Below are 264,333 nucleotides of genomic sequence, written 5' to 3'. Positions count from 1 at the left end.
AATGATAATCAACAAAGGTGCATTTACATGAGATATAAAAACAAAACATGTGCCTGTATTGAGGATTTTTGATATGGAGGACAATATTTTCTTGCATAGAGATTAATCGACAGATGTAGAAGCAACTTAAGGCATGGTCAAAGGAAGTGCATTGGGACCTCTGTTGTCCATATTGTATATTAATGACCTTGTAGACAATGCTGATAGTAACCTCAGACTTTACACAGATGATGCTGTTATCTATAATGAGGTACAACCTGAAAAAAAATCTTCAAATATCCCATCACTTCTTGATAAGGTTTCAAAGTGCTGTCAAGGTGGGCAGCTTGTCTTAGATGTTCATAAATGTAAAATTATGCACTTTGTAATCTCTCTCCCACACAACACCATTGCATTTCGCTTACTCCCTTCATTATTTTTAAAAGCTTCGAGAGGGGTAAGATATACAAGAGAAAAACATTATACTTTTCTTCATTTTCTCTTGTTGTTGGCTCCAAGTCTTGCATCTAGGGATACATTCTTGCAGCTGAAATTTTCATTTAATGATGTGGGTTCCTGATGACTAAATAACTGATGAAGATTTGCCTTTATATTTCTTGAATTTTATTCTTTGTCACATTATTAAATATCACACCATTTTTACAATTTCCACTTAATATTCCAAATTACATCGTTAGTGATTATCATAAAAAAGAAATACGTCTGTCTGCATCAGAGACATGGGCACTACTACTACATTCTGTGGTTCTCACAATATTGCAAAGAGTTTATAAAGCAAAAGAGTTTACAAACTTTCTTGACAAAAGAAGAATCTTTGCCAAGATATAATATTATTTTATAAATGAATCCAGAAATGAATTTATTAATTAGCATTTTATTGTACAATTAATAATATGAATTTTAAGTATGCTAGATATTTCTAAAGGAAAAATAATTTTAGCTGTATCGATTGCAACAACTTAATTTCTTTTTATACATTTTAGTCTGAAATATAGTACACTGTATACAAAAGCAAATGAAAGTCTTTCAGTGAAGCAGCCGAGAATGTCATACACAAGAATTGATAATACACGTGGTATCTGTTATTTCTATAAAAAAAGGTTATGTTAGAAAAGGGTGTCCCATTACAACTTCACAAAACGAAAAACTGTGGTATCCTATGACTATAATATCAACAAATTGTAATTGGTCAGCTGTACCAATACCTGGGTGTAACACTCTGTAATGATATGAAATGGAATGATCACGTGGTCTCAGTTGGAAGTAAAGCAGGTGGCAGACTGTGGTTCATTGATAGAATGCTAGGGAAATGCAGTAAATCTATAAAAGAGACTGCTTACAAATCACTCGTGACCTATTCCAGAAAATTGGTAAAGTGTGTGGGACCCATACCAGATAGGATATTGAATGTATACATGAGGTCACAAGTTAATTTCACCTGTCTGAGAGCACCACGGACATGCTGAAGAAACTAAACTGGCAGACACTTGAAAATAGGCTCAAACTATCCCGTGAAAGCCTGCTTACCATATTTCAAGAACCAGCTTTAACTGATGAATCTAGGAATATACTGCAGCCTTATATGTATGTATCCCTCCTATCTCCCATACTTCTACATCTACATACATAGTCCGTAAGCCACCGTATGGTGTGGCGAAGGGTACTCTGTATTACTACTAGTCATTTCATTTCCTTTCCATTTGCAAATAGAGTGAGGGAAAAACGACCAGGTATATACCTCCGTATAAGCCCTAACTTCTCGCACAGGGTGAGAGTTATTGAACTATATAAAAGAAAATCATCATAACTTCTGAACGCTTTGCGTTAGGACGTTCAAAGTGAGTGGTTGGCCACGGGGCATTACGGGAATTAGTATACGCATGATGAGCTGAAAACAGCCAAGGAGGTCATCCACAGCATCAATGTTCTGACACTTCAGCAGTTCATGCAGAATTTCGCTATTCATCTGCGCCACATCATCGCCAATGATGGCAGGCATATTGAACATGTAATATCCTGAATCCGAATATCAGTAGTGATGTTTACATCTTGAATAAAGTGTGTGCATGCCATAGTTTGTAACTAATTTAAGATTCTTTTTTTTCATATAATTCAGTAACTGTCACCCTGTATCTTATATTTGTGCACCTTACACGAAATGTATGTTGGCGGCAGTAGAATCGATCTGCAGTCAGCTTCAAATGCCAGTTCTCCAAATTTTCTCAAAAGTGTTCCCCGGAAAGAATGTTGCTTCCCCCACCAACGATTCCCATTTGAATTCCCAAAGCATCTCCGTAACACTTTCTTGTTGTTCGAACCTAACGGTACTAAATATAGCAGCCGCCCCTGAAGGACTTCGTTGTCTTCATTTAATCTGACCTGGTACATATCTCAGACACTCAAGAAGTACGGAAGAATAGGCGGCAGCAGTGACCTGTATGCAGTCTCTTTTGCAGATGAAGAACACTGTCCCAAAATTCTCCCAACAAACCAAAGCTGTCTCACATTTTTCCTACCACAGTCTTCACATGCTTGTCCTATTTCATATCACTTTGCAAAGTTACACCCGTATATTTAAACAACGTGACTGAACACTACTAACTCTGTACATGAACATTTCGGGTTTGTTTTTCCTGCTTATCAGCATAAACTTACATTTTTCTACATTTACAGCTCACTGCTTCGTTAAATGCTTCGCATACCGCTTTCTCATGGCCCTGGAGAACTTGAAGAAAATCGTTATCTTTAAGATGATAATGAATCTGCAGGTCAATGAAGATACTACTGGGGCCAAGTGGTTTTACATGCTTCAGTCCAGAACCGTGCTGCTGCTACGGTCGCAGGTTCGAATCCTGCCTCGGGCATGGATGTGTGTGATGTCCTTAGATTAGTTAGGTTTAAGTAGTTCTAAGTTCTAGGGGACTGATGACCTCAGATGTTAAGTCCCATAGTGCTTAGAGCCATTTGAACCATTTGTTCTGTGCAAATAGTCCCCAGCGGTACTTAAAAGTTTCTCTGCCCTGTTCCATCCCCTTTACAAAATTCTTCATTAATCAGAGTTTTATGCATAGATGGGACAAAAGGTTTTTTTTTACAAGATGATCATGCTGGACATTTATTTCTCTAGGGCAGAGATTCTTCCTTGGGTAACAGGCCTTTACCCTGAGGTGAGATGATATAGCCCCGTGATCGTCAAACTGCATGTGACCCGAATCAAGTATCTGTGCGACCTGCAGTTCTCGGCTGTGTTTTATAATAATTTGTATCTAATAATAGCTAAATTCAAAAACGTCAACTAACGTTAAGAGCTTCTTAAGAGCGTAGTTTTCCTGATCAGTAACAAACAAAAATAATTACAGACACAACAATAATTTAAGATATGATTAATTTTGTGTGTGCTAAGTAAAGATGGTCATTTACCTCATGGGCAGAGGGGTAAATAGCGCGGCCACAGAGAGGGGAGGGAGTCTTTCAGTACTGACATGGGTGTACATGACTCATAGTGATGAGCTGCTACTGTATAGATTTTGAGATGGAAGTAATGTAGATTTGTGAATACGCATTACAGAGATGGTCAGCTTTAAATGTGGTACTTATTTGTTGCAATTAAGGCTGTTGTAATAAAATACATTGAGTAGAAGAAAAGCAGCATCCAAAACATTTAGTAAACATTTGTGATCGTTTATCATATTGCATAGTGCTTTTGAATATAAGAACAATTACAGTTATTAAATTACATTGTCATAACTTTGGGGTAGATGAGGGTGGAAGTAATGTGAAAGAGAGAACAGTCGACACAAAGTATTCTGAATGATGCCGACCTGGTACATTTCTCAGACACTCGAGAAGTATGGAAGAACAGGCGGCAGCAGTGACCTATGCAGTCTCCTTTACAGATGAACAACACTGTCCCAAAATTCTCCCAACAAACCGAAGCTGTCTTGGGTTGGTGACCAACTTATCGCACCTTCATTATAAAATGGTGAGCCAAAACATTACGACCACAGTCCACTGCGATGTTGGATGCCGCCTAGTGGCGTTGTGGAAACGCGATGCGGTAACAAAACTATGTAAGCGGTGCAGACACAGACAGGGGATCATCCTAGCAAAGATATAGGCAGCAAATGGAGAAATGCATTGAGATAAGCGACTTTGACAAAATTGCTGATGATTATTATTATGCAGAACCTGTGAAAGAGTATATCGAAAATGGCAAAATGGTCGAATGTACACATGCTACTGCCGCGAGCATCTACAGAAAGGAGGACAGTGAAACTTTCCCTAGGCTCTAAATGGTTGGACATCCATGATTCTTCACAGAACATGGGATTTGGAGGCTTGTCTGCTCTGTAAAGTAGGATGGATAGTGATCTGTGGGATCTCTGCTGAAAGAGCACAATGCTGGTGCACGCAAAAGTGTTTCGGGGCACACCATTCATCGTACATTGTTAAACATGGAGCTCTGCAGCAGACCACCCCTACATGTTCACATGTTGCCTCAACGACACTGTCAATTATGATTGCAGTCGGCATGCGACCATTGGGATCCGATTGTTGATCAATGAAAACGTGTCGGCTCTTCGGGTGACTTACATTTTTGCTACAATAGGTCGATGGTTGTCTTCACAAACGCAGTCATAATAGGTGAACGGCAGGTCAAAACATGCAGCACGCCTAGGATGCAGGCTGGTGGGAGCAGTATTATTTATGTTACAGGAGACGTTCTCCTCCACTTGAATGGGACCTGTAGGGTAGTAATCAAAGACACGCTGACAGCTGTGACCCACCTGCATCCTTTCAGGCTTGATGTTTTCCCTGACGGTGATGTCATCTTTTAGCAGGATAACTAACTGTGTCTCGGAGCCAGAACTGTGCTACAGTGGTTTGAGGAGGATTATAGTGAACTCGCGTTGATGTTTTGGCAACCAAATTCGCCTGACGTAAATTGTATGGAACCCATCTGGGTTGCTATTGGGAGTCATCGCAGCGTACATAAATTGGCGGCCTGTTATTTGCGCGAGTAATGCGACCTGTGCGTAGACATCTAATGCCACAGACCTCCACAAATCTCCCAACAAACGGTCAGATTCCTGACAGAGAATCAGTTATGTATTTCGTTCCAAAGATGGACAAACAAGCTATTGAGCAGGTGATTGTAATGTTTTAGATCATCATTGTAGCTGGTGTATTGCGGACTCCTAACACAATGTCAGTATTACCTGTTGAGAAAAAAAGTTTGATGACCACTGACCGAGCCGAAGTGTCCTACTGACACATGAAACGGCAATACTTTGTGTATCCCAATGGCATGCCCAACAACATTGCAATGACCTTCAGGTCTCCACAGATCTGCCACTGATGGTCGGTGTACTTAACTGCTGTCAGAATTGATTTCCTTTTCTTCATTGGTTTCTTTCGTATGGACAGCATGACCTGTAGGAACTGAAGGGAGAGAATTATTGTCGTGTAAAAGCACAGCTTTTAAATTTAGCTTTGAAGAGGGTTCAGTCATTTGGATTGTACACCAAATGTAAAGCTGTCATAATACAACTCACACTACTTTCCTTTCCACAGTACTGACTTAAGTCTTTTTGCAAGTGTACACGGACACTTTGACATTAGATTGTAGAAGATTAAGTTCTTGAACCCTTGATGCCAGAAGCTGTGCGTTGTCTTTTGAATGCTCCCAGTCTCTCATTAAATCACTTAGTTTGGTTTAACCAAACCTTTGTGGTTCACTGGTTAATTCGTTTTCAGGCACAACTTCAGTATCCTTTGAATACGAAGAATGAGGTCATTTCTCCCTTCCACAGTTTTCATTTGTTTCTGACTGATGAGTGTACTCTTACGGAGTTAGTGGTACAGGCAGGTTGCCTCCATGTGGCACTTATTAAATGGCTGATGGGACAGTGGGGTAGGCCTACTCTAAGTCCACTTCTTTTATCTGGACATCCCATGCTGGAGGGAGGGTATAATGCAGAAACATCAGCTGTTTATGTGATTTGAAGGCTCTCTCCACAGCATTGAGACAACAAGCAGCATTAACAAAACTTTTTCATTTAACCATCCACATAGGTTCACAGTTCATGTATTGCAGATTGTATGCTGTGCTCAGGACTTTCCCAGATCTAATTGCATCCCAAAATAGTGATGATATGCTGTCTTTATCACTGGAATAATTCAATGTTTCTGGTGAGAAAATGTCACCTGACCATTCACGACAAAGTTTCAGCAGAGTTTTGACAATTACGTGGCACCTTGGATTGCACATAACATGAAATGAAAAGAGCAATTCAATATAATTCAATCCCTGAAACAGGTATGCACCTTAAATGTCACAAGACTTTTGCAAGAATGATAAATTTCATATAACATTAGCGATCTTGGGGAGAGACAAATCAGCAAGTGGATATACACTCCTGGAAACTGAAATAAGAACACCGTGAATTCATTGTCCTAGGAAGGGGAAACTTTATTGACACATTCCTGGGGTCAGATACATTATATGATCACACTGACAGAACCACAGGCACATAGACACAGGCAACAGAGCATGAACAATGTCGGCACTAGTACGGTGTATATCCACCTTTCGCAGCAATGCAGGCTGCTATTCTCCCATGGAGACGATCGTAGAGATGCTGGATGTAGTGCTGTGGAACGGCTTGCCATGCCATTTCCACCTGGCGCCTCAGTTGGACCAGCGTTCGTGCTGGACGTGCAGACCGCGTGAGACGACGCTTCATCCAGTCCCAAACATGCTCAATGGGGGACAGATCCGGAGATCTTGCTGGCCAGGGTAGTTGACTTACACCTTCTAGAGCACGTTGGGTGGCACGGGATACATGCGGACGTGCATTGTCCTGTTGGAACAGCAAGTTCCCTTGCCGGTCTAGGAATGGTAGAACGATGGGTTCGATGACGGTTTGGATGTACCGTGCACTATTCAGTGCCCCCTCGACGATCACCAGTGGTCTACGGCCAGTGTAGGAGATCGCTCCCCACACCATGATGCCGAGTGTTGGCCCTGTGTGCCTCGGTCGTATGCAGTCCTGATTGTGGCGCTCACCTGCACGGCACCAAACACGCATACGACCATCATTGGCACCAAGGCAGAAGCGACTCTCATCGCTGAAGACGACACGTCTCCATTCGTCCCTCCATTCACGCCTGTTGCGACACCACTGGAGGCGGGCTGCACGATGTTGGGGCGTGAGCGGAAGACGGCCTAACGGTGTGCGGGACCGTAGCCCAGCTTCATGGAGACGGTTGCGAATGGTCCTCGCCGATACCCCAGGAGCAACAGTGTCCCTAATTTGCTGGGAAGTGGCGGTGCGGTCCCCTATGGCACTGCGTAGGATCCTACGGTCTTGGCGTGCATCCGTGCGTCGCTGCGGTCCGGTCCCAGGTCGACGGGCACGTGCACCTTCCGCCGACCACTGGCGACAACATCGATGTACTGTGGAGACCTCACGCCCCACGTGTTGAGCAATTCGGCGGTACGTCCACCCGGCCTCCCGCATGCCCACTATACACCCTCGCTCAAAGTCCGTCAACTGCACATACGATTCACGTCCACGCTGTCGCGGCATGCTACCAGTGTTAAAGACTGCGATGGAGCTCCGTATGCCACGGCAAACTGGCTGACACTGACGGCGGCGGTGCACAAATGCTGCGCAGCTAGCGCCATTCGACGGCCACCACCGCGGTTCCTGGTGTGTCCGCTGTGCTGTGCGTGTGAGCATTGCTTGTACAGCCCTCTCGCAGTGTCCGGAGCAAGTATGGTGGGTCTGACACACCGGTGTCAATGTGTTCTTTTTTGAATTTCCAGGAGTGTATTTTGCATATTTTCATGCAATGAAGTCATATGGAATAATGTTCTGAGGTAACCGCTCTTTAAGGGGGGGAAAAAAAAGATGTGCTATGAGAATACGTGGTGCTCGCCCACGATCATCTTGAATACATCTGTTTAAGGAGTTGGGCATTCTGACCACTGCTTCACAGTATAGTCATTCCCTCGTGAAGTTTGTTGTAAATAATCCACTGCAGTTCAAGAGGAAGAATGAGGTACATGATTACAATTCCAGAAGGAATAATGACATTCATTACTCCACATTAAGACTGTCTCTAGCACAAAAAGGAGTGCACAATGCTGCAACAAAAATTTTTGATTACTTACCCAGTGATATAAAATGTCTGACAGGCACCAAACTAAAATTTGATAGCAAAGTGAGAAAGTTTCTCCTTGACACCGCCATCTATTCTGTAGAAGAATTTCTGTTATTGTAATGTGTGAAAACTGGTGGGTAGGGACACTAAATCACATCTGTATATTTTTTTCTTTTTGTAAAAAAAATGGAAATGTTCAGAATGTAACCATATGTAGAAATTAATTTGCGATGTGAATGTAAACATCATTACGATCTATCGTGCAAAATGATCGATGGAACATGTTACAAACTAACGGACTAATAAACATGACTTATGATTCTTGCATTCAACTGCACTAAAATTATCTCTAGGTTTCAAATTTCCCAACTAGTTATGAAAATTACACATGACCCCTTACTGCTGTGCTCAGATGGGCCAACACAATCTCCAGATGGAAAATTTCGTATGATAAAATGAATCAGAATTACTTCTCTTCACGTCAGAAAGATTTTTACTGTTGACCTGTGTAATGAAGCAGCTTGACACCTATGTTTGGTGACATGTTACAGTCATAACAAAGGAAGACAGATGATTATGATTTAAGGCTTGACAGATGACAAGTTCATTTAAAGACAGAGCGTAAGTCCTGTCAAACAAAGTTAAGGTAAGAAACAGCCATGGTCTTTTCAAAGAAACTATTCCGGTATTTATATTAAGCAAAAATCTAGATAACTGGGTGGGAATTTGCATCCCACTCTTGTGGAATATGAATCCAATGGATTATACACTGTGGTATCTACAAGGGTAGCTATGTTCGAAGCTTTGGTCAACAAAGTTAGTTATGTGGCAGGTATAAAGAAGGGAAAAGGCATTTTGTAAATAATGGTTTTAATATGAACCAATGTCCAGAAACATACTGTTGACGTACAACAGTAACTAACATATGTATAGGGTGATCGAACAATCACAATATACTGTGAGTCTAGAAAATATCATATCTGTAGCTATCTAAATAATGTGACAAGGTTTCTATTTCTAAACACTGTGATAGTAAAGAGGAGGAATGTGGAGCACCAACAGAAAGGACACATCATGTGTGCAATGCCAAAGTCAGTTACATTCATTCTGTGAAGTGCAACAGTGCAAGTCTCTCAACTCTGTGGAAGACTCTCCATAGCTTGGATGCCGAAAAGGCAAAAATCAAAAACTATTTTTCAGGTTCCGTTTGTTGCACCAAATGAAATTTTTCCCGCATCAGTCAGCACCCATACTGCAAAGAACTATTGTCCACAAGAACCTTCAAACTCAGACACTGTCACACTAAAAACGTTGCAATAAAGACAACAAGGATAATCAGTAATACGAATCCCTTGTGAAGTAACATGTTAAGTCCCATAGTGCTCAGAGCCATTTGAACCATTTTTGAAGTAACAGGCAGTGAGGTGTATTCGCATTACATGATACCAGGTGTTTGCCTATGCAGCAGTGCCCCAGGTGAACATGTTTGGAACCGCAGACTTTGGTGAATTCTTCTCAGGTTATAAAGACAGTGTAATACAATAATGTAGACAATAAGACAATACAGGTATATTCGCATTACACGATACCAGGTGTTTACCTATGCAGCAGTGCCCCTGGTGTACATGTTTGGAACTGCAGACTTTGATGAATTCTTCTCGGGTTATAACCCGAGTAGAATTCATCAGTGGAATATGCCGAGAAAGACTTCAATCGCATTTACCGCAGACTTTGTAACATCACCCGATTACACGATGCTCGCAGGGTAGTCCTGGCACTAATCCATGCGTGCTCACGAGAAGGCAATACAAATCTCAAAATGGACTGTCTGATTTCTTGTAATACTGGTCGCTCAAATCAAAAATTTCTCGAAGCTCAAGGTCCCTATTTTTTAACTAATTGCTTTTATTTTTTGTTAATATTCTTTATTACGTAATTGTTGATCTCTTACTGTTCTGAAGTACTGGTATCGGTATGGGCAAAAAATATGTTCATCGTAATTTATGTTTTATGTTTATACAGCATTTTGCACAATGAGTATGCAGTTGTTTTTGGAGCTATTGCCCTGGCAGCATCTATAAAACCTAGGATTAGGGTAGGATAACGACGACGAAAAACCAACATTATTGGGTCCAATCCAGGCAGGAAACAAGGGGTGGAAGTAGTGGCATGTACTCCTTATCAATAAGGAACTGAAGCAATATGCAGGAATTACTGAACTTTGTAAGAATGGAGGAGGGTAATTTCGACAAGCTACTGTCGATCATACAGGAAAGAATTCACTCGACTGACACAGTAATGTTTTAGGCAGTTTGTTCAGGTCGGAAATAAGAATTAAACCACTTCTTTATTCATTGTGTGACTGGACTCTCTCCCCGACTATAGTCAGTTTCACATTCTTGGCTTGCTGAAATAATAGAAATAATAATAATAATAATAATAATAATAATAATAATAATAATCTACAGGATGGAAGACTCCAGAACAGCAAAGAAATTATTCAATATTATAACAAGGAGTAAATTTGGCACATAATGGCTGAAAGAAGTCCAGAGGGATCTAGCAGATCAACATAAAAAAATCTCGAAGATCGCACCGAGTGCCGGCATAAAATCACAAGTGTGAAGTTTGGGGAGAGAACATCGCGTCAGCCTGGTAAAAAATGGACAGAGTAACAGAAGAAGGAGCATTCTGAGAGGATGAGGAGGTTTTGGGAAGCAAAGAAGAAACACATCCAAAGATGAAATTATGAATTCAAGTTCAATCGCTCTCCTAAAGGGGAACAATCGTTATAATAATAATAATAATAATTTAAAAAAAACGTGCAATCAAATCAAACCTTTTGCCAATCACAGCACTACATATACAAATTCAAAATCACACATATAAAGTTACATGCATATTTCTTCAGAAACAAACGATTGCCGACATACCTTACTGTATTACAGCTGGTTGTGATGACCATGCAGAAACCTTTCCTCACTAAACGCCTGGATTAGGACACTTGATGCTTCTTTGGTCCCTTCCATTTCTAGGATAAGATGCAATCAGCTCAAAGAATGCTTTTCGCAAACAGCGTGTATGAAAAAGAATTTTGCTGGCAAAAAATATTGCTTTTGTTTAATTACTGCATTTATGAAAATTTAATCACTGCAAAATGCATAAAATTTCCAATAAGAAAATCTGGCATTAGCTGCTGGACACAGATGACAACAACTACCACAAAAAAAAAACAGAAAACATAGTGCATTGAGTACCCTCTTCTGCACAAGAGTGAGTTATCACTGTCTAGTGTGCATGTGCTGATCCACAGGAGTTTCGAGCTGCTTTCTACAGTAAGTGACAAAAAGTCATGGGAAACCTTCTAATATTGTGTCAGACCTCCTTTTACCCAGCGCAGTTCCGCAACTCGACGTGGCAAGCACAAGCATATCATAGGAAGTCCCCTGCGGAAATACTGAGCCATGTTGCCTCTACAGCTGTCCATAATAGTGAAAGTGTTGTCGGTGCTGGATTTTGTGTACGAACTCACCTCTCATTTATGGCCCATAAATGTTTGATGGGATTCATGTCGGGTGACAAGTCCACCATGAATGGATGCAAATGGTCTCCAAGTAGCCAGCACAATCATTTCCAGTCAATTATCTATTCATTTGGACCAGATGACTCACTCCATTCCACGTAAATGCAGCCCACACCGTTATGAAACTACCACCAGCTTGCATAGTGCCTTGTTGGCCACTTGGGTCCATGGTTTTATGGAGGTCTGCACCACACACTAACCTTACCACCAGCTCTTACCAACTGAAATCAGGACTCATCTGAACAGGCCACAGTTTTCCAGTCATCTAGGAATCAATCGATATGATCACGAGCCCACGAGAGGCACTGCAGGTGATGTGCTGTTAGCAAAGGCGCTCACGTCGGTTGTCTGCTGCCATTGCTCATAAACGCCAAATGTCCCAGCACTTTTTAACAGGTATGTTTTTCATACATCCCACATTCATTTCTGCAGTTAGTTCACACAGTGTTGCTTGTCTGTTAGAAATGACAACTCTCACAAACGCCACTGCTCTTGGGCATTAAGTGAAGGCCGTTGGCCACTGCATTGCCCATAGATAACATAATGCCTGAAATTTTGTATTCTCGGCACACTCTTGACACTGTGGACCTCGAGATATTGAATTCTCTAGCAGATGCACTATGTGCGTGCATTAACGGACACCAGTTCTTAACTCCTTCACAACAATAGTGGGAACATGCCCAGGAGGGGGCAGTCATTTTATGCTTTGTGCTTGTTGGTGTACAATTTGCTGTTACAGCTGGCATCTGTGTCCAGCAGCTAACTTCAGGTTTTCATATAGGAGATTTTTGCGTATCTTTCAGTGAACAAATTTTCATAAATGCAGTAATTTAAAAAAAATGCCTCTTTTTACCAGCAGTCTTTCTTTTATGTAAGCTGTTTGTGAGAAGTTTTCTTTGTAATAACTGCTTCGTACTCTAGGAATGGAATGGACTGTACAAGCATTTAGCATCCTAATCCAGGCACATAGCGTGTAAAGGTGCCTGTGTGATCCTCATGACTCACTGTACCATAATAAGATCAAACAATTGAAAATCAAGGATGGAATGTAACAATATTATGAGAAGGGAAGTTGCTACTCACCATATAGCGGAGATGCTGTGTCACAGATAGGCTCAACAAAAAGATTGTCACACTTAAAACTTACGGCCAATGGCCTTTGTCAACAATAGACACACACACGTGCACACTCACGCAAACGCAACTCTCACACACACGACTGCAGTCTCAGACAACTGAAACCACACTGCCAGTAATCACACACTGCCAGTGTGGTTTCAGTTGCCTGAGACTGTAGTCGTGTGTGTGTGTGTGTGGGGGGGGGGGGGGGGGGGGGGCGTGCGTGCGTCTGTTGTTGACAAAGGCCACTGGCTGAAAGCTTAAAGTGTGAAAATCTTTTTGTTGTGCCTATCTGCGACCCAGCATCTCCGCTATATGGTGAGTGGCAACTTTCCTTCTCATCAATTTGTGCCATAATAAGGTATGTTAACAATCTTTTATTTTTGATTGTTGTTGTTGTGGTCTTCAGTCCTGAGACTGGTTTGATGCAGCTCTCCATGCTACTCTATCCTGTGCAAGCTTTTTCATCTCCCAGTACCTACTGCAACCTACATCCTTCTGAATCTGTTTAGTGTATTCATCTCTTGGTCTCCCTCTACGATTTTTACCCTCCACGCTGCCCTCCAATACTAAATTGGTGATCCCTTGATGCCTCAGAACATGTCCTACCAACCGATCCCTTCTTCTGGTCAAGTTGTGCCACAAACTTCTCTTCTCCCCAATCCTATTCAATACTTCCTCATTAGTTATGTGATCTACCCATCTAATCTTCAGCATTCTTCTGTAGCACCACATTTCGAAAGCTTCTATTCTCTTCTTGTCCAAACTATTTATCGTCCATGTTTCACTTCCATACATGGCTACACTCCATACGAATACTTTCAGAAATGACTTCCTGACACTTATATCAATACTGGATGTTAACAAATTTCTCTTCTTCAGAAACGCTTTCCTTGCCATTGCCAGCCTACATTTTATATCCTCTCTACTTCGACCATCATCAGTTATTTTGCTCCCCAAATAGCAAAACTCCTTTACTACTTTAAGTGCCTCATTTCCTAGTCTAATTCCCGCAGCATCACCCGACTTAATTAGACTACATTCCATTATCCTTGTTTTGCTTTTGTTGATGTTCATCTTATATCCTCCTTTCAAGACACTGTCCATTCCATTCAACTGCTCTTCCAAGTCCTTTGCTGTCTCTGACAGAATTACAATGTCATCGGCGAACCTCAAAGTTTTTATTTCTTCTCCATGAATTTTAATACCTACTCCGAATTTTTCTTTTGTTTCCTTTACTGATTGCTCAATATACAGATTGAACAACATCGGGGAGAGGCTACAACCCTGTCTTACTCCCTTCCCAACCACTGCTTCCCTTTCATGTCCCTCGACTCTTATAACTGCCATCTGGTTTCTGTACAAATTGTAAATAGCCTTTCGCTCCCTGTATTTTACCCCTGCCACCTTTAGAATTTGAAAGAGAGTATTCCAGTCAACATTGTCAAAAGCTTTCTCTAAGTCTACAAATGCTAGAAACGTAGGTTTGCCTTTCCTTAACCTTTCTTCTAAGATAAGTCGTAAGGTCAGTATTGCCTCACGTGTTCCAGTGTTTCTACGGAATCCAAACTGATCTTCCCCGAGGTTGGCTTCTACTAGTTTTTCCATTCGTCTGTAAAGAATTCGTGTTAGTATTTTGCAGCTGTGACTTATTAAGCTGATAGTTCGGTAATTTTCACATCTGTCAACACCTGCTTTCTTTGGGATTGGAATTATTATATTCTTCTTGAAGTCTGAGGGTATTTCGCCTGTTTCATACATCTTGCTCACCAGATGGTAGAGTTTTGTCAGGACTGGCTCTCCCACGGCCGTCAGTAGTTCCAATGGAATATTGTCTACTCCGGGGGCCTTGTTGCGACTCAGGTCTTTCAGTGCTCTGTCAAACTCTTCACGCAGTATCGTATCTCCCATTTCATCTTCATCTACATCCTCCTCCATTTCCATAATATTGTCCTCAAGTACATCGCCCTTGTATAGACCCTCTATATACTCCTTCCACCTTTCTGCTTTCCCTTCTTTGCTTAGAACTGGGTTTCCATCTGAGCTCTTGATATTCATACAAGTCGTTCTCTTATCTCCAAAGGTCTCTTTAATTTTCCTGTAGGCGGTATCTATCTTACCCCTAGTGAGATAGGCCTCCACATCCTTACATTTGTCCTCTAGCCATCCCTGCTTAGCCATTTTGCACTTCCTGTCGATCTCATTTTTGAGACGTTTGTATTCCTTTTTGCCTGTTTCACTTACTGCATTTTTATATTTTCTCCTTTCATCAATTAAATTCAATATTTCTTCTGTTAACCAAGGATTTCTACTAGCCCTCATCTTTTTACCTACTTGATCCTCCGCTGCCTTTACTACTTCATCCCTCAAAGCTACCCATTCTTCTTCTACTGTATTTATTTCCCCCATTCCTGTCAATTGCTCCCTTATGCTCTCCCTGAATCTCTGTACAACCTCTGGTTCTTTTAGTTTATCCAGGTCCCATCTCCTTAAATTCCCACCTTTTTGCAGTTTCTTCAGTTTTAATCTACAGGTCATAACCAATAGATTGTGGTCAGAGTCCACATCTGCCCCTGGAAATGTCTTACAATTTAAAACCTGGTTCCTAAATCTCTGTCTTACCATTATATAATCTATCTGATACCTTTTAGTATCTCCAGGGTTCTTCCATGTATACAACCTTCTTTCATGATTCTTAAACCAAGTGTTAGTTATGATTATGTTGTGCTCTGTGCAAAATTCTACAAGGCGGCTTCCTCTTTCATTTCTGTCCCCCAATCCATATTCACCTACTATGTTTCCTTCTCTCCCTTTTCCTACACTCGAATTCCAGTCACCCATGACTATTAAATTTTCGTCTCCCTTCACAATCTGAATAATTTCTTTTATTTCATCATACATTTCTTCAATTTCTTCGTCATCTGCAGAGCTAGTTGGCATATAAACTTGTACTACTGTAGTAGGTGTAGGCTTCGTATCTATCTTGGCCACAATAATGCGTTCACTATGCTGTTTGTAGTAGCTTACCCGCATTCCTATTTTCCTATTCATTATTAAACCTACTCCTGCATTACCCCTATTTGATTTTGTGTTTATAACCCTGTAGTCACCTGACCAGAAGTCTTGTTCCTCCTGCCACCGAACTTCACTAATTCCCACTATATCTAACTTCAACCTATCCATTTCCCTTTTTAAATTTTCTAACCTACCTGCCCGATTAAGGGATCTGACATTCCACGCTCCGATCCGTAGAACGCCAGTTTTCTTTCTCCTGATAACGACATCCTCTTGAGTAGTCCCCGCCCGGAGATCCGAATGGGGGACTATTTTACCTCCGGAATATTTTACCCAAGAGGACGCCATCATCATGTAATCATACAGTAAAGCTGCATGCCCTCGGGAAAAATTACGGCTGTAGTTTCCCCTTGCTTTCAGCCGTTCGCAGTACCAGCACAGCAAGGCCGTTTTGGTTATTGTTACAAGGCCAGATCAGTCAATCATCCAGACTGCTGCCCTTGCAACTACTGAAAAGGCTGCTGCCCCTCTTCAGGAACCACACGTTTGTCTGGCCTCTCAACAGATACCCCTCCGTTGTGGTTGCACCTACGGTACGGCTATCTGTATCGCTGAGGCACGCAAGCCTCCCCACCAACGGCAAGGTCCATGGTTCATGGGGGGGTATTTTTGATTACACATACAATTTTCGATTTGTATATGTAGCACCTTAATTGATTAACGTTCACGTTTCATATCATCTCTTGCTTTATTTCACCATTCTAGGAGGGAGATATTCTGGCCTAAGTCCTTCATTAATAGAGAATGTATCCCGAGTCATCTTCCCTTATTCTGATCCAGGATTGAAGTCAATAACTTCTACCTTTTCGTGGTCATCTCCATGCTAGACACTGTCAGGCCAGTAGCTCCAAAAGCAACTGCGTTCTCCATATGAAAAATGCTGTGTAAACATAAATTTAGTAAAATATCTTTGGGGAAACATATGCCATAATATAAAACAGTAATAACATTAATTCTGTCATAGCTACATAAGACAACAATTATTTAATAAATAGGAACCTTGAGCTATCAGAAGTTTTTGGTTTCTTGAAAGACAATTATTCGAATTAAACACCCTGCTTCCAACTTTATGCATAATTTCCATCTAGCGTGCACGCACAGATTCACACTATAAATATACCCCATGTATCATATAATCAGTCAACATGAACCAGTCTGCAGTTCCAAACATACACTTGAGGCGCTGCTAAAGTGGTCCAAACCTTAAGAGCGTCATGCAATTGGAGCTTTGGATTCTGCCAAATCATTTGATACAGTCAGCTTCGAACTACCACTGAAAAATGTGTCAGCTAAAATTTTCTAATTGTACACTAAAATGGTTTGTAAGCTACTTCAAAAACACTGTGTCGGTGGGAATGAGAAGTCATCTTGGAATCACAGCATCTCAGAGATGTCACAGGGTATACTAAGTTGCCCTTGTATACTGAGGTGACAAAAGTCATGAGATATCTTCTAATATCATGCTGGACCTCCTTTTGCTTGGCATAGTGCAGCAAGTCAATGTCGCATGCACTCAACAAGTCACTGGGAATTCCCTGCAGAAATATTGATGCATGCTGCATCTACAGCCACCCATAATTACGGAAGTGTTGGTGGTGTAGGAATTTGTGTACCAGCTGACCTCTTGTTTATGTCCTGGAAATGTTCAACGGTTTTCATTTTGGGTGAGTTGGGTAACCAAATCATTCACTCAAATTGTCCAGAATGTTCTTCAAACAAACCAATCACAAACAATTGTGGCCCAGTGGGTGACATGGCACATTCTCATCTATAAAAATTACATCATTGTTTGGGAAGATGAAGTCCATGAATGGCTGCAAATGGACTCAGTTGGACCAGACAACCCAGTCCATTCCATGTAAGTACAGCCCACACCACTGTCTCACACTGATTTCTGTGTTAATTTCATGCAGTGTGGTTTATCTGTCAGCACAGACAACTCTATGCAAATGTTGTTACTCAGTGAAAGCCAATGCGTTGTCCGTGGTGAGGTAATGGTTGAAATTTGCCATTCCCAGTACTTCTGACACTGTGGATCAGAGAATATTGAATTCTCCCCCAATGATTTCCGAAATCAAATGTACCGTGCACCTAGCTCCAGCTACCTATCCCTGTTCGAAGTCTGTTAATTCCCATCGTGCGGCCACAGTACCATCAGAAACCTTTTCACAGGAAATACCTGAGTACAAATGACAGCTCCACCAACGTGCTGCCCCTCTATATCTTGTGTAAGCAATACTACCGCCATATGTATAAGGGCATATCACTATCCCACGACTTTTGTCGCCTCACCTCAGTTTATGTCAACAACATTTTGTCAGTTCCATTCTGTAAATATCATTTCTTTGTTGATGACCTCCAACCTTAGTTAAGTATCAAAATTGAGGATACCAATACCGCTGTCATCCAGATGAATGAGAATCTATCTTCAGTGATCAGGTGGTTGCAAAACCTTGGGCAAACTAAATGTGAAGTAGTCCCCAGTAATTTTATTATCCCATCAGAAACTGGTAAGTTCTGAATTCTGCGAACAATTATCTCCTATTTTTGATGGTATCCCAATACTACATCAGAAAACAGTGAACTGGGCTGTAGCTTTAGATGACCACCTCATCTGCAAAGAAAAATATCACCATGTGGGAGAAGACTTCTGCTTGCCTTTATGCCCTTCAGAGGTTTCAGAACATATTTTACACAGAATGCAAAACGCAAATGTGAGCAATCACTAGTTTTATTGAACCTTCACTATTACAATCTAATTCAGCACCGCCTATGTTACAACTTGCTGTGTGCCTTGCATCTGCAACATTCGTCTATTTGGCCAAGTCTGTGCTTCATAGGCCTAGTTGGAATGATTGCAGCCAGACACACTGCCCTACTATTGTATGCTATGTCTACTTCATTGTTTCATCAGCGTGTGTTGTCTCCAATACCTCACATTAGAGATGATGCACCCATCATCTCACTGTAACAACAACACAACGTCCCACTTATCTGCAGTAGTAAACCGGTTGTGCTCATCCACAAAGCAAGAACATCTACATCTACATCCATACTCCGCAAGCCACCTGACAGTGTGTGGCGGAGGGTACCCTGAGTACCTCTATCGGTTCTCCCTTCTATTCCAGTCTCGTATTGTTCATGAAAAGAAAGATTGTTGGTATGCCTCTGTATGGGCTCTAATCTCTGTGATTTTATCCTCATGGTCTCTTCGCGAGATATACGTAGGAGGAAGCAATATACTGCTTGACTCCTCGGTGAAGGTGTGTTCTCGAAACTTCAACAAAAGCCCGTACCGAGCTACTGAGCGTCTCTCTTGCAGAGTCTTCCACTGGAGTTTATCTATCACCTCCATAACGCTTTTGCGATTACTAAATGATCCTGTAACGAAGTGCGCTGCTCTCCGTTGGATCTTCTCTCATCTATGAACCCTATCTGGTACGGATCCCACACTGGTGAGCAGTATTCAAGCAATGGGCGAACAAGTGTATTGTAACCTACTTCCTTTGTTTTCAGATTGCATTGCCTTAGGATTCTTCCAATGAATCTCAGTCTGGCATCTGCTTTACCGACGATCAACTTTATATGATCATTCCATTTTAAATCACTCCTAATGCCTACTCCCAGATAATTTATGGAATTAACTGCTTCCAGTTGCTGACCTGCTATATTGTAGCTGAATGATAAGGAATCTTTCTTTCTATGTATTCACAGCACATTACACCTGTCTACATTGAGATGCAACTGCCATTTCCTGCACCATGCGTCAATTCGCTGCAGATCCTCTTGCATTTCGGTACAATTTTCCATTGTTACAACCTCTCGATATACCACAGCATCATCCGCAAAAAGCCTCAGTGAACTTCCGATGTCATCCACAAGGTCATTTATGTATAGCAACAGTCCTGCGATACTCCCCTGTGGCACACCTGAAATCACTCTTACTTCGGAAGACTTCTCTCCATTGAGAATGACATGCTGCGTTCTGTTATCTAGGAACTCTTCAATCCAATCACACAATTGGTCTGGTAATCCATATGCTCTTACTTTGTTCATTAAACAACTGTGGGAAACTGTACCGAATGCCTTGCGGAGGTCAAGAAACATGGCATCTACCTGGGAACCCGTGTCTATGGCCCTCTGAGTCTCGTGGACGAATAGCGTAAGCTGGGTTTCACACGATCATTTTTTTCGAAACCCATGCTGATTCCTACATAGTAGATTTCTAGTCTCCAGAAAAGTCATTATACTCGAACATAATACATGTTCCAAAATTCTACAACTGATCGACATTAGAGATATAGGTCTATAGTTCTGCACATCTGTTCGACGTCCCTTCTTGAAAACGGGGATGACCTGTGCTCTTTTCCAATCCTTTGGAACGCTACGCTCTTCTAAGAGACCTACGATACACCACTGCAAGAAAGGGGCCAAGTTCCTTCGCGTACTCTGTGTAAAATCGAACTGGTATCCCATCATGTCCATCGGCATTTCCTCTTTTGAGGAATTTTAATTGTTTCTCTATCCCTCCGTCATCTATTTTGATATCTACCATTTTGTCATCTGTGCGACAATCTAGAGAAGGAACTACAGTACAGTCTTCTTCTGTGAAACAGCTTCGGAAAAAGACATTTAGTATTTCGGCCTTTAGTCTGTCACCCTCTGTTTCAGTACCATTTTGGTCACAGTGTGTCTGGACATTTTGTTTTGCTCCACCCACCACTTTGACATAAGACCAAAATTTCTTAGGATTTTCTGCCAAGTCAGTACATAGAACTTTACTTTCGAATTCATTGAACACCTCTTGGATAGCCCTCCTCACACTAAATTTCACTTCGCGTAATTTTTGTTTGTCTGCAAGGCTTTGGCTATATTTATGTTTGCGAACTACTCTGTTGCTATTGTCTGCTTAGCCAATATCTTTCGCCCACTATTGTTTTTGATCGTGTTTTTCTTTCCTTCCCCTAACCCTTCTATCAAATTTCTTGCTACATGCTAATTGTTTCAATCTACTTGCCTTTAATGTGTCTTTATATTCACTTTAGAGATGTAGAACTACAAATACCATTTTTTTTGTTATAGATACGACTATTTTTCACTATTTACGTTATAGCTATTTAGAAGTTTTGGATTCCCCATTAGATGTAATACCTCTTATAACACGTGTGACCTATGATCGTAATGATAAATACAAAGAATGTCTGGTTAGATATAATAGAGGATCTTTCAATATACAATGTGTAACATGATTCACACACTATTCATGCATCACCTAGCCCTTACTTCTGGGCATTGTTACAAAATTAATTAGTTCCTTACAAATGTAGTAAGTAGCCGAGACACTGTAATATCATTATTTTCTTTTCTTCATTCTTTCACGAGAGAGACACTGCCTATTAGTCTGTAACTTCTCATACCAAATAAACCACTTTATTTCTGCTTGAAACAAGCATTAGACTCTTGATGGTATTTAAGTTTAGATTTATGAAGTTTTTGTATATCATTTCAACCTGTGTCATTAAATTTTATAAAAATCAATTTTTCTGATATACAAGGTTTGTGCAAAAAATTCTGGAACAATCATAATTTTGCACCAATGGTGTGTTGGAGTGAAATACGATTGGCGTTTCTGCACACGTCTGTGTTTAATGTGTAACCTCTGGAAGTTTCATGGTTATATGTCTGTTAGTTATTGTTCAGTGCTGTAATGAGTAGAACGTTGTGTCGAACAGTTTGCAAATTTCAAGATGTCAGAGTTAGAGGAGAAATGCGTCTGCATTAAATTTTGTGTGAAATGCAAGAAAACCATTACAGACACACACCAAATGATGCAGGAAGCCTAGGGTGATGGGCGCTAAGCCGTACTCTGTGTTACGAATGGTTCACACGGTTTAAAAATGGTCAGATGGAAATTAATGATGAACCTCATTCTGAATGCCCTTGGACGTCTGTCGAAGGATTAGTTCGTCATGAATTCATGCCACAGGGACAAACTGTTAATCGATGGTACTATCAGGACATATTCTGATGTGTGCGACAAAATGTGAGAAGGACACAGTCTGAAAATGTGGCGAGACAATTCATGGATTTCATATCACAATAACGCACTCGCACATTCTTCTGTATTGGTGTGTGCCTATTGCACAAAAAACAAAATCAATGTGCTGCCTCATCCTCCGCACTCTGCAGGTTTATTTTTATTTTTTTATTTCCAAAGCTGATACCCCCATACAAAGGACAATCATAGGCAAGATAATAGAAAATTTGCAACCGGCACTTTGTGTGATCCAGCAACAGACATACCAAGACTGCCTCTGGAAGTGGAAACGGCATTGGGAATGGTGTATAAATTGTGGCGGAGAGTATTTTGAAGGAGACCATGCACAATACGTAAAAGGTAAGTGTAGGAAAGTTTTGAGGACAAAGTTCCAGAATTTTTTGAATATATCTCGTATATAGAGTTTTCTATTTAAACATATTACCATTAATGTATTAAGACTATGTACCATCACTGACAGAAGGTTTAAAATAACAAAAAGAGTGGTTAAAAACTAAATAATTAATGACAATTATCATAGAAAGAAGGCATATAAACTTTTATTTGTACAATAGTGTACAATATGTTTATTGCAATACAGATAATGTCATGTCCAAAATATTATTTAAATGCTTCAGTGTACACACACACACACACACACACACACACACACACACACACACACACACACACACACAAAAGTTCATTCAAAATAAGTTTCATTAGTTCCTGAAGATCTGGTCATTAACAATGACAGAATAATGTGACTAGACAGAATTAGCTTTGGTGTACAAATTGTACTAATGAGTTCACGAACAGCAGCAAGAATAATTAGCAGATCTACAGGAACTCTCAATTAAGCATTAACAAACTAACATTTTCTCAATGTACAAACATGACAAAGGTTTTCTAAGCTAAAGCACAGTATTCCATTACTAAACGTAATATCACTTGTCTTACAGGCATATAAATGTGATATGTCATAGAAAATGGTTCCACACAATGGTCAATGCACATGCTGCAAAAAATTAAAAACAGCTTAAGTCCTAATTTGGGTGCACGTGCTCAAAAAGTAAACAGCTATTATTACACAACAACAATAACTTAAAAAAAAAAAAAGCCAGTAATTTCATTAGTTTGTTTCCAGTAAGCACTGTTTCTGCACGATAACTTGTCAAGGCAATAACAAAATACTGTAACATACTTGTGTTATCTGTAAAGCTTTAAAAAACTGTCATGTAATAGGAAATACCGTTGATTACAAATTTTTCTGTGTGTTCTAAGTTTTATATTTCCAGCCAAAGCTGCATGATAGCCATAGAATTTACTTTTAGTAGTAAGCTATGAGTACCATATACACATTTAGTTCGAACACAAATTCACAGTGGAATACCAACTTAAAGCTAATTAGTTACAATCATAATCAGTAAGGTTTATTTATAACCTAAATGTTACAAAAAGGTGCACAAAAGAAACAAAAAATAAGTTTTATGTATATTTCAAATGATACTGGTCAGAATTTCAAATTAGTTGGCAACTATTGGTAATTAAAATAGGGAAAATGTCATAATTAATTCACTCTATACAGTGCTACGTCTAGTTTTCCATAATGATATAATATTTACAAAATGGAAGGACGCAATTCTTTATAATCTTATGTGTTCATGGGTAAGATGGGACTCAAAAATTCAGTCCTTCATATTGCAGCAGGTGCACGTAGACATTAGAACCTACTTACATTCAACAGTAATACATTCATTAGTTAAGATTTAACAACAAGATTTTTATTGAGAGATTCATCATATAAAAGCACTAGAATGAGCCTAAAAGTATGCTTCAGACTGCAAAATTATAATGCAGCTAAGCTCATGGATTGTCTGAGGAACTTCAAATGCTGCATTACACACTGGAGGGAATATGATGAATTGCACTTCTTTTTAAACATAAAATTCCAGAAAGTATCATGCTCTACCTAATACACTTCACTCAATAGAATTTTAAGAGTAAGGTAATGCCAGAAGTTGAGAAAATTAACATTTAGATCTCTATCTAACATTTACGACACATGCAACATCTTAACTAAATTTTTTTTCAAATAAAATTTACCAATAAGAGTTATGTTTGCCATTACACCAGACAAATTTTCCTCCTCACTCATCAATTTCTTCGTTGTAAATATCAAATCACTTTCTGGAAGACACCTGTTCTGATACTATTTTTGCTGAAGAATGAAGTGCACATTAATACATAAAAACAGACCTGGGCAGTTAGAAGCACAGAAATCTATAAATGTTTCTCAGGCATAATGTACACCTTCAAGTTCTTGAAAATCACATCTCCTTTGCATCAAAGAACTTTGACAACTATGCCATATATTTGAGAACTGTAGTTGCTCATGTGTTATACACTTATAAGTGCACAAGCACAAAATCTCATGCATTAATTTCCTTATTATTGCAATTTGATTTCTGGTAGCCAAGGGAAAGTGCAGAGAAGCCCATATAAGTAAATTTAAGAGTACAAGTGTACTACGTTAACTTCACACTAGCACACTTAAATAAGTAATTCCTCTTCCTGCAAGTTGAAATGTTTTGTAAGAAAGATCATCCCCATTATGATACCCCTTAACATAAAACTGCCAGTTTAAAACAATTCACTGGGATGTGAAATTGACAAATGGATTTCATTTCAACTCAATCAGCTAGCCGTTAGTAGATAATACATGTACTGTGCGTATGCAACTCCTTACGAGTACATATCATGGCAAACATTAATCCAATTTTATCTACATAACTTTAATTGTTAACCCTACAACTGTCACATTTTGCATTTGGTAGAACAGGCACATGCTGACTACATTGTTTATGCACCTGCACAAAGGGATGGGGAGGGACAGGCGGCAAGAGTATTGTTACGATGAATAGCGAATATTCCAAGTAGCTGGATGGAAAATATAGGCAGTTAAATACACAATACAATGGCATGGCTGGTGGAGAGGGTTATTGCCTCCGCAGATATGTTTAACAATACATTTTCAAACTGGCCAAGTTATGTCTTGAAAGCAACCACTTCCCACACTAACCCCCCCCCCCCCCCCCCACCCCCACACACACACACCTGTACCACGAGTGATAAATTATGGCAAGATTAATGAATACCGTAAAACCTGAGTTTTACATTTCCCTGAGAACAACATGGAGAGGAAAATTAGTACAGAAGAGTCAATGAGTAAACTTCAACTGAAATTTCATGAGCAAGAGTGAAAATATGACTAAAGTGCTCTTTAAACTGAAATTTTGTTCAAACTCACAATTATAAATGATGGTTATTTTTTATGGGGCTGGGAATTTCCATGTAGGAGCATGTAGTGTGAATACTGATGAGGAAAACTGCAAAAGGAACTATCCTTTGGTGAGATTTCTGTCAACCTTTTACATTTTATCCCACACAGTCTACCATGTGCATACATGTAAACAAGTAAAAGAAGAAATGAAATTATATATATATATATATATATATATATATATATATAGAGAGAGAGAGAGAGAGAGAGAGAGAGAGAGAGAGTGTGTGTGTGTGTGTGTGTGTGTGTGTGTGTGTGTGTGTGTGTGTGTGGGGGGGGGGGGGGGGGCGTATCCACGTGCTCTAGCTAAAAAATAGCCAACAACACTTCCACTATTCTGTGGGTTGTTACCTTCATTTCTAAATTATTTACATTCTTTCAGAAATTTCCATACCACATTTAAAAAAAAATTACACTACATTATAAACAAAGCAGTAACAGAATGCATATAATTCAATGTAAAATTAAGGGATACAACATTTAAATTCTGCTGTATCTTCTCCAGTGTAGTTACAATAAGAATGACAATTAGTGACAAGATGGTTCCATAAAATAATGCATGTACAGGCAAAAAGATTGTCAAGATATGTTAAAAATCACGAGGTAGAGAAATAAAACAATTAGTTCACTGCAGATGTAATGCACAAATCAAGTTCCCACCACAATTTTAAGGCACATTTCAATAAACACAGTAATGAAAGGCATAATTTCTATACAACATAGTGCACTTTGTGAGATATATACATATCAGAGTGGATGACAAAGCCTCCATTGGAACTTTCATCTCAACACCTAAAAATTTGCAAGTGTAAGGCATTACCTGGAGAGGGGGAAGCTGAGAGAGAGAGAGAGAGAGAGAGAGAGAGAGAGAGAGAGAGAGAGAGACGTGGCAGTGGGGGGGGGGGGGGGGGGGGATGACAGCTATTCAGCTATTTTATTCCAAAGAGGAAACAGAAATACCGTGTTCTCTCCTCAGCAATAAAATCATTTCTAACACACATCACTGGCCACAGACTCATATGGTATGTATAGTGCCTCACACTAAAGTAACCTTGGTAGGTAAAGGTTGTACAATAAAGACGGCAGAGCACAGACTGCTTATGGAGCAGAGCAGGGGCAGAGGGACAGAAACAGTATAAACAGGTGAGGGAAACAAGGCCTGGGAAGGAGTCTGGGGGACTTCAGTATTACCAACCATACCCAAATTCAGGTACACATGACAGAATCACAACAATTACACCCAGTAACCAAGTGAAGACATCTAGGTATGCAAATGTACCTGAACTCCACATTACTCACACTTACAAAATAAAATAAATTCATTACAATTATTTAATATACATTTACTAATTACTGTGCAACAACACAAAAGAATCCTTTACATAGCAGTCTATTTCATGGTTACACTGTGGGGAACCCATGGTTTCCCAGTTTCACGAACAGGGGGTCGCAGACAAACAAAACCATAAAAACACAAATATACTTCAGCAAATATATATGACGGTAGTATCTGTTCCCGAAAGAACAGTTACCGTGGATGACCATGCAGCTTTGCTAGAAATGAAATGATAATTAAATGGACACCCTAGCTGCAAACAGGCGTTGATGTACTTCATTGGGGACATGTTGAAAATGTGTGCCCCGACCGGGACTCGAACCCGGGATCTCCTGTTTACACGGGGAGCGTGCAAGGGATAAGTCCCTGCAGACGCACTATCCTCTGTGCCCGCAGTGGCTCAGATGGATAGAGCGTCTGCCATGTAAGCAGGAGATCCCGGGTTCGAGTCCCAGTCGGGGCACACATTTTCAAAATGTCCCCAATGAAGTACATCAACGCCTGTTTGCAGCTAGGGTGTCCATTTAATTATCATTTCATTTCTAGCAAAGCTGCATGGTCATCCACGGTAACTGTTCTTTCGGGAACAGATCCTACCGTCATATATAGTTAAAATATGGCTTCCCGGCCATTGACCTTCTTGTGCGAACGCACACGCTATGCCCGAACTCGTACGGGACTTGGTAGATTAATCTGCCGCGAGTAATGCGTATGATGGGCAAACATCTATTAGGCGCACTACGAATGTAGTGGTGTGGACGTGTTGGGAATGTGTATCTCACAGGGAGCGTGCAAGGGATAAGTCCCTGCAGACGCACTATCCTCTGTGCCCGCGGTGGCTCAGATGGATAGTGTGTCTGCCATGTAAGCAGGAGATCCCGGGTTCGAGTCCCGGTCGGGGCACACATTTTCAACATGTCCCCAATGAAGTACATCAACGCCTGTTGGCAGCTAGGGTGTCCATTTAATTATCATTTCATTTCTAGCAAAGCTGCATGGTCATCCACGGTAACTGTTCTTTCGGGAACAGATACTACCGTCATTTATAGTTAAAATATGGCTTACCGGCCATTGACCTTCTTGTGCGAACGCACACGCTATGCCTGAACTCGTACGGGACTTGGTAGATTAATCTGCCACGAGTAATGAGTATGATGGGCAAACATCTATTAGACGCACTACGAATGTAGTGGTGTGGACATGTTGGGAATGTGTATCTCACAGGGAGCATGCAAGGGATAAGTCCCTGCAGACGCACTATCCTCTGTGCTCGCGGTGGCTCAGATGGATAGAGTGTCTGCCATGTAAGCAGGAGATCCCAGATTTGAGTCCCGGCCGGGGCACACATTTTCAACATGTCCCCAATGAAGAACATCAACGCCTGTTTGCAGCTAGGGTGTCCATTTAATTATCATTTCATTTTAGCAAATGTATCCTTTAGGTTTTCTCAGTGATTGTGTACTAAGAAATTTTCAAGGCAGACAATGAAAGGTGTGACATAGTATAATCATACTACACAATGCCATGAACTCTGTTTATGTTCACGAGTTTCGGAGACACAAAGACAGTAATAGAGAGAGTGTATTTAATGCACTACCTATGTTTGGATTAAATGTTCTTTCCACTCCTCATTTTAAAGCTGATTATTAAAGGATTTTTTTAAAAAAGTGATCTTAATCAATACTATTACAGAAATGCATTAATTATGCCCACTTGGAACAGTATATTGTCAGGGAGTGAATATGATGAGGCAAAAGATTGTTTTTCAAGAACTTTCAGGCCAATTGCATATATGCTGAAGTACATGATTAATTCTTATACGTATGCAAAACAAAATGTAGGGAACAATTTTTCTTTTTTAAGACGTGACCTTCCTGAAGAAATAAGAACTTTTCAAGGGTAACAAATTTTATCAGAATGAAATTTTCATTCTGCAGTGGAGTGTGCACTGTTATGAAACTTCCTGGCAGATTAAAACTGTGTGCCAGACTGAGACTTGAACTCGGGACCTTTGCCTTTCGCAGCCAAGTGCTTTGGAAGGTAGGAGACGAGGTACTGGCAGAACTGAAGCTGTGAGGATGCCTCGTGAGACGTGCTTAGATAGCTCAGTCGCTAGAGCACTTGTCCGCAAAAGCCAAAGGTCCCACATTCAAGTCTCTGTCTGGCAGACAGTTTTAATCTGCCAGGAATTTTCACAACAAATTTTATGTTTTATCATTTTTATACGAGTGTCTGCAGTTTTTTCTGTTTTACATTACACAAATCAATGTCACTAGGCTGCATAGACATGCGTACTTAAAAAAACAAGCTTTTAAAAGGATTTCACTGATTGCTTTAAAACTGCATATATTTTGACATTTGAATTATGCCGAAGAGGATATTAGAGTTATTAAATCATCATTTTCAGTTATAACGTCCAAGATTTTGAATGTATACCAAAAATGAGGTAGCTGAGATGGTCTAGCAAATAGGGCACTAGACTTCAGCCCTTGAGCTCCTGGGTTAAGTTTCAGGTAGAAGTCCCTCCAGGACAGCCTCGGATCCACCCAGCTTGCTATCAAATGAGTACAGGGGTTCTTTCCTGGGGTAAAAGGCAGCTATGGTGATGGACCTGCCACCCTGCACCTGCAGTCAGGCCAATAGCTCAGTCACAGGCTTGTGCCATAGACTTTATTTTTATTTATTTTAAGAAAAATGACACTCTTGTACCTGCATTTAAAGGCAAGGCAACCTTAATTTGAAAGCTCATGGTTGGCATCCACGAGAGGGACAGAGGATGGCAAGGATACAATAGGGCAGGGGACACACGGCACTAGGACAGTATGGGGTAGGAGGGACACATGGAGTGGGGGGTAGGGGGTGACAAGGAGTTTGGAAAAGAAGGAAAATGATTGGGAAATAGAGGAGACAGAAGGTGGTACAAGACAGAAAAAGAGGAGGAAAGAGCACAGACAGGTATGACGAAAGGGGTGGGAGAAGTGAGAAGAGAGTGGGGAGAGGAGTGAGGGGACGGGGGGAAGGGGAAATCAGGCGGGGACAGCATGAGGAGACAGGAAAAAGAGGAAGCAAATGAATGGAAGAAGAGTTGCAGAGGAGGAGACAGGTTTCGAGAGGGTGCGTTTCTGGATGAGGTATCGAATATATTGCTTCCCCCTACTTTTACTTCCCGAGGAGATCACGAATGTAAAATTAGAGAGATTAGAGCGCGCACGGAGGCTTTCAGACAGTCGTTCTTCCCGCGAACCATACGCGACTGGAACAGGAAAGGGAGGTAATGACAGTGGCACGTAAAGTGCCCTCCGCCACACACCGTTGGGTGGCTTGCGGAGTATCAATGTAGATGTAGATGTAGATGTAGGAAACAGTGAGTGGAAGAAGAGTGGAGGAGCGTGTGGGGTAGCAGATAGAAGACAGTGGTAGAACAGATGGATGGAGGGTGAAGTGATTAGAAAAATAGAGGAAGCAAAGATGAAGAAACAGGTGCATTGTAAAAAATGAGTGGACAGAAGGCTGAAGATTGGCACAGGAAGATGAAATAGGAAAGGAGTGGCAAAAAAAGGGAAGATCAAGGATGACAACTATAGCAGCCAATTACCCACACAGTCTTTATCTGACTCCTTTAGCCTGTGTGTGTTTCATTCTGGAGATGACAAAAAAGATGAAAGTACATGCTGTAGATTCAGATTTGCAGTTTTATAGAGGCATGAAAGAGGGGGGAAGACAGGAAACAAGTATTTCGCAATCTCCATTGTTTTGGAGGGTCAACATCTCATAATTAAATAGTGCATGGTCAATATAATTTGTACAAAACAAAATGAAAAGAAATGAGAAAATGTATTTATCCCTCCACCACTCTCAAACATTCATTTACATTTCTTTTACCTAAATTTCATTTATGAAAACTGTTTTCATAGTGTAAGGACATTATAAAAGTTCCAAAAATGAACATTAAAATAATTTTTTGACAGACAGAAATTAAATAAATTAACTGAAAGCCAAAAATGGCTTCACACATAAAAACTGTACTTTAATTTCTTTTCACCTCAAACCCTAATTTCTGACATCTTCTCTCCCCCTCATTTACTATATATGCTGTAGTGAATAAAAAGCTATTAGTTTTACTTATTTCTTCATATTTCTTTTGCATAGCTGGGACAAACAGAATTAGGATAAAAACTGTGTGCCCGACCGAGACTCGAACTCGGGACCTTTGCCTTTCGCGGGCAAGTGCTCTACCAACTGAGCTACCGAAGCACGACTCACGCCCGGTACTCACAGCTTCACTTCTGCCAGTACCTCGTCTCCTACCTTCCAAACTTTACAGAAGCTCTCCTGCGGACCTTGCAGAACTACAGTACCTCCTGCTTCTGTAAAGTTTGGAAGGTAGGAGACGAGGTACTGGCAGAAGTGAAGCTGTGAGTACCGGGCGTGAGTCGTGCTTCGGTAGCTCAGTTGGTAGAGCACTTGCCCGCGAAAGGCAAAAGTCCCGAGTTCGAGTCTCGGTCGGGCACACAGTTTTAATCTGCCAGGAAGTTTCATATCAGCGCACACTCCGCTGCAGAGTGAAAAATCTCATTCTAGAATTAAGATAAACCAAAGTCTTACCAATATGACACTATGAACAGATAGTATATTCTGTCTGACTATACCCTGAAGATATATGGTGTTAGATGGCAATTCTGGACTTTTCTCTGCTATAGTTTAATGAAGACAGTTTCCTTTATGACAAAACTTTTCACATTTCATACTATGTAACTATAAAGCTAATAATAAACAATTTAATACTGTAAGAAATGTTACGAAATCATAAAAAGTTGATATAACAAACCATGATTACAATTTCAAGATACATAAAAATGGATAGAAGACAGTAACATGAATGAAAATTATAATTTTAATACTATTCATTACGCAAAAAAACTATCACAGGTTTAATATTCGAAGAGATAAATACAAGTATAAATAATGATAATAGTAATAATAATAATAATAATAATAATAATAAGGCAAAAGCTGAAATGGCAGTTTGGTTAACAGGAACGAAACACTGACTGGATATACAATCAGTGAAAAAGTGATAATAGCACTTTACTCAGTATGTTCAATGTTACATACATGTTAATCTCTAGCAACAGTTGGGCAAAAGAATATGCTACACCATTTGAAATGTCAAAAGTATTTCTATGAGCTTCCCCAATGAGTTCAGGTGCTTCGTCAAATAGCTCAGTACAAACATCACCAAAGCAAAAGGCTGCATAACCACCAGCCTTTGCCTGTAATAACAGCTTTCCTCTTTCATGCTTAATTTCTTACATTCAACAGCTATTAACGACTACTCTTATTTTCTACCTTACACATCATAAATTAAATAAAGCACTATCGTAGCTGGCGCCAAGTTAACAATCAGTACAACACACGGTATTTCACACATCTCAATGAACACTCAATATACATTGTTCACACAGCCAATATTTAGTATTGCTCATATAATAATTAACTGTATAAAAATAATTAAATTCTACTGTCCATAATGAAATAAATTTCACCCAATTGTTTAAAATGTACCTAAATGAAAATGTATTAAAATGTAAATGTATCTGAGGTGTCAGTCCACTTAAATGAATACAAATAAGAAGTGACAGCACACTTAAATTTCTGTATGTAAATGGCATTTTAAACATGCAACTTTTTATTATGCCTTAGTTCCACTTAACACTGAAGTCATGTTACTTCACTGTTATACCAGTCTATTATTTAGGCTCCTTTTTAAAATATTTTATATAAAAAAGCAGAAGTCAAACTTACAAAATCACTGCTGCTTCCAATCACTTTAATATAACATCTACCATTACACGGCCTTCAAAACATCAGTTTTTAACATGGAAACTTCAGTCATATTAGCTTCTCCATTATTAAAGTCTAATCAGTCTACTACAGAATGTGGCAATTACTTTTTATAATAAAAAGATTGTGACTGTCTGCAGGCAGTGATGAATATCAATGTTTTTAGAATATACAAATATCAAAACCAAAGGGAAGTGAACACCCATTCATTTAATCCAGCCACGGCACAATTTTTCAATCACTTTATGTAAAACTTACGACAACCACATTCAGCATAGTGTCATATTTTTCACTGAGAAAGTTTAATATAATTGTACTACTGACTTGTTCTACATCGTAGGTGGGCCTCACAATTACGATCCATGGAATCTGGAAATAATTAAAGTGTTACTACTGGAGTAATCAGTGTATCATTAAAATGTTACACATTACTTAAGCTTTAAGAAATAATCATAAATTTGTTACAACTATTTAAAAATGTTTACTAATTTCCCATCTTTCTTTCTTTCACGTGTCATGTTCATGGAGAATGATGTCAAGATAGTTGAATTTTATTCACTTTTCTCAACACATGTTTGCCTGTATCTTATAATCCTGATCAGCCATCAGACTAAAGCTTCATCTTCCACCTCCTCAAATTTTTCATAATCAATATAATACCAGAAGACTGTTAATATCAAAATGATTGGAAGCACTGGAAGATTATTCTCCTTTCTTTCACTTTTATTATCTTCAATTACGAAGTACTGTCTTTTGATATCTTGTGTACAGCCGAATGTGACACGTATGTAAAACGTAATTGGTTTCCTTTAAGATGTATACGCAGTGTGAAACTTTTTTCCTTGTGCTTTCAAACTCTGCTACCTGCAACAGAAGAAAAGCACATCATGCACAAGTGAGAGGATGGGAGGATGGAAGGTCACACTAATTTTAGAAACTATTAATTCTGCACACAATATTGTGCCTGAAACAACAATGTTTGTAATAAGAACAACAACTACATTTTATGTTGACAGTAAGTATTACGTCTACTGCTCAAAGAGCAAGTTTTGTTTGGAAGGAAGGAAGGAAGGAAGATTGGGTTTTAATATCTCATTGGCGACAATGTCATTAGAGACAGAGTGACGGTTTGGATTGGGGAAGGAAAGTGGCCACGTCCTTTCAAAGGAAATACCCCAGCACTCATTACAAGTGATTTATGGAAATACAGAAACCTAAATCTGAATGGCCAGATGTGGATCTGAATTGCTGTCCTCTCCAGTAGAGTACAGTGTCCGATCAGCGCACAACTTCACTTAGTTCTTTGCTTGGATCCACTCCACAAACGCATAACAAAAATCTTATTGAAAATATTTTATGAAAACCCAAAGGGAAGGGCCATTATGAATACTGATGATCTCCATGCATGTGATGTTCACTAAATAGAAAGTATGACATATGATCTATCAACATACACTTGTTGGTATGAACGAAATGCACTTTGTGGATGAAGAGTTTTCAAGCCTTATGTTTAACATTGCTGCAAAAACTACCCAAGTCGAGTACCCTCCCCAACACAAACTTAATTTCATATCTCCAGCTTATTTTCCCCCTACATTGTCACTATCATCAGGGCTCTTCAGCACTGGAACAGCACCCCAGCGTTGAACATAATGGGGAAGTCCTGTACCACAGATGGTCTTATAGACTTTATAATTAAGTTTTTCCAGAGACATTTAAGTCTCTCACCTTTATCTACGATACTGATTGAAGCTGAAGAAATGAATTAAAATTTGTTTGCAGGATAGTCATGTATACGAGACAACCACAAATAAAGTTGTTATACAGTGAGAATGAAGTTTCTCACGATGACATTTTTGAAGAAAATATTTTCGGTTTTATAGCCGAGACAAATCTGGTCAGACTCAAGTTTTCGACACTCACCAGCATTGTTTTCGTCAGCAGCAAATGACTGCAATGGTTGCTGCTGTGGTGTCTCTTAATAGCCCACAGAAAGCTTGTCATTGGTCAGTGTACTTCATTATTATGCCACGCTGTCACAAATCATGTCTGAACTGGTGGCACCTCTGCTCCCCTATGAATGTAAACTATTTGGTGAATATCTCTCTATTTTCACAGTGCTGAGACCTTACTTCAATGCAACCACTAAGATTATATCCTCTGTCCCAGCTTGAAGTGTTCTCACACATTCTAATTTTTAGAGTCTCTTTAATAGCAGAATCACAGTCTTTAGAAACATGATACAAGATTTTAGTTTCAGCAAACCATTGTTCTGTGCTTATACATGCGGCTTTGGTCAGCTACTGCTGAATTCTTAAGTTCTCAATTTTTAATGTCACTGGTGTGCCTCACAGTCACTATTTTGTTCATCACTAAATATTTTCAGTTTAGCACTTTGCATTTCTCTGGCAAAATATTTCCTCAATTTACATTATTTTTACTGCTGTATCACCATAACATAATCACATCTTAAACTGTGTATTGGAATTAGATCATAAGATGTCTCATATTATATAAATTTAAGGATATGAGAAACTCTGGTACAATAGAAAATAGCAAATCCAATACCTTCGGGACCTCGACGTTGCCTGATTACTGACGGCCATGTAAAAAAAGCAGTGTATGGAGGGTGAGACCCAAGGTAAACAATGGGTGACCAATCTTTGATTGTTTATAGCACAGAGTCTGCTTCCACTAAAGCCACAAAAAGTGTATAATTCTAGACAAAACAACATTTTAGAGAACAAATTAAAATTTTTATTGCATACATCCTGTAATGTAATTTTAAGGTTTTATGTTAAGTTCAGGACAGCATAGGTGAGCTGTGGTAAAAATTGCTATTTTGAAGAGCACACCGCAGCACGTTGTGTGAAGCAGTCGCCCTCCGTTTCTGGTGGTGGTGCCGCTGTGGCAATCGCAGCTTTGGTGTCTCCCTCTGGTGGGAAAGGGGAAAGGTTGCCTGTTAACGGGCATTTAAGGGGCGCTATGAGCTCGCCAGGGGGTCAGTCTGGGTGAGTCTGGAGTCAGTCTGGGGTCAGTCTCTCGTCCCCAGCTTGCTAGTCTGTCTCTCGTCCGAATTTGTGGTGCAGTGAGAGAACTCAACGAGTGGTCACCTGGTCGGGGGCTTAGTTCCTGCATCTGAGTCTGCGCGTTAGGCCGCCAGTCTGCTCCGGTTGCTCAGGCAATGGTCATTGGCGGTTGGATCAATCGGTTGGTCAGTCACGCACTGAGACACAAGGTGACTTGTCGCCTTGAGCGTCGGCGCATGTGAAGTCGCCACGTGAGTCCAGTGGGCTGCGCCATATAGCGAGGGGTAGTGGCTTCGTGGCCGACACGAGAGCAACAGGAGTCAACCCGTGAAATTGGTCTGGCCGGTGTCAGCTGCGACACCGTGAGATGGGAGATTGGCGCACCTTCCTGCGTCTGTTGAAGCGGCTGGCAGTGGACGGTTCGCGAGAGCGGTTTGGGGGTGCTGCACCAGGTCTTCGCCAGAAATCGCAGTTTATTAGAAGTTAAGTGATGGATGATACGTTGTTTCATTTACTTGTCAAATTCTACTTGTTTTCTTGGTGAGGTCACCAGCCGCTTTGTTTTGGGGTCGTCCCACCATTCTTCTCCGTTTGCCCACCTGCAGGATGGTGGTTATTTATGAATTGGGTGGCCCATTTTTCCCTTGTGGAGTAGGGGTGGGTTAGAGCAACCTGCAGTTCGGGTTGTTCGGTAATATCCCTATCAATCTGCCGTATGTTAATAGCTGCTTCTATCATGTTTGTCGGATTCGTGTGTTAACGAATTTATTGCTTGAAGTGTAACGGCCTAATTCCTGAAATATGTTTTTATCTTGCCTATCATCTTGAGAGGTGGTATATGTGTACTGTAGAGCATGTTTGGCCAACCTTGAATAATTTTATGTAAGATTGCATTTCATGGGCTTTTACTTAAATGGTCATTTTAGTATACAAAGTTGCCACCCTTCTACTGTAAGACTTTTCTTACAAGTTAAAATCAAGTTGCACCTTCAGTGGCAAGTTAATCTTTTAATTTTAATGTTTGGGACCATTTCCATCCCTCCTACGGGGTGCATAGTTTGTGTGAATTGTTAAAACTTTTACTTTAAGGTAATCTGGTGTGTTGCAGGTTTACACCTGTGTAGTCTTTCAGAGGTTGTTGTGAGCGGTCGTGACTACGGCCGTGTCAAAAGGGAGTGGCAAGGTTCTCAGCCCGAAAGCTCATACACTCAAAAATTTGTTCTTTTCTGCCTCTGAATAAATTGTAACTTGATATTTAGAGGGTGATTTTCTGCTTATAATTTTCCAGTTGTTTCTAAAAAAGAAAAAAAAGCCTTTTAGGAATAAATTCCCATTTGTTAAAAGCAATTTCATTTTAATTTCATCAGTTACTCCCTGGTAACTACTTCCACGCTCACACAGTGTGATTAAATGTGTTAATGTTCTTGATGAATCGCTAGTAAATAAAGTAAATTATTAAGAAAAAGTTTTGAAAGTAAATTCATGGTTCAATAAGGTTATACTGCAGTACAGTACTATGTATGTTTTATACCACAGTCCATGCAGTACTTCTATATTTTATTCAACTGAAATAAGACCTAATGTCTTTTGCTTTCTTGTGACCAATTTTTCCTTCAAAAACTCGTTGCATATAGTACACAAGTTCATGAGTTCTGCAATACTGTCCGATTTGCTGCTTTCAGTAAATCTTATAAATGTATCAATAGCGGCAGCTGCTTCATTCCAAGTAAGTGAAGGCATTGAGTTTGTTGCATCATCCCCTTCTTCTTCATCGGATTTGATATCTGGTGATCGACGTTCTAGTTGCGGCCCTATCACACTTTCTACTATCAGTTCATCTGATATTTTTTTGACTACGAGTTCTTTATTGTCAATGCCTATGCAGTCCAAAACTTCATATTGTGGTAAATTTCTTATTTTACTTTGAACAATATCTAATAGTTTAACAACAGCATCATTTTTGATTATAATAGTTGAGTCTGTTTCTTCTTCACAGCCTTTTGGCCAGAATTTTCGCCAAGCATTCCACAGAGCAGCAGGCTTAACTTTATTCCATGTCAAACTGGTTCCAAAAATAGCATCTTTAACATTAAAAAATAAATAAATAAATAAATAAATTCGTTGGCTGGATCAGGGAAGTAACATTTGCTGGAAGATAAGTGGAGAATATATTGCCCGAGATCAATTCAGATGCAGGAGGGTGGGCTGTACCGTTATCTAGCAACAGGAAAATACACTTTTCTTATAAAAAATTGTCCTTAAACAATTCTGAAGTCATCTATGCATTGCATAAAACTTCTGAATTTCAGGACGAGCTCTGAATCAGTATAGCCAACTGTTAGAAAATACACTTTCAGATTCTGATAGCCCCAAATCACCACGGACCTGTTTACCTTTTTCCATAATCATGCACCAGTTATAGGTTTCCCTTCAGACCTTTCGGCACACAACCACTAGTACACAATTCCATCCAACTGATCTAGTTTGGGACTTTTCAAAGTCATCTGTGATTCAATGTCTTTTACAGCAGCTGTCTAGAAAGCAACCTTTTAAAGTTGACTTTAACACCATAGATTATTGAAGAACCAGCCTGAAATTCTTCAATAATCCTATTTCTACTCTCACCTTTCTCAATCCAATTAATGATTACAAGCTTTTGGTGTATCATAAGCTACCGTATTTATGTTTGACTTTCACTTTGTCATGAGAGGTGCTTGGCTGAGAAACCTTCTCCACAACAATACGCAGCACTACTGTAGTTGAGGCATAGGACAGCACTAAATGTGATTAAACTTTAAAACATCACTTTTTAATCAGCTGTACACAACTGGTGCATAACAGAAGCTGTCCGACTCGTGAAGCAAGATTACTGAATGTGCTTGACTGTCAGATGCCAGATTAACAAACTTTTACTGTATCATCCATATGAGGATAGAATTTCAGACAACATAATATTCTTGAATATACTGATTCTTATGCTTTAAGTTACAGACGTGACAATTACAGCACACCTACAATTGCACCATTGGAGTGGCTTGAAAATAAGGAAAACAACTATGATTACTAATCAATACTATATTTTGTCAACACAGTCAGCACAATTTCAGATCAGCAAGCAGCTCATTGAGATTACTGATTGGTGCCTGAAAGCCCTGGTGGTCAGTGACACTAGTGGAGTGATAGCGGATTAATAGTCACCATGTACAGGATGTCCACAAAAGTGGAGCAGTAGTTATATGAAACCACTACTAGATAGCAAAAAGTCTGGTGGCTGAAAAATCATGGAAACTTACAATGTGACCCAAGTGGGCACGCAAAACTTCTAAAAGTTAGAAATATGCTGGGAAAACATCAGATCAAATAACATAATCAGTTAATACTGTCATGTTGTTGATGGGACACACACCGTTGACCTATCTGCATAGAGGCTTCTCCACGAAGATCGGTGTGGAAAATTTGGGCTATCTTCCATGTTGTGTTCCTGTCTGTAAGCAATACTGCAGTCTAGTTTAATTGAGAAGCCTATTTCAAGGGTCAATAGGTAATAATTGTCATTGCCTGTAGTTGCTTGTCCTGACATTCTCCAAATACCCTGTTTGGAAGAAAAAAACATGTTAGATTACACTTTAGAACACCAGGATATAGGTTCTCCTTATTACATCACCGAGCTACAGAAGCACTTAGAGAGAGAGAGAGAGAGAGAGAGAGAGAGAGAGAGAGAGAGAGCAATGAACGCACACACACACACACACACACACACACACACACACTCTATAAGCTTTATACCTGAAAGAAAGATCCGACATCTAACACCACTTTCCATGTATGTCTATTTATACATCATTATCAAATATATTAAAGATCATTCCACTTTAATGATGTGAAGAATCAGCAGTGTGAAGTGTCAGTTGTACTTTCTAGATCATTGTCTATGCCTTAGTCACATAATTACAATTTAGCCTTGAAACACAACCAAACAACAAATATTTGGTATACACGTGATAGGAGCCAACCTCATCTATGACAGCAAACATTACTGTTGTTACATATATACTTGAGGCAGGCATACACGACTTTCCACAGAATAGGCAAGTGTATGGATATTACGGCACCAGGAATTCATGCTATAATGCACCATCTTCAAGATATAAAGCAAGTTCCTTTGATATGGGGCTCACACTGAAGGTAAGAATATTGTACAGATGTTTTGAAATTTAAACATGTCTACAAATGTAAGAAAACTTCACACACTGTTGTTGTTGTGGTCTTCAGTCCTGAGACTGGTTTGATGCAGCTCTCCACGCTACTCTATCCTGTGCAAACTCCTTCACCTCCCAGTACCTACTGCAGCCTACATCCTTCTGAATATGCTTAGTGTATTCATCTCTCAGTCTCCCTCTACGATTTTTACCCTCCACGCTGCCCTCCAATGGTAAATTTGTGATCTCTTGATGCCTCAGAACATGTCCTACCAACCGATGCCTGCTTCTAGTCAAGTTGTGCCACAAACTTCACTTCTCCCCAATCCTATTCAATACCTCCTCATTAGTTACGTGATCTACCCACCTAATCTTCAACATTCTTCTGTAGCACCACATTTCGAAAGCTTCTATTCTCTTCTTGTCCAAACTAGTTATCGTCCATGTTTCACTTCCATACATGGCTACACACGCTACAGATATGATAATAGTGTCATCTGGTTCAGTACCCGGGGAGATATACGAGATCTGTTCAAAAACTTCAGGAACATTAGTAATTTTGTGCCAATGGTGTGTTGGAGCGAAATGCAGTTGGCATCCCTGCACACACCTGTGTGTAATGTGTAATTGCTGGAAGTTTCATTGTTTTATGTCTATTAGTTATTATTCAGTGCTGCATTGAGTAGAACATTTTGTCACACAATTTGTGAATTCTGAGAAGGCAGACTTACAGGAGGAATGCGTCAGTATTAAATTTTCTGTGAAACGCAAGAAAACCCCACACAAAATCATGCAGGAAGCCTATAGTGATGAGTGCTTAAGCCGTACTCAGTGTTATTGGTGGTTTAAAAATGGCCAGATGGAAGTTACAGATTACCCTTGTTCAGGACGCCCTTCGATGTCTGCCAATGACGCTCATGTCAGGAATGACAGTCAAATTGTGCATGCCAATCAAAGACTGACTGTCCAAGAGATTTCAGAAGAATGTAACATTTCAGTTGGATCATGTCTTGAAATCCTGACACAGCATCTTGGAATGCATCATGTTGCCGCAAGTTCGTCCCTTGGCTCAAGAGTCAAGACCAGATAGACCTTCGCCTCACAATCTGTGAAGAGCTTTTGGATTGCGTAAATGAGGATGGGATATTCCTTAAGAGAATCGTAACTGGTGACAAGACGAAGATCTACAGTTATGATGTTGAGACCAAGGTTCAATCTTCACAACTGGTTGGGAAAGGTCCTCCAAGACCAGAAAAATCTCATCAGGTAAGATCAAATGTCAAAGCCAAGCAATAGTTTCTTTGACTCTGAAGGATTTGTTCATCATTAATTCATCCCAAAGGGACAAACTGTTAAATCGATGTACTACTGGGATATTTTGTGACGCCTGTGACAAAATGTGAGAAGGAAACGGCTTGAAACATGGTGAGACAATACACTGGCTCTTGCGTCATAACAACACACCCACATATTCATCTTCGTTGGTGTGTGACTATCGTACAAAAAATGAAATCGCTATGCTACATCATCCTCCATAATCTCCAGACCAGGCCACTGTGGACTCTTACTTTATTTCCAAAGTTGAAAACCCTGCTGAAAGGAAGATTTGGAATGACACATGAGATAAAAGAAAGTTCTCATACAGCGCTTCATGTGATCCAGCAAGAGGCATTCAAAGATTGATTCCAGAAGTGGAAATGGCATTGGGAGTGGTGTATCAATTGTGGAGGAGATTATTTCGAAGGAGATCATGCAGAACAAGTAAAAGGTAAGCACAGATAAATATTGTAGACAAAGTTTTGTAATTTTTTGATCAGACCTCATAGAGGGTGGTCACGAACAGGTTGAAAAGCTTGTAAGGGTACCGCAGAGTAGGCTGTGCTGAGAAATAACTGTTATCAAAAAAGTTTAAAATGTTGCAGTGTTTCAGAGTTAATTAGCATTGAAGTTAGCCAATCAGGGCATTGTGCACAAAAATTCAAGTGGCCCACCACAGAGAGTGCAACCAAACATGTTCTTTGTTTCATATTCAAAAACCCAATAAGAGAGCGATACAAAAATTGGACATGCGATATAGTAAGGATTGAACCCAAGCCAAAGGCTGAGCAGTCTCATGCACCATCTACTACACTATGAGACTAACTGACACTAATCATATCTGTCGGTCTGAATTTGTGCATTGGATTGGATAACGTCAGTGCTAATTAACTCTAAAACAGTGCAAGGCATTATTTTTTTTTTTTTTAACAACTGTTTCTCAGCACAACCTACCCTGCAAAACACTTACACACTTTTCTGACTGTTTATGAGCACCATGCATATCAGCTGACATTGAAAATAAGGATGATCATCACAGATAAGTGTTACCATGAACAGTGCTTGTTGGCAAACAATTATTTATCAACACCAGAGCATGGTTTTTCACAAGGAACAGTATATGTACACAACATATTATATAGGGCAAAAGTTATTTGACAAGCAGTAGCATGAAAACAACAGATCAATCTCTAGAATTCTGAATGGGTTGAGCCCATAGCACTTAATAGTATGTGCAGGAAAGTCTCCCAAACATTAAATTCGTGTAGTAAAAATGTTCTGGTGACTTCAGTGCAGTTGTCACATGGCTTATGTACAGTAGGCCATTAGCTCACTTCAAATGAACTGGGATCATACAGAACATTCTTAACTGAGTGAAAAAGAAACTTTTACTGCTTAGGTGGCACGGAGTATGTCTGGGACAGACAAGTAGAATAATTATTTCCTCATTCGGCCTCAATAATTGTTTGGATCTTGAGGGATGAAAGATTTAAAGCAACATACTCAACTGTGGAATCAAGTGCCAGTACTTTCTATGAAGTAATATTGACGAAACCAATTAAATGACCATTCCTTAAGCACCAGAGGGTCATTATGCTGGCCCAGAAATGTGTTTTCCAATACGAATCATGATCTCAATTGGAGGAGGGGAAAAAAGGAAGGAGGGGAGCTAGTAATGTTTACCAGAATGTAATTAGTAATAAAATTTTCTCAAACTTCTAGTCACATCATGTGATTAAATGTCCAGGAGATTTCAGCTCACTGCTCCTATGCAGTTGCCACACGGTGACTTCATATGACTGCTGCTGCCATCCTTACACAAATGAACTGCTGCCTGTGTCCACACCAGTGCCATATATGGTCATGTTTTCACTGCACATCCACATCAACCTACCGATGGCTGTGTCCCAAGCTGTGCTTGGGTCTAACATGGAACACACACGATGCTCAACTGAACTATGGTGGGGGCAGGTTGTCAACACCGGTCGCGATGCAGGTGCTGCATTGTGTCGCCAGTGTTGCCCAACCGACCGTTCTGACTCCATTCATTGAACTTTATTGTCAGAGGTTGTATATAGGTACTGAACATATATAATAGGATGAATGATGCATTATTTTCATATTTCAAACAACTGCAGCACAGTTCAGATAACTTTAACAGTCATACCCTAACTGCGCTTAATTTAAGATACATGGAACAAGGAACTTATATTAGATAATTCTGATTGCAGTAAAATGACAAAATAAGAATTAACAAAACATCGTTAAGTACAAGAAACACACAATTTTCATATACCTATGCAATTTGTGAAAGCAACTAGCTTACAAGATCAACTCTTAAGTAATTTTAGTTTCGTATTCACAGTGTTTCTCTCTATGATGAGTGGGTCTGTTCTCCATATAATAGCTATTCAGCTGAGCTGGAGGGAAACAAACCAAACCAATGTTCTAATCTACATTCATTCAGATCTATTACCTAGTTTGTAAACATCAATAAAACAAGTTCCCATATAACTTGATTATACAATAATTTGTCACAAATACTGAGAGATGAGAAAAAGAAATTTATCTAAATGACATTACCTACTGACAGCCCCAGCCACACCGTCATCAAGTTGAAGTTCTTCAACACATTCATCTAGTTGTGCAACCTATAAAACAGTAGTCATTAATGTCACAAGAAATTTGCAAAATTACAAGGTGAGTATACTGACTGACACAGTGTAACAAGATATCTAGCTTTCAATATTGTTAGTTCCTTCGTCAGGGAAGAAAGAGCGATAGACTGAGTCAGAAAAAGAGAGGCATGTGACCCAGACCTCAGGTTTCAAGTGACTTGCCCCTGCTTTATAAACAATGAAAAACATTTAGCACAAAATGCTAAACATGAAAGATCAGGTAACCTGAAAATAATGCTGAGGTCCCAATGAAATACTGTGTAATTTTTCACACTGTTTTTTTTTTCTTTTAACACACAGCAAACAACATTAGATAAACAAATATAGCTGCTTTCCATCAACTCAACATCGTCAACATTCATTTATTTATTTTACTCCAAACAAAGTAAACAGGGTTTCTACTGTTTCTACGTTACCACTGGTCTTTGGGTACTGCCATTCGGTGGTAGCTGTTGTGTAAGAGCACAAGAGCATGCAAGCACCCTAACTTTTGACACCTTGCGTATTTATTGGTTATTGTTCTTTGAGTGTTATTAAATGTAATGTAAATGCTGTAATCTGAAATAGACAGCACAAAATCTACTGCGCTATGCTGCACGGCTACTCCTCTAGACTGTGTGAAACCTGGCCTTTGTGTCGCAAGCACACCCTCAGTAGTGCATGTTAAGAAGCTTTTGCGTAAGCGCAACTGGCATGATATAATTGCCTTATGGGCCAAATACATACAGATTTGGAAACAATGTGGATGGTTACGGCATGAACAGCTAGCCCCTACAAGATTAGGTCAATGCCACCAGGTGGTTGCACAGTGCAGCAGACTTTTTCTCTGTTTGTTTGGTATAAATCCCGCAAGACGTGATGTGATCTGGGCTAGATGGTACCACACTCCTCAGATATACCAATTTACTCGCTATATAGTAAAATTAGATCGAACATCAGTATGTGTTATAGTTATACTGATAGAAAAACATGCTTTGTGGGATTCTGAATGAGATGCAGTATACTAAGATTTGGATTTTATCATACAGTAATCCATTTGGCACACTGAGAACCATGATGTGTACCATTGTTGATTGTGAACATGTACAATTTATTCGTGCTTCTGACATCTGTTAATCTTATGGTGGGTCAGGTTTATACATGCTGTAGGCCCACATTGTATATATGAACAATCCTGAAAAGCTGTCTCCCTGGTTTACTTGATATTCACTTAAATGTGGGATCAATGACTGTGTGCTTAAAAAAACACGCTCCAACTTACACAAAAACATGAAACAGAAAGTATTGAAAGTTTAAACATTATTTTGTTCTTGCCCTAAACTGTACTTAATTATGTACAAAACAACATAATTCCACAACAACAATTCTTTCTTTCTTCAGACAAGGTATGCTTATTATTATTATTATTATTGCTGCAAGTGGCTGTAGTTGTATAAATGTGTTGATAAACATAACTGTTACACAGCAGACGCTATTAATTTCACTCTCTCGTATTTATATGAATCTGAAAAATTTGTGAACATGTATACTCTTTAGCCGTTACTGCTGCCAAGTCAAAACACTTTACCAGTTTTCGCAATCAGTTATGGGTGCATTGTGTGTTGAAATCTGAGAGTTTTGTGTAAAAATTGTTTTGTAGTTTTTGTTTTTAAATAGATATACCGTAATTTTTCACACAATGGGAGAGAAATAAAGTCAAAAATAAACAACTATTTTGTTTAAACTGAAAATGGAGAAACTCAGGCACGTGATAAGTAGAGATCATTAACAAAAATCTCTAAAATGTCTGGCATTGGTAACACTACACTGTCAACAATAATGAAAGAGAGATCAAATTATGGCAAGATCTCAGTGCAGTATGTTCAAGAAAAATATAAGAAGGCCCAAACACCAAGATGTAGAGACTTAATTGCTTATTTGGTTTACTTTGTTGTAACAAGTCAAGTCTCAGAACGCTCTATCATCAGAACCTTTATTGTTGGTAAGAGCTAATGAACTTTCAAAACAAATGGCTATTGTATTTTCTGCAAATTCAGGCTGCTTGAAAGATGTTTCAAAAAAAAAGGAATGGTATAGTATCAAGAAATGTTTGTAGTGAAGCTGACAAAGTTTTACAGACTATGACTACAGATTTGTAGTGATCTATATTGCACATAATACTAGGACAATGTGGTGTGAAAGATGTCTCCAAAGCCAATGAAACTGGCTGGTTTACTGCTAGTTACCCAATAAAATTGTCATCCAAGTTGTAATCATATTCAGGGGGAAATCTTTCGCCTCTAGCTGTGGACTCCAACAGCCGTGACTGTTTACTGTGTGCGTACTGCTATCAACTGTGAATTTGTTGTTTCCCCCATTGTTTGACTTAATGGAACAAAATGGTTCAAATGGCTCTGAGCACTATGGGACTTAACATCTGTGGTCATCAGTCCCCTAGAACTTAGAACTAATTAAACCTAACTAACCTAAGGACATCACACACATCCATGCCCGAGGCAGGATTCGAACCTGCGACCGTAGCAGTCGCGCGGCTCTGAACTGAGCGCCTAGAACCGCGAGACCACCGCGCCCGGCACTTAATGGAACAACTTTGATTACTGAACACATACTTACTGGCCATTAGTGCCTGGACTTTATTCAACTTAATCAGGATGTGTCTCATATTTATTTCTATTCTGGTTCACATGAATACTCCGCCATTTAGTTTGCAGAGTTATAGACAGTCTTCATTTGATACGTTCTATAAATATTGTTGGCTATAAGTAACATATAAGAGATTACACTCTAGCAGCTTACTTGTGTTGAACTAATACAGGAAAAGGGGGAGTTCTTACTATGTTCACACAGAACACAAGTTCAATGATAATAAGACAAGTAAATTTTGTAGTGACCAAGAGATAGAACTGTGTGATTTGAAGTAAGACCGAAAAAGAGTCTGTTTTTAATTATAACTGTATGTAGATCATGGGTAATGTGCTGTTTACGAAGAATCTGGATTCCTTGCTGACATCTGTCAGACAGCAGCAAGCAGTTCATAGTCTGTGGTGACTTCAATATAGATTTTTCTAGAGAATTCAGACAGGAAAAATTATTTTGAAACATTATTTAGATCCTACAATTTGAGCTCAGTAATTAACTTTCCAACAGGGGTGGATAAATTGATAATGTTTCCTTTGGTGAAGCTCAAAGCAAGAAAATAGGATCAAATACTCTTTGATCATGATGCACAGTTGGTTAGGATAAATAACAGTGTTTTACAGCATGGCTACTCCTCAGTGGAAATCAGTTAGAATAATTAATGACTCCAGGAAAAATGTTTTTAAGAATAGTTCACAAGAGATGACCTGGGTTGAAATTTGTAATGAACCAAATGCCAACACAAAATTTACTCTATCCCATTATAAATCATACCATTATTTGAAAATAGCTTTCCACATAAGAAAATCAGAAAAAATATTAAACAGCCATGTAAAAAAGAAGAAAAAAATTAAAGCATCTTGTGAAAGGAAAATAGAAATGTGTCTGTTGGCAAGAACAAGTACAGATCCTGCTGTAGTAGCACACACAAAAACTACTCAAAGGTACCAAGGAAAATTATTAAAAATCAAGAAACATGCACATAATGCCAGAAAACAGTAATAAGGCTATTTAGCATTCAGAAAAATGAGATACATGACAACCAGCCACAAATCAGGATAACAGCACTATTAAACTGAATGGCAGGACTATAAATGATGTGTCACACGCAGTAAATATATTTATCAATCATTTCTTAAGTACAGTAGAAAGTACAGAGACAAACAGTTCAACAGAAAAATCACAGTACCACACTGAAAAAACAATTCTCATAACATTCAATCAAAGGAACTTATCAGCAACTTCTCCCTGTCAAATTAAGGAAATTATATATTCTCTTAAAAATAAATGCTCATCTGGTTCTGATGGTGTTTCCAATGAAGTACTACAAATTTGTTTCCATAAAACAAGTCTGATCTTATCTGAAATATGTAATGCATTACTAACTCACGGCATTTTTCCAGAGAGACTGAAATATGCCAGTGTCAAAACCCTTTTTAAGAAAGACGATAGGAGAGATGTCAATACCCATCTGTTTCACTGCTGATATCAATTTCCAAAATTTTTGAAAAGGTGATGTATTCTATAACTGTATCTCACCCGAGCAACAATAACATCCTTAGCAAATCACAGTTTGGATTTCAGAAGACTTTCTCTACTGAGAATACTGTTTATATGTTCATTCACCAAATTTTACAAGCATTAAATAATAAAATAGCACTGGATGGTATATTCTGGGACCCATCTAAGGCATTTGATTGCATGAATCACAGTATTCTCCTAGAGAAAATGTAGTTTTATGGGATAGATGGATAACGTCATACCTAACCAAATGAATGCAGTAAAGTTGTACTTAGTAAATCAATCACTGTAGTTAAGGGAAATTATTCTGACTGGGGATCAATCCAAGCATAAATACAGAAACAGAAGAAATGGTAAAAAATGTTCTTAAAAGTATCAGTGACTGGTTTTCTGCTGATGGTATCACTCTCAAATTTAAAAAGACACAACATATTCAGTTCTGCACATCTATGAGAACTACACCAATGGTAAGTGTAACGTAAAGTGAGGAAATAATAAATAATAAAAGCCTTAGATACTGATGAGAATTCAAACTGGGAAACTTTGAACTCCAAAAACAACTCAGTACAGACACATTTGCATTTCAAATCACTGCAAATCTTAGGGGAGACATATCAGTAAGTTGATATATTTAGCATATTTTAATTCAATAATGTCATGAACCACGGAACTTGCCACTGGTGGGGGGGCTTGCATGTTTCAGAAATATAGATAGCAGTACATAGGTGCAACAACAATGGAGGGGTATCTGTTGAGAGGTCAGACGTGTGGTTCCTGAACAGGGGCAGCTGCCTTTTCAGTAGTTGCATGGGCAACATTCTGGATAATTGACTGATCTGACCTTGTAACATCAATCAAAATGGCCTTGCTGTGCTGGTACTGTGAATGGCTGAAAGCAAGGGGAAACTACAACCATAATTTTTCTCGAGAGCATGCAGCTCCACAGTATTGTTGAATGACGAGGGCATCTTCCTGGATAAAATATTCTGAGGTAAAATAGTCTCCCATTTGGATCTCCAGGTACGGACTACTCAGGAGGATGTTATCATCAGGAGAAACAAAGGTGGCATTCTGCGGACTGAAGTGTGGAATGTTAGATCCTTAAATGAGCCAGTAGGTTTGAATCTTTAAAAAGGGAAATGGACAGGTTGAAGTTATATATAGAGATAATTAGAGAAGTCTGGTGGCAGGAGGAACAGGACTTCTGATCAGGTGAATACAGGATTATAAATACAACATCAAATAGGGGTAATGCAGGAGTGGGTTTAATAATGAACAGGAAAACAGAAATGTGGGTAAGCTACAACGAACAGCATACTGAATGCATTATCACAGCTAACTGTACAAGAAGCCCACACCCACCACAGTAGTACAAGTTTATATGCCAACTGGCTCTGCAATGAAGAGTTTAAAGAAATGCATGATGAGTTACAAGAAATGTGACAGGGGGCTGGTATTTGATTTTAGGAAAATGAAGACAAGGAATAATAGTAGGTGAATACAAGCTAGGGAAAGGAATGAAAAAGGAAGCCACCTGGTAGGATTTTGCACAGAGCATAATTTAATCATCAGTAACACTTGGTTTAAGATTCATGAAAGATGGTTGTATATATGGAAGAAACCTGGACACACCTGAAGTTTTCAGCTTATTTATATAACAATAAGACTGTGATTTCAGAACCATATTTAAAATTTTAAGACAGTTCCATGGGAAGATGTGGACTCTGACCACACTTTATTAGTTATGTACTGTAGATTAAAACAGAAAATTCCAATACGGTAGGATATTAAGTAGATGGGACCTGGATAATTTGAAAGAAGCAGAGGATGTCGAGGGTTTCACAGGGAGCATTAGGTAAGGTTGACTAAAACAGGGGAAAGGAATACAGTAGAAGACAAACTGGTAGCTTTGAGAGATGGAACAGTGATGGCAGCACAGGACTAAATAAGTAAAAAGTCAAGGCCCACTAGAACTCCTTGGGTAACACTGGATTTAACTGATGAAAGTAGAAAATATAAAAATGCAGCAAATTAAACAGGTGAATGGGAAGATAAGTGTCTATAAACTGAGATTGACAGGAGTGCAAAATGGCTAAGCAGGGATGGCTAGAGGACACATGCACGAGTATCAAGAGCTCAGACGGAAAACCAGTCTTAAGCACAGAACGGAAAGCTGAAAGGTGGAAGGGGTATATAGGGGGTCTGTACAAGGGAGATGAACTTGAAGGCAATATTATAGAAATGGACAAGGACTTAGATGAAGAGGAGAGGGAGATATAGAATAAATGACCACGAACTTGTAAGGTCCTTAGACTACCAGTTTCCGTCAGCAATGACCATCTTCAGATGTGCAGCAAAACATGGAAAAAAAACACAGGTATAGCTAGTGGATTGTCTGCATCTTAAAACAATAAAATTGGTCTTAATGAAAAGTATTACTGAATACACAAGGAAAATGTGCTTTAAACATGATGAGGAACATCTGTTTTAAAAACATGTCCCAATACAATGGAGCCATAGTGGCATCATCAAAAGATAAACACAAAATCAGCCTAGCACTGTTGTATACATTTAAAATATTGTATACACTAGGCCACAGTGTCAACGGAGTCGGCCTGGTAACAGCAGTACTGTTCATAAACTGCTATACAGTAACCACAAAATTTTTGTGTTGTAAGCTCATTAGATGCTGCTAATGTTGGTGTACACATATTTGTCAGTTAAATAACTGTACGGTATGGAATAAAAAGAATACAATATGTAAAGCCTATAGTGAGCTCACCAATAGTAAAATGCAATAAATTAAAAACACAACTAAAGTTAGACTGTTAAAAAGGAAATATGGTAGCTAAGTGACAATATTTCCTATGCGCTCTTGGGGTGAATTTTAGATAAAAATACGGTATAATGATATACATAAGAAAACGCTTATGGAGCAAACAGAACAATATCAAAATCATAAAACAAATAGGGAAAGAAGCCACATGGATGAAACAACAAGCTATAATAAGTAACCAGTGCCCTCTGTTGGTGTGACTGCCAGAATGCTGCACAGTTAAGAAGTGGTCACAGGAACTTAACTGCCAGAGGGACCCTCAAATCATGACACGCTATTCCACAAAAAGAATGGCAAAACACTGTACCACTTACTTAGTAATATCTTGTTAATGAAATGTATTATATAAACAGAGAACACGGGACTGCAATACTGTCAGAACAACTTGACAGGGAACTGAAAGACCTAAGTCAAAACAAGGCCCCAGGAGTAGAATACATTCAGTCACAACTACTGATAACCTTAGGAGAGCCAGTCATGACAAAATTCTTCTATCTGGTATGCAAGAAGGATAAGACTGGTGAAATACCCTCAGACTTCAAGTAGAATACAATAATTCAAATTCCAAAGAAAGCAATTGCTGACAAGTGTGAATATTACCAAATTGTCAGTTTAATACATCACAGCTGCAAATTACTAACATGAATTCTTTATACAACAATGAAGAAACTTGTAGAAGCTGACCTGGTGGAGTATCAGATTCCATACTGGAGAAATGCAGGAACACTTGAGGCAATACTGACCCTAAAACTTACCTTGGAACGTATCTTAAGGAAAGGCAAACCTAAGTTTACACCATTTGTAGACATAGAGAAAGCTTTTGTCAGTATTGACTGGGATACTCCCTTTGAAATTAAGAAGATAGAGGTTAAATACAGGGAGAAAAAGGTTATTTACAACTTGTACACATATGAGATGGCAGTTATAAGACTTGAGGGGTGTGGAAGGGAAGCAGTGGTTGAGATGAGAGTGAGACAGGGTTGTAACCTATCCCTGACAGTATTCAATCTGAGCTAGCAGCAATGGGAAAATAATAATAATAATAATAATAATAATAATAATAATAACAGGGTGTATATGTGGACAGGGAAAAAAAATTCCTGGATTTTCCGGTTAAAAATACACTTTCTCCCGGGTGACAGTATATTTTCTCTTATCAATCCTTTGAATGGTTATGGTTTTATACACGGCCGTACAATTTCCCGGCACTTTCGAAAAAGAAACTCGGGGAAAAATACACATTTTGGAAGTATCTTTGATGTGCAGCAACATGTACGCTGCGTATTTTCGTATTACGAAAGTATAAATTGGAATTCCACCAAACACCGCATGTTACTTTCCGAATCATTGAAATCGAGATTTAGAAACACTTTTGTAAGCTGTTCGTAGCTCATGTCACGTGATCTCTCCAGCCGATGACAGCGGATATTCAGAGCATAGGACACGTGATATAGTCAGCCAACAGCAACATCACTGTTAAGTAGTGCGAACACACAAACAGGGAAAGTTAATAGTTTAAATTAATATACATAGTGTTGCTACAAGAAAAGCAAAGCTGTCACATATAATATTGGTCCCTAAGGTTAATAAGCTTCAAGAGAAGCTAAGCTTTTGCATATACTGTTGATCTTTTTTGCGCGTGTTACACTTTAACATGTATCACACATATGTGCCAGTAAAATTTTTAATAATGAGATTAATGTCTGATCTTCAGGGTTCGAAATTATTCTAAATGGCTCGTCATCAAAGAGTTGATTTTTAAATGAGAGTCAAATGCTCTGTGATTTAATAAATTCATGATACATTCTTCCACATAGTTCAACTTACGTAAAAGGATATTTACTTTGAAAGTAACGAATTTCAAACCACTATGTGCAATATTTTCCCGCGACCTGTTAAGAAATAGGTTCGTTTCAGCACATGACAGAGAGCGCAGATAACAGGCGACACCGCGCTTGGGTAGCTATCATGATGTAGGAAGCCTGTATGTAAGTACTTGTAAAACATTGAAAGATCATACATTATGTCATAAAAGAAACAAGACATCAGAGGATACTCCAAGAGCATCGGAATTTCGTGGACCACACTAAAATGTGCATATTTAAAATGTATACTTAAAGGGCACATTCGTATGTCCATATCTCCAATGAATTAGACCTCGACCTGATATTAAGCTTTTCAGTGTGGTTTTCGGGGTGTAAATTTTCTTGGAGCACCAGTACTGTATTACATCATGTTTGGTTCTTTATTATGGCATAATGCCACACGTGCTACAAAATGAAAACTTGCACTTGAAATGCAGCGAACAGTTGAAACTAGCCCATAGTATGGAATTAAACACTTCATTTCAAATACATTGACTGTCTCTGTGGAAAAGGTTAACAAAAGTCAAATTTCTTTAGCAAACAGCCAAAGATAACGTCATTGTTCCACAAAGCGATTAATGCTTGACTGTCAAAAAGGTGGAAATAAAACAAAATCTAAAACTAATGAAATATTTCAGCCTTCCGTAATTATGTGAATGTGTTAATTCACTTGATAGCTCCCGACCACAGATATCTGTTTTGTTTTCATTTAACGTGAGAGTAAACGAAGGGAAAACAGCAAAATCACTAAATGTAAACACGGGCCACGTGGAGACTACCCACTATAACTCAGACTGCTCTGCACATCAATCCCGGATCTACGACACTTGCGAACCGGGTCAATACTAAAAAAAAATCGAATTTTCAAAATATGTTCATCTTGTAGCGTACATCTTTCTGGAAAGTCTGAAACATAAAACATATGTACTCGAGGAAATATAAGACACATTATTTGGTCTTCAGTATGCCAAAGTGCAGTGCCATGCCTCTTCATAAAGCATTTTTCTACCGCACGTCCAAACTACATTCAGGAGAGTGGAAATTGAAATGTCCTGTGGTGCCTCTCCTGCTCCCAGTCGGTCGGTTTGACAGCCTGCCCCTCTTAAAAAAAAACAAATCTCGCAATTAATAGCGGATGGGATTATTTGTAATCGAGAGAACAAGAACTCTTCAGAAAATCTGAACTCTTTATTGCCTATTAGTTAATAACTTGCTGTTTTGTGTGACATAAAATTAAATATAGGATATATAAAACCAATACTGACAAGAGATAAGCAAGAAATTACACATTTCTTCAAACCTTAGCTCCTAGCATTTTTTCTCTCTAATCTTGCTGCAGCTTTCTGTGAAAGAATCTATTACCTCATCGAAGTTCATCAAGCATTTTGCTACATTAAAAATAGAAATGTTGTTATCTAATACTGAAAAAGCTATTAATACAAATAATAGCTAAGACTGGTGTGGTTTCTCGATCTGATTACGTCTATTTTGTCACTGTGTGCTAGATAACGAAATAGGCCTTTCTAATATGGCAGCAATTTTGTAACACACCAAATAAACAAGACTGTTTTGGCACAAATGGCCATTTCTATAACACAACAGAATATAATCCACAAAGTACCAATGTCAAACGCCTATAAGGCCTACTACAAGCAAAATGTTTTATGTTAGGAAATAGTTTCACATTTTACTCATACGCACCAGCTTCTCAAGCATGAGATCGAAAAGTAGTATTACGAAATTTTTACATAAATTTGGAATCGTCTTATTCTTCCATAATTTGTGTGAGGTCCCCGTTTCTTCTCCTTCCTCATTCTAACAAACAGTCTTGTCATCACCAATTCTGTAGCTATTGCTGCCACTGTCAACATTTGTTTGCCGATTAACTTCACTAACCTTGCCAGAATCACAGGTTTAGTTATTTCGCGATTATTTTCCGGTTAGGTGTTATTACGTGTTCGTACAACACGTTTTCCGCGTTACTTCCTGAATAGAACATACGCGGCTGCTAGCCGGGGACTGTCCTATTGGTCCTTACTAGTGTAGCGATCTGGCCCAAAATTTTGTGTCAAAATTTCATTTTCTTGGATACACCGAGAAGATAATATGGAATCTTTCTCACCTGTTATTCCTGTCAGTCATTTATTTCCATTCTGGTAGTCTGAATCTAGGGATTTCGCTAGTAATTATAACAATGCTGATCATTCGCAAACCTAATCAACCATTTAATCATACAGCGATTGGCATCCATCCTTTCGGCTTTACTCCCTCAGCTTGTATAGCCCCGTCCCCTTTTCGTCTGCGGAAAGTTTATTTCTAGATGTGACGAGGATTCTCCTGACAGAGACATCACGTACACTATGCATGCATTCAAAAGTTGAATCATAAGTTCATTCAGAAATCAACTTAAAATATGTTCAAAAATATTCAAAAACCAACAGGGAAGCATTTCAAAATCATACGAATAATCGATAGACAAACGTGCGCTGGGTGCTAGGGGCTTTATGAAACAATTTTTTTTCCTCAAGAATATGAATTTGGCGCCCCCTTTTCCCAGTAGCATCTAGCTGCTTGCACAGCCAACAGCCACCTTCCTGTGGCCACAAGCGGGAGAATCTACTACTCAAACGCGACTCAACTGCACATGCGCCCGCGCGTAACTGCTAAAACAAATTGAATGTAAACAGCTGTGACTTCACGCTCATTGGAAGCAATTTGTCGTTATGAAGCACTGCTTAGTCTTCCTAAAGCCTTCGACTCATTTTCAATTGGCAGACGCTTGCATGAGTACTGTGTGTGTGTTGTTGTTGTTGTTGTATATGAGGCATTTCCTTTGCAATTTCTAGTTATTTTCATTTTTCTCTCTCGTTTATGTTTTATTGTTGAAGTATTATTCTGCAGTAGCGGGATACAGTAATATTCTTTGTTAGAGTATCGGTTCTTACCAGTCAATATACAAAAATTTAACTGAAAACTAAAACAATGAAAAATTCCTGGAATTCTAAAAATATCCTGGGTTTTTCCCTGTTTTCTCCTGGATGAAAAAATTCCCGGGTTTTACCCGGATCTCCCGGTTGTCCCAGGTCGTACACACCCTGAATAATAATAATATGCAGTAGGGATTAAAGTCCAGGAGAAGAGAGAAAAATTTTGAGGTTTGACAATGACCTTCCAGTTCTGTCAAAGATAGCAGAGGACTTGTCAAAAGGATAATGGGAATGTAGTTGAATTAAATCAGGTTATGCTGAGGGAATTAGGTTACAAAACAAACACTCTAAAAGTAGAAGATGTGATTTGCTATTTAGGATGCAAAATAACTGATGATGCCTGAAGTCGAGAGGATATAAAATGTAGACTGGTAATGGCAAGGAAAGTGTTCCTGAAGGAGAAAAATTTGTTAACAGCCAATATAGACCTAAGTTTTAGTAAGTCTTTCCTGAAAGTATTTTATGGAGTATAGATATGCATGGAAATGAAACACGGAAGATAAACAATTTAGACAAGAAGAGAATGGAGACTTTTGAAATGTTGTGCTACAGAAGAATGCTGATGATTAGATAGGTAGATCACATAACTAATTAGGTACAGAAGAAAATTGAGGAGAAAAGAAATATGTGGCACAACTCGACTAGAAGAAGGAATCAGTTGACATGACATTCTGAGACATCAGAGGATCACCAATTTAGTACTGGAAGGAAGTGTAAGGCTAAAATTTGTAGAGGGAGAACAAGAGACAAATACAATAAGCAGATTCAGAAGGATTTAAGTAGCAGCAGTTATTTGGAGATGATGAGGTTCGCAAAGGATAGAGTAGCATGGATAGCCGCATCAAACCAGTTTTCGGACTGAAGACCAGAACAACGTATGGAATAATGTTCTGGGGTAATTGATCTTTAAGAAACAGTCTTCACTGCTTAAAAAGTGCTGTGATAGTAATATGTGGTGCTCACCTATGATCAACTTGTAGACATCTACTTAAGGAGTTGGCCATTCTGACTTCTGTTTCGCAGTATATTTATTCCCTCATGAAGTTTGTTATAAATAACTCACTGCAATTAAAAAGGAACTATGTTGTATATAATTACAATACCAGAAGGCTGGTTGGTTGGACTGATGATCAAAGGGACCAAACTATGAGGTCATCAGCCCCTCCTACCTGGAACAGGCAAGTCAACAAAACTACATGCCAAAGAAGAGCCCAGTGCTTGAAAGCCAAGGAAAGAAAACCCCAAGGTCTCTACCAAAGATCAACAAAGCCTATTGAAAAGAACAAGGGACAAAAAATTGGGGAAAGGAAAGTGAGGTGCCCCATCCAGGGAGAAGCCAGAGGCTCCATAGGCATAAGTGCGATGGGGGACATACCCCAGCCACTTAACAGAAACAAACCACCCAAAAATACCCAGAAGAGACTAGCAGAGGGAAAACAGAGAAATAATATCAAGTCAGTCAGAACATGCAAGAAGGGGGAAGAAGAGCAAAACAACAGGGGACTGAGGCAGACCACCAAGCCTAAAAAGCCGCTGCCTATCTATACAGAGGTGGAAACAGGTCATCCTACCGACCTCTCAATGGGCCAACAAGGCTGAGGCGCTCTCCCTTTGAGAGGCTGATAAAAACTCCCTTCACAAATATACTGTAAGACCAGTTCAACCATTGAGGCATCGTCTGCTGACACCAGGGGTAGTGAGTGAGGAGGATAAGAAAGTGAACCACAGGGTGGCTATGTTGGGAAAATCCAGCAAAATGTGGATCACCGTCACACAGGCACCACAACAACAGTGGGATGGATGCTCGCAACAGAGGATACGACCATGAGTCAGCCAAGTACGTCCAAAGTTGAGCCGGGAAAGGACAAAGTCCTTGCGAGATGCCCACATGGAGGACATCCACAAATTCATGGTCTCCTTTACTGCCTGTAGTTTGTTTCGAAGTGATGGTGTATGTTACTCTGTATCCCAAATCCTTAGAACCTGACAGCATAATACTGATCAAAGGTCAGATTCCAGAATAAAGATCAAGAGGCAACTTGCTGGTAGACGATTTGGCCAGCCTGACAGTGAGTTTATTCGTCAGGATCCCAACGCCACCTGGGGTCCAGATCACCAAGTGTCCACATTGTTTGAGAACAAAAAGGGGATCCTGGATAGTCAGGATCAATAGATGGTGAAGGTAACACTGATCACGCCTCAATGCTTGTAAATTGCTTGAAGAGTCACTACAGATGAGAAAGGATTCACCGATTCAGGAATGGATAAGCTCAAGAGCATGAGAGATGGCTACCAACTCTGTACTGAAACCACTTCAGCCATTCAGCAATAAGAGGAGTTCATTACATCCCACGTGAATGTAAGTGAGGCCAATGTGACCAGCAACTATCAAGCCATCAGTACAGATTATTTCTGAACTCCAAAACGCACTGAGAATGGAGACGAATTGGCGGCAGAGAGCCTCAAAATGAACCGAGTCTTTCAGACCTTGTGATAGGTGAGGACAGAGTTGTGGATGAGGAATGCACCCTGGAAGTGTATGTGAGTGGGCATGGAGAAGAGGTGGTATAGGGGAAAGCTGGAGTTCAGAGAAAAAGGGACGGGATGAGGATGGTGATCATATCGCAGACTTGGGCCATCGTTGCGGGAGGTGTCTCTCCGTATCTGGAAAGAAGAGATGGTAGTTTGGGTGCTCCGGGGAGCAGCGGACATGTAACATATAAGCAATCAATTTTTGTTTTTAAAAGTATCGGGAATCCAATATACTGATATTTTAAAAAAAATCATTATCTGTCCCGATGTGCAGCAGATATTTTTATAGGCTGGTGCACTGATATTTTTTCCATTATTATATCGATATTTTTTCTCAGTACAGTGATGGAAAAAATATCAATGCACTCACCTATAAAAACACTGGCTGCACACTGTAAATACACTGCCAGTTTTAGAGCTGCATATTTAAGTATTGATTCATTAGTAGATATTCTATTATATTTATATTATATTATATTATATTAGATACAAGCTAACAGTCTGCACCGATAGCCAGATGCATCCCATAATGACGAAGAGTGTCAAGTAGTTTCAGAGTGAAAGGAGCCGCTGAGCTATAAACCTGACAACCATAATCCAGCCTGGGGTCTGCACCCCAAGATGTACGAGTCAGGAGCAGACAGCATTGAGCTTCTGCACGCAGGCAGTCTTCCAGTGGTGAATATGGGACAGCCACATCAGCTTTTTATCAAAAATAAGATCAAGAAGCATGACAGTGCTACAATATCTAGGCACTGGTTGCCTAAATAAAGTTCTGGACTGTGGTGTACTGTGGGTCGACAGCCAAAACGCAAAACCTGCATTTTGGAGGGGAAAAAATTGGAATCATGGGAATGGGACTATGCAGAGCTCAATGGATGGAGCCTTGGAGCTAGCGTTCAGCAGATGCTACCAAGTGGGAGCTGCACCAGATGCAAAAACCATCAACATACAACTCCAGAGTAACCAGAGACTCAACAAAGGTTACAAGTCCATTGACGGCAATGAAGAATGTGACACTTCACACAGGACCATGTGGGATACTGTTCTCCTGGATCCGAGTGGTGCTGAGTGAAGCGCCGACTCGAACACAGAAGAGCCGGTGGAATAAAAACTCGTGGATAAAATTCTGAAGGGGGCTGCAAAAGTTGCAGTCATCGAGGTTAACTAAAATGTGATGGTGCCAAGCCATGTCATATGCCTTATGTAGGTGAAAGATCGCAACAAGATGTCAGCAGTTAGTAAAAGCGTTTTGGATTGCTGTTTACAATCTGAGTAAATGTTCAGTTGTAGATTGTCCTTCCTGGAAGCCACACTGATATGGGGAAGAAAGGCCCCGAGATTTGAGTACCAAACATTATCGGAAGTTAACAGTTCACAAACTGCATTGGCCAGGCTAATCGGTCGGTAGCTGTTGAGAAATGTTGGGTTCTTTCAGGGCCTACGACTGGGGATAGCTATGCTGCCTCACCAATCAGAGGGGAAGGCGTCTGTGAGCTAAATGCAGTTGAAAACCCTGAGTAGGTGTTGCCTCTAAGTAACATCCAAGTGTTGGATCATCTGGTTGTGGATAGAACATTGGTCTGAGGCCTTGTCATGTAAAGAGGTAAGAGCCTGCATCACTTCCCTTCCAGTGAAGGGTTCATTATAGGTTTCAGCTTGGTGGGGGTTTAAACAGAGGGGGTTTCTTCAACTCATCATTTGTGCCAGAGAGAGGTAGCAGGATAGGACAAGGATGCCAATGCTGTCGCAAAATATGTCACAAAATGTTGCAAGGACCAATGGATCAGCACACAGAGCACCCTGTAGCATACGACCTTGGAAAGTTGACTGTCACTGGCAGTCAAAAAAGCTAAGGAGCTTGGACAAAACCTGCAACAAAGAGGCATACTTACCCAGGGAGGAAAGATACTTCTCCCAGAATTCCTTTTTACTCTGCTTAATAAGGTAGCAAACCTCATCAGAGAGACACTTAAAAGTGAAGGCAGTCCTGAATAGTGACTGCTACATCCTTGGTCCACCACGGTATTGGCCAGTGATGAGGGTGACCTGTGGATAAGGGGATAGCAGTGCCAGTGGCATGAAGAATAGTGGCAGAGACGTCTTGCACAACCAAATCAATACAACCTGGGAGAGAGGTGTCGAAATGCACAGCAGACGTATATAAAGGCCAACTGGCTCTGCGGAATGCCCAACATGGGGGCATATCTGCCTGGCGGTGGCAGGGGAACAATAGAATCAGTGAGACATGGTCACTGTCATAAAGAACATCATGTGGTGACAAATGTAGAGAAGCCATGAGAGCAGGGGAGGAGATTGTGAAATTGATAGCAGGAAAGGTGTCACAAGCAGCACTGAAGTGGGTAGGGGAACTGTCATTGAGGAGAGAGAAATCAAAGTCTGGAATAAGTTGGTCAGTTAGAAAACCCCTACCCGTCAAAGTGTATTCCCCACAGGGAGTGGCATGCATTGAAGTCCCTGAGGAGGAGATACAGGGCAGGAGTTGCTGTATTAAAGTAGGCAGGTCAACATAAGGAAGTACACAATACAAATGGTGATTGCTGGAGCATTTGCACTTATACCGCTATTGCTTCCAGGTTGGTATGAAATGGGATACAGTTACTAATGACATCGGTGTGAACCAAAGTGCACACCCTCCCAGATGCTATATTGGGGCCATCACAGTTCCGACAGAATGCCCGATAACCATGGAGTGTTGGAGAGCGCTCATCATGGAAGTGCGTTTCTTGAAGAGCAAGACAGAACACAGAATAAAAGGAAAGAAGTTGTATTTCCAGTAGGTAACAGTAATATCCGTTGCAATTCCACTGGATTATTGTGTGGCGAATGTCCAGGTTAGACATAAAGAAGCTGAGGGGAGGTCATGTAACAGGGTCAGTGGTCGTCACTGATGAGGATGGGGTGATATCCACACATAAGATGTCAGACTCAGGTTGTGAGGGGGGAGATAGCATCTCTGGGAGCACTGGGGGAAAGGGGGGGGGGAGGAGAAGACTGCTTGTCCTGGGACTTATGTTTCTTCTTCTCCTCCTCCTCCTCCTCTTTCGGAGACTGGAGAGGGAGCCCCATCGCCAGCGGATGCTGAAGAGGGGGGCCACGTCTTCAGCAGGGGAAGGGGAGCGGCACCTGGAGGGGAGGGCGTGGGAGCCGCAAGGGAGAGGGAAGGGAGAGCGGGAGGGGGTAAGGAAGAGAACTGCATGGAGTCACTCTTATTTTTTTGGATCTTATTTTCTCACATCTAAGCTGGGCAATCTGACGTGCGGGTAGAGTGGTGGGCATGACAATGTACAAACACAGGTGGCATAACACAGGGCTTCCCTCATGGGGTGGGAGTCAACAGTCACCACACAGAGGGTCCACCATACAGTGGGAAGATATATGCCCAAAACACTCCGAAAGCAACTCATGGGTGGTGGGACATATGGCTTCACGTGACATTGATAACACATACCCTCGACCTTCTCTGGGAGGGTATCTCCCTTGAAAGCCAGAATAAAGGCACCACTATCAATACAGTTGCCTTTACAACCCTTCTGTACACATCTAAAAATGAATGCTACATTGCTCCAGATTAGCCTGGAGTTTGTCATCAGTTTGCAGGATAAGGTTCTTATGAAAAATCACTCCTTGGGTCACATTCAAAGACTGGTGAGGGGTAATAGACACTGGGATGTCACAAACACAAAGAGCTGCTGTTTGGGTGATAGAAGCAGCTTTGATCAACAGGGAGCCTGACCGCATCTTATCAAGAGACTCCACTTTGCCAAACTTGTCCTCTATATTTTCCACAGAAAACAATGGCTTTGTAGCCGTGAATGTGTGCCCCTCTGTCTTAGTACAGACCAGGTAGCTGGTAAAGTGTTTCATCCCAAGATGGTGATCCTGGCTCTCCTCCCAAGATGTAGCCAATGAAGGGAAGGTTGCAGGGCCATACAAGGCAGTACTTAATGATCTTTTACCACTCAGAGACGACTGTTTGAGAACGCCCAAATTTCTGCAGCTTGGTATGCTTCATGCACCAAGAATCTGCCTTGATACCTCCACTACGGTCAGAGGCTCTCCGCCATGGGTGCCACCCAGCCACAGCAAGGGCCATCTGGCATGGCAGCTGTTTCCAGGAGTTCCGATGCTCCAGGATGACAAGCAGCCACTCCTTGGCATACGCAGGGAGGCAACAGATCAGGTATCAGTAGTGTGATCCCTGTGTTGTCAGAAAGCTCAGCCAGATGGGTACATAATGCCTCCACGACATGGACTGGCTACACATGCTAGTGACCTAGCAGTGTGGAATGGCGCTGAAGAGGGGAAGGAAATTGGGGACAAGAGTCCACGAAATAAATGCTAGGGATGGAGTTCTTCCACAAGTGGTTCACACTAAAGACAGAAAATTTAAAAGTGGAGGTCAAACCCCAAGGGGGGACCAAACTGCCAAAAAGGATGAAAGAGGACAGGAAAGATAAACAAATTCACAAGGAATAAAGAGAACCATGTGAATAGCCAGGTCAACATAAAGTAGAACACAGAGAGGGGAAGGAGGGGGCAGTGAAGAAGGAGCAAGGATGGGGAGGACGGGACACGGTGAAGGAAATGCAGCCCGGGAAGGAAGAATGGGTTGCAATAGCTCGGGGCCCTGTGTGTGCCACTCACCTGTCCACAAAAGAGCTCTGGGACACTTGAGGGGACAATACCAGGAGGAAAATTATCTTCGTTACTACACATTAAGATTGTCTAGCACAAAAAGGGGGGTGCACAATGCTGCTAAAAAAAATTTTGATAATTTACCCAGTGATATAAAAGTCTGACAGAAAGGTGGTGGTTAGGAATGATTAACTCACTTATAAATGTTCAGCATCCAGCCATGTTTACAAATTAATTTGCAATGTGAATGTATTGCAATATAAATGTAAAATGACTCGTTCCACACCGTTACAATTTATTGTGCAAAATGATCACTGGAACATCAAACTAACTAATTTAAACTGAGGATTACAAAGGTTTTAATGAATTCACTTTTTTAATATTTCTTAAAATTTTAAGTTTTTAAAAATCTTAGTAGCTTCTTACAAACTGTTGCCAAGCTGAATAGGGATTTTTTTATTTGTTATCTAGATCAGAAGATGGTTGGTAGTCAACAAAACCTGCTATCTAGTTACTGTTGGATTGTGATCAAGACTACTGACATTCCTAACAAAGCTACTGCTCTATAAATATTTACTCAGAATCTAGGCACAGGAAGTTTTTCCCTGTTAGTTTATTAGCCACATGTTAAATTCAGCATGGAATATGACTACTAATGAAACATGTTTCCTCCATGCAGGCTTTTTCAAAATGGCACATTCTTTGGCACCTCCAGAAATGCAACATACTGAAACTGAGTCGATATTAAATGAAGTATATGGTAAGGTTTCTACATTAGTTGGTAGCCATTGGATGAAGTTATCGCAATCTATGATGGTAAGTGTACAGTGCCGATAATGACAAAGTTTGGTGAACATTCAGAGCTCAGAACAGCATAGACAATGATGCAAATTTGACGATGAAATCAACATTGAAGTTTCTGTCCCTGCTACATCTGAAATGCAGGATGATCTGCATCACCCTGTGTTGAATATTTCTGGAGTGCTGGCTGCAATTTCGTTGTCACGAAGATTTGTTATCACCAATAGGAAAAGGATTGTAGATGTAAAAATTAGTTTCTCACTTTGAGAGTTGCCAGCAAACTAATGGTTATTACAAATTTTCAGAGATTTAAAGATGGCTTTTCCTTTAATAGTTTCTGATGTGGTTTTGGTAACCCCTTCCAACAGAGGGGCGCAGCTAATTAAAATACTGGATCATACTGAAATATTTGGTGAAAATCTCATATTGAAAAAATATACTACAAAAAGCAACAGACTTTTTCCCCAAAAACAACAGACTTTTCCCCCAAAAACAACAGTACACTGTATGTAGACTTTCAATGTACAGTGCGTACCTGCAAGAGTAAATTGTAGCAGGAAATCTAATTACTGTATTATGATAAAATATGACGAGATTGAAAATACAGTATAATTATTACTTTTTCCACCACATGTATTCTTTTATACAAATTTCTTTTAACATACAAAAATATTTTGAAACCCTCAGTTTCATGATAAATGGTTTTCACTGTATCTAAAAAGTTGATACTCACTCTTATCCAATGGTGATCCAATACATCTTCAGCTGAAAATCTCACTTCTGGCTGGATTTGAAGCATATGAGATATTAAGTCTTTTGCAAGTTCTGATACATCATCCCAATATGGTGAACTAAATTCATAGTTTCCTGACAGTATACGGTCAAAGAGTTCTTCTTGATCACCTGTAGGACTCGCAAATGGAGGATAACCACACAACAAAATATACAATATCACTCCTGCTGCCCAAACATCAATCTGGAAAATAAAATAACAAATATTTCATAATTTCTAATAATTCTATATTTTACTAACCCTTTGGCTGCTGCAGACATGCTTGGCATATGCTGAGCTGAGCAGTGTGTCATTATTGCCTTATGTGTCTAACTGCACTAAGTAGGCTGCATCTGGGCTTCTGCCTGTGCTAGAGCCACCCGGATGACCTGCCTCCCCATGTGCTGACTATTTCTGAAGTGCTATCTGCAATTTCTCTGTCACTAAGATTTGTCGTAGCCAATATGAAAATGATTGTAAGTGTAAAATTTAGTTTCCGACTTTGAGGGTTGTCAGCAATGTAATAGTTATTACAAATTCGCAGAGATTTAAAGATGGCTTTTCCTTCAACAGTTTCTAATGTGATTTGGTAACCCATTCCAATAGATACGTGCTGCTTTCAATGCACATCAGTTGTTGTGTGTTCCTTCACAGCTACTCTTCAATATTACCAACTATACTGCGTATATTCTTCGCTCCACAAAATAAAGAAACACACACATTCGAGTTTAGTTAACTGGGTATTTTTGGATCACACACTCATGGTTACATTCTGTTTGTGTGCAGATTATACTATGTTGCCATGTGTGATGGATTAAAGCTATCAGAGACACAGCTTGCTTTTACGTTATTATGTAGTCAAGAGCTTCCTGTTATTCTATACAGTGAATGAAATACACCGATTGTCGGGGACATCGTTCTCAATTACTGGAGTTCACTGTGAACCACACTGAAACCTTTTTAACTTCACTTTTACTGTGTCATGCAACTTATTTGGTAGTTTAAGGAACGCTTTTTTGCTAGCTAACTGTTTACTTAATGGCAGGAGGAGGACAGACTGTCTGTCTCTAGTATGAATACTACATAGACAGTACATCTACTGAACAGCTCTCATCCCCTTAGGAAATTTGCTAATGCATTTCTTTAATTTTCGGCAACTTCCTGTCTGCTGAAAATGGATGATATAGTTCTGTGATACAGTTGGTAATATTTCGTAACTTCAATTAAGCTTTCGAAATCAGTTGTTTATAATCCGAAACATTCATCCCTTCCTGTGTGTTTATGGGCACAAAAATTTGACCATAGGCAGCCATGGAGGACAAGATGCGTATTGGCCCAAACAGTTTACAGAAATTTACAAAAATTGTAATTTTGTGTGCACTTGTGCAATAAAACCATTAATGGAAATAAAGGTGTATGAACCTTTTCTGATGTTATATGAACAGTTCCTCATCATAAACAGATGATCCTTTATTATTTTTGTCTATTCGGACACTGTATTTTTATTCTTGTGTACATTACAAATGAAATGGATATCACAGCATTTCAAACCTCCAGTCTGTGCATTTCTTAGCACAGTACCATCTGTTGAATATAACACTAAGAATGATATAATGGTTTGATCATTCCCATATTGACACTTGGGTCTTGAATGCAAATCATCAAATGTGTGATTATGCAGTCAGAAATAATTTTCTTTCCAATCAGATTTGTCACTCAACTGTGTTTTCCTCTTAAGTGTTTCACTATCACATCTACATTATTTGGATTCAGATGAACTATCAATTACATCTCTTGCTGGAACATAAGACTGTTTGTGTTGCACCTTCTGACATAGATTGCTTAAGACTGTTGCTTTTAGAATCTGTGGAGGAAATATCACTTGCACATCAAATAATCCATCCACACTGTTGCTCTTCATCAATATCTCCACGCTCTCTTCCTTAGCAGTCTAGTTGATTAGACAAACATTGTGATGCCAATCCTGATGAACACTAAGACAAAGTTAAGTCAAATGTAGCAAAATGAGATCACAACGAAGTACCTTAACAGAACTTAGTAGCCAGAACTGTGGTAAATGCTGACATGTAGGTTGGGAATTCACTGTATGCTTGAATTTGTTGACAGCACACAGGTACCTCTGTGGAGGCGCAATGATACTCATCATTGGTGCTCATGGAATGGCAAGGAGACCCCAGTCGACAGTGCTCAAAGAACATCCAAAGACTATGCTTAAACCCGCCAGCAGCACCGTGAGAAGCAGAAGAGCATGACAAGTTCATTCGTCAACAGCAGTCAAAGGGTTAAAAAGAAGAAAAAAAAAATATATCTAATTATACTTCAAAACATTCCAAGTCCAACAAAGAAAAATCATATCTTGTTTATTTAAAAGGTTAAGTTTTACACAGACGGCTAATAACAATTTTAGAAAATTCTTCTATAATGGGTTACATAATTATCTTATGGAAATGCAAATATTCCTTCAATGATTCTTGTTCATTTCATCCTAACTGCACTATAAAGGAACAATTATTCAATGCCACATTTCCAGCTACATATACTTTCACACCTTCATTTGGCTGCTGTTTTTCCAGAAACTGCTTCCAGTATACATGATGGAATATTTACCTACTTGCTCCCTAAATATCATTTCTGCAAATATACTATAACAATCTATCTATTACTATTGTAATGAGTAATTTATTGGACGCACTCCTTCTACCTAAATAATGACAAAATTATTTTACGCCATATATCCTGTAAGATGCTCACTGAATGAAGGGATCCAGCTGTTAAAGCACTGGACACACTACTGGGAAGAGTGGGCTCTGCCCTTGCTCCTCCACACTCCTTTAGAGTCTTTGGGATTCCCTAACTCAGTTCTCATGAATTCTGAAACAGTTTGTGGCAAATCAAATAAATCCACCAATGCAAATATGATACGGAAAGTTCTGGTAGACCTTATCCTCATTCATCCAGAGTCTTAACACCTTGTCTCCCATCCACTTTACCTGGCCCTCCTCAGCCTAACGTACCACCTTCTTGGACATTGTCCTCCACCACCATGATGACTGCATCCATACCTTAGTCCATACCAAGCCCACTAAAAATCAGAATATAGTCAGCACAGAACGCCGTGGCCAGTAGATGCTGCACAGACACCAAAGGATGCTTGTGGAGAGTCATGGTGGTTGGGGTTACAGGCAGACGTCGTAGAGGAAATGCTGAGCCCTGGAGGGGAAGTGCCATTCTAAACGAAGCCTATGCTCACATTTTCTGTAAATATTAAGTCAGGCTCCTCCATGTTTACATTTGCATGGTGACCATTCAAAAAGTTCTACTGTCACCTCTGCTTTGGTTGGTATCTAAAAAGAATTCTGATAAAAATATAGCAATTTATTTTCGTATGGCTTGTTAACCATTTGTAACTTCCAGAGAAGTGTCATGTGTGGAGAATTTTGAAACCTACACATTTCTGTGGTTGCCATTCTAAAATTTGCCCCCCCCCCCCTTTTTTTTTTGCAAAAACACAGTGGAGTTTACACAGTCTCACCTCACTAACATGGTGTGCAGACACAACTGCAAGAGAATTCTGAAACCGTGGTTTACTTAGTGAGGATTTGAGGAAAAGTACAGCCAGACACTCAGTACCTTATGAAAATTGACATCCTCAGTACAAAAATAGGTGTGGTGTCTTCACTTATGTTGTTCCAAAACCCAGAGCATTTCTCATTTCACCAGCTATTGTGGCCCTTAAAAATTACATTCTTTAATTGAAAAAGTCTGTAGTTATTGGAATAACATGGTGGATAATGAAGATTTACATACTAATGATATGACAAAATACTATCTTCTTTGCGTGGTGTCATGTGCCAAAATTTCATTTCAATATCTGAAACCATTTATGAAATATGAGGAATGTTGTGCATATTTCACCCTGACTTTATCACTGGCAAGGTGTGATCGCAAATAAGTGTGCTACGTTAGATCAATTTTCTCGAGATTGGTGACAGATAGATATTGCCACCCAAGTCTAAAGAAAAATTCAATATCTTAGCTAAATTTCATACTCAACAACACATTATGTAATGTGCACCAAACGCAAAATCATAATGACCTCTATTTTTCATTGCAAACCTTTCCGAATTTCGCGTCTTACTTCCACATAATATCACAGTAACTATGACCATTAACGAATTATGAAGAAGGTATCTGTCCCCGTTGATATTTATCAACACCTGTCACCAGCTAAAGGTCTGGATTTCATTGTAATTTAATTAATGAATTGGTGGGGTAGATGGTGACAGCCTCGACGTGGCCTACCCCCCCAGTATCGTGCCGCACAACGATCGCATTGCGAGAAGAAAATCGAAATGCTCAGAACGAGCTGCGACACGAGAAGCAAATGTCACCACCAAACGGCGGCCGGACGTAGTAATACCTCCCGGCCCTCACAGGCGAAGTTACGCAAGAGAGTGAGACAAATGCCTCAGTTTCCCCCCCGGAGCCAAGTGCGTGGACGAATACGTATATGCCAAGTTAACATAGAAGGATACACGAGGACAAAAGGAGACATCCTCACAAAGCTACTAACAGAAGAAAAAATTGATGTGCTGACCTTGCAGGAAACACATCTATCAGAAGAAAATATCTCGAGACTTCTAATACCAGGCTATGAAATTGTGGGCTATAAAGCCCATAATAAACACGGTATTGCAACACTGATCAAGAAAGAACTGGTTGATAATATTGAGGAAACTATGCACCACGAATGTGCCGTGGGAATAAAACTAAACGATATGACTGTGTATAACGTGTACAAGCCACCTTCAGAAAAATGGGAACAACCTGTTTTACCTAACCCACAACACCCTGCAGTCATAATTGGCGATTTTAACTCCCACCACCCCAGATGGGGCTATCAGTCTTGCGACAAAGAAGGACTCATGCTGGCAGACTGGGCAGATATAAATAATTATACATTAATATACGATGCAAAAGATACCCCCACCTTCTGTTCAGGAGCGTGGGGCACAACATCAACGCCCGATCTTTGTTTTGTCTCATCTGGAGAAACTGGAATAGCACTTCCATCCAAGAGAACTGTACTGAGCCGTATTCCTCGGAGCCAACACAGACCAGTTATTATAGACCTTGGGATCCAAATACCAGTAATAAAGAGCCCCCCTATAGCCCGCTGGAACCTCAGGAAGGCTAACTGGGTTAAGTTTAAAGATACCATTGAAAATAATGTAAACAGAATTCCCCCAATTCCAGAAAATTACGACAGATTTACGAATTTAATTATTAAAGCGGCACATAACTCAATACCAAGAGGAGCACGGAAAGAATACATCCCATGCCGGACAAAGGAGTGCGAACAACTACTCGATGAATATAAGAAAACAGAGAATCCAGAACTAGGAGAACAGCTCATAAGAGCTATGGACGAGGAACGCAAACAGAGATGGCAAAAGCGGATGGAACAAATGGACTTTACGCACTCCTCACAGAAGAGCTGGAGTCTACTGAGGAAACTTGGCGGAGCACAATTCAAGGGATGGAACATCAATAATAAAATGACCCCTAACAAGATATGCTCTTCTATACTACAAACATCCAGAATCCATGCCTCCGCCTCAAAGAAAAAAGAACTGCACCAACTGATGAACGAAGAGCTAGATACAAGCGAGGAGGAAGCAGGTTTAGCAAACTGGGTAACACAAGAAGAGATAAATATAGCACTAAAGAAAATGTCACCTGGTAAAGCAGCTGGCTGTGACGGCCTTCTTCCAGAATTCTTGAAGAACCTCGGGCCAAAGGGAAGAGCATGGCTGTCTTCTCTTTTCTCTAATATCATAGATACCAGCCGGTTACCAAAGCAATGGAAAAACGCACAAGTCATAGCCATCCAGAAACCAGGGAAAACAGGAGAGAATGCTAAAGACTATAGACCGATATCTTTATTGTGCACCACTTACAAGCTGTTTGAACGAGTCATCCTAGGCAGAATAGAAAGTAAAATAGAAGCTGCTCTTCCCCCAGAGCAAGGCGGTTTTCGAAAAGGAAGAGATTGTTGCGACCAAGTTCTCGCCCTAACCACTTTCATTGAAAGAGGTTACCAAAACAAAAAGAAAACGGGCATGGTATTATTAGATATCACCTCAGCATACGACACCGTATGGACAAAAGGGATACTGTATAAACTGTCAAAAGTCGTGAAATGCAAGAAGATCATAGATCTAGTCAGAAATATGTTGATAAACAGGAGATTCAAGGTATCTCTGAATGGGAAAACAAGCAGCTACAGGACACTACAAAATGGTCTCCCCCAAGGGTCTGTGCTGGCTCCATGCCTTTTCAATTTATACATAGCGGACATCCCAAACCTGGAATCTCGTTCTTTTATGTATGCAGATGACATCGCTATCGCGGCTCACGCCAACACTTTCGAAGAACTGGAAGAAATTTTAAACAGGGATCTGGAACGACTACAACAATATTATGACAACTGGCATCTCAAAGTAAATCCGACTAAATCCGTGGCATCAATAACGCACTTGTGTAACAAAGATGCAAATCGTGAGCTAAAAGTGCAAATAAAAGGTAAATTGTTGAAAAACGATAGAACGCCAAAATATCTGGGTGTTAAGCTAGATCGCACTCTCACATATAAGAGCCACCTGTACGAAGTCGCCCAAAAAATGAAAACAAGAAACAACATCATAATGAAACTGGCAGGAACAACCTGGGGATGTTCCACTGAAACTCTACGCACATCAGCACTGGCACTTCTGTATAGTGTAGCGGAATATTGCGCACCCGTCTGGGCCCGTAGTAGGCATGTCAGATATATTGATGTGCAACTTAACGAGACAATGAGGCTCATAACAGGAACAGTAAGACCCACCCCGAAACCTTGGCTGCCCGTCCTTGCCAATATCGAACCACCCTCGATTAGACGTGAAAGAGCAATCCAGAGGTACAAAGAAAAGTTCAGGGACCTACCTCCTTCCCCTGACAGATTGATGTCAAGAAATCCCTTCTGGAAAGAACTCAAACAACAGATTGATATCGATAACCTGTGGAAACAGCAATGGCAGGAAAGCAAAGTGAATAACAGTTTCCTTATTGAGGACCCATCTCAACGAGTTCCAGGCTTCCAACTCCAACGTAGAGTGTGGGTAACTCTAAATCGTCTGCGGACAGGTGTTGGTCGGTGCGAATATTTGTTGAAAAAGTGGGGTTTCTCCCAGGACCCCAATTGTGAGTGCGGAGAGAGTCAAACCATGCAGCATATAGTTGAGTGCGACGTACACGGACTTAAGGGAGGAAATCTGATGGACATACATGTGATAAGTGACCAAGCACTTTTGTGGCTGGAAACCCTTAAAATTTTATTGTAAATCATTGTTAATGTTAATTTAAATTTTTATGTTGATGTTTGTAAGTGTATCACGCTTTGCCTGTAGCTGAACGAGAAATAATAATGAATTGGTGGGAACATCATCATGAATCTGACGTATAACCTGTAAGTAAAGTCAATTTTTTTACCCAATAGTTTCAGTAAAATCGCTAGAGAAAGACTACAAAGCATGCGCCTCAACTCTGTCAGCACTGTCCACCTGAAAGGTTGAAAACGCTTGTCGACCACCCCTTAAAAAAACAACCACCCCTCATCCTGTGCTTTGACTGAAAACTGGCCACTACGCATTGACCACCGTATCCTGCGCAGACTCTACCCGCATTTTGACAGCTGTCATCTCTTCCACAGTAAGAAATTGCTCCCATTTAGGATGACAACCTGTGGATGGCATATTTGCAGTGCCGAGAATTACCTTGCCCAATATGCTGAAAGTCTCACTAAGGCCTTCACACACAGCACTATTCCCCAAACTTAAGCTGCCAACAGATTTCCCATACAATATCCTCACAAATCCCTAATGCTCCCCCCCACCCCCACCCCCACTACAAACAAAAGGGAAACATAACCCCCCCCCCCTACCCCCACCCAAAAAAAATCCCCTCCCCATCACCCAGTATCACTGCGTACAGGGGCAACTGAACCATGTCTTTTGGCAGGGCTTTGACTATGATCATGTCTGAAGATTAGGGATATCCTTCTCACAATCTTTTCCATCCCTCACATATTTGTATTCTGCCAGCCACCCAACTCTCACAGAATTCTGGCCAATCCCTATTCCTTTTACATTACTAACCACTTGTCACACAGAAAATGCAGTTGAAAATGGGAATCATTTCCCAAAATGTGCCAAAAAATATAAATAAATATCTAATGAGCAAAAATTACAAGAATTCCACTTCAGTACTTAAATACTGTGTATCACACACAATAACCAAGATAGCATACAAGTTGAATGTCTTAACAATTTGTGCAAGTGTCAGTGAAATAGTGTTCACACGTGACATTCACAGGAATTTAAACTTTACTAGCAGACATGAGTACACTAAACATATCCATTTAAATCACAGTTTTGCACAAACCGTATCATACAAACATAACAAATAGACATCAGTTGCAAATAAATGACTGTCACACCTACAGCTACCACACAGCTACAGAGGACTGACTAACTGGGTTTTTAAACATAATGATCAAGGTTTAAGAACTAGTTATCTAATAAACAGATGTTAACATATAAATAACAAACCTTATGCTCACTTAAGGCTTCCCTAAATATTGCATATTAACAATAGCCCCTCCCCCTTTTAACACATGATATAGTGAATAGGGAAACTTGCTAACTATGCTGAGACAAATAGGAGACAAAAAGAGTAAAAGGTATCGTACTGAAACATGCTGGCGTGAAACTAGTTGAAGGACATTTAAAATTTGCTTAGTTTCATTGTATTTCAGTCTATATTTCACGTGACTTTAGATTAAAACCCAACTGAGGATCATAAAATTGTTACTGAAAAGAGTCCTTCAATGACCTCAAAGAAAGCTTCCCTTGCCATGCCAGACACTTCTAATAGGTTATTTCTTATTTAACTTTAGGTTGTCGTCATTTTGAAAGCTCTATCAACATAGTCTGGAACCCATAGAAATGCACAAGCTGGAGGGCCATGGATGCATGTTTCCTCAGTTACAATGTAACTGCTTATTTATTCACAATGCAGACATATTTTTGACAATTATCCACACACAGAATAGAAAAGAACTCACATCGGGTCTTTGGACAGAGGTATCTATATCAGAAGCCTACTATGAAAGAGTCCTTGTGCGCACCACTTTTAGTATTCCACGCTGACTTCAAATTGTTAGCTTCCTACTACTAGATGCCCTTTTACTGTTTTTTGAAGTATTTTTAAGAAAGTTTTATTCAATAAACATGCCAAAGAGCAGAGACAAGATTTACAAATATTAAAAACTTCAATCAATACTACAGTTTTGAAACATTCCAGTGGCTGATGATGTGACACCTGCAGCACCACATTTCAACAAACAATGTTATTGTGCTAATTAACCTCAATAATCATTTGACATTACTTACTTGTAATCCATAGCCCTTTTCCTCAAGGATTTCTGGTGCTACATATGTTGGTGTCCCACAAACAGTGTACAAGGGTTCAGAAACGTGACATGCCAGTCCAAAGTCTCCCAATTTCAGTACCTTTCCCCCCCTGGGATTTGTTGCCACCTACAAAAATATTATTTCAATACGTCAGACTGTAAAATAATTAATACAATAATAAGTTTCTGATTTTTTTTTAACTTTCTATCAGTGTTTCAGGAACAAATAAACATTAACAAAATATTTTATCCAAGTATACCTCATACACTCACCATAGCTAATTTTCATCTCCTCCTGTACTATGAAGTTTCTAACATGTCAATATCAAACTATGCAGCAAAAATAATTCTGTTAATACAAACGGGCCATTGACTGGAGAGATATAATATCTTCACTCCTCTATTTTGATACCAAGCTGAACCAATAACAACTACAAGAACAACAACAACATTAAGGAGCTTAAATAATCCTAAGTACTGTCAAAACTATAGGCAAATCCACATGCCCTATTTCAGCAGGACAATACCCAGGCACTTTCAGGAATGCACAAGCCAACTTATCAGACCTGCATGTTTATATGACTACCCATGAAACACATTTGCAATAAAGTTCGTCAACAATTTCCATATAGTGGTCCATCAGGAACTACTTTTGTTTTCTGGACTCTCACAATTTGTACATAGGGAGATTTTCTAGCAATGCATAGACACACACACAGATTCCACACCACAATGTTTAGATGTTTTGATTGCAGTACATAGGGGCTACATACCATACTGATCTCCCCAAGTTAGAAAATATGTAGAGTTCTGTAAGCTGGGGAGAATGTAATGGGGAAGAACACTGGGGTGGTCACTCAGGCCCTCTCCTCAGAACACAAAACATGCAGTGGGAATAGGGTAATAGAGGAGCTGGAAAGGAAGGTCTGTGCCATTTAGGTGGAACTGAATCGAGCTAGAAGACAGCTAATGAGGATGCAGGAAGGCAGCGATGTGTGTGTGGGGGGGGGGGGTCGTTTTGGGAATTGGCAGTTGGTAAGAAGTCTCGAAGGTCTCTCAGTTTTGTTGCGTTTATCAGCAACAGGTTCCAGCTGCCAGAATTGAGAAGAGAAGTGCCTCACAATAGTGTAGGAGTAGGGGAAATGTGCAACAAACTCTGCCCGTGAGTAGGAAGAATAGGAAAAGCACAAATGTTAGGGAGAAGATAGTACTGATACTAGGTGGCAGTCATGGCAGAGGTGTAAGGCTTCAGTGACAAGACACATGACAATAGGAGTAACAAGTCACCAGCATTTTAAAGCTGAGTGCTGGGCTGAATCACATTATATGAGAACTTAAGGTCTTTGTATAACGATTTTGTGAAAGTTGATAGCAGGTGCGACAGGAAACAGCTTGGATAGAAAACAGGGCTTACTACACAGGTGGTGTCCTGAGTAAGATAGCTTCCCCAATTGGTGGCACCAATGTGAGCACGACTGAGATGTTGTGGCAGCATGATTCACCTCATCTTCACAATGCTGTATTGCTAGCCAATGTGAAGCTGGAGGTACTGTTGATGACTGCTGATCGGGCATCCTCTGCACTGGCGCCAGTGGGGACTACTGCAAAATGAGGCTATACTAGGCATGATCAGCACCTCTATAGTATTGGGAAAGGGAGTTTGGTACTCGTAGCGAGGGTATAGCAGGTGGATGTGGGACCACACATGTATACAGGGTGACAGCCAGTCGAGGAATATTTAGGGATTTATTTCTAACTATGTTTTTCATTGAATCTTTCAAGTACTCTACCCGTACAACTTCAACAATGCCTACATAACATCTCAGCCTGCCTTTCAGGACAGAGTCGCTTCAATCCAGTATGTTAATACATCACACCACTTTTCTGGTGTGTCTGCTGAGTAGACTGGCCTACACACATCATCGCTGGAGGATCGTTACGTGCACAGCACAGTGGTTTAGCTCTCTTGGTTTTTAGCCTTGAGACAGAGGAGATGTTCTATTCCATTGTAGCATTCAGTCAGAGCTGATGATGCCTGGTGTCTGCCTTCACCTCTGCCTCTGCCTCTTATTGCCAGGACCAGCCCCCACCCACGTGAACGTGAACCTCCACCTCTCTTGTTCCTCGTCCCTTCACTGTTTTTAACAAAATCCCTTGATTGGCAGTCAATCTTTTCCTCTACCCCATGGTGACACCTTTCTGTATTCTATCTATTCTATCACTGACAATATATTCCAAGTGTTCTTTAATTATTTCTCTTATTTTGCCACCTCCCTTCCAACACTCACCCATCCCACTCCACATCCTGTACACATGGTCAAATACCTGTCTTGGGCAGGAGAACTAGGCCATTTTCAGGACAATCCATGACAACAGGCTCCAATCCCTTAAAATATCTCTACCAGTTCAGATATTCCTTCAACTAGTACACAGAAGATAGAGTGTACCACACCAGACTGCACAAACACTGCAGAAATTTGGTTGTAATTATCTATTGTTAGTCAAAATTTGAAGTCTATTAAAAATAAAGTACACCAGCTAGAATTTGAATTACAGCCTTTGAACAGTGTGGTTGTATGCATTACAGAGTATATGTGTAGAGACAATGAAATACAGCATATAGTGCTACCATCATATAAAGTTGCATGTTGCTACTGAGCTTACAGAGTGAGGGATCACACATTTATTTCAGATGTAACAACATTTTAAAGTTGGAGAAGATCTGATCACAATTAGTGCAGATAAATATTTTAGGTTGGCAGTCATTTAGCTAACAAAACTACGCAACTACAAGTGATCAGTGTGTGTGTGTGTGTGTGTGTGTGTGTGTGAGAGAGAGAGAGAGAGAGAGAGAGAGAGAGAGAATGCACATGCGTGCGTGCATACATGAGAGAGACTTCCAAGTGATAATGCGAACACTTCCTTCAATAAATTAACTGAAGTCTCAGCCCCCAAAACTAGCATTATAACATGTGGAAAAAAGAATATTAACATAGGTTTTTTTTTTTTTTTTTTTGGTGCACAACTACAATGGTCATGAGCGCCCAGACTACATTAGGAACGCACTGCGAGGCACAGGGTTAAAACAGCAACTAAAAGAGACAATACTATAAATTACATAGACAGGCATAGGATTAAAAACAAAACAGCATAATCAAATGTCCTTAGACAGGTTTGTCAAGTTGATAAAACGAAGAACGCGAGCAGCTGCTCCCGGGTCATCCGCTAAAATGGCATCCAGAGTACGTGGTAGGCCAAGATCAACGCACAGTCTATTGAAATTCGGACAGGACGTTAAAATGTGACGTACTGTCAGCAATTGCCCACATGGGCAGAACGGTGCCGGCGCAGCCGTCAGCAGATGGTGATGGCTGAACCGGCAGCGTCCAATTCGTAACCGGGCCAAAACGACCTCCTCCCGCCGAGAAGGGCGTGAAGAGGTCGTCCAAGCCGTGGGAAGAGGTTTCAATGCCCGAAGCTTGCTGTCCGTAAGCGCAGCCCAATCGGCAATCGGCATGCTACAGCGATAAAATGCGCTGACAAATGACCCTGCTACAATCTGATGAAGGGACACAACAAGAAGCTGTCCGAGGCTGGAGAACCGCAGCCTTGGCCGTGGCATCTGCAGCTTCGTTCCCAGGGATACCGACATGGCCAGGAACCCACATAAAGGTAACCGGAGAACCGTCGTCCACCAGCTGCTGACGAGGGCGTTGGATCCGGTGCACGAAAGGGTTAGGTTAGGTTAGTGTTGTTTTAACGTCCCGTCGACAAGGAGGTCATTAGAGACGGAGCGCAAGCTCGGGTTAGGGAAGGATGGGGAAGGAAATCGGCCGTGCCCTTTCAAAGGAACCATCCCGGCATTTGCCTGAAACGATTGAGGGAAATCACGGAAAACCTAAATCAGGATGGCTGGAGACGGGATTGAACCGTCGTCCTCCCGAGTGCGAGTCCAGTGTGCTAACCACTGCGCCACCTCGCTCGGTGGTGCACGAAAGGGTGAACCGGATACGAATCACTGAGGCTCTGGATGGCGCTCAGGGAATCGGAGCAGATGACATAAGCAGAATGTCGGTGGTGGCAGATGTAAAGAACAGCCTGGTAGAGGGCAAATAGCTCAGTTGTGAAGACCGAACAATGGCCATGGAGCCGGTATTTGAAACTGTGTGCCCCGACAATAAAAGAACACCCGACACAGTCATTGGTCTTAGAGCCATCCATATAAATGAAGATCGTATTAATGAACTTCGAACGAAGTTCGGCAAAACAGGAGCGGTATACCGAACTGGAGGTAACCTCCTTTGGGAGCGAGCTGAGGTCAAGGTGAACATGAACCTGAGCCTGGAGCCAAGGTGGCGTTTGGCTCTCGCCCACTTGAAAGGTTGCAGGGAGTGAAAAATCAAGGTGCTGAAGGAGGCGACGAAAGCGAACTTCAGGGGTAGCAGGGCAGAGACATATAACCCGTAATGACGGTCGAGAGTCGTCAAAAAAGGAACGATAAGACGGGTGGTCGGGCTTTGACAATAGCCGACAGGCATACCGACAAAGCAGTATATCGTGCTGGTAGGTTAGTGGAAATTCACCGGCTTCAGCATGAAGACTCTCGACGGGACTGGTATAGAACGCTCTGATCGCAAGACGTAAACCCCGATGTTGTATGGAGTTGAGGCGGCGTAAGATGGACGGTTGTGTAGAGGAGTATACAAAGCTCCCATAATCCAGCTTTGAGCGGAGGATCGACTGATATAGGCGAAGTAGGACGGTTCGATCCGCTCCCCATGACATACCACTGAGAACACGGAGGACATTTAGAGAACGGGTACAATGGGCAGCCAAACATGACACATGTGGAGACCAGCTAAGTTTCCTGTCAAATGTAAGACCTAAAAATTTTGTTGTCTCCACGAATGGGAGAGCAACGGGACCGAGTCGTAAGGACAGTGGGAGAAACTCTTTGTACCACCAGAAGTTAATACAGACTGTCTTCTCGGCAGAAAAACGCTAGCCATTGGCGACACTCCAGGAGTAAAGACGGTCAAGACAACGCTGAAGACAGCGCTCCAGGAAACATGTACGCTGCGCGCTGCAATAGATGGTAAAATCGTCCACAAAAAGGGAGCCTGATACATCAGCTGGGAGGCAATCCATTATTGGATTGATCGCTATGGCGAAGAGAGCGACGCTCAAAACTGAGACCTGTGGCACCCCATTCTCCTGGCGAAAGGCGTCGGACAGGACAGAACCCACACGTACTCTGAACTGTCGATCCATTAAAATGGCACGAATAAAAAGAGGGAGGCGACCGCGAAGGCCTCATGTATGCATGGTGCGGAGAATGCCTGCCCTTCAACAGGTCTCGTAAGCCTTCTCCAAATCAAAGAACACAGCCGCAGTCGGGCGCTTCCGCAAGAAGTTATTCATAATGAAGGTCGACAAGGTAACCAGATGGTCAACAGCAGAGCGGCGCCTACGAAATCCACACTGTACATTGGTAAGTAGGTGTCGAGATTCGAGCAGCCAAACCAAACGACAGTTAACCATTCGCTCCATCACCTTCCAGACACAGCTGGTAAGCGAGATGGGTCGATAACTGGAAGGCAAGTGCTTGTCCTTCCCCGGCTTAGGAATCGGGACAACAATAGACTCGCACCAGCATGTGGGAACATGACCCTCAATCCAGATGTGATTATAAGTACAAAGAAGAAAAACTTTACCCACAGGAGAAAGGTTCTTCAGCATCTGAATATGAATAGAATCAGGCCCTGGAGCAGAGGACCGTGACTGGGCAAGTGCATTTTCGAGTTCCCGCATGGTGAATGGGGCATTATAACTTTCACGATTCAAGGAGTGGAAGTTAGGTGGCCTAGCCTCCTCTACATGTTTTTGGGGGAGGAAGGCAGGGTGGTAATGAGCGGAGCTCGAAACCTCTGCGAAAAAGCGGTCGAAGGCATTGGAGACATCCTCAGGGGCCACAAGGACGCCATTCGTGACCGTCAAGCCAGAAACTAGTGAGTGGACCTTAGTGCCAGATAGCCGGCACAGGCTACCCCAGACAACAGAAGAAAGAGTAAAACTGTTGAAGGTGCTTGTGAAAGCAGCCCAGCTGGCTTTCTTGCTTTCTTTAACACACTGCGCACATAATCTTTTATAAGTGATACAATTCGCCACCGTAGGGTGGTGGTTAAAGGTGCGTAAAGCATGTCGACGAGCACGTAAAGTGTCTCTACATGCTGCGGTCCACCAGGGGACCGGTACGCAACGTGGAGAAGAAGTAGTGTGAGGGATGGAATATTTAGCAGCAGTGAGAATGACTCCCGTGAGGTGTGCGACCTGACTATCACAGCTTGCGAAGGTTTGATCCTGAAAGGTCACCCTGGAAGAGAAGAGCCCCCAGTCTGCTTTGGAGATGTTCCAACTAGTTGAGCACAGAGAGGGGGTATGATGCAGGAGATGGATACACACGGGAAGTGGTCGCTTGAATACATATCAGAAAGTGCGTACCACTCAAACCGGCGTGCAAGTTGGGTAGTGCATATAGAGAGGTCTAAATTGGAATAGGTGTGAGTTGTGTCCGAAAGAAAAGTAGGGGCACCAGTATTGAGGCAGACAAGATTGAGGTGGTTGAAAAGGTCTGCTAACAGGGAGCCCCTCAGGCAGGATGCTGGAGAGCCCCAAAGGGGATGGTGGGCATTGAAGTCTCCAGTTAACAAAAATGGTGCAGGTAGCTGAGCAATAATTTGCATCATATCTGCCCTAGTAACGGCAGACGACGATGGAGTGTAAACGGTACAAATGGAAAATGTAAAAGTGGGGAGAGTAATTTGGACGGCAACTGCCTGCAGGCCGGTGTGCAATGTGATGGGATCGTAGTAAATATCATCCCAGACCAGCAACATAACCCCTCCATGAGCCGGAATACCTGCCACAGGAGGTAGCTCAAAACGCACAGAGGTATAGTGTGCCAAGTCAATACGATCGCATGGGCATAGCTTCGTTTCCTGGAGAGCTACGACAAGCGGACAGTGCAAGCGGAGCAGCAACTGTAAGCCCTCTCGGTTGGAGTGAATGCCGCGAATATTCCAATGAAGAAGTGCCATCGTGAGAAGAAAAAGAAAAAGGAGAAGCAAGAAGGGGTCACCTCGAAGGCCGCTGAGGGCCTGGCTTCGAGCGAGCACTGCCGCCATTATCACTAGGCGGAGAGTTATCGTCCATTGGCTCAATAGGTTCGTCGGCCATCTTGTGAAGATTGTCAGGAGGGGGAGCTCTTCCTCCGCCGGTGAACGGCCAGGCGAAATGGATGATGGCCTGGGGCGGCAACCGCTGGGTGGTGCAGGAGAAGAAACGCGCTGTAGCAGAGAAGGAGAACTTTGCTTCCTATGAGCCTTCTTGGAAGGTCGTTTAGTGGAAGTACTGGTTGATGGCTGGGAGTTTGAGGTATGTAGGAAGTCTGCACGGAACAGTTCCTTCTTAAAGGCCCGTGCATCTGACTTCTGAGTCTTCGTCTTGGCAGAAGCTGATGAAGGTGCTTGTGTCTTAGGGGTGATGGGAGGAAGAGGAGACATTGACCGGGCGATCTTAACATTGGCCGAACGAACGACTGTAGTGCTGAAGGTCAGATCGCATATCTGCATCGCCACCTCCCTGGTAGTCCAAGGAGAGGCAAGGACAGTACTGTATTTCCCCGCTGGGAGCAGCGTGGGCTTCCTACTAGCAAAAGGCTTGCGGGCAGCCGAGATGGACACTTTCTCTTTGACCCGAATTTCCTGTATACAGCGTTCATCCTTGTAGATGAGACAGTCGCGAGAGGACGCTGCATGGTCCCCCTGACAGTTCACGCAACGAGGAGACGGAGGTAGACAGTCACCCTCATGGGTATTCCTGCCACAAGTGACACATTTAGCCGCATTAGAACAAGACTGGCGAGTGTGATTAAAACGCTGACACTGGTAGCAGCACGTAGGTGTCGGGATATAGGGGCGAACAGAAATAACCTCGTAGCCTGCTTTGATGCGTGACGGCAGCTGAACACTATCAAAGGTCAAGAAGAGTGTCCGGGTCGGTACAAGGTCATTGTTGACCTTTTTCATGACCCTATGGACAGCCGTCACGCCCTGCTCAGCGAGGAAAGACTGAATCTCCTCGTCAGTCAATCCGTCGAGTGATCTAGTATATACCACACCACACGACGAATTCAAAGTGCGGTGAGCCTCCACCCGGACAGGGAACGTGTACAGGAGTGTTGCCCAAAGCAGTTTTTGTGCCTGAAAGGCGCTCTCAGTTTCTAATAACAAGGTACCATTACACATCCTGGTACAAGACTTGACAGATCCGGCTATGGCATCTACGCCCTTCTGGATAACGAAAGGGTTGACAGATGAAAAATCCTTTCCGTCTTCAGATTGAGAAACTAAGAGGAACTTTGGGGCAGGCGGTAGTACTTTTGTCACTGGTGGCTGGTCAAGTTTCCGTTTTTGGGCAGAAGTCGAGAGAGAAGAAGAGAAATCCATTGCGGAGGAATCCCCCATGATTGTCAGCATCTCCGATGGCGTGCTCCTTCCTTGTAGGGAAGGGAAGGGCACTCCCGCCTTTGGTGAATGTTTACACCTCAGGTCACACCTCCTGAGAATTGGATGGAGGGACCAATCGGCATGGTCGGAAGGTGTCAGCTCAGGCAATCACCCCTCCCTGGGCCTGGCCTTTACCAGGGGGTACGTGCGTGCCTTACTTGTCTACCCAGGGCGGGGAATTACGCGTTACCCCGTCACCGGCTGTGCGTGCGAACGCGAGGGTCGGCCTTCAGGCACGCACAGGGAGGAAAGTAGAAGAGGAAAAAGAAGGGAGAGAAAGGACAGACTGTCTCAAACGCCGAGGCAGAGACCAGAGGGTGGACAAGAAGGCAAGGAGAAGAAGGCAAGGGAAAAAGTAAGGAAGACAGTGAGAGGGAGAAGGACAAAGAAAGGAAGGAAGAAACCAGAATAAGTGAAAAACCAAAATGACCACAAATATAAGTGGTGGAACAGTCAGTCTCTGGACGCAGGCGCAAACTACCCTCTTGAGGGGGAGGGATTCCTTTTAGTCGCCTCTTACGACAGGCAGGAATAACTCGGACCTATTCTAACCCCCGGACCCGCAGGGGGGGATTAACATAGGTGTCAAGAGTGAAATTTGTAATAATGTTTTGAACACTTCTGACATTGCACGAATGATAAACACGGCTACGAGATTTCAGCTTCCATTTCAGACAATGTACTTGCAGATTTCTACAGGGGAAAACTGAAATATTTAAGGGACTTTGGCCTTTCTGATTGTTACTGTCAGATAACAAAGTTAAAGACAAGCTTGGTAAAACTCTCAAAACTGCAGGCCTACAGTATGATCTTCCCGGAATGAAAAATACATACTTTTTCAAGGGCATTGGCAAATCTAACCGGTAAAAAGTGTATATACAAAAGAATGTAGATGCTAAATTCTCAAAATTCTGGATGTCATTTAAATTAATTTTTGAGGAGACATTTGCAAAAGTAGCCACTTAATCAGCTGCAGCTAAGGAAAATAGATGGTTAACTGCAGGTATTAAAATGTCTCCCCACAAAATTAAATTTCTCTATTCTTTACTAAAGTGCTGTGCTAATTCGCAGTGCTTGGATTACTATCACAAATATAAAAAATATACCCCAGAAGGTACTGCTTGCTGCCAAAAAATATCATTCAGTGAAAAATTATATATAATGTAGAAAATAAAATCAAAGCAGTGTGGGATGTCACATGGCAAGAAACTGGAAAAGGTAGACAAGTGTAAAAACATACAAAACAAAGCTGAGGGTAAAACACTAGAAAATCCTCAGGAATTTACAAATTTTGTAATTTTTTTTTCTCTTGTACTGCAGAGGAGCTGCAGCAAAATCTTCCTGCAACACATGTAGCCACCATAATGACTTACTCAGTAAGCCCAGTGATGATATTTCCCATAACACAGCTCAAAGCCAAGAAGAAAATACGGAAATTAAGAAATAAGAAGCCAGCAGGCACAGACATGTTAAAATGTCTGTTATGATGGCGTGCACAGAGGAGATACAAGCCCTATTAACAAAAATAATAAACGAGGTATTTTTTCAGGGTTCCTAAAGCATACACAAGTTGTGCTTTACTTAAGAAAGGTAATGCGTACGGTATTGAAAAAAAGAGATCAGTTTCACTACTGTCTACATTCTCGAAAATAATTGAGTCAATCAAAATGAATTTCAAACATGTGCATTCTAAAGTTCATATTATGTGCAGCACAGATGGTTTTTTGCTAGCCATACAAGGGAAAAATTATTCTACTGGCCATATTTTCTCTTAAGTGCAAGAAAAACTGTATGGTCAGCTGAGGGTATCGATTATCTGTGTAAAGGTTTAGCATGGCTTGCTTCTTCTGAAGATCATCTAAGTTGCTTTATTTCATTTAACTCTAGAATGAGCACGTCTTTTTTATATCACAAGCGAGCACACAGCGTACTTTGTGCACATATAAAATATGCTGTCTTTATGTTACCAAGGTAAACCTATACGGGCAAAATAGCAGTTTAATATTGGTTTACTTAAACAGTGGCAAAATAAACTTATATTATGAGCTAAATCACTTTTTAATCAAATGATACTAAAATAGTGTTTCATTACATCACTATTGGCGAGCACAAGTGTTATCCCACATTAATGGCCTACTCAAAACATTGAACAAAATGCTCATTTAACTGCTAATTATCTCTTAGATAACTGCCCCATCAGGGGTTGTGCAGGTAGCTTGGAATTTGGGTCTTTTCTTGGACAGATTGTGAATTTTTTCTCACCTAGCCTTCTCTCTATTTTATATTACTGCTGCTCACTTGGACATATGACAGCAAAACTTAGCCCTCTGTTACCTGAAGCAATAATGAAGGAATAGTTACAGGCTCACTGTTTAACAACAACAACACCAACAGTACAGGACAATGTTATTTGTGGATGGCACACTTTATAAATAGGCACGTCTGCTCGAGGGTTAAAGAACTACTGAAACAAGTTTTTAGTATTTTATAGCTACTTAATGAGCATCACAAACTGATAAAAACCAGACACATCAATGAAGTGTAACCAAATAGAGAGATCCTGAAAATTCTAATTTGCATCACAAATTTTTTGTGAAAGCAGGAGTTAACTTTCAGAGATCATCATGAGACAGAAGATTCCCTGAATCCCGGAAATTTCAGAGCCGTTTCTAAACTTGGAGTAAACAGCTGTTTCTAAACTTGCAATAAACAGAAATAAAGATTTGAAAGCACACTGAAATAAAATGGGCTGTTTCCAGGGATTTTCAAAAACTACACAGAACAAACTGACTGAATGTATAAATGAGAATATTTGTGAATATATAAATTCAAGTTTGGATAGAACCTCATTTTAGGCATGCACTACAGAAAAAGCAACAGACATTTCAGACAAGTCGCAATGCTCTATTGTTTAGAGGCTAGTGGACTACAATGGCAACCTTCAAGAACATTTTCTTGGTTGCCACGAATTAGCCAAGATAGAACTGCTGCTGTTTTATTCACTGTGCTGAGTCATGTGTTTCAGAATTATGATATGAAGAACAAGCTGGTGGCCCAAAACTGTGATGATGCTTCCATTCTGGTCCATGAAATTGCCCTACTGTTTCACACATTGTTTAAATTTAGTTCTTGCATAAAACCAGTAAGGATTTTCTCTCCACACTTCCAGGTATTCCTGCTTTCTTCCACCGGTCCTCCAAATGCACAGTAATTCTTGACAGTATTGTTGGTAAACACACTCCTTCAAACAGTGAAATGAAATGGAACTGTTCTGCCAAAATAATATCTGCCAACCACGAAAACTAATTGATTGAAAGTCCAGACTCTTGTGCAATGACAACAAGAGAAGCCTGTGGTTTCAAAACTAGCCTCCTAACCTTGACTTTGACTTTTTCCCCCCTATTCTCTGATGTTCAAATCACATTTTTAAAGACTGAACTGCTGTTCAAAATTCTTCAGAAAAAAACCAATGATGCACAGTTTTGCAACAATGCCATCTCAGAGTGCATAACTTACATGAAACACTTCAACTAATATGCAACCTGAAGCTTCCCTGAATAGAGCTGAGATGATAGTTGAATACACCTGGCACTCCACTGATGTCAAAATACAAAAAGGTCCAACATACTGGATAATACTATAACACAACTGGACACAAGAATTTCACGTTGTGATAAACTGCTATTCCGTAAATTATGTGATACTAGTCAGTTCACCAATTACTCTCAGCATTTTCCTGTAGCCAGTGAGGATATCTTACCACAAACATGTGGTGTGTCCTTCAGTTGCTAGCAGTTGTGTGTGGAACTGGAGACTTTATTTTCTACCCAGCATAAAGAAACATTTCACTTTGTCAGTTTGAAATATGTCATCAAAAGAATGACCGAGAATGAAACAGACTAAATTCTTCCACAAGCTTTCTAACTATTTTGTCTAATTGCTATCATTCCTGCATCAAGTGCTTTAGTTGAAAGGAGTTTTTCTTGTCTTAGACATGTAAAAATTTTTATGAGGAACAGTATGGGTCTAGATTGCTTATCAGCTCTAGCTTGTACCTCAGTTGAAAAACAACTACTGTGCATACTTGAAAGCTGAAACATATGGTTTGACAATGTCATCTAAAAATTTCAGAAAGGAGAAGGATCATCAAGTTAACTTGTTTTCAAGTAACAATGCTCAAATGCCCAGTCTACCATTTCATTTGTAAATAAATGTGAGTATCATCATCATCTATAAACAGTCATTGTAGTAATCATCATCGGCATCGTCATCATCGTTATTATTATTATTATTAGCAGTAAACAGTCACTGTAGCAATAAATGTCATCATCTTAGTAGTAGTAGTAGTAGTAGTAGTAGTAGTAGTAGCAGCAGCAGCAGCAGCAGCAAGGATTCTGTTGGTGGACATTGTCATTGTTAGAAATGCTGGGTATATAAACATTAAAAGGGATGGAAAAAGGATTTTCCAATATGTTTCCTGGCCTCTCCAGAATTTAGGCCCATGATCCGCTACTGCTAGTCTCGCACACAGGATGGAAACCCAGCTAGTGTTCTGCAGAATTGTTCCCAGAACTGATCGTAAGGCTTCTGGTTTGCAACCAATTGGACTGCTTGAACTAGAGGCTCAGATAATTCTGTGACTATCCTGGATGCACATTTCTCAACCTCTGCTATGTCTGAATAATTTGTAGAACCCCCTTAATAGGTCATGCTAGCACTACACACAGGAAATGGCTACTACAGCAGTGGAATACATGTGGCACACACTTGCGGGTGTTTTGGGCTAGAGAAATCCCTCCACAGGCCTGATAAGATATATACTGATTTCAAACAGGGAATAATACTGTTTCCAATAATTAAAGAGAATAATGTGCATCACTGGACATCACAGACAAAAAATGTTAATAAGTATTAGTTAACTGTGGGAGTGTATATGAAAAAGTCCTAAAATGGGTCTGATTATAAGTGGTAACTATGAACACACAATAGCAGGAATAGGAAGCAGGCTGAAATCAGATATTAATAGCAATGAAATTCTGAATTAAGAAGGGAATGTACATCATTTAGTAAATATTAGAAATGCAAAATAATGTGGGTGAATGTAAATGTTACAGGTGTATAAAACTCGGTCATCAGACATCTTTATAGATCCCCTGAATCAGAAGCAATAATGGTGGAACATTTGAGGGAAAACTTGGGAAAGGTCACGTGTAAATTTCCTGGTCATGTTACAGTATTACGTGGAGATTTCATCTTACCCACATAACATTGAGAGACTTGAGCAATTGATGTGGGTAGTAGGCACAAGGTATCATGTAAAACTGTTCTAAATGCCTTATCTGAAAATTACCTTGATCAGATAGCCTGAGAAATGAGTTCTGAAGGTAACATATCTCCTGGTCAACAACAGACCAAAACTTTTAGATTCAGTTGGCACAGATCAGGGAATCGGAGCTCATAAGGCCATCATAGCAACAGTGAATATTGCTGTAACTAATAAATTAAGGAAAGGTAATATGATATTTCCACTCAGGAAGAGCGATAAAAAACAGATTATGTTATCTGAACAATCAACATGACAAATACATCTTCAGGATCTACATCTACATCTACATGGATACTCTGCAAATCACATTTAAGTGCCTGGCAGAGGGTTCATCGAACCACCTTCACAATTTTATATTATTCCAATCTCGTATAGTGCACGGAAAGAACGAACACCTATATCTTTCCATACGAGCTCCGATTTCCCTTATTTTATTGTGGTGATCATTTCTCCCTATGCAGGTTGTTCTCAACAAAATATTTTCACATTCATAGGAGAAAGTTGATGATTGGAATTTTGTGAGAAGATTATGTCGCAACGAAAAACACCTTTCTTTTAATGATATCCAGCCCAAATCCTGTATCATTTCAGTGACACACTCTCCCATATTTTGTGACAATACAAAACGTGCTGACCTTCTTTGAACATTTTCAATGTACTCCGTCAGTCCTCTCTGGTAAGGATCCCACACCATGCAGCAGTATTCTAAAAGAGGACGGACAAGCATAGAGTAGGCAGTCTCCTTAGTAGGTCTGTTACATTTTCTAAGTGTCCTGCCAATAAAATGCAGTCTTTGGTTAGCCTTCCCCACAACATTTTCTATGTGTTCCTTCCAATTTAATTTGTTCGTAACTGTAATTCATAGGTATTTAGTTCAATTTAGGGCCTTTAGATTTGACCAATTTATCGTGTAACCAAAGTTTAACGAGTTCCTTTTAGTACTCATGTGGATGACCTCGCACTTTTTGTTATTTAGGGTCAACTGCCAATTTCGCACCATTCAGATATCTTTTCTAAATCATTTTGCAATTTTTTTTTGATCTTCTGATGACTTTATTAGTCAATAAACTACAGCGTCATCTGCAAACAACCTAAGGCGGCTCCTCAGATTGTTTCCCAAATTGTTTATATAGATAAGGAACAGCAAGGGGCCTATAACACTACTTTGGAGAACACCGGGAATTACTTCTGTTTCACTCGATACCTTTCCATCAATTATTACGAACTGTATGTGTGTGTTGGGGTTTATGGGCACTCAACATCGAGGTCATCAGCGCCCTTACGAACTGTAACCTCTCTGACAGGAAACCACAAACCAAGTCACATAACTGAGACGATATTCCATAAGTGCATAATTTCACTACAAGCTGCTTGTGTGGTACAGTGTCGAAAGCCTTCCAGAAATCCAGAATCGATCTGAAATCCCTTGTCAATAGCACTCAATATTTAATGCAAATAAAGAGCTACTTGTGTTTCACAAGAACGATGTTTTCTAAACACATGCTGACTGTGTGTGTCAATAGAATATTTTCTTTGAGGTAATTCATAATGTTTGAACACAATGTATGTTCCAAAATCCTGCTGCATATTGACATTAATGATATGGGCCAGTGTGTCAATAGAATATTTTCTTTGAGGTAATTCATAATGTTTGAACACAATGTATGTTCCAAAATCCTGCTGCATATCGACATTAATGATATGGGCCAGTAATTAAGTGGATTACTCCTACTACCAATCTTGAATTGAGCATAAATGGAAGAAGTTCAAGAGTATTTTATGATATGCTTTAGACAGGTATGTGCTGAGCAAAGTTGTGAGAGATGGCAAAGACCTGCCATGGTTTAACAGATGTGTTACAAAGCTGCTATGAAAGCAATGAGTACCTCATTGTTAATTTAAGTGTGACAAAGCCTTTGAGACAAACGAAAGCTGAATAAAACCAAAATTAGCATATCAAGAGCCATGCATGAAGCATTCAACAAATTCAAAGGAAAAAATTCTATTTATCAACTTGATAAAAAATCCAAAGTAAGACACTTGGGTCATGGTATCACAACTTTGCCTCCCAGCTGGAAACCGAATGGTATTTCGTCAGACCCAAATCAGTCCTCAGAATGATGTCACAAGTGAGACTAGTTGCCTTCACCATTTCCACAACTCTCCAGAATAAATTGAGAACGGTCTCAATCTAAGGCAACAGAATTTTCGGTGTCCTCAAAAGGTACGATTTTCAACTGACTGCAAATCATGTTCTCAAGTACTTCAAGAGTGGTCTCTCTAATGTGGGGGATGACAACTCTGGGGATGCACACACTGAATGATGAATGCCATCCTATTGAGGATTTGCATTTATTTATTTATTCGTTTTTTAAACCTCTTTTCCTTGAGGTGGTTACACTGTGAAGGCTTAAGGATTGGTGGAGGAAGTAGCAGACTTCACACTCCATGTTATCAACATGTTGGTCTTCTCCTAACTTTAATAAGACCACTGAATAATTGTCAACATTTGAATCTGCCTGTTTTTGTGCTCAGTTGTTTTATGATTAGGTTTTGTTTTCCCCTTGGGCATTGTGGTATCTCTGCAACTCGTGGTAATCAACTTGCTCGTTCTCCGTCTGCCTGCATGTCTTAAACCTTGAGCTGTGATAATTTCATGACTTATTTTTTTAACTTAGAAGAACACTTATATATGTATGTTTTCATAAAAGCTTCACATGGTACAGTTCATGTTGAGCAATCATCCAATCATACATCTTTTTTGACCACGAATTTAAGGATATAAACATATAATATTTTTGGAGCTGGTGAATTTTCCTGGATTTGGAGTAGGATATCTGCTTTGTGCCCTTCTCCTAAATATATATTATTCTGACTACAGACTGGCTGTGTGCCCAAACAGTTAACCCATTTTTTTTTTTTTGGCACTGGACAAGTACAGTGTGCATTTTTTCTGCATTTCTCCCAATTTTTCCAAAGGCACCTATCCCTTGCATGAAATAGTTATAAGGCAATGTGCAGTAAGTAGTAAGTATACTATCTGATCAAAAGAATCCAGACACCCATATGCAATGTGTAACTGACTACTATATGGCGCAAGAGGCAGACCCGCCAGTATAAAAGAAGGCAGGAAATATTATGAGAGTCATTTTTAAAGTAAGAATCGATAGTGCACCACGCTCGCACATCCTGTAATGTGACTTCGCTTCACTGTTGGCCACTCTTGACCAGTCTCTCACTACACCGACATTACGTTTCATGTCTCTGCCCGTGTTGGTTGTATGGTTATACTGCTTTGTTTGTTGCTATGTCAATCAATAATACCACCGACTGTGTAGTGTGCTCGGTTATTCGGTTCTTAAATGCAAAACAGGTTCGTCCCACTGAAATTCACTGACAGCTTGTCAAAGTTTATGGTGCAGGTGTAATGAATGATGGAAATTTGCATAAATGGTGTCAGCTGTTTAATGAAGGAAGGGCGTATGTTCATAAAGAACAACGATATGGATGGCCTACTGTCATCAATGAAGGCTTGACGAAAAAGTTGATGATGCAATTTGCCAAAACAGGTGCTTCACTATTGACAACCTGCATCAGAAATTTCCAGAAGTTTCAAGATCAGTTGTTTTTCACATTTTTAGTGACAAACTTCACTACAAAGAAATGTGTAAGAGAAAGGTGCTGAAAATGTTGACAGAAGAACGCATAACAAAGTCAATGGTGCATTCTTTGTCTGTTTTGAAGTGCTATCACAAGGATGGTGACGAGCTCTTGAGTTACATTGTGACCAGTGATGAAACACGGATTGTGCACTACACTCCGGAGAATAAACGTCAATGCAGTGAGTGGCACCATTCATACTTCCCGAGGTAACCACGAAAATTCAAACAAGAACCTTGAACACGGAAAATCATGGCAACAGATTTTTGGAACGGAAAAGGCATTCCTCTGTTAGCCTTTTTGCCAAGAGAAATGACAATAAATGCTGAGAGGTTCTGTGAAACATTATTAAAGCTCAGGTAAGCTATTCAAAATTGCCAGTGGCGCACAGAAACCCAAAACACACTGTGTGCATTAAAATCTCTTACAAGGTGAATTGTGTAAGAAGAAAATAAGTAAAGGTACTCATGATGGGGGGGGGGGGGGAGGGGGGGGCATCTAGAGATCATATTACCACTCTGTGCACGTATAAACACTGTACGAGTAAATGCTGTGAAACTGATGGCGGAAGAGAGGATGGCGTGGGTCGGTTACAAATATAGCCATTTCACCCTATGTAATCTTTTTTGTGAAGATTATAATCCCTTCACAAAGGGGCACAAGAATTCTTCAAATGTTATTTACATAAACCCACACACAGGTCTTTCCAGTGCCCGAAGTTTCACTTCCATCACATAAATCCTGGATCCATTATATACTACTACAGACTGATGACAACATTCTTCTTCACATTATGTTTTCAGTAAGGTGGAAAAGCCTATTACTGTGGTGAACTGAACTGCTTCAATGTTGTGATGCTTGTGTCAGGCAGACATCTATACCCATAGACTGTGCACAACTTCACAACTCAACACAAATGGCACTGCACCCGATCTCTTCATTCTTTGTAAACTCAATATCCATCGGCTGGGAAGTTTATGTATAGCACCTTTAATAACATCTACAGCTGACAGTCTGAAGGGGATTTTAGGCTTTGTAGTATGACAGTTGTACCAACGGTAAGGTTCCCAATGAGCAACAGCCTCAGGGGAAGGTGCTAGGCTAAATCCGACAACAGCGCCATGCACAGTGGTTCCCCCACTCTCAAGCCTGCCTGTCTGTGATTTGCTACATCAGTCAGTGTTGGCTTCGCAGCCATCAGAGATGGAAGTGTTGATTGCCACTCCCGACAAGTGCAAGGTTCGAGCAGTAATCCAGTTTCTCCACGCAAGGAAATTACTGTCCGTGAAGATTCATTGCCAAGTGACTGAGGTTTATGGTGAAGAGTGCATGTCCATTCAGCACGTCCGCAAATGGTGCAGGGCTTTTGCTGACGGGGGAACCTCCCCATTGCACCCCCCTCAGATTTAGTTATAAGTTGGCACAGTGGATAGGCCTTGAAAAACTGAACACAGATCAATCGAGAAAACAGGAAGAAGTTTTGTCGAACTATGAAAAAAATAAGCAAACTATACAAATTGAGTAGTCGATGTGTAACATAAGCCACATCAAGGAGAATGTGATCTGAGGAGCGCCGTAGTCTCGTGGTTAGCGTAAGCAACTGCGGTACTAGAGGGCCTCGGTTCATGTCTTCCCTCGAGTAAAAATTTTAACTTTTTTATTTTCTAGCAATTGACGTGTGTCAATTATCAAAGTTCAGGCACTCACACAATCAACTTCGCTCTCAAAAATTCCAGTTCAGATTTGCTTGGACATCTGCAGGATTTGACGGTCTACACACGGAAAAAATTGGAAAACGTTAAAAACATATGTTTTGACAGAGCACAGGGAAAACTGTGTGACTGTGAAACTGTTGCATTCATTTGTTGCAGTTTATGTGACAAACTCTTATGTTTTCATCACTTTTTTGGGAGTTATTATCACATCCACAAGAAAACCTAAATCGGGCAAGGTAGAAGAATCTTTTTACCCATTCGCCAAGTGTACAAGTTAGGTGGGTCGACAACATATTCCTGTCATGTGACGCACATGCCGTCACCAGTGTCGTATAGAATATATCAGACGTGTTTTCCTGTGGAGGAATCGGTTGACCTATGACCTTGCGATCAAATGTTTTCGGTTCCCATTGGAGAGGAACGTACTTTCGTCTACTAATCGCACGGTTTTGCGGTGCGGTCGCAAAACACAGACACTAAACTTATTACTGTGAACAGAGACGTCAATGAACGAACTGACAGGTCATAACTTTGCGAAAATAAATAAAGTAAAATTTTTACCCAAGGGAAGACTTGAACCAAGGACCTCTCGTTTTGCAGTTGTTCACGCTAACCACGGGACCACGGCGCTCCTGAGCCGACACTATGCTCGATGTTACTTATCTTGCACATGGACTACTCAGTTTGTATATTTTACTTATTTTTTCTGTAGTTCCACACAACTTCTTCCTGTTTTCTCGATTGATCTGTGTTCAGTTTTTCAAGGCCTGTCCACTGTGCCAACTTATAACTAAATCTGAGGGGGTGCGATGGGGAGGTTCCCTTGTGAGGGTCGCACAGAAGTTCACGATGAACAACAGGGTGGAAGACCACCTGTTTCGGATTCGATTGTTCTTGAAGATCAACAGTGAGCTGCTCAGAGATTGGAGGGTCACTGTCTGTGAACTTGTTGAATGCATTCCTGAAGCTTCCCACAGCACAATTGAAAGAACTTTAACTGAAACATTGGGTTATCACAAGGTGTGTGCTCGCTGGGTGCCCTGGCTGCTGACTGACGGACACAAGAAGCAATGCATTGACTGTGCTCGCAAGTTTCTTCAACAATGTGAGGGAGGAGGCAACACAGAGAAGTTGTTGGTCTCTATTGTCACAGGAAATGAAATGTGAGTGTTTCATTACACCCCCAAAACAAAACAACAATCTCGTCAGTAGTGTCACTTCGGTTCACCGCCACCAAAAAAATTCAAACAAATGCAGTTGGCAGGAAAGGTTATGGTGACTGTGTTTTGGGATCGGAAGGGGGTACTCCCCATTGATTTCATGCAATCTGGGATGACAAACTCAGACAGATATTGTGAAACATTGACCAAACTCTGCCAAGCAATCCAGAATCACCGGAGAGGATGACTGCATGAGGGAGTAGTGCTTCTTCACGACAGTGCTCGACCCCACACTGCTTGTCAAACACAGGAGCTTTTGAAGAAATTTGGGTGGACTGTTATGCCCCATCCCCCATAGAGCCCAGACTTAGCCCGCCCAGACTTAGCCCCCAGCAATTATCACCTCTTCCCCAAGCTAAAGGAACACTCAGGTGGCTTCAAGAGTGATGATGAAGTCTTAGCACACGCTTCCTCAATGTGTTGGTGGGAGACTACTTCAACTTAGAAATACAAAAGCTGGAGTGCCGTCTTCAAAAGTGTGTCGGAAAAAATGAAGACTATGTTGAAAAATAGACAAAAGTGTACACTTTTCAATGATGTACACATCAATAACAATAAACAATGTTTTCTATTTGTAAAAAATATGGGAAGCTTACTTTTGGTATAACCCTCACAGGTGCCTCTTTAGAACTGCATTAGTAACTACATGTGGTGGTGGTTGTGTTGCTTTCCCATGACTGACTGATCACCAGACTGCTGGGAACAAGTTGAAGAGTAAGAATCTCTTGCATCCTTTAAATATTTCTAACTTCACTGTTAAGGTAACTGCCTTGCGACTCCTCCTACCCCTCAATACACAGGCCCATTCTCTCTCGAATCTGGGTGGCTAACACAACAGTTAATTCAGACCTGAAACAATTTAAGAGCCAGACAGATTAATTCATCCTATATACAATTGTGAGCAATAGAACTGACAAAATAGTCAGTGTTGGAGCATCTCCTGTCACAATGGTAAATGGAGTAGTACAGCAAGTTACACGACCGATGTTGACAGACTGTGCGCTGGCCATCAGCATGGCGGTTGGATGGAAAACAGACCAGGCAGATGGAAATCAGCACACTTCATCATGAGCAGGTCTCGAGTGCCCAATGCGTGGATCATTACATCACTGAGGTCATGCAGGCACTAGGCTCTACACGTGCCACAATTTGAAAAATGTTAAGACAGAGCAGGCAACATAAATAATAATGGATAACTCCTTGTAAATTATGTGCCAATAATGATCTAATTATTGGTGCACAGTCTTCCCTCACTAGAACATCTCATGGCTGTCTCCAACTCTTCACACTCAGAATCAAATTGACCATCTAGCTATCAGCATGAAGTGGAGGAAATCCCTTATAGGTGTGAGGAACTGTAGGGGAGCAGACAGAGGCAGTGATTACCAAATATGACTGCACACAACTACACCAAGAAAGCTGCAATGAGAAAATGTTTCCACACTCAAAGGAAGGCATTTGATGTTGAAAAGTTGAAAAACAAAAGTAGGACTGGTTTGAGGGCCTCTGCATGGATGAAAAACTAGTTATCAACAAATGCTGGGAGAAGGCAAAAACGGTCTTTACAGGCACAGCTGAAAAAATTGTTGGATTGATGAACCCAAGTGGAAAGCAATGGATGTCAGAAGCAACCTGGAATTGTATCAAACAATGAAGAACTGAAACTGAAGTGTAGCAAAACATGGCTCCAGGCGATTAATCTACAGAATGAATATAAAGCTAAAGACACAGAGGTGAGAGTACTAAAACAATTGCAGGAAGTGGGTCTCAGAATTGGCTGAGAAGGCAGAGATAGCAGCAAGTTCTGGCAACAGAAGCATATCTATGACGTCACAATGACCTCTGGCAAAAAGAAAGTCACCTGCAGTCGTGACCTCTGGCAAAAAGAAAGTCACCTGCAGTCGACCTGTAAGGAGCAAACAAGGGCATCTCCTCACCAATGATGATGCACAACTTTCCAAGATGACATAAGCACTTTATGGAAGGGCTGGATACAGATGATGAGGGGAAAGTCTGAACAAGAAAGATAATCCAAAAATGAAGATGATCTCAAAATGGTAGGAAATATGATTAGCTCAGAGCTACCTTCAAAGGAATAGATCAAGACAGCAATGAAGCATCTAAAGAATAGTAAGGCCTGGCAAATAACATTGCACCACGACTTCTGACAACTGATTCATACACAACCACTTATTTTCTTCACCCTCTTTTCACAAAGATCTGGACCTTGAAAAGTGTGCCACAGAAGTGGAGAGAAGGACTCCATGCCAAACTGTCCAAAAACGGAGACATTGTCAACTGCCAAGCAAAGGGTGGGCACGGATAATCCTTAATAGAATTATAGTGCAAGCTTAAATGCAGGTAAGAAAGAACAAGCCAGTTTTAGAAGTAACCATTCTTGTACAGGTCACATAAACACTCTTAGCTACAAACGAACATGCAAATAAATCCACCACTAGTCTTTAGATTCTTATAGTAGACTTTGTAAAGGTCTCCCACTTATGACTCCAAGTCATATGTGGAAATCTTTGAGAAAGTACACAGTACCACAAAACATAGTAGAGGTTATTAGGGAGACTTACAGTTTTACTGGTACTGAATGAAGTGAAGTGGTGGAGAAGAAGAGAAGGATGTAATGTGGACCGTGTGACTGACTGGAAGACCTTGATTTTGTCAACGATATCTGCCTCTTGTTGCAGAACCATGTTGACATGCAAGGAAAGCTGCAGGATCTTTAACACGAAGCCAAAACTGTTGGGCTGAAATTGAATTCCATCAAGACAAAGAATACGAAAATAAATACACGAGATTTGACAAAGCTACGCGTGAGCAATGAGGATGTTGAAAAAGTGAACGAGTTCACATACACTGGGAGTGTAGTTACTGAAGAAAGAGGAGAAGCTGCCGACGCCAGAGCAAGAATCCCAAAGGTGAATGTGGTCTTCATCCACCCTCATTCATTATTGAGAGCAAGAAAGATATCCATACCTATGAAACTACAAATATTTAGAGCAAACATGAAAGCAATGCAGCTGCATAGATGTGAAACTTTCAAGATTGCCTCTAGAATCGCCAAAAGCTTGCGAGTCCCCCTCGATATATGTCTTAGGAAAATTCTTAAAATCTTTTGGTCAAATGTTATATACAACTAAGACTTCTTGAAGCAGTGAGAGAAGAACCTATTGCCATTCAAATCAAGAGATAGAAGCGGTGTTGGATCGGACAAACCCTTCGAATATGCCAGGATGCTCTAAAGAGACAGGCTTTCTACTGGAACCCACAAAATAGAAGGAAATGTGGAAGGCCAAGGACATCAGGAAGGAAGGTGAAACATTTTTAGAGTTGAAGATCCTCCATCCACAACTGACAGCACTTGTGGAGCCTCACTGAAGCCCTAAGCTCTGCATTTGAGCAAAAGAAAACAAGTCAAGTAAGTAAGTCAAGGGCCTCGAATGCCATACAGATGAAACATTACCTCACCAAGGTCATACAGGCACTAGGCTCTTCACGTAGCACCATCTGAAGAATGGTGCAGAAGCATCTGAATCAAAGAAAATCATTTCATCAGAATTCACTGTCATGGACAACAATGTGCTGAAGATGGGTCACTGTCAAATATTCATATCGCAAATTACTCTACTGAATAGATGGACCACAGTATAGCAAGTTACTAGCAAATTTTATGCTGTGCTACAACAGCCGGCGAGCATCCCAATCATTAGGCAACATTCCACTATGATGTACAGAAGCCACCACTTCATATGCTTATGCAGTGGAAAGATATTAGATTTGCATTTTGAAGGACAGCAGTTCAAAATAGCCAACCAGATTTAAGTTTTCTATGATGTTTCTAAATCTACAAAGGCAAATTCCAGGATACTTCCTCTGACAAAGAAACAGCCAATTCCCTTTCTATCCTTTCCCAACCTAGATGTGCACCAGTTCTCATGACTCTGTTGTTGACGGGAAATTAAATTTTTATTTTCTTGCTTTTCACGTGGGTATCTCTGAACACCATGTCACAGGTGACAGAAATTGGCATTGGTTCAGAATGTCTTAATTAGAAGCTCCAAGCATGGAGAAAGATTGCCTACACCAATGAGCCACAGTACATATTGGTACATGCTGATGGCAGGGTGGGAGAGTATGTGAAACACCGCATGAGGTGATGCAACTTGCTTACCAAAAAGCTTGGTTCAGGCAGCAGCAGGAGATATTCTCATGGTAGAAGGTTTACATGGGATGAAATAGGGTCCCTGATACATCTGCTATTGACTACTGTCATCTGACAATGCAAGAGTTTACTTCTGCATCATGTGCATCCATTCTTTCAATTAGAGGACTCTCAGTGTAATACATGATTCACCACATAGGAGGCAAAGCAACTGATGTCTGGCGAACTGAGAGGAAACTATTGACAGGAATTGGAGAGGAGGTTGGCTCCATATTTTTTGCAGGTGGCTGCTGTTGTGAAGAATACATAGGAACTCTTAGATAAGCTGGGCATGAGGGCTTGCAGATGTTCCTGCCAGCATACTGTGGAAGCTTAGCGAGTTCAGAGAGCTCTAACATGATAACAGACGACATGATAATTTGGTTACTGTAGCTTTTCCATTTCCACATCACTGCAAAAATTTCATGGTCAGGAGGACCTAAATAAAGGGAAAGGCAAGATAACTTGATGAGCTGACATATTCAAAGTTTTGCAGAGAAGGAGAACATTGACATAAATCCTGGAACATTGTTAGTAACTATTCTGGGGCTGAGAATTTTGTGGTTTTGACGGTAGGGATTGGGAAGCAGGTGATAAATCAGTTAGATTACAGTAAATATTGCTTATTCTGCTGTTTTATCTCTATTCATGTGTTTCCACCACAGCAGTTAGTGCATGCTCTTGGTTCCTTAAGATTTTACGTGTTTAACTGTGGACAGTTCATAATCTCCTTGCACTTCTCCATTTCAACGAACAAGTAACTGATCTTCTAGGCTAATGTAATCAGAGGCCCTAAGACAGTCTAGAAGGTTGATATCACTTGCCTCGTGAGGTTTTCAAGGTGAAGAGTGGCTGACGATCTTAGCATATTTTTAGCAAGTGAAGTAGTCATGGGACAAGTTGCTTGTTTAATGAGCCCTGTGAATGGCATCTTAAGATAAGGTGGCATTTTTTGGAAGGAATTAGAGGCAGAAAAACCATGTGATTCAGTTCCACAGCTACGCTCATTATCAAAAGTATGATAGTATGGGGTATCAAGCAAAATTTGTGACTAGATTGAGGATTTCTCAATAGGAATCATGCTGCATATCTAGGTTGGTTGGTTTGTGGGATTGAAGGGACCAGATTGCTATGGTCATCGGTCCCTTTTTCCAAAAAATTCAATCACCCATACAGAAGAAAAACGATCGACAACAGACGACACAGGTCAAGAAAGACTCAGACAGAGACCAGACAAAAGGAATTAAAATCACACAGAGTGTGACAGTGGTTGGCCGACCATAGAGACAAAAAAGGAAAAGCCAACCGCCCAGAAACACACTAAAAAGAAACCAGTCTAAAATCATTGGCCAAAGGCCAGACTCAACACAAAAAAATGACAAACACTTAGATCAAGTGATAAAAGCCCCCTGCCCAAATAAAACCCAAAACTAAACCTGCCATACCAGTGTCATCTGTTAAAAGGGCAGGGAGCGTAACAGGCAGCGTAAACGTCTGCCTGAGCACAGTTAAAAGGGGACAGGCCAACAAAATGTGGACAATTAAAAACATAACTCATACGCCACTCTTTCTACAAATTATTTAAATATCTAGATCAAAGAATTTAAAAACGCTGTTAGTTACATGGTAAGTAGCAATGTTCATTGTAAATCTGTAAGCCAAGTAATAATATACTGTAAACAACACTTATTATATAGAGATGTAGATAATTATTTTATCCACAAAATATCAATGTAATCAAGCAAATATTAATCTATCAATGACCATTAAACAGCAACTATCAGATATAATTCATGCCGCAAAAGATATTTTCAAAATAGCAGGTTTCTTGTTAATGAACTAGATTCTAATTTAGCTGGCATATGCATGACATGAATAGTCTTAAGCAGTAAAGTTCCTATAGTTTCCTTGTCTTTACTTTATGCACACCTTCACTCATTTCACATCCCTGAAGATGGGATGCAATGGAACAAAATTAATGAATATGAATGAATATCTGCACTTTAGATGGATCTTTGAGTAATCACTGTTAGCCACGGGTTGTAGCGGTTGAGTTACCATGAATCAGGATGACTCCCCAACACACTCAGTATCTCACTAAATCCATGCCACAACATGCTGTCATTGTCTTCAGGGAGTAAGAAGGTATTACATGCTATGAGGGTTGAATGAAAAGTAATGCTTCCACCTTCGTTAATTGGATTTGGATGGGAATATTTTAATAAATCAAATGCAGAAATAATCCTTAGAATGTGATAATCACCAGCCAATTGGATACATTTCAGCCAATTATGAACAAGTTTTCTGAAGCTGTCACGGAAGAAATCGACACACTGTTTCCACTACCACAGTCTCAGTCTCACAGTTCTCTCAATGTCTTCGTCAGAAGCATAATGATGTCACAATTGAATGGAGAAAGGCATCAGCTTCATTCTCAGAATGTTAGAGGAGTTCCTGGCAAATTTCAAGTCTGTGCGCTTTCATTTCAGGAGTCAGCATCTGGGGTACCCATCGTGCACAGATCTTCCGATAGCCAAGCAAAGCAATAATGTGACATACACGTTCTTGTGAAATGCCAATTGTGCTTGCAATTTCTTTCTGAGTGATACGACAATCGTCCTGAATCAATCTGTCAATATTTTGCTTGTGAAACTCGGTGGTTGCCGTCACAGGCCGTCCAACACTCTGTTTGTCACACAGGTCAGATGTTCCCGTCTCAACATCTTTAAACTTACTTGCCCAACGATGCACAGTACTCGCATCGATGCACAGTACTTACGTCAACACAATCACCATAAACTGCTTTCATTCTCTGATGAATCTCCTTCGGGGTGACAGGTTCTGCTGTCAAGAATTCAATGACTGCATGTTGCTTAAATCACATTGACCGACCATCTGCGCAGGGTTCCATACTTTACAGTGTAACAACACAACCATTCAATGCTAAGGATTCCTGCCACCTGGAGCTGTAGAGAAGAGGCTACGGAACAAGCCAGTACCTGCCACATACCAATGCTGCCAACTGTTGAAGAGTTATGAAAGTGGAGGCATTACTTTTCAGTCAACCCTCGTGCATCTAACTTTATTACTCAATAGTGTGTAATTGTAAAGTACGAGCCTGTTGAAAGTCAACTTGCCTTTCCTGAAGATTACCGTTCACCTTTTCCACAATATTTTTCCACATGTGTCACAGAATCAGCATCTCAGTCTTCTTAAAATTGGTTGCTATTGGTGTTATGGTGGAAGTGGATGATCACGGAAGGTCAGTCCTCAGTAGTGCATGTACACTGAGGTGATGAAAGTTACGGAATAGCAATATACACACGTACCAATCATGGTAGTATCATGTACACAAGCTATAAAAGGGCAGTGCACTGGCTGCACAATGGGAATTAACAAACTTTGAATGGTGACTGGCAGTTGGAGGTAGACCCATGGGACATTATATTTTGGAAATCATTAGGGAATTCAACATTCCAAGATCCACAGAGTCAGGAGTGTGCCAGAGTACAAATTTCAGACCCTCAACAACACAGTGGCCAATGGCCTTCACATAACAACCAAAAGCAGCACTATTTTCGTAGAGTTGTCAGTACTAGCAGATAAGCAACACTGCGTGAAATAACTGCAGAAATCAATGTGGGACATACAATGATCATGTCCGTTAGGAAAGTGTGGTGAAATTTGGCATTAATAGGCTATGGCAGCAGATGACCAACCTGAGTGCCTTCCCTAACAGCACAACATCATCTGCAACGATCCTCATGGGCTCATGACCATACTGGTTGGCATGGTCAGATGAGTCCAAATTTCAGTTGGTAAGAGCTAGTGGTAGGGTTTGACTCTGGTGCAGACCCCACAAAGCCATGGACCCAGGTTATCACTGTGCAAGCTAGTGGTGGCTTCATAATGGCAGGAGCTGTATTCATGTGGCATCAACTGGGTCCTCTGGTCCAAATGAACCAATCATTGACTGAAAATGAGTGTGCAGGTTACTTGGAGACCATCTGCAGCCATTCATTCATGGACTTCACGTTCCCAAACAATGATGGAAATTTTATGGATGACAGCATACATCACCAGGCCACAATTGTTCATAGTTGGTTTGAAGAACATTCTGGACAATTCGAGCAAATGATTTGACCATCCAGATTGCCCGACATGAATCTCATGAAACATTTATGGGAAATAATCGAGAGGTCAGTTTGTGCACAAAATATGGCGCTGGTAACACTTTCGCAATTATGGGTGGTGACAGAGGCACCACAGCTCAATATTTCTGCAGGGAACTTCCAATGAATTGTGAAGTCCATGCCACATTGGGTTTCTGCACTACACCGGGCAAAAGGCAGTCCGACATGATAATTAGGAGGTATCCCATGACTTCCGTCACTTCAATATATACCATCACTAAAATGACCTGTGAAAGCTTATCACTGGAAAAACAAACCATACACGCATTATGAACGTGTACCATCACTGGCCACACTTAATGGATGTGTTGAGGAGCAGATTATTAATGGTGCATCCGACAATGGTACCAAGCATCGGCACGAATGAAATTGTTGTCAGTTGGTTATTGTTATGTTATACAGCTATGCAGCTACGGTTGAGTCACTGAAGTTCTACGAGCATCTTAGAGTGGAATGGGGATACCCTAATTATAATGTTGTCTTAGTGGACAAAGAAAGTATGAGTCACTGATCAGTAAGGTTAAATCACAAAAATCTTAACAAATGAGGGACGGCAATGACCGCAAGTTTTTGAAGAGAGAGGACGTGCTTCAGATGAATGGAATAATGGAATTAATACAACATGTTACTGAAGAAGGCAAGATTAATACTATGCTTACAATGGAAAAAAAAAAAAAAAAAAAAAAACTACGATATTCTGCATGATGCTCATGTAATGACTGGCCACGGTGGATGCAACCGAATAACAAAATGTTTAATATCAAAGTACCATAATATAACATACAGAGACCTCTAGATTTACCTTAGCTTATGTGACCCTTGTTTATATAAATAAAAAGTTCAGAATAGTAGAGAAGCCCATGCTGTTCAAAGAGTTATAGTGCAGATATCAAGTTTATCTCATCAACTTACAATCACAATCAGATGGAGACTATAAATTCATAATGGTTTATCAGGATCATTTCACTAAATTCTTTGTTCTCAGGCCACTGAACCCCAAAACTGCTGCGTTGGTATGCAATAACCTTATTGACCTTTTTACATTGTTAGGCACTTGCTCAGTCAGACAATGGCCGAGAGTTTGTTAACAAAATAATGAGCAGCTGAATTGAACTATTGTCCAATTTTAACAATGTGCATGGTAAACCTAGATATACCCAGAGTCAAGGCAGCACAGAGGGAGCAAATCAAGACATATAAAATATCGTAACTACAAGGATGCCAGAGCACAACATTATGGAGTGCAGTTGTGCACAAAGGTTTGTGCAATTAACAAAGAACAGCACTGTACATTTCAGAATTAAAAGGTCTCCATTTGAAGGAATTTTTGGATGCCCTCCTAAATATGGTTTGTCTTCTTCAAGTTTATAACCTGAAACATTGATGAATGTTCACTCTGAGAAAGATTTTGAAAATAGAATTAATCAAGTGAGTGTTAGCAGTGAGAAAGGGACTGAAACATTGCAGGACAATGATCATAGCAGATCACCTGTGCAAGAGGATAACATACTAACAGGAACAGCGGTCGAGAAGAGAGAGAAAGAATGTGTTCCAGACAATAATGTATACTGCCTGACTAATTTAGATGAGTTAAAAGACACACCACTGATACATACTAGTGCTTAGAAGAACAAGCACAAAGAATGCAGCAGTGCTCAGATCGTCATTTGCCACCGGTGAAAGAAGGATGTACAATTAGAGTTCCAGTTCCCATCTTCAATTGAGTAAGGTGATGCAAGATCGATCTTGGGTGTTGTCCTCGACACAATAGTTGAAGGCTTCTACCACATCAGGTCGAGAGATAGTGTGATGAGCCAGCTTTACACAAGGTAATAAACTGATCGTTTTTAAGTATTTTGGAATGAGACGATACAATATGTGACTGTGACAACATTTTGTTTCAGGTCCCAGTTCAGTACTCACCCTCTTAGAATAATTTTCATGGAGGAAGTTCCAGTAAAGAAAACTGTTGCCCTGAAGACAGTTGTGATGTTTTACAAGGGGAGGCCACGACATTTGGAATGCGGATTTACTGTAAACTTCGTACACTAGTGTTATGTCCGCACTATAACACAACAAATATTCCGTGATAACCAAATTTATTTGACCTTCTGTCACTCAAAACAAAACTTAAGTTCGACTACACAACACTTCGCTGGCTGTAGCGCCAAGGAGAAATCAGAGTCACTAGTAGAGAATACAAGTCCAAACCACTGCCAACCAGTCGATACCGACGCGTCGCAAGTTTCCAGCCAGGGAGGCCACAGTACGGTTCGGTCATCGTGAATCCAGCAGCCGGGTAGTAACACAGTCAATGGCGAAGATTGAACTGGATAAACGGGCTCAGGGAGCTCGCTTAAATCTGCAGGTCCAGCCGATCAGAGTGGTTGGTAGATGGCACCCTTATACGGTTGCTCACTCTGGTGACAAGGGCAGTGCCGCCAGGGTAATCCGCATCGATAGTGGTGTGTATGCTGCCGCTAACCCCGCGACGACGCGTTCACTTGCGCCAGTTGTTGACATCGTGTGCGGCGCCAGCGGTACTCGCTGTGTGCCACGCGTGTTGTAGCGTGCTGCGCCGAGTTGACGGCTGCTGTGTGGCGACCGATCCGACAACCAGTAGTACTCCATGAGGAGAACAAAATGTTTACGCCATAGCACGTACTACTCACGCGCTGTTGAGAAAGCCACAAGATAATTTTGGTCATCAAATATATACCAGTGTGTGGCCATTTTTACCATGAAGTGGCACCAGCTGAGTGGTTAGCGTTCAAGCCCATAATCGCTGGATCAAGTACCGTTCATCAGGTTTTTGTTTTTAACAGTCACTTTCTTTACTATTTATATTACAATTGATATAATGGGAAAAATACGTGTAATTGGATGAACTTTTATTAAATTTACAATGTTATTTAGCAGTCTACAAATTTTTATTATCATAATTAATATAATATTCATAACTATCGACTAGTAAACGGCCAAACGCATAAAGTGATGCTGAAAATGTATGCTTGTCAATGTCCTCAAAATTGTTCATATTTAATTGAAAGAGAATGAGAAATTGCTTCTCGTGAAGACGCTATTAAAATACAGTCGATACTGCATGACCAATTATCAGTGCCGATATTTAAGGAAATGATTTGTTATGCACGGTTTGCTTCCAAATTATTGTCAGAAAGAGAGGTTTCTTTTTGCACGGAAAACCTCAAAAGACCTTGCGTATGCGGAAACATAGAATTTATTCAATGCAGCTGGTGCCATTTAACTTTATTTTTTCCACGTTTTTACGAAAATACCATCCTGCAACTTGTACTCGTAATGTCGAAAGTGACGATTAACTGTACATCTTTCGAAAGCCATCTGTGCCGGTCTAAACTTGGAGGTAACAAGTCATTCCAGGCTCCTTCCAGGTATAAGGGACTTCTCAAATCACAAACAAGCATACATTTTCAGTATCACTTTATGCGTTTGGTCATTTACTAGTCGATAGTTAGAATATTATATTATTTATGATAATAAAAACTTGTAGACTGCCAAATAGCATTGAAATTTAATAAAAGTTCATCCAATTACACTTATTTTTCCTATTATGTCAATTGTAATATAAATAGTAAAGGAAACTACTGTTAAAAAAAAACTGACGAATGGGACTCGATCCATCGATTACGGGGCTTGAACACAAACCACTCGGCTGCTACCGCTTCATGGTAAAAATAGCCATGCACAGGTATATATTTGACGACCGAAATTATCTTGCGATTTTCTCAATAATGCTTGAGAAGTACGCGCTACTGCTTACACATTTTGTCATCATGGAGTGCTACGAGTGTACAAAGTTTGCAGTAAATCCTCGTTCCAAACGTTGTGGCCTCCCCTTGTCAGTCAATGGAAATTGGCCAGTGAGTCTTCAAATGCAACTGCCAGCACAAAGGTTAAACTATGAGGTGCTTTTTGCAGAAAGAAAAATGTGTTGTGCAACTGTTAAGTGTCATGGAGCAGGTCCTTGCTGCAATGAAGGAATTTTGTGTAATATGACTATGTTTTCAAATTGCAGCTCATAGAAAAACAACTTTCAAAATATGCTTCTCTTTTGTTATTGCATGCACGGTTCACATTCCATACCTCTCAGCAGTGAAGGTATACTTTGACTAGTGATAGTACACTATCGCTAGTGAATGTGTATTGTCTGGCAAAGCTGGAATCAGTAATCCACATCCACTAAGGGATCAGTGAAGGTGCACCATCACCAGTAATGTAGCACCTTCCCTGAAACTTCCACTTCTACTGCAACACTGATACTAATGTATCTATGTATGTAACAAATACTTTGCTGTAATTTAGGCTGTTTAACTCTGTATCAACTGGGTCGTTCAAGACTGGAAGCAACGTAGCTGGGAACAAAGTTTCAGTCTTTATCAGGAAAGCCTCATCCTTAGCCTTTCAAGCAACTTTAGAACTTTTGTTATATTGAGTAAGTCTTTCTGAAGATGAAAAGGTGACAATGTTTTGAAAATTTCTTCTCTTCTAACAAGTACAAGAGGCAGTCAAAAGAAAACAAGACAGATGGAAGAAGTAAGTAAGCTGTTTACTATTTCAGAAGTAATAGCCATAACTGTTAATACATTTATCCCACTGACAGAAAATGGTGACATCATAGTGCAAAATGTTTGCTGTAGCCTACAAAACCGAGACTGTACGCAGGTGCGCACCTCTTTATCCAAAGCAAATCAATGGCTACAAATGATGTTCTTCAGGACACCGTCATTATGGAAATTGAATGAGGAGAGATGGGGACTGGGTGGAGGATGTGTAAGAGCTTCCCAGTGAAACGTCTGCAACCTATTCAATACGATTTTGGCAACATTTGGACCCACCCACGACGCACTGACCATCTTTGTTCACAGTGGGATAAATGTAACAACAATTAGCACAATTACTTTTGAAATAATAAACAGTTTACTTACTTTTTTCCACCTGCCCTTTTTCATTTGATTACCCCTTATACAACCTGTGTCCCCATTCAATGGTCTGATATACATTTAGCTTATGTGTTTACAGGAAGCTTGAACTCTGGAAGTTCATGAAATGGGTGTTGGCTGTGCCCACTAGCTGACTGTAATCACTACATATATTTTCTGAAAGCCCCCTCTAAATGTAAGTTATATCTGATACAATTACTTGTATCCATCCACTACTGACTGTTTAAATGTCCACTTCACTGGAAAGTTCTTTCATTTTATAAGTTACAATCCATTTTAACAATCAAAATAACCTAAAATTCCTGCTTTCCAAACCGCACACTGTTCTCTGACCATCACTAGTGTTCTCAGAATGACACAGTATTGTTTCCGAAGTGACTTGACAACTCGGTGTCGGATCAGGGTACAAAGCTTTGAGGTTCTGTCTTTAACTGGGCAGAACATTTCGGTGGTATGATTTCTAACTCTGACACAGTTCTGTGTACAAGAAAAATGTGTTGTTACTCCACACCTCAGAATCCATGATAATGTTTCTGTCACCCAAAACTGGACAGAAAAGTAACCTACTATTACTTTTTGTTTACCTTATTCCTCATAAACAGTATATAAATTCCTTTATTATTTATGTACATAAAACAACAACTTACCAATAAATTTTCTGGTTTTATATCTCTATGCACAATATTCATTGAATGGATATAATGTAAAGCACTGGCAAGATCTTTTAACAAGAAGCTAGCTTCCTTTTCACTGAATTTTCTCTGAGCTGTTATGCAATCAAATAAATCACCTCCCTGAAAACAACACAGGGCAAATGTAAATGATCAAATACAACTGAACAAAGTAATCAAACCTATAAATTAAAAGCAGGGCTCAAATATTTAGAGCTTGGGCTACAAGCATCTTGACCTAAAAACAAACATCAAGTAAAAGTACTTGCTTACTCTAAATTACAAATAAAATAATGTTTGTTAACTAGTTTTGGCATGATCTATTTTAGCTCAGACCTACAGTACAAAGCCTTAACACTATACAGTTTTCTCAACAAATCTTTACATAAATATATCATCAAAGGGCATTCACAATGTGCACGTAAGTAGGCGGATGGTGGGGAATTGGGAAGTGGCAGATGTAAGTGTACTGTGTGTCATGACAGCCAACAGCATCACTTTATTAGTTCCATGTGTTGTGTGTGTTTCAAAGAGTAGGTCCAACATTTAACAATAATTTGTATGTTGGTATGCATTTGATGGGAGCTATTTGGTACAGTATTCACCATGGGTGACTGTGAGAATACATTTCTTGTGTAATGCATTGTGGTTGCTTGTTTCAAGACTGTCAGAAGTACCAACTAATTTACATATGGATTTTGCATCAGTGTCTTTGATTGCCATGAGAGGACAGTGAAGCAAGTGCTGCGAGACTAAGACAGTAAGAGAGAGATGGAGCAAACTAGTAATACCACACTGTGTTCTCAGCCTCTCTGCGCAGAACCAATTGCTCAGGCATGGTTATGCATCTCTCTACAGACACTACTGTAGCAATATCCCAATAGTCTGAAGTTTATTTTGTTTCCCCTTTCCTTTCCAAACATTTTGTGTATTTCTTGAGGTTACCTTCATAAAAATTAAGAGTTTATCTCAAATTTCCGTGCTTTACATGGAATGAAAACATGTGCTTAGTAGAAATTACAAAAGACAGAACCCTTCAGACTTTCTTAAAAACATTAAAAAGCACACAATTAGAAAATATGACTGCTGTAGTATAGATATGAAAGTTTAGAGCAGCAGATGAACATATTTTATGCAAACTTTCTTGTGACAGCAAGCCAGAAAATAACTGCATAAGCCCTGCATTCAGCCATTTGACACAGATGCTGGTTCAAATCCTCCTCAAAACCTTGAGCTTCTATTCAAAGATGAAAATTTACACACCAAGAAAATTATACAAATAATTGTCCAAGAACAACAGTCTCATCCCTCATTTATGTGGGGTAGCTGTCTGACTTATAAAATGGTTTGCTTTGAAACACACAGTACACAGCTCAAACTTTCATATGAATCATCAATTGTCACGCAATAAAGCATTATTGTCAGTCTTAGCTCTGGAGAAAGTGGATTCAGCACAGCCATACCTTGCCTGGATACAAACACTCAATTTTTCAAACAAAACATAAAAATCTTGATGGGACATTTCCCATATGGATTACAGTGCCAATTCTGACTAATGTTTTTGTTCCCTTGCGTCTGCACTTGCAGATGAGAGAATGATGCATTGCCTGTACATACCTTAACAGAAGCTCAATTTTTGAAACCTTCTATCACTACTGTAGCAGATTTCTTGTTTGTATTAACGACTGTGCAATTGACAGAGTCCCACAAATGCTAAAAGCGATCATTCAACATCGTGACTAGACTTCATATGTTTCACAGAATTATTATAAAATCAAAGTCATTGTATAGTAATGGTACCATTTTGACTCTATGGCAGACAGTGAACATTTTCCACGTATGGATTCCATTGGATTTAACTGCAACAACTTGGGAACCCTGTGATTGCCAGGCCCGTACCCAGTCATCATTGGCTGGGTCCCTGAGAGGAGAAAGAGAACAGTTGAGGTTCAGACTTATAACACTGAAAGGGAAGATGTACAGCAAACGCTAACAGCCCTGTGTTCACCAGTCACTTACTCGCAAGAGAGTTGAAGCCCTAGCAGTCTGCCCTACATAACATCTGTTTACTTACATAAGTGGATTCTTGCAACTTGCTAAATTCCATATCCAATTTGACCAATCCTCATTTTATAGAATGTAATCAAAAGGATGGAAAAAAATTTAATCATATTACTCTTTGTAGCAGAACTGGCAGGCTGAAAAATGTGTCCACACCCACTACTTCACTACTCAGACACCATACTAACATTCTCCTAGCACACAACTACTACTTTGAAGGGAAGGTATGCAAACAAATCCATGACACAGCAATGGGCACCCACATGGCATCCTCCTGTGCCAACCTGTTTATGGGCCATCAAGAAGAAACCTTCCTAGCCTCCAAAACCCCCAAACTCTTGGTCTTGTTCAGGATCATTGATGATATCTTCATGATCGGGACCCATGCCCAAGATACCACATCCTCAGTCCTTCACAGTCTCAACACCCTCTTTCGCATCTGCTTCACCTGGTCCTCTTGAACTCGTTCCACCTTCCTGGACAATGACCTCCTCCTCTGTGATGAATCCATCCACACTTCTGTCCACATTAAACCCTCCCAACCACCAACAGTACCTGCATTTTGACAGCTGCCATCGTTTCCACACCATAAAAATCCCTCCCACGCAGCCTGGCCACCTGGGGACAGCAAATCTGCAGTGACAAGAACTCCCTTGCCCACAATGCTGAGGGTCTCACAAAGTTCTTCACAAACAGCCATTTTCCCCCAGACCTAGTCCGCAGAGATTTGTTATGCCATAACCCCACAAACTGCCAAGAACCAGCTACAAAGGAATGTGTCTTGTCACACAATAGCACCCCGAACTGGAACAACTAGCACTTCCTATTCCAGTCCTATCACAGGGTTATCCTACCCTATTACAGGCCGGACAACCCGTAGAAGCAGCCATGTCATATACCAGTTCTGCTGCACAGCTTTTTATATTGGTATGACTACCAACCACTTGTCTTCCAGAGTGAATGGTTACCACCTGTGGCCAAAAACAAAATGGGGCACCATGTGGCTTGACATGCAGCTGAATGTAACATGCTTGATTTTAATGACTGGTTCACAACCGGGGCCACTCTGATTCTCCCCTCCACCACCAGCTTTTCTGAACGCAGATGGGAGTTATCCTTACAACACATTCCCCGCTCCCGAAATTATCCTGGTCTCCACCTACAGTAACCTACTGCCCCCACACCTGCCACCCAACAGTTTCTGCTCCCTCTGTCTAATCACCTCACAATTCTTATCCCCTTACCCTCATTGTGCACTGCTCTCTGCCAATGCACACACCTGTCTTTTCCCCTTCTCTGTCCCCCTCCCGACCTTATAACCTCCAGATGCTGTGCCTGGAAGCCTTTTCCTGCTGCCATCTAGTCCCTGCACACTCCACCACACAATACAGTGTTCTCCTCCCCCCCAAACATACCCTGCTATCCTTCCCTCTTCCCCGTCCCACTCCTGCTAATTTTATTTAACGCAATAGTCATATTTCGGCCGCAGCAGCCAGATATTGTAGTCCTGTGTGTACGAGTTGTGTGTACATGTGTGTGCACTCTTTTCTGAAGAAGCCTTGGACTGAAGGCTCAATGTGTAAAAGTCTTTTTATTGTGCCTCTCTGCAATTCAACTTGTCATCTTTTTTTTTTTGGTGAGTAGCAATCTATCCTTTTCAGAACACTGTTGTCTACAAGCAATATGATTATTTATTAAGGAGCCAGTGAGAAACACACTGGAGGAACTTTGAAAAGAAAGTAAAACTTTTTCATGTTCTATACAATTCTTGTAGGTCATGAAGCTTTATAAAATATCTGATAACACATTGACTCCCCACACACAACAGCTGTTGTTAAATACTTCCTGGACATTTATTTTGGTTTAGGAAACAGAACAGCTAAGTTATCGTTGCCTTTCCTCAATATAAACATATGCACCTGGTAACCTACCCAAAACTTTGCCTGTGAAGCAATATTATCATTCCTCATACCATAGGGCATTTATGCAGCAATGAAACATTGTAAAGCACAATTAAGGAGTTATTAGTGAAATGCATTTCTAGTGGAAGAAGTATTTTTTCAGCATGTTGATCACTGTGTAATTTTCAAGATCAATGATTTCTGGCATTGTAGCCCACCTTAAGATTAAATTCAAAGTTAAGCAGTAACCCATCTTACAGAAATAGTATTTTATGAGAGTGGTGGCCCACTTATAGTGTTCATACATACAACAAAATAGATATAATGCATGTAAAAGTGTTACCTGTTGTCATGTGCTAAAATATATCACACTGTCAAAAATAAAATGTATCAAACACTGTCAATCTTCTTTCTACATATGCAGTCTGGTTCTAACATTCCTTGTGGAGACACACAGATTACTGGTATCTACAAAACTGATTAAAGTTTATATATTGAACCGAAGATAATACAGAGGGTCTGCAAATATCAATATTTACACTAAAATTCCAGTGAATAATATCCTTTGGATTGTACAAGTTATGTATCAAATGGAACTACGAGCATACATGAAAATCATACATAAACTTAATGATTTATAAGTTGCATGAAATAGCATATTATATGTATAACAACAACATTAGTATTGACTGTAATGAAGTGCTGTGACTTACATTTATGCATTTCATTTATTTGAAGTAATCCACACCTTATGTTTTGTGTGCGCATTGTTTTCAATTTACAGCGACCTTCGAGGAATACAATACACTTCAATTTTAATATAAGTGGAATACAAGAAAGTATTTTTATATGTATGGGATGTCGTTAGCTTAGCATAATTTGTGCCTGGATTAACAATCACATTCTAATTTTTCAATGGAAATATGAAACATAGTGAACCTATAATATGTAGGCTGACAATATGCAGGAAAATATGTCCAGTGACACCACAGTGGTGTTGTGCGCGAAATAGCGGTCAACGGCCGGCAACACCAAAGTAATGTCGTGAGCATGGTATCGCTCAGTGGCCTGCGACACCATAGTGGTATCATGAGCATAGTGTTGCGCCATGGCCGGTGACAGCACTTTAGTATCTTTTGCATTCTGTTGGTGTTTTGATTAGGTAACAGTAAGTTATACACATCAACAAGTTTTTTTGTTTTTATAAGTACTTGTGCCCTTTCATTATGGCAGACGAAAGAGACACTATGATTATTTACAATGAATGCACAGAGCAAAACTTGGAGGTTGCCGCTACATCGCATACGTCTCATCACGATCTGGTTGACAAACTTTCCCATCACATAAAGCAACACCAACTAATAGGTCTATGTATTTCCGAAACGAATAAACAAAACTTAATGTGCAAGTCTTGCACAGTTGCATTACATCTTGGAGACTGTTTTTCTTCATATCATGTGAACGAGAAATACTAAATACCAAAGACAATGCAAATAAACAAATATATGAAACAAACAAAGTTTGTATTTATTTACATATGTATATCTTCAAAATTTCATGAAAGTAGGGGAACGGGGTTGAGAACTTGTAAAACATAACAATTTATAATCTCCTGATAATGTCAAGAACTGCCGGTGCCAAGGCAAGTAGTCCGAGTTAGTGCTGCCAGCACCTTGTGAATAAATTTGTATGAGACATGTGGACAGCAAAGTGTTAATGGTAATAGGCACAAACATTGGAAATTACTGCACTTACTGATTAAAACAACAGTTGGGTATGGCGTACAACTAATGTGAATTGACTGAAGAATTTAAAATGTAATAGATGCTGTTTCCTTGCTTATATAGACAATGAGCACAAAACGACACTACACAAATTAAATGTCTAATTCATTCTTTTTTACTTTTATTGTGGTTCTAAGACAGCTGATAGGTCATAGAAAGTAGTCACTAGATGTTAATCGAACTACTTTATTTTCATAACGTGTTTTGGGTGTGGCCCATCATCAGATAACCACAATGCAATACACATACGAGTACATACAAGATGTCTTTCGACTTACAATACAGGGTAACAATTACTGAACTATATGACAAAAAACGTAAATTAGTTATGAACTATGGTGTGCACACCCTTTATTCAACATGTAAACATCACTACAGATATTAGGATTTAGGTTATGAAATGTTCGATATCCCTGCCATCATTGGCAATGACGTGGTGCACAGGAATAGCGAAATTCTGCATGACCCACTGAAGTGTCGGTACATCGATGCTATCGATGACCTCCTGAGCAGTGTTTTCAGCTCAGCAACGGTTTTGGGGTTATTACTGTACACCTAATCTTTAATATAGCAGCACAAAAAGAAGTCACACGTGTTCAGATCTTGAGAATACGGCAGCCAATCGAAGCCCATGCCAGTGGCTTCTGGGTACCCCAGAGCCAGAAAGCTGTCCCCAAAGTGCTCCTCCAGGACATCAAACACTATTCTGCTTTGATGGGGTCGAGCTCCATATTGAATGATCCACTTCTTATCGAAATCAGCATCACTTTGAATAATGGGGATGAGATCATCTTCAAAAACCTTCACCACTGTGCCATCAAGAAATATTGCACCAATTATTCCGTGTCTGTACACTGCACACTACACTGTCACCCGTCGAGGGTGAAGAGACTTTTTGATTGCAAAACGTGGATTCTCAGTACCTCAGATGCACCAATTTTGCTTATTGATGAACCCATCCAAATAAAAGTGGGCTTCACTGCTAAACCAAACCATGCATGTGCATACTACTTCCCACCATTCCCCGCGGCCAACTGTGCAGTTTGAACATCCTAATGCAAACTATTCAGAAGTTATGACGATTTTATTTCATATGGCTCATTAACTGTCATCCTGTACATGAAGTTACTACGAGGGTGATCCCAAAAGCAAGGTCTCCAATTTTAAAAAAATAAAAAGAAACTTTTTTTTACAATAAATTGTACATAGTTTTGAAAGTTGAAAATTTTTCTATTTTTTCATGTAAACATCATTTAAATGGATGCATTTTTGTAAACACTGTAGCAGTTTCTGCATGCCCATGTCATACCATCCTGCCACCATGCTACTGAAGAAGTGTCGGATCTCATCTTTCACCTGATTGGTGTCACTGAAGCTAATTAGGGTCTTGCCAGTGCAAGAATGAACAAGACAGAGGGCTCAAGCCAGGCCATCAATTTTGCAATGAACACACTGTGTTCATTTAGCAAGGTGCGTAGTTCACTCCACCTTGCATTGTGTAGGCAGAACTGGTTCAACTGTTGACCTTCAGCCATGGTGCCATCAGTGCATACCAGTTCCCAAACCCGGAAATGCATCAAGGACTGTGATGAACAGGCAGTGAAAAACCATGGGTTCAACAGAGTCCTTCAGTCCAAATGATAGGTCAAGACAGATCCTAGGATGGGGTACACACCATGAAGGCATAGACAATTGCTCCTTGATAGAAGGCAACATTGGGGGAGATTGGAGTGCAGAGCAGAGACACTATATGCAAACTGTGATTGTGTCTCCAGCCCTCGGTCTCTCTTGTGGGAGGGGAATCGTCTTACAAGGAAAAAGGATCTGGTAGTGCAGGTGCTCAGGAAAGCAGCAAATGTGCATCACATACTTGAGCAGCAGTTGTTGGCAACTCGGTAAGAGATTGGATCCTCCGTGAGTCAGCTGGTCACAAGGCTGGTCTGCTCAAGTCAGACCCAACAATGGTTTACTGGATCCAGTATCTGCAATGCTGAAGGCAATACCGTGGGATCTGCCAGACTCCCATAATCAAGACAGGACAGGATCAGAGCTTTGCAAAGCCACAAAAGAGTATAGCAGTCCCCACCACATTTGTTGTTACTGACGCAGCAAAGAGTATTCAGGTATGATGAACATGTATGTCTAAGTTGGCAAAGATGTGGAAGCCATGCCAAAGAGGTATTGAAGACCAGCCCCAAAAAGCTATAAGACTCCATGACATTGAGTAGTTGGTTTTCGAGGTAGAGTTCTGGTTGTGGTCAGAAAGTACAATTGTTAAGAGCAGGGACATGATGCAAAATTTGACGGCTGAAATATGAAAGTATGGAAGCCATGGATGAGAGACCAGGACTGCACCTTTTGTACGGCACCCTGCAGTTGGTTTTCAACATGTCCCACCATTGCAAAAGGCGGCGAATGGCTGCCTCATAAAATTCCCGGGGCTGCAATGTTAACCAGTTCCGCATGTACAGTTGGACGTCGTCGTCTGAGGTGAATTGTTTGCCCCTCAGAGCTTTTTTAAGGGGACCAAAATTGGCTTAATCACAGGGAGAGAGGTCCTGGCTGTATGGAGGGTGGCAGAGAACCTCCCATTTGAATTTCTGCAGGAGTGCCACCACTGTGCTGGCCATATGAGGCTTTGCATTGTCATGGAGCAGAATGACCCCACGTGTGAGATTGCCTGGTTGTTTTGATTTGATCGCTTGGCGAAGGGTGGTCAAGGTCTGTCAGTAACGCTGGGCATTCACTGTTGTCCCGCACTGCAGGAAATCAATCAGAAGGGAGCCATCTTGGTCAAATGATTCACCTCGGGTGAAGACGTCCAGCTGTACGTGCAGAACTGGTTAACATCGCAGCCCCAGGAATTTTATAAGACAGCCATTCACTGCATTGTGTCACAGTGGGACAAGTGTCTCAACAGCCACGGTCAATACCTCTAACATACAGGTACTGGTTTCTGTAATTATGCCTCTGGCTTGTTTCTCTTTGAATGCCCCTTATATTATAAAAGATATGTTTATGAGACAGTAGTACTTTTCAATAGCCCACAAGAAGAACTACGTAGCCTAGCAGGTCAAGTGAATAAATGCACTGAAGAATCAAATTCAATCAAACATCAAACAACAGAAGGAATTTACTTCCTTAATAATACTATTTCCAGTCACAATAACAAGCATAACTTCCAAATACACAGAAAACCCACAACCAATGAAGTTGCCATTAACAAAATCTCCTGACACCCAAACAATGTAAGATCACTTTTTTTAGGTCATCTGTGATACGTACACTGCACATCCTCATCAGGGTAGCAGATGCATGTAATGAAATGAAAATACTTAAAACTATAGCACACAAATAATGGATATAATCCGTCCCCTCAAACACGCTAATTGAACAAATTCGATGTACATTAAAGCAACAACCCTCATCATTGCATGCTAAAAAAAGTAATGCCAAAATCTGACAGTTCTCCATTCTTCAATAAAGTGTCATCGAATTTGTAAACCTTTTCAGATTGCACAATATAAAAATATCCTCCATACACATAAACCAGAAAATAAAATTGTTTTCAGTAACATACCAACTGCAAAGCGGCACCAAAGTCTGACACACAAACGTCCATGCTCTTGTTCTTGCTTTTATAATGAGCAAACAGGGAGAAACTTTGCAAAGTGCTACAAAGAATATATGGCTGCCCTCTGACTCAAACTCTTGACCAAGTCCAGTTATACATAACACATGGCCCATCAAACAGTCTGCAGGTGAGATCAATGATAACTTTTCAATGTTACATATTGCTCACAAAAGGTTGCAGATGGATCTCTAAACAGTAAGAGATTTACATTCACAAGCTAAAATCACCACAAAAAGTCCTTAACAAACAAAGTGAATTGACACAGAACTATTTCTTCCAGAATTTCTAAGACATCCAGGCACAAAATACCAAAAAAGACAATAAGAATACATGCTCATCCTCCTGTATAAATTAATATTCTCCAATTCATGTAACAATTATAGCATTATTTCTGTTTACTCAAAACTGTTTTGCTCTTTATTATTTTTATTGTCATGGCCCAATGAAGAAAAGTTTGTTCACACATGGTAGTAACTCATTCATGTCCAAAAGACGACACGTCACTTGTCCAAAAGAACAGAAGCCACATATATATAATTCAGATGAGAACGGCCAATGATCTCTTCAGTGTGAACGCACAACAGGCTCAACTCTTACAAGACTCAGAAAAATGCCACGAGTAATGAAGATAATGGGCAAGGAGAACTACATTAGTAGTGTGTGGACAAGTTCAGAATTTGTCTGATGGGAGCCGTGCTAGAGTAGTCTGTGCAGTTGCAATGATCACAGTGCCCAGATGATTTAGTGGTCAGTGTGTCTCCTTAGTATGCAGGGGAACCAAGTTTGACTCCCAGTCCAGCACAAATTATCAGCTTTCCCCATTGATTTTAATCAATCATCACTCTCAGCCAATGTCTGTAATTCTTTGTGTCATAAATAATTCACTTTTTTTTATCTTTTGTGTAATGTTTACTCCATGTTATACATGTACTGCCAATATATGAATGCATTTGAAGCTTGCACAGTTCATGTGCATTCATTATCTATCCTCTTAAATATTTACTCTGCAATGCAATGCATCTCAAGTCAAAGATCGTGACATAGCAAAGTGTGATATCTATGATTTTCACAGCTAAATCAGGTTGTTTGTACAAAATGTAAATTGTGCATTAATAGAATGGATTTTCTCTGGATGAAGCAGTGCATTGTAAGTACTCAAAACATACCAATTGTTTCTCTTTTGTAACTTTTTGTCACTAGTAACTAAATTTCCATTATTGCCACCAGCACCATCACCACAGCATCTAGTCCCACATGGTCCAGATTACGTTCTTGTAACGCCTCTATCTGCCGGTGATCCTGCAGTGGCTTGAAAACTAGTTAATGGTACAGAAAATACACCATATAAAAATGTAGAAAGTTACTATTTGCATATTATATCCAAATAAATTGCCAATATAATATGCTACTGCATACAACATGCAGATCGTTAAATTTACGTACGACAATCACAAATGGTCATATTACAGTACATATAGTACATAAAATACATTCTTAAGGATATTATTCACTGGGATTTTTGTGTAAATATTGATGTATGCAAGGCCTCTGCCTCATCTTTGGTTCAACTCGTAAACATTAATCAGCTGTTTAGATGTCAGTATTCCAAGTGACTCCAAATGGAATGTTGTGACCAGACTGTATTGCAGAAGGGAGATTGACAGTGTTTGGTGCATTTTATTATTGCTAATGTAATATATTTCACTGCACGATGACAGTTACCACTGTTAAATGCAATGTACATAAATATTTCATTATGTCAGTCCTATTACTTCATTTCAGTGGTTTATGATGGCTGTTACGTTAATTGATGAAAGAGTTTTTACATCACTATGTGAGCATGTGAAATTTATGCGAGTCTTCATGAGCATGTACACCAGATAGCATTATATTGACAGTTAAATAAGAAATACATTTAACGTATTCTCTGTTCTGGTATGCAGGATACCTAACGATGAATAAACAAATACTGTCTGGATTTTAACTTCTTTTACTGACAGCAACCAGTTTCAATCTAGGCTGCAGAATGCCTTTAGCTTTGCTGCCACAAAGTGTACGTTGTCAACAGTGGTTGCTGAAACCAGTAGTCATTACTAAAAGATGCTGTTACTCAGACAGTGTTTGTTTATTTATTGTAACAAAAGATAGCACAGTTATTAAGATATGGCATCAATTATGAACTGCATGGCGATGGTATGAAGATGGACTGGCTGTAATAAAGCAGTATTTATTGTCACCTCTTGGTGATGAATTATGACTTTTCTTTAAGAAACATTATTGATTTCACAGTCATATCAGAAAGTATACATGAGAGTCATTCCATACTGATTTACACTTTATTTTTTCTCATCATTTTTGGTTTGTCACTTGAGTCATCATTACAGTTGTGAGTACGTAGTACTTTGGTCTAAGGTCTAACAGTAAGTGGCAGCACAATTACTAAACTTGTAATCCCTGCACAGTACAGCCTATTTTCCAAACTGCTGTCATTGTACGAGTGGCCAACATGGGATGTGATTGTAAATGACAGCACCGAACAACGTGATTTCTGCAGGTTGGTTGGTTGGTTTGGGGATGGAGACCAGACAGCGTGCTCATCGGTCTCATCGGATTAGGGAAGGATGGGGAAGGAAGTCGGCCGTGCCCTTTCAGAGGAACCATCCCGGCATTTGCCTGGAGTGATTTAGGGAAATCACGGAAAACCTAAATCAGGATGGCCGGACGCGGGATTGAACCGTCGTCCTTCCGAATGCGAGTCCAGTGTCTAACCACGATTTCTGCAGGACGAGGGTGCAAACACAGTGGATATGCAGTATCGCAAAAAGCGCTCTTTAAACATGACAATGCTTTTCCCCATATGAGTCAGAAAACTGCAGCTGCCATTGATGAAATGGCATTCCAGGTACTGCCACACCCACTGTATTCTCCTGACTTGATCCCTTTAACTTCTGGAGGCCCTCCTCGAACTACTACTATGGATCATATTACACCCATTACACACAGCTGCTCACAGTTCCTTTAAGTCTGTGAAATCATGTCCATGCAGAAGATTTGTCATGGCCCCAAATAGTTGGTAATCAGAAGGGGCCAAGTCAGAAGAATAAGGTGGGTGTGGCGTACGTGGAATTCCTTTTCAGTGATGGCAGCTGTGGTTTTCCAACTCATACAGGGACAAGTGTTGTCATGCTGCAAGAGCACTTTACATGATGGGGCATAATCTCCATACACTGCCACCAACTGCCTGTGAGTATCTGCATTGTTTACATCCTCCTTCCACAGAAACTACATCATCCAGTTCCATTCTTTTGTTTATCATACTGCATGTTGTCCACTCAAGTAATGACACAGTTTCGAAAATGGGCTATACTGTGCAGGGGATTACACTTCTAGTAATTGTACTGCCATCAATGGTTAGACCGAGTTACTACGTACTTGCAACTGTAATGAGGAGTCAAATGGCGTACCATGAATAAAATAAAGAGTAAAACAATATGGAATCCCACTTGTACTTGCAGTTGAGGTTCTTTTTATATATAGAACTGTCTACCATCTTTTTGATTTGGACAGTTAAGCCCCAAGATCCCCACAACCTATTTACTTGTCATCACTGTCTGCTGTCCTTGAGAAGGCTGGGTGCCTCTAACAAGTGCCACCCCAGCCCCTCCCCACCTTGATCTGTCCCATCATATAGGACTTATTCACTTGAACACATAACATGAATGCACTGGGAAAAAACAAACTATTCACATAAACATTGTGAATATTCTAGAATTATTATTACTTCTTAGTAATACGTACTGCTGAAATGAATCATTCAGACAATGGGCTAAAACTGTCTGCAGACAGAAGGTCCAACTTAGATCTCTCTAAAACAGCCAATGTTTAACTCGCACTGCTGGCTGGTGACTAGCAATAGCTGCACTACGGATTCACCATACCATGAATAACACTGGAGTACAAATCTCTGCTGCTGGTGAGTTTCATCCAGGAAGCCTGTAGTACTAACATGTGGTCCAACAATTCATTATCCTTGATACAGTAGTATATGGAGTATGATGAAAATTGAGTGTGGTGACACAAATGTACAAGGAAGAGTCAAAAATTAAGCTAAACTTTCATCAGAAAACACCTTTAAATCCTTAACCTGCCTTCTGCACATGCATATTGTAGTCACATACACACCATTCAACCCCGACCACTTCAGATGGATTCTGTCAAGAATTAACATGTCCATTCCACTAGTAGTTTGCACCAAAGAGGAACAACATGTATTAATTATATTTCTATGGTCAGAAGGGATGAAGGGGCTGAAATTCATCATAGACTTTATACGGGGTTATTGCTGTATCACGTAACATAGGTGACAAAAGAAGTTTGACACATACAGAGAGAGCTGGATGCCCATCAACATCCACCACCAGATTCAGCACACCCAAGAGATGGTTTTAGTGGAAACTCAAGTTACGACTGATACAGTAGCATCTTCTCTGGACATCAGTCCTGGTTCTGCCTATCACACTAATCATTATGAACTTTTTTCCATAAAGTTTCTGCACTATAGTTACCAAGCCAGCTTACTTAAGAACTATGACAAATATGCCGATATCTGCCAACAACTGCTTGACCATTTCAACAAGGAACAAGGTCGGTTATGCTAATCATTTTTTGGGATGTAAATGGACCCGTACTGGAAAGGTACATGACAGAGGGATCAACTACAACACCAAGTCTTATGGTGAATTGTTGGAAAACAAGCTGAAGTCAGCCATTCACATCAAACAATGAGATATATTGTGAAAGAAAATGTTGCTGTTGTGCAACAATGCCCATCTGCACATGGCCCACCATACCATTGAAACTATTAAGAAATTGGGTTTTGAGCTGTTGGAACACTTTCCCCACAGCTCAGATCTTACTCCCTATACTTACATCTACACTCTTAAATCACTTCCAGTATGTGGCAGAGGGCACCTCTAGTACCACTAAATAATCCCCCATTTCCTGTTCCATTTGTTAATTGTGTGTGGAAAGAATGATTATTGGTAAACCTCTGTATTAGCTCTAATTTCTTGGATATTCTCATTGTGGTCTTTTTACAAGACATATGTGGAAGGAAATAATGTGATGCCCAACTCTTCCTGGGATGTACTCTCTCAGAATTTCAATAGTAAACCTCTCAGTGATGCACAATGCCTCTCTTGTAGCATTTGCCACTGGAGCTTGTTGAGCACATCCATAATGTTCCCACATTGATTAAATGATCCTGTGACCAAATGTGCTACTCTTCACTGGATATTGCTTGTCCCTTCTAGTAATTCAATGATGTAAGGGTCCCAGACTGATCTGCAATACTCCAGAAATAGTCAAACAAGAGTTTTTTAAGTCACTTTTTTTGAAGATTAATTACATTCCCTGAAGAATCTGCCTGTGTATCTCAGCCTAGCAGCTGCTTTATCTACTATTTGTTTTATGTGGTTATTGCACATCAGTTGACTCCAGATGGTTACCTAGGTATTTAGCAGTAGTTACTGTTTCCAGCAATTTGTTACAAATAAAATGGCGGAAAAAAACACTACCTATAAGGAGTTGTGAGACATGAACAAAAGTTGGTAGATTTGTTTTTACACATGAAATACGATGTCTATGCAAATTTCACGCCAGCTGCATAGGAGCGGAGCTAGTAGTGCCACTGTGAAGATACACATAAAGTTTGCTTGAAATACACACTATAACGATTGCGAAAATTAGTTATCTTTGAGATAGGGACATGCTGAGTTGATGTTAGTCAAAAATGCCTTTACGGTGACAAAGATGCCATTATCAACACCACATGCACTTTCAATGTGCTAATGTAATAGTGCTATGAGAAGCTGGATGTTCCTTCTGCAATATTTTAGAAAGAAGGAATGTAGCACACAGCAGATGACTGCTGACAGGAGTGATCACGAGAATGTACGGTCACAACATGGCTCTGGATGGCCACACAGCACTACTAAGAAGAAAGACTACCATTTCCGTTATATGGCTCTGATGCATCATACTGCATCTGCCGTAGCTATTTGAGAAGCAGCTGACACCGTAGTGCCACAATAAACCCTTACACACCAGTTACTTCAAGGGCAGCTCTAAGCCCAATGCCCTGTAGTGTGCATTCCACTGACCCCAAACCACTGACATCTGCAACTTCAGTGGTGTCTAGCAAGAGCTCACTGGGGGACAGGGTGGACGTCTATTGCGTTTTCTCATGAAAGCTGATTACGCTTCAGTGCCAGTGATGGGTGTGCATTGGTTAGGAGTTCGGTTGAGGGCCTGCAACCAGCATGTCTATGTGCCAGACACACTGGAGCTACACCTGGAGTTATGTTCTTTGGATGCAATTTTGTATGTCAGCAAGAGCATTCTCATGGTTATCCCATACACCCTGACTGCAAATTTGTATGTCAATCTGGTGATTCAACCTGTAGTGCTGCCATTCATGAACAGCATTCCACAGGTGTTTTCCAACAGGATAACACTCACCAACATACCACTGTTGTAACCCAACATGCTCTACAGAGTGTCAACATGTTGCCTTGGCCTGCTTGATCAGCAGATCTGTCTCCAATCAAGCACATATGGGACATCATCGGACAACAACTCCAGCATCATCAACAACCAGTATTAACCATTCCTGTATTGACCAATCAAGTGAAACAGGCATGGACTCTATCCCACAGGCAGACGTCCAGCACCTGTACTGCAAAAAAATGCATGCACATTTGCATGCTTGCATTCAACATTCTGGCAGTTACACCATTATTAATGTAACAGCATTTCACATTTGAAATGACTTAGCTCACTCTTACATTAACCTGTGACCTTGCCATGTTAATCACTCAAATACGTTACCTAGATAAATGTATTCTCAAAATTTCATTACTCTACTTATTTATCTTTCAGTGTTGTAATTTTTTTCCTCTTTTCCATCTACATGGATCCAAAGAAGTCATCAGATATGAAGTCCATCTGGCTGGGCTAGGGAGAGATGCTCTGCCACTGCCTCAGTTACATTTCTAGGCCTGCTCACAACAGCATTATTGCAGTCAGAGAGGGGGTTCTGTCCTCAGCTCAAATTACACATACTGACACCCGCATTAATGTTTTTAGCATAATACAGGCAAAAGAATCCAGAATTTCTCTCTTTGCCAATAAGCAGGATGTCATCTGAAATAGTATGAAATTAGAATGGATGTACAGTGGCTTGGTGACGCACACCGATAATACCATTCATGGATGTTTATTTTTGTTTTAGGCCGCAAAAACATCTAAGATCATACACACCCATGTCAGAACCTTAGAACACTAATACAAAAAAAGGAGTTAAGCCCAAGCGATCAGAGGAAAGGCAGCTAAGAACAAGGACTTCTTGGAGAAAGGTCCACAAAATACAGAGAGAGAGAGAGAGAGAGAGAGAGAGAGAGAGAGAGAGAGAGAGAGAGAGAGAGAGAGAGTGTGTGTGTGTGTGTGTGTGTGTGTGTGTGTGGATCTGATGGGTACCCAATGGTGAGGTCATCACCCCCCTTACACTTATGAAAACAAACGAATGTGGAGATGAACTAAAAGTGTTGTACACACATGCACTCGAAATGACCACACATTTACGCTGTATCACATCACTTTCACATGCACTAAAACCAATTAGGAGGGAAGAGTGCTAATCAAGAAATTAAAACACAGAGAAAACAAAACACAGAAGAACTAAAAGAAAAGCACAGGGAAATGTGACTGGCTGAACACTTACAAAAAACTAGGGTGAGCCAGCCATCCTTTGACACATTAGGAACATCTCCCTAAAATCATCTTAAAAACGTTGGACAAGTCACAAAACCTTAAAACCCTAACCACATTCATTTGATCATTACATAAAATAGATGGCAGATCCGCCAGCAAATCCGCTGCACTCTGCTGAGTGCAAATTTGTACATCAATCTGGTGATTGGACCTGTTGTGCTGCCATTCATGGAACACCATTCCAGAGGGTGTTTTCCAACAAGATAAAACTCACCCACATACCACTGTTGTAACCCAATATGATCTACAGAGTGTCATTTTGTCTTGGCCTGCCCAATCTCCATACGTGTCTCCAATCGAGCACATACTTGACACCTCCATCTGACGACAACTCCAGTGTCATCCAGAAACAGCATTAATTATCCTTGTATTGACCGACCAACTGCAACAGGCATGGAACTCCATCCCACAAATAAAATCCAGCACCTATGCAACACAATGCATGCACATTTGCATGCTCGTGTTCAAAAATCTGGCAGTTACACTGGTTATTAGTATACCAACATTTCACATTTGCAGTGGCTTATCTCAGGCACACTTTAACTTGTGATCTTGCAATATTAATCATTTAAATTTGTTATCTACACAAATGTATTCCCAAAACTTCATTACTCCACGTGAATTATTATTTGGTGTTGGAATTTTTTCCATTAGTGGAGTTTAATTTTATATCTTCTCATTTGTAAAATATGTTACATTTAGTTTATTTGCATTTAGCGACAACTGCCAGTCCCTGAGCCAGTCCTGCAGTTCGTTACTGTCTTCTGGCATTGCTACTTTGTTATAGACATCTGCATTATCTGCAGACAACTTCACAGAGCTTTCAACATTATACTCTAAAACATTAACTTAAACTGTAAACAGCAGTGGATCTATTGCACTCCCATGGGGTAATCTTGAAATTACCTTCATATATTTTTATTTAGTTTTGTTAAAAGTGACACGTTAAATTCTATCTGCTATGAAGTCTTGAATCCATTCACAAGTATGGTCCAATACTCGGTAAGCTCATATTCCCCACCCCAACTTAAACAACAGTGCAGAACTGTACTAAATGTCTTCTTGAAATCATGGATCATGGCATTAACATGAGCACCATTATCAACAACACTATGGATTTCATTGACAACAGACACAGGGCCGAGTATCGCAAGATCTGTATCTGTGAAATCAATGTCTATTTTTATGGCACAGATTTTGTTTCTCCAAAAGCACAATTGATGTTCCCTTACTCTATGACATGAATGTCAGCAATATAGACCTGTAATTATGTTCATCTCTCTTATGAATCATCCAGAAAACTGGAATGACTTGTGCTTTTTTTTTTTCTCCCCCGAGTCACTAATACCCTTCATTGTTCCACTGACCAATGCTGAAGTGTTGCTGTAAGGGCAGCAAGTTCTTTTGCATGATTTCTGTAGTGTCCTTACAGGTGTCTCATCTAATCCAGATGCCTTTCCACTACAAAGCAATTAAAGTTGCTTTCCATTCTGCAGTTACTTACCTAAATATGTGCCATTTCAACATTTGTGCAATTAGTGAAAAGACGGACCTTATTACGATCTTCTGTAGTGAAACTGTTTTCAAAGACCAAATTCAGTATTTCGGCCTGCTCTCTCTAATCTCCTGTTTCAGTGCCTGTGTGGTGACTGAGTGGCTGAGTCGATGATTTTGATAGGCTTACCAATTTTACAAAACACTAAAACTTGTTAGGGCTTTTAGTCAGATTGGTTGGCAAAATTTAACTTTCAAATTGATTGAACACTTCTCTCATTTCTCTTTTTTACGTTCATTTTTTGCTTCGTTCAGCTTTTGTTTGTCAACTACGTTTTGATTTTGCTTAAACCTGTGATGAAGTTATCTTTGTTTCTTTAGGGCTATCTAAGATAGCTATTACACCATGGTGGGTCTTCCAATGCCTGGAAACCTTGTTCTGAACATATTTGTCTAAGGTGTAGTAACTAATGCTTGTGAATTATATTTATTTGTGCTCCACATAATCATCCTCAGAACTGAATATTTGATGCTGACTCTTCACATACTCATTAGTATTTTGTCACTTTTGCTAAGGAAAGCTATTTTCCTACCTTTCTAAACATTCCTTACAACACGCTTAATTATGATCAAAAATATCCTATTGTACATCATCTGGTTTGAAAATTGAAGGTCTATTTGTTCCTAGAAAGTGTAAGATGTTAGCCTCACAAGTTGGATGTCTAACTACATGCCTGCTCAAACATTCACAATGAAGTCACATGTCAGGCACCAGTTATGATCGCATGTTTCTCCCATCCTATAGATGGTAAATTGAAGTCTCCCTCTGTTACAATAGAGTGAGCAGAGAACTAATTCACAACATTCTGTAAGTTCTCTTTGAGGCACTCTGCCACTGCAGCTCCTGATGAAAGAAGTCTATAAAAGCACTGAATTACCACATTTGCCCCATCTTTGTTTTGTAATTTCACTTAGATTATTTTATATTCAGCACCCCTAAGAACCTCAGTAGATATTACCAAACGCTTTACTGCAAAGAATATTTTGCCACCAATGACATCTAACGTATCCTTGTAACATATATTCCAATCAGTATTTAGGATATCATTGCTATCCACAACCAGTTCAATAAGAGACAAAGCTCTGATACCTTCCCATACATACTCCTGCAGTTTACTAATATCATAAAAGGGGAGATCAGAAAGTAACACACAATGATTTTATTACCAAAAACTTCAATAGGCAACAAAACAAAAAAATTAAAAATGAACTTACACTATGTGATCAAAAGTATCTGGACATCTCCAAAAACATACATTTTTCATATTAGTTGCATTGTGCTGCCACCCATTGCCAGGTACTCCATATCAGCGACCTCAGTAGTCATTAGACATCATGAGAGAGCAGAATGGGGCACTATGCGGAACTCACGGACTACGAACGTGGTGGGTGATTGGGTGTCACCTGTGTCACATATCTGTACGTGAGATTTCCACACTCCTAAACATCCCTATGTCCACTGTTTCTGATGTGATAGTGAACTGGAAACATAAAGGGACACGTACAGCACAAAAGTGTACAGGCCGACCTTGTGTGTTGACTGACAGCATGTGTAATGCCAACAGAAAAATTCGGAGGCATTGGTGTTATGGTGTGGTCATGTTTTTCATGGAGGGGGTTGCACCCCTTGTTCTTTTGTGTGGCACAATCACAGCACAGGCCTACATTGATGTTTTAAGCACCTTCTTGCTTCCCGCTGTTGGAGAGCAATTCGGGGATGGCGACTGCACCTTTCAACACGGTTGAGGACCTGTTCATAATGCATGGCCTGTGGCGGAGTGGTTACATGACAATAACATCCCTGTAATGGACTGGCCTGCATAGAGTCTTGACCTGAATCCTACAGAACACCTTTGGGATGTTATGGAATTTCGACTTTGTGCCAGTCCTCGCCGACTGACACTGATACCTCTCCTCAATGCAGCACTCTGTGAAGAATGGGCTGCCATTCCCCAAGAAACTTTCCAGCACCTGATTAAACGTATGCCTGCGAGAGTGGAAGCTGTAATCAAGGTTAAGGGCGGGCGAACACCATATTGAATTCCAGACTTACTGATGGAGGGCACCACGAACTTTTAAGTCATTTTCAGCCAGGTGTCTGGATACTTTTGATCACATAGTGTACATCATTTACCCACTTTTCCGCAGAGTCACTAACCTTCTCAACACATTTCTCCCATCGTGGTACCAGTGTCAATATGCATTGTTCATAGAAGTCCATTTGGTTGCAGTATAGTCACCTGCAGACTGCTGATTTCACTTCCGCATCTGTTGCAAAGCATTTGCCAGACAGGAATTTCTTCATGGGATCAAAAGAGATGAAAGTCTGATAGTGCAAGATCTGGACAGTATAGTGGATGCTGGAGCAACTTCCACCAAGATTCGGCAATTTTCTCATGAACAGGAGCAGCAACATGGAGGTGAGCATCATCATGAAGAAGTTTGAAACTGTCAGAATTAATGTTGTGAGCAATACTGAATACTGTACCATAGGAAAAGTTTAATTGCTGCAATAATGTTTGCAGTTGCACACACTGGTTGTTCAGAATTGCCGTGTCAATTGCGCCAACATTCTGCAGAGTTGCAGCTGAGACCGGCTACCCAGTGTGTGGTGAATCAGTAAGCATCATACAGCCCTCTGGAGACATTGCTACGGTCCATACAGTCATCCCCACACATGCCCCTTACGTCCTTGTGAATTTCACTCTGTTTATGCACTTAGGCCTACAAATATCAAACTACACTTTGCTTCTATCAAAAAACACCATTGTGCATTTCTGTCTGATCCTCCCTTGTATTAACCATTTCTGTTTCTGTTCATGAGAACAAACATTCTCTGGGAATAATGTGGCTGAGCTAGTTTGAATTTTGGCCTAGAAATTCACATCCAATATTATCGCAGAATCATCTAAACCTCTGGTTTAGACCTATAACTCTGCTCTAAACCAGAGGACTGCCAACAGCTGCCTCCACCAAGCCAGTCAACTTCAAAAGAAACGAAAGCCTCGGAACACATGCAGCTGACATCATTTGTGCTAAAATAAACCAGGATTTGCACCCAGTGCATTTGACACCCACCAGCTGAGCCTCCTCCATGTCTCTGACAAGAGCTCTCATAAAACGTATCGAGTGCACACTGCCATTCTTTTCTGACATGCTTGCAGTTTTGCTGACTGGCTCCATTACCCGCCTGACATTGGTGTTTCCAATGACCAGCATATCCACTGCCTGTGCTTGTCTGGACTGTGCAGAAAAATCTGCCACTAGCTCAACAAGAGTGGCATGACATGCTGATATAACTTTGTAATCAACACTGAGTAGTACCTCGTACCTGTTGCTAAGGCACAAGGAAGTAGCAATTAAACCAGTTCCCATTTTTGGCCTTCACCCAGAAGCTTGCGAACCCATATAGCTCAGATGTTGCATGTCGGAAGATGCAAATGACTTGTTTGCCTGTACTACTCATGGATGTTTTGTGAGGTGATCTATTTTCCTCAGATGTGGAGGTGCAGAAAGTTGTCAAAAGTGGCTTCGCAAGAACAGTTTCTTGGCAGGAATATGCAAGCTTGATGTACAATAACATGGTGAAAAATAATGTACTTGTCCACCCACCATTTTATGTAGATACATTGTAGAACAGTTAACAAATTTTGACTCTCCCATGATCATAATATTAGCACTTTATCTTGAGTATGGATGGTGGATAGGTCCTACTAACATTATTTCCCTTTCCATTCAGAACATCAATTACAACTACTTCATTCATTACAAACTTTCCCGTGGTAAATGGTACTAATTACATAACTGTGATGCGCTTTACACTTTGGAGACCATAGCACTAATCAGAAGACCACACTTTAAGGAGGCCATGTTGTGTTTCTTGGGCATGTAAGTACAAAAAATTGCTAGAAATGACTGCTGTATACGAAATCACTGAGAGCTATGTCCTTCGATTTTAGTCTACTCAGCAAACTGTAATATTGCACTCTATGAAGGTAGTCAAAGTCAGAAAGTTATGGTGAAAAATAGTTCACAGTTGTTAATATTAAAGAATCTCTCTCTCTCTCTCTCTCTCTCTCTCTCTCTCTCTCTCTCTCTCTCTCACACACACACACACACACACACACACACACTGTTTACAGTTAGCACATATGCTATGCCAGCTAATTGTAATTACTCTTGGTCTGAAAAGAAAGAAAATGTGTCAAGCTTGTGGCAACTGAAATGAACAGTTCTTGTAAATCAATGTAAAAACCAATTACCTCAACATATTCCATGATAAGGTATAAGAATGAATCAGTGAAGAATTCAGTAACGAGATGTATTATGTTTGGGTGATATAGCTTATGCAAAACAGCTACTTCATTATCAATTATGTGCTCTCTGCCTGCACATTTGGATTTGTCAATAACTTTCAGTGCATACACCTGACCTGTTGCCCTGTAAAGATGACAGAATATTCAATATTAGAAAGGACTGTATGTGGAGTACCATCAATTATGATCAAAATGCAACATAAATTACTACACATAATTAAATTTACTAAAATTAAATTAAAAATGATTATTACCAGTTTTTGAGACAGAAAAGAATCATTTACTTACACCCACTGACAAAGTAACACCTTACCAAGCACCGAAAAACACACACACACACACACACACACACACACACACACACACAGTGTAGCACTATAAAATATCAGTTTAGTTTAAACACAGAGGATCTTCCCTAGTGGTGTTTAAACTGTATCTTGTGAGATCCTTCACTCAGGGACATACGAACTGCATACACATCAAAGTAGTTCCGCATGTAGGACTGACAGAAAGTAACAATTTGCAGTGTATGCTTCATGTGCAATAGTGACCATCTGTACATTAATTGTGTTGCCCACATATTTTGGCACTGAGAAAGAAACTTAGGTGGTTGTGTGATCTTAAGCTTTCCCAGAAAATCAACAGTTTTTATTGCTCCATGGCAACAAAGGCACACCTACATATCAGCTGGCAAAACATCTAATAGCAGTATTAAGTGCCTTCGTCAGTAAATGTCAGCACCACATAAGAAACTCAGTACACTTCATTCAATGGTTGCAAGAACTACACTTTTGTAATCAGGATCTGACCGATACCTCTGACACAGTCTCACTCTTCACCAGGGTGCCACGTTCTGATCCCCTCAGGCTTATCTGGGGTAAGTTCAGCCCCATAATGATTAACCTCTTCAAACCTGTCCACACATCTACATTCTCTCTCTCAAATGGTGGCTATTATGAACGAGTGCTCTCTATAACAGGTACCAACAAACTTATTCATGGAGGATTTTGAAGGAGAAGGTCTGAAAGAAGTTGCACTGAACCCTACCAGTTTCTTCAGGTATGGCAATGAGACATCTGTTGTGTGGCCACAAAGGTGTGAAGTATTTCAAGAGTTCCTCCAACATCTGAACTTCCAGTAAGAGAATGACAAATTTCTCTTTTTGGATATCCTGATCAAACACAAAGTGGATGGCATTATGGGACACAGAGTGTACAGAACCCCACCTCCCCCTTTCACATACACAGATTTGTATTAATACACTTGCAGCTGCCATCATCTTTCATAGTGTGAGTTTGTTCTATGTACACTTGCCCCCGAGGCTCATGCAATATCCGACGAAAATGAAAGTTTACCAACAAAGCTCAAACACCTTCAGGATGTATTCAAGAAAAACATACATAGTGAAACACAAATCCAATGTACCTCCAGGCAGAGGGTGGGGCCTAACAAACAGAATGCAATGTTGAAAATGAGACAATGGCACACTTGCCATATGCCAGTAAAATATTGAATAAAATTGGCCAAATCTTGACTCAGCATAACGTTAAATGTGTTTACCACCCACTTCCAAAAACATGAGCACTAGAAGGCACTATTGTGATTTGGGATCTCGTAAACTGGCCATCTTCCATATTCAATGTAAATGTAGTACCACATAAATTGGGCAGACTGAGCACTTAGTCTAAGGAAGGTGTCAGAAAAACAGCAGATATGCCAAACTCGACCAAACCACAAAATCCACAGTTGCATAAAACTATACAGCTACTGGGGACTGAATAAAATATGAACAAATGGAAGTGTTAAATAAATATTTTTCAATAGTGTGTTGAAGGAGTCTGTTGAAGTACAAGGCCAACAGTCTGATTGATAGGGACAGTGGCTTCACTCTCAGTACAGTGTGGAGCTCAGCACTGTGTGAACTGTCCTCATAACACTGGGCAAGAGTGGCCTCCATGCCATCATGCCATATAGGGACTGTAGAAGCACTTATGGACCAGAGTTTGTGCGCAGCATTCTGTGATCCCGAGTCCCCTCCAATACTCTACCAGATGCTGCATGTGGTTGGGCAGCAAGGGAAGAAGTGGCTATTGATAACGGGAAGAAGAAGAAGAAGAAGAAGAAGAAGAAGAAGAAGAAGAAGAAGAAGAAGAAGAAGCATGACATGCCAAAGATGCTTAGTCTGCAGGTGTCACTTGAAGATGACCAAAAGATACATTTCTTTCATTTGTTTCAACAACTGTACCTGGCTGGACATCCAAGAGCAATACAAGCAACCTGGGTTGTTGTCACTTGGTGGTTATGAACTTATGCAGAATAGCACAACTACAGTATATTTTACTTCAGCAATAACATATAGTTATTAGGAAATATACATTCTGGAATTTCTCAAAATTCATGAAGAGTAATTAGTCACAGAGCTTCATTAAATGAAGAAGTTTCTATTAAAATAGATAACTGAACATAAAATGGTAAACCACCCCCAGGCAAGGACTGAATAGTTGGGAAGGAACATGGCACGGTAAGAGAATTCATAAGGGAGCACTTCTATTTGATCCACTGTTTTATTTTGTAGCAATCTTTGGCAACTTATACCGGCATATAAAAGAGGAAGCAACTAAGTAAGAAACACAAAAGTTTTTGCTACAAATATGAGTTTTATCACACAATAACAAAAGGTGCATTGCTGAATCTCATTCTAATTCTCATATTTTTGAAGCAATACAGTTAGAGGGGAAAATGAAATATTTTCCACTATGGGCTCTGTGTTTCCCTACACCATTAATGGGTGATTTTGATAGATTGACATCATAAAAAGCAATATTGTGCACAATCTGAGATATCTTTAAGTGTTATAATACAAAACAACCCATACTGGAAAGCACAGGATAACTGATCCTCAACTGTGGCTTACACACAAGCGTATACATACACTGCTCTGATGCATGTTCAGCTCAAAATACGCGGTATCTAGGCTAACAGAATGGATTGTGGGCTCTCTAATTCTGAAATTTGGGTGAATTACTCTTCGGGCTTGTTTACAAGGAATAATAGGCTAATTTTTTCATTAATTATTGCAAAAAATGTGACCAAAAACACACAACAAAACTACATCTTTGTTTGATACACCTGCCATTTTATTATTTCAATAAATTTGAAAAAAAAACTGTGCCTCTAATCCACACAAAGTATTTTATATGTTAAGGAAACGGTGTGTTTTTTATTTCAGATAAGATCTGCAGACTGCAGGACTTCCATCACGGATACACCTCATTTTGACCAGAGCAACTTTAACTCCTCACATTTTGAGGGCTTAATGGTGACTTTAAAAAAAAAAAAAAAAAAATTCAATGTGTTCCAAGAATCAATAAATAACGTGCAAAAAGATTTACTTTGATTCCTTCATTAGTTAAAAAAAAGTAAAAGTCACTTTATTATAGGCAAATTGCAGAGAATGGACTCTTATCAACTTTAAAGTTATCTGACACCAAAATTTCATGAACGATCTTAACTACCTTATCAAGCACCTTTTTGCCTGTCTGCTTCCAGTATTTAACTCTGTTTAAGCTCATTTCCTCCTCCTGCTACCCCTCCCTGACCCCACTCCCTTTTTTCTAGTTACTAGATGAATTCCCTCATTTCATACTTTATATGTGTGGACATGAGCACGAAGTTCTGAGTTTGGTTTATTTAAAAACAAATTTTGGTTGTGAAGTGCTATTGTTGGGGATAGTTTGCCAGTATCTGGCAGCTGTCCCTGTTATTACAGTTACCCTTATTATTCACTGCTTTAACATGTGCACATATTTTACCCATCCAATATTTCTTTTAACAGCCATATGTTCAGTTTACTCAAAAATTAGGTACCAAACATTACATCACACATTTCTTTGTACTTATTTAAACTACTGTTATTAGCTCACTTCACAAACTACAAGGATAATGACATAAAACAATGAGAGAGATCAAATACGTTAAATATCAATTATTCAATAACAAAATAACTGGATTACACGGCTAAAATTGAAGCAAACGCCAAATATTATCTGGAATAAAGTGAATAAGTTTTCTTATGAAAATAATAAAGTTGTTAAGAGGTTGCTACGAATACAACACACAAAGAGAACAGTGTAAGTGGCAAATACTTTTGGGTACAAGCTGTACAGTTCTTCTGTATAATCTCATGAATATTACTGGAAGATTAACAAACTTGAACAAAATCAAACTGTGTTTACAGAGAACACTTTCATTTTTTATTTGTACAGAAATAATAGTTGTCCTGTAAGCCACAAACCGGGAAAGATAAAGTACTTGTATAAATCGTATTTCTATAATGAAGATGATAAGCTATTTGAATAGTGATATTAGCAATATGTAACATAGATCTTAATTATGGTCTAAATTCATTTGAAGTTAAATTTACATATGATAACAATTTTCTGAATTACAGCTAAGTTAAATCAGATACCTTTCTCGGCACTGCATAACAATGGCAAAATTCCCTTCGCCAATTATCGGTCCCATCTCATATGTAGATTCAATCAGTGGTGGATACACTGGTCCTGATTCAGTATTGTGCGATAATGGCTGTTTCCGTTTCTTAGATTTTATTAGAGGCTGGCGAATAGGGTTTGGCATTTCACATACTGTAAAGGAATTTCACATTAGTATATAGAAAATTCCATGAGGTCAGAACAAAATTTAAGTTATCAATGTATTATTGCAATTGGTAACTGGCTATTAATTTGGTAGAAATTACAGACTAATGTAGATTTATTCACAATGACAGTATATATCAATGAATGATCTTGATGTTCCATCATTCCATATTTTCAGTATTGGTGTTATTCATCTGATATTTAACTGAATGGGAATACATCACTGTAGGTTTTAAAAACTGTACCACATTAAGAGCTCCTTCACACTCATCTAAATATAGGGGATCAGACTCTTGTTATCTTATATAGGCATTGCCTACCACAGCACCATATTCTGCCTGTTTACATATCTCTGTATTTGAATACCCGTGCCTATACCAGTTTTTTTGGCACTTCAGTGGATAAATCTTGCAGGATGGAAAACAGGAAGAGGAAACGTGAAATAACAATATCATGCTGAAAACACAATCAAGTCCAAAGCCCAAAGCACGGTCGTAAGTAAAGTACAACACTTAGAAATCAAAGCACGTTTACTGAAACCAATGTACAGCCACAACAAAACTGAACTCCTGGACTGAGTGTGTAAATATTTATAAAAGTATAGAATATTCTAGAATATACAAACATTACAAACATAAGATATTTCAAGAACATTTCAGAAATGATAAATCCTAAATAACAAAAAATTGCTGGTGATTGGATTTGAACTGGCAACCAATAACATGCCAACGACAATAGCCACTATGCCGTACCGAGTTCACCGCAGCTCACAGCAATAGGTCAATCAAATAAATGTGTTATCACACATACCAGCAGGCTAACATATCAATCTTAGTTTTTCCACGAAGAAAAAAATTATTTGGGGTTATACCGGCAGTTTTTCTTTCTTGTTACTCATGGTGGTGGTGGTGGTGGTGGTGGTGGTGGTGCTGCTGCTGCTGCTGATGTATGTTCAACATCAAGGTCCTTAGCACAAACAAGTTCATGGAGAACAGTCTGATTGAGAGAGGCAGAAGTTTAAAATTTCACTATAATTAATAGAAGACATATGATCACACATATGTACAAAAACTCAGACTTGCGATAAAACCATGCCAAGTACTAAATATTATTATGATGATAGTACTTCAACAGGAAATACTAACCAACTGTAGTACAAATGCATCACTGGCTGGACACTAATTGAAAAACCAGATAACACCGCCACTAAAATTTTCAATTAAGGTGGAAGTCCAACAATTTATAATGGGCACCACATTCAGTTCATGATAAACTAATACAGAGGGCATGTCCGTAGTTACATTTACAGCTCTCCCTTGTTTGAATATATGGCAAACTTCATTAAAAGAGATATACTGAAATTCTTACATTAGAGGCACTAGAAACATGTGGAATCTTCCATCAGAGCAAAGTCATATTGGGGGGGGGGGGGGGGGGGGGGTTGCTATGATCACAATAAAATGGAAGTAGGAATGAGGAGTTTCAAAGTTGACAATTTCTCTTATCTCACCTCTGACCATACTACTTCATTTCATTGGTGCAGGACATTCAACAGTAAGATTACTGCCTGTATAGCAAATGTCGTCACTCTCCCAGGCCTCCTTAACTAAATCAACTTTTTTCCCCTAATTTCGACATGCCCAGCAGAATTCAACCTCTTTTCTATGTTGTTCTGGTAAAAGGGTGTCCTAGATATGGTAGGCAGATCCTTCGCCACTATCATGGAAAGCCACGATGAACAAAGGGAGCCATCCTGTTTTAACATTTAAATGACAATTTTCATTTGCAACATTATAAAACAGTTCTAAAAATCACATTTACAGTACCTTCTTTTCTAAAAATGTGCAAATTTAAAAAAAAGAAAAAAAAAAAATCTAAGCTGCTTACAAAATCAAGGTGGCGATTATTCCATCCTGGTATAAATATCAATAGTTGCCACATCCATTCCTATAAGATAGCTTGTTAAATAAATCCTTAAGGCCCTTCGTGCTGGATGACAATTACCATAAAGTTACTCCTTAGGTGACCAAGCAGTAGTATAGTGTACAGACACCTGGGGTATGGAGTATATTTTCTATATTCTTTGCCGTATGAAGAGTTAACCACCTGATTTGAAATGGTGACTTGTCAGTCTCAGCAAAGAAGCTGGTAATAGACCTCCTCCTAAAATTACTCTGTTGCAAGTCTAATTTTCTCATGGTGGACCGTGTCCAGTACCTTCACATATGATGATGGAGTGGAGTCAGACACAATGCTTCCTTAATGAAATCGGGATCATTCAAATGCTCTACAGAACGGAACCAAGCAAGACTGGTCTCCTCTCCCTGACCTATGCACAATTCATCTTAAAATATCAAATACTTCGAGGAACCAAGTTCAGCAGTCACACTGGCATGGTACCGTGCAACTTTCTGATCGAAAGTATGCTCAATAACCTCACAGAAATTTTAACATTTGAAGTGGTATGTATTCACTCCAAGTCATACAATACTACAAATTCACAGAATGGTCAAAAGGAATGGACGTGGGTTTTTCTGTCAAGAATTTAAAACCGGTTTCAAAAATGTAAAAAGTGTTTCACTGTCTGGCCTTCATACAATCTAATTACCTTCACATGCTTCATGCTTGCTGCAGGGATGGAGCATGGAAAAAAAATTGAAAAGGCATCTATGAATATGGAACAATTGCAGGCTTCAAACCACGGATGTGTTACTGATGATAGCCACTGCAAAACAGTGACACTTAAAACATTACCTTGACAGGCAGTTCTGTTGTATGAAGTGATTAAACATGGCATTCATGACTTTGTATCTAAAATAATGTGGAACTATGAAGGCTCATAAAAACACAAGAGAGAACATCCCTAGAAGTTTCATGCATGAAGCTGTGAAGATTTGTGCTTTCCAATAGTACTGTAAGCCTGCTGTAAAGCTAAGTAAATGCCTACTGGGTATAGCACATGCAGGAAATACTGCTGTACAGCTGCCTCCAATAGTATCAGGTTATTAATGTTGGAAAGATATTTTCTAAATCCATGCAAAATCATTGAGGAGCTGTACAGATTTAAACAGCAAGACAAGGCACTCCAAGATCTTTCCCATGCAGCTGGTGGGAGAAACACTACACAAGTTACTTGAACGCATATGGTCCTTCCAGATTCAAGGAGGAGAATTTAATTAACTTACTTCCACGCACAGGGAAATTAACTTTTAACTAATATAGGGTTAAAAGGTTGAAAAGGATCTGATGGGGTGCTGATGGCAGGTAAAAACCACACTAACAGTGAACTCCTGGTGCACGAGGTGATCAACACTTGTCAAGATCTGATGCTCTAATGAAGTAATAGCCAGTTGATCAGTTATGACACTAAGGTAAGACTTCACTACTCCAGTGTTACACATACGTGGATATCAGTCCCTTTGTGCTGACCATGAGTACACTGGAGTTTGGCCCATGAGAGAGAGAGAGAGAGAGAGAGAGAGAGAGAGAGAGAGAGAAGGGTTTGGAGGTGGGGGGGAAAGGTAAGTACAAGTTCCAATGGTGGATATGAAACTTTTTCCAGCAGCCCCTTTTGATAAACAGGCTCTGGCTCAGAGACTTTTAAAGAGTGTCTTTCAACAGATGGTGCTTACATTGTTGCAGTACCCTTCTGAGGCATTTAATGGTCAGAATGATGTATGTGCACACGGGGCTGGCCTCCAATTGGGGAGGGGAACCTTGATGAACGTGGCATTGCTAGTTTTGTCAAGTTATTTCTTGGTGGTTTTGTGTCTGATGGCATCCTCAATAGACCCACGGAGAGGCATATCCACTGTTAGGGAAATGCTAAGAGTGTACCAGTCAGCATTCTTAAAAATTCAACATGGGATATCCATCTGAGTATCAATGTGGGGGTCATAAAACAATAATATAATGATCAGTATCACAAAGATCATGGTCAACCTTCTATTAAATAGATTACTAAAAATTAGATATACAGACCATATGACCGATGGCTGGAAATGATCCAAGTGTTGTAATAAAATGAGTGTGGGAGCTGTTATTCAGTATACAAATTTCAAGACTTTAGTACAATAGCTCTAAGAAGTCATCACTGTTAGTGGCTTCAGAGTTTCTACATAAAGAGTTACAAGCATTAAAATCACACAGTAAAAGAATAGCCATGGGGAGCTGGGAGATCAAATTAAACCAATTTTAAATCTTATCAAGATCTGAATGAATATTTGTGCAGCTCTTTTCTGACGGTACTTCATTATGTATAACTGCAAATTTTGCAGAATCTGAAGTTACTATTAACACTGTCTTTTGACTACTAATATACAATGTAACAGTGAGGTCCAAATGCACTTCCCTGGGTCTTGTATTAATTTTATGTATGTCAATGACATAGCATCCACATAAACTTGTAGTGTACAAAGAAATTCTCTGTTGAGTCACAAATTTCACTTGATACTCCATAACATTGTACTTTTGACAATAAGCATAGGTGTAACACTGAGTCAAATACTCTTTGGAAGTATAGCGATTCTGTGTCATCCCAACTACCTCAATCAATGGCTTCATGGATGCATGTTAGAGAAGTACAAGTTGGATTTCGCATGCTGGTGTTTTTGTAATCCATGCTGGTTGGCATGGATGAGGTCATTTTGTTCAAGATACCTCTCAGTATATTTGAGCTCAGAATATGATCTAAGATTCCACAACAGATGCATGTCAGAGTTACTGGACAAGATTTTTGTCGATCATTTCTGCTACCCAGTTTGAAGATGGGTGTGACCTGGTGACAGTCTTTTATTCAAGAGATTCTACAATATATTATAGTACAAAAAGAGGCTAATTCAGCTGCACATTCTGATACAAGATGCCATCAAACCATGGAGTTTTCTTCAATTTTAGAGATTTCAGCTGTTTCTCAATGCCACTGACACTAACACACACATATACCCCTCATTTGTGCAGTGGTGCACAAGGTAAACTGGGGTAATATTCTTAGGTTTCCATTTGTAAAGGAACATAAAAATGGAGTTCAGCATTTCTGCTTTTGCTTTGCTACACTATAAATGACCAAAATTTCTTTGGGTTTCGAGAGACATCTTTCGATAATATTCCATTACAGTAATTACTGATCGCTTCACACATTCCTCTCTTAACAACCAAACAAGCTGCATTCAGCACCTCTCTATTATCTACAGGGTGTTACAAAAAGGTACAGCCAAACTTTCAGGAAACATTCCTCACACACAAAGAAAGAAAATATGTTATGTGGACATGTGTCCGGAAACGCTTACTTTCCATGTTAGAGCTCATTTTATTACTTCTCTTCAAATCACATTAATCATGGAATGGAGACACACAGCAACAGAACGTATCAGCGTGACTTCAAACACTTTGTTACAGGAAATGTTCAAAATGTCCTCCGTTAGCGAGGATACATGCATCCACCCTCCGTCGCATGGAATCCCTGATGCGCTGATGCAACCCTGGAGATTGGCGTATCACAGCCGTCCACAATACGAGCACGAAGAGTCTCTACATTTGGTACCGGGGTTGCGTAGACAAGAGCTTTCAAATGCACCCATAAATGAAAGTCAAGAGGGTTGAGGTCAGGAGAGCGTGGAGGCCATGGAATTGGCCCGCCTCTACCAATCCATCGGTCACCGAATCTGTTGTTGAGAAGCGTACGAACACTTCGACTGAAATGTGCAGGAGCTCCATCGTGCATGAACCACATGTTGTGTCGTACTTGTAAAGGCACATGTTCTAGCAGCACAGGTAGAGTATCCCGTATGAAATCATGATAACGTGCTCCATTGAGCGTAGGTGGAAGAACATGGAGCCCAATCAAGACATCACCAACAATGCCTGCCCAAACGTTCACAGAAAATTTGTGCTGATGACGTGATTCCACAATTGCATGCGGATTCTCATCAGCCCACACATGTTGATTGTGAAAATTTACAATTTGATCACGTTGGAATGAAGCCTCATCCGTAAAGAGAACATTTCACTGAAATGAGGACTGACACACTGTTGGATGAACCATTTGCAGAAGTGTACCCGTGGAGGCCAATCAGCTGCTGATAGTGCTTGCACACGCTGTATATGGTACGGAAATAACTGGTTCTCCTGTAGCACTCTCCATACAGTGATGTGGTCAATGTTACCTTGTACAGCAGCAACTTCTCTGACGCCGACATTAGGGTTATCGTCAACTGCATGAAGAATTGCCTCGTCCATTGCAGGTGTCCTCGTCATTCTAGGTCTTCCCCATAGGAAAAGAAGAGAAGAGAAGGAAAACTGGTATGTGAATTTGGACCAGGGGAAAAGAATGAAAGAGGAAGCCGCCTGATTTGAACTTTTCACAGAACATAATTTAATCATTGCTAACACTTGGTTTAAGAATCATGAAAGAAGATTATATAATGGCAAAGAGATTTGGTAACCCGATTTTAAATTGTAAGACATTTCCAGGAGAAGATGTGGACTCTGACCACAATTTATTGGTACTGAACTGTAGATAGAGGCTGAAGAAATTGCAAAAAGGTGAGTTTCGGAGGGAGTATCAGCAAACTATTGACAAGAACAAGGGAAAAGAATACAGAAGAAGATGACGAGGACTAGTAGAAATCCTTGGGTAACACAAGAGATATTGAATTTAATTGATGAAAGAAGAAACATAAAAATGCACATAAAGAAGCACACGAAAGTAAATACAAACATCTAAAAAATGAGATTGGCAGAAAGCACAAAATGGCTAAGCAGTACTGAATCGAGGACAAATTTAAGGATTTTGAAGCATATATCCCTACGGGAAAGATAGATACAACCTACAGGAAAACTGAAGAAGCCTTTGGAGAAAAGAGAACCACCTGTATGAATATCAAGAGCTCAAACAGAAACCAGTCCTAAGCAAAGAAGGGAAAGCTGAAAGGTGTAAAGAGTACATACAGGAATACGTGCTTGAGGACAGTATTATAGAAATGAAAGATGATGTATATGAAGACCAGATGGGCGATATGATACTGCGAGAAGAATTTGATGGTGCACCGAAAGACCTAAGCCAAAGTCCAGGCAGCAGATGACATTCTGTCAGAACTACTGATAGCCTTGGGGGAGCCAGCCATGACAAAACTATTCCATCTCATGAGCAAGGTGTATGAAGGAGGCGAAATACCTTTGCATTTCAAAAAGAATACAATAATTCCAATTCCAAAGAAAGCAGGTGCTAACAGATGTGAATATGGTTACAAAATACTAACAAAAATTCCTTACAGAAGAATGGAAAAACTGGTAGAAGCTGACCTCAGAAAAGATCAGTTTGGAGTCCAGAGAAATGTAAGAGCATGCTAGGCACTACTTATACGATGACTTCTCTTAGAAGATACGTTAATGAAAGGCAAACCTAGATTTATAGCATTTGTAGACTGAGAGAAAGCTTTTGACAATGTTGACTAGAATATTCTCTTTAAAATTCTGAGGGTAACGGGGGTAAAATACAGGGAGGGAAAGGCTATTTACAACTTGTACAGAAACTAGATGGCAGTTATACGAGTCAAGGGGCAGAAAAGGGAAACAATGGTTAGGAAGGTAGTGAGACAGTGTTGTAGCCTATTCTCAATGTTGTTCAATCTGTACTTTGAGCAAGCAGTGCAGGAAACAAAAGAAAAATTTGGAGTAGGAATTCAGGGAGAGGATATAAAAACTTTGAGGTTCACCGATGACATTGTAATTCTCTCAGAGACAGCAAAGGACTTGGAACAGCAGCTGAATGGAATGGACAGGGTCTTGAAATGAGAATATAAGATTAAAATCAACAAAAGCAAGAGAAGCATAATGGAATGTAGCTGAATTAAATCGAGTTATGCTGAGTGAAATGTGAACTGGCAACAGCAAGAAAATGGTTTCTGAAGAGAAATTGCAAACATCAAGTATAGATTTAAGTGTCACGACATCTTTTGTGAAAGTGGAGTGTAGCCACGTATGGAAGTGAAACATGGATGATAAACATTGTAGACAAGAAGAGAATTGTGGCTTCTGAAAGGTGGTGCTACAGAAGAATGCTGACGATTAGGTGGGGATATCATGTAACTGAAGAGGAAGTAGTGAATAGGATTGGGAAGCAAAGAAATTTGTGGCACAAACTGACTAGGAGAAGGGATCAGTTGGTAGGACATATTCCAAGACATCACCAATTTAGTACTGGAGGGAAGTGTGTGTGTGTGTGTGGGGGGGGGGGGGGGGGGGGTCAAAATTGTAGGAGATGAAGAGATAAAATATAGGACGCAGATTCAGAAGGATGCAGGTTGCAGTAGTTACTCAGAGATGATGAGGCTTGCACAGGATAGAGAAGCATGGAGAGTTGCATCAAACCAATCTTCAGGCTGAAGATGACGATGACGACGACGACAACAACAAGAGAAGCTGTTTCCTCTAATTCAATTTCAGGTTTTGTAACACACTCCAAGCCACTGATTGCACAATAAATGTTACATCTAGTGGCAACAAATATGCTTTGATGTCTCCATTGACTAGCTGCATTTCTGAAGGACAAAATGGAGCATTGTCCACCAAAAGTAGAGCTTGAGGTGGCAGTCCATATTCTGTACTAAATCTTCTAACAAAGGGAATAAGTTTGTTCTCAAACCACTCACTAAACAGAACACAGCTCTTCAAGCTTTAAGTTGATTTTTGTAATAAACAGAGAGAGCATTCATATTCATGTCTTTCAGGGCTCATGGTTTTGCAGTCTTTTCAATTAGCATGAGCAGTAATTTGTTACTGCGGCATTGCTACACGCCAAAACAGTAAGACATTATTTATTCAGATTAAAATCTGGTGCAGATGACTCTTCTTTCCAAGCAAGACTTTTTGTAGAGATTGCTTTGAAATTCAGTCCAGTTTTGTCAGTGTTTTCATCAGCTGTTGTCAGTAATTTTCTGATGATATCAAGTCTGCAAATTCATCTAAGAATGCATCTGCTGTGGCAACAACAGCTAATAATTTTTCAACACTTATCATTGTCATATAATATGTGTTTTCTTCCAACAATCTAACCAACCATTGCTGGCAGTAAATGTTGGAGCATCATTCATAAGTTTGTTCAGTTGTAATGCCTTTTCTTGAATCCTGTCTTTCCTGAATAAACCACAAGAAAGTGGTATCATGAATTTTATCATACAATGACATGGTGATGTTATGGCATTGTTCAAAAAGTTTTTTTCATTGACTGTATTGCAGAAGCTTTCGAATTTCCTACAGTTTTTTTTTCCAGTCACTGATCGTGGCTTTCCCGACGCCAAATTCAACAGCTGATTTTGTAGCACTTTTCCCACTGTCAACCTGCTTAAAGCACTTCCAGTTTTTCTTTTAATGTACAAGAACTATGTTTTCAGCTATACAGTTTACTGGGGAGCATAGTGTGTTTTATACATACAATATTAATTTAATTTATAAATGAAAAGCATGAACACCTTACTGTATAAGTCAACCCAATTTATAATTTATTGTGTATAGTGTATGTAGAATATACATTAGCAACAGCCAAACAAACTGAGCTTTAGCTCCTCTAAACAAGATAGCAACACTACCACATGCTATCGGTTATGCAGTTTTAGTGTTGTAGAGTATTGTGTGTGATATTCACAACATTGTCACTTCCTCACAGGATAATATAACTGGCTGATCGCTTACAGAAAGCATGGGTGAGCCAGTCCCTCTGTTAACACATTAAGAACATCTCACAATAACTTGCGGAAACAAGTTGGACAGATCAAAAAAATCTTAAAACTCTAACCACATTCATTTCAATGTCACTTTAAATAGAAGGCAGATCTGCCGACAAATCTGCTGCTGTCCTCTGCTCTGAGAGTGAAACACAGTCTCGTAAAATGTGGCACACAGTGATCCGTACGCCATAAGCACAACACATTGGAAGGTTGTTACACCAGAGCAAGAAGCCACGCATCAAACGACTGTGGCAAAGATGAGTGAGAAGGACCTCATCCCATCTTTGAGGATGGAAGGAGGTATCCCACAGCCATGTAGTGGGCTTTAATACATGCAGCTGTCACTTCCAGCTAATTGTCTTCCCCTTGACCCACGACTCTGTACCTCAACAGTGACGAGATAGCATGCAAAGGGATGGCACAGTGAACTACTGAGGATCATGACATGCATCGTTGGTTGCTACATCTGCCATTTCATTCCCTGTAATACTCATGCACACTGGTACCCAACGGAAAGACACATCCACATCCTTTCCCAGCCATTGTAGTTGGAGGAGTGTATCCTACATATTCTGGACTATCTGATCTGCTGGAACATATAATGAATTAAGAACATATGCAGGAGTGCAGTCTCTCCTGTACTGCACTAAATGTAAAGATACCCTGGACCTGTGCAGTAACCACGACGGGAGGCGGTTAAAACCCTGGATTTGGATTGGTTGTGCTCCACATCAACCGACCCCAGCAAACGTTGCATGTGGATACCAAATGGCATTGTTGCTTGTGGGTGATGGGAGAAAAGGCATTCCAGAGGCTGACGAGCAACAGTAGGGTATGCAGCGGTTCCCTGCCTCAGCACAGAGACTGGGCACATGTCCAGTCTTATAAGTACCCACAGACCAGCCTAACCCCCTCATAGCAGATAGCATCAATAATCTTCAGGTAAGAAGACCTCACTGACCCGTACAATGTGCATCCATAGTCTAGGTGTAAATGCACAAAAGCCCTATTTCACTGGAGTAGACATGGTTAAGGCAATTTATAATATTCAGTGCATTCTGGCTTCTGTCCTTCAGATCTCTCGAGTGTAGTAATCACAACAGTTTGGAGTAAAAAATAAGAGCTTACAGAGTCTTTAAAATGTAGAATCGTCTCCTTCATACTCATGTCATAAAAAGTAAGAATACGATGAGAACGATTAAAATGAACATGATTAACATGAGAAAAAACACACGCACACACACACACACACACACACACACACACACACACACACACACACACACCCTTTTCTGCGATTAACATGAGAACACACACACACACACACACACACACACACACACACACACACACACACACACACACTTTTCTGCAGGAAACTGAAAACCTTTCTTTGCAGCCCACTCCTCTAACCTCCGCACTCTAGGTTGCAAGTGACGATTTGTTATTGCCACGCTGGAGGAAGACCAGAAAACAGCAAAATCGTCCACAAATAAGGAGCATTGTACATGACTCTGTATGGTAGATGCGATGCTCTTGATGGCTATGGCAAAGAGGGTAACACTTAAGAACACTAAATCTCCAGTATCCATATTGAGAGAGGCTAACGAGTTGCTTGATCTCTGATAACCAGACCAGACTACAGTTGATCATTCACTTCATTGTTTTTCCTACACAGCTCTTCAAGGCATTACTTCAGTAACTACTGGGACAGGTGTGGTCCTCTTCTAGTTTGAGGAGAGGCATCAAAATTGCCTCCCTCCACGAGTCGGGGAAGTGACCTTTCTGCCGCATCATACTAAAACAGTCAAGGAGGATTTCCTTTGACACTGCCGGCATACGTTGAAGCACACAGTGTACCGGATTTGGTCGTAACCAGATGCAGCATCACAAAACTCAGACAGTGCCAATTCCAACTACCACATGGAGAAAATGTAGTTGTAGGCTGCAGAATCATTGAATCTGAAGTCCAACTTGCTCTTCTCTACAGTCACATGGTAGCTGCGAAATGGCAGATCTTGGCTTGCGGCTGGTAATACTATACTGTACTTGTATGTGTTCAGTGCTTTTTTTCATTTTATTTAGAAAATGTGTTTTGACTCCAAACTACTACATGTCTAGGGATGATGTACCAGTACAGATCTGTCTAACGTTAGTGAAGATACTCGTTCACATTTTCATCACAATAGCTTTTTATCTCCCTTCCAGGCATGACAAGACAATGAAATTTATGCATCAGTATTCTGCACAACATTAAAGAGAGTCTTATTTCAAGCACACACAGATTTCATATCTATCACTGTCCTCAATCAACAAGTTCGTAAAGCATTGCGAATACATTTTCAATACGAATTTCCATTCCCAGGCTAAATAAGTCATACTTCACACTTGTTACAAACACAGCACAAAGATTAAGATACAAGTCCGTATCTAGAGAATGACTGTACTACTCGAGCCCATGAAAACGACTACCTACCTCTGCCATGTAAGAAAAACAATATTATTACAACATGAAGATCTAGATTGTTCTACAACTGGCAATTGGGGAAATAAACTTATGTACATAGTTTTCTGCATAGATGAGCGAACAGTTACAACGAAAACGTGCCTTTTAAGGTTAGCAAGATTTATAAAAATAAAGGTAATTATATATGATTGTAAATTCATTCTGGGAAGATCTGGAAGAAACTACCAGCAAAATCCCCAAGAATCACATAAAAGTGTTACTAGGAGACTTCAATGCCCAGTTAGGCAAGGAAAGAAAATTCCGAGACATGACAGGGAAACACAGGGCCCACATGAGAACAAACAAAAATGGAGAAAACTTGATAAACTTCTGCAGAAATTTTGATCTGAAAATCATGTCAACGCAATTCCAGAAACCACACAGAAAACTTGTAACTTGGAAATCCCCCAACCATGCTCTAGGAGAATTTCAGATAGACCACATAGCAATATTCACAAAAAACACCAGAGAAATAATGAACGTAAGAACAAGGAAAGGAGTTTTCGAATCTGTTCATCACCTTCACCAAACTAAAGTAAAATTTATACCCAATAGACAAATCAAGAGAACCAACAGACCTTTCAGAACAGATCCAGAGTACCTACAAATAAACAAGAAAGAAATAATAGAAGAAATTACGAAAATCAATACCAACAACTGGACAGAACTGTCAGAAAAAATAAAAGAACTGATAAAATTGGGGCAGCCACCGAGAAAAAGGAAACACCAACGGTGGAACATGACATGCGACAGGGCCATAGAAGACAGAATACAAGCCTGGAAAAAATTTAACAGCCATAAAACACAAGAAAAATGGGAGGACTTCAACAGGATACAGAAAAACACTTCAAAAATAATCCGAAGAGAAAAAAGAGGTTACAAAAACAGCAGGTTGAAGGAGATAGATGAAGACTTCACCAGATACAACACACGAAATTTTTACAGAGTATTCCGAGAAAATATGACAGGATAACAGTCACCAAGCTTATGCTTCAAAAGACAAGATGGAACACTGGAGACAAATCCGAAGAAAAACTGTGAAATATTAGCCTGGTACTTTGACACATTACTTAACTGTGATAAACCAAAACAGAGATTACAGTTTACAAAACCAGAACCCAACCGGGACTCCGAACCCCCAACATATGAAGAAATCTTTGAAAATAATAAAATCATTGAAAGATAACAGAGCAACAGGTGAAGATGGACTGATTGCAGAAATCTGGAAATTAGACCATGAAAACATTACACCCAAAATTCATAGTATAATCAAAAACATCTGGGAAACAGAAAACATACCAGAAGAATGGAAGTCAGCCCTAATACACCCCCTCCACAAGAAAGGAGACAAAACAGACCCTAACAACTATAGAGGAATTTCGTTACTGCGGTGGCATACAAAATTCTATCAAAAGCTCTGTTAAATCGCCTAGAACCTCAGATAGATCCACAGATCGGAGAATACCAAGGAGGGTTCAGGAAGGGAAGATCATGCAGTGAGCAGATCTGGTGTCTGAGAACATTATTAACAACGAGAAAGTCCAGAAACACCACAGTAACATTTGTTGATTTCAAGAAGGCTTATGATTCCATAGACAGAGAAACACTTTTTAATACACTAGAAGAAATGAAGGTAGACAATAAGACCAGAAAACTAATTCTGGAAACATTAACAAATACAAAGTCAAAAGTGAAGTTCATGGGTGAGATCTCAGAATCTTTCGAAATCAAGACAGGAGTGAGACAGGGAGATGGCCTGTCACCCATTTTATTTAACGCTGTTTTAGAGAAAATAATCAGGACGTGGGACAAAGGAGTCAATGGGGTAAAGATGGGGAGAGAGAAAAATAGAACCGTCAACATAAAACGTCTGGCCTTTGCCGACGATATAGCCATCATTACAAATGACAGAAAAGAAGCCAGAGAAGCTCTAGAGATATTGAACGAAATCGCAGCCAGAACAGGACTACAAATATCATATGAAAAAACCCAGTACGTGGACACAAAATCTACAGACAGAAGCCCATCGATAAAGTACGGAAAGATAACACAAGTAGAAAGTTTCAAATACCTGGGAGAGATTATACAGAAAACAGGACTGAATTCAACAGCCAATGAAGAAAGGGTTACAAAACTACAAAAAGCATACAGACTTACATCGAACCATTACAATAAAAGAAATATTTCCGTCAATGCCAAATTCAGACATTACAAAACAGTAGTCTTACCTGAGGCCTTGTATGCCTCAGAAACAACAGTAATCAAATGAAGAACTAAAATCAAGGAAATGGAAAAGCAAGAGAGGAAAATTCTGAGAAAGATCTATGGGCCAGTTCAGAGACGGGGGATCTGGATAAAGAGACCAACAAAGGAATTGTACAAACAGGCAGAGACAATTACAGACAATATCAGAAAAAGAAGGGCAAAATTCTATGGGCACATTCATAGGATGAATGAAAATAGGCTGACCAAGAAGATTTTTAACATAGTGGTGACGAATAAGGTGAAAACTAACTGGGTAAAGGAAACCATGGAAGACCTCAAAAATCTAAACATCTCCACAGAAGAAATATCAAACAGAGGAAAATACAGAGAAAAAATTAACAAACATAAATTCGAAGAAACACCAAAAGAGAAGAAATCAGGAAAGAAGTGGACAGAAGAGAGGAAGAAGAAACACAGTGAATTTATGAGAGGTTTTTGGGAAGAGAAAACAAAGAGACAGAAAAAAGTGCCATGAATTTGAAATGTACCAATTTACGTACCATATTGTCTTTGTGAATATTGATTGTGTTTTAACGCTCTCCTTAATGGGGAATTAACGATGATAATAATAATAATATGATTGTAAATAATTTTGAAATGGAATTTCGTTAAAAATTCAGTGTATGCCACATTGCTCAAATAATAACCATTTTATATTTTATTTCATACAACCCTTTTTTTTTTTTTACAAAAAATTGAATTAACTTTTGAAAAAATTATAACATTTCTTGATTTAATAGATAAAAAATTACAACAGTTCTTGATTTAATAGATAATAAAATGCTACAAGAAATTCAGAACCCAAAATATTGCAAAGTGTGAAATATATGCCATTTGTAGTCCAACAAAACAAATGGAATTGTGTACAATAACATATTTCCTTTAAAATCCAAAACAAAAATAATGTTCCATAGCATTACAGAAAAATCTGGATATGTGGGAAATTTAAATAAATATTTCCATACAATACACTACGATGTCATAGGCCACCTCTTTTACACCAGACTTGCAATTTGAAGTAAAACTTAGCTGAGAAAAGAATGGGATTGCAGATTTTGTCCTACAGGCTTAGTATCATAATCTACTGTTGATCAAAGATCCCCATAATTCTGGTCTGTTATAACGTGCAGTGGAAGATATGAAAACATTCTAATGCATGACCTCTGATATTGTCATTCCCAAATTCAATCAATTCTTCATACATAGTCCGATAAATGGGAATATGTGACCAACAAGGAAAGATGCCAGATGCTGCAAGCTCCCTAAGAATGTTACTGATTGCTTATCAAACTCAAGAAGTAAAACATACTGAAACACAGTGAATTAAGTACAAAATGACTTTTATAATTTCCCAACCAATACAAGGAAGCAAGCAAAGACGGAATGTCAGAGTTTTGCATTAACCACCAATGAGATAAACAGTGGTAAACTAGTTCAGTTGACCAAGGATGTGGAAAGGAAAGAATCATTGTCTGAAGTGCTCTCTCTCTCTTGTATGGCATTCCCACATTTCTTCTCCCACAGCCTTTACTGGGAGTCTTTCTCCGTCCATAAAGTATGTGTGTTTCTCCCATTTTCTCCTATGTTCTTTTATTTTTGAATTTTGATAATATATTTATACATCCTTCCTTATATTCTCTCTTCTAAGAAACATTTCTTGAACTTGTATTCTACTTTCTTGGTGTCTTCTTGTCACCCACGATTCACTTCCATAACTAAGCGCTGGTACTGCTATGGTTTTGTAAAATTCAGCTGGGTTTCTTTTCAGACTTAATTCTGCATTTTTTTCAGTCATTCCATATACTGAAGTAAATTTATTTAATTTTTGGTCCATGTCATGGCTGTATTCATGTATATATCCCATCCTAGCTATTTAAGATATTTAACTTGCTCCCAGATTTTATTATTAAGGAAAACTTTTGATCTTACTAGCTGTATACACAGAAATGCCATCACTTTTGTTTTTTCTATAGACAATTTTAGGTTTTATTTTAAGGTTATCTGTTGTAGCTTTTAAGACTCCCACGTGAAGGTCATCTTCATTCTCTGTTGTCAGTACTAGGTCATCTGCATATAGGATTACATTTAGTTTAATTGTGGCTGAACAACCTGACAATTTTATGCATGAGCACTTGTGCCTGCCCAAGCTCCTGCTCACTGGTAGAGCAGTTGTGGTGTGGTGGGGAGTGATGGGAAAGCACATGCACACTGTGGTCGAAATAACACAGGAACAGTGTGAACTGTGAAATGAGGGATGGTCAGTGGGCAGCAAAGGTTAGTCGGCATTACGTAACACCGGCAACTTCTTCGCATTTCGATCTGCAGGGGGAGGAATCTTCAGTTTTGCAAGGTACTGTTATCAAACATGAATCATCCAACACACACATGATATGGCAGGATGACATTCTGTCACCTTGTAAATCTTTACAAAGAGTTCATAATTGCTCAGCTGTCCATTTTTATCAGATGTGTAAACACTGGACATGAGGTCAAGAAGAGCCCCTGTGCTTATCAGTAGCTATGAAGAACAATCTTAACAGCAATGACGAAACTTTAAAACTACAGGTTTATCATGGAAATTATTAGTTTTTGTTCCTAGAGATGGAGTGCCAGTCATGTTGCAAATAAATTGGGACTCATAGCGCAGCTGAATGAGAAAAATGAAGAAACTTCCAGTCCCTAGTTCAATCAGAGGTGTTCTCTGCACGACTCACGAGGAGAATGTACGTACAGAGATGTCACTTTGAAAACTCATTCACATAGTTAATAGTGTACAAGAGCATAGACTTCAACAGTGCCAATTAAAAAACTTTCTTGAAGATATCAACAGTTAGCAAAGAAGTCTGCCTTACTACAACAAGGCGTACTGGCTTAATAAGGGCTAGTTAAATCTAATTTTTTGTCTTTCGGATGAGATAGATATGTGTGTGTTCCTGAACTGAAAGTCTTCATGGAAACAGAGACCTTTTATTCCTTACCCTTACATATAATCATCCAAATGCCTTAACACTCCAGGATAAGGATCATTTGATACTGCATTTCATCAGCCACATTCAAGCTTCAAAATGAAACTGCGACTCGAGTAAGAATCAGCTGGACAATGGAAATGCAGCTCATTTTCCAAAACTATCTTCTTCGAACAACTCTGATATTAACAGATTTTGGATGCTATCCACATATTATACGTAATCTTAAGGAAGATTTCCAGTTTTCATTTAACAACATGACAACACTGCAGAGTGATTTTCCTCTGTGCTCCTCTCCATATTCAGTGAACATTAAAGTGAATTTCATCAATCTGCAGTTCGCAGTAACTTACCAGCAGCGTGAAAAGGAGAGAAATTCAATAATGAGGAACATTCTAGATTTCTAGAAGCATTTCCCATAGAATCGACTTGTTCGATTACACAAGATGGCTGCTGGTGTAATATCAATGTTGCATTCCACCTATGTCTGAAAAACTGTTTTCAACAATGAGGAACTATAACCCATTTGAGTAAATCATTTTCACACCATAACCTAAACTACATGTAACATCTACAATGCACATCAATGCTCTTGTAGAAGGGAAAAAAAGCAAGAACATCTTGAGTGCAAGAGTTGATTAAAAATCATTGTATGTGTAATGTCTAATTAATAAATATCTACCTACTTAATAATGAAATGATGTGGCAGGATTGTGTTTTTAGTTCTTTTCATTTATACCAGTGAAACCTCATTTACAATGACTTTCACACTCCCTTGGTATCCTCTCTCACGTCTTCATACAACTACCTCCTCCCTACCCTGTGCTGTGATGACTGAATGGAAAGGGTATGGTAATTGCTGCTCACAGGCCCGTACTTGCATCTACTCATGGAGCATGTTGGCTGTGAAGCCTTTGTCTAGTGTCATTATACAAAAATACTTTTTTGTTACTGATCACTTAATCTTGGCGATGGAATGGGTAATCTCATTCAGCCATTATATTCAGTAATATTTCTCTGTTCACATTATCAAATGCCTATTCAAAATCTACAAAAGCAAGATGTGTTGTTTCCCTATTGGATTCTCATCTCCTTTCTATAACTCCTTGTAGCGTGAAAACACTGTCACTAGTTGACCATCCCTTTGCAAAACCGTATTGTTCTTCAAATATTAGTTTTTACATCATATTTTTTAGTCTTGAATTCAGGATTTTGGCATATAATTTATAGGTTGTATCCAGTGATTTTCATAAAGCATAAAAATTCTAAACCATGAAGGCCAGACATGCACTAAACTTAGTCTACTCCAATATCAGCCTAACCACCTCGTTTGCTTACAAATAACACTGATTATATGGCTGAGATATTTTTAAAGCACACTGAGGCTGCCACTGGTCATATACATTGATACCTGTGTTGACTTTTAATTTTGTGGAACCATTCACAATATGTAAGATAAAGGATACCAGAAATCATTACCAGAAGAAACTGGCAATCTACACAGACGAAGTAACACACTGTGTTTGGGAACACGTTATGAATGACATATGCATCCCTTTAACAGCAATCTAATTTTATCACAATCAATGAAATTCTGACACTAATATATATAGAGCTATTGTTTTGTCAGGTCATTCTGCAATGACAAAATTTTATTACATTTATTTATTATATGGCTGCCAAAATTATGAAACTATTAAGGGGTGCATTTAACATGCTACAGTAACATAATATGAAGATAGATATATCGTCACAATAGGTGAAGCAACAATCCAGATGTAATTCTGAGATAGTCTTAATTATTCATTATTGCACCTACAGGCATCAGATACCTTAACATACGAGGGCAGTTCAATAAGTAATGCAACACATTTTTTTTCTGAAACAGGGGTTGTTTCATTCAGCATTGAAATACACCAGGTTATTCCCCAATCTTTTAGCTACACAACACTATTTTTCAACGTAATCTCCATTCAATGCTACGACCTTACGCCACCTTGAAATGAGGGCCTGTATGCCTGCACGGTACCATTCCACTGGTCGATGTCGGAGCCAACGTCGTACTGCATCAATAACTTCTTCATCATCCGCGTAGTGCCTCCCACGGATTGCGTCCTTCATTGGGCCAAACATATGGAAATCCGACGGTGCAAGATCGGGGCTGTAGGGTGCATGAGGAAGAACAGTCCACTTTAGTTTTGTGAGCTCCTCTCGGGTGCGAAGACTTGTGTGAGGTCTTGCGTTGTCATGAAGAAGGAGAAGTTCGTTCAGATTTTTGTGCCTACGAACACGCTGAAGTCGTTTCTTCAATTTCTGAAGAGTAGCACAATACACTTCAGAGATGACCGTTTGACCATGGGGAAGGACATCGAATAGAATAACCCCTTCAGCGTCCCAGAAGACTGTAACCATGACTTTACCGGCTGAGGGTATGGCTTTAAACTTTTTCTTGGTAGGGGAGTGGGTGTGGCGCCACTCCATTGATTGCCGTTTTGTTTCAGGTTCGAAGTGATGAACCCATGTTTCATCGCCTGTAACAATCTTTGACAAGAAATTGTCACCCTCAGCCACATGACGAGCAAGCAATTCCGCACAGATGGTTCTCCTTTGCTCTTTATGGTGTTCGTTAGACAACGAGGGACCCAGCGGGAACAAACCTTTGAATATCCCAACTGGTGCACAATTGTGACAGCACTACCAACAGAGATGTCAAGTTGAGCACTGAGCTGTTTGATGGTGATCCGTCGATCATCTCGAACGAGTGTGTTCGCACGCTCCGCCACTGCAGGAGTCACAGCTGTGCACGGCCGGCCCGCACGCGGGAGATCAGACAGTCTTGCTTGACCTTGCGGCGATGATGACACACGCTTTGCCCAACGACTCACCGTACTTTTGTCCACTGCCAGATCACCGTAGACATTCTGCAAGCGCCTATGAATATCTGAGATGCCCTGGTTTTCCGCCAAAAGAAACTCGATCACTGCCCATTGTTTGCAACGCACATCCGTTACAGACGCCATTTTAACAGCTCCGTACAGCGCTGCCACCTGTCGGAAGTCAATGAAAGTATACGAGACGAAGCGGGAATGTTTGAAAACATTCCACAAGAAATTTCCGGTTTTTTCAACCCATATTGGCCGAGAAAAAAAATGTGTTGCATTACTTATTGAACTGCCCTCGTACAAGTTCCAGAGTAGCCAACATACAATCCAGCAAGTGATTAGATAATCGCATCAGAATTATGATTTTTCTGTTTCTGTTATTACTATTACTTCCCCTCCCCCTCCCCCCTCCACCACTTTAAAATGGGAGCATTGAAAGCAAACCAGCAGTGTGTCCAAGTATGAAATTGTCAAGTAAATTTATATTTCCTTAGAAATGCTGCAGAAAGTGAGAAACTGCACTCTGAAATCACACTGTAAAAGTATTTCACTATGGGATCCCAAACAACATTCTGTCACTGGATCAGTTTATTTTTCAGGGCCCACTTCTCCCGTTCCTGCACAATATGCTTCAACATTTTCACGCTTCTGTGTACAGAACAACTTCATGTACAACTATCCATAACGCACAGTAAATTTCAGTGAAATATGAAACACTTACCATGTCCCATGTTCCTGCTGCTCCGCTCGTGCTCACTTTTCAGGTGAATATTAGCACGTCGTGAGTGTCTCCTTATGCTTTCAATACACTTTCGTTCTTAAAAAAAAGGAAAAAAGAAAACTAAATTAATCAGAGAAACATCAAAATTTAAAATCAATCCCCCTCCCATCCTCTCTGCCCCTCAAGCATTACATAGGTGTTAACTGCCATCTTAAATTCCCACTCACAGATGCACCTGGAATTGATATGGCTCATAACAGAAACACAACATGTTGCAACACTTCTTACACCAGATCTTGGGAGGTACAATTAGGGAATTTATTGTAACGGATGGAATCAGTCTGTCAATTGTGGTTATTTTCCACCTCACCTTTGTTAGAAACAAATCTGGCACTGAAATGCAGTGGACAAAAGGTGTATTTTGAATTCCTTCCTGACAAATGCCTTACAAGGGTATTGCACAACAATAAAAAAAATTTGCACTTTCTTGATACATTTCAATTTGAGGATTTAACAAAAAATATGTACAAAAATGCACCTTATAGACAAATTATTGAATACTAAACTTTGCTTCAAAACACAGGGAATCGGAAAGTGCAAAATCTGATACAAAAATACTCATGCACTATGATCTGAATATGGCAACATCTGATCATCCACAATTTTCACAACACCAGAAAACTAACTCCTTTGGGAATATTCTACATTTTTTCCAGTAACTGTAGCTAATACAAGATCTCAATAAAGGACATTGCTCCACAATATAATCCCCCCCCCCTCCCCCTACAATTTCTCTCTCTCTCTCTCTCTCTCTCTCTCTCTCTCTCTCTCTCTCTCTCTCTCTCTCTCTCTCTCTCCCCCCCCCCCTCCCCCCCTTTACATTGGGAGCTTTAATCAAGGAAAAGATTATAAAATTCATAAACAGATAGTTCAGTGGCTCATTAGGGAAGTTACAGAGTACATGTCACAGTTCAGAGTTCTGATGCTGGATACATACTAGCATTCATTGCCCCCACCCTTCAACCTTCCTGGTGGTCACTTAAGGCAGACTTGAATATTCACTGTTCTGGGATTTTCAACAAGATCTTCATTTTTATTCATCTGGGTGCACATCCCTTTACTAACTTTCTTCACAATAATCCTCAAAGTGATTTATACAAGAGAGAAAAAAATATCAACATTCTATTTCCATCACCATTAACTGTTTAGATCAACCACACATACCTGTCTTTAATTTTCACTGACATAAATAAGTTGTTTCGTACACACACATACAATTTGTACCAAAATAACATAAGTGGAAAGAAAATTAATAAAGTACAAATTTATTTTTAGAATTTTATTATTAAATTTAAAATAAAAATTGAGAATGCCATCCTCAGACAGACTTTTGGGCCAGTGATGGATGGAGATGAATGGAGGAAAAGAAAGAACTGTGAATTGCAGGAGCCATACAAGTTGGTGGACATTGTGGCAGTGATCAAAGAAAGAAGACTGAAGTGGTATGGACATGTAACGTGCTGAGAAAGCCAGATCATCAGTCAGGTAGTGGAGGAAGATATCAGAGGCAAAAGACCATGGGAAGACCACGACTCTGATGGACCGATCAGGTCAAAGAGGATATGAGTATGCTGGGGCTGTCTGAAGATGAATACATGGACCGAGGACACTGGAGGAGGCTAATTGGTTAGCCAAAGACCAACTGCGGTAAGTAGGTAAAATCTACACTCAAAAATAAGAAGTGAACATAAAAACAATATGTGCATAATAAAAGAATGTCAATGAAGTTCCAGAAAAACAATTGTCATTTAACACTTACATGAAACAGCCAAGTTACACGAAAATGTTTTATGCAAGCCACTAATTTCTTAACAGTTAAAATCAACAAAACTTCATTATTCAATACATTCAGATATTTTAAAGTTAATAAACACACAACTGTTTGCTATCAACCAAACACAGCCAATTTCAATAACTTTGGTCACTGAATAACTCATTTCACTTTGCAAGGCTCATTTAATACTTTTCTTATCTTTACAATTATTAACATTTACTTCATCATAAAAATCTAATCTGAATTCCCTATTTCTGAAATCAACTCTTAATTCTTAAATGTAACTTAAGAATAAAAGGAATATCTGAATCTTTCCATGCTTCAATTGGCTTGGGTCATAAATTCTAAAAGAAAAATTAGGTTCCAAGAGGTTTTCAGGAGTTCTTTGAGAATGTTTTGATGTGCAGTGAATCTGAATAGTGATGTCACTAATGAATAGCCAATTTTTTTCTTACTTTCCCTTTGTGTTTGTTTACAAAGAATTAATTTTATTTCTTAACTAAAATAGAGTAGCATACCCATTTGGAACAATTTTATCTACGTCTGTGCCACAGGACCCACTGGAAAATGTCTTACACCACAGCTGACCTTGAATCAAATATAGATCGTTAAAGCTGATATTGAAGGAATTTTAAACCCAGAGTTATGTGAAAATCACAGTTCTGAAGTTCCCAAGCGATAGTAATTATTGGAAAATGTCTGCATAAGCCACACAGCTGCACAGTAATTGGCACAATTTTTCTACTCAATACTGAAGTAATAACATAAAAGACTATCACACCATGTCACACTACCTAGTACATAACATATTATTACTTCTTACTACTAAATTGGCTACAACATTCTATGTCAGGCCCTAATATCAAGCGGAATGATATCTCTGGCCATGTTTTCTTCCCACTTTAATCAGGTTGTACAAATTTTGAATAATTCTTTCTTGTTTATTCATGTGAAATGGTGGTTCACCAGCCACCTCAAAAGTCTTTTAAACATTGCCACTCAAAGAGAGGCTCTGATAACTATCTGCTACCTCATTTCAGACTGAGGATTACTACTAGCTTTCTTCAGGTGTAAGGTACTGTCCATCGGACTAGATTCTGTTGGATCAATGGAGAACAATATTTTGGTTTTTGAACATAGCTTGTTTAACACAGCACATGGTGATGTCTCCACCACCACCACCTGCTTTCATATACTGACAAAAAAATCATAACACCAAGAAGGAGTAGTGCGACAAACGAAAGTTGGTAAGCATGTTTCTATATCTGAAAGATGATGTCTAATCAAATTTCGCACTAGACGCATAAGAGTGGCGCAAGTAGCGCCACTATAAGGATGAAAATAAAGTTTGCTTTAAATAGATGCTGTAACAGATGTGAACGTTAGTAACCTATGAAATTGGATGTGGTGAGTTGATGTTAGCCAAAAATGCCTTAAAGGTGACCAAGACGCCATTATCAACAACTCACCGAGTTTGACCAAAGTTGTGTAATAGTGTTACGGGAAGCTGGATGTTCCTTCTGCGATATTGCAGAGAGATGCAGCAGGCATGTAGCCACTGGACATGATTGCTGGTAGTGGTGGTCACAAGAATGTATGATCTCAAGAAGGCCAGGCTCCGAACGGCCGTGTGGCACTACTGAGAGAGAAGACCATTGTGTTCGGCATGTGGCTCTGGTGCATCGCACTGCATCTGCAGCAGCAATTTGAGCAGCAGTTGGCACCACAGTGACACAACAAACTGTTACAGATCAGTTACTTCAAGAACAGCTCCTAGCTAGATGCCCTGTGCCTTGCATTCCACTGACCCCAAACCATCACCATTTGCGGCTTCAGTGGTGTCGAGTGAGAGTTAATTGGGGGGCGGTGTGGAGGTCTGTTGCATTTTCTGATGAAAGCTGGATCTGCATCGGTGTCAGTGATGGTCCTACGTTGGTTAAGAGGAGGCCAGTTGAAGGCCTGCAGCCAACCTGTCTGTGTGCTACACATACTGGACCTACACCTGGAGTTACGGTCTGGGGTACAATTTCACGTGTCAGCAGGAGCATTCTCATGGTTATCACATGTACCCTGACTGCAAATTTGTATGTCAATCTGGTGATTCAACCTGTAGTGCTGCCATTCATGAACAGCATTCCACAGGTGTTTTCCAACAGGATAACACTCACCAACATACCACTGTTGTAACCCATCACGCTCTACAGAGTGTCAAATTGTTGCCTTGGCCTGCTTGATCAGCAGATCTGTCTCCAATCAAGCACATATGGGACATCATCGGACAACTACAGCATCATCAACAACCAGTATTAACCATCCCTGTATTGACCAATCAAGTGAAACAGGCATGGACTCTATCCCACAGGCAGACGTCCAGCACCTGTACTGCAACAAAATGCATGCACATCTGCATGCTTGCATTCAACATTCTGGCAACTACACCATTATTAATGTAACAGCATTTCACATTTGAAATGACTTAGCTCACTCTTACATTAACCTGTGACCTTGCCATGTTAATCACTCAAATATGTTACCTAGATAAATGTATTCTCAAAATTTCATTACTCTACTTATTTATCTTTCAGTGTTGTAATTTTTTTCCTCTTTTCCATCTACATGGATCCAAAGAAGTCATCAAATATTAAGTCCATCTGGCTGGGCTAGGGAGAGATGCTCTGCCACTGCCTCAGTTACATTTCTAGGCCTGCTCACAACAGCATTATTGCAGTCAGAGAGGGGGTTCTGTCCTCAGCTCAAATTACACTTACTGACACCCGCATTAATGTTTTTAGCATAATACAGGCAAAAGAATCCAGAATTTCTCTCTCTGCCAATAAGCAGAATGTCATCTGAAATGGTATGAAATTAGAATGGATGTACAGTGGCTTGGTGATGCACATTGATAATACCATTCATGGATGTTTATTTTTGTTTTAGGCTGCAAAAACATCTAAGGTCATACACACCCATGTCAGAACCTTAGAACACCAATACAAAAAAAGGTGTTAAGCCCAAGCGATCAGAGGAAAGGCAGCTAAGAACAAGGACTTCTTTGAGAAAGGTCCACAAAATACAGTGTGTGTGTGTGTGTGTGTGTGTGTGTGTGTGTGTGTGTTTTTTTTTTTTTTTTTTTTGGTGGTTTTAGGGCGCACAACTTCAATGGTCATTAGCGCCCTGACTACTCTAAGAATGCACCGCGAGGCACAAGTTGACCACAACAACTAAAAGGGAAAACACGATAAAAGACAGACTGACAGGCATAGGATTAAAAAACAGCATCATCAAATGTCCTTAGCGAGGTTTGTCAAATTGATAAAACGAAGAACATGAGCAGCTGCTCGTGGGTCATCCGTTAAAATGGCATCGAAAGTATTTGGCAGGTTAAGATCGAGGCGCAGTGTGTTAAGATCTGGACAGGACATTAAAATGTGTCTAACCGTCAGCAAGTGCCCACATGGGCAGAACGGCGCCGGCGCAGCCGTCAGCAGATGGCGATGGCTGAACCGGCAGTGTCCAATTCTTAACCGGGCTAAAACGACCTCCTCCCGCCGAGAAGGGCGTGAGGAGGACGTCCAAGCCACGGGAAGAGGTTTTAAGGCCCGAAGCTTGTTGTCGGTAAGTGCAGCCCAATCGGCATGCCACAGAGATAAGATGCGCCGACAAATCACCCTGCTAAAATCGGACGAAGGGACGCAACAAGAAGCTGTCCGAGGCTGGAGGACCGCAGCCTTGGCCGCGGCATCTGCAGCTTCGTTCCCAGCGATACCGACATGGCCAGGAACCCACATAAAGCTAACTGGAGAACCGACGTCCACCAGCTGCTGAAGAGAGCGTTGGATCCGGTGTACGAAAGGGTGAACCGGGTACGGATCACTGAGGCTCTGGATGGCGCTCAGGGAATCTGAGCAGATGACATAAGCAGAATGTCGGTGGCGGCAGATGTAAAGAACAGCCTGGTAGAGGGCAAAGAGCTCAGCTGTGAAGACAGAACAATGGCCATGGAGCCGGTATTTGAAACTTTGTGCCTCGACAATAAAGGAACACCCGACCCCGTCATTGGTCTTAGAGCCATCTGTATAAATGAAAGTCATGTCGATGAACTTCGAACGAAGTTCCAAAAAACGGGAGTGGTAGACCGAACCGGGGGTGACCCCTTTTGGGAGCGAGCTGAGGTCAAGGTGAACGCGGACCTGAGCCTGGAGCCAAGGTGGCGTGCGGCTCTCGCCCACTCGAAAGGTTGCAGGGAGTGAAAAATTAAGGTGTTGAAGGAGGCGACGAAAGCGAACTCCAGGGGGTAGCAGGGCAGAGACATACAACCCGTATTGACGGTCAAGAGAGTCGTCAAAAAAGGAACGATAAGACGGATGGTCGGGCATTGACAGTAGCCGACAGGCATACCGACAAAGCAGTATATCGCGCCGGTAGGTGAGTGGCAATTCGCCAGCGTCAGCATGAAGACTCTCTACGGGACTGGTATAAAATGCTCCGATCGCAAGTCGTAAACCCCGATGTTGTATGGAGTTGAGGCGGCGTAAGATGGATGGCCGTGCAGAGGAGTATACGAAGCTCCCATAATCCAGCTTGGAGCAGACGATCGACCGATATAGACGAAGTAGAACGGTTCGATCCGCTCCCCACGACAGACCACTGAGAACACGGAGGACATTTAGAGAACGGGTACAATGGGCAGCCAAATATGACACATGTGGAGACCAGCTAAGTTTCCTGTCAAATGTAAGGCCTAAAAATTTGGTTGTCTCCACGATTGGGAGAGCAACGGGACCGAGTCGTAAGGACGGTGGGAGAAACTCTTTGTAGCGCCAGAAGTTAATACAGACCGTCTTCTCGGCAGAAAAACGGAAGCCATTGGCGACACTCCAGGAGTAAAGACGGTCAAGAGAACGCTGAAGACAGCGCTCCAGGACACGTGTACACTGCGCGCTGCAATAGATGGTAAAATCGTCCACGAAAAGGGAGCCTGATACATCAGCTGGGAGGCAATCCATTATTGGATTGATCGCGATGGCGAAGAGAGCGACGCTCAAAACTGAGCCCTGTGGCACCCCATTCTCCTGGCGAAAGGTGTCGGACAGGACAGAACCCACACGTACCCTGAACTGTCGATCCATTAAAAAGGAACGAATAAAAAGAGGGAGGCGACCGCGAAGGCCCCATGTATGCATGGTGCGGAGAATGCCCGCCTTCCAACAGGTGTCGTAAGCCTTCTCCAAATCAAAGAACACAGCCGCGGTCGGGCACTTCCGCAAGAAGTTATTCATAATGAAGGTCGACAAGGTAACCAGATGGTCAACAGCAGAGCGGCGCCTACGAAATCCACATTGTACATTGGTAAGTAGGCGTCGAGACTCGAGCAGCCAAACCAATCTAGAGTTAACCATTCGCTCCATCACTTTACAGACACAGCTGGTAAGCGAGATAGGTCGATAACTGGAAGGCAAGTGCTTGTCCTTCCCCGGCTTAGGAATCAGGACAACAATAGACTCGCGCCAGCATGCGGGAACATGTCCCTCAATCCAGATGCGATTGGATGTACGAAGAAGAAAACCTTTACCCGCAGGAGAAAGGTTCTTCAGCATCTGAATATGAATAGAATCTGGCCCTGGAGCAGAGGACCGTGATCGGCCAAGTGCGTTTTCGAGTTCCCGCATGGTGAATGGGGCATTATAACTTTCACAATTTGAGGAGCGGAAGGTAGGTGGCCTAGCCTCCTCTACCTGTTTGCGGGGGAGGAAGGCAGGGTGGTAATGAGCGGAGCTCGAAACCTCTGCGAAAAAGCGGCCGAAGGCATTGGAGACAGCCTCAGGGGCCACAAGGACGTCATTCGCGACCTTCAAGCCAGAAACTGGTGAGTGGACCTTAGTGCCAGATAGCCGGCGCAGGCTACCCCAGACAACAGAAGAAGGAGTAAAACTGTTGAAGGTGCTTGTGAAAGCAGCCCAGCTGGCTTTCTTGCTTTCTTTGATAATACGACGACACTGAGCACGTAATCGTTTATAATTGATACAATTCGTCACTGTAGGGTGGCGTTTAAATGTGCGTAAAGCACGTCGACGAGCACGTAAAGCGTCTCTACATGCTGCGGTCCACCAGGGGACCGGTACGCGACGTGGAGAAGAAGGAGGGTGAGGGATGGAATATTCAGCAGCAGCGAGAATGACTTCCGTGAGGTGTGCGACCTGACGATCGCAGCTTGTAAAGGTTTGATCCTGAAAGGTCGCCCTGGAAGAGAAGAGCCCCCAGTCTGCCTTGGAGATGGTCCAATTAGAGAAGCACGGAGAGGGGGTATGCTGCAGGAGATGGATAACACACGGGAAGTGGTCGCTCGAATATGTATCAGAAAGTGCATACCACTCAAACCGGCGTGCAAGTTGGGGAGTACATACAGAGAGGTCTAAATGGGAATGGGTGTGAGATGTGTCCGAAAGAAAAGTAGGGGCGCCAGTATTGAGGCAGACAAGATCGAGCTGGTTGAAAAGGTCTGCTAACAAGGAGCCCCTCGGGCAGGATGCTGGAGAGCCCCAAAGGGGATGGTGGGCATTGAAGTCTCCATTTAACAAAAATGGTGCAGGTAGCTGAGCAATAAGTTGCATCACGTCTGCCCTGGTAACGGAAGATGACGATGGAGTGTAAACGGTACAAAAGGAAAACGTAAAAGTGGGAAGAGTAATGCGGATGGCAACTGCCTGCAGGCCGGTATGCAACGTGATGGGATCGTAGTAAATATCATCCCGGACCAGCAACATAACCCCTCCATGAGCTGGGATACCTACCACAGGGGGTAGGTCAAAACGCACAGAGGTGTAGTGTGCCAAGGCAATTTGATCGCATGGGCGTAGCTTCGTTTCCTGGAGGGCTACGACGAGCGGACGGTGCAAGCGGAGCAGCAACTTCAAGTCCTCTCGGTTGGAGCGAATGCTGCGAATATTCCAGTGAATAAGTGCCATCGTAAGAAAAGGAAGATGAGAGAAGTGGTCACCTCGAAGGCCGCTTAGGGCCTGGCTTCGAGCGAGCACTGCCGCCGCTATCAGTAGGCGGACAGTCATCGTCCATTGGGTCTAAGGGTCATCGGCCATCTCGGGAGGATGGCCGGGAGGGGGAGCTTCCTCCGCCAGTGAACGGCCAGATGTACGGCTACCAGCGGTGCGGCCAGGCGAAACGGATGACGGCCTGGGGCGGCAACTGCTGGGTGGCGCAGGAGAAGAAATGCGCCGTGGCGGAGAAGGAGAACTGTGCTTCCTATGCGCCTTTTTGGAAGGACGTGTAGTGGAAGTACCGGTCGAAGGCTGGGAGGTCGAGGTACGGAGGAAGTCTGCACGGGATGGTTGCTTCTTGAAGGCCCGTGCATCTGACTTCGATGTCTTCGTCTTAGCAGAAGCTGAGGAAGGTGCTCGTGTGTGTGGGGTGATGGGAGGAAGAGGAGACGTCGACCGCGCGATCTTAGCACTGGCCGAACGGACGACCGTGGTGCTGAAGGTCAGATCGCATGTCTGGGTTGCTACCTCCCGGGTAGTCCGAGGAGAGGCGAGGACAGTACTGTATTTCCCCGCTGGGAGCAGCGTGGGCTTCCTACTAGCCAATAGCTTGCGAGCAGCCGAGGTGGACACTTTCTCTTTGACCCGAATTTCTTGGATACAGCGTTCTTCCTTATAGACAGGACAGTCGCGGGAGGATGCGGCATGGTCACCCTGACAGTTCACACAACGAGGAGACGGAGGTGGACAGTCACCCTCATGGGCATCCCTGCCACAAGTGACACATTTAGCCGCATTGGAACAAGACTGTCGAGTGTGATTGAAACGCTGACACTGGTAGCAGCGCGTAGGTGTCGGGACATAGGGGCGAACAGAAATAACCTCGTAGCCCGCCTTGATGCGCGATGGCAGCTTAACACTATCGAAGGTCAAGAAAATTGTCCGGGTCGGTACAAGGTCATTGTTGACCTTTTTCATGACCCTATGGACAGCCGTCACGCCCTGCTCAGCGAGGAATGATTGAAGCTCCTCGTCAGTCAATCCGTCGAGGGAGCTAGTATAGACTACACCACGAGACAAATTCAAAGTTCGGTGGGCCTCCACCCGGACAGGGAACGTGTACAGGAGGGTGGCCCGAAGCAGTTTTTGTGCCTGAAAGGCACTCTCAGTTTCTAGTAATAAGGTGCCGTTACGCAACCTGGTACAAGATTTGACAGATCCGGCTATGGCATCTACGCCCTTCTGAATAACGAAAGGGTTGACAGAGGAAAAATCCTTTCCGTCCTCAGATCGAGAAACTACGAGGAACTGTGGGGCAGGCGGTAGTACTTTTGTCACTGTTGGCTGGTCACGTTTCCGTTTTTGGGTCGAAGTCGAAAGAGATGGAGTAGAATCCATTGCGGAGGAATCCCCCAGGATTGCCAGCGTCTCCGATGGCGCGCTCCTTCCTTGTGGGGACCCTCTCAGAGGGCACTCCCGCCTTAGGTGAATGTTTACACCTCAGGTCACACCTCCCGAGAAACAGACGGAGGGACCAATCGGCATGGTCAGAAGGTATCAGCTCAGGCAATCACCCCTCCCCGGGCCTAGCCTTTACCAGGGGGTACGCGCGTGCCTTACATGTCTACCCAGGGCGGGGACTTACGCGTTACCCCGTCACCGGCTACGCGTGCGAACGCGTGGGTCGGCCTTCAGGCACGCACAGGGAGGAAGGAAGAAGAGGAAAAAGAAGAGAGAGAGGGAGAAAGAGGACAGACTGTCTCAAACGCCGAGGCGGAGACCAGAGAAGGCAAGGAGAAGAAGGCAATGAGAAGGCAAGGAGAAAAAGGCAATGAGAAGGCAAGGAGAAAAAGGCAATGAGAAGGCAAGGAGAAAAAGGCAATGAGAAGGCAAGGAGAAAAAGGCAATGAGAAGGCAAGGAGAAAAAGGCAATGAGAAGGCAAGGAGAAAAAGGCAATGAGAAAGCAAGGAGAAAAAGGCAATGAGAAGGCAAGGAGAAGTCAAGGGAAAGAGTAAGGAAGACAGTGAGGTGGAGAAGAGCAAAGAAAGGAACCAACAAAAGGAAGGAAGAAACGAGAAGTGAAAAACCAAAAAGACCACGATGATAGGTCGTGGAACCGTCCGTCTCCGGACGCAGGCGCTAACTACCCCCGTGAGGGGGATGGACTCCTTTTAGTCGCCTCTTACGACAGGCAGGAATACCGCGGGCCTATTCTAATCCCCGGACCCGCAGGGGGGGGTGTGTGTGTGTGCGTCTGATGGGTACCCAGTGGTGAGGTCATAACCCCCTTACACTTATGAAAACAAACGAATGTGGAGATGAACTAAAAGTGTTGTACACACATGCACTCAAAATGACCACACATTTACTCTGTATCACATCACTCTCACATGCACTAAAACCAATTAGGAGGGAAGAGTGCTAATCAAGAAATTAAAACACAGAGAAAACAAAACACAGAAGAACTAAAAGAAAAGCACAGGGAAATGTGACTGGCTGACCACTTACAAAACACTAGGGTGAGCCAGCCACCCTTTGACACATTAGGAACATCTCCCTAAAATCATCTTAAAAATGCTGGACAAGTCACAAAACTTTAAAACCGTAACCACATTCATTTGATCGTTACATAAAATAGATGGCAGATCTGCCAGTAAATCCGCCACAGTCCGCCGGTTGGCAAATAAAATGCAGTCAAATAAAACGTGGCGCACCGTACCCTGCACGCCACAAGCACTACACACTGGAGGTTCTTCTTGACGGAGTAAGAATCCATGTGTCATAGGGCTGTGGCCTATGTGAAGATGAGTAAGAAGCACCTCATCTCGCGGACATAGCTGGAAGGAAGTACTCCATGGCCAAGTTGTGGGCTTGATGACACGGAGCTTGTTATCAGTCACTGCCAGCCACTCGTCTTCTCACTGAGACAAGACTTTGTACCTCAACAGCGAGATAATAGCATGCAGGGTGATAGCACACCGAAATACCAGAGGATCATGACACGGCTCCTTGGCTTCTCAATCCACTCTTTCATTCCCCGCAGTTCCAATGTGCCCAGGTAACCAGCAACACCTCCTTCCCCAGTTGTTGTAGTTGTAAGAAGGCATCCTGGATATTCTGGGTTACTCTATTTGCCGGGTACAAACGTTGGAAAGAGTAAAGGGTGCTCAGAGAATCTGAGAAATCTAACACCAGGAGAATGTCTCATCTGCTTGCAAGATCGCACATAATTCTGTGTCGAAGATGGTAAATTCTGGAGACAGCCTGACCTTGAGGAGACGATGTGGGAAAATGGCGGAGCAATCAACAGAGTCCCCCTGCTTAGACCCATCCTTAAAAACAGTTATATGGTCATGGTACTCAGATAAAATATCAGAGAATATCGCATTAAAAATGGAAGCAGCGGGTGCTATCTCTCCTGTACCGCACGATATCTAAAATCACTCTGGGCCTCTGTAGTAACCAGGGTGGCAGATGGTTAAAACCTTGGATTTGGAATTGTACTGGCTCCACACCAAGTGACTCCAGCATATGCTGCATGGCATCATGGCTCTTTGACAGTTGAAAAACAGGTGCTCCAGAGATGGACAAGCAACAGTATGGAGTGCGGGTGGAGTTGGAGTTGCAAGGAACTTACGCACCTGATGCACCATGAGGAGCTGGCGATGGATGGTAAGTGGCAGTTTCCCCGCCTCAGCACAGACGCTAGGTATGGGACTGGTCCAATAAGCACTCGTGGCCAGCTGAATCCCCTCATGATGGACAGCGTCAATGATCTACAAGTAAGAGGGTCTTGCTGACCCATACACAGTGGAACCATAGCCGCGAATGCACAAAAGCCCGATAAAACTGAAGGAGATGCACTCCGTCTGCTCCCCAAAACCTGTGGCTAAGGCTCTTGATGATGTTCGGTGCCTTCGAGGTTCTGGCTTTCAGGTCTCTCAGGTGTGTTAACCACGACAATTGGGAGCCAAAAATGAGGCCCAGAAACCACACAGTGTCTCTAAAATGTAGGATGGTGTCCCCCATATTCAAGGCAGGCAAATTAAAAAGATGACGAGAATGATTAAAATGAACACACACACACACACACACACACACACACACACACACACACACACACACACACACACACACCTGCAGAAAACTGGAATTACATCTTTGCAGCGCATTCTTCTAACCTCCACACTGTAAGTTGCAACGAATGCTCGCTGTTGCAACACTGGAGGAGGAACAGAAAACAGCAAAATCGCCTACAAATAAGGAGCACTGTACAGGACTCCTTACTGTAGAAGTGATATTGTTGATGACCATGGCAAAGAGGGTAACACTTAAAACACTGCCCTGAGGAACACCATTCTGCCATCAATCTTATTGAACACATCTGGTACAAAATACAGCGACATCTGAAACTACTATGATCTATATTTAACCAATATCTAGGAGCTCTGGACTGTGATTAAGGATGACTCCCAGTGGTCTGGATGCGCGAGTCCAAGCCACAACATGGCACCACTAACATCAGGGCGAAATGGTGCTACCAGTACTAGGTATCTGTAACTCAGTTGCTCATGTATGTACATGTTGCACATAAGTTTTGGCATCCAATATACTGTATTTCTGAGCTGCACTACATTTTCCTGGAATTGTCCCACTGTAACACCATCCACCACTGTGGTACAAATATAAAAGCCTAATATCTCCACAGATGGAAAGAATGTATTATGAGATAAAAGAAATTATTCAGATCATTAAAGGAAATGAAAATTTAATTCTAATGGTAGACTGGAATTGGGCAGTGGGAAAAGGAAGTGAAGGAAAACCCTGAAGTCTAGATCATGTGCAGAACAGGTTTTGAACCTCATAACCATTCCCACCTACAACTTAAGAGCCTCATCTTATGTAACAACCTTCATCAACTTCCAAAAGACCAACAGTTTGTTGCACAGATGCTCCCTTTTCCAGACATTAACTGAACTGGGTCTAGACAGCAAGATCCTGAACCTTGTGAAAGCAACATGTACTAATATGACACCCAAAGTAAAGTTCAGAGGAGAACTGTAATGAACTTCAACAGCAGAACTGGTGTTAGGAAATTAGGCAGCCTATAATCAATCTGCTTTCAACTGTCTGCTGGAGAAAGTTATCCATAAATGGATAAAGATGCAGATGACTTGATTAAAATAAGTTACTCAAAGGACAAGTTGGTAGGTAATTGCCTAGCTATTGCAGATAACCCTGCACTACGGCATCCAGTGCAGGAGAAACAAGTTGTCAACCCGCCTGCCTCAACCACATGGCAGTTGAAGATCACCATCTACAAGACAAGAGTGCATCATAACCATCAGGGATGCAGTTGTCACAATCCCACTGGATAACACACCAATGCAGAATACTAGCTCCTTCAAATACCTTGGAGAATGGATAATTCCATAAATCCGTGATTTTCAACCTTCTTGATTTTGTGGCTCCACTGACCAACTACAATAAAACCTTCTCAATTCAGGCTCCGGCAATCCTGAGGGGATGACTGCTATGTTAAAAAAATCAAAATAATAATATTATGAAAGGACCAACAGGGACACTGTGGAGAAGGTAAATAAAGGGAACAGAGATTTTAGTGGTGAAGAAGACAATGTTGGTGCCAACAAAGTGTGTCATAGTGAGGAAGCGGTGGCATTAGAATTAGCACTGCACTACATGGAGCAACAGAACCTGGTGACATTTGTCGACGTTATGCTTCTACGAAGATGGCAGGACTAAGCTGCTAAGAACAGACATTCTTCACAAAACAAAAAACTGTACATTCTTTTCCCGAAAATAAACTATGTACAGTAGCAACAGTTGTAAAGTAGTTTACATAATAGGTATGAGTTTGCAGTAAATGTTTGAGTTTCTGCTACAACCTAACTTCTAAACCAAACTAAGTAACACATTAACTGAGGAAATAACTTTGTTTCTGTAATAATACTGTGAACATCAAGTTCTGAAACCATCTTCAAATAAAATCTCTCTCTAAAATTGCCACTCTTTGTTTAATCCCAGTTTTCTCAAATTTGATCTCTACTCAGTCCCAGTTACCTCTAATCACTGAAGTTTTACTGTATGTTTTTTCTGTGGCTCCTTTGTAAGACACCTAGTAAAAACTGAAATAATTAATTAAAAAAGGTATCAATAAAGTATTTCTCACCTCAATGCAGCACCTGAGCTTGTTTTGTGTTACACAACTTGTGAAATATCTGCGCCAAATGAGATATAGCTATCCTCATTTCCTTCTCCACACAAACTCTTGATCCGTACTTGGTTTTAATGACAGCTACTACTAAACACCCACTCTCACAAAGGTAAGAGGTTGCAAAAGTAAGTACTATCTTCAGTGCTTTCTTGCTCACACCCAGAAGCCCTTTTCTTGCTGAACACCAAAACATTGGCAATGCCAACTTTTAGTGAAGAATCTGATGAAAGTTCTATCAACTCTTACTCGTTTGCAGTATTGAACTCAGGAGATGAATCACCATTGAAGGAATTTTGAACCCACTGAGACCTATCACAGTTTTCAGGAAAGTTTTCAGCATGCACCGATTTGATTTTCGTCTTCCAGGCAAGAATAGACTTCTTGCCTAAGCTCAAAACTGCATGATAATACATTTCCTCTGGAAAGCTAATGAATGCTACTGTAAAAATAAGAGCGATGTACAATCAGCCCCCATATTATGACACATTTGTCTAAAAAACCTAGCTTTCTGAAGACAAGTTTTAATAAAGTTGATCACATTTATGACTGTTTGAAGTACTTGATTCAGATCATCATTCAAATGTTGTGAAGCAAGTACTTCTCTATGGATAATGCAATGGGTCCACAAAATATCAAGAGACTTTCTGTGGATAAGTGCTTGTAGACCATTGTAACATGGATGCGCATCATCAATGCAAACACCAACACAAAAGTCACAGTTAATTTGATTTTCTGTCCTGAAGTTGTCTACTATTTCCAACAAATCTGTTCTTGTTGTGCCTGCATTTATTTCTGTACAAAAAAGGAGATCTTTTTCATCATTTCATTACTTTTTCATAAAAACCACAGCACATTAAATGAGCTGCTCTTTTGCTTTCAATGGCCTCATCACACTGCAAACCAAAATTCCTCCCTCTAATTTTTCCATAATCTATTCATGATGATCCTCTCATTTATCTGGAATTTGACAACTAATTGCAGCATTAGACAAAGGAATAGGCAAAAGCTGTTTTGACAGGGGCTTTCCAAGCATAATGGATGCGGCGTCACTAGCACACCATAGAATTAGTTGTTCTGCAGTTGTACGGGCTTTCTTACATTTTGCTACTTGGTAAGCTGCGTTGCAGGATGCTAGAAGTGCTTTATTCTAGATTTTTGCCTGTTTAGAAAATGATAAATTTTGTTTTTTTATTTGACTCAGATTCCTTGGAAAATATCCTCTTGGCTTGACCATGTCATTCTGATGAATACTTTCTAAATGGCGCTTTAATTTGCTAGGTAGCATAATATTCAACAGAAAGTACTTTCAAACAGAAAACATGCTGTGGATACTCTTCATTGTTCACAACAGTACACATGAAACAAAAATCTAAGTAGCTGTCATCGTATTTTCTATACCTGCTTCTTATCTTCATTACCACTTTCCTTATTGTTCTTGGCAAGTTCTCACTTTTTACTTCGGCTTGAGAAATTTAACAACTTTTCCACAGTTTACTGTCTGTATCAACTTTTTTATAGTCATAATACAAAAAGAAAAAAAAAGTTGACAATACAATAATCTCTGCTGGTGCCAAGAGTAATGCATGATAGTTTGGCTTCGAAGTTATAACTGATTATGCAGGCTGGCCAAAATCTGAAGTGGGATTCCTCTAACACCACATATGCGACACCAGTAATGGAGTTTCGCACAACTATCTTCTTTGACACTAACTACGAAACAAATCCACGGCACCCGAAGTGGTCATTCATGGCACACCAGAACACCGCAGCACACAGGTTGAATACCACTGCCACAAATCAAGGGGGGCCTTGCCATGAATAGAGGCAGCAAACTGGACAAAACATATCCTCCTCTGTAAGCATGATTACAGGTCTACATCCTTTCCTCAATCTGTAACTCTGATAACACTATCATAGTGACATCTTCGCTCCTGTCCGCCTCGGATTGCCCGAACATGGATAGGAAGGGACAACACAGAAAACTGTGGTGTCACCGCCAGACACCACACTTGCTAGGTGGTAGCTTTAAATCGGCCGCCGTCCATTAGTACATGTCGGACCCGCGTGTCGCCACTGTCAGTGATCGCAGACGGAGCGCCACCACAAGGCAGGTCTCGAGATACAGACTAGCACTCGCCCCAGTTGTACGGACGACTTTGCTAGCGACTACACTGACGAAGCCTCGCTCCTTTGCCGAGCAGATAGTTAGAATAGCCTTCAGCTAAGTCCACGGCTACGACCTAGCAAGGCGCCATTAGCCTTACATAGCAATTGATACTTATCGTATAAAGCATGTCTCATCAAGAACGATGTATACAACAAGGATGGATTAAAGTTAAGTATTCCAAAAGCTATGTACTTTTCTTTATAGCATTCATTACGTATCCTGTTTCAGACCTCATGCCATCCTTCGTGTGTTTATAGCGTGCATTGCGGTCCCCTCAAATCACACTGTGTCGGCACTTCTGTCGACACATCAAAAACTACAACCAAAGGACAAAAAGATTCTCAGTAGAGTATTGGGCCATATCAACGAATATGGTGTATGCAGTCAGACACAACATGGAACTCTGCCAACATCTAGAGTGTATTTCAACAGCAATGAGAGAAAGGACGCTAATTTTCTATCCAGGGAAATGGAAAGAACTGGATTCTGGAACGAAACCACCCATAACGCCATGATGCGAGAGTGCTGGGCTAAGAGGAAAGGTCACTAGAATTATGAACTTTGTGGTCCAGTGTAGGCCTAAATAAAATGAAAGTATCATTTAGGGCAGTGATCCCCAACCCAGGGGGTAATAACCCGCTGAAGGGTAAAATGAAATTTTCTGGAGGGTAAAACCAGGAAGGATTCAATTACGGTTCAATCACAAAACTAAAGTGCTTTAAAAATCAGTATCACTACCACAACAGACAATTTTTAGATAGGTAACAAATTCAAAAGTTGTAAAATATGAGCATAACACACAATGTGATGCACTGAAGGCCAGTGAATGTATTAACATTATTTGAAATTCGTATGCAGTCAGCGATGAAAATTATTCGTAACCAGCCACTTGCTTGGTGCGGAATGTTCATTATTCACTCCACAGAGTGATCTGCTCGCTTATTGTTGCTCTTTCGTTAGTAAGTCATTTGCTCACCAATGAAGTCCTTGTGCACATGAACTGAATGCACTGTTGGTACTTCTGACTTCACTGCTTTCTCAATGTATTCCTATTGTTAGGTGAGAAACAGAAGTAGGTAAGGAAATTTTTCATATCTCAGTGCCAACTATTGGGTGAGAAATTGCTGATTTACAGCATTGTCTTTCATTTACTATTGGAAATAAATTTCTGAGTTTGTAAGATTAAGAAGGTGTGTAAGTTTGTTCTTTATTCGTAGTTGTGGTGCCACTGAACAGCAAACATAAAAAGATCCCCATAAATGATGTACACAGTTAGAATTGAAAAATTACTTGACAGTAAGGACAGAACTGAATTCCAGGTGTGCTTCAAGCCAGCATTTTCATTGCAGAAGAATAGTTGCACACACAGGTCATGATTTCAAATATGGGTACAGTGGTTGCAAACTTGAGATGTCGAGGAAATTTAGGGTGACGAAAATCCTTATAGGAAGCTACAAGACTTATTTTGCTACAATATTTCCATTAAAGATAATATTCACTTTCCTCACAGTGTGATGGGCAGCTTTGCTTGCAAGAAAGGCTGCAACAAATTTAACACCTGGTTATGCCTCAAAAGACAGTGCACAGTTCACAATACATACCACTGTCCGCCTACCTCATTTTATCACAATGTTCATGCTTGCCAAGCCACCTCCTGGACACACTTAATCTAGATGTACAGCCCACAACAGCATTCCTCTTGTAAAGCTTATTATGCATTGAGTCATTGTTCAGAATCGTTCCCATTAGTCTCTGTCGCTTACACTTTGTGGTAGACTTTCTTGCCCTACCACACAAAGAATCATGTCCACATTTAGGTTTGATTCAAGGAAAGCAGAAAGTCGAATCATCTGCTATACTACTGTGAAAATTTCTTTACAAAAACAAAGTAAAGCTGCGTTCCTTGCTGTGCTAGTATTTGGAAAACATTTTACTTTTTGTATAAAAATTAAGAAACCACAGATTTCCGATTGCATGTTGCTTTCTTGCTATTCAATTATTCTGAGACAACTGCAAGAATACTACTTGGTAAAAATATTTTATTCTTTGACATCTTATAGTCTCACAGTGCAGCTTCATGATGAAGTAACTGTCTTTCTGTTAGCGGTCATATTTATTACAATACTTCATAGTTAAGAAACTCATTGCCCATGTTTAAAAATTTGCAGCAAATTATGAGTGTAACGTCCTATGGCTAATCTGGGGGGGGGGGGGGGGGGGTCAGAAAAAATTCTGATTTCTCCTGTAGTCATCTACAAGGAATTTCTGAATCCCATTCCATCCTCCATTTTTAAGGTGTCAACAAGATCGTGTCCATGTCTTTTTTCTTCATTAAGCAGCTCACGAATCCACCTACACCTATAAGCAATGCTGCTATTTTCAGCTAGTACACTTGAGGCATAAATATACCAAGCCACAGGCATTAAACTGTCCCGAGTGACCAATTGCACTGGCCTGCCACCTCTGCAGCCTTTGTACAATGCCACATCATGAATATGGTGACCCAGTGCTGCACCAATGCTGGAGCCACCACCATCTCGCTGTCATACCTTTCAGGGAGATGACCCCAGGCCAATTCTGCCAACGATGTAGCTGAGAGCTGCTGCCAAAGGCTCTTTTTTTTTATGGACAGTTTAAAGGGTTGGCCACAACCAGGTCACAGGGCCAACTAGAAATGGATACAGAATTGCAAGCAAGAACGGAGCAACTTCGGGTGGAGAAAGAAGGCCTGCAAAGGTGCCACAATGGAGCATTACTGAACAAGACACCATGAAGCACCACTGTGGCTGCAACTAGCCTTGTTTCCTCTAGTTTCCACCTTTGTGGGTAAATCAGGTAAAAGTGTCTACATTTTCTTACAAAATGCTGGCATAGGATGATGAAGTGTTAGCATAAGTCAAGTTGCAAGGAGAGGCTTACATTTGTGCAAATTCAGTGGAAGTACTATGAAATCCCAAGGTATTTGATGCCACTGTGAAAGGACTAGTGTCTAGATATCGAGATAAGCATAGCGGTAACTACTACAGGGTCAAGCTTTCTACTCTACACCAAAATTCTGGGAAGGATTTAGAACACTTTCCTGATGGAATAAAAACTGCGTCATGCCAAACATGTATACTGTTGGAAGTAACGAGGTACTACTCAGTGTAGCAGAAGCTCATTGTGTGGACATAGTCATTTGTGGGACTGAACCACATGTAGATGCTGAGGTGAAATGTGGTTCACCGAGCACACTAGGGGATGCCATATGACTTGGGTTTCAAAGGAGGCCCAGCAAGTTGGCTTCTGCCTCACCATGGTAAATTCCATTAAATGTGCATTCCCTGCTGAAGTGCGCTACACTTTTTGCAAGGCATCTGAATTTTTGGAATCGGCATGCGACTACTGTAGAAAGATTGGACACGAAAGAGCGAACTGTGACTTTATGGCATCACTTGGTTAACTAAATAGGTTACTAAAGTGCTAAGGGGAATGCATATAGGACTGTGAATAGGGTAACAAAACAGGAGCGACTGATACTGCCCCTTCCTCTCCTTCCCCGAAGCGATCCAGTATGAGAGAGGACTCACTCAGGTGACAAACTTAACTTTGCACGGTAAAACCAAATGCAGACAATCAGGCTTTAGCCTTGATACAGGAATACAAATAAGTGCTTTGTTCATCAAATCTATTTGCAATTAAGAATTAAAAACACCATGCTGTAGACCTGGTGGATTCAGAAAAAAAGTGGTTTACCCAATAGGTTTGCAAAATGTGCAACTGGAAATAGACAGATGGTAGTACTGGTTCACACTAAGTGGTATAGCAGTATAACCACAACTTTAATGCCACCTTAGGCAACTGCTTCCTGTGCCATTTCCAAGGCATAGTTAACTTCCAAACATAAGAAGTCCAAATTAAGGGAAAATTTTCACCCTTTAGACAATGTTCCCACTATACTGACGTGAGGGAATCCAGAATGAGTGACCACATCCCAACAATCCATTAACTCATGTACTGCAATGCTGAAGCTGAAGCTGAGAAAATATCAGGTGGAACAGGAAAATCTATTGGATAGAGGAGAAGAAAGATTATTTAGGAGGATATATTTTTTTTGTGTGTCCATTAACAAGGAATGAAGTTTCAAATGGTAAGCAGAGGAATGTGAAATGTGATTTACCTAAAATGAGTCTGTCAGAAGAAGGTACACTTTTGCCAGAGAGTGTAGACCATTTTGGAAGCAGAGACGTTAACATTTCTGCGATACCATACTCAGAAGAGTACTCAAAACAAATGTCAATGATGATCAAACGAACAGCTTGAAAAAACTGTTTACATAATTCCACCTCAGTTACATCAACTATGAAACCAGAAATTAAAACTAAACTTTAACATCTTTGTAAGGCAGATTCAGATATACTGTACCCCATTCTAGCCTAATTTGTGATCTGCTGTGAAGGAATGAAATGACTTTCGGCAAATGTACCATGAGATTCCTACATGTGATGCTAGGCCTGTAGCCCAGAAACTTTCACACATACCTTATCACTTGCAGCCAATGGTAGAGAAAAATATTTCAGATTTATAAGAAGCCGGAGTGATACAACTATCTTTCAATCCCTTGGTTTTACCTACAGTCATAGCCCCCAAGAAAACCAGTAATCAAGAAAAGGTGTAGTACATTTGTGTAGACATCAAAGCTCAATCACACTTTGGCTCACCTTCGCAAATACAAATTCACTGTCACCTTAGGTATGCTATCTGGTTATCATCAAATACCAACAGCTACAAAAGATCAGGAAAAGACAGCTTTTGCAGTGCTCTGTGAGCATTGCAAATACCTAAAGATGCCCTTTGGCCTTCAAAATGCTGCTGCCACCTTTCAACTTTTTACTGATTTACTTTTATGGGGTTTAATGCCAATGACATGTGTAGTTTACCTGAAAGACGTAACTGTCTTTTCACGTACAAAGAGAGAGAGAGAGAGAGAGAGAGAGAGAGAGAGAGAGAGAGAGAGAGAGAGCTGTGCAACTGAGAAATGTGCCAACTCAATTTAGTGATTCTAACCTAAATTTGAAAAGTACAGTTTTGTACAATTACAAGTGTACTAAGATACATAATTTCAGCTGATGGTGCGGTGTAAGACAAGAGCCTTGGTTAAAGAATTTTAATCATTTCGTGAGTTAGTGAATTATCATCAATGTTTTGTGGAGAACTATGCACCCACCACAAAATCTCTCAGAAAATTATTAAAGAAGGGAATTACTCTTGTCTACAGAGTGAGATTTTCATTCTACAGCAGAGTGTGCACTCATATGAAACTTCCTGGCAGATAAAAACTGTGTGCCGGACCGAGACTCGAACTCGGGACCTTTGCCTTTCGCGGTCAAGTGCTCTACCAACTGAGCTACCCAAGAACGACTCGCAACCCATCCTCACAGCTTTAATTCCGCCAGTACCTCATCTCCTAAATTCCAAACTTCACAGAAGCTCTTCTACGAGCCTTGCAGAAAGGCAAAGGTCCCGAGTTCGAGTCTCGGTCCGGCACACAGTTTTAATCTGCCAGGAAGAATCGTTACTCTTGTCTCGTCAGTGGACTCCAAGAGTGCCATATTAAAATTAAAAGAAATTCTTAAAAGTTAATCTGCCTTGATTAATCTAGATTTTGGACAACATTTTATTTTGTTGTATGATAGTAGCAACTTCAATGTAGGCTATGTATTGAGCAAATACTAGAAGGCAAAGAAAAACCTACTGCTTACACATGTGTCTGGTGTGTAATGTATCAATGGTATTTGGTCAAAAAATATGCCAGAGAAGACGTGGGCTGCAACAGTCAGCTGTAGGCAGGCAAAAGTGTTATGCATTGTGAAGCAAAACATGGCTGACAGGCATTGTGTAGCAGAGCCAGGTGCGTGTGGTATAGCAACAGCCAACGCTGCAATACTCTAGCAGAAACATGTAAGTCCTTCCTCATTTCCCACCACTGAAGTGTTTAGAGTACATGCCTTAAGCCCAAAATGAACATAGCCTGGAGCGTGTAAGTACTCACCCATTCTTGTACTAAAACATTCTTGTCTCAGTATCACAGCCTACACAATGCGGAGCGACATCTCTGAAGGCAGTCTGCTGTTTGACCATCGGACAGGGCTGCCTGCCCTGAGTCACAAGACCAGCCGCCACCAGAGCTGGGAGCCACCCACTCTCCGGAAGGAGATCACGGCTGTCTCCGCAGTATTGCCAGCAGTGCTACTGAGCTGTCATCAAGGTCACAGCTTGAGACATCGCTGACAGCAGTGTTCAATAATGCCACACTCGGCCCCACTCTTCACGCTGTCAGCAACGCCATACATCTGTCTTATTTCACTCTCCATGGGTGACTATCCACGGATCATCCAACACTGGTGTCAAATCACTGACAACGCCTTCTTAGCGTTACATCTGAACCTGCAGCCTATGGTACTGTGAGTACAAAAAATTTTGATTGCATTTTGGTCATGGAGAAAAGGTTTGACCGTCAAAGTAGATTTTATTGAGAGTAGAGAACCAGTGGATTTGTCTCGTTTTAGAGGTGATGGAATGTTACACATTTAATCACTGGGGCCATATGGGTAGGCAATGCTGGTAGTCGAGATAGCTCACGATTACACACAAGAATTACGTTAATGTATTTTGTTTTCTTGTGAGTGATAGTCCTTAAAATGAATGTTAAAGGCAAAGCTTTGACAGAACCAGAGACGCGAGGTATGTCAGAGCTGGAAGCAATATGCATATTCACAATTAATAAAATATTCCGAGCTATTAAGACTGTGGTCGAAGGGATTTCACTTTAAAACCCAATGTTTCGTCCAAATCTGTGGAGGACATTTTCAAGGGGGATCGTAGCTTTGTTGAATGTCCGATCCACACCCTGGCTCGCTACAGACTACAGAAAAACTCCACTTCTGCACAGTGGCGTGTCGTCACATGTTTTGAATGTGGGAGCGCAGCTTGCTGTTGGTGACTGCAGTCGTACACTGTTACTACCATCCTGTGGTGAAAGACTAGTAGAGTACATACCTTCCTCAACACCAGAATGCAAATTTCTTTCAATTTCATGCCCTCCTCTTTCCTATTAAAATTCCTGGGGTGTTTCACAATCTCTATGGCCTCGCTGTACAGCCTCCAGATACCATGAGAGGCTATACAAAAAGGCCATGCCATTGCCCTGTATCTCGATGTGGCCAGGTGCCAAAAAAAAGATCACCTACTTGCTATGGTGTTGGAGCCACTGTAAGGCATCATGGATGAGCTGAATCAGCTTGTCTACTGGATACATTTGGCGAAGTGCTTGCTGTGCACCAAACAAGTCTGAACAGACTAGAAACTTTGTATGGTGATGTCTGCGAACCCTCTCCAGTGCCATCAGAATGCCATATAATTCCACATCATAATTTGTAAATTGTTTCAGAAGACACACTTTAAAAGGCCTATCAGGGAAAGCAGCAAAACAACTGAGGACATTCTCTTGCCAGGATCCACCCATATAAACAACAATAAAACTGTGGTAAATACTTAAAAAGGACGAAAGCGAAGTTGTAAAAACATAATCTGGAGTACAAGTTTTCTTGTACTGCGTGGACCTCTGAAGACACCAAGGCAGCAATGCATTCCATCCCTGGCTGTGTATTTTCATGCCTGATATATCCACATCCCTGAGACAGTCTGTAGTACGTATCACAAATGGCTTGGTCACATGCAGCTGATTCCTGAACAGCTGTTCAAAGGTAGGTTGGACCACAAAACTAAATGTCAATGACTGTAGTGACGCTGAGATTTTCAGTGCCTGTTGTGTCAAAAGTATGTATCGCCGAATCCAGAGTGGTAGTTCACCAGCCTCTGCACACAGCCTCTGCACACAGACTCGGAACTGGGCTGCGAGCATAGTCCCCATCAGAGGGGGAGAGCGCTCGCCGATCCGAAAGCTTAACTACAGCTTCATTGGACCTGGAACTACTTTTTGAAGGCCGTTTTTCTTTACTGATGGGAGGAGGTGGTTGCCTGGGTTGCAGGTATGGCTCAGTTGGCTTCTGATGTTGGCTAGTGGTATTTGGTGTAGGTGATAAGCCCATTGCTGACGGCTTACAAATGACTTCAGTTTCAAGTGGAGCGTTTCCCTCACAGGTACATTGACAAGTGCACGTGCTTGTACTTTAATCTGTGGTCTGAGTTTGTGTGGAGGCATCACATGTGGAGATTGGTGTCTTAAGGGCTGATGGAAAAGAACTAACGAAAACCGGAGGTTGCATATCTTTGAAAGCTTTTTTAGCTTCACATACGTTGTGTGTCTCTTGACTTTCAACTCCTGAATTTTCCTTCACTTGTTGAAAACCTCACACTTTCTGCTCCACACTGGGTGATCCCTGGAGCAGTTTACACATTTCGGAGGAAGTGTAGAAGAATTGCCCGATTCGTGAGCTGAACCTCCACAAATGCCACCGTAGTCCACCCATTACATTCCTTAACGGTATGGCCAAATCTTTGACATTTGTAGCATCGCATTGGGTTAGGAACAAACGGGTGAACCTTACAATGGATATAGCCTGTAAGGATATGTTCAGGTAATTTCAGGGTACTAAATGTTAGAATAAATGTTTCCAATTTTTCCAATTTGCCATTGACTCTCCTCATACAGTTCTGCACTTCCATTTTCCATTCTTCACTTAACTCCGTTGGGCCCACCTCCATTATATCAGAGCAGGTAACCATGCCCTTACTAAAGTTAAGGATGTTATGCAACTCACACTCGACTGGGTAGTCACCTACTGCGTTACAGCCCAGGAGCTTAGATATTTGGGTTGAATTAGCAGTTTCAACTAGAAGTGTTCCATTACGAAGTCGTTTGACACTTTTTAGAGACCCCACAATATCTTCCAATGCCTTGTGAATATAGAAATGGGAGACCACCTCAAATGTCTTTCTTTTTTTGGAAAGATCTTTGATGTGCAGCGACATGTACGCTGCATATTTCTGTGTTCCACCAAACACCGCATGTTACTTTCCAAAGCATAGAAATCGAGACTATGACGTGGTTTTGTAAGCCAGTCATAGCTCATGTCACCTGATCTTGCCAGCTGATGACAGCATAGGACACTTGATCTAGTCGGCCAATAGCAACATCACTCTTACCTAGCGCGAACACACAAATAAGAAAAGTTAATGGTTTAAATTAATATACATAGTGTTGCTACAAGAAAAACAAAGCTTTCACATATATTATTGGCCCTCAAGATTAATAAGTTGCAGGAGAAGCTAAGCTTCCTCATATAATGATCTTTTTTGCGCGTTTTACACTTAAAGGTACATCACACTAATGTGCCAGTAAAATTTTTAATAACAACGTAAATGTCTGATCTTCTGGGCTAGAAATTCTTCTAGATGGTCGTGCTCAAAGAGTTGATTTTTAAATGAGAGTCAAACGCTCTGTGATAACAAATTGATTGTACATTCTCGCACATAGTTCATCTTTCGTAAATTGAAATTTACTTTGAAAGTAACGCTGATCAAACCACCATTCGCAATATTTTCACGTGACCTGTTAGAAATTGGTTCGCTTCAGCAGTTGCCAGTGAGCGCCAGATAACAGGCGTCACTGTGCTTGTACAGCTACGATGACGCAGGAAGCCCGCATGTTCGTACGTGTAAAACATTAAAAGATTTTACATTATGTCATAAAAGAAACAAGGCATCAGAGGGTACTTCAGGAGCATCGGAATTACGTGAACCATACTAAAATGCAGCGAACAGTTCAAAGTAGCCAACCGTGTGATATTAAACACCTCGTTTCAAGTAAATTGACTGCTTCAGTGCAAAAGATTAATAAAAGCCAAGTGTCTTTAGCAAAGCGACAAAAATAACTTCATTGTCCTGTAAGGCGATTAATGCTTGACTGTAAGAGGGTGGAAATAAAACCTGAAACTAATAACATATTTTAGACATCCGTAATTATGCGAACGTATTTTAATTCATTTGATACCTCCCGCCCACAGAAATTCGCTTTGTTTTCATTTAATGTCAGAGCAATAAATGAAGAGGAAACAGCAAAATCACTAAATGTGAACACAGGTCACGTGAAGACTCCCCACTACAACTCAGACTGCTCTGTGGATCAGCCCCAGATCTCCGATATTTCCGAACCGGGGCAACAATAGATAGTGGCACCCAGCCACACGTCTTTAGCCAAAAGCGGGAGAAAGTACTACTTATACGCGACTCAACTGCGCATGCACAAGAGCCCGCCCGCAACTTCTCAAACGAATCTAATGTAAACAGCTGTCACATCACGCTCATCGGAGGTAATTTCTTGTTAGGAAGCATTGCATAGCCTTCCAAAAGCCTCTGACACACTTCGTTGTTGGCAAACACTTGTATGGGCACAGTTTTTTATTGTTGTATATGGCATATTTCCTTTGCGACCTAAGTTTTATTTTCTTTTTTCTCTCACTCATGTTTTGTTGCTGCAGTATTATTCTGCAGAAGCGGGATACAGTAATACCCTTTGTTAGAGTATTGGTTCTTATGATTCAAAATCGCAAAAATTAAACTGAAAACTAAAACAATGAAAAATTCCCGGAATTCTACAAAATTCCCGGGTTTTTCCCGGATGAAAAAATTCCCAGGTTTTTCCCGGATCTCCCGGTTGTCCTGGGTCGTATACACCCTGAGAATTGTATACAGCGCACACAGAGAGCGGATTTGTTTTGAAACAAGAGTACCATTGCAGAGGTTACCTGAAGCACTAGCACCGTTCAAGAATACAGGTATTGATGTTTTAGGTCCATTCAACAACACACCTGCAGGGAATACATATGTACTCACAACTGAAGACAATTTTTCAAGATATGTAGAAACAGTTGCAATGCAAAACCAGTATGCAGCAACAATGGCACAAGCACTTGTGAACAACTGGCTACTGAAGTTTGGAGAGGCTGAAACAATAGTAACAGACCAGGGAAAGATCTTCACGTCAGATCTATTCAAGGAATAGTTTAAGTTATAGAATGTGAAGAAGTTTAAGGAATTCATGAGCCAATGGAAGAACTACATCGCTTATGATGACTCACCAACTGGGAACTCTATTTGAAATACGTTGTCTCCACCTACAACTCAAAACTGCATGCGAATACGGGATTATTGCCATATGAAGAAGTGTGTGGTCATAAAATGTCATCACCATTCAACATATTGAAAACTAAGAAAGGGAAATTTGGAGAGTCTGTATACAAATTAGCCACAGTGATTATGAAAATTTGGAATAGAGTGCGGAGGGCAAACACATGAGCACTGGAGAAATAGAAAGAAGCAAAGGGCCATACAGCAAGAATGCCAAAATATAAGGCTCATCAGTGGGTGATGCTATCAACTCTGTGTACGCCGAAGGGAAAGACTTCGAAGTTTTTCACAAAGTATCAGGGGCCATGCCAAGTGGTAGATACTACACCACCAATAAATGTCAAGATTCAATGGCCAACAAGAACAACAATTGTGCATGTAGGGCGGCTGAAACCTTTTCAAGTGAGTCCTAAAGTCATCCAGGGGATAGGAGATGCAGACTGGAAATGGAGAATGAGGAGAAATGTATCAGAGGATAAAGAAGAGGTTGTGAATGAAACAGTAATGAGGAACCAGTGAGTATTGATTAAGGCCTATGAGATAGCCCTTTTTTTTGGGGGGGGAGGGGGGGGGTTAAGTATAGATTTATTTTTATTTATTTATTTTCACGTCATGTTCCGTAGGACAAAAATGGAGGAGCAAATCTCCAAGGTCATGGAATCTGTCAGTACATGAAATAAAAACATAAAAGTATTAACAGATAAAAATAAAATGTTTATGAACCTGAAAAAAGACAGTCCATAAGTTTAAGTAAACGCAATCAACAATACAACAGGAATCAACTTAATTTTTCAAGGAACTCCTCAACAGAATAGAAGGAGTGACACATGAGGAAACTCTTCAGTTTTGATTTGAAAACGTGTGGATTAAGATTTTTGAACACCTAGAAATTTGAACTGTTCAATTTCACTACTCATATTCCCATTCAGTGAAATTAAAAGGTTAGGTTTTGTTGAATTGTATGTTAGAAACTGTAAAAATTGAGTCTTACTGTGATTTAGCGTTAGTTCATTTTCTACAAGCCATGAACTTAGGTCATGAACTACACTATTTAAAACTGGGCCAATGTTGCATATATCATCCTTTACTACGAAGCTAGTGTCATCAGCAAACAGAAATATTTTAGAGTTACCCATAATACTAGAGGGCATATCATTTATATACATAATGAACAGGAGTGGCCCTAACACTGATCCCTGGGGCACCCCCCACTTGACTGTACCTCACTCAGACTCCACATCATAGCCATTCTCAACACTGTGAATAATGACCTTTTGCTGTCTGTTGCTAAAGTAAGAGGTGAACCAATTGTGAGCTACTCAACGTATTCCGTAATGGTCCAACGTCTAGAGCAATATTTTGTGATCAACACAATCAAATGCCTTAGTTAAATCAAAAAGTACGCCTAGCGTTTGAAACCTTATGTTTAACACATCCAGTACCTAAAAGAGAAAAGAGACTATAGCATTTTCAGTTGTTAAACGACTTCTAAAGCTGAAATGTACATTTAATAGCAAATCGTGTGATATAAAATGATCAATTATCCTTACATACACAGTGTTTTCAATAGCTATAGCAAACACTAATGGCATACAAATAGGTTTAAAATTGTGTACATTATCCTTCTCTCCCTTTTTATAAAGCGGCTTTACTACTGAGTACTTTAATCATTCAGTAAACTGACCATTCCTAAAGGAAAAATTACAAATATGGCTAAATACAGGGCTAACATGCACAGCACAGCTAGGCACTCCATCATATCCATAACAGTTCTTAGGCTTCAGTGATTTAATTATTGACTCAGTCTCCCCCTTGTCTGTATTTAGACATCAATCTCAGAAAGGCCTTTGCCAAGAAAGTTGTATGATTACTTATAGAAACTAAATTTTTATTTAATTCACCAGAAATGCTCATAAAATTATTGTTAAATACTGTACAGATATCTGATTTATCAGTAACTTTATATCCTTGACCTTGTTCTGCTGACCAGTCACTTCCTTTACAACTGACCATATTGTTTTAATTTTATCCTGTGAATTAGCTATTCCATTTGCATACCACACACTGTTTGCCTCCGTAATAACATTTTTAAGCACCTTATAATACTGTTTGTAATGGGCTACTGTTACTTGATTGTGACTACTTCTAACATTTTGATATAATTCCCACTTTGTTCAACATGATATCCTTATCCCACTAGTCAGCCACCCGGGCTGCCTATTACTGCTAGTACCCCATTTAGAACATTCTAATGGAAAGCAACTCTCAAAGAGCATGAGAAATGTGTTAAGGAAAGCAATATATTTGCCATCTGTGTTATCAGCACTATGAACATCCTGCCACTCTTGTTCCTTGACAAAGTTAAAAAACTCTATTGCTGTTGGATTAAATTTCCTGCGTAGTTTGTAATTCTATGTGACATTTGTTTGAGTACAAAAGCCTTTTAGTGTTAAAATTTGTGCATCATGGTCTGAAAGGCCATTCACCCTTTTGCTCACAGAATGCCCATTTAGTAATGAGGAATGAATAAATATATTGTCTATGGCTGTGCTACTGTTCCCCTGCACCCTAGTTGCAAAAAATAGTCTGCATCAGATCATATGAATTTAGGAGATCTACCAACATCCTTTTTCTTGCAACATCATATACAAAATTTATATTGAAGTCACCACACATAACTAATTTCTGGTACTTCCTACAAAGTGACTCAAGAACCCTCTTTAGCTTGAGCAGAAATGCTCTGAAGTCAGAGTTAGGGGATCTATAAACAACAACAATTAGAAGTTTAGTTCCTTTAATTTCAACTGCCCCTGCACAACATTCAAATATCTGTTCAGTGCAGTGTCGTGATATGTCTATGGACTCAAATCGAATACTGTTTTTTATGTACATAACCACTCCCCCACCGTGGAAGAAACTCCTTAAAAACAGCCAGCTAATCTGTATCCTGGTAAAGGAAGCCTCTGAATTGTCAAATTATTTAAGTGTTGCTCCGATATACCAATAATTTCAGAGTAAACATCTATAAGCAGTTCACTAACTTTATCCCTAATACCTATTATATTTTGATGATATATGCTAATTCCTTCTCTACTTGGAAACATGATGTCCTCTGAAGGTGAGCCCTTAGTTAGAGGGACTTACATCAAGCAGATATACCTATCAGCTGACTTCAATTTAGTGTTGTTAGTATAAGCAGCTGCAAAGCAGCAATGAATTTAAGAGGGAGGAAAGTAATAGGTATTCTAGCTTAGGTGAGGTGCAGAGAAGGCGAGATGACGTGGTTTGCAATGGGACTATAGATCTTTGTCGGTGTGCAAAGGTTACAGAACTAGCATCTGGAAGAGGGACTGCTGTTCACCAAGCTAGTAGATGTAGTAATCGCCAGTCTTCACTGGGTAATATAGACAGTATTCAACATATGGGAGAGGCATAATGAGACGAAAAGACTGGAAGAAGCATTCAACAAATTCCGTCAGGAAATGGAGAGGCATGGGATACGGAAAGGAAGTGCCGAGGTGAGAGATTACATGGAGAATGTAAGAAATTTCAGAGTGAGATGACCCAGGTACTTGGGGTTATTTCAAATATGCGAAGGAAGAGGCGTTGGATCGATACTGGAGGTCAACTTATGAAAACAATATATGGCACAGCTGATGAAGGTATATGCAGGGTGAATGACACCACAGAAGAGGTTAAGCAGTAGGCAAAATGGAACAAGGCTGTAAGTGATGCAGATTGCAAGTTTAGAGAAGGACATGTTGAGTAACACAAGACAACTACGATAACTGACTGGAGAAGTAATGCCAGAGCTACAGAGAGGCAGTTAAGGGGAGACGGAAAGCAAGTCGGCTTCAAAAATTTGATTTTTGGACTGTAGCGTATTAGAAATGCCTGGTCTTTCCTGCGTGAAACAGTTTTTTTTATATAAATATGACAATTTTTTCATGAGATATGATGGTTTTCCTGGCGCTGTGTGCAATCTGGCATTTAAATGCCACACCTTCCTTTTTGCGCCATGCAGAGATAATACTCCCTGTATATTATTTCATGTTTCTATTGTTTTATCGTTTCATGTTTCCTACCCTGTATCTACTATCGATACTCGGTTTTCTGATCGTGTTTGTTATTGTTTTTAAGCACTAATGGTTGTACTAAGTGAAGATTATTGTGAGTGAAGAATGTGTTGATTTTTATTTTCTTTTGTTCCACTTGTTTTCATATAAATGCCGTGAATAAAGAAATCCTCGCCTAAATTAAGATTCAGAGGAAATAAATACGTAAAGGTAAATGAGGATAGTTGGTCAAAGGACCCAAGAATGTTAGACAAAGAAAATCAGCACATCAAGAAAGAAACTGCAGTGTCTGCAAGGCATTTTCTCCCAGTCAGCTTGTGGAGATGAACATTCATTTGGAAACATTATGGTGAACCTTGGCATGCTCTGTGATTTCATTTCCAAAAACACTGTGTGCAGAATAAGTGGTGGTGACGTATCTTTGGGTGAGAATCAGCTTCTTCGTAAAGGCATTGTGTCAAACCTGACATTGAGTTGTACAAAATGTGGTGCAGTTGCTACAACAATGACATCAAAAATGGCAAATAATAATTTATATGTGTTTATGGTCTCATATCTATTGGTAAAGGGATGGAGGCAGGCAAACTCTTATGTGCATTACTTGACATTCCAAATCCTCCTGCAAAATTTATGACTTACAGTAATGTTCCCAGAATGAGATTTTCACTCTGCAGAGGAGTGTGCGCTGATATGAAACTTCCTGGCAGATTAAAACTGTGTGCCCGAGTGAGAGTCGAACTCGAGACCTTTGCCTTTCGTGGGCAAGTGCTCTACCAACTGAGCTACCGAAGCACGACTAACGCCCGGTACTCACAGCTTTACTTCTGCCAGTACCTCGTCTCCTACCTTCCAAACTTTACAGAAGCTCTCCTGCGAACCTTGCAGAACTAGCACTCCTGAAAGAAAGGATTTGCGGAGACATGGCTTAGCCACAGCCTGGGGGATGTTTCCAGAATGAGATTTTCACTCTGCAGCGGAGTGTGCGCTGATATGGAACTTCCTGGCAGATTAAAACTGTGTGCCCGACCAAGACTCGAACTCGGGACCTTTGCCTTTCGCGGGCAAGTGCTCTACCAACTGAGCTACCGAAGCACGACTCACGCCCGGTACTCACAGCTTTACTTCTGCCAGTACCTTGTCTCCTACCTTCCAAACTTTACAGAAGCTCTCCTGCAAACCTTGCAGGTACTGTAGTTCTGCAAGGTCCGCAGGAGAGCTTCTGTAAAGTTTGGAAGGTAGGAGACGAGGTACTGGCAGAAGTAAAGCTGTGAGTACCGGGCGTGAGTCGTGCTTCGGTAGCTCAGTTGGTAGAGCACTTGCCCGCGAAAGGCAAAGGTCACGAGTTCGAGTCTCGGTCGGGCACACAGTTTTAATCTGCCAGGAAGTTACAGTAATGTTATTGGTAGTACTGTTGCTGAAGTTTGTAACATCTCAATGAAGGGAGCAGCTGAAGAAGCACTCAAGGAAATTGATGACAGTGACAGTGGTGATATATGTGCATGTTTTGATGGCCACTGGCAGAAATGTGGACACACTTCACTAAATGGTGTCGTGACAGCTATATCATTTGATACTGACACGGTAATTGATGCAGTGATTCTAAGCAAGTACTGTAAAACTTGTGGCAGTGGAACTGAGAAAGAGCATGAATGTAACTGTCAGATGAATTATACTGGCCCAAGTGGTGGGATGGAAGTAGCAGGAGTTCTTGGGATTTTTAATCGTTCAGTGGCAAACAGAGGTGTCAGATACACACAGTATTTAGGGGACGGTGACAGCAAGGCTTATGCCCGGGTATGCGCAGAACAACCCTATGGTCCTAATGTCAGAATTTCTAATTTACAGTGCATTGGGCATGTCCGGAAGAGAATGGGGTCCAGGTTGAGAAGATTATTGAAAGAAAAGTCAAACATAGTATTGGAAGATGGTAAGAAGATAGGTGGTAAAGGTCGCCTGACAAATGTTGAAATAGATAAGATTACAGAATTATTATGGCTTGGCCATAAGAAGAAAAGTAGGGAATCTAGAAAACATGAAAAAAGCTATATGGGCTATCTTTTCGCGTAAGATTTCCACAAATGAAAATCCAGTGCAAGGTCTTTGCCCGAATGACCCTGACACTTTGTGCAAGTATAGGAAAAGTGCCAGTTATCACCAAAAACATTCTTGACCTGCATCAGTAATGAATGAAATTAAACCCATATTTAGAGACCTTTGTAAAGATACCTTGTTGAAGAAATGTCTTCATGGGAAAACCCAAAATTTAAATGAATGTGTGAATTCTGTCATTTGGAACTGGTTACCGAAAACTGTATTTGTTCAGCTAACAGCCCTCAAATTTGGTGTTTATGATGCTATTTTATGCTACAATGATGGTGTAATTAGAAAACTGGATGTTTTGGAATTATTGGGCATAAAATCTAGTGGAATTACCACAAAATCCTTGGTGCAAATAGATAAAGAGAGAATCAGCAAAGCAGATATTGCTAATTTAAAATGCACAAAAGCAGCCAGACAGGAAAGAAGAGGGACCAAGAGAAGAAAAGATCATTGTGATTCAGATGATGCTCAGTATGGTGCAGGAAAATATCAGTGGTAAGTAATACTCATCAATAATTATACTGGAATTGCAATATTAAACTTTAAATGGATTTTTCTCAAAATTACATTTTTTTTCTTGTTTTACTTTCAGGTACCATTATTTGATAAACTAATGGGGTTAGAAACATGAAAGTTGCTCAATTTGTACTGCAGATGGTAATAAGTTATTACAAGCAAATTGAGAAGCACCAAACAATCAGGAACTGTTTTATAATAATTAATGTACAAAAAAAAGGTACATTTTACTAGTGAAGAATAAAAATTTTTTTTCTTCAAAACCATAAGATGTGTTAAGTTCATTTCTTTTGAAAAGTGTATCTATTCAAAGGGTAAAACAGAATGAGCAGAATAGGGATAAAAATTGCCTTCTGTCTCCCCTTAATCAGAATATCAGGGATCTACAAACCAAAGTAGAAGTCTCACATGGGGAAATGGTATGCCAGAGTTACTGAGGGAGCGAAAGTTTACATTTCCATTTCTATTAAAGTAGTAGGGAAACGAGTACATTACAAGAGCTACATTGCTCTGTCAAGGGGGGGATATGGAAGAAATTTATAAAAATACAGTGGCCATTGTTAGTGGCAAAAGACAAGGAACATTATGTATAAAAGGAGGAAGCAAAGTTACAAAAATGCCACCAAGAAGAAATTGGCATTTGTTCGAATGTGGTAATACAAGAGGTGTAGGATTCATGTGCTGTGAAATTGCTAATGGGACAAAAGGAGGTAAGAGAATGCATTATAGAAGTCATTGAGCTGGAACTGTACTCTTCAGCATGCTGAGGCGTACTGGTTGCACTCTACCTTCGACAAGATGGTCATAGCAGCTAGTTGTTTCGAGCAAACATCAACGAAGAGGTTCGAATTAAACGGGAGTGATTTGTTATTAAATGGAACAGCATGCGAGATACTGGGGCCTACTTTCCATCTGCCAACCAGGATTTCAGAGATAACTCACCTGAATGCTTGGCAGCCTCATTTGTATTGGCAAGGGGAGCACATGGAAGTGCTACCTGCCACAAATCTATCCAGCTTAAACTATAGGGCCAGAATTAATGCAGTCTATAAACATGCTTCTGAACCAGCAGGAGGGACGAGCCTCGCTGGAAACCTTATTGCAGCATGTAAATTTGTTATCAGGAAAATCAGTACTAGAAAGAGACAACATGGACTATTGTCATACCAACTACTGCAGTGGCACTTGTTCTGCTGACAAGGGAAACTCTCCATTGCACCCCCCACCCCCCCCCCCCCCCCCCATCAGATTTAGTGGTAAGAGGGTCGAGTGGACAGCCCATCAAAAACTGAACAGAGATCTAGCATGAAAACAAGAAGGAGTACTGAACTGTGAAAAAAAAAAAAAGCAAAACAGAAACAATAAACAGTCCAAGCACAAGAAGTGCAATATAGAGCAACAGGGAAAAGTCACAACGCCACGGTCAAGTGTTCAGAGAGCTGGACCATAAAGCTGCCGAGCCGTGTTTAAAGCACCCTCACACCTTTTTTTTTAAATTGCAGCAATAACAGCTCTCAGTTGCAAAAATGAAGTCTTTTGACCTAGGTTTCGGCACCTACCAAGAGTGCCTTCATGAGAAGACAAACACTCAAACTGGCACGTCATGTATAAAATAAATATCATGCGATAAAGCTTTAGTGACAAAATTTTAAAATAGAAAACATAGAAGGCAAGCCACTATGGGCTGCTCACACAAATCGAGCTGAAGGTACCGCAGCTTGACATGTGTGAGCAGCCTGTAGTGGCTTGCCTTCTGTGTTTTCTATTTTAAAATTTTGTGACTAAAGCTTTATCGCTTGATATTTATTTTATACATGACATGCCAGTGACTGTTTTGATTCTGACGAAGGCACTCTTCATGGTCATGAAATCTAGGTCAAAAGACTTCATTTTTGCAACTGAGGGCTGTTATTGCTTTAATTTTACTTTGTAAATGGTCACTGACAACTAAGTCATGTTCAAAACCTTTTTTTTGCTGTTAACTGTATTCAAATTTGTGTCTGTGACGTGTTGTAATGTCCATTTGCAACAGTGAGGTGTGAGGAAGTGACCGATAATGAAAGCTGATTCTGCACAACTACTCTATTAGAATCTGAAAGGAAATGGCTTTCAGATGGGAACCGCAAACATTTGATGACAAGGCGACAATTCAACAGTATCCTCCCACCGGAAAACACGTCTGATGTGTCACACATGACATTAGTGACAGTATGTGTGTCATATGATACGAATCTCTTATCGACACACCTAATTTGTACGCCTGGTGAGTGAGCGAGACATGCCTCCTGGCCCCATTTAGGTGTTCATATGAATGTGAATGTGCTCACTCCCAAGGAAATGATGAAAACATAGTAGTTTGTCACATATGCAGCAACAAATGAAGGCAAAAGTTTCACAATTACACAGTTTCTGTGTGCTCTGTCAGAACAAGTATTTATAACATATTTGAAGTTGTGTTTCATTTTGGAAGTTTTGATTCTTGAATTCATTTGTTACAATACTGTTCACACAAGTTTATTTCTTGTTTTCATTTCTGTGATACATCTATGTGGTACCTTGCCTGCTCTCACTATTAATCACATTTACTTGCGACTGTAAATTATTCTTACCACATGACTCATGTTCTATAACCAATGTATAGTACGGCAACTGCCAAGACTACAGAAAGAGAACAAATATTTTAGTGACTAGACGGACAGTTCATATTGTTGTAGGAGGGAAAAAGAAGAAGGCACAAGGGAGTTTTAACACTACTCGTCTGCTTTGCAGTACCATAACACCACTTCTCTTCCACTTCATTCAATGTTGCACTTGTTAAGCTTGGAGACTGCAATGGATTGGATACCCCAAGCTTAAATGCAGCAGAAGGGAGATGAACACACAAGAGGGTGGTATTAAGGATAACTGATTCATTTTAACTTGTAAAATAGGAATAGACAGAAGTTATTATGCAAGAAGCATAGTAATGAAATGAAGTCCATGGTGTTTGAGTAAAGGAGTAGAACAAGGGGCCCTGTAGAAATGCGTAAGATTAAATGACAGAATTAATGAAACCAATTGTTAGTATAATTCTTAAGGGGCAAAACAGAAGGGCCGGTTGCCAGGAACTCTAGTGTAAAGGATAATCTAGTTTGGTACATCCTTGGGATGAGATCTTCATAAAAAGGAGGGTAATGTAGCGTATCGACTGTATTCAGTTAAAAAATACCCCATAACAAAATTAAGTTCCAACAGAGTCTGCTGCAGGCAGGTGAGAGTGTGTTACGCATTGCGAAGCAAAACACGGCCGACAGGCATTGCACAGCACAGCTAGCTGAGCATGGTGTAGCAACAGCCGATACTGCCACCACTGAAGTGTTTAGAGTAAGTGGCTTAAGCCCAAGATGAACATAGTCTGGAGCGTATAAGTACTCAACCATTCAGGTACTAAATTATTCTTGTCTCAGTATCACAACCTATTCCACGAGCCTGTGACACTGGAGAAACATCCTGAAATGCAGTATGGGGTTCACTGTTTGACCATGGGACAGGGCAGCCTGCCTTGAGTCACAAGCCCACTGAAAGCGGCATTTGAGTGACACCATGCTAAGCCTCACTCTTTGTGCTGTCAGCAATGCCAGATGTCTACTGGTTTGCCTGAGAGGCACTGGATGGCTCCACCAAGTTGTTCCAGATGTACTACAGATGAGAGCCGGAACAAAGAAGTTAAATGAACAAATCAACTGTCATCCTGTCATTTTATTTCGCTCTCCATGGGTGACAATCGAAGGGACATCCATCAGCTGAATCAAGTTGAGCAAAACTAAAGCACCACAAGAAAAGGAACTTCCGTCACTTATTTTTGGTTTTCACGACTTCTGGTGCAACCTATATGAACTACAGTTAATGGTAACTACCAGTCTACATTTCCATCTGGGTCTACATAGATACTCCGCAAGTCACCATAGCGCGCATGGCAGATGGTACCCCACAGCACTACTAGTCATTTCCTTTCTTGTTCCACTCGCAAACAGAGCAAGAGAAAAACGAATGGCTATATGCTCTGTAAGAGCCTTAATTTCTCATGTCTTACCTCCATGTTCCTTACGTGCAATGTAGGCTATGTTGGCAGCAGACGAATTGTTCTGCAGTCAGCTTCAAATGCCAGTTCTCTACATTTTCTCAGTAGTGTTCCTTGAACAGAATGTCGCCTTCCCTCCAGGGATTCCCATTTAAGTTCCCAAAGCATCACCTCAATACTTGCATGTTGTTCAAACCTATTGGTAACAAATCTAGCAACCCGCCTCTGAACTGCATCAATGTCTTCCTTTACTCTGAACTGGTACGGATCCCAAACATTTGAGCAATACTCAAGAATAGGTCACTAGTATCCTTTACAGGTGAACCACTCTTTCTTAGAATTCTCCCAACGAAAATAAGTTGACCATTTGCCTTCCCTATCACAATCCTCACATGCTCATTCCATTTCATATTGCTTTGCTAAGTTAACCCAGATATTTAAACAATGTGACTGTGTCATGCAGGACACTACTAATGCTGCATCTGAACATTATGGATTTACTTTCCCTATGCATCCGCATTAACTTACATTTTTCTAAATTTAGAGTTAGCTGCAATTTGACACACCAACTAGAAATTTTGCGTAAGTCATCTTGTATCGGCCTACAGTCACTCAACTTCAACATCTTACCTGTAGACCACAGCATCACCAGCAAACAACCACAAATTGCTGCCCACCCAGTCCACCACATCATTTTTTATACAGAGAATAATAGCAGTCCTATCACACTTCCCTGCAGCACTCCTGATGTGGATACCCTTGTCTCTGATGAACATTTGCCGTCCAAGGACAACGTACTGGGTTCTATAACTTAGAGCCACTCGCATATCTGTGAATCTATTCTGTATGCTCATACCCTCTTTAGTAGCCTGCAGTGGGGCACTGTGTCAAACACTTCCTGGAAATCTAAAAACGTATTATCTGCCTGTTGCCCTTGATCCATAGTTTCCAGTGTATCATGTGAGAAAAGGGCAAGCTGAGTTTTGCATGGGTGATGCTTTCTAAAACCGTGCTGATTTGCGGACATAAGCTTCTCGGTGTCAAGAAAATTTATTATATTCGAACTAAGAATGTGTTTAAGGGTTCTGCAACAAATCGACGTTAGGGATATTTGTCTTTTGCCCTTCTTCTATGCCGGGGTCACCCGTGCTTTTTTCCAGTTGCTTGGGACTTTGTGCTGGGCGAACGATTTGCAATAAATGCAAGCTGGGTAAGGGGCCAATGCTGTTGAGTAATCTTTGAAAAACCGAACTTTTATTCCATCCAAACATGATGCTAACCTTTGCTTGTCATTTGTGCATTCTCTTTTGAATCAAGTGGGCAACAACCTCTGCTACCTGAGCATTTTCTGAATTCATTATTAAACCATGGTGGGTCTTTCCTGTCTTTAATCCACTTACCAGACAGGTAATTCTCCAGATCACAGCTCACAATTTGCTTAAAATTTGATTAAAATTTGAACATACTTTCTCTACCTCCATCTTACTGGAACTAAGTGATGTTAATTCACTGTCTAAGTGAGATTCTAACAACTGCTTATCTGCCCTTTCTAGCAGAAACACTCTCCTAGCACTCTAAATTCATTTATTAACTTTTGTAACCATAGTTGCTATGACGACAGCATGATCGCTAATCCCTGTTTCTATACTGAAATTGTCAATGAGGTCCAGCCTATTTGTAGCTACAAGGTCTAAGATATTTCCATTGTGTGTGGGCTGCCAAAGTAGCTGCTCAAGACAGTTTTCAGAAAACTGAGCTCAAAAGCATTTGACATGTGTGTGTGTGTGTGTGTGTGTGTGTGTGTGTGTGTGTGTGTGTGCGCGCGCGCGCGCGCGTGCGTGTGTGTGTGTGTGTGTGTGTGTGTGTGTGTGTGTGTGTGTGTGTACGCCTCGCAATGAATCCGTAGAGATCCCAGTCTATACTCTGTAGGCTACAGTCAGCTCTAACTATTACTGCATAATCAGGGTGTTTACTGACTTACACTTTGAATGACTCTGGAACTGTCACAGCACGTTTTACCTAGACCTGCTACACACTCAACTTTGGCCACAATAGAGACAATATTTTTGTCAAGTGCAATAAACATTCCTCTTACTATGGCCTCTAATCTGTCTTTCCAATATATCTTCCACAACTCGCTAAATTATCTCTGAACTTCCTCCTTCGGGTTTCGGCCAGTTCTTGATCCCAATAACAGTTTGAGTGCAAGAATTTTCCTGGAGGACAATAAATTCAGGAACTTTGTTACAAATACTTTGACAATTTACTGATACAATTATGACAGTCAAAGTATCTTTACTCTGAACGCTGTCAGACTTCCCTTGCTGCGTACTGTTTGGTGAGTGTTCATCACAGTACTTCAAACTACCACATAGCCTAAAAAAACCCTCATGTGCACTCCCCAAATACTCTGCTACCTGAGTAGCTGCTTCCATTGGTAGTGCACCCCTGACCTATCAAGGGGAGTCCTACAAATGCCCAAGCAATAATGCAGGTCTAGAAATCTGCAGCCAAGACTGACAGAGTCGATGAATTATGCTCCTTTATAGTGACTATTAAGCTTAAACAATCTCAGCAACAGACCTGTTCAGTGGGTCTTCGAGCTCAGTGAATGCCTGATTGTCTGAATATGATTACACAGTCAAACACAAGCCTGGCAAAATAAATCACACTGCAGCTACCTTGAGTAGCAAAATTAAGATCTTGCAAGTAGGTATCATGCTTGTTGATGACTTGAATGCCAAACAATTCAATGCCAGGTGTTAGAAACTGGCTACCTGTTTGGACTTCATTATAAGAGATGTAAGAATGGGTTACAAAATCACCCATGGTTTTGTTAAAAGGATCATTTACAAAATCACATAAAATGTAAAACCAATTGGAGGGGAGGGGTGTGTGGGAGAGTTGAAAACAGCTTTTCTTCATTCTAAGTTCAGTGTTTTACCCAGTGTACCACATCATGGCATTTGTCCAGAAATCAAAGAGGTTATCATTTTGAGTGGTCTATTTTGCCAACTGCTTAGGCTGTATTTGTCACACAATTTGCTCATAATGATTCTGAATGAAATTTTGTTTCAGTTACCTGAACAATCTTCCTCCTCAAAGACAATAATCAGCAGACAAACTCGTATCACTGTGGTGCAAGCCACGAGATTCCCAGTCTCACTATTATAAAGAAACTGTTGCTGTTAATAACAAATTATTATGACACCTTAGCATAAGTAATTGGGCTACCTGCTACTGCAACACTAATATTTACTTTTCTTTAACAAATACGCAGTATTGAAATGTATTACTTCTTTTTAATGTTTAAGATAAAAAATTCCAGATTTTTCTCCCAAAGTAGCACTTTAAAACTTTAGATGGAGCTTACAGAGTGAGAATAACAAATTATTTCATTTGAAGGCTTTCATTTCATCATCAGTAACATTTCAATGCATTAAGTGTTTGCACCTGTGAAGCTACATTTCACACTTTCTGGAATGGTACAATGTGCCTAATTCACAATAAAAATGTAAAGAAAGTACACAGAATAAAACACAGGAAACTAAATTTACAATGAAAATGATTCAACAAAAATTTTAACTCTTAGTTACCTTCATAATCTAACTCAAAATCTCTCTTACTCGGTCTCTCCAATCCGTAAGCAAAAAACAAATCTTCTGTTTTAAAAAAGTCTTCATGTGATGTGACCTTGAACAAAAAAAAATTAACATTAGACAATAACTACATGGGTGTGACTGCAGATTGACTGCTATGTCAGATGCACAAATGTGTGAGAAGAAATTTGTCATAGTCTCGACTGTAATGTAAAGAAGTCTTGCAACAATTACATCAAGAAGCACAGTTTGCAACAAACTCCACTGTTCTTGAAAAAAATTTCAGTATCTGAAGTAGTGTAATACCATGCTCCACATATTTTATATGTGGCAAAAGACAGTGTGTAACGAGGCAGAAAAACATAATACAATAAAAATGAGCTTGAATGAAGGCAAATCAAAGATAATAAGGAAAACGACTTTGCGAAATAAAAAAGGTAAAGGTATTTGATAAATGTGATCCGGTTCCCAGAGACTGACGCATGTTAGCCTCGGATCCAGAGAACTAAAATTATTTTTGTAACACTTAGACACTGATGATGTAGTATTACACTGTGTACAGTGATTGTGTGCATCATATGCAGGGTGTTCAGAGATTCTCATTACAAACTTAAACAACTTGTAGAGGAGAGTGAGTATGTAATATTTTGAATAGAAACCCATGTCTGAAAATGTACTGTTTCCATCCTACGATGGTTTCATCTCAGATGTGTAATGCGTACTTGTCTGCTGGTTCGCAATAGATTACACAGGATGATGTGAATTATGTCAGACGGTCACCTGATATTACGTAATGTGTGCCCTGCTACAAGTCTCCTGCAGAGACAGAGGAAGATGTGTTGTCACCAGTTCTGGCCACTGCACTAGAAACTTGCGAGACACCAGGTGGGATGGAAAGTGCATATCAGAACATGGTTCATAGGTACAATGTCCGTAACATCGTTGTTGATGGCAATGCATCATTACTGTTCTGTACATACAGTATGCTAGGTTCTTTTTTCTTTCGGACTAATGAAAACACCAAATAGTTAAGAGTTAATAGAAACAAATGTGCTCAACTGGTGAATGAATGTTTTCATTACGTTTCCTTTCAAATTATTACCCGGTAATTGTACTGCATCAAGCCTAATTCAATTCCTCAAGCAGAAGTGGACAAGTTAAACATTTGAACTGAAAGCATCATAGAATGACACATTCTCAGACATGGATTCCTATTCATGATCACTCACTCCCTTCTATGAGTCCTAGAAGTTTGTAGCAGGAATTACCGAACACCTTGTAGGCCATAAAAAAAAACATTAAAACACTTAGTAACAAATATTTCTCAAACAACAACCATTTTGCTTAAGCTTTATAAAATTAATGATTACACACAGCATTATTTACAGATGTAAGTTATTTATTTATCGTTAACACTGTAATATTTCTTTAACTTCTTTGGAAAGTTACTGCCTTATTCAGCATCCTGTATGTTTTTTGGCAGACTTTCTATTAACATTATACCTGAGTACCAAGGGTTGTTTTTCCATTCAAAGGATTGGTAGTAGGATTGTCTGAATTGGTTTTTCCTCAGAGTATTGTGTTGCTTTTATTGTTAACTATTTTTATATGATTAGGTTAAAATGGCTATACTTTTGAAGCAGTTTATTCATGTTTCAAATGGCTTTTTCCTTAAACTGTCCCCATTTGTTTCCCAAGTTGAATGTAGTTTGTTTCCTGTGTTTGAATTTTCTCATACTGGTGTTCCACACTGCAGGTATGATTCAGTTTCTGTGGCATACTGTACATGCAAGCTGTCTGTATATTGCAACAGCCACTTCATAGTGGGCATGACAGTACCGAGTTTTTAAACATGTTGTGTTAATACGCTGTTTCCATTTCATGCCAATAGTCACAGTAATGCCTTCTTCAACTTTGTTTCATCAAGCTTTATTTTTGTATGGTGAGACTTTTCTTTGTTTCTGAGCACTGTTTACATAGTGTACTCCATTTTTATAATCAGCTTATTTTCTATTATGCCACGATGTTTGCAGAATTACATACAGTGTGGTTATAATCAAACTTTCACTACTTGAGCCAGTGTAGACAGGAAATTAATTCCTGTATGGGTACCCAGCTTCAAAGGAATCATGTTCAGACTGTGTGCTGCAGGATTTGCAGTGTTAGCATCATGATTTACCATTAGGCACCTGTACTGGTATGGCAATGTGGGGTTTTAACACAATTAACAGTTTGCATTATAGATGCAGTAGTCAAAATGGGTCTGGACAACGTGAGCAGGACTTTAAGAGCAAAGCTTTTTTTTAAAAAAAAATTTCTGCTATAGTTCTGCTGCTCCTCTTGAGTATCGCCGCATTAACAGAATACAGAGAGTCGCTTTTTCGGCACTTGGGTTGAAGAACATGATTCGGATGTTCGAATTAACTGGCGATTTGGGAACTGCTCCTGGGACAGACAATGGCCAACTGCGCCACAAATTGTTGAAGTAGTTGTTGCTACCATGGCCAAGAATGCTGGATACAATGTGTGACCTTCATGCAGTGCTCAAGCTGTGTCACAAAAGCTGAACATTCCATCCTCCTCTGTTCAAAAAGCACTGTGAACAATTGCAAAATCGTATCTCAAGTGTTGTTCCACGCTGCTGTGGATGCAGGTGGTCATCACATTGAGCAATGTTTGTAACACATGGAAGTTAGAATGCATTACTTCCAATGGTTTTTTTCATTATTTCTCTTCTGCATGTCCTTACAAATGTTTTCACAAAGTTTCCCTGTTCTACAATACACATCTTCCATAGGGGCTTTCTCAAGTAGCAAAAGTTTAATTACAACTGCCCTGTGTATTGCACATTTATATCTCCATTTAGTATTGTCATATCATCAGCACCAAACATTTTTCTCTCTCTCTTCTGTAACAGTATCACTTATAAACAGATCAAATAACAATGGCACCTTTACCAAACCCTGCACTGTACTTCATTTGATTGATTTCGTTTCTGACTGGCACGTGTTCCATATTGACACAGAGCATTTCTTGTTGTTTAGGTATTCCCTATCATGTTTTCCCATAAATGACAGTTTTCCAGTGTTTGTATCAGTATTTCATGAGCAATGCTGTCAAATACTTTGGAAATATCCATGAACTTTGGGGATAAAACCATTTCTTCTCTATGACTGTATAATATATTATCAAACACAACTGCGGATACATACTGTTCATTACCTTTAACCTTTCTGAAACTGTGCTGTGGCCAATGAGAAGGTAGGGCTTAAACAAATAAACAACTAATCCACTATACATAAGCAATTCTGGGATTTTGGATAAGCTTGATATCAGTGAAACTGGTCTGCAGTTTAACAGTCATTCTTGTTACATTTTTTCTACACTGTCTCACCATCCCAACCATTAAATTTTTCCAAAAAAGGTCTGTCCCTGAAAGAGCACTTTGCTACACCCAACAATGGTGTGATAATTTGTTCCCTAACTAGCTGCATGATGCCATTCAAGTCATTTGATACTTGTGAAGTACATATTTCACTCACTGTGATGACAATGAAAAAGTTTAGTTCTATGCTGAAAATATATATAATGCTTTCGCACTTTGAAAGATTTATCTTGGCTTAATGAGTTAGCCTAAAAAATTATCCTGAATGACATTCAGGAATGAAAGTAAAGGGGAAATATCATCCATGTCTGACATTATCCAGACTGTAAAAGATTTGTTTAGGCAATTCAGCAGTTCCACGGAATGCTCCTTCCAACTGAATTTATCATGTAGTAATCACTAGAATTTCACACTATCAACTTCTTCAATCAGCTTCTCATAGTTTGGACACATACTGTCACGGGAAACCTCTTCCAACAACTTAACTGTATATAGCGTGACTTTTCAAAGTTTTGTGACACAAAAATTCATAAATAACTACATAAATAAATAAAGGCTACAAACCATTTATTAACGCCAATGAAAATTTCACTACGCCAACCTTCTAAAACTATACTCGATACATGTTCACCTCTTCTGCAAACAAAACCAATTTAGCATCTGGTAATGTTACTGACGAAAGGTCATTAACACAGATCACAAAAAGTAAGGACTCAGAGATGGAACCTAGTTGGACAACATACATAATTAGTTCCTAGTTGAATGATGACTTATAGCTTAACACAGGACTCTCTCCTACTGACAAACCTTTTTTTTTTCTGTCAGACACGATGAACCATTTTGCATCATTTCCTGTTACACCATGTGACGAAGCAAGCTGGGATATTTTTACTTCCTCTCTTGTTTTGCCATCTGCCTCCTTAAAATTCATTTCTTCATGTCTGACTAACCACCAGTGACATACGTAAGTATAATCTGCATTTTCATGAAAGAGAGAGGTCGGCCCTCAGTTTTGAAGAATATAACACCAGATATAATCTTGTGCTTAATTTTACGTATGTAATTGATTTTTTAATTTATGTTGACTATTCCTAGTTAATATCTTTTGTTATAGGGTGAAATCACTAATTGTTTTGTAGCTTAAATTCTATTGTTGACATATAAACAAATGTAAATTCTGTACTAATTATAAACATTTGGAGGACCAACTAATAGTATTCTCAAAGTATTTATTTGGCTCTATTTGAAAACATGTTAGCAAAGTCAGCTCGTAATTACTTTCAAAGTAATTAACAGTTTTGTCAAAAGTATTGTTTGTGTAATGATATTTTTTAATTTCATGATTTAAACAAATAATTTGGCCTAACTGTTGTAGTAGAAGAAACTGTTAAAAAGAACCAATTTTTCGATGAATTCAGTTAGTTTAATGAGTTAAGTTTTAATTGTAATTTCTATAAATTAAACACTGGACAATGTGTAGTTTCAGCACCTATTATTGTAAGGATATACAAGGGCCCAATTTTTGGCCCCTAGACAGTCAGTCCACAGCCGAGTTTCAGACAAGGAACCTGTATTGGTTAGATCAACAACAATGCATCCGCGAAATAAGTGTAACACAATTAGGCCGTCTGTTAAAACGACAATGTGTTCCATCCGTACCTTGTTATTCTTCAATAACTGTGTGGTTAGGTTTTTACTGCTCATAGATGTTCAATAGTAAACTATTGTGGCAGTATGTGGGCGTTCGCCTGCAAGCTATTAATGAGGCTTATTGAAAGTTAAACAATAGTGCATTGTCCATCTTAAATGTGTATAATGGGGGGAGGGGGGTTGTGAACAGTGAAAGTAAACAATTGCGAAATGCAAATTTGCACCTGTTGGCTAAATCATTTAAGCAGTCAGTGTTGAACTTCATCCTCCATTTTTCAGCCAGTATCACAACACAGTACATCGACACCAAGGACAACAAATGAAGAAATAAAGCAGGCAAATGTCACAACACTACTCTAATTTACTCAAAAGGATATAGTGATTTTGGTAGTGAAAAGCCTTTGATGGATCACATAATATACACTGAAGAGCCAAAGAAACTGGTACACCTGCCCAGTATCATGTAGGGCCCCCGTGAGCATGCGGAAGTGCCACAACACAACATGGTATAGACTCGACTAATGTCTGAAGTAGTACTGGAGGGAACTGACACTATGAATCCTGCAGGGCTGTCCATAACTCCATAAGAGTACAAGGGGGTGGAGATTTCTTCTGAACAGCACACTGCAAGGCATCCCAGATATGCTCAATAATGTTCATGTCTGGGGAGTTTGGTGGCCAGCTGAAGTGTACAAACTCAGAATGGTGTTCCCGGAACCACTCTGTAGCAATTTTGGATGTGTGGGCTGTTGCACTGCCCTGCTGGAATTGCTCAAGTCCATCGGAATGCACAATGCACATGAATGGATGCAGGTGATCTAACAGGATGCTTATGTATGTGTCACCTGTCAAAGTTGTGTCTAGAAATATCAGGGGGTCCGATATCACTCCAACTGCACACACCCCACACCATTACAGAGCCTCCACCAGCTATAACACTCCCATGCTGACATGCAGGGTCCACGGATTCATGAGGTTGTCTCCATACTCGTACAAGGCCATTCGCTTGATACAATTAGAAATTAGACTTGTCCAACCAGGCAACATGTTTCCAGTCATCAACAGTCCAATGTCAGTGTTGAAAGGCACAGACGAGGCATAAAGCTCTGGGTCATGCAGTCATCAAGGGTACACAAGCGGGCCTTCGGCTACGAAAGCCCATATTGATGATGTTTCATTGAGTGGTTCACACGCTGACACTTGTTGTTGGCCCAGCAATGATATCTGCAGCAATTTTCTAAAGGGTTGCACTTCTGTCATGGTGAATGATTCTCTTCAGTCCTCGTTGGCCCCGTTCTGCAGGATCTTTTTCCAGCTGCAGCAATGTTGGAGATTTGATGTTTTACCGGATTCCTGATATTCACAGTACGCTCTTATGGGAAAACTTCATCACACCTTGGAAATGCTGAGTCCCATCACTTGTGCGCTAACTATAACACTACGTTCAAACTCTCTTAAATCTTGATAATCTGCCATTGTAGCAGCAGTAACTAATCTAACAACTGCATCTGACACTTGTTGTCTTACATAGGCATTGCCGATTGCAGAGTCATATTCTGCCTGTTTGCATATCTCTGTATTTGAACACAGATGCCTATACCAGTTTATTTGGCACTTCAGTGTACGAGCAGTCTGCAGTTTAACATCTAATGAATTGTGCACATTATCACTGTATGTGTAAGTAACTCTCTCAATGTTGGAACTTTAGTATCTGCCCAGGAATGACAACGTTATTAAACAACACTGTTTGCACAAGGTACTGAACCAGCCGATGGCTGCTCTACAACTGGGGAAATGAACCCCATAAGAGGAAACGAAAATTCACTGTATGATTCAGTCTACGGGAAACAGAAAGTCCATGTAGAGACGAGCACAAGAATAAACATTACACACAACTGACATAGGCAGCTGACGACCAAACTCTTAGCAACAATGCATGGCAGAACGTACAAGGTAAGGTCCAGAGTCAGAACTGCCTCATCCAGCTTACTGTCACGTTGCCGGCACGTAAACATTCCATCAGTGGGTCTACCCATACCAAATGTCAGATGTACCCCTCCAGGACAGTTGCCCACACCATTCTGCTGCAGTAACCATGCCAGCTCATCTGCCTCCACTGTAATGTCCATTGACAGTATGAGTCCCTCCACAGTGAAAAGGCTATGTAGCACTGGAAATGTCCAGCTTTGGGTCATGACTTCAGGTGCAAAACCAGAGAGAGCACAGGAGACCCGGACAGCAGACTGACCAGTAAAATCCTGAAACTTCCTGGCAGATTAAAACTGTCTGCCGGGCCGAGACTCTTAACTCGGGACCTTTGCCTTTTGTGGGCAAGCGCTCTACCACTGAGCTACTACCCAAGCACGACTCACGACCCATCCTCACAGCTTCAGTTCTGCCAGTACCTTGTCTCCTAGCTTCCAAACTTCACAGAAGCTCTCCTGCAAACCATTCTGGAAACATCCCCCAGGCTGTGGTTAAGCCATGCATCTGCAATATCCTTTCTTCCAGGAATGCTAGTTCTGCTTGGGGCACGAAGCCGCACGTGAAGGGAGGGTGGCAGAGGGTGAGACTGGGGCAGCAATGGGGAAGCACACTGCTGTAAGTAGGAGCCCACACCTGGAACAATGTTGCGACCAACCCTGTTGTCAGGCTGAAGAAGACTGGCAGTGACAACCCAACAGGTTGCAGTTACAACTGATTTGCAAGACGGGTCAGCTGCTCCTGACCCCCATAAATCAGCAATAACTGCCGACCTTTGCAGTCATAGCATGCAGCAGCCACCCCTGGTACCAGTCAAAAGACCAACCCAAAGAGCAATCTCAGGGTGGTTCCAGAACATGCAACTCAGGCTGCAATAAATGCAGGAGATTCTGCCATCTGATAACTGGCATCGCCTAATACATAGCCAGAAAACTCAACAACACATCATCATGGGAAGAGGCAGTTATGGACTACTACATTTGATTCAGAACATATGCACAAACGCGTGAAGTGCTCTACCTCTGAGTAAGAAGTCATGTGAAATGGGGCAGTAGTCAAATGGTTTATACTGTTGAAAACACAAAAGTCTTCAAACTATTGCGACACAAACTCCCAACTGTTATTTGACATGAGGGTCCTTGGGGGTTCCCTTGATGGCAAAAATGATTGACAATACACAAACAGTGGCAGTCAATGAAATGGAGGAACACTTGGCTACATACAGTAAATTTGACAAGGCATCAACCACCAACAACCCCCTGCTGCTCAAAAATGTAGGACCTGTAAGTTCTCAACAGATGTTTGATGTCATGATAGACTGCTGATCAACAGACTTGACGTTGTGCCAATGCCTTCACATGAGTCATACCCCAGTGCAACACATGCAGCATTGGGGACTGGTGGGGGGGTGGGGGGGGGCACCACCCAACCTCCATGGCAAGCAAGATGACGCCCTAAATAACAGTGAGTTGATCATGGAAGACAGACAGAGAGACAGAGAGAGAGAGAGAGAGAGAGAGAGAGAGAAATGATTTTCTGGAAAAACAGGTTGGTGGCTGTGGACACTGCAATCTTTTGCAGAGTCAGCAGAAAATTCAACAAGGTTTACTGCAAGTTATCGTTCAACATGAACATGAGAGCCTCTTGCTGAATTCCAGATTGAGCCCCACTGGCAGTAGCGATAGCACACCAACATTTGCATGCTGGGCAGTGGAGTTGTTAAATGCGATAACAATAATTACTGAAAAAAAGGGACCAGCACTGCAACTGGCGGTGAAAAAAAAGGGACCAGCACTGTAATTGGCGGTGAAAAAAAGGGACCAGCACTGCAATTGGCGGCCAGTCATATCTCGGAGTTTGGAACAAGAGCCAAATAAGGGAACCAGATGTTTGTGGTCGCAGATGAGAACAAACTTTGCCCTATACAAGAAAAAGTACAACTTATTAAATCCAAAAATAATGGCCAGCACCTTGTTTTACACCTGTGAATAATTATGCTCAGTTTTTGGTGCCATTTGGGGATCCAATGAGACAGAACCTCACCAATGCCATACTCGGATGTGTCAAAGGCCAGGGTTAAAGGCTTCCCTAGCATAAAAGAAGCCACACAGGGAGCAACACAAACACTGCTCGAGGGACTCTAAAGCCCACTGACAACTCGCAGACCAGACAAACTTAATGACTTTTTGGTAAAGCCAGTTAAGAGGATGGCAGAAGAACACAGGGTGGGAGATGAACTTGGCGTAATATGCAAAAAAGACTGGAGCTCCTTCAGGTTCTTGGGTGCCAGCAGTTTTATGATGGCTTTGATATGTATGGACAACGCCACCTTTGCTAAGTGCATGTTTCAAGAAACACATTTTTGGGGAGCAAAAACTGCACTTTTCCAGCTTGCAAAAAAGGCCATTTTCCAGAAGATGTTGGAAAACTAACTGTAGGTTTTGTAAATGCCCCTCTCACGTAGAAAACACAATCCAAATGTCATCAAGGTAGTTTACACAACAGAGAATGTCCTGAATCAACTGCTCCAAATATCATTGATAAGTTCCTGGCACAGATGAGATTCCAAAAACCAAGCGATTAAACTAGTAAAGCCAAAAGGAGATGCATCCAAAGGCAACTGCCGGTATGCATTGCACAAGTCAATGCACAAAAAGTACTTATCCCTGACAACTTCAACAACAACTCCGGCTGCAGAATGGGGTATGAATCCACGACATATTTCACATTAACCATCTGGTTAAAGTCACCACAAGGGCACACTGCACTGTAAGGCTTTTGAATTGCCACCAAACGGGTGGCCCACTGGCTCGACAAAATAGGAGAAACAATGCTTTCATCCTTCCGACACTGCAACTTGGATTTTGCCTCCTCATCCATGGAGAAGGAAGTCTGGAGAGGGTGACAAAATTTAGGTTTCGCTGAGAGAAATGTGTGCCTTGAAATTTTCTGGCCGGCCCAATGTATTCTCAAAGCAGCGGTCTGTACGACTGCAGTAAGGAATCAAAATCTTGAAAAGGGACCAATTGAAATACTAAATGTACTTCAGCCATGTGGAAACCAAAAACAGAGAAACTGTTTAACCTAAAAACACACTGTGCCAACAGTGAACTGACCACTACCATATTATGTGCAGAGACGGCAACAGCCCCTCAAAGGAATATACTGTTTACTTTAAGACAACTTGATGTCGCAGCCCAAGAGCCTGTATGTGTCTAAATTAACGAGGTTGACTTTGCTCCCGTTTTTATTTGAAATTTGGATGGTTGCCCATCTATTACCAATATCAGCAAAACACACTGAGGTGACATGTGAGTGGCATCACAGACATCTCCGAAGTCCAGTGAAAACAAAGGGTCACCAGACTGACTGGTGGCTCACTGACTGCCAAACACTTGCCAGATGGCTTACCTGATGGCATAACCCACACATGGCTTCCATGGGTGGAAAATCTCATTGAACATGCAGCAAATGAGAATCAGGGCATGACCACTGGCTCGCCCAATAAGCAGTAGCAGAGTGCCGCCAAGAACCGAAAAAACACCATGGGTGGGAATTAGGACGATGCGATGACACAAACCACCTGAGGTCAACATAGTCAAAGGCAGGCAATGTGCACACATCAATGCAACGGAATCAGTGGCATCAACACATGGTGACTCACGACTCACGCTGCCTCGGGAACCCCTCGGGGCATCAGGGGCTGTTTACCATGCACACCTAACTGTGCAACCTGCCAACTGTCAAAAAAAGTCCCTTACTGCAACCGCAAGCTCATGTGATTCTGCAGTCTGGGCAACACCAGCTAAAGAAGAATTGGGCAAGATCAAATTCCTAGTATAGACCTCAGGATCAGATGCAAACAGGACAGTCACATTCAGAATTACCAAGTCTGCATATGAGGGTCTAATGGATTGGTAGATATCTGGGCCAGTAATGATACCTGCATCTGATTCCATCTATATCTTCACAAATCCTAGGTGACCAGATACAGTATCGTTGACGAACTTCAGGATAGCATACTGGATCACAGCTCCCTCTATACAATGCTCAATTAATGAATAGGAATTCTTCTTTGGTTGGTTCCTCCTCCTCCAAAGCTGCTCTTCCCTCTGTTCAGCAGCAATATCATACAATGTAGCAGTGACAGGTTTCATCCCTTATGCTGTGTTCCACCAAAGAATTCCTTGAAAGGCAGTCAGGTTCCTTGTGTTTATGCCCACTTGTATATCCCATTGTGATGTACTTCTGAAGCCTCAGGTCCCATCTTGCGAGTCGACATGATGAGTCCTTCAGGCTAGTGAGACTACATAGAGGATGGTGGTCCATCAAAATGGTGAATGGTTTGCCAAATAAATGCAGCTGGAACTTGATATTGGCCCAAACAACTGCAAGGCACACTCTATTGGTTGCTGAGTATATCAGACTCACAGTATGCTGGCACTTTTTGAGCACCTTCCTGAATTTGCACTAAAACTGTATCTATTGCATAACTGCTAAGGTCAGTGTGAAGTTGTCTCAGCATTCTCACCATACAATGCTAGGACTGGAGAAGATGTTAGTACTTCCTTAAGGACAAGGAAAGATCTTTTTTTGCAACTCATTCCAGGAAAATTTGGTATCTCCCTGCAGTAGTATCCTTGCAAGCGATGCGTCTTGGTACAAAGTCCTTTATCAATTGCCAGTGGTATGAACACATTCCGAGAAAATCTCTTTCATCATCATTGTGCTGAGGAGTTGGAAAATTTGTGACTGCTCTTATTTTCTACAGATTGGGACGGATTCCATTGCCATTCATTAGATGACCCAAAATTTTTGTTTCTTAGGCAGCAAAGAGGCACTTTTTCGAATTTGGGCAGAGGACTGCTGTCTGAACACACTTTAACACATTTGTCAGTTGGCTTGTATACTGGTTCCTGTTTGTGCATAGGAGATGGCTTTTATGCTGCCTAATTGGAGCCACAGAGCCGAAGATGTTTTGAAGTAATCAGCATCTTCACCAAACAATGTCACGTCATAACCACATTCCAGTACAAATATGAATAGTCTGTGAAGTGCAACCCTTAGCACTGGAAGCACGTTTATTACGAAAGATGTACAGCCAGAACAGGACTGACTTCCTGGATAGAGAGCAACTATTTACATGAACCCTGAATATCACATAATACACAAACATAAGACATTTCAAGAACCTTCCAGCAATGATAAGTACTAAATAACAGGTTTGACCTGGTGACCTGCAGCCCAACACAGAGCAATGATAACCACTATGCCACACTGCATGCATCGCAACTCCTGGCAATGTAATATTGTTATTTGTAATGGTGGTCTGAGATATTCTATGGCAACAAATACTGAGCCTGACAAACCCATTTTTCAGTAAAAGTTATGAAATATTTGTTGAAAAGTTTTGCAACAAACCTATCTGATGAACGCTCTTGTAACAGTTGAAGGTAGCACATTTGGCTGCCATTATTTTTCACCAAGCATTTGTAGCTGAAGACAACATTTAGTCATCCCCTGCTAAGTACACCAAAACACAACTAAATGGTTACACAAAATAAAATGGAACAACAGTAACCAACAGAGGAGCAGATTTGCTGATATTAGATTACTGTATTCCACACTGCTGAAGACCAGAGGAGTAATCAGCATTTGCATCTGAACCACAGACACACATTTCAAATAGTTACATGAAGTTATCACAGTACACTTACCTGAGATCCATCAGCTGCATACACTTTCAACACAGGGCCTGTATCAAGTCTCACAGCCTCCGTTATAACTGTAATTGTATGATCAAAAGAAGGTGCATTCCTCTTGTTAATTAGAAGACGTACAATTTTTCTTGGTCTTGTACCATTTCTCACCACAGTTATAACACGAGGATAAATGTAAGAAGGAAAATGCTGTTTCACTGGCAAAGATTCATTAGCTTGAAAACTTTTTGTCTTTGTTTTATGAGCACCTCTCCTGACACCAACATAATTCAGTCGTTTGAATGGTTCTCCTGATCCTGCTGCAACATAGCTTTTCCCATCCTCCAGATCATCAAGTGACATGATTTTCTTTCCAGTTAAGGAGTATAAATTTCTAACTCCAGTCGGTAGGTTTACATGCTTTGATAATGAACGAGTAACCTCTGAAAACACACTTTCAAATGACCTATACCTTTCTGTAGGAAAAACAAGTGATACTCCTTTGAAATATACATCAGCATTACGGAAAAAATGACATCTTTTGGCATGTCTTACTGATCTTGCTGATATATTACTTTCATCACAACTTAAATGCTCTAGACTGCTTCCACCACCAGTTAATGATGTTCCATGCTGCATGGAAGATGACAGAGCTGAAGATGATGATAGATTACTTTGGCTGCCCTTGATGCCAGACATGATCTGGAAAAAAAAAAAGGAATCACTTGTTATTGTATCTCAAGTGATCATGAAAACTGAAGAAAGATGATGAAAGCTGATAAAACAGGGAAAATTATTTAGCTAATAATTCGTTTTCCTATGTGTAAGAAAGTTAAATCACTCCTAAAATGAGGCAATTATATGGCTCAACTTCAATGTTCTATTATGAACGGTGGTACTCATTGGTGTTCATCTGTTACTAAAGACATACCACCAATTCTGAAACATTCAAGAAAGAAAGCAAAAACATCAGCAAAATTATGAAAATGATGTAGTAGCTGTGTGCGGCTGGTTGCAACCTAAACTAAAAATGGATACTCCAGGAACTCTGTACCACACATATGCGACCACCTTAAAACCTTGTGACAGAGTGTGACAACATATCCATTATCAAAATATATACCACACTAGAGTTTAGTTAAATTTTTGAGTTTAAGTCTCAAATAAAAGTGCATCTTATTTTACCAGGAAATAAAAGATAGGATTAAAATTTGTGCCACTGAAATGTGAACATCATGAGCACAGCAAACTGGTGGGTTTTCTCACCCAAATGACTGAGTATATATGGATGAATATGGTTAAAATGACAAATATCATAAAAGAAGTAACAGAAAGACACAGAATTACACTCACTTTCAATCACACTCAGTCACCCACACAATCGGAATATCTCACGTTCTCTACGATAGTGTAAAATGGTCATATGTTCCAAAACTTGTAATTAGGAACAGAAGTAATGCAACAGGAAATGTAAAATAATTACACAGGAAAATGAGACTGGCTGATCACTTACAAAAAACATGGATGGCTGATCACTTACAAAAAACATGGATGGACCAGCCACTCTCGCAACACATTAAAAACTTCCTCCCAAAATTTTAGGGAACAAGTGGAAAATTTCGCAAAACCTTGAAAGTCTGGCCACATTCATCTGATTGTCAGTTACAACAGTGGGCAAATCTGTCATTAAATCAGCTGCTGCTCTCTTGGATGAGTGTAAAACAGTCATCTACAATGTGGCTCACTGTGATCAGTACGCCACAAGCACCACACATTGGATAATGATTATTTTGTGTGTATATGTGTGTGTGTGTGTGTGTGTGTGTGTGTGTGTGAGAGAGAGAGAGAGAGGGGGTGGAGGGAGGGGGGGTGGAGGGAGGGGGGGTGGAGAAAGACAGTGGAAAGACAAAGGCTACCCCCACAGGCTAAGTTCCCCTCCCCAGCACTTTAGGGATTATGTAGCAACAGCTAACAAAATTTCAAAACCCCTGTGACACTGATGTCAGAATTGGTGAGTGGATCTTCAGCCAAACCGAGGGCTGCCATGATGTCAATAAAGAAAATACATAATGCCAAAATATTCTGAACCGAAAGCAGCACACCAAGAACTTCATAGTGGTAGATCTTCCTGGCCAGATGACAAAACCACATGTTAAAGGGCTATGTCCTATGTGCAGCCCAGTGAGTGGCACCTCCTTCCATTGGTGTGGTTGACATGAAGTCCACCACACCTTTGCATTCGATTTGAGCCCCACAGTTTGATGTCTCCCACTGACACGATTCTTCTGTCAGATAATGGGAATATGGCTTGTAAGGGGACAGCAATCAACATACGTCATCCAGATATGCTTCTTTGGCTGCTTTGTTGGCTACGTCATTTCCCTGTATCCTGATGTGCCCCGGCCTCCAGCAAAAGACTCTACCCTTGCCTTGGTGTTGGTGTCACTGTACGGTGTCCTGGATCAGCGGAATCAGTTGGTCTATCGGGTACATTTGGTAGACCGCTTGTAGCACACTGAACAAGGCAGCACACACAAGAAACCTTGTACCATGATGACTTTTAATCCACTCCAAGGCTGTCCTAATGCCATTTAACCTCACATCATAATTTTTAAATTGTTCCAGAGGGTGCACTTGGAAATGTCTGTCACAGAAAACAGTTGAATAACTGAGGGCATTCCTTGCAGGGATCTATCCCTATAAAACAACAATAAAACTGTGGTATGTACTTAATATTGAAGAAAACAGAGTGGTAAAAACATAATCTGGAGTACAAGTATACATGCACTGTGTCTGGCTTAAAATCACTTTTGGCCTCTGAAGACATAAAGGCAGCAATTTGTTCCATCCTAGAGGTCTGACACATCCACATTAGGGCTGGCACGATCCTTGCCTGGTATCCATAAGGGAATTAATATTGCTTACTTCCAAATGACTATGTACTATATATCAAACCCGATCTGATTGAAACAGGAAAAGAGCTTGTCTTTGGCTCTAGGGCACAGATGAAGGAACATGTGATAATGAATCTGATGCGGTACTCGAGCAGTGTCTCTGGCTGCATACAAGGCTGATTCCAATTCCCACATGAGGAATGTAAGCTTGTTGGCCATCTCATTACACGAGAAGGAGCAGAGCCTCCTCATCTCCATAGGCCTACTGAATATCTGAAGCTCAGGAGTTTGTCCTGATGATGCAGTGACAGTAAAAAAGTGTTCAGCTAAAACTTCAGCTATGTCCTTAGGTACATCCACTAAGGGTGCAGTGCTCAGCAAGGTCTTAAGGGGAGCGTACTATCCTTGCCTGAAATCCACCTAACTGAGTCCCAAACTCGTGTAGTGGATGTGCGCCAATTAATGGAAAGCACTAATTCCTTGCAGGAGTTCCTCTTCCACTCCTCTACCAGTCGCCTCATTTGTGCTCCCACAGACCTGAAGCCACAAAGATTTTCCATAGTTGTACGACTTTTGAAAAGCTGCAAAGCTGTGCGACTGGTTCCAATTGCTGAACAACCTCCTTCATTCCACCAAGGGGCATCTTAGGTGGCGGCAAGACTGGGGAATGGAATCAGCTGCATCTCATCAGATCACAAAGGTGATATGGTCCACCATCTCCTGGATGCATTCCTCTAGTTCAGAGACAGCCTGCTGACTGTATCACAACCAATTTGCCCTTTGAAGCCTCCATCTTTGTAGTCTCCTGTCGACCACCATCCCAGTCAGCAGATGGATCTACACTGCAAAGGGGTCACTGAAATGCAAATATGTGACTCTGTCCCACTCAACTAAGTCTGCAGCAGCTGGGGAGCAAAAACAAAGGTCAATGGTGGAAGATGACCCTGCAGCAGTAGCAGTGGAAAACTGTACCATCTGACCAGAGTTCAAAAGGTAGATACACACTAAATGGATGAAGTGCTCGACACTACGTTCTCTGGAGCAAAATGATCTCTGGAGGAAGTGGTAGCCAAGCCCCACAGCACAATGTGTGCAATAAAATCATCCAAGAAGAGGAATTGGCGAGAGAATAACCGAAAGCGCTTTGACAGCGCATCTGGATCCAACAGCTTGTGAAGTGGAAGATATAGTGTAAACTGTGATGTGAACTGGTGTGAGAACTTCCACTCCAACAGCTTGTATGGCTGTGGTAAGAGGGACCGGAGAGGAATGGTGTCTGTTATCAATGGAAACAGCCTACCCACCCATAGCCCTGTCTCTTGTAAAATCATCCTTCCCGTAGGAGTGGTAGCTGCTTAATTCAGGTGCGTTGGTGGCTTTAAAATGAGTTTCTGGTATGTGGATGCTGAACGGTCTCTCCTGTACCAAGAACTGTAATTTTTCCAAATGCGGTTGGTATCCATTTAAGTTCCACTGCAATAAGGAAGTCCCTGAGGAAGCCAATGATTAGAGAGGGTTGTCCTCCTACCTCAACAGTGATGATTTACCCAAGAAGTCTGGGGCAACATTAGATAATGCCCAGCTCTCCAGTCCATCCTTGAGGATATCAGTATCCTCAACTATTAAATCCCTATCGGAAAGGATGAGCACTCACTGATCCATTGGTTTTGCTGCCACATTCTTTGATTTTGATTGACTTGTCGTGTGACTTTTAACTTAATTATGGGATGAGTTGGTTGCATTGATAGAGAGGACTGGGCCTGTGGTGGTGTGCAGTGATATGTTGCCAGGGTTCCAAGTCTTCTGAATCGTTTTGGGGGTCAAGTGCGGTTTTCCCCCACAGGTACATTGACATGAGCATGCACTCTTACTTCAATCTGTGGTCTGGGTTAGTGTTGAGGCATCGTGCTTGGGGATTGACTTCTTAATGGGGACAATGCAAAAGAATTAGCAAACACTACAGGTTGCATAGCTTTGAAAGCTGTTTTTAGCTTCATCATACGATACGTGTGTCATAACCTCCACCTGCTCAATTTTCCTTTTCTCATTATAAATCCTGCAGTAATAAAAATAAAGAAGAACAACACAGAAATTATGTCCAAATATTTGAAAGCCCACTAAAACATTCCAGTTGAGTCATGTGATGCCTGTGACGACATTGGATGGCATGCTGCTCCTACTGTTGTGTAGCTCATTCACAGTGACACCTCGTTTTCAAATTTATGTTTCGGAAAATGGGTTACAAATGATGTATAGTACACAATGTACAAATAAACCTATAAAAACTCCTGAAAAATGATTTCTGAGTGTTCAAAGGAATGAGAAGATGTATGGAAAGTGGTTGCAAGTTGCCCACAGATATCCAAATGAGGCAGTCATTACTGTGTGTGTGTTTCTGTGAGGATCATTTTGTTGTAAGAAAATACTTCATAGAAACATGTTGTCACTTGTAGTGTAATAGGTATCTTGCTGGGCTTCTTATGCAATGCTCACAACATCGATCCTCATTTGGAGCAAGTTTCATTTTTTTCTTCCACTTCATGTTATTGTCTTCTTAAGTTTACTGTATTCATAATACTGTTATTTAAGAGCTATAAATTCTACATCACATTAGATTTTAACATCTATTTTCATTTATTAGCTTCATTTTACATCTCATCAATATGACATGAATCACAAGGATGGTGTTAAGGAACTGTACTTCATAGCTGATGTAGCTCTTGCTTTGAAGAATCTGAGAAACATTTTAACAATTACTGCCACATTGTTCTTCCCAAATAAGTCATTTAAGACAATAATTTTCCAATATCCCAACTGAATGTATTGTGCCCATTGTAAAGCTGTGTCATCCCAACAAAGAGAAAAAAATGAGCACTGCTTGGAACCTACAAGAAAATGCAATAAGAAGACCAGGGCACTATGATAGAATGAAAGTTGGTCCTGTTTAAACACCTTTGAATCAGTTTTTCAGCAGCAGTTAAATATGCAGTAAAACAACAGATACCACCTGGTTATAATTAAAGTGCAACTACTTACAGAAGTCCAGTGTGAGCTGTAATTACTGTATTGGATCGAAACTTGGTATATGTAACTAATGCATCAATGTGGAACCAATTTACACTGGAAAAAATTAGTTCCATTTTTGGTCACAAGGTGCAAATCTGGCACTGTGAAAGCAAGAAAGATGTATTTAAATGTTTACATATGTGATGGATCAGGAAGGGGATGTGGGCAGAAAAGATCAAACAAGTGAGAAAGGCAAAGTTGATTTTACTATTAACCATTGCTTACATAATTTGTTCAACATGAGCACCAGAGATGCTGCATCCATAAAACAATGTGATCAACAGCTGCTCACAGTAGTATCAGTTACATGAATGCAGATCAGGTGATCTTACAGGCCATTCATCTGGAAAGCCTCTGGAGATAACAACATACATGGGAGATTGCATTAAACAGATCTTCCACTGGGCAAGCAACATGAGGTGTTGCCCATGTTGCATGAAAACAGCAGTTTCCACATAGTTGTGTTTTTCCAAAGCAGGAATAGCATGGTGTACAAAGAGGTCTTGATAATGTACAGATGTCACAATACACCTGACAGGCCCTGTGGGTGTATTATCTAGAAAGAAGAATGGACCAAAAACAAAAGCACTTGTAAATCCACACCACATAATCACATATGGCCAATGCAATGGTTCTTTGTGAAACACTCACTTTAACAGCACCCCCAAATTTGGCAGTTTTGTGTATTCACTGTACCCTGTAATGTAAAATGTTCCTTGTCACTTCATAGAATGTTGTCCATCCACAAGTAATCATCTTTTATCTGTGCCATAAACCAAAGAAAAAATTCAGAATGCTGCTGCAGATGATAAGATTTCAGTTGCTGAACCATCTAGATCTCGCACAGGTACCAGTGTAAAATAGCCCATATAAATTTATGTAGTGTTGACTGTGGGATAGACAATTCTTGCAAAACTACTCAAGCACTAGCACTAACACTACACGGGGCATGTGCTGCTTGGTCAGTTATAGCAACAGCAACCTCGTCAATAACTTCCATCACAATAAGATGTCATCCTCTTCCAGGTGCCAGCCACCCAGCTCACCTGTGTTTTCGAATTCGAATTTCTTCATCATCATCATCATCATCATCATCATCATCATCATCATCATCATCATCATCATCATCATCCTTATCCTTAAACCATTAAATGAAAGTGGGCCTCTCCTCAGACCTCTCAGCCAGTGGTATTCTCGCACTGTGGCATTGTAGTTGCTCCCATTCACATAAAACAGTTTCACTAAAAGTGCATGCTCTCTTCTTAATAGACACACAGTTCACCCATATTTTGGCTTGACAAATGAAAGTGTGAATATCACAATGTCTTACAAACTGTGTACAGTGCCAGATTTGAATCTGGTGGCCAAAATTGGAACTTATTTTTTTCCAGCATAAATCAGTTCTGCATTAAAGCATTAGCATATCCACCAAGTTTCACTGCCATATGGAAATTACAGCCCACACTGGACCTCTGTGAGGAGCTGCACTTTAATTATAACCACACGGTACTTTAAGGTTCTGTTGCGTCCACCACATATTTTATAGATGTAACATTTTCCAGTGGTTTAAATTTATGACCTGAAGGAAGAGTAAAACTGCAATGTATAAAGCTGTTGAAGGAAAACATGATGACACTCTGCAGTTGTGAGAATATTGACAAAAATGATATTTGAATGTCATAATAATTTGGAACAACAACCTGAACCATATTTCTAATATAGGAAAATAGCCTATTTCCACAGACAGCCCCTTCTGTTATACGCCATAGTGATATGGAGAAATTTTTTATGTTAGAAGCATCACAGCATTTGTCAGTGGCAGCAGTTATCGCAAAATACTCTGTCGTTGCCTGGGTGACATTTCTGGCCATTTTGTGGTGACACCCCTGCTTCAGCACAGCTGCTACGGGTAAATGACTGCATATACCAGAAATTCTCCTTATGGCTTCCCATACTTTTGTAGAACAACTGGAACGACTGATAGGGTCTACGAACGTGTGGCCTGATAATTTCTAGTTCTCTTTGATTATCCGCAAAGCTTTGGCTCTCACTACTTGAAAGGCTTCAAAGTGGGGCACCACTTAAACTGTCACAGAGCCATATGTGTGACTTGGATTGCCATCAAGGTATGGACTGCCCTCTTAAGATGACCTGACTTCAGGATGGGTAAGTCAGTGAAATAGTGGATCATGTGTGATGAGGTCCGCCCATTCATGGATGCTGACTGGAATTTCAAACACAGCCAGCTGGCTTAACAGTGCCAAGTTAGCTTTGCTGATCATGCATCTTGGCTACTTCCTTTCAAGGCTTATATATAATCTATTCCACTATCTACAGGATTACACACAGTTCTGCACTAACACACACTATGTTATCAAAAGTATATGGACACCCCCAAAAACATATGTTTTTCATATTAGGTGCATTGTGCCATGACCTACTGCCAGGTACTCCATATCAGCGACCTCAGTAGTCATTAGACATAATGAGAGAGCAGAATGGGGCACTCCGCGGAACTCACGGACTTCGAACATGGTCAGGTGATTGGGTGTCACTTGTGTCATAAGTCCGTACACAAGATTTACACACTCCTAAACATCCCTAGGTCCACTGTTTCCAATGTGATAGTGAAGTGGAAGTATGAAGGGACGTATACAGCACAAAAGCGTACAGGCCGACCTAGTCTGTTGACTGACAGAGAGCGCTGACAGTTGAAGAGGGTCGCAATGTGTAATTGGCAGTCATCTATCAGATTCCAAATGGCATCAGGATCCACTGCAAGTACTATGACAGTTAGGCAGGAGGTGAGAAAACTTGGATTTCATGGTGGAGCAGCTGCTCATGAGCCACACAACATGCCGGTAAATGCCAAACGTAAACACTGGACGTCTGAACAGTGGAAAAACATTGTGTGGAGTGAAGAATCATGCTACACAATGTGGTGATCCGATGGCAGGATGTAGTATGGCGATTGCCCGGTGAATGTCATTTGCCAGCGTCTGCAGTGCAGACAGCAAAATTCAGAGGCGGTGGTGTTATGGTGTGGTCGTGTTTTTCATGGAGGGGGTTGCACCCCTTGTTCTTTTGTGTGGCACTATCACAGCACAGGCCTACATTGATGTTTTAAGCACCTTCTTGCTTCCCGCTGTTGAAGAGCAATTCGGGGATGGTGACTGCACCTTTCAACACGGTCGAGCACCTGTTCATAATGCATGGCCTGTGGCGGAGTGGTTGCACAACAATAACAGCTCTGTAATGGACTGGCCTGCACAGAGTCCTCACCTGATTCCTACAGAACACCTTTGGGATGTTTTGGAATGCCAACTTCGTGCCAGGCCTCACCAACTGATATCAATACCTCTCCTCAGTGCAGCACTCTGTGAAGAATGGGCTGCCATTACCCAAGAAACCTTCCGGCACGTGGTTCAACATATGCCTGCAAGAGTGGAAGCTGTAATCAAGGTTAAGGGTGGGCCAACCCCATACTGAATTCCAGCATTGCCGATGGAGGGCACAACAAACTTTCAAGTCATTTTCAGCCAGTTGTCCAGATATTTTTGATCACATAGTGTAGGTTTGATGTGGCTTCTTTTTTAAGATTAAATTCAAAAAATTACACTGTCTCAAAATAAACGTGAAGCACCCAGAAGACCAAGTCTGATGACAATGCAATATTGTACATATCCACTGCAATTGCAAGTATTTTTAAATGACTGGAGTTGTAATTCTCTGTGAAAGGTATAACAGTCACCAGTGCGCATTAGTGCTGTTTGTGTTTAGTACTGTTACCAGACATGCTAGGGTATATAAGAGGCACGAACAGCCTCACATGTTTGGTAATCACTGTGAAGCACAATGTGGCACTGCATACTCTTATGAGACAGTTTGAAAGGGGCTAATTTGTGGGTCTCCATATGGCCAGCTGGTTAAATTGTGCAACATCTGGATTTGTGAGGCAACTGAATGTGACTGTGAGCCAATGTTGGACTCCATGGGTATGTAAGGGCACGCATACTCATCGTCAAGGTTCTGGGAGACCACTTATCACCATCACAAGGGAGGACCGCCGTATTGTACACTAAATACACTGTAACCCCTTCTCATCTACACCTACCATCCGTTAAGTACTGGACTCCCTGAAACATTCCGTGCCATTGTGCCCCATTGTCAGAGACAAATAGTATGCAAAATTGGGAATAACCATCCCATGCACTGGCTGCAGCTAACACCATAAAACAAATGGCTGCATCCCTAGTGGCCAAGTGGTCCCATGACCAGGACGCATGGACTGCTGATGAATAGCGTAGCATTGTGTTCAATGATGAACCACAGTTCTGCACTACCCTGAATGACCATAGTTTTGTGAGTATGATGGCAACCTGTGTTCCCTTTGTTCCAATGTTCTGGAAAGCCCAGTAGTGTTTCTCCTAGTTTCATGGTAAGGGGAACCACTGGGTATAACTTCAAGCAATGGCTGGTTGTGGTTGAGGGAACTCCAATGGCACGACAGTACATCACTGACATCCCGCGTCATCATCCATTACCTCTCATGTGACAATATCATGTTGCTGTTTTTCAACATGACGATGCACATTGATTCTTACACCATCTCTTGGTCAAGAATTATATGTAGAACCATGGGACTCAGGTAGAAGAGATTTTGGCTTAGTAGCTTCCAATTACCTAGAGTAGAATAACACCTTATGCTCAGACTGAAAATGATTGCAAGATTCACAATTTCCAGAACTGACACATGGCATGTGCTGTCACTGCCAGACACCACACTTGCTAGGTGGTAGCCTTTAAATCGGCCGCAGTCCGTTAGTATACGTCCGACCCGCGTGTCGCCACTATCAGCGATTGCAGACCGAGCGCCGCCACACAGCAGGCCTCGAGAGACTTCCTAGCACTCGCCCCACTTGTACAACCGACTTTGCTAGCGATGGTTCACTGACAAAATACGCTCTCAATTGCCGAGACGATAGTTAGCATAGCCTTCAGCTACGTCATTTGCTATGACCTAGCAAGGCGCCATTACCAGTTACTATTGATACTGAATCATGTACCGTCAAGAGCGACATTCACCATTAATGGATTAAAGTTAAGTATTCCACCAGCTACGTCCGTTTTTTCTAAATTCTAATTTCCTTGTCCTGTTCCAGACCTCACACTAGCCTGTGTGAGCTAAAACGTATGCCTTTCGGCTTCCTCTAGTAACCCGGTGTTGGCTCTCCTGCCAACCACAACATTGGTGACGAGGCAATACCGTGTTCTTAACTATACTGCCCTGATTTACTTGTGTAATGGCTTCGCCACCATCTCCAGATGTACTGTCCGAATTTTATTGCTTACAGAATCAGCAGACGCAGGCCTTACTGGATGCCCTTGGACAGCTCGTCCAGGGTCAACGTGCGATGCAAAACGATGCTGCAGCCGCCGCTCCACCGCTAACGCAGCCACAACACGCAGTTGCACCAACTTTTTGTCCTTTTGAAGCTGCACTGGAAAGCTGGACGGAGTGGTCACGCCAATTTGGATTCCATCTCGCCGCCTACAGAATTCAAGGTAACGAGCGGCAGCCGTTATTGTTGTCTTCGGTCGGCGTACAAACGTAACATGTGATAGTCAAATTATTTCCCCGACACGACGTAGCAACTCTGTCCTATGACGAAATTTTGTCTGCATTAGATGCATATTTCAAAGACTCAGTCACTGTAGTTGCCAAACGGTATACCTTCTTTCATACAAAACGTACGGCAGGTCAGACTAATAGGGAGTGGGTTGCAACCTTGCAAGGCCTTACTAGGGATTGTGCTTTTGAGTGTCAATGTGGACTCCCTTATTCAGATACTATGGTACGTGATGCAATTGCACAGAACGTTTCTGATGTTCGTATAAGGGAACAGATTTTGAAACTAGTCAATCCCTCCCGTCACCAAGTGATGGACATATTGGATCGGCAGGACACACTTGACTTTGCTCAGGAATCATTTGCAACTTCGCCACCCGTGTGTCAGGTTAACCGGTCCGCCGGGCGAGCTGCACGGAACAGTAAACAGCCCTCACGCCCGGCCGCGCCGCAGCCGCCAGGCTCACAGCTACGTGTACCGCGCCGACAAGCAAATGCAGTGCTAAAATCATGCCCGTGGTGTGCTACTAGACATTCGCGTGAGAATTGCCCGTCACGCCAAGCTATTTGCTTTTACTGTAATAAAAAAGGACATGTTCAAAGTGTTTGCCAGAAAAACCTCAGATCGGAAACTTGAAATCGTTCCAGGCCCTTTGCTTCATGCCGGAATCAAAAATCGAACCAAGGATACTCAGGCTCGCGAAACTTCACCCTTGGAAATTCATATAGTCCATTCCACTCCGCCCAGTGCCACTCTCTCTAACAGTGACTGTGTTCGTCGCACAAATAGTGTGCGTCGACATTGCCGGAAATCCCGTCAAGTCGCAAGTGATTTTGTACCAGTGTCAGTTCACGTAGCACAAGACAGTCGCTCTTGTCGTCAGTAGGACAATAAACTTTTTGTGGACTTGGACATTAACAGCAAAGTGATACCATTCCAACTCGATACCGGGGCTGCAGTTTCACTGATCAATCAAGACACTTACAAACTGCTGGGCACACCTCCATTGCATGCCGCAAATGTTAAGTTAACTAGCTATTCAGGTCAAGCGATCCCTGTGTTAGGACAGTGCAGCCTTCTTGCAACATACAAAGGACAAACAAAACTTGAGTCATTTTACGTCCTTCGTTCTTCTTCTGCAGTGAACTTGTTTGGTTTTGATTTATTTCAGTTGTTTAACTTGTCTATAGTAAATCAGGTCCTATCAGTGAACCAGACTGTGCCTTCAGACAGTGTTTCTCGTCTATGTGAAGAATTTGCAGACATTTTTGCACTGGGCCTCGGTTGCGCTAAGAACTATAAAGCACATCTGGAACTGAAAGTAAACACGCAACCGAAATTTTTCAGAGCGCGCAATGTCCCCCACGCATTGAGTGATGAGGTCGCAAAAACATTACACGATTTGGAATCACAAAGTGTAATTGAACGTGTGCAGGCTTCTCTCTGGGCATCACCCTTAGTAATGTTGCCAAAACCTTCCGGACAATTGAGACTTTGTGTGGACTTCAAGGCAACAGTTAATCCACAACTAGTGATTGCAACTTTTCCTTTACCCCGCCCGGAAGATCTTTTTGACAAACTGTGCCCGGGTAAATATTTTTCAAAGTTGGACCTAGCAGATGCGTACTTGCAAATACCGGTGGACGAAGAATCCCAGCGCGTTTTGGTGGTTAACACACATCTTGGTTTGTATCGATTCAAATGACTGCCATTCGGGTGTGCATCCGCCTTTGCATTGTTTCAGCAATATCTACAAACTGTGCGTCGGTCCCTACTGCAGCAAACTATCTGGACGATATTGTGATCTCCGGAAAGATGGAAGAAGAACATTTAGCGAATCTCAGAACATTATTTCAGGTCTTGCGACAAAATGGTCTTCGCTTGCGGAAGGACAAATGTGTGTTTTTTGCTCGTGACTTGCCCTACCTGGGACATGTACTCAATGCCCAAGGCATAAATCCCAGTCCTGAGCACCTCCGTGCCATACAAGACATGCCTTCGCCGCAGAATTTGAAGCAGCTACAGAGTGTGCTGGGAAAAATTAACTATTATCACAGATATGTGCCGCATGCCTCTTCGATTTCAGCTCCACTTCATCGCTTACGCCGTAAAGGTGTTCCGTTCGTCTGGACGACGGAATGCGAATGCGTCTTTCGCCAGTTGAAGTCGGCGTTGCTTTCCAATACTTGCCTTACGCCATTCGATCCCCAGAAGCCCCTTTTGTTGATGGTGGATGCATCGGATTTCGGGATTGGTGCTGTGCTTGCGCACAAAGATGGATTGCACGATCGCCCTATTGCCTTTGCGTCCAAAATGCTCTCCTCTGCGCAAATTATTCACAGATCGAGAAAGAAGCATTGGCTCTCGTATTTGGTGTTACAAAGTTTCGTGATTTCTTGTATGGTTGTCACTTTACCATCATCACAGACCACAAACCTTCGACATCGCTTTTTCATCCGACCAAGCCTGTACCTCCACGTACAGTGCAGAAATTCAATCGCTGGTCTATTTTCCTCTCGCAGTACCGCTACGATATCTTGTATTGGTCCACTGCTAAGCACGGAAACGCCGATGCGTTGTTCCGTTTGCCTGTTGCCGAGGATAGAGCATTCGATTCCTCCGAACTTGCTCGCATGTTCATTGATTCGGAAACCGATGACGTGGTCGAATCGTTTCCGATTGATTTTCATCATGTAGCTACAGCCACAGCTGCCGACCCTGTCCTTGCTACCGTTCTGCGTTTTGTTGCTACGCAATGGCCCTTGTCAAAGTCATGGATCGGGGATCCGTTGGTTCGCCGATTTTTTGCTCACCAGGAGAGACTTTTTGTACGACATGGTGTTTTGCTGTTGCACTCTGATAATGATCAGTCCAGGGTCGGGGTCCCACGTTCGTTACAGTCCTCTGTCTTACAGTTTCTCCACCAAGGACATTGGGGTATAGTGAGAAAGAAACAACTTGCTCGTCAGCACTGTACTTGGTTCGGAATCGATGCCGCAATTACGAATATGTGCTCTTCTTGCATGGTGTGTGCCAAACAACAATCAGTACCACCGCGGACATTCTTTGCGTGGCCAAAAGCCACTTCCCCTTGGCAACATCAATTTTGCTGGTCCATTCTGGAATGCTTGATGATTGGTTTTGGTAGATTCATTCAGTAATTTTCCTTTTGTTGTCCGGATGTCTTCCACGACGTCATCTGCCACCATCCAAGCGTTATCTGCTATCTTTTGCATTGAAGGTCTTCCACAGACTATTGTTTCCGACAATGACCCACAATTCATGTCCGCAGAATTTCAGTCATTCTGCAAGGCCAATGGTATTCAACATCTGACATCCACGCCGTTTTCGCCACAGTCAAACGGTGCCGCTGAACGATTGGTCAGGACTTTCAAGTCACAGATGTTGAAGTTGAAAGAGTCGCATTCTCGGGAGGACGCGTTATTGCTCTTTTTGTCCTCGTATCGCTCTCAGCCGCGAGATGGTCGCTCGCCGGCTGAGTTGCTCCACGGTCGCCCTCATTGAACCTTGATGTCTTTGCTACATCCGCCGCATCAGGGTCCTGTGCAGCGGCAGACACCTGCTTTTGCCCCAGGCGACGTCTACTACCACTAATATCGAGGTTCACGGCGTTGGCTCGAAGGGCGTATTCTTCGCTGCCTCGGCCGTGCTATGTATCTGGTTTTGGGGGCCTCTGGTGAGGTGCGTCGGCATCTCAATCAGCTGCGCCTCTGTCGTCGCACAGGATCTGCCGCTCCCCGTCTGCTTTCAGCGACAGTGCCGTCCAGTCAGTGCCCTGGGGACCCACCTACTGGCTCACCTCGGCCCCAGGTATTACCGACGCTGCCTTCCATTTTGCCCCATGGCGACGCGCCGCCGCCACCTGTTCTCCCGCCGGCGACACCCGCAGTGGACGCGCCAATGCAACCGCCGGGCGCCTCCCTGGGTCACGCACCGCCGATTGCTTCCCGTGACCAGTTGTCATCCGACATGAAACTCTTGCCCGCTTCGGACCATATGTCATCTTCACCTGTCGGGTGCCCCGGCCCCATGGAAGTCGACCCTTTGGCCCCTCCTGTCTCTCTGCGGGCGCATACACCGCATGTTGGTGTGCACCCTGGAGCAGGTTTTCAGGCGTTTCCTAGCTCCCCGCGGTCCGAATGGCAGGGTGCGGGTTGCACAGCCTCGCCTGTTGTTAGGCTCCCCACCTCGTCGCATACGTCAACATGGGGTTCTCCCCACGGCGGGCGGAAGCCTTATACCAAAACCGTACGCCGATTTGCGGGGGAGGAATGTGGTGTCACCGCCAGACACCACACTTGCTAGGTGGTAGCCTTTAAATCGGCCGCGGTGCGTTAGTATACGTCGGACCCGCGTGTTGCCACTATCAGTGATTGCAGACCGAGCGCCGCCACACAGAGAGACTTCCTAGCACTCGCCCCAGTTGCACAACCGACTTTGCTAGCGATGGTTCACTGACAAAATACGCTCTCATTTGCCGAGATGATAGTTAGCATAGCCTTCAGCTACGTCATTTGCTACGACCTAGCAAGGCGCCATTACCAGTTACTATTGATACTGAATCATGTACCGTCAAGAGCGACGTTCACCATTAATGGATTAAAGTAAAGTATTCCACCAGCTACGTCCGTTTTTTCTAAATTCTAATTTCCTTGTCCTGTTCCAGACCTCACGCCAGCCTGCGTGAGGTAAAACGCGTGCCTTTCGGCTTCCTCTAGTAACCCGGTGTTGGCTCTCCTGCCAACCACAACATGGCAACGGTTGATTTATTATAGAACTGTGATATTACTGATTATAGCAACATTATAGTAACTAAAAGGGCACGTGATGTCCTTTTATAGTTTCTTATGGGAAATTAGGGCAGCATTTTACATCAGCCAGGATACGACTCTCACAATTTTATCTTACATTGCACCGTACCCCAAAAACAACAAGTTTGGGACACTGTCTCCCATTAAAACTGAATCAGTGACACACACTTCACCTGTTGTGGCTAGCGTCAGGATGAAGCAAGATATTAAAGAAAGAGGTCTGTTAATTGTTGGCATTTCCAACGTACACTGAATAATGATACCCCTTATGAAAACGGCAGCAAAAAAGGAAGCACATTGCAAGGAGTTCAAGTGGGGATTCCAGCAACTGATTGGAATAATTATACTTTGTAAGAGATGGATGTGAAAAGAGATCTTGACAGTTTAATTTCTGCAGCAGTACAATATAAGTGATATCACCCGAAATTGGCAACATCTATAGTATATTATTATGGAGTAATAGAACCAGCATCATGAAAGTGTATTCAAATCTTTAGTCCTGAGGACTGGATTCACGTGGCCAAGAAATCCTTTCATGGTTGTCAAAGTAACACACACTGAAATTTCATCCAACTAAAAAAATTGAAGACATTATAGTCCACCCCTCCCCCCCCCCCCCCCACCCAAAAAAAGGAAAAAAAAATGAAAAAAATAGAGAAGAAGAAGAAGAAGAATGGTGAACGTCATCCCCATCATGATGTTATAGATGAAGTACACGAGGTTTGCACAAGAGGTGTCTTTGACACTACAGTTTAAAAAAAAACCTTAAGTCCAGATATTAACATCTCAAAAGCAACTATGTCTATGAAAAATTTCTAAATCTGTTAAGAAGCAAGACTCATTGTACAAAACTCCAAGAAAGGTCACACCGAGGCAAATAAAATGAATACACTTTCACTTTTACCATTTCTTCCTTCAAACACACACACCTATTGCAAAAGCCTACATACAGAAACTGTCAGTAGGTCACAAACATACCGGGTGATCAAAAAGACAGTATAAATTTGAAAAATGAATAAATCATGGCATAATGTAGATAGAGAGGTACAAATTGACACACATGCTTGGAATGACATGGGGTTTAATTAGAACCAAAAAAATACAAAAGTTCACAAAATGTCAGACAGATGGTGCTTCATCTGATCAGAATAGCAATAATTTGCATAACAGAGTAAGACAAAGCAAAGGTGATGTTTTTTTTACAGGAAATGCTCAATACGTCTACCATCATTCATCAACAATAGCTGTAGTCGAGGAATAATGTTGTGAACAGCACTGTAAAGCATGTCCAGAGTTATGGTGAGGCATTGGTACCAGATGTTGTCTTTCAGCATCCCTCGAGATGTCAGTCAACCACGATACACTTGAGACTTCAGGTAACCCCAAAGCCAATAAACGCACGGACTGAGGTCTTGGGACCTGGGAGGCCAAGCAAGACGAAAGTGGCGGCTGAGCACACGATCTTCACCAAACGACGCGCGTAAGAGATCTTTCAAGTGTCTAGCAATTTTTTTGGTTCTAATAAAACCCCATGTCATTCCAAGCATGTGTGCCAATTTTTACCTCTCTATCTGCATTATTCTGTGGTTTATTAAGGTTTCAAATTTATACTGACTTTTTAATCACCCAGTACTTGAATGAAGAAATCGCAGAATCACATAATGATGTATCTCTCTTTGATGAGACCATTTAAAGCTTAATTTTGCATTATTTAGACTATTTTAAGATACAGCTGTTGTATAAGAAAAAATGTTTCCACTATCACAGTGTCCTATTCCTTTGATTGACATTGTGTGAAAAGTATTTCAGGGCCAACGTGGATCACATCCCGTTAATTCTGGTTTACACAACTGTAGTAGTTCTTGAAGTTTCAAATTATCACTCACATTTAAGTTAGTCTTCATATTTCGACAACAAAAAGGAAATTATATTCTACATCACTGTAGTATTCAGCTTGTGTCAAAGAGCTGTAAACTTGGCACCAAACTATAATTTATGGACTCTATCCACTTTAGTTCTGAGTGCCTCACTATAAATACCTAGAACAAGAAACTATGTCATGTACTTTTATGAAAGCAGGTCACACTGCCTACAAGTGTAGCAGAAATAATTTGCAAAACTACCATCAGATATATTTTGGATATTCATCTGTTGTAAAATCTTCAAATGTGTTCTGAGCTCAAACATAATGAGGTATCTCAACCATAACAATCTCTTTAATGCCAACCAGCATAGATTCCAACATCATCTCACAAGGCATTTTCAAACCATGGAATGAAGGCATTAAGATAGAAGCAGAATTTCTTAATTCCTTGAAGTATTTGACTAAGTGATACACTGATAATCAACGAAATATCATGATGTGGTTTTTCAAACAAAATTTGAAATTGGATTCAGGAGGGAGAGTGCATGTCATCTACAATGAATAGTCACTGGCAGATGTAAAAGTAATTTTAGACAAGCTTCAGGAAAGTGTACTGTGATGGTTGCTGTTCATGTTGTATATTAATGACCTACCAGATAACATTAATGGTAGCCTCACTCTCTTTTTCAGATATATATATATATATAATGAAGTAATGTCCGGGAAAAAGCTGCACAAATATTCAGTTAGATGTTGATAAGTTTTCAAAGTGGTACACAAATTGAGAACTTCCTTTAAATGTTCAGGAATGTGAAATTGCGTACTTCACAATTTTTGCCCCTCTTCTCCTTTGATGATTTCAATATCAGTGGGGGCTTGTCTGCCCTAGTTTCAGGGGCAAATGAAGAATGTGAAGCTCTATGACCAGCAACCTGCGGCTTCATCAGCCACTGGCTGGTATCTGGTTGCAGATTAGCAGGATCCTGGGAGGGAAATGTTCTGAAGGACGGACCCCTTCCTGGTGAGAGACGGCTGAGGTGGTGTTGCTTCTCTATCTGGGGGTTGGTTGGGAAGGGAAGTGGTTGGGGGGGGGGGGGGGGACAATAGTAGGAAGAGGGCCCTCAACCACCAGGAGAGTGGGCGTAGACAAATGGCCCCAAGGGCTTGTTGGCATAAAAGGCATGAAGGGCAACAGTACTGTCACAAAAGAGGATGACTGTCACGATCCAAACAATCATATTTCTTCTTGGCCTCCAGATATGCGAGTTGGTCGGGAGTCTTGTATTCTTGGATTTTCTTTTCTCTTTGGAAGATGGTGCAGTCCGGTAAACAGGAGGAATGGCACTCTCTGCAGTTAACACAGTTGTTTGTGTGTGTGTGTGTGTGTGTGTGTGTGTGTGTGTTTCTAATGCAACTGATGTCCACAATCCCTAGAGATGGGGCTGGGGTTACAATGCAAAGACATGAGGCTGAATCTCAAGACGTTTGAAGCATCACGTGGAATTGGGAATATATGGTTTCGCACCATATCTCTACACCATCACATTGATTTTTTCAGGCAATGAATTGTCTTGAAAGGCCAACATGAAGAAATCAGTATAAACCTTATTGTTCTTTGGTCCCAGTTGGGTATGATGGACAAAATGCACATGTCGCTCCACCACATTGACACAGAGCTCATCATTGGCCTGCGGAAGGAGGCTGAGGTGGAAGAAGATATCCTGTACCATAATGAAAGTTTCACTCTGCAGTGGAGTGTGGGCTGTTATGAAATTTCCTGGAAGATTAAAACTGTGTGTCAGGCCAAGACTAACTCGGGTCCCAAGTTTGAGTCTTAGTCCGACACACAGTTTTAATCTGCCAGTAAGTTTCATCCTGTACCATATTGAGAGTGTTATGAGGTGTGATATTTACAGGGATGTTACCCCTGAAACTACCACAACCAGAAAGAAATTCAATGGTCGTTGCAAAAGAAGACATCCTGAAGTAGTAGTTTTGGGATTTGTCTGTGAGAGGAAGAAGAATGGGCAACTTGTGCCTAGTGACACCGAAAGAAACAAAGCAAAAGAGGTTGCTATAGTTCTTAATATACCAAGGCAAGAGCTTAAGGCCAGTCATGGATGGGTTGATTGCCACAAGATTCCACACAATTTTGAGAAAAAAAGCCTCAAGAATTTCAGCAGTATGTCACCACACTTCGGAAAGAGAAGAATTTTTTAATGACCCAAACAGGCAATGCTGATGAGACATCAGTTTGGTTTCAAAACCATCAAAATATCTGGGTTTTAAAAGCAGCTCATAACTGTATGCTGGTAATCAAAGTAGATGGATGTAAATTCCCCTTGTTCTTCAAGTGGAAAACAAGTCCCAAGACCCCTAAGCTGTTCCATAATGACGATACTGTTCGATATCAAGATAAGGGATGGGTACCTAAAACTTTAATGCTTGAATGGTTCCAAAAAGTAGGGAAACTGTCCTAGTGGGCTTTGCCAATATTGTCTTGATGTATTTCATGGTCATCTCACTGATGACTTCAAAAGAAGATCCACAGCTTAGCCAATGACCTTCTCATTATTAATGGAGGAATGACTTCTGTGTTACAACACCTTTATGTTAGTATAAACGGACCTTTAAAAGGTTATGCTCAGGAAAAGTAAAAAACATGGGTTGTGAACCAAACTGTGAACTAACTCCGACAGGAGAAATTAATTTGTTGCACCCTACATTATTGCACACAGGGTTTTAGATTGCCTGGAAAAGCATTGAAGCAGAAAATGATCATAAAATCATTCAAGAAATGCTGTATTTCAATTACTCTGAAGATGATGTGCTCAGGAATGATGTGAAGGATGATGGGGAAAGAGCACATGAATCTGTGTGTGATGCAGACTCCTCCGAGGATTCCAGTAATGATGACATTAGTTAATAATGACGACCAATGCCTGTAATTTATGGTACGTTTGTTTGCTAGTCATGTAGGTAATCCAGTTAGACATTCTTTTTTTAATAATGACTGTATCACTTAACAATAATTGTTATTTTGATAGTTCATGTTGCGTAAAGTAAATTTGGCCTAGCAGTGATGCACCAACAAATTTTCTCATGATTTTAATTTTTAAAATTGAAGTATACAACACATTTAATGGCATATTAGATTCACATAAATATGGTATATGCCCCATGAACCACAGACATTGTCGAGGTGGGTTGGCTCGCATGCCTCCACGATAACAAATAGTCCAACCGTGAGTACATCCACAACAGAGGGGTATCTGTGGAGGGTTCAGACAAACATGTGGTTTCTGAAGAGCGACAAGCAGCCTTGCCAGTAGTTGCAGGGGAAACAGTCTGGATGATTTACTGATCTGGTCTTGTAACATCAGCCAACATGACCTTACTGTGCTGGTATTATGAATAGCTGAAGCCAAAGGGAAACTACAGCTGTTACTTTTTCCAAGGACATGCAGCTCTACAGTATGGTTAAATGATAATGGCATCCTCTTGCATGAAATATTCCACAGGTAAAACAGTTCCCCATTCAAACTCTGGGTGAGGACTACACAGGAGGATATCATCAGGAGAAACAAAACTAGCGTTCTACAAATTGTAGCATAGAATGTTACAAACCTTAATTGAGTACACAGGCTGGAATTTTTAAATGGAAATGGGCAGTTTGAAGACAGATATAGTGGGGTTACAGTACGCTTGTTTGCCCACTGCTTGAATACTGCTCAGCAGTGTAGGATACGTATCAGATAGGGTTGATAGAAGAGATAGAGAAGATCCAACGGAGAGCAGCGCGCTTCGTTACAGGATCATTTAGTAATAGCGAAAGCGTTACGGAGATGGTAGATAAGCTCCAATGGAAGACTCTGCAGGAGAGATGCTCAGTAGCTCGGTATGGGCTTTTGTTGAAGTTTCGAGAACATACCTTCACCGAGGAGTAAAGCTGTACGTTGTTCCCTCCTACATATATCTCGCAAAGAGACCATGAGGATAAAATCAGAGAGATTAGAGCCCACACAGAGGCATACCGACAATCCTTCTTTCCACGAACAATACGAGACTGGAATAGAAGGGAGAACCGATAGAGGTACTCAATGCACCCTCCGCCACACACCGTCAGGTGGCTTGCGGAGTATGGATGTAGATGTAGATGTAAACATACACAGTATAACCAAGTGCAAGTGTCTGTTGTTTACGAATATCTGCATCTATACTCCGCACACATCACTTAAGTGCATGGCAGACGATACTTACCACGTTACCACATATCAGGTGTTTTTATCCGTTTCATTCACATATGGACCACAGGTAGAATGATTGCTTAAACGCCTTTGTGTCTGCTGTAAGCAGTCTAATTTTATTTTTGCTGTCTGTATGGGAGCAATATCTAAGGACTGTTCCTAGATTGGGTCTTCAAACTTGGTAAGGAGGATTTTGTGGGATATTTGATTTTTATCTCCCAGTTAACCAATAAGTCACAAGTCAGTTACATCACTCAAATACCTCTGTGTGACAGCTAAGAGCAACATAAAATATAATTTTATAGTGGGAAATACAAATGACAGTTCAGTTCACTGGGTAAAATCTGTGAAGATGTGCGGTCCTATATTAACAGCAGCAGCTTACAATACTCACATTACTAACTGTGAACTACTGTTCAGCTCTCTGAATTTTACTGGCCCATAACAGCTGACATATTTAAAAAAGCTCAAACAACTACATGATCTGTAACATTTTCCTTTGAAGGATATAATACAGTCATAAGTATATACCACAAATTCCACTGAGACATAAATGCAAGAAAGTAGTTGTGAATCACATCTTTTTAAAATCCAAAACTGATCTGCACAAGTCATTTTTCCACTGCAAACCATCTCCAAATAGAATAGAACACCATCATTTTCACTTTCAACAGTTACTGTTTTATTGTTCTCTTGCAATTTCAGCTTTTGAGCGATGACACAATAGAACAGTTACAGCTACAAGCAAAAATAACATCATTTAAAGGATTTGTAGAGGCTGTGGACCCATATTATAAGAAGAAGGTGACCAGCTTGAAGCTGAATTACAATCTTTGAGCAGCACAGTAGTATGCATTACAGAGCACTGGTTACAGGTGATTAACTGCAGCATACACTGCTAACATCATATGAATTTTCCAGTCACTACTATAGGTCAACTTTAAAAATTGGGGGATTACGTATCTGTATCAAGGGTGGCACACATTTTAAAGTTAGAGAAGTCTGATAACAACTGGCATAGATAAACATTTTGAATTGGCAGCCACTAAAGAAACGAAGCTAGATGTATATAAGCAATTAATCATTCTGTGTGTGTATGTCACACATAACAGTAATGTGGACACTTGCTTCAACAAATTAAGTCCTGAAAAGTGTCTCATCCCCAAAAAGACTAACATAATAATATATGGAGATGTGAATATTAATGCAGGTGTTGGGGGTTCAGTTAGTGATAACTTCCCACACCTTTTGAGCACTTTTGGCATTGCACAAATGGTAAACACTGCTAAATGGATTTTTTAAAAAAAGGCTTAAATTTTAGAAAATGTACTTAGGGATGTTGACAGGGAAAATTGTAGACTATTTATATGAGATCTTGGCATTTTGAATCAGTATTGTCTGATGATAAAGCTGAAGACAGGTTCAGTGAGACCTGCAGAACTTTTAACAGGCATTGGCAAATCAACCATGTGTATACAGAAGGCAATGTCAATGCTAAGTCCTCTAAATTCTGCAAATTGTTTAAATTAATTTTTGAGGAGACATTTCCAAAAATAACCATTTCTAATGCAGCAGCTAAGGAAAATAGATAGGCAATTGTGGGTATTCGAAAGTCCTCAATGACAAATTTCTCAAATCTTTGCAAAAGCACTGCACTAATCCACAGTTTCTTGAGTATAGTCACAAGTACAATAAAAACATGTGAGTGAGTTCTGATTGCAAAAATCATTCGATGTCAAAATGATACATAATGCAGAAAATACAAGAAAAGAGGTGGGGTTTGTTATAAAACAAGAAACGGGGAAAGGCATAGAAGTATAACAACATACAAATCAAAGTCTTTAGGAATTCATAAAAGTTTTTAATGATTACTTCTCTGGTACTGTGAATAAGCTGCAGCAAAATCTGCCTAAAACCCATGTAGCACCCACAATGATTTACACAAGAAGGACACTAATGCTGCTTCTCACAGCTGAGCTTGAAGTTAGGAAAACAGTACAGCAATCCCAAAAAAGACGTCAGAAGGCATAGATGAGGTTCCTGCCTCAGTTCTGAAGGTGTGATTCAACGCCCATAAACAAACAAGTCCTTTAGTTCAAGTGTTTTACCAGAGTACCTAAAGCATGCACAAGATGTGCCCTTACAAAAGAAGGATAATATAGAAAAAATTAAAGATTATGAGCCATTTTCAGTGTAGTCCTCATTCTCAAAAAGTAACTGAAGCAACCACGAAAGAGAGACTGAGAAGTTACATGAATAAATACAACCTCTTTAATGAAGCACAATTTGGTTTCAGAAGTGGAAAATGGCAATACTGGCCATTAGAGGGGCAGTTTCTTAAACTTGACCAAGGCATAAAACACTATTGGGCAAGTTAGAAGTGCCAGGTATAAGAGGAACAGCAAACGAGTGGTTTCAGTCTTACTTGGAAAACAGGGTGTGAAAGGTGGACACTGCTCACAAACCTGTTGATAGTAAATTTTTAGTAAAACAACTGTCTAACAAGAAGAACAAACATAGTTGTTTCTCAGGGTAGTGTATTGGGTCCAGTTCTGTTCTTAACATATAAGTGTATAAATGACTTCCCAGATGGTGTAAGAAACGGAGAGAAAGTTCTCGTCGCCAATGACAGCAACGTCATAGTCACCAATGAGACATCAAAACGCCTATTAGGGAAAAAAAAAAGCATATCTCAAGAATGTTTACAATTGGGCAGCATGTAGTAAATTAACACCAAACATGAAGAAAACGAACAGTATGGGCTTCAGCATAAAGAGGGGAAGCATCCCCAACACTTTATACATAAATGATAATTTTATGGACTGTGTAACAAAAACTAAGTTTTCAGGTATAAACACTGTCAGCTAACATGAACAAACATAAAAACATACTGGGAAAAATAATGTCACCAGCATGTAATGCTCTTAGGGAGTTATCATCAGTCTGTAATAGCTATGGTCTTGTGGCAACATACTATGCCTACATACACTCAGTTCTTAACTAACGGTTTCTTTTCTGGGACTCAAAGGCACAACATATGGACACAGTTTCTAAACTGCAGAAAAAGGTCATAATAATAACTGGAAATAGTAGTCAGGCTCATTGTCAAGAGCTATTTAAAAAGATGAGCATCCTTTCTTCACCAAGTGAGTACATCTTCCCATCTGCGGAGCATATCAGGGAAAACATTATTAAATACTGCACTAATAATCCTCTACATAACTATGTCACAAAGGCCAGTTTAGACTTACATTTGCCCAGGGAAGAAAAAAAAAAAACACTCAGAACAGCATTTTACAACAGGGGATAAAACCGAATAATAAACAACCAAATGAAGTGAAAAAAGATTACTAAAATACAACCGTTTAAAAAGGCAGCTACAACATTCTTCACAAGGAACGCATATTGCACAATTATTAAAGATTATTTAGAGGACTCAGTAGTGGATATAAATGAAAGGGGATAGCTACAGCACCTTGTCACCTTTCAGTGCACGATTATGGTTTACTGCTTTCACAAGGATATCCTGCCAAAATTTAAAATACATTATAGTCATGTCCGTTAATTCAGTTTACAAGTTGAGACAATGAAGTTGATTCAAGGGCACAACAGTTGTGTTGTTTGTCATCAGCGGGTGTCCTCCAAGTGTGTACGGCGGTGAAGATCAAAATTATGCTTTTGCTTTGATTTTTCTCACGAGGCCCATGAACCTTCCAAAAATAATTTTACAACTGCTGACTACCTGCCCCCCCCCCCTTTTCATCACAAAGCACGTTAGGTATATTGTGAGTTGTATAATTTTGTCTACTGATTTGCGTTGTGCTACTCTCGCAAATTCTGTATCACTGAGAGACGGTTCTTGGATGACTAAAGAGAAATAAATATGTTTCGACAACAGAATGTTCATTACATCTATCAGAGTGGATTCCACATCCAACTTGTTGGGCAGATTCTGAACAGTGCACAAAATTTTCCAAACTTAAATGTTTTCTGCCTACAAACAAATGACAGCCATCAACCCTGTGAGTTGCAACAGCAGCAAAATCTACTGATCCCATGAAATAATAAATGGGCCTGTTATGTTTGTTGTTAAACAGGGTCAATATACTCCAAGGGTAACAGTCCCAGCAGCAAAGTTTCCACAAACATGTTACTTTAATTATACACAAAACAGGAAAATAATTGTTTTCACAGCTGACAATTACTGTCTGGGGAGACAAATAAGCTTCTATAAAGTGGCTAGTCTTGTGGTAGAAGGCATTACAGCCAGATATTGAAATTTTGTAGGTTAGGTAATTGTGAATGGAGAGCTATGTAATCTCATCCTCTAACCAAGTCGTAACTGATGACTGCAAACCTTTCTACATATATGTGGCAAGACAATTCACTGTTATTGTCATTATTGGCAGTATTTCTTAATCATCATCCTACAATGTTGATATTTCCTTTTGTTTCTTTTTGATGCTCTTACATGCAAATGACTTTTTCCTTAATATGACTACTATTTTATTTTCAATATGTACACTTTCACTTAGCCACGAATTTATTCACTGCAAAGTTGTGCCACTCCCTATATACTGCTACACCTTTATAGTTAATGAATTATTTAGAGGCAATGTAGTGTAACACAATATATCATTCCTATTGAATAATTCACTGCATTTTCCCAGACACAATTCTCTGCAACTTTGTGCTCAATTACTTCAAGAAGTGCTACCTTAAGCTGTAACGTGTTACAAACTTGAACAGCAAATTGTGTGTTACAGGAAGGGTGCAGGAATCATTTACATATTAGCCTAGAAAGTAATGACAGCGTCATGTTTGAATTTGATTCTTTGTTTATATTTAAGCCATTGAAGTAGTGATTACAATATTTGGTATACAATTCCAAAAAATACGGAACTTGCGTTTCCATATGATATTTTTAAATGAAATCCTGGCTTCTTTGAATGCTCTGAAAGGTTTTACCGTAATTTGGTAACCCAAAATTACTGTATTTTCTCCTAAAATATGTCATATATAAAAGATATTCAAGAGAATGGTTTACGGCAACTCACATAATCCGTTGTTCGTCAAATTTTGGATTCTCTTCGTTCACAAAATGTACTGCCAAGCGAAATTTCAAGTGTTGGTTTGCCAAACACTTAACATTGATCCCTCTTCCTCTTACACAGCTTTAATGTCAGCATTTAAAAACTTGATACAACAGTAAGAAACTGTTTAATAATATAGCGATAGCATTTTGTGTTTCCCAACATGAAGTGGCTTTTGGTGGAAACTGGAAGTGTTACGATGACATGCTATCCACCCGTCCGCCCCACCCGTCTCTCTACAGACTTCTTACCTACGGCAATGCATTTACTCTCAACATTTCATCTACCGCACACAATTTAGTAAGGCTAAGTGTCGAGCGAATTTGCTTCCGATTTTGTTTTTCCTTGACAGTTAGTTGTCTTACCTGAAACGTTGTGTCGACTATGTTGTTTAATTAAATCCGTAGAAGCTAACAGTATACCAAAGACAATTATTGCACTCGCACAAACAGCGATTTTATTTCTGCCATGATTCCTTGTAATAGTAGCAAAAATCACATATATTTTTACATTTTACATGCACACTTTACCAAACTTTCTGAATGTAACAATCTCGAATTGCCGCTGTTACCACTAAGGTTAACAACGACGCCGGCTCTATGCAGCCAAACTGAAAACATATGACACACGAATTCAACTTACAAACATTCTAAGATATTACTATTGACTCGTGTACACTGTCAATAAATTTATTGTTGCAGTTTTAATCCTCAACGTTCAGTCAGAAGTGGTTACAATGCTTATTTAGCTAGTTCAAAACTTCACGAGCCGATTGTTGTTGTACCTGCAAAATAAACAGCAACACAGCTCATGAAAAACACATTACTTCTACCTCCCAGTCCACAACTGTAACGAAATTGTCTAAATCACGTGGATATATGGCTACCTGATATTAACTTACAAAATCGAGAATTACCTTTTGTAGATGTCTTCTGTACGTATAAATATGAAATTTTCAAAACAACTCAAAGATTATCATTAATCTCCGATTCCGCATAAGAGCGTAACTAGAAGTTTTTTAACTTTCTCATATGAGCGAGACGTTAAGCGTATGACAGTGTGGTCGAAGATCTACGTCTTGCCAAAATTATGTACGCGTGATATGTCGCATATACGGAAGAATAATTTTGCCACCAAGGCAGCAGAAGAACACATTAGATGAACGTTTGTAACACGCTGGGACCAGTCACGTCATCGTCAAGAAAAGTACCAGTCGAGTTCCCAAAACCATAATACTCATGTAGAAAACAAATCGTTTTAAAGTACCAATCCAGTTCTGAAAACCCAAGTAGTCATGTAAGAAACGAATCCTTTCCTAATTTTTTGTAGGCGAAGCACTTTGTTACATTCCTGTTCAGAGTGGAGCATGCATGTTCTGAAATGGACCTAGATTACTGTAAATGACGTAGCTACTGTCGGCATAAACTACTTTAAGGCGACACTCGACGCGGTGGCTGGCAGGAGCGACCATACAGGCATTTTCCATTTACATCCACCAGATGTCATTCAGCTTAATTCATACTGTTAACTTTTCAACTAGAATAGCTAATGGCTCAAAGACGGCCGTTGATAATATCTTTATAGAAATTTCTAATGAACAAAATTAAACAATGACATTCCATTTGCTAAGTGTTAATACTGGTCAGGATATAAAATATGCTAAATCTGTCTTCAAGAGGTAGTCAGTGGGGCAAAAATTAATTGTTTTAGGAAACTCCTGGAAGACGTGAATTGGAGTATTGTATGCAATTCTCATAGCGTGAGTGAGAAATGCAACACTTTATTAATAAACACCCGTAACTTATTTGAAAACTGTTTTCCCCCAAAACTAAGCCATACTAGGGCAGTCTATAAATAATCCATGGATTACTCAAGGAATAAAGGTATCCTTTAAGACAAAAAGAAAACTGTATCTATTATTCAGAAACAATAGTGATGTTGATGTTATACCATATAACAAAACATACTGAAAAATATTGATGATACTAATACGGACATCAAAGCAAATGCATTATCTGGGAAGAATAGTCGCATCAGATATCAAAATAAAGACAGTATGTGATATAGTGAAGGAAGAAACTGGTAGATCCAGAGATGAAGTGGAGCACACACCATTAATATTAAAATGATACACAGGCAACAGATGTTTGCAGTGTTGCTGAACTTTTTAATAAGCACTTCATAACTTTTACTGAAAAGGTGATACTGCCTGTGAATATCTCAGACCAGTCGTTACAAATATCTAAAATAATATGAGTGGGACCCTAACAATACCAGTAGAAGTAATATCCACCGTAAAATCCATAAAATCAAAAAATTCTAGTGGCTATGGTAATATATCAATAAAGTTGATTAAACAGTGTGCCTCTGAGTTTAGTTACATTTTAAGTTATTTGTGAACCAGTCTTTTATCAGTGAAATATGCTGAAATTAAACCTTTGTTTAAGAAAAGAGATAAAGAAATGCTGCCAAGTCAAAGGGTACAGATATCAAGAAGGCTTTCTACATGTACAAGTGTTTTTTTTTCTTTTTTTTCCAGATGGTACAACCATTGCAATAAATAGTCAGTGAAGCATAGCCTTAGAAAGTTTGGCTAATGAAATTTTCATGGACATCAATAAATGGTTTCTAGTCAAGTCTTGGTCACTAAACCTTGAAAAAACATATTATATGCAGTTCAGTACTTGTAAAAAGTTTCCTGTTAGTGTATGCCTATAATATGATAGAAGAAGTTGACAGTGTTAAATTCTTGGGATTACAGCTTTATAATAAATTTAACTGGGAGTATGTGTTTGTTTGGAGCTTACAGGTGCCCAACACACCTTAACTAAGAAGAGCATGCTACAGAACTGCTGAAGCATCTAAGCAAATATCTGTTTGCTGTGCAAATGTTGTCAAACATAAGTGATATAAAAATAAAAAAAGGTAATGTACTATGCATAGAAAGAAGGATCCTTTATTGTATGATTATATGGTAGCGGAACAAACACTGGTAGCAGTTACTTCTGTAAAATATCTGGGAGTATGCATGCGGAACGATTTGAAGTGGAATGATCATATAAAATTAATTGTTGGTAAGACGGGTACCAGGTTGAGATTCATTGAGAGAGTCCTTAGAAAATGTAGTCCATCAACAAAGGAGGTGGCTTACAAAACACTCATTCGACCTATACTTGAGTATTGCTCATCAGTGTGGGATCCGTACCAGATCGGGTTGACGGAGGAGATAGAGAAGATCCAAAGAAGAGTGGCGCATTTCGTCACAGTGTTATTTGGTAACTGTGATAGCATTACGGAGATGTTTAGCAAACTCAAGTGGCAGACTCTGCAAGAGAGGCGCTCTGCATCGCGGTGTAGCTTGCTCACCAGGTTTCGAGCGGGTGCGTTTCTGGATGAGTTATCGAATATATTGCTTCCCCCTACTTATACCTCCCGAGGAGATCACAAATGTAAAATTAGAGAGATTAGAGCGCGCACGGAGGCTTTCAGACAGTCGTTCTTCCTGCGAACCATACGCAACTGGAACAGAAAAGGGAGGGAATGACAGTGGCACGTAAAGTGCTCTCCGCCACACACCATTGGGTGGCTTGCGGAGTATAAATGTAGATGTAGATGCTTACTTTCATTCTATAATGTCATATGGGATTATTTTCTGATACAGTTTTCTGAGCCCAAAAACGTGCAATATGAATTATTTGTCATGTGAACTCAAGAATGTTCTGCAGAGGGCTGTTTAAGGAACTGGGGATGCCAACTACTGGTTCCCAAAACATTTATTCCTTAAAGAAATTTGTTGTTAATAATATATCTTTCTTTCAAACCAACAGCTCAGTTCATGGAATCAGTACTTGAAATAAGAATAACTTTCACAAAGATTTAAAGCCACTTACTTTGGTTCAGAAAGAAGTCCACTATTCAGAAATACACATTTTCAGTAACCTACCAGCAGCCACAAAAAGTTTATTTAATAATAAAGTTTAGTTTGAGAACAATCTAAAGGGTTTATTGGTGGCCTTTTCCTTCTTCTCCATTGATGAATTTCACCAGAACCGACTGATTTGTGTATCATAGAATGTGGGCTTTCACGGCCAGTGATTCATGTATGTTATTAATAATATCACATAATGTGAATATTGTGTACAAGCCAACTTCTGCACAAATTTTGTGCAGTAATACAATCATTGCCAATATGTTCTGTAAAATGTTTTTAATTTTATTTTTTATTTGATGATGCATGGCTACAGTAGCCTAAGAATTATCACATGCATCTAAGAGAACTGAACATTTAATATTTGGTGACAAGTTTTATATCCTATTAAATGTAAATATGTGTAAGGGTTTTAGGATCTCCTCACTATGTATTAATTGGAACAAAAAGTACATCTAATCAGAGTCCACCTTGCAGTTGCAGTTTCTTAGATAAAAATGAAATGTACATGCTCATCTTCATATTGTTGCTGTTGCCTGTGTTGTTTCTGAGTCTTAAAGTGATTTCTGGTGCTTGTGTGGTTAATGTTTGTTTTTGTTTAAAATTCAAAATGGATTGGTACATTTAATGAACATTATACAAATATGTCACAAAATGTAATTCAAGATAAATTTCTGGTAACGCAATAAGTCTCTCAAACTGAAAGTACCATGCTTCTGTATCTGGTGACTATATCTGAAATAAAACAATGCTGTTTCTGTGGTCACCAACTCGAACAGTGAGTTGATGTAGCTCTCCCCACTAGTGTATCCCGTGTAAGCCACTTAATCTCTGCTGGAATCCATCTACTGGAATCCATGAAGAATGTTGTAAGTAAACTTAAAGAATAAAACATCCTTAAAATATTCAAGCATAGACTTTCATCTCTTTATTTATTTATTCATCCAGGGATCATCTTACAGCGATAGGACATTCGTCTCATCATCACAATACAACAACAGGAAGTAAATACAAGGTATGTCCACAAAGTAAGTGCTGTTTGGTTATATAAAACAAATGTGTACAGATACAGAAAAAATATTTATTGTACAAAAATCTACAACTGTTAAACTACTTTTCTACATAGCTTCCAAAATTTTGTAGGCACTTGTCATAGCGTGAAACAAGTTTTTGTATGCCTTCTTCATAGAAGGTTGCCGCCCGTGTATTCAACCATGTGGTAACATGTTCTTTCAGCTCATCATCATCATTATTGAAGTGCTGACCACCAAGGACAGATTTTAGGTGTAAGAAGAGATGAAAGTCACTAGGAGCGAGGTCCGGGCTGTACAGAAGATGATCAAACGTGTCCCAGTGAAATTTCTGTAAGAGATGTTTGGTCGCATTCGCCGTGTGAGGTCAGACATTATTGCAGAAAAAAACAACACATTTTGACAGTAATCCTCGGTCCTTGTTCTGTATCGCGAGGTGCAATTTCTTAATGCTTTTGCAGTAACCATGTGTATTGATTGTTTGGCCTTGTGGTAAGAAATCAATCAGCAAAATGCCTTTTCTGTCCCAAAAAATGGTGCACATGACTTTCCAAGGTGTCAAGATAGGCCACAGATGGGTGTCCACTTCTTTCTTCATTGTGTGCTTGATCACGTCCTTCATTGAACAGTCTGAGCCATCTTCTAACCATTGAATCACTTGTAGCATTTTGTCTAAAAACCTTGCAGATTTGCCAATGAATTTCCATTGGTTTTAGTTTCTTTGCATTTAGAAAATTAATCACAGATCTGATTTCACACACGGTGGCATTTTCAATTACGGCTGACATTATAAAGAAGCACTACAAAGCCCATGTCAGCAGCAGCGATCTGAAAATGGTGTACATGTCTTCTCCTTGAGTCAGAGTAACTACTACGCATGCTCAGAACTGCAATCATAGTGCTGCCGCGGATAGAAATAGAAATGGAGCTTACTTTGTGGACGACCCTCATAGCTCAGAAATATACACACTCACTGAATATACAAGCACACTTGTTTGAGGATAGGACAGGTAGTCAGTTGTGGCCTTTATGAAGGAAATGATTTAGGGAAACTACAGGAAACCTAAATCAGGATGGCCAGGCAGAAGCAAACTCTTTCCTTACAAGTATAAGGTCAGTATCTTATTTCATTTATTTATGGTCAATGGATCATCACAATGATATAAGATTTGTCATCAAAATACAATGAAACTAAATAGCTCAAAAAATTTATGCACACATTGAATATGTGAATATGCTTTGTGAGAATAGGACAGATTGTAGGCCACAGTCTTGATGAAGGAACCATCCCAACATTTGTCTGAAATGATTTAGGAAAAACATGGAAAAAGCTAAATTAGGATGGCCAGTCAGAGAAGAAACTCCAGCCTCCTAAATATGAGATCAGTGCCTGAAAATCTGCACTGCCTTGTCCAGTTGACCCTATTGCACAATGTTCCTTTGTTCATACACAACTTGCACAAGATAAGTTGTTTTGCACTGTTTTTTTTGCATCACTCTACACTGTCACTGCACACACTAAGGACACCCACTGGTGCCTTCAGGACTATGAACAGTTGCAATGCTTCATTTGGTCGGTCCCTACAGTACAATGTACTTTGAGATACAGACAATTTGCTCCAGATAACTTTATGTTACAAATATAATAATACTCTTTAGTGCTCTACACATGAAAGGTGCTACTGGTGACTCCTGAACCATTAACATGCTTTTATGCCCTGTGTACCAACTCCAGTTTATTTTGGAAAACTGACCCCAGGCCCATAAACATACCATTATGTCTCATGCACATCTTCATGTCCTCCCAGTCCACCAAAAAAACTGAGTGTCCCCCCACGATGAGTGAGATGTTGAACGCAGGAGAATGACGAGAGATTACTATCATGCACTATAGATCTTGGCTCATGATTTTCTTGCAAAAGCATTGTAATGTGACAAGGTGTTGCAGTTATCCCGTTTTGTGATTAACAACTACTCTTGGACCTCTGAGTAATATTTGACTGTATGGTACGTATTACCTATGAAGCATTTTTTAGCTGCCTTTTTAAACAGAAGCATTAAATTAATCTTTTTCATCTGCTTGCACAATTTATCATACAATTTTATTCCTTGATAGAAAATGCTGTTTTGAGTTTTATGTTAATTTTTTCTCAGTAAATGCAAGTCCAAACTGGCTCTTGTTCAATGATAATATACTGAAGAACTTTTAGTGAAATGGCAGAATGGCCACTAGAGTGCATTAGTGTTGTTCATGCTTAGTGTTGTTACCAGACCTGGTAAGCTATATATGGTGTGTCAGCAGCCTCTGATGTTGAGTGATCACTGTGAAGCATATGAAGGTGCCATGTACTCATGTGCTACAGAATTATCAGCACCTGACAGAGTTTCAAATGGGCCTCATTTTGGTCAAATCATGTTATCAAAATTTAATGCTACCATTTTATTTTCATTTGTTATCAGTTTGTTATGGCTGGTTAAAGGAACAGAATAAATGAAAACAGCACTGATCTGCATAAAGCAGTCAAAAACAAGACACAAACAATGTGCTTTTTAGAGAAGGAAAAGTGGCTGTGAAAAATTAGCAAAGAACCAGATGAAGACCTGTACAATGGTATTGAAATTGGAAGTTTAGATGAGTAAACTGAATATGAAAAACTATTGATGAAAAAAGAAAAGAGAGAGAGAGAGACCACTGGTAACAAAAGAAGAGTTTTTTCTTGTAGTAGGTTAAAATCAATAAAGGAATTGGTATGGAGCACCTACAAAGTAGTAGCAACAACATCAAAAGTACATTGTTTACTGTGGTATCTAAATGTTATGAAGAGGATATCATACTATCTGACTTCACAAAAAATAAAAATACTGAATTACTCAAAATGGCCAATGCAAAGGGCCACACAAATTATAGAACACAGCGTTTTCTGTCACATGCATCAATAATATTACTGTCAGTAGTTGAAGAGAAGATTAAAAAGAAAATAGATTGGAACTTAGCCAATGATAAATTTGGCTTCAGATCTGGGAAGGATACGAGGAAAGCAATACTGGCACTACGTCATATTTTGGAAAGAAGATTAGAAGTAAACAGAAAAACATATATAACATTTAGTGACATAAATTGACGTATCATATGGTTAATTTGAACCTGTTAATTAAAGCAGTGTGCAAAAGTGGGACTTGACTGCAGGGACAGGCACTAATTTTGAGTATAAACAAAAGTCAAAGTACTCAATTTGACACAAATGATGCCAAGAAAGAAGTAAAAATCTGAAGGGCAGAGAGACAGAGGTACTATCTATCACCTGATTTATTTAATGTGTTCATAGAGGGGGCAATGACAACAATGAAAGGAGAAATGACTGGACTCAAAATTTTGGTATGCATTTAGCTGCACCAGATTTGCTGATGACATAACAATAGTGGCTGACTCAGAGAAGGAACTAATGGAAATTCTTAGGGTCTTAAATAAACAGACAACAGTACTGAAATTAAAAATAAGTACAACAAGACAAGAGTCATGGTTATAGACAAGAAAGGAGATGGAGGTGAGACTGACTTAAGAAATAGCAGAGAGCAACTTAAGGAACTAATTGAATTTTGCTGTCTCAGTAGCAATGTAGAGGAATACAATAGAGGTGTAAAGAAATCGAAAGAAGAACAGCTCTGGCCAAGGGTGCTTTCAAAAATAAGAAGAGGTTTTATGCTCCACTCAGTGAGGGACAAGCTAAATGCCAGAACATTGACATGCATGTATTATGCTCTCCATTCAGTACTATGTTGCAAAATTATTTTTTGGGGTCATAATACTGAATGAAGGAAAAAAAATCAGAATAATCCTGTACAAAAAGCAAAGAGAAACATGTGAACCACTCTTCAAAAAATTAAACATACTGCCCCTCCCTATCCAATTTATATTTGAACTTCTCTGATTTATTAAACAAAACGTCAGTAGATTGCACTGGAATCTGGACAGTCACCATCATGACTCAAAGTCAACAAAATTGTTAAGACTAGTTCCCCATTCTACTACACTGTATAGCAGTAGTGTTAAATGTATGGGAATCAAACTCTACAACCATCTCCCAGAAGAAGTAGAAAGTACTCTAACAAAGCATTGCTTTTATGGCATACAACACTTTCTTGAATGTGATATATCATAAATTAAATTATATATTTTTATTGTGTTTCGAAATGAAACTGTTTCATTAGAAATAACCTATTGTCCATTATGAACTTTTGCTGTTTAATGGTCGGCATTATTATTTGAACTTATACTGGTATTATTATGAATGCATATGTAATATATCTTCTGTGAGATGTACACCATAAGAAATAGTGCTATTTCTATATATGTTCTCATATCATTTGTTTGAATTGTCCCATATCATATTGTACACTTCTGTACATTGAATGATTGAGTGCATCAATAAATATACAAATACCTTCTGCAAACAAGCACATCAGCTTCCCCTCTAAGAAAAGATAAATAAGGAACTTTGTATGGTGTGTTGACATATGGAAGTGAGACGTCAGTGTTGGCAAAGCAGGAGGAAGCTCACCTTGAAGTTATGGAAATGTAGTTCTGGAGGGAATTACAATAGGGGCGGGTAGGAATCCTGCACGTGTGCGGTGCACTAGCTCGTGTGCAGTTAACGGGCATTCTTAGTGCACACAGGGGCAAGCTGGCCACCTGCTTCTCTCCCCTTCCCTCCCAACCATACCATCTCTCTGCTCCTTCCTCGGTAATGCGTTTTGTTTCCTAGCTTGCTTTATTGAATGAAGGAATAAGGTTAGTAGGAGTGCTTGAAAGAAATCATGGTTTGAAAGAGTACCTATTACCTACGATACGTTTTATTTAATTATCACAGGTGGAGTTTACAATACGTTTAATGTCTGGAACAAAATTTATACATACATACAGACAAATGCAAACAGTTACATAAATTTTCATCACTGATGTTTGCTCTTAACCGAGACTTGTTAATTTTCATACCAGAAAAAAAAAGCTCACACAAATGTATGTTGAGCCGAACATCGACATTATCTTCGTGGCTTCACAATGGAGACGAGGAAACTCTTGCTGTGGAAAGTCATCATGAAAGTCTATTACACGTCTTACCAAAAAGGAACTTGCCTTTCTCAGATGAGAATTACACTGTAGATCTATTAATTCCATTTGCAAATTGGGATGAATATCATCTACAGAAACAGCAAATGGTCTTGAGAACCATTCAAAAGCTTGGGATAAACATGATATATCCCCAAATTGCTTGAGAAATTCCTCTTTCATTGCATTAAATACAGAAACATATTCTTCGCAATTCTGTTCTCGCACAGTAGACAGAGTAGGGAAATGCACTGCATTCCCTGACGAGAGCTGTTGTTCCCACAGCTCAAGCTTGCTAGTGAAAGCTTGCACCTTTTCAGCCATTTCACAGATTAGCTGATCGTCTCCTTGCAAACTTGTGTTCAATGCATTCATGTGTCCGGTAATGTCCACTAAAAATGCAAGGTCGGCAATCCACACTGGATCTTCTAACTTGGGGTCGTAACTTCCTTTGTCCTTTAAAAACTGATTTATTGGTATTCTCAGCTCGAAAAATCTTTTCACTACATTACCACGGCTAAGCCAGCAGCCTTCACTGTGGTATGGTATGTCACCATACTCTTCCCCAATTTCAGATAAATATGTGTGAAACTGTCTATGTGTAAGCCCTATGTCAGATTCATCTAGTATCGTCAGATCACTCTTCTTAACCTCAGTCAGTTTCCCCATCCGCTCAGAATCCGACAATAAATTGTACTCGTCCACTGACCAGCAAGAATACTGCCAGATATTAAACATTTCAAGTTTTCACATTTTTGCACTAAGAAAAAATGCCTTTTACTACACTACCGCAACCTGCCGGCTGTCGCCACTGCCCTGGTCGACGATTGCACACAAGCAGCACACGTGCAGCGCTGTGTGCTCATGAGCCACGAGCAGCATTTGCCCGCCCCTGAATTACGAGAACTAGCTTGACTGACAGAAAAACAGATGAGTTTGTTTGACAAGAAATAGGAGAGAAGAACAAACTACTCAAAATCATTGGCAATTTCAAACCAAAATTCATTAGATATTTAATTAGACACGATATCATTTTACAAAACATTTCTGAAGGTGAGATTATTGGGAAGAAAGTGAGTGGACAACCGAGAACACCCTATATAAAAAAAATATGACCAGTGAGATGAGATGGTCTTCACATACAGAGATGGAGAGGACTGCTGAAAAGAGGAAGCTGTGGCTGCAGAGACAAGGTTTAGTCTTTTGATAGAAGAAAAATGTCTGAACCTGTTTGCTACACTACTCATTGTCTCTTATAGTGTTTTCTGAAGCAGCTCTGCTGGCTTACCACTGATTAAGATGCTGGTGTAATTTGTAAACTAAATAATGTTGTCACAGTGTATATTTTATGGCAAATCATTTACATACCGGCAAATAAAAAATAATGGGGCCCCAATACTGACCCTTGCAGTACACCATACATTACTACTCCTTTGCAATCAGAATAGTGACTAGTTAATTTATTATATTCATGAAATAGTATTTATACCACTTGCTTGCGGCCAATAAAGTATGATCTTAGCCAGTCATTAGGTCCACCTCTGATATCAACACTATCAAGTTTCTGCAGCAATAAATTATCAATTTACATTCATATTCACAATTATGTATCAACCATTGATCATCTAAATGATGTGGTTTCCATCAGGTATATGCAGAGCTATTGTAAATGATTCATTCATTTGCAAAACTCTATTTTTTTCCAAAATTACATATACAAGCATGATTTATACATGAACAGAACTGCAAACTCAGCAAGTTTGCATTTTGGACTCTACAAATGTTCTGTGGCTGCTGCTTAAGTCTCGTGACACACGTCCAAGTCATACTCAAGTTTGTCTCATACCTTATGTAGTAACATCCTATCAATGGTCATTACAGGGACAGTGAGGTGTTTTCTGAGCTGTTACAGTGTTCTTGGCAGTAGGGGTATTAAACAGTTCTTCCTATACTCCCAAAGGAAAAAGTCACAGACAACCTGGGAGCCAAGGGAATGTAGCCAAACCATCGGCAACACTATGCCCAATCCAGTGATGCAGAAGACTGTTTTTTACATAATGACAAAATCAATGCTCTATTGAGGAGGTTCTCCATCTTGTTGGAAGATGACATTTTTGGACTCAGCGGTCAGTTGTGGAAACAACCACAAAAGCAACATATCAAGGTAAGAGGTGGCCATCGCAGTCTCCTCAGCAAAGAAAAACACCCCATACAACTTTATCTGTGACACTGCACAGAAAATATTAATTTTTGGTGAATCTTGTCTGTGTGCCACAAGGATTTTCAGTGTTCCACACTCTCACATTGTGGCAATTAACCTTTCCAGATAAATGGAAGGGCGCTTCATTGCTGAACATCAGTTTGGAGGTAAAATTCCCATTCTCGAAAGCTTCCTGCAATGTGACGCGAAATTGAATGTGCTGGCGATTATTTTCCAGCTTTAATTGTTGCACAAGCTGCAGATGGTACAGTTTGAAATGTAACCACCACTGTAAAATCTTCCACACAGTTTGCTGTGGTGTTCCCAGTTCATGGCTTGTGTTGACTGTATATTTCTTTGGAATGCATGTGAAACTTTCCCTCACACTCTCCACAGTTGCATCTGACAGTCTTGATCTATCAGTACTTTCCTGTTTACAGACAGAACCAGTGTTCCTAAATTTTTGATACCAATTATTTGCTACTCCTCTTATTCCCAGTGCCTATAATTTGTGGAAAAATATTTCATGATCCATTGTGCTGAATGCCTAGGACAAATGTAAAGAAATTCTTGTTACACAACTGTCCTTATCCAGGGTGGCCTCCATTATGATTTTAACAGATTGTGCTACTGCTGCTTCTGTACTACTGTCCTGCCTGAAGACACAGGTATGTAAATGAGTCTGCTGTTATGTTTCGCACTTTATTCAGAAATGGCCATCTTGATCACGTATTACTATATACACTGCTGGAAAAAAAATGCGAAACCCTGAAGGACAAGGTCATTTTACTGACAAGTGATGTGGCAGGTAGTTCATGATTGTATGAGTATATGATAAAAAATTCAGATCAAATGAAACACACATCTCACAGTGTAGGGTACCCCAACAGCCGCATCATATCACAGTGTATCCCCCCTCCCTCCCCCTCCCCCCCCCCTCCCCTCTGGCAGCAAGGCATGTGTGTATCCTTGCATGCAAATGATCATAAAGGTGTCACATGGCATCCTGCAATAGATTGTCCTGAGCATCTTGCACCTTTGTTGCTATTTGACAATGGTTCTTAGTAAGTTTCCCCTTCACCATGTCCCATACATATTTAATTGGCAAGAGATGTAGTGATTTTGCCACTACAGTTGTTGTACACTATGAAAAGTATGTTACATCACAGCAGCCACACCCATACCTGCATTGTCCTCCTGAAAAGCACATCACCTTAATGTTGAATAAATTGCAGTAGCATGTGAATAAGAACCAGTGTAATGTAATGAGGACTGGTTACTCCGCTGTGAAGAAACACCAAATGTGACTGTGAGATGTAATTCATGGGACCCCCACACTATGAAATCAGGGATGGGACCTGTTTATTGTGGGCAAATACACTCCAGAATAGGCCGCTTGCCAGGTCTATGCCATACATGCGTACATCGACCACTTGAATACTGATAGAACCTACCCTCATCACACAAGACAGCATAGCAGCATTCCATTCTTCAGTCGACTCTTTCATGACACGAGAGTAATTGTGGTTGGAGTTGTTGTGATACCAATAGTAGCCTGGCCTAAGGAACATGTGATCTTAGTCCTGCTTCAAACAGACAGTTTACACAAAGTGCAGCATGTCCCAGATTTCTTCCCTGGATGATGTTCAGCCAGCCATCACTGCTCACACAATGTGTCTATCTTGACATGCGTCTATACTACGACAATATCCAGAACCTGGTCTATGGGTGTGGGAATGTTCTATTGACCATTGCTGAAAGTAGTGACACACCATCAATACACTGTGTCCAAACTGTGCAGCAGTCTGTCAATACATCCATCCATCTAAGGTGTTAAAAGTGGTACACAGTTTACTAATAGAAAACCTTATAGCATGACAAAGTAAATAAGACATGAAATGGTGGTTAAATGAAACAGTAATTGTTTAACTAAAAGTCTCAGTGGGACTAGAATATTCAGAGAATTGTCCAGGAGGTGGCACCTTGCAGCCTCACGCTGGAACTTTTTGTTTTCCTGTGGTGATTCTGCCTCAGGAGGTTTGCAATCCTATGGCAAGCACCAAATGAAATGGTGCAGTAGTTAGCACACTTGGGAGGATGAGGGTTCCAATCCCTGTCCAGCCATCCTGATTTACATTTTCCATAATTTCCCTTTATTGCTTCAGGAAAATGCTGGGATGACTTCCTTCCCCATCCTTCCATAATCCAAGGTTGTGCTCCATCTCTAATTACCACAATGTTGGGATGTTAAATACTAATCTTCTTTCCCATACCACACCACTGCACTCTCTGATGCTTGTCAAACTGGTAAGTTCTTGAATGAACTGAAATAGGTATTCAAGTTAAACTCATTCTGTTCATTAATCAATAACTCTTGTTGCCATTTTATTTGTATTTAGATTTCTATTTCCTGCAATAGGTTCATTAAGTATCCTTTCAGTACTGTGTGCAATGCTTCAAAATTATCCTGCATGTTTTCTGCCACATGTTTTTACTTGTCCAAATGTGTATGGAACGTGACTGTACATGTATACTCATGAATTCCTCCACATCTGGCAAACATAAAACATTTTACAGTGCTGGCAGTTGTTCTTGTAGACACCAGATTCCAAATATTTATTACTGTTGTTGCCAACTTTGTGGCGTATCCTAGAGCCACTTGTACCTTTTGTCTGAAATCCAATTTTAACTTAGTTTTTCTGAAAACTTGCACAGCTCTATCAGAATGTGCACTTTTGTCATGTCAAAAACCTTTTGTCATCTTGACCTACTATCTTCTTGTCATGTATTCTTCACTTAAGTTTGTTATATAAGGTTTTAACATCACAGGCCCTACTTCCATTCACTCAGGTCACTTGCTTAATAACGTACAGTGCTTCTGATTTGTCATTTCAGATGAGTGACAGTTTTAACATTCTGTTAATCATGACTGCAAAAGTGTCCATGTATACTTTTTAGGGTGACAGGACTTTGCATTTATGATCAAGCCATTAGCTGTTGGCTTCCTAAATATGCTAATTTTGTGTCTTCCATTTTTTTAGTTAATCTGAGATCCAAAAAACTTATGCTCCTCTCTTCCACCAATTCCAATATAAACTTAATTTTTTTCCTCCATTGCACTCATTCCTCATGGATTTCTAGTAAATATATTTATGCATACGACAGGATTTTGTACAGAACTCTTATTTTCTGGTTTATTTACGAAAATTTCAACTAAATGGTCTGTAACAGATCTGATGATGGCCGTAAGCTGAAACTGGTCTTTGTGAGTTATATAGCACACTGAGGTGACAAAACTAATGGATACTGATAAGCACATATATAGATGGTGGTAGTATAGTGTACACAAGGCATAAAAGGGCAGTACATTTTTGTAGCTATCATCTGTACTCTGGTAATTCATGTGAAAAGGTTTCCAATGAGATTATGGCTGCACCATGGGAATTAACAGACTTTGAGTGCAGATTGTAATTGGAGCTAGACACATGGGACATTTCATTTTGGAAATCATTAAGGAATTCAATATTCTAAGAGCCACAGTGTCAAGAGTGTGATGAGAATACCAAATTTCAGGCATTACCTCTTGCCGTGGACAATGCAGTGGCTGATGATGTTCACTTACCAACTGAAAGCAACAGTGTTTGTGTGGACTTATCAGACAAGCAACACTGCAAGAAATTACCACAGAAGTCAATGTGGGATGTACAATGAACATATCCATTAGCACAGTGCAGTAAAATTTGGTGTTAATGGGCCATGTCAGTAGACAATGGATTTGAGTGCTTTTGCTAACAGCATGACATTGCCTGCTGCACTTCTCCTGGGCTTGTGACTATATCGGTTGGATGCTAGATGACTGGAAAGCTGTGGACTGATCAGATGAGTCCTGACTTCAGTTTGTAAGAGCTGATGGCAGGGTTCCATTGCGGTGCAGACCCCACAAAGCCATGGACTCAAGTTGTCAAAAAGGCACTGGTGGTGGCTCTGTAATGGTGTGGGCTGGGTTTAAATGGAATGTACTGGGTCCTCTGGTCCAAATTAACCAATAATTAATTGAAAATGTTTATTTATGGCTACTTGGAGACCATCTGCAGCCATTCATGGACCTCATGTTCCTAAACGACAATGTCATGTTACCAGGCCACAGTCGTTTGCAATTGGTTTGGTGAACATTTTAGAAAATTGGAGCAAATGATTGGGTCACCCAGATTGCCTGACATGAATCCCATTGAAAAATTATGGGACACAACTGAGAATCCATTTTGTGCACAACATCCTGCATGAGGAACACTTTCATAATTATGGATGGCTTCAAAGGCAGCATGGCTCAGTATTTCTGCAGGGGCTTCCAACAACTTGTTGAGTCCATGCCACTTTGAGTTGCTGCAGTACACCAGGCAAAAGGAGGCCCGACATTATATTAGGAGGTATCCCGCGAAAGTGTAATATGCATTCAAGACAGACATTTATAAATAAAGTGCCAAACATGATTGCAGACTCATTTACAGACTTTAAGACAGCTATACCAATGTGCTTGCCTGCAAGTAGCTTGGTGCCCACAGGCACAACTGGTTAGGGGTGTGCAAACTGTTCACATGTGGAAGTTACAGAGCCTGTTGCACAGTGATGGGAAAATAGGTGGAATTTGACTATCAGCATAGTGTATATATCAAACCAGGTAGTGAGGAGACCATGACCAAGCAAATGTATTGTAACAGGATGTGTTTAACAGAAACATTCAGTCGAAGTGAAACACACTAATATGTTATTATGTTTGTGAAAGAAGACATTTATTTTTGAGTACAAGACTCAAAATACAGGTACTTGGAGGAAGACACAGAATGCTCTTCAGTGCTGAGTTATGGAGCTGAGACCTTTCTGCAGTTTTTATCCTCTTCATTATTGAGAACAGTTGTTCACAACCAATATGTTGAGCGAAACATGTATACAATGTTAGCTGAATTCCTGTGTAGCTTCAGAAATTCTTCAGCTTGAAAATCATGATACCACTTTAACGAGCTGTTTGTGTTGTAATATCTATCCTTGAGCAGAGATCAGAAATCTGCATATCAATCAGTTCTAATTGCACCTCTAAAGGTACAGTATCTGCTGCAGAGGAAAAAGGCATGTTAAATAATTTGAAATCATTTTTATCCTTAAACCTTGTCTCAAAACACTGACTGAGTCGCACAATATTTTGTTGATAAGGAAAAAAAAAAAAAAAAAAAAAAAAAAAAAAAAAAAAAAACCATGAGACTGAAGAAAACGACAATGAAAGGCTTCCAGAAAACATTAGATTTCTTGTAGCAAGTTGCCTTTAGATGGAGTTTGTCCATGAATGCATTGATTTTTTGTACGTGTTAGGAATAAGAAGATTCTTTCCTTCAAGTGACAAATGTAAGTGATTGTGTCCCATAGTATCAGGGAGGAAGGCCAAGTCTACAACCCATTTGTCATCACTGAATGGTGGCTGTCTCCCTGCTTTCATTTCCTTCTGAATTACAATGAATATGTTTAGAACTTTTTGTCTGGTAAACCAAAGTACTGTGCATTGCTAAGGTATGTCACCATATACTGCTTCCAGGTCTTGCAACAATACCTTGGTTTGGCAGCACTTGACTCCATGGTGCCTTACAAAATTTGCACATTTTCTGTGAAAAGGACCTCCTGGTGGATGAAACAGTGTATATGTGATGTGTTTTTTCACAAGTTGGTCCTGATTTTTTCTTTCATGTGAGACACAAACCTTGCTGTTTCCCAATCATTTGTGGTGCTTTATCTGTTACCACAGACCAGAACCTGTCCCATGGCAAACACATGTTTTCAACAGATTCACACACCACCTCAAAAATATCATGAACTGTGGTTGTGTGAAGTGTAGGTATGACATCCAACAGCACCTCAAAATCCTGTAATTCTGAGTCAAAATCCTACACAAATATTGCAAGCTGCATGTAGTCTGTTATATTGGTGCCTTCATTAAGTGCTAATGAATAAGCAACAAAAGTCCAACCTTTCTATTTCACTGGTTTTCCATTTCTGGCCCATGCCTCAGATATGACAAAAACCCTTTGGTTGGGGAGGCTAACTTCTTCAAATTTTTTTGCTTCTCCTGACATTAAGCACTCTAAAGCAGCAAGTAAACTCAGTACAAACAGAGGCCCCATTGAAAATGGTGTGCCATTTGTTACAATGATGTTTTTCAACTTTTCAGCTTGTTCATAATGCTGCATCAGTTGAATGTTCCTCCTCATCATCAGTTCTTCAAAAGATGACCTAATATCCAGGTATCAAGTTAACACAGGCATTGCCAAGATAATTAAGAAACCTCAAAACTGAGAAAATATAGGCTTTATCAACATAAACACTAAAAAAGCACACAAAATTTTGTTTTGCTCATTGAATGCATAGCAAGTTTCCTCAGATAACTTTTCGCAAATTCTTCAATGACTTCTACAAGTTCTCGGCTGCCAGATATATCTTGGTGATTATAAATGGTAGCCAAACCATTCAACCTGTATTAACTCATTGTCATACAAAGGTACAATTACATTAGTTTAAGTGGTAATGTAGCAAGAATTTTTATGTTTGGGGTAAACTCATTTGTCTCTTGACGCACCTCTGCTGCTGCTGCTTGGGGAAGGTGTACCCTGTCTCTCCATAGCTCCTTCCAAAGAGCTGTTTCTCCCAATAATGAGATAGGATGAAGCAAGTCGCTGCTGTAAACATGTGTAGCTGCCACTATCGAGTTCAAATTTTCTGTTTTTACGGTGGGACTTAGTATAAGGGTGAACAGGTCTTGAACTGAAGAGTGCTATGCTCTCAAAAAGCAACTCAGCTGTTCCAAAGCAATTGAAGGAGCACATCAGGTCTTTCAAGCTAGCATGTGTATCACTAAGACTTTGTAGCTTTTGTTGCCTCAGGATGTTTTTCAAGACTAGTTCCCTTTATAAGTTCCAACCTATTTGCTGACTCACACACAAAATTGGTAACATTACTTACAACTCCCATCATACTATGAACACCAGGCAAGCTGCAGGCCTATTGTTAGTGGTTCAGCCTGCGTTATTCGAAAGTTAAGTTCTATGTGCTGACTTGGCAGAAAATCCTAAGAAATTTTGGTCTTATTTCAAAGTGGTAGGTGGATCAAAACAAAATGTCCAGACACTCTGTGACCAAAATGGTACTGAAACAGAGGATGACAGACTAAAGGCCGAAATACTAAATGTCTTTTTCCAAAGCTGTTTCACAGAGGAAGACTGCACTGTAGTTCCTTCTCTAGATTGTCGCACAGATGGCAAAATGGTAGATATCGAAATAGACAACAGAGGGATAGAGAAACAATTAAAATCACTCAAAAGAGGAAAGGCCACTGGACCTGATGGGATACCAGTTCAATTTTACATAGAGTATGCGAAGGAACATGCCCCCCTTCTTGCACCGGTGTACTGTAGGTCTCTAGAAGAGTGTTGCGTTCCAAAGGGTTGGAAAAGGGCACAGATCATCCCTGTTTTCAAGAAGGTACGTCGAACAGATGTGCAGAACTATAGACCTATATCTCTAACGTCTATCAGTTGTAGAATTATGTTCGAATATAATGACTTTTCTGGAGACTAGAAATCTACTCTGTAGGAATCAGCATGGATTTCGAAAAAGACGATCGTGTGAAACCCAGCTCACGCTATTCGTCCACGAGACTCAGAGGCCCATAGACACGGGTTCCCAGGTAGATGCCGTGTTTCTTGACTTATGCAAGGCATTCGATACAGTTCCCCACAGTCATTTAATGAACAAAGTAAGAGCATATCAACTATCAGACCAATTGTGTGATTGGATTGAAGAGTTCCTAGATAACAGAATGCAGCATGTCATTCTCAACGGAGAGAAGTCTTCCGAAGTAAGAGTGATTTCAGGTGTGCCGCAGGGGAGTGTCGTAGGACCATTGCTATTCACAATATACATAAATGACCTTGTGGATGACATCGGAAGTTCACTGAGGCTTTTTGCAGATGATGCTGTGGTATATCAAGAGGCTGTAACAATGGAAAATTGTTCTGAAATGCAGGAGCATCTGCAGCGAATTGACGCATGGTGCAGGGAATGGCAATTGAATCTCAATGTAGACAAGTGTAATGTTCTGCGAATACATAGAAAGAAAGATCCCTTATCATTTAGCTACAATATAGCAGGTCAGCAACTGGAAGCAGTTAATTCCATAAATTATCTGGGAGTTCGCATTAGGAGTGATTTAAAATGGAATGATCATATAAAGTTGATCGTCGGTAAAGCAGATGCCGAACTGAGATTCATTGGAAGAATCCTAAGGAAATGCAATCCGAAAACAAGGAAGTAGGTTACAGTACGCTTGTTTGCCCACTGCTTGAATGCTGCTCAGCAATGTGGGATCCGTACCAGATGGGGTTGATGGAAGAGATAGAGAAGATCCAATGGAGAGCACCGCGCTTCGTTACAGGATCATTTAGTAATTGCGAAAGCGTTATGGAGATAATAGATAAACTCCAGTGGAAGACTCTGCAGGAGAGACGCTCAGTAGCTCGGTATGGGCTTTTGATGAAGTTTTGAGAACATACCTTCACTGAGGAGTCAAGCAGTATATTGCTCCCTCCTATGTATATCTTGCAAAGAGACCATGAGGATAAAATCAGAGAGATTAGAGCCCACACAAAGTCATACCAACAATCCTTCTTTCCACAAACAATACGAGACTGGAATAGAAGGGAGAACCGATAGAGGTACTCAAGGTACCCTCCGCCACACCATCAGGTGGCTCCCGTAGTATAGATGTAGATGTAGATTGTATGACATTAAACTTTCCAAATATGTTTGCACCTCCATCATAACCTTGGCATCTCAAATTTTCAACTTGCAGGCTGACTTTATTTAATGATTTGTTCACTTAATATAGCAGCATTGTAGTCAGTTATGCAGAAATCATATGAAATCTCTGTGTACTGTGCTATTTTGTATATCCAAATACCCGATACATGCACTGAATTCTTCTGTACCACTGGCATTGGTTGTTTTGTCACCAAGGACAGTGAATATTTTTCTTCTTTGACTTTGTTAGGAACTTTTCTCATTATGACAGAATGGTAACAATCAATCATCTAATTCTGAGTAGTTTTGCTCAGATATGTAGCATTTTTTAGCACAGTGTCTAAATGATTTTCGAGAGATGAATCATCTGAGTCAATGCAAAATTTCAAAATTGCTCAATATTTTTCTTGGCCATTTTTTTCACTTAATGTACCATCATCTTGGTGGCATCTTAACAGTATACTTTCTTGACCACATAGCATGTTTGTCTTTGCTATAGGAATCAGCAGCTCTCTGTTTAATTTAAACATCTTCAGTTTCTCAGTTTGGAGTGCAATATTGAATGCCTTTTCAGGATTTTCATATGAACTTTTGAAGTGTATACTTTTTAACACTACCATATTGTGGTAATTGGTAGCAGAATGGTTTCTGAAGACTTATAGTTCCTTTTTACATGCTCTAAGACAAAAGACTATGCATCGTGAAGGAGTTAGGCAAATTCATGAAGGAGCTATGCAAATTGCTCAGAAATTGATATTGATACAGTTATTGACAGAAAATGCAAAACTGTAAACTTTGTTGTCTGAAGGATGAATGTGTTATGCTGCAGAAATAATTCACTGTGCAGCTGGCAAGGATAGTAAACAGCAGACATGTTGATATCAGGACATAAAGTCTTTTCAAATTTCATTCCATGCACTCACTTGGACAGTAGCTATACCTAGCACACAGGTGCGTGAACAACAAACGCAGCTGTCAGCATTTGAGAGAGAATGTGTAGTTGGGCTGAAAGAAGCTAGGTGGAGTAATCAGCAAACTGCTCAACATTTGAATAGGAACAATACCACTATTTGATTGGTGAACCATGGCCAAATACAGTGTCAAGAAGTAAGTGATCGACCTAGAGAGATGAAAGAAAGTGAGAGTAGAGCAATCATCAGAGAGGCACTCAGAGTCCCAAATTGAACATTATCATCAATCCAACATGCACCTGGTGCTTCATTGACTACAGGGACCATTAATAGATGGCCCACAGAAAAGGGGCTGAACTCATGGTGCTCATTGCACCAATTACCATTGACCTCTGTACACCAGTAAGCCTGCCTGCACTGCTGTTGGGCACATTCTGCCTGGAATCCTTCTAGCTGGAATAGAACTGTCTTCAGTGGTGAATCCTGCTTTGAATTGAGCCCCAAAGATCAATGAAGGTGTGTCTGGAGACACCCCAGTCAGCAATGGGATACTAACCTGACTGTCACCTGCCATACGGCCTGACAACCAGGGGTAATGGTCTGAGGTATTGTTTCGTTCCATAGCAGGACCCTTTTGGTTGTCATCATGGCACCCTACAGCAAAGCAGTATATTGACAATATTCTATACCCTATTTTTGTTTCCCTTCATGGGAAGCCATCCTGGGCTTACATTTCAGCAAGATAAGGCTTTCCCACACACAGCAAGAGTTTCTACTGCTTGTCTTTGTGCTTGTCAAACCCTAACTTGAGCAGCAAGTTTGCTGGATCTCCCACCAATTAAGAATATTTAGAGCATTATGGGCAGGGGCCTCCTACAAGCTCAGGATTTTGACAATCGAACATGCTAGTTAGACAGAATTTTGTGCTATATTCCTCATGAGGACATCCAACAAGTCCATCAATCAATGCCTAGCCAAACAACTGCTTGCAAAAGGGCCAGAGGTGGAAAAACATATGCACCATTCTGTAGTTGGCAATAGACTAGCCAAGAGTATTCCTTTAGCCAATCCAATTGGAAGTCTCTTTCTTGTCTATCATCTGTCGGCTCTGGATATGCCTCTATTCAATGCTCATACTTTTACTCAGCAGTGAGTACTTTTTCTGTTACATAAGAAATGTCAAAAATGATTTTCAGTGCAAGTAGTGTATGTACTAGCCATTTCCACTAGCTCTGCTTTGGGCTCTGTGACAACAGCAAGCAAAATCTTTTTCCAGATGACACTAGTATTGTCATCAATCAGAGCTACACACAGAAACAGAAGAAATGGTGAACAAAATTTGTAAGAGTATCACTGACTGGTTTTCTGTGAATGGTCTCACTCTCAATTTTAAAAAGACACAACATGTTCAGTTCTACACATCTAGAGGTACTACACCAGTGGCAAGTGCAACACATGGTGAGGAAATAATAAATAGGGTGGAGACTTCAAATTTCTTAGGGGTCTTTATTGATGAGAATTTAAACTGGGAAAAACACATTTTGTAACTCCTAAAACAACTTAGTTCAGCCACATTTGTGCTTAGAATCATTGGAAATCTTTGGGAGAGACAAATTAGTAAGTTGACATATTTTGCATATTTTCATCCAATAATGTAATTTGGAATAATGTTCTGGGGTAGCTAATCTTTAAGAACGAAAGTCTTCATTGTGCAAAAATGTACCATAAGAATAATATGTGGTGAACAACCACAATCATCTTGTAGATATCTGTTGAAGAAGCTGGGCATTCTGCCTACTGCTTCACAGTATGTTTGTTATAAATAATCCACTACAGTTCGAAAGGAACATTGAAATACATAATTACAATACCTGAAGGAAAAATGACACTTATTACTCCACATTAAGGTTATGTTTAGCACAAAAGGGATGCACAATGCTGTGACAAAAATGTTTGTTTACTTACCGAGTGATGTAAAATGTCTGACAGACAGCAAAGTAAAATTTGATAGCAAACTGAGCAAGTTTCTCCTTGACAACTCCAT

The 264,333-nt window shown here is 40.5% G+C and overlaps 1 protein-coding gene across 1 annotated transcript; it reads right to left on the bottom strand.

The window, feature by feature from the left end:
* Positions 1-33,274: 33,274 nt before the first annotated feature.
* LOC124555773 (serine/threonine-protein kinase GL21140-like) lies at positions 33,275-241,627 on the bottom strand. Its single transcript, XM_047129821.1, has 13 exons — positions 241,191-241,627; positions 240,640-241,058; positions 212,667-213,350; positions 199,929-200,025; positions 157,222-157,317; positions 135,967-136,144; positions 131,445-131,622; positions 108,395-108,541; positions 73,855-74,001; positions 64,301-64,543; positions 43,635-43,702; positions 38,942-39,127; positions 33,275-33,370 (listed from the first exon to the last, which is right to left on the bottom strand). The coding sequence occupies exons 3-12, from the start codon at positions 213,345-213,347 to the stop codon at positions 39,070-39,072; spliced, it is 1,893 nt and encodes a 630-aa protein (XP_046985777.1). The 5' UTR covers positions 213,348-213,350; positions 240,640-241,058; positions 241,191-241,627; the 3' UTR covers positions 33,275-33,370; positions 38,942-39,069.
* Between the last annotated feature and the right edge of the window lie 22,706 nt (positions 241,628-264,333).

Source organism: Schistocerca americana, chromosome X, assembly GCF_021461395.2.
Source record: "Schistocerca americana isolate TAMUIC-IGC-003095 chromosome X, iqSchAmer2.1, whole genome shotgun sequence".
Lineage (NCBI taxonomy): Eukaryota > Metazoa > Arthropoda > Insecta > Orthoptera > Acrididae > Schistocerca > Schistocerca americana.
The sequence above is the reverse complement of the archived record's forward strand: the minus strand, read 5'-3'. Positions and strand labels throughout refer to the sequence as shown.

What these genes read in the sequence shown, in the direction of transcription:
- LOC124555773 (XM_047129821.1), bottom strand. Translation starts at nt 213,347, where the DNA reads ATGTCTGGCATCAAGGGCAGCCAAAGTAATCTATCATCATCTTCAGCT. An exon ending in CAGCAGGAACATGGGACATG is followed by an intron (nt 136,145 to 157,221) that starts GTAAGTGTTTCA and finishes ATTCCTTTACAG; the next exon opens with TATGTGAAATGCCAAACCCT. An exon ending in TAAAACCAGAAAATTTATTG is followed by an intron (nt 74,002 to 108,394) that starts GTAAGTTGTTGT and finishes ATATTTTTGTAG; the next exon opens with GTGGCAACAAATCCCAGGGG.